Source organism: Oncorhynchus mykiss, chromosome 17, assembly GCF_013265735.2.
Source record: "Oncorhynchus mykiss isolate Arlee chromosome 17, USDA_OmykA_1.1, whole genome shotgun sequence".
Classification (NCBI taxonomy): domain Eukaryota; kingdom Metazoa; phylum Chordata; class Actinopteri; order Salmoniformes; family Salmonidae; genus Oncorhynchus; species Oncorhynchus mykiss.
The window spans coordinates 81,802,519-82,090,876 of NC_048581.1; the positions used below are offsets into that span (position 1 = coordinate 81,802,519).

General features: G+C 41.8%; 10 protein-coding genes and 2 long non-coding RNA genes across 13 annotated transcripts; 8 read left to right on the top strand and 4 right to left on the bottom strand.

The window, feature by feature from the left end:
- The first annotated feature begins 26,052 nt into the window (after window positions 1–26,052).
- Window positions 26,053–45,022, top strand: LOC110494698 (monocarboxylate transporter 1). The gene is made up of 5 exons (XM_021569990.2): window positions 26,053–26,478; window positions 30,342–30,581; window positions 40,144–40,287; window positions 40,610–41,395; window positions 41,540–45,022. Exons 2-5 carry the CDS (start codon window positions 30,365–30,367, stop codon window positions 41,797–41,799), a joined length of 1,407 nt encoding a protein of 468 aa, XP_021425665.1. The 5' UTR covers window positions 26,053–26,478; window positions 30,342–30,364; the 3' UTR covers window positions 41,800–45,022.
- A 14,010-nt stretch (window positions 45,023–59,032) lies between these two features.
- LOC118940109 lies at window positions 59,033–59,961 on the top strand. The gene is made up of 4 exons (XR_005036711.1): window positions 59,033–59,249; window positions 59,350–59,424; window positions 59,517–59,603; window positions 59,887–59,961. It is a non-coding gene; the product is annotated as an uncharacterized LOC118940109 (long non-coding RNA).
- Window positions 59,962–68,555: 8,594 nt separating this feature from the next.
- Window positions 68,556–85,051, bottom strand: LOC110494699 (sodium-coupled monocarboxylate transporter 1). Its single transcript, XM_021569991.2, has 15 exons — window positions 84,018–85,051; window positions 82,558–82,623; window positions 82,249–82,300; window positions 81,130–81,197; window positions 77,430–77,584; window positions 77,189–77,329; window positions 76,952–77,081; window positions 76,663–76,751; window positions 76,230–76,342; window positions 75,965–76,032; window positions 75,783–75,869; window positions 75,368–75,561; window positions 71,139–71,248; window positions 70,651–70,736; window positions 68,556–70,507 (listed from the first exon to the last, which is right to left on the bottom strand). Exons 1-15 carry the CDS (start codon window positions 84,372–84,374, stop codon window positions 70,382–70,384), a joined length of 1,842 nt encoding a protein of 613 aa, XP_021425666.1. The 5' UTR covers window positions 84,375–85,051; the 3' UTR covers window positions 68,556–70,381.
- A 2,987-nt stretch (window positions 85,052–88,038) lies between these two features.
- LOC110494700 (thyrotropin subunit beta-like) lies at window positions 88,039–90,115 on the top strand. The gene is made up of 3 exons (XM_021569992.2): window positions 88,039–88,348; window positions 88,589–88,790; window positions 89,192–90,115. Exons 2-3 carry the CDS (start codon window positions 88,629–88,631, stop codon window positions 89,471–89,473), a joined length of 444 nt encoding a protein of 147 aa, XP_021425667.1. The 5' UTR covers window positions 88,039–88,348; window positions 88,589–88,628; the 3' UTR covers window positions 89,474–90,115.
- Window positions 90,116–102,249: 12,134 nt separating this feature from the next.
- Window positions 102,250–109,266, top strand: LOC110494701 (mitochondrial glutamate carrier 1). The gene is made up of 10 exons (XM_021569994.2): window positions 102,250–102,312; window positions 103,660–103,793; window positions 104,021–104,146; window positions 105,085–105,140; window positions 106,518–106,608; window positions 106,758–106,876; window positions 106,982–107,174; window positions 107,272–107,426; window positions 107,538–107,613; window positions 107,750–109,266. Exons 2-10 carry the CDS (start codon window positions 103,771–103,773, stop codon window positions 107,907–107,909), a joined length of 999 nt encoding a protein of 332 aa, XP_021425669.1. The 5' UTR covers window positions 102,250–102,312; window positions 103,660–103,770; the 3' UTR covers window positions 107,910–109,266.
- A 1,762-nt stretch (window positions 109,267–111,028) lies between these two features.
- On the bottom strand, window positions 111,029–123,655 carry LOC110494702 (CD9 antigen). The gene is made up of 8 exons (XM_021569995.2): window positions 123,430–123,655; window positions 119,310–119,412; window positions 114,582–114,679; window positions 113,876–113,950; window positions 113,674–113,769; window positions 113,475–113,540; window positions 113,039–113,122; window positions 111,029–112,888 (listed from the first exon to the last, which is right to left on the bottom strand). The coding sequence occupies exons 1-8, from the start codon at window positions 123,496–123,498 to the stop codon at window positions 112,823–112,825; spliced, it is 657 nt and encodes a 218-aa protein (XP_021425670.1). The 5' UTR covers window positions 123,499–123,655; the 3' UTR covers window positions 111,029–112,822.
- A 477-nt stretch (window positions 123,656–124,132) lies between these two features.
- Window positions 124,133–125,403, top strand: LOC110495197. The gene is made up of 3 exons (XR_002469402.2): window positions 124,133–124,704; window positions 124,823–124,898; window positions 124,985–125,403. It is a non-coding gene; the product is annotated as an uncharacterized LOC110495197 (long non-coding RNA).
- An 8,907-nt stretch (window positions 125,404–134,310) lies between these two features.
- On the bottom strand, window positions 134,311–171,461 carry LOC118940497 (nerve growth factor-like). The gene is made up of 3 exons (XM_036950752.1): window positions 171,032–171,461; window positions 146,660–146,802; window positions 134,311–135,208 (listed from the first exon to the last, which is right to left on the bottom strand). Exon 3 carries the CDS (start codon window positions 135,196–135,198, stop codon window positions 134,587–134,589), a length of 612 nt encoding a protein of 203 aa, XP_036806647.1. The 5' UTR covers window positions 135,199–135,208; window positions 146,660–146,802; window positions 171,032–171,461; the 3' UTR covers window positions 134,311–134,586.
- A 12,932-nt stretch (window positions 171,462–184,393) lies between these two features.
- Window positions 184,394–185,878, bottom strand: LOC118940160 (proline-rich protein 2-like). Its single transcript, XM_036948437.1, has 4 exons — window positions 185,825–185,878; window positions 185,173–185,734; window positions 184,609–184,941; window positions 184,394–184,527 (listed from the first exon to the last, which is right to left on the bottom strand). The coding sequence occupies exons 1-4, from the start codon at window positions 185,876–185,878 to the stop codon at window positions 184,394–184,396; spliced, it is 1,083 nt and encodes a 360-aa protein (XP_036804332.1).
- A 35,670-nt stretch (window positions 185,879–221,548) lies between these two features.
- On the top strand, window positions 221,549–224,107 carry LOC118940161 (asparagine-rich protein-like). Its single transcript, XM_036948438.1, has one exon. The coding sequence runs from the start codon at window positions 221,549–221,551 to the stop codon at window positions 224,105–224,107; it is 2,559 nt and encodes an 852-aa protein (XP_036804333.1).
- Window positions 224,108–235,054: 10,947 nt separating this feature from the next.
- LOC110494703 (potassium voltage-gated channel subfamily A member 3) lies at window positions 235,055–244,767 on the top strand. The gene is made up of 3 exons (XM_021569996.2): window positions 235,055–237,655; window positions 241,473–241,576; window positions 241,761–244,767. The coding sequence occupies exon 1, from the start codon at window positions 235,171–235,173 to the stop codon at window positions 236,719–236,721; it is 1,551 nt and encodes a 516-aa protein (XP_021425671.2). The 5' UTR covers window positions 235,055–235,170; the 3' UTR covers window positions 236,722–237,655; window positions 241,473–241,576; window positions 241,761–244,767.
- A 9,013-nt stretch (window positions 244,768–253,780) lies between these two features.
- Window positions 253,781–261,341, top strand: LOC110494705 (potassium voltage-gated channel subfamily A member 2-like). Of its 2 annotated transcripts, none has more exons than XM_021569998.2 (2): window positions 253,781–254,244; window positions 255,086–261,341. In XM_021569998.2, the coding sequence occupies exon 2, from the start codon at window positions 255,224–255,226 to the stop codon at window positions 256,706–256,708; it is 1,485 nt and encodes a 494-aa protein (XP_021425673.2). In that variant the 5' UTR covers window positions 253,781–254,244; window positions 255,086–255,223; the 3' UTR covers window positions 256,709–261,341. The 2 variants fall into 2 exon arrangements, with proteins under 2 accessions (XP_021425673.2, XP_021425674.2); XM_021569999.2 differs by having other exon boundaries at window positions 253,781–254,234.
- Window positions 261,342–288,358: the final 27,017 nt, after the last annotated feature.

Genomic DNA, 288,358 nt, shown 5'->3' on the forward strand with positions numbered 1-288,358 from the left:
AGGAATGTGAAGGTGAACGGAAAGGCTCTGGAGCAACAAACCGCCCTTGCTGTCTCTGCCTGGCCAGTTCCCCTCTCTCCACTGGGATTCTCTGCCTCTAACCCTATTACAGGGGCTGAGTCACTGGCTTACTGGTGCTCTTCCATGCCGTCCCTAGGCGTCACTTGAGTGGGTTGAGTCGCTGACGTGGTCTTCCTGTCTGGGTTGGTGCCCCCCCTTGGGTTTAGCCGTGGCGGAGATCTTTGTGGGCTATACTCGGCCTTGTCTCGGGATGGTAAGTTGGTGGTTGAAAATATCCCTCTAGTGGTGTGGGGGCTGTGCTTTGGCAAAGTGGGTGGGGTTGTATCCTGCCTGTTGGTATCATCGGATGGGTCCACAGTGTCTCCTGACCCCTCCTGTCTCAGCCTCCAGTATTTATGCTGCAGTAGTTTATTTGTCTGGAGGATAGGGTCAGTTTGTTATATCTGGAGTACTTATCCTGTCTTATCCAGTGTCCTGTGTGAATTTAAGTATGCTCTTTCTAATTCTCTCTTTCTCTCTTTTTTTCTCTCTCTCGGAGGACCTGAGCCCTAGGACCATGCCTCAGGACTACCTGGCATGATGAATCCTTGCTGTCCCCAGTCCACCTGGCCGTGCTGCTGCTCCAGTTTCAACTGTTCTGCCTGCGGCTATGGAACCCTGACCTGTTCACCGGACGTGCTATCTGTCCCAGACCTGCTGTTTTCAACTCTCTAGAGACAGCAGGAGCGGTAGAGATACTCTCAATGATCGGCTATGAAAAGCCAACTGACATTTACTCCTGAGGTGCTGACTTGTTGCACCCTCGACAACTACTGTGATTACTATTATTTGACCATGCTGGTCATTTATGAACATTTGAACATCTTGGCCATGTTCTGTTATAATCTCCACCCGGCACAGCCAGAAGAGGACTAGTCACACCTCATAGCCTGGTTCCTCTCTAGGTTTCTTCCTAGGTTTTGGCCTTTCTAGGGAGTTTTTCCTAGCCACCGTGCTTCTACACCTGCATTGCTTGCTGTTTGGGGTTTTAGGCTGGGTTTCTGTACAGCACTTTGAGATATCAGCTGATGTACGAAGGGCTATATAAATACATTTGATTTGATTTCAATTTGTTCTTAACTGACTTGCCTGGTTAATAAAAATAAACACAGCAAGGCTACATATAGAGTTACATTCAGAGCTAAATTCAGAGCTACATGCAGAGCTACATTCAGAGCTACATACAGAGCTACATTCAGAGCTACATTCAAAGTTACATATACAGTTACACATAGAGCTACATATAGAGGTACACGTAGAGGTACACATAGAGGTACAGATAGAGGTACATACAGAGGTACGTACAGAGCTACATTCAGAGCTACATTCAGAGTTACATATACAGTTACACATAGAGCTACACATAGAGGTACACGTAGAGGTACACGTAGAGGTACACATAGAGGTACAGATAGAGGTACGTACAGAGCTACGTACAGAGCTACATTCAGAGCAACATTCAGAGTTACATATACAGTTACACATAGAGCTACACATAGAGGTACGCATAGATGTACATATAGAGGTACACATAGAGGTACACATAGAGGTACACATAGAGATACGCATAGATGTACATATAGAGGTACACATAGAGGTACACATAGAGGTACACATAGAGGTACACATAGAGGTACACATAGAGATACGCATAGATGTACATATAGAGGTACACATAGAGGTACACATAGAGGTACATATATAGGCACATATAGAGACAGGTACATATATAATTACATGCAGAGGTACATGCAGAGGTACGTACAGAACTACGTACAAAGTTACGTTCAGAGCTACATACAGAGTGACATAAAGAGCTACGTTCAGAGCTACATTCAGAGCGACACATAGAGCTACACATAGAGGTACACGTAGAGGTACACATAGAGGTACACATAGAGGTACACATAGAGGTACACATAGAGATACGCATAGATGTACATATAGAGGTACACATAGAGGTACATATATAGGCACATATAGAGAGAGGTACATATATAATTACATATAGAGGTACATATAGTACAGACATCTGTTGTTGCTCTCCTTGCATCACAAATCCATATGAATACCCTGCACTCTATGTTGTGTATGAATGATTTGCTGGGATTTGATCGGTGGCCCAGTCATTCAGAAATGGATCGATCTAACCTATCCCTTTGAGCACGTGTTGAAGTCTGAAAACTGATCTACGTCGCTGCTGCAGGAATTGACCCCGCATCGGATAAAGTGCTTCAGATTGCCTGCCTGATATATCGCTGGCCCTTGTTACCGCTCTGCCCCCTGTCAATTTTCTCCGTTCCCCTCGAGGTCAGCTCTCCAGCGTGTTCTTGGACAGAGTAGTAGCAACAGCAGCAGTAGTTCTTCCTTTACTGCTATCTATTCTGCTGCCTGCTGCCTGTAGCCTGCCTAGAACTCAGCTCTGCACTACTCTCAACCACCTCTCCACTTGTATTACTCTCCACCTCTCCTCCTCTCCACCTCTCCTACTCTCCACTTGTACTCTTCTCCACTTGTACTCCTCTCCTCCTCTCCCCCTCTCCACCTCTCCCCCTCTCCATCTCTCCACTTGTACTACTCTCCACCTCTCCTCCTCTCCACTTGTACTACTCTCCACCTCTCCTTCTCTCCTCCTCTCCACCTCTCCTCCTCTCCACTTGTACTACTCTCCACCTCTCCTCCTCTCCACTTGTACTACTCTCCACCTCTCCTCCTCTCCACCTCTACTCTTCTCCACTTGTTCTCCTCTACATCTCTCTACCTCTCCACTTGTACTCCTCTCCACCTCTCCTCCTCTCCTCCTCTCCACCTCTCTTCCTCTCCACCTCACCACTTGTACTCCTCTCCACCTCTCCTCCTCTCCACCTCTCCACTTGTACTCCTCTCCTCCTCTCCTCCTCTCCACCTCTCCACTTGTACTCCTCTCCACCTCTCCTCCTCTCCACCTCTCCACTTGTACTCCTCTCCTCCTCTCCACCTCTCCACTTGTACTCCTCTCCACCTCTCCACTTGTACTACTCGCCACCTCTCCTCCTCTCCACCTCTCCACCTCTACTCTTCTCCACTTGAACTCCTCTCCACCTCTCCTCCTTTCCAACTCTCCACCTCTCCACTTGTATCCCTCTCCTCCTCATCTCCTCCTCCTCTCCAACTCTCCTTCTAACCTCCTCTCCTCCTCTCCACATCTCCACCTCTAATCCTCTTCTCCTCAAAACCTCTCCTCCTCTCCCCCTATACTCCTCCTCCTCCTCTCACCTCACCTTCTCTCCAACTCTCCTCCTCTCCACCTCTCCACATCTCCACCTCTCATCCTCTTCTCCTCTCCTCCTCTCCCCCTATACTCCTCCTCCTCTGCCTACTCCTCCTCTCACCTCACCTTCTCTCCACCTCTCCACCTCTCCACCTCATGTCATATCCACCTCCCCACATTTCCCCCTCCACTCCTCTCCTCCTCTCCTCCTCCTCTCCTCTCCTCCTCCTCCTCCTTTTCAACTCTCCTCCTCCACCTCTCCACCTCTACTGCTCTAAACCTCTCCACCTCTCGTCCTCTCCACCTCACGTCATCTCCACCTCCCACATCTCCCCCTCCCCACCTCTCCTCCTCTCCACCTCTCTTCTTCTCCACTTTTACACCTCTCCACCTCACCTCCTCTCCTCCCATCCTCCTCCTCTCATCCTATTCCACTAACATATTCTCCAACTCTCCTCCTCTCCTCCGCTCCTCCTCCTCCTCTCCACCTCTCCTCCTCTCCACCTCTCTTCTTCTCCACTTGTACACCTCTCCACCTCACCTCCTCTCCTCCCATCCTCCTCCTCTCATCCTATTCTACTAACATCCTCTCCAACTCTCCTCCTCTCCACCTCTCCCCCTCTCTTGCTCTACTCCTCCACCTCTCCACCTCTCTTCCTCTCCACCTCTACTCCTCTCCTTATCTTCTCCACCTCTACTCCTTTCCACCTCTCCTCAGCATCCCCTCCTCCTCCTCCTCCTCCTCCTCTCCACCTTTCCCCCTCTCCACCTGTGCTCCTCTCCACTTGTACTCCTCTCCACCTGTACTCATCTCCACTTGTACTCCTCTCCAATTCTTCTCCTCTACTCCTCCTCTCTCCTTCTACCCCTTTACTACTCTTCTCCCCCTCTACTCCTCTCCTTCTCTCCACCTCTTCACTTGTACTCCTCTCCACCTGTCCCCCTCTCCATCTATCCCCCTCTCCATCTATCCCCCTCTCAACCTGTACTCCTCTCCAGTTGTACTCCTCTCCATCTGTCCCCCTCTCCATCTATCCCCCTCTCAACCTGTACTCCTCTCCAGTTGTACTCCTCTCCATCTATCCCCCTCTCAACCTGTACTCCTCTCCAGTTGTACTCCTCTCCATCTAACCCCCTCTCCATCTATCCCCCTCTCAACCTGTACTCCTCTCCATCTATACCCCTCTCCATCTATCCCCCTCTCCATCTATCCCCCTCTACATCTATCCCCCTCTCAACCTGTACTCCTCTCCACTTGTACTCCTCTCCATCTATCCCCCTCTACATCTATCCCCCTCTCAACCTGTACTCCTCTCCACTTGTATCCCTCTCCATCTATCCCCCTCTCCATCTATCCCCCTCTACATCTATCCCCCTCTCAACCTGTACTCCTCTCCACTTGTACTCCTCTCCACCTGTTCTCCACCTCTCCTACTCTCCCCCTCTCCTCCTCATCATCACCACCTACTGCTCCACTCCTATTCGACTCCTCTCCTCTTCTCCTCCTCTCCCCCTCCTTCTCCCCTCGACATTTCCTCCTCTCCTCCTCTCTTCCTTTCCACTTGTACCCCTGTCCACCTTGTCCCCTCTTCACCTCTCCCCCTCCTCTCCTCCTCTCCACCTCTCCACCTCTCCTCCTCCTCTTCTCCTCCTTTCCTCCTCTATTCCTCTCCACCTCTCCTCCTCTTCACCTCTCCTCCTCTCCTCATCTCCACTTGTACTCCTCTCCACTTGTACTCCTCAACACCAGTTCTCCATCTCTCCTCCTCTCCCCCTCTCCCCTTCTACTCCTCTTCTCCTCTCCACCTCTGTTCCTCTCTTCCTCCTCCTCTCCATCCTCTCCCTCTAATATCCTCTCTACCTCTCCTCCACTCCACTCTTCCTCTCCACTTGTACTCCTCTCCTTCTCGCTTCCCCCTCCTCTCCTCATCTCTCTTTAAAATCATCTCCACCTGTTCCACCCTCCTCCTCCTCTACTCCTCATCCTCCTCTCCCCCTCTCCTCCTCTCCTCCTCTTCTCTTCTCCCCCTCTCCTCTTCCTCCTCATCCTTTTCTCCTCCTCTCGTCTACTCCAACTCTGTTTTTCTCCACTTGTACTCCTCTCTCCCTCTCCTCCTCCTCCTCCTCCTCCTCTCCACCTTTCCTCTTCTCCACCTCTCCTCCTCTCCTTTACTACACCTCTCCCCCTCCTCCTCCTCCTCCTCCTCCTCCTCCTCCTCTCCACCTTTCCTCTTCTCCACCTCTCTTACTTTCCACTTGTACTCCTCTCCACCTCTCCTTCTCTCCTTCACTACACCTCTCCCCCTCCTCCTCCTTTTCTTCACCTCTCCTCTACTCCACCCTAATTTTTCTACACTTAATCTCCTCCACACCTCTCCTCCTCTCCCCCCACCTCTCCTCCTCCTCTTCTCCTCTACTCCTCTCCACCTCCTCTTCACCTGTACTCTTCTCCACCTGTTCTCATTTCCAGTTCTTCTCTTCTACTCCATCTCTCCCCTTCTCCTCCTTTACCCCTCTTCTCCCCCTCCACCCTTCTCCTCCTCAATTCTTCTCCCCCTCTACTCCTCTCCTCCTCTCTACGTGTACTCCTACCCTCCTCTCTACATGTATTCCTCTCCTCCTCTCTACATGTACTCCTCTCCTCCTCTCTACATGTACTCCTCTCTAAATGTACTCCTCTCCTCCTCTCTACATGTGCTCCTCTCCTCCTCTCTACATGTACTCCTCTCCTCCCTTATCCTTGCCCTCTCCACCTCTCCCCCTCTACTTCTCTCCTCCTCCTACTCCTCTCCACATCTCCTCCTCGCCACCTCTCCTCCTCTCCACTTGTACTCCTCTCCACCTCTTCTCCTCTACTCCTCCTCTCCCCCTCTCCCCTTTACTCCTCTTCACACCCTCTTCTCCTCTCCACCTGCACTCCTCTCCTCTTCTCCCCCTGTCCACCTCTCCTCTTCTCCCCCTGTCCCTCTTTCCTCCTACTCCTCTCCAACTGTACTCCTATCCCCTTCTCCATCCTTACTCCTCCTCCTCTCCCCCTCTTCTCCTCCTCATCCCCCTCTCCCCTCCTGCTCTCTCCTCCTGCTCCTCTCCACCTCTACTCCTCTCCTCCTCTGCACCTCTCCACCTCTCATCCTCTCCACTTGTACTCCTCTACTCCTCCTCCTTGCCCTCTCCCACTCTCTTCCTCTCCACTTATACTCCTCTCCACCTCTCCCCATCTACTCCTCTCCTCATTCTCTCCACCTCTGCTCCTCGCCACCTCTCCTCTTCTCCTCTTGTACTCCTCTCCACCTGTACTCTTCTCCTCCTCTCCCCTTCTTCCCCTCTACTCCGCATCTCCACTTCTCCACCTCTCTTCCTCTCCACCTCTCTTCCTCTCCACCTCTCCTCCTCTCCTCCTCTCCACTTGTAATCTTCTCCTCCTTCTCCTCCTCTCCCCCACCCCCTCTCTCCTCCTGCTCTCCTTTCCTGCTCCTCTCCACCTCTCCTCTCGTCCTCCTCCTCCTTGCCCTCTCCACCTCTCTTCCTCTTCACTTATACTCCTCTCCACCTCTCCCCCTCTACTCCCCTGCTCCTCCACTCCACCTCTCCTCTCGTCCTCCTCCTCCTTGCCCTCTCCACCTCTCTTCCTCTCCAATTATACTCCTCTCCTCCTCTCCAGTTGTACTCCTCTCCACCTCTCCTCCTCCTACTCCTCTCCACCTCTCTTCCTCTCCACTTTTACTCCTCTCCACCTCTCCCCCTCTACTTCTCACCTCCTCCTACTCCTCTCCACCTCTCCTCCTCTCCTCCTCTCCATTTGTACTCCTTTCCACCTGTACTCCTCTCCACTTGTACTCCTCTCCCCCTTCTCTTCCTCTCCCCCTCCCCCTCCTCCTCCTGCTCTCCTTTCCTGCTCCTCTCCATCTGTACTCCTCTCCACCTCTCCCCCTCTACTCCCATCCTCCTCCTCTCCACCTCTCCTCCTCTCCACCTCTCCTCTCCTCCTCCTCCTCCTTGCCCTCTCCACCTCTCTTCCTCTCCACTTATACTCCTCTCTCCTCTCCCTCTCTCCCACTGTCCCTCTCTGCTCCTCTCCCCCTGTCCTTCTCTCCTCCTGTTCCTCTCCATCTGTACTCCTCTCACCCTTTCCCTCTTTACTCCTCCTCCTCTCCCATTCTCCCTCTTTACTCCTCCCCTCCTCTCCCCCTCTACTCCTCCTCTCCCCTTCTCCCTCTTTACTCTGCCTCCTCTCCCCCTCTACTCCTCTCCCCCTTTCCCTATTTACTCCTCCTCCTCTCCCTCTCTCCCCCTGCTCTCTCCTCCTGCTCCTCTCCACCTGTACTCCTCTCCGCTTTCCCTATTTACTCCTCCCTTCCTCTCCCCCTCTACTCCTCCTCTCCCCTTCTCCCTCTTTACTCTGCCTCCTCTCCCCCTCTACTCCTCCTCTCCCCTTCTACCTCTTTACTCTGCCTCCTCTTCCCCTCTACTCATCCTCTCCACCTCTCCCTCTTTTTTTCCTGCTCCTCTGCAGCTCTACTCCTATCACGTTTCAGCACTGTTAATGAGTACAACCACCTCCCTGGAGCACCAGAAAGGCTGGAAGGCCTGAAAGGGAGAAAACAATGTGTTGATGACTGAGGAATTGCTCCTAAACAGGGATAGGATGGTTTATAAACAAACACTGTTTGAGCAGCGTGGCATACTGCTCCTGCTGCTTCTTACTGACATACACTGAGTGGTCAGTTTATTAGGTACACCCATCTAGTACCGGTTGGACCCCCCTTTGCCTCCAGAACGTCCTTAAATTCATCAGGGCATGGAAACGTTGCTCAATTTGTATCAAGGGACCTAATGTGTGCCAGGAAAACCTCCCCAACACCATTACACCACCACCAGACTGTATCATTGACACCAGGCAGGATGTGGCCATGGACTCATGCTGCTAATGCCAAATCCTGACTCTGCCATCAGCATGATGCAACAGGAAGTGGAATTTGTCAGACCAGGCAATGTCTTTCCACTCCTCAACTGTGCAGTGATGGTGTTCACGTTCCCACTGGTCTCGCTTCTCCTTGTTTTTAGCTGTTAGGAGAGGAATTGGAACCCCGGTGTGGTATCTACTATAGCCCATCCGTGACAAGGACCGACGAGTTGTGCATTCTAAGATGTCTTTCTGCACACCACTGTCGTATTGCGCCTTTATTTGCCTGTTTGTGTTCCGCCTCTTAGCTTCCACAATTCTTGCCATTCTCCTTCGACCTCTCATCAACGAGCTGTTTTCGCCCACAGGACTGCCGCTGACTGGATGTGTTTGTTTGTCGCTATATTCTCTGTAAACCCTAGACACTCATGTGTGAAAAGCACAGGAGGTCAACCGGATCTGAGGTACCGGAACCGGGTGCCTGGCACCGACGATCATACCATGCTAAAGGTCATGAGGTCACTCGCTTTGTCCATATTAACGTTCAATTGAATCAAATCAAATCAAATTTATTTATATAGCCCTTCGTACATCAGCTGATATCTCAAAGTGCTGTAAAGAAACCCAGCCTAAAACCCCAAACAGCAAGCAATGCAGGTGTAGAAGAACGGTGGCTAGGAAAAACTCCCTAGAAAGGCCAAAACCTAGGAAGAAACCTAGAGAGGAACCAGGCTATGTGGGGTGGCCAGTCCTCTTCTGGCTGTGCTGGGTGGAGATTATAACAGAACATGGCCAAGATGTTCAAATGTTAATAAATGACCAGCATGGTCGAATAATAATAAGGCAGAACAGTTGAAACTGGAGCAGCAGCACAGTCAGGTGGACTGGGAACAGCAAGGAGTCATCATGTCAGGTAGTCCTGGGGCATGGTCCTAGGGCTCAGGTCCTCCGAGAGAGAGAAAGAAAGAGAGAAGGAGAGAATTAGAGAACGCACACTTAGATTCACACAGGACACCGAATAGGACAGGAGAAGTACTCCAGATATAACAAACTGACCCTAGCCCCCCGACACATAAACTACTGCAGCATAAATACTGGAGGCTGAGACAGGAGGGGTCAGGAGACACTGTGGCCCCATCCGAGGACACCCCCGGACAGGGCCAAACAGGAAGGATATAACCCCACCCACTTTGCCAAAGCACAGCCCCCACACCACTAGAGGGATATCTTCAACCACCAACTTACCATCCTGAGACAAGGCTGAGTATAGCCCACAAAGAGGGGGGGGGGGGGGGGGGGGGGGGGGCGCCAACCCAGACAGGATGACCACATCAGTGAATCAACCCACTCAGGTGACGCACCCCCTCCAGGGACGGCATAAGAGAGCCCCAGTAAGCCAGTGACTCAGCCCCTGTAATAGGGTTAGAGGCAGAGAATCCCAGTAAGTGAATGCCTCAATGCCTGTCTGCCTGCTTTATATAGGAAGCCACGGCCACGTGTCTCACTGTCTATAGCAGTGAACCATTTTCGTGAACGGGGTGGTGCACCTAATTAACTGTCCAGAGAGTGTACATCACATGTCTCTTCAGTATGACATGCATGTCATATTTATGTTTTGCATGAAGAATTTGAATACCTTTCGGCTTTCACAAACAATCCTGTAGGAAGAAATACCTTCTGAGTAGTATGAGCTAAAACCAACATTGTTCTTTATAAATATATATATATTTTTAAATACTATCATTATACTTCACAAGAGATCAAGGAAATTTGATAAACCAAGTAAATGAAGTCTTGTAACATTTTGGTCAGGTGAGGTGAAGGCATTATCGGTCAATGACCAAAGGCCAAGCATTGTTTTCATTCATGAAAAGGAAATAAAAAGGAAATAGGAGGATCCCTCATTGCGTAAGCACATACTCTGTGAAGTGCTCAACCTGCTTCCTACCTCACTGTTGTTCCCTTTGGCTTACAATGGAGCTCCCATGGTGAATCTACATACCACAACACCATACAAACACAACTTCATACATGTACAGCAACACGTGTTGTTTTCACAGTTGTAGTCTCCTAAACACAAAGGTATATGCATTTGTTAGAAGTTATTTGAATATCATGGTGCGTGATACCACAACAGGGAGTCAAAACAAGCATCATCTGGGTGTTGGTGGTGAAACAAAACGTTTTATTGTATGTTTGTATAACTTTTGTCTAGTTGACGAGATGGGGTAAAATGAAGTTCGGGCTCAAGAGAAGAGGTCTACTTTTCATAAACATTTTGAAACAAAACCTCTGTCTACTTAACTTGTTTTGATCCTTGGAAGCTGAAACCCATTCATACCAACTGATGTTCTACAGCTCAATGTGCTCTGCTGTAGGCTATTGTTTGTATATTACTGCATTACGATCTGAATCATAAATGTTGTGAACTTTCCATCGAAAAGGAATGTTGATAGCATTTTGCTCTAGCTGAAAGAATATTTGACGAGCTGTAATGAATTAATAGTCCACCCTTGAAGCACTGATAACTATTTCAAAAAGGTAATTTTGGGGTCATGCTCATACCATTGGCAAACAAAGTGGAGGTAAGTATATAAATGTATTCATTGCTAGCACGAGAGCATGCTGTAAAACTACACAATAGCCTAACACATTAGCTGTTATTTCAGTTGATCAATGCATCATCACCCAATAGATATCTCACCGTTCAAGTTGTTCTTGAGGAGACTAATTATTTCAGACTCAGAGGGGTAAAAGCGTTCTATGAATACCTTCTATTGTTATCCTTAGACTGTCTAACCTGCTCATCAGGAACCCGTGCTGAACATCACTGAGCCAAGACCAATACTGTGTGAGAACAGAGGAAGGAAGAGGGGAAATCACTTTTCCCCTCTGGCTCATATAAAAATGATGATTGGGCGGAAAGCAGTCTCACCTGTCATTAAAATTCACATCAAATAACTATTATTTTTCCTTGAGGGAATATTCTCTGTGGGATGGCTAGTACAGAATGTACGAAGATTGGAAAAGCAACCCATTCAATCTTATAAAACAAATGTGAAAATAGCAATGGATGCTCTCTTCAAGAGTGCTGATGATTGTACTTATCTACTGTTTATACACTGAGTACAGAAACATTAAGAACACCTGCTCTCAACATGACAGACTGATCAGGTGAATCCAGGTGAAAGCTATGATCTCTTATTAATGTCACTTGTTAAAGAAGGATTTTAAAGCCTTGAGACAATTAAAAAGTAATATTTAAAGGGTTAAAATGTTATATTTAAAGGGGCAGTGTTGTATTTTGAGACAGGCTTGAATATGCAAATAAGCCAATATGCAGAGGGGTAGTCTACGTTGTCTAATTATCTGTATGGTAATAATAACTTTTATTTTGTGAAGTTTTTTTTGTATCATATAACACAATACAATGCAATTTACAGTCACCTATTAAAGTAAAAATTAATTAATTAACGTCAAGCCCTTCATGATGTAAAAAAAAAAACGTTTTAAAAGTCTCATGCAATGTAGGCCTGCATTGAACACCACATATAGGCTACTGTAGGTTATATCATAGAAATCAAAAGCTATTTCCTTGTGAAAATCTTATGGGTTTGCGCCATTGGTTTTGTTGGTGGGCTTATATTATGCTCAAATAGCCACAATAGCCTATTGGCTACTGTCTGAAACTGTAAGGGTGCTCAGTGTTCACGCGAGCTGGAAGTTGCACCTCACAATGTTCAAGTTTCTGTTCACAAGACCTAAAATTTGTTCAGTGCCCTAAAATGTTTATTTGAGGGAACATTGCTTATATGCTTTCTAAATATAGTAGAATCATATTATAAAACGGATAACTCTAAGATGTCACCTTCCTTAAAACTGTAAAATACATGTGTGTATGTTTAGTGTTTCTAAAGGTCTCTCTTGATCAAAACGTCTGCCCCCACCACTGCGAACGCTCCAGCTTGGCAGCTCCAGCTTGGCAGCTCCAGCTTGGCAGCTCCAGCTTGGCTTCCTGAACTCGTAAGGAACTCGCCTTTCATCTCATATTTATCCAGAAATATTTTGGGGGTTTAAAATCAATGATTTATTTTTGTGGTTACTTTGATAAAGTTGGCTATAAATGGATCTCTGAATGTGCTACAGTGATGTGCTACACTCTCTCCTTCTGCACTATGTGTAAGGATTGCAGGCATCTGCTTTGTCAGTGGCTGTGACGTCGGGGTCAGCCAGGAGTTGGACAGTCAAGAGCGAATGTGAGTAGGGGGGGACATCCCAGATTCAAGTGGTGTCAGATTTCACATCTACTGTATGTTACGCAGGCGGAAACTATATTCTCATGTGTCCGTGAGAACCAGCATTACCGCTCAATGCAAGCCATTTCAATCTATGGTGTATATAGATAGATTTATAAGTTAAAATGTCGGTCGGAACCGGCAGCAGAGCATGCAGGTCCCCTAAACAGGGGACTTTGTCCAGTATTGCACCACAATGAGAAATGCGACCCTAGTCAAGAGGAAGAGATGGGTGGAAGATCTCTTTGTGTGTCTCTGTGTATTCAATAATTTCATCATCACTTATCATAGTATTCATGAGGTCCTTCACAGAACAGCTCAAACACACTGAAGTATTTTTCCTGTTTATGCTCCTTTAGAACTGTAGATACGTGTTCATCCAGTTAATATTCTAAAATCCACAAAAACACAATCCTAATTATCCCACCAGAGGCGTGTTTCCATCACATTGGCAACATTCGAGAGCATCAAATCCATGATGCATTGTGGGTAAATGGTAACTGACTGACTGATCTACAAATGTAGAAAGTGTTGTACAGGCAGCCCCATTGTCAGCTACTCCTGTGAGAGTCTAAGCACTCCCCCAGGTCCCCCCAAGGGCACCAGACCCATTTGTCCCCTTATATTCCTGCCCTTTGAATCAGGCTACAATGCCTATGGACATTGCTCAGGACAGTCCCTGCAGAGCACCTGTTGCTGCACCTTTCATGACCCGTACTATACAGAAGGGGGCTGATGGACTACGACTGCTAAATGGACAATTGAAAGAAAAAAAAGGAGAGAAAAACGCCAGAAAAACATGAGCGACGAAAATACAAACAAACCCCCTGTCTGGTCAAAAGTATATATATACATAATAAGGGAAAGGAGATTGTGAAAACATGTTCTATTCTGTTTATCTGATTTATCTGAAAGTGTTCTGTGTTTACATATTCTAGTCACAGTCTAGTAACAATGTGTATTACTGTCATGGGTTATCCCCTAACAACTAACTGTGCTAAGATAACATGTTGTTCTCATGCATGGTGTTCTCATTCTCGTGCTTTACGGTTCTTTTACTTCTCATTCTTGTGCTTTACGGTTATTTTACTTCTCATTCTCGTGCTTTACGGTTCTTTTACTTCTCATTCTCAGGCTTTACGGTTCTTTTACTTCTCATTCTCGTGCTTTACGGTTATTTTACTTCTCATTCTCGTGTTTTACGGTTCTTTTACTTCTCATTCTCATGCTTTACGGTTCTTTTACTTCTCATTCTCGTGCTTTACGGTTCTTTTACTTCTCATTCTCATGCTTTACGGTTCTTTTACTTCTCATTCTCAGGCTTTACGGTTCTTTTACTTCTCATTCTCGTGCTTTACGGTTCTTTTACTTCTCATTCTCAGGCTTTACGGTTCTTTTACTTCTCATTCTCGTGCTTTACGGTTATTTTACTTCTCATTCTCGTGCTTTACGGTTCTTTTACTTCTCATTCTCATGCTTTACGGTTCTTTTACTTCTCATTCTCGTGCTTTACGGTTCTTTTACTTCTCATTCTCATGCTTTACGGTTCTTTTACTTCTCATTCTCGTGCTTTACGGTTCTTTTACTTCTCATTCTCAGGCTTTACGGTTCTTTTACTTCTCATTCTCCCGCTTTACGGTTCTTTTACTTCTCATTCTCAGGCTTTACGGTTCTTTTACTTCTACATTTAAAAGTAACTGTAAAACGGGGACGTTTCTTTTTTTGAGCGGGAATGGTCTGTAGGAAGTGATGCACTGTGACTGTCTCCTTGCCAGGAGAGGGCGTAGTCACTCTATGGAATACTGGACCTGATTGGGGTTCGTGCATGTTCCCGGGTGGGAATGGTCTGTAGGAAGTGATGCACTGTGACTGTCTCCTTGCCAGGAGAGGGCGTAGTCACTCTATGGAATACTGGACCTGATTGGGGTTCGTGCATGTTCCCAGGTGGGCTTTTCAACTAGCCTTTGATGTATGAGATGTTCTACGTGAAGCTAACTGTTGGATATTAAATATGAATAATCTAAAAGAGAAGTATTTGCCTCATCTTTATATCCATGCTTTGCATCTTAAATAACTACTCATTATTATTTGTGTAAGTTGATTTGTAGATCAGTCAGTCCGCAGTCGCCTGCACTGTCGGCTGCCATGTTGAACAAGCCCACTGACTTGCTGCTGATAAAAGACTGTGCTTGATTATGTAGTGCACATACAATTATTTTTGCGGTTAAGTTCACAGGTACCGAATAAAAAACACAAGTTAAATGGGTTTTCATCGCAATTTCAACTCTACCAATCGGTTTGTCACAAAAAATGAAAAATAGCCTACTTGTGCATGCTCTCTAGATAAGAATTCACTGATAAAGTGGGTTATATGATGAGATATGGAGAAGAGGAAGAGTACCGATCATCATGTCATTAGCATTAAAATAATAGCATACCCTCACTATTTAGCCTATTGGAAATGTGACTGATCACTGTGCACTTAACCACCATGGGAAGTTCATCGTAACTTATCTAATCTGCCTAAAAACTTTTCATGCCATTCCACGTTGGCCCATATCATCGCATGACTCCAAGTTTATTTAGATACGATGGTTAATATATCAATATTTGCGCACAAAGGCATTTCCACCACAATTTTTCACGTAATACTTTTTACATACACAAAAATAATGCATCATGTCGAACTAATTGCCTGTCAGCATTTCTGAAATTGTACCGACATTTCCTGTTTCCATAAGCCCTGTCATTCCTTTTCATGTGTCAGGTAGTTCTTCCGCATGACCGGTTGCCAAAGGGAAGAGGAGGATGGAGAGGCCGGATCTGCTCCTATTTCACCTAAGATGACCTGACTAGAAAGACACAGCTACAAGGCATGGAGGTCTGTGACCATCTCAAAACCTATTTTAAACAGTCATTTTAGCAGTAGTAAGTTGACTTTGAAAAGATAAAGGAGATTTTACTTCCAGGATCCAGTCAAAGTCAAATGTGTAATACAAGTCATCATGTGAAAATGCAAAGACTAATAGCACCAGACTAAAAAAAGTCAAGGCCAATAGTATGGTGGTAGAGCATGGCCAAAAAGCATAGCTCAAAGGAATAAAGGCTCAAAAGGCTAATTCTACTTCTATGGTCGCAAGATTGTATAGTGATTCTGAATTACGAATACATGCGTCATTACAGACGTTGGTTGATAAGAAACTGATACAACTTTCAATTGAACAATGAGACATCTGCTACTTTGGGAACATAGACAATATGGAAAACTTGTAGACATTTATTTCAGACCGTTTTAAATTGTGTTGCAATTAAGCAGGCTAGTCATATGAGTATAAGCTAAAATATTTGGGGATGTTGTTGATCTTGATCGGAGTATTGGCATTAATCTGAACATGTGTAAAACATCTGAATTCATCCCAAGAAAGAAGATAAATCAACAAGAGTAGCTAGGTTTCCATCCAATTGGCGACAGATTTTCATACAAATATTCTCAAATCTGCATAAAACAATATGTACATTTTCCCAACAGAGATGGGTTTTCATCAAACGGACGTATTTCTGGTAAAAGACTGTGCGTGATTACAAAGTGCACAGTAAAATAACTTTTGCAGTGAAATTCCCATGTACTGAATAAGAAATACATGTTAAATTGGGTTTTCATCACATTTTCAACTCTACTGATGGTTTTGTCACAGAAACTGTTGCATTAAATAGCAAATGTGTCCACTAGTCTTGGCACATGAGCTTTAGCCAACAACTCGCAGATACAGTGTAGGTAGGCAACCTACACCCATGCATACCCCACAAGATATGCCACCAGAGGGCTCTTCACAGTCTCCGAGTCCAGAACAGACTAAAGGAGGCGCACAGTACAACATAGAGCCACAACTACATGGAACTCTATTCCACACCAAGTAACTGATGCAAGCAGTAGAATCAGATTTATTTTTAAACTGATAAAAATGCACCTTATGGAACAGTGAGGACTGTGAAGCAACACAAACATCTAATGTCTTTACGATAAAGATACAATTGTACAGGCATTTTCTGTTTCCATCAGCCCGGTCGTGACTTTTTTGATGAGTCAGGTAAACAATCCGCATGAAATGGTAGGATGGAATACTGGTTAATGTTGCTAATTCTGTTCTAGATCATTTAACCCTAGGAATGTGTTACACATGTGCAACACCCACATGTTGCAATGATAGGGAAGAGCCAATGTAGACTTGAACTAGGTACAAAGCCAAGGAAACACATCACCCGAACACAGAATTACAAAACTATTTAAGTTTATTACAATGTTATTACAGGAGTTTTGCATTGTAATTTCAGAAAATAATATATCTGCACTAATAGAGGAATGATAGTGTTTCACAGTATTACTTACCCACCAGTGTTGTTATTGGCTGTGATATTCGCCTATTGATTTCTCCCGCCGGAGCTCAATGACCTTGTTAACCTCGATGTAACCAGACAAACATAATCAATTACTGAGCATATTCAACACACATACTCAAAATGACTAGTACTTGTGACAGGGAAAAATCTTGACCCTATTACACATGTTTAGGAAATGTCTTGTCACAGCAAACCTCTGGAAGTGTGTGTCCTCCACTGACCTGTCATTGTGTTTGTTGATTCACTTTCACACTAAACCAACGTAGAATGTTATGGGTTTACTGACGCAAAACAATTTAGAGTTCTGGTTCATAGCTGATTTTAATATGTAGAGCTTTTGGATTTTAGCGTTTGGAATGATTGAGGACATGAAACATGTAACTGCTATAGTAAACGAGGCCTGTTAGTTTCATGCTTATTCATGAAATATCATAAAGTGTTACCAGCATTGGTCCATAGCTGCATTACAGGTTGCCATGCTCCAGTCCAGTGACTGAAATGGTAGTGAGACCTGAGACCTGTCACTGGGGTCCAGACAGAGAGCTTTTAAAACAACACTCTCTTTTATTCATTTAGTGCAGCAGCAGGTTGGTGGAGCAAGTCAAGTGCCGTGGTAATAACCCCAGAGCCTATCATTGTGGAGCTTATCATTCTATAGGGAACTTGTTAAATCCAGACCTGGGAAATCAAAGGCCAAAGCAGGGTCTGTTTTTACCATGTCTGGACCAGTCAGACGTAATCTAAACAGAGCAAACCTTGTACATTATTATGACAGTGTTGGGTCGAGGTTGCTGACCACCTGACTGACACATCAGTTAGAGAGCCATGTCTGGACTAGGATGAATAGGCTGCATTTGAAGAGGTAGAGTAACGACATGTGAGAGATGAAGTGTGAAGCACCTCACAACGTAATTCAGCAACACCTGTACACCTGTACAGTAGGAACACCTGTACACCTGTACAGTAGGAACACCTGTACACCGGTACAGTAGGAACACCTGTAAACCTGTACAGTAGGAACACCTGTACACCTGTACAGTAGGAACACCTGTACACCTGTACAGTAGCAACACCTGCACACCTGTACAGTAGCAACACCTGTGCACCTGCACAGTAGCAACACCTGTGCACCTGTACAGTAGCAACACCTGTATACCTGTACAGTAGGAACACCTTTACACCTGTACACCTGTACAGTAGCAACACCTGTACGCCTGTACACCTGTACAGTAGCAACACCTGTACAGTAGGAACACCTGTACAGTAGCAACACCTGCACACCTGTACAGTAGCAACACCTGTACACCTTTACACCTGTACAGTAGCAACACCTGTACACCTGTACACCTGTACAGTAGCAACACCTGTACACCTGTACAGTAGGAACACTTGTACAGTAGCAACACCTGTACAGTAGGAACACCTGTACAGTCGGAACACCTGTACACCTGTACACCTGTACACCTGTACAGTAGCAACACCTGTACACCTGTACAGTAGGAACACCTGTACAGTAGGAACACCTGTACAGTAGCAACACCTGTACAGTAGGAACACCTGTACAGTCTGAACACCTGTACACCTGTACACCTGTACACCTGTACAGTAGCAACACCTGTACACCTTTACAGTAGGAACACCTGTACAGTCGGAACACCTGTACACCTGTACACCTGTACAATAGGAACAGCAATGTACAGTGGGGTACTGTACAGTAACAATATAGTACTATCTCGATCATGAGAGATCATTGAAAAGTAATGGACTTTGTAACCTAAAATCACAAGAAACTACCCAAGAAACAAAGAGATCTTCTGTTGAATCTGACAATTAATCTTAATGGTTGTACAGTCGTCTCAAATAAAACTGTGAAGGACCTCGGCGTTACTCTGGACCCTGATCTCTCTTTTGAAGAACATATCAAGACCATTTCAAGGACAGCTTTTTTCCATCTACGTAACATTGCAAAAATCAGGAACTTTCTGTCCAAAAATGATGCAGAAAAATTAATCCATGCTTTTGTCACTTCCAGGTTAGACTACTGCAATGCTCTACTTTCCGGCTACCCGGATAAAGCACTAAATAAACTTCAGTTAGTGCTAAATACGGCTGCTAGAATCCTGACTAGAACCAAAAAAATTGATCATATTACTCCAGTGCTAGCCTCTCTACACTGGCTTCCTGTCAAAGCAAGGGCTGATTTCAAGGTTTTACTGCTAACCTACAAAGCATTACATGGGCTTGCTCCTATCTATCTCTCTGATTTGGTCCTGCCGTACATACCTACACGTACGCTACGGTCACAAGACGCAGGCCTCCTAATTGTCCCTAGAATTTTTAAGCAAACAGCTGGAGGCAGGGCTTTCTCCTATAGAGCTCCATTTTTATGGAACGGTCTGCCTACCCATGTCAGAGACGCAAACTCGGTCTCAACCTTTAAGTCTCTACTGAAGACTCATCTCTTCAGTGGGTCATATGATTGAGTGTAGTCTGGCCCAGGAGTGGGAGGGTGAACGGAAAGGCTCTGGAGCAACAAACCACCCTTGCTGTCTCTGCCTGGCCGGTTCCCCTCTTTCCACTGGGATTCTCTGCCTCTAACCCTATTACAGGGGCTGAGTCACTGGCTTTACTGGGGCTCTCTCATGCCGTCCCTGGAGGAGGTGCGTCACCTGAGTGGGTTGAGTCACTGATGTGGTCATCCTGTCTGGGTTGGCGCCCCCCCCCCCCCCCTTAAGTTGTGCCGTGGCGGAGGTCTTTGTGGGCTATACTCAGCCTTGTCTCAGGATGGTAAGTTGGTGGTTGAAGATATCCCTCTAGTGGTGTGGGGGCTGTGCTTTGGCAAAGTGGGTGGGGTTATATCCTTCCTGTTTGGCCCTGTCCGGGGGTGTCCTCGGAGTGGGCCACAGTGTCTCCTGACCCCTCCTGTCTCAGCCTCCAGTATTTATGCTGCAGTAGTTTATGTGTCGGGGGGCTAGGGTCAGTTTGTTATATCTGGAGTACTTCTCCTGTCCTATTCGGTGTCCTGTGTGAATCTAAGTGTGCGTTCTCTAATTCTCTCCTTCTCTCTTTCTCTCTCTCGGAGGACCTGAGCCCTAGGACCATGCCCCAGGACTACCTGACATGATGACTCCTTGCTGTCCCCAGTCCACCTGGCTGTGCTGCTGCTCCAGGTTCAACTATTCTGCCTTATTATTATTCGACCATGCTGATCATTTATGAACATTTGAACATCTTGGCCATGTTCTGTTATAATCTCCACCCGGCACAGCCAGAAGAGGACTGGCCATCCCACATATGCTCTCTCTAATTCTCTCTTTCTTTCTCTCTCTCGGAGGACCTGAGCCCTAGGACCATGCCCCAGGAATACCTGACATGATGACTCCTTGCTGTCCCCAGTCCACCTGACTGTGCTGCTGCTCCAGTTTCAACTATTCTGCCTTATTATTATTCAACCATGCTGGTCATTTATGAACATTTGAACATCTTGACCATGTTTTGTTATAATCTCCACCCGGCACAGCCAGAAGAGGACTGGCCACCCCACATAGCCTGGTTCCTCTCTAGGTTTCTTCCTAGGTTTTGGCCTTTCTAGGGAGTTTTTCCTAGCCACCGTGCTTCTTCACCTGCATTGCTTGCTGTTTGGGGTTTTAGGCTGGGTTTCTGTACAGCACTTTGAGATATCAGCTGATGTACGAAGGGCTATATAAAATAAATTTGATTGATTTGATCAAAATAAAGCTTAACTTCTTGTTAATCCAGCCGCTGTGTCAGAATTTAAAAAGGCTCTACGGCGAAAGCACACCATGGGATTATCTGTGGACAGCGCCCCGCATACAAAAGCATGAAAAACATATTTCAACCAGGCAGGTGCGACACAAAAGTCAGAAACAGCGATATAATAAATGCCTTACCTTTGAGGATCTTCTTCTGGTGGCACTCCAAAAGGTCCCAGTTACATCATAAATAGTCCTGTTGTTCGATAATGTCCTTCTTTATATCCATAAAGACTCAGTTTAGCTGGCGCGCTTCAGTCAATAATCCACCCAGTTTCCCTCCATCAAAATGCATACAAAATAAATCCCAAACATTACTGATAATCTTTTCCAAACAAGTCAAACAATGTTTATAATCAAACCTTAGGTACCCTAATACGTAAATAAACTATCAAATTTAAGACCGAGAATTGTTATTGTCTTTACCGGAGAAAAATACCAAGAATGAGCTCTCTTCCACGCGCTTGGAAACACTACAGCCAAAATGGGAGCCACCTAGAAAAACTACAATTTCTTGCAAATTTTTCAAAAAAACAGCCTGGAACTCTTTCTAAAGACTGTTGCCATCTAGTGGAAGCCCTAGGAACTGTATTCTGGGAGGACTTCGCCTTATAATAAAAGTGACAGCCATTGAAAATAGTGATAGGCTGAATTTTTTTGTTGGGGGGGTGGTTTGTCCTCTGGGTTTCACCTGCCATATCAGTTCTGTTATACTCACAGACGTTGTTTTAACAGTTGTTGAAGCTTTAGCATGTTTTCTATCCAAATCTACCAAGTAGAACCATACAGGGTTTTTCAGTTTGGTGCTGGTTAGAACCCTTTGCAGAGGCTTGTGTCTAGAATCCTCTATGTAGGGGTCTTCAAAGAACCACATGTACATGGTTCTACCTAGAACCCCCTATGAAAGGTTCTGCATAGAACCCTTTATGAAAGGTTGTACCAAGGACCATTCTACCGTCAAGGTTCTTCCAAGAACTGTCTATGAAGGGTTCTACCGAGAACCCTTTTATTTTTGGAGAGTTCTTAGAACCCTGACAATACATTAAATATATCATAAAGCCTGGTTTTGAAGGCGTAGATAAACCCTAACACTGTGGTGTTATGAATCTCCTGGTTTACAGGCCTCATCAGGCCTGCAAGTCACATTAATCTGGTTTCAAATCAAATCAAATTTTATTGGTCACATACACATGGTTAGCAGATGTTAATGCGCGTGTAGCGAAATGCTTGTGCTTCTAGTTCCACCAGTGCAGGAATATCTAACAAGTAATCCAACAATTTCACAACAACTACCTTATACACACAAGTGTAAAGGAATGAATAAGAATATGTGCATTTGAATATATGGATGAGCGATGGCCGTGCGGCATAGGCAAGATGCAGTAGATGGTATAGAGTACAGTACATACATATGAGACTAGTCATGTGGGGTATGTTAACATTAAGTAAAGTGGCATTGTTTGAAGTGACTAGTGATACATGTATTACATCCACATGTATTACATCCAATTATGGCTAGAGATTTGAGTCTGTATGTTGGCAGCAGCCACTCTGTCACGTCCTGACCGTAGTTCCTTTGGTATGTTTCTTGTTTAGGTTGGTCAGGGCGTGAGTTGGGGTGGCCATTCTATGAGTTGTTCTAGTTTTGGTTTTCTATGTGTTTGGCCTGGTATGGTTCTCAATCAGAGGCAGCTGTCAATCATATTTAGGTAGCCTGTTTTTCCCACTTGATTTGTGGGTAGTTGTTTTCTGTTTAGTGCATGTCACCTTACAGAACTGTTTTGTTTAATTCGCCATTGTTATTTTGTTTAGTGTTCTCTGTTTAATGAATATGAACATGGACACGTACCACGCTGCATATTGTTCCGATCTCTCCTACTCCTCCTCAGACGAGGACGACGAACACACTCATTGTTAGTGATGGCTGTTTAACAGCTGTTTAACAACTGTTTGTCCTTGATGATCTTTTTGGCCTTCCTGTGACATCGGGTGATGTAGGTATCCTGGAGGGCAGGTAGTTTGCCCCCAGGGATGCGTTGTGCAGACTGCACTACTCTCTGGAGAGCTCTGCGGTTGCGGGCGGTGCAGTTGCCGTACCAGGCTGTGATTCAGCTCGACAGGATGCTCTCGATTGTGCATCTGTAAATTTGAGTGTTCTTGGTGACAAGACACATTGTCACCAAGGCGCTGTTGCGCCGTCTTAACCTTGCTGTCTGTGTGGGTGGACCATTTCAGTCTGTCTGTGATGTGTGCGCCGAGGAACTTAAAATGTTCCACCTTCTCCACTACTGTCCCTTCGATGTCCCTGCTGTTTCCTGAAGTCCACGATCATCTGCTTTATTTTGTTGATGTTGAGTGTAAGGTTTTTTTTCTGACACCATACTCTGAGGGCCCTCACCTCCTCCCTATAGGCCGTCTCGTCGTTGTTGGTAATCAAGCCTACCACTGTAATGTCGAACACACCCTTGTGGGGCCCCAGTGTTGAGGATCAGCAGGGTGGAGATGTTGTTTCCTACCCTCACCACCTGGGGGCGGCCGTCAGAAAGTCCAGGACCCAGTTGCACAGGGCCGGGTCGAGACCCAGCGTCTCGAGCTTAATAACGAGTTTGGAGGGTACTATGTTATTAAATGCTGAGTTGTAATCGATGAACAGCATTCTTATATAGGTATTCCTCTTGTCCAGTTGGGTTAGGACAGTGTGCAGTGTGATTGCGTCGTCTGTGGACCTATTGGGGCGGTTAGAAAATTGGAGTGGGTCTAGGGTATCAGGTATTGTGGAGGTGATATGATCCTTGACTAGTCTCTCAAAGCATTCCATGATGACAGAAGTGAGTGCTACGGGGCAATAGTCTTTTCCTCAAAGCGAGCAAAGAAGTTGTTTAAAATTTGTCTGGGAGCAAAACTTCGATGTCCGCGATGGGGCTGGTTGTCTTTTTGTAATCCGTGATTGAATGTAGACCTTGCCACATACATCTCGTGTTTGAGCCGTTGAATTGTGACTCTACTTTGTCTCTATACTGAAACTTAGCTTGTTTGATTGCCTTGCGGAGGGAATAGCTACACTGTTTGTATTCAGTCATGTTTCCTGTCGTCTTGCCATCATTAAAAGCAGTGTTTCGTGCTTTCAGTTTTGCGCGGATTCTGCCATCAAGCCACTGTTTCTGGTTGGGGAAGGTATTAATAGTTACCGTGGGTACAACATCACTGATGCACTTGCTGTGGGATCTTGTCCTTGTATTGTTGCTGTTGAGCACTACAAAGCAATGTTATCTCTTTCTTGTTTTTTCTGGTTATCATTAAAGAATATTATTAAACTACCCCACGCTGCCTCTTGGTCTCCTTCTTCATCCGACGACAGCCGTTACAATACTGCATAGTTTCCTAAGAACACGAAGCGAGGCGACCATCTCTGTCAGTGATGCATAATTCCTATTGGAATCCAGCCAGAGTTAGGATATCCACCAAGTGGAATTGTTAATTACCCGCAACCTGCATTCAGAATGACTGCCAGGGTAGGGAAGATTGAGACTACCTCAGTCAACTGGAACAAACATCCACCGGTAACTGGTGCAATACATGCAATTACTAACAGTTTAGTTTAGAAAACTGTATTCTATTTATCTTTGTGTAGCACAAAATGTATTAACCAATCAATGTACATGCAAAAACACAGATATTACAGTAAAACAAAGAATTCTGAAAATCTCCATGCAAAAGAGCATGCTTGGAAATATTATATACGGTTCTATGTAGAAAACTTCTCGCTTATCAAAGAATCATCAAAGAACCCTTTCTTCCAAAACACTGTTCTTAGGATGTTAAAGGTTCTAGGTAGAACCATTTGCCTTACAAAGAACACTTTTCTTCCAAAAAGGGTTCTTCTGATCAAAACAATTTTTGGTAGAACCCTATGTGACGCAAAGAACCCTTTTGGAACCCTTTTTCTAAGAGTGTAACTAAATCAATGTATTCTAATAATTAGCACCTTTGATAGGAAAAACACCATGTAGCCAACAGACATCCAGATATCATGAACTGGGAGGGGATGATGTCATTATCTCTTGTGCGTAGACCTGTGATTGGAAAGACACTGATTCTGATGTGAGTAAACTGATAAGCAGCATCAACAAGGCTCATTGTGATCCACACGTACTGCAGGTGTTGCATGTACGATAGCAGTCTGAAATAATGTATCTACTCTTCAGAGAGCGAGCAATTGGAGGGCACGCTGTGATGATGTGGTGCTTTAATATAGTATGCCAAGTTGGCTATGGTAAAGGATTTATTTTCAAATAGAGAGTGGAGCAGACAGGAAGAAATGACCCTGACTGCTGAATGAAAGTGAAGAGAGGATTAGAGGCAGGATACATCCAAAGGTGGAATAATTGTCTTAAGCTGTTTAATTATGCATGCACAGAATGTCACGTATTCCGGAGGTGTTACCTGAATGGCTTAGTGAAAAAAATGTGTCCCAAAGCCATGATATGCATAACTGTGCTGCACACTGAAATTAAAGGAGCAATCTGCAATTGCTACTTCCATTTTTGGATATATAAGTGAATGATATGGACCCATTGATTCATGAAGAACGTAACCTGAATGCCACAAGTTTATTTAAACTGTCGTACACCCTCAGAACCCTACATTTTAAGCTTGTTTTACTTGAATGTTTGTAAACAAATGAAATGTAAACAAACACCATATAGCCTCAAAACATGGTTTAAACTATGATTTTTATGTCATGGATGGTCAGTCCTCCATAGATCTGTCTTGTCAGCTTGTTACCGAAACAAGGGATTATTGTTTCAAATATGGATTATCCCTTTAATGTAATGGATCTGATAACCTGGCTGCTAGTTGTTGTGTGATTGGTGTGTTATCGGTGGAGCAGACAGAGTCACAATCACCCTCCACCAGGGGGAATGCCCTTATTAGGTTTCTAATAAAGGGAGGGACACTTAACAAACAAACATGAGTGTTGTTCTAAAGCCATCAGTGTTATGTCACTTGGTGGTCCCCTACAAGGAATGCATGTTTTATTTGCAATACAGTAGTGCTCTATGTTTGTTAACCTCCAGCAGCGCTCAGGGATGTTTCCTTTCCCAAGCCCTGACCATCGAGCACAGTGACAGCGGGGGGAGTTGAACTAAGGCCTCGCCTAAAGTTAACCTCTGAAGTGATCAGAACGATCTCTGCTAATGTTTCCCAGGAGACCAGAGGGGAACAACAAAAGCTGCTTAAGAAAGAGCCAGTTGTTTGATTGCCGTGACTACCAATATCCTGTAATCTATTGTCTATACAATTATGAAAGAAATCAATGGCCAACAGGCATGTTATCTCTTAGGCCCAGACATTAGTGTGTATCCTACTGTTTGAAGTTTCACATAGGGCCAATAGTGCAGTACATGTGAGCTGGAGACACAAGGCAAAAGGAGGTGGGGAAAACATTTTAGGGGCACGGCTCTAATCCTCAAACAGCCAATAAGAGGCAGACTGGACTGACCTCATCAGTTAGCACTCTAGTATCTTGGCCGGTCCAATTGTTTGAACTGGCCACTGAATGAACCAAACTTTGTCAACTTCTCTTCCATTTTACAGACCAGCACTTATTCAGACTACGAAGTGTTCATTTCCCCAGCACAGGGACACTACTTGTAGTAGTGGAGGTAGACTTAGACTTCTGTAGAGGTCTTTTGCTTCTTACACAGAGAAGCCCTGTTCTGAAGTGCCTCATTGAGAGGAGAGCTCCCCATCTCAGCCTGTAGAGCTCATCTGGAACTAGGAGGAGCTGCTGGCAAGGTAAGATGCGACCAACCCACACATCCATATGTACATGTGGTTACTCTGCATAAGCTCTGAGATGTCAATTTGCTCTTGGAGAAGCATTCTCATTTGCATGTAAAAAAAATACAAAATTAAAAGATGTGTGAAAGGAGATGAGTATTTTCTTGAAAGGATCTCACTGATATGTTTAATGTGACACATGTCAAGTTGTTATGTGAGTGCATATTCTCTTTATAGTTCATGCTTTGTAAAAAAAAAACTAGTATTCTCTTAATTGTTCATGCCCTGAAAAAAAATTGTATTCTCTTAATTGTTCAAGCCCTGAAAAGAAAAAAATTGTATTTTGTTTATTGTTCTGAAAAGCGTTGACAGAAGTGGTCATGATCATGGCGGCTCACCTTGGGATCATGATGGTATTGAGCAGGATGCTTGAGGCATGTCTGCAATGGAAATCAATGGGGATAGCCTACTACAAAACCACAATACCTGTACTATCACTCTCATTCCTACCAAGCCTTCAACCTGAATCCCACTGCTGCTATTGTAAGGCTTTAGAAGACAATACTGAAATAACCTAATATTAGTCTAACAACCCAGCTTCTGTCCTGTGCTGTGATCCCCATCAATTTCTGTCAGTCACATATCCATTTAGAGGGCCATGTTAGCTTAGCAGCCAAAGTCCTGGGGCTTCTGAACACTACGTTCGCTCGCCTGTCTGAAGCGGCAAGATGTCTGCGAGGGATTTAACCTTCAAGAAGTTAAGACATAGACCTTGTTGTGACACGGCCAATGTTCTATAGTGCCAAGAACGTGCCGCTGGGGCGTTTGAAGCAGCGTGTTCCGTCTCGAGTGGCACGGTCAGGCTGCCCACTTTGGCTGCTTATTATAGACCTTTAGCCAATGTGGGGTCCATTGTTCATCTTGACTCATATTTCATCCTCCATGCAGGCAGCTGTCTGCATATGATAAACCTAGAAACCAGGTTAAAGTGGAGTCTTTAACTCACAGATTACTGGCCACTTACTTTGCAAAGAGTCTGCAAAGTTTTCAGTATTCTTGAGTGGATAAATGGCCCCCCTTATTTATTTCCATATTATTAACCTTGATGTGTTGATTAGTCATTAATACACATTACTGTATGTCCTGACTTTCTCCTCCATTCATAAATTAAAACAGACAATCACAACTCAGTCTTGTCCTTGTGGGACTCAACGACCTATGTAAGCTCATGCACAGAATGTACATGTGCCCTGGCTTGTGCCCTGGTTTGTACCCTAGATTGTACCCTGGCTTATGCTCTGTACCCTGGCTTTTACCCTGGATTGTACCCTGTGCCCTGGCAAATACATGTGCTGATTGAAAGACTGTTGAACAAGTAAACAATACTATTTTCAGACAGACATATCTTTGAGCTGACCTTTGTTCCCAGGACAGGAGGTAAAGCCGATAGCTGTAAGAGGACACCCAGCACATTGTATTCTCAACACCCATTTAACAGAACAGCCCACTCCCGTTATATGTGAAAACTCCTGTGCAATACAGTTTTCAAGTCCCAATTCAATAACATGTTATTTTATTCATGCTTATAACTGCATGATGTGGTTTAGTTCACTCTGTCACTACAGTCCCAAGCCATTATATTTCCTGTATCAGGAGTGGACTGAAACGTTCCATTTCCACAGCATCACAGCAGTATGCTAAGTTATTCTTCACATTCATCTGCATCTCACTTCTATGAAACTGCTCACAATATAGAAAGTTGACTTACCTGCTCTCATTTAGCATAACTGTTCCGGTGAGAAACTGATTTGCACCATGCCATGTTTGTACTGTGTACTGCACAGTTAAAAGAGCATGCTGAAGTACCCAGAAGTCCTCATCAGATAATGGCTGAAATTTAAGTTGATAGGAAACACAGTCTTCTTTTTCCTTTCTCTCTCTACAGAGTACATCCGCTAACAGGGGAAGATTGTAAACCAGCATAAGGATACACATTTGGTCGAATTAGTCTTTCATCTTTGCCTGGAGTGTGAATTACTTTAAGAGATTTCAATGGCAGCCTTCCCTATATTTAGGTGAAATTTGAGGGGAATCTTGGGATACCCATATCCAACATGAATGGATCTGCAATATAAACTGGGTGGTTCGAGCCCTGAAGGCTGATTGGCTGACAGCCGTGATATATCAGACCGTATACCACGGGTATAACAAAACATTTATTTTTACTGCTCTAATTTACGTTGGTAGCCAGTTTATAATACAATAAGGCACCTCGGGTTAGCGGTATATGGTCAATATAGCACAGCTATGGGCTGTGTCCAGGCTCTCGGCGTTGCGTCGCGCTTAAGAACAGCCCTTAGCCGTGGTATATTCGCCATATACCACACCCCCTCAGTCCTTATTGCTTAAGTATAACACATAGGGACATCCTGAAAATGTTTTGTAAAGCAAACTGAGAAACACAGAGGCTGTCATACAGAAAGAAGCCTGCTGTATGTCATTGACTCATTATATTACCTTTGCATCAAAGCTCTGTCTGGAGGACTGTATTAGGAGGAAATAATGGGCTTTTGAAAAAGACACCCCACTTTCCTCCAGATATTTCGTATTTAATCAATGCAATCACATCACCCCAGCTCAACTAGCTTAGCGTCACTACTTCTCAAACTCTGGAAAGATACAGTAGATGCCGAGGTTCCACTGTGCAATGCAACACACAAACTGCTAATCCTATGCTGTTTCCACTACCACAGAGGGCCATTACTTCCCTTAGATCAAGAGTCCTCTCCACAGAACATGCAGAAACTCTAAATCATTACCCTCTTTATGAGAGCATAGCCCCAAGCTTCCTAGGAAGCTGAATTCAACCTGTATTCATGGTTTGATAAATGTGCACTGTGGATGGGTTCCTCGGTGTAAACAATATAGTAAGCCATTTGACTCTGCAGATGGGCCTGTATTCACAAGCTCAGAAGTGAGGGGGGAGTATAGTGGAGGGCTGGATTTACAGTAAAAAGAAGCTCCAGAAATGCCTCCCACACAGTGAATATTGGGCTTTTTAGGATGAATCTTCTTGGCAAATCAAATTGATCCATTTACTTCTGAAACACTGAGGATGAAGTCATGGATTCGGCGTTTCATACCACTGGTAAGAAATAATCATGCAAATGTGCTGAAGGTGAAACTATTTAAGTCAACATTTATCTTATATGATCAAGCCATTGAAGTTAACAGGACATGTGCTTGCATTTCCGCTCTCTCTGATTGATATTTAGTTCTAGCTGCTATAGCATTGCCTTTCAGGACATTACCATGACACACCTGTGATACGTACCAGAGGTAGTATTCGGGGAGGAAATGGGTCCACCCTGTAAATAAACACAGGCTTATCTTGTGAAAGCAGCATGTGAAATCCTGCTGACATGAACCATACAGCATTGGCTCCAGTCATGCACAGTCCACATACAGTGTAGTATTCAAATAATTTTTCAAAGGAAATTAAATGAATCTGAATAGATAAGATACATTTTGCTTCTCAAATTTTGAAAGGAGGCAAAATGCACTGTATCTGACCTTTAACAAAAAAAAATGTTTTTACCCTGTTTTCTCTCCAATTTCATGGTATCCAATTGGTAGTTACAGTGTTCTCTCATCGCTGCAACTCCCGTACGGGGGACACCTTTACAGTGAGGAAACACCCAGATTTACCTTTATGATTAAATGTTTCTTTTCACATCGTGAAACATTGTTAACATAGTTCGATTACCCCCAAAAAACTATATAGTGCAGGATGAACAATACCATTTTCAAAAGATTCTCGGTTAACTGAATTCTAGCTTTGAAAGTTTCTGAAAACTTGATTAATCTTTCTCCAACAGGTGCCCATTGCTGTGTAGCAGCCATGCCGCCTGCCATGGGAGGACCCCAGGGGTACACCCCTCCAGAGGGGGGCTGGGGCTGGGCAGTAGTGGTGGGAGCCTTCATCTCCATCGGCTTCTCCTATGCCTTTCCCAAGTCCATAACCGTCTTCTTCAAGGAGATTGAGGTCATTTTCGACTGCACCAGCAGCCAGGTGTCATGGATCTCCTCCATCATGTTGGCAGTGATGTATGCCGGAGGTGAGCTGGAGAATAGATTAGGGCTAGCCTGGTAATTACTAGACTGATATTTGTGTACCAAACATTCATGTAAGCTCGCAAGATATGGCGGCTAGCAAGGCTAGAATAGTGCACCCTACCGGAAATGTACATAACAATAACATATTTTATTGTAACACCTATTCAATTGTAACACATGACAAATGTACTCCAACTGTCTTCGCTTTCAGAAACAACAAAGCCAGTATGGAGTGCATAAATACATTACAAATGTATTGGAAACAGGTTAACAAGTGATTTCACAATTTTGTGTGAAGTTTCTGGGAGGGAGAGTCAGAGTGATGAGATATTGTACCAGAAGTGACCTGTACGATGCTCAGTCAGGGTGATGAGATATTGTACCAGATGTGACCTGTACGATGCTCAGTCAGAGTGATGAGATATTGTAACAGAAGTGACCTGTACGATGCTCAGTCAGAGTGATGAGATATTGTACCAGAAGTAACCTGTACGATGCTCAGTCAGAGTGATGAGATAGTGTACCAGTGCTGACCTGTACGATGCTCAGTCAGAGTAAGTAGGGGATCATTGTGTAACAAATCAAATCAAATTACATTTTATTGATCACATACACATGGTGATGTTAATGCGAGTGTAGTGAAATGCTTGTGCTTCTAGTTCCGACCATGCAGGAATATCTAACAAGTAATCTAACAATTTCACAATAACTACCTTATACACACAAGTGTAAAGGAATGAATAAGAAATATGTACATATAAATATATGGATGAGCGATGGCCGAAAGGCATAGGCAAGATGCAGTAGATGGTATAAAGTACAGTATGTACATATGAGATGAGTAATGTAGGGTATGTAAACATTATATAAAGTGGCATTGTTTAAAGTGACTAGTGATACATTTATTACATCCAGTTATTAATTATTAAAGTGGCTAGAGATTTGAGTAAGTATGTTGGCAGCAGCCACTTAACGTTAGTGATGGCTGTTTAACTTCTTGACGCTACCCATCCCTGTCGCGGGATCATTTTCGTCAGCAACCGCTGAGTAGCATAGCGCAACAGTCAAATAATATTAGTAAAAAATATTAATATTCATGAAATCACAAGTGCAATATTGCAAAACACTGCTTAGCCTTTTGGTAGTTTCCACCTGTCGTCTCAGATTTTGAAATTATGCTTTACAGCGAAAGCAATCCAAGCGTTTGTGTAAGTTTATCGATAGCCTAGCATAGCATTATGTACACTTAGCATCAGGAAGCTTGGTCACGAAAATTAGAAAAGCAATCAAATTAACCGTTTACCTTTGATGATCTTCGGATGTTTTCACTCACGAGACTCCCAGTTACATAACAAATGTTCCTTTTGTTCCATAAAGATTATTTTTATACCCAAAATACCGACGTTTGTTTGTCGCGTTATGTTCAGAAATCCACAGGAAAGAGCGGTCACGACAACGCAGACGGAAATTCCAAATAGTCTTCATAATGTCCACAGAAACATGTCAAACATTTTTAATAATCACTCCTCAGGTAGTTTAAAAAATATATATTTGATAATATATCAACCGAGTGTGTAGGTTTTTCAATAACAGCGGGAGGAACAATGGCGGCTTTACTCTGTAGCGCAAAAACTCACTCTGAGAGCCCCCACCTATCCACTTACGCAATGTGATCTTTCACGCTCATTTTTCAAGATAAAAGCCTGCAACTATGTCTAAAGACTGTTAACTCCTTAGGGAAGTCAGAGAAAAAGGAATCTGGTTGATATCCCTTTAAATGGAGGCATGCATAGGAACAGAAGGGTTTCAAAATAAGAGGCACTTCCTGATTGGATTTTCCTCAGGGTTTCACCTGCAATATCAGTTCTGTTATACTCACAGACAATATTTTGACAGTTTTGGAAACTTTAGAGTGTTTTCTATCCTAATCTGTCAATTATATGCAGATTCTAGCTCTTGGTCCTGAGAAATAGGCTGTTTACTTTGGGAACGTTATTTTTCCAAACATAAAAATAGTGCCCCCTAGCTTCCAGAGGTTAACAGTCTGATGGCCTAGAGATAGAAGCTGTTTTTCATTCTCTCAGTCCCAGCTTTCATCCACCTGTACTGACCTCGCCTTCTGGATGATAGCATGGTGAACAGGCAGTGGCTCGGGAGGTTGTTGGCTTTGATGATCTTTTTGGCCTTCCTGTGACATCGGGTGATGTAGCTGTCCTGGAGGGCAGGTAGTTTGCCCCCGGTGATGCGTTGTGAAGACCTCACTACTCTCTGGAGAGCCTTACATTTGTGGGCGGAGCAGTTGCCTACCAGGCGGTAATACAGTCCGACAGGATGCTCTCGATTGTGCATCTGTAAAAGTTTGTGAGTGTTTCTGGTGACAAGCCAAATTTATTCAGCCTCCTGATGTTGAAGAAGTGCAGTTACCATGCTGTCTTTGTGGGTGGACCAATTCAGTTTGTCCATGATGTATACGCAGAGGAACTTAAAACTTTCCATCTTCTCCACTACTGTCCCATCGATGTGGATAGAGGGGTGCTCCCTCTGCTGTTTCCTGAAGTCCACTATCATCTCCTATGTTTTGTCGACGTTGAGTGTGAGGTTGTTTCCTGACACAACACTCCGAGGGCCCTCACCTCTTCCCTGTAGGCCGTCTTGTCGTTGATGGCAATCAAGCCTACCGCTGTAGTATCGTCTGCAATCTTGATGATTGAGTTAGAGCCGTGCATGCCACTCAGTCAAGGGTGAACAGGGAGTACAGGAAATGGCTGAGAACGCAAGGTCAGCGGGGTGGAGATGTTGTTTCCTTCCCTCCCCACCTGGGAGTGGCCCGTCAGAAAGTCCAGGACGCAGTTGTACAGGGCGATAGTAGTTTAGCTCAGTTACCTTAGCTTTCTTGGGAACAGGAATAATGGTGGCCCTCTTGAACATGCGGGAACAGCAGACTGGGATAGGGATTGATTAAATATGTCCGTAAACACACCAGCCAGCTGGTCTGCGCATGCTCTGGGGATGCGGCTAGGGATGCCGTTTGGGCCGGCAGCCTTGTGAGGGTTAACACGTTTAAATGTTTTACTCACGTTGGCTGTGGTGAAGTAGAGCCCGCAGGTGCTGGTAGCGGGCCGTGTCAGTGGCACTGTATTGTCCTCAAAGCGAGCAAAGAAGTGGTTTAGTTTGTCTGGGAGCAAGACATCTGTGTCCACGACGGGGCTGGTTTTCTTTTTGTAATCCGTGATTGACTGTAGACCCTGCCGCATACGTCTCGTGTCTGAGCCGTTGAATTGCAACTCTACTTTGTCTCTATACTGACGCTTAGCTTGTTTGATTGCGTTGCGGAGGGAATAGTTACACTGTTTGCATTCGGTCATGTTTCCTGTCGCCTTGCCATGACTAAAAGCAGTGGTTTGTGCTTTCAGTTTTGCGTGAATGCTGCCATCAATCCACTGTTTCTGGTTGGGGGAGGTTTTAGTAGTCACCATGGGTAAAACATCACTGAGGCACTTGCTAATAAACTTGCTCACAGAATACTTTGTATACATTATTGTTGTTGTCTGAGGCTATTATCAGGGCATATGCTCTGGGCATGTGCTGACCAACTGGCAGGTGTCTTCACTGACATTTTCAACATGTCCCTGATTGAGTCTGTAATACCAACATGTTTCAAGTAGACCACCATAGTCCCTGTGCCCAAGAACACAAAAGCAACCTGCCTAAATGACTACAGACCCGTAGCACTCACGTCCGTAGCCATGAAGTGCTTTGAAAGGTTGGTAATGGCTCACATCAATACCATTATCCCAGAAACCCTAGACCCACACCAATTTGCATACTGCCCAAACAGATCGACAGATGATTCAGTCTCTATTGCACTCCACACTGCCCTTTCTCACCTGGACAAAAGGAACACTTATGTGAGAATGCTATTCATTGACAACAGCTCAGAGTTCAACACCATAGTACCCTCAAAGCTCATCACTAAGCTAAGGATTCTGGGACTAAACACCTCCCTCTGCAAATTGATCCTGGACTTCCTGACGTGCCGCCCCCAGGTGGTGAGGGTAGGTAGCAACACATCTGCCATGCTGATCCTCAACACTGGAGCTCCACAGGGATGCGTGCTCAGTCCCCTCCTGTACTCCCTGTTCACCCATGACTGCATGGCCAGGCACAACTCCAACACCATCATTAAGTTTGCAGACGATACAACAGTGGTAGGCCTGATCACCGACAACGACGAGACAGTATATAGGGAGGAGGTCAGAGACCTGGCCGGGTGGTACCAGAATAACAACCTATCCCTCGACGTAACCAAGACTAAGGAGATAATTGTGGACTACAGGAAAAGGAGGACTGAGCACGCCCCCATTCTCATCGATGGGACTGTAGTGGAGCAGGTTGAGAGCTTCAAGTTCCTTGGTGTCCACATCAACAACAAACTAGATTGGTCCAAACACACCAAGACAGTCGTGAAGAGGACACGAAAAAGCCTATTCCCCCTCAGGAAACTAAAAAGAATTGGCATGGGTCCTGAAATCCTCAAAAGGTTCTACAGCTGCAACATCGAGAGCATGGTTGCATCACTGCCTGGTACGGCAATTGCTCGGCCTCAGACCCCAAGGCACTACAGAGGGTAGTGCGTACGGCCCAGTACATCACTGGGGCAAAGCTGCCTGCCATCCAGTACTTCTACACCAGGCGGTGTCAGAGGAAGGCACTAAAAATTGTCAAAGACCCCAGCCACCCCAGTCATAGACTGTTCTCTCTACTACCGCATGGCAAGCGGTACCGGAGTGCCAAGTCTAGGACAAAAAGCCTTCTCAACAGTTTTTACCCCCAAACCATAAGACTCCTGAACAGGTAATCAAATGGCTACCCGGACTATCTGTATTGTGTCCCGCCACCCACCACCCGCCAACCCCTCTTTTATGCTACTGCTACTCTCTGTTCATCATATATGCATAGTCACTTTAATCATATCTACGTGTACATACTACCTCAATCAGCCTGACTAACCGGTGTCTGTATGTAGCCTCACTACTTTTATTGCCTCGCTGCTGTATATAGCCTGTCTTTTTACTGTTGTTTTATTTCTTTACTTACCTATTGTTTACCTAACACCGTTTTTTGCACTATTGGTTAGAGCCTGTAAGTAAGCATTTCACTGTAAGGTCTACTACACCTGTTGTATTTGGAGCACGTGACAAACTGTGATTTTGATTTTATTTACCCGGAACGTATCCCAGTCCACGTGATCGAAGCGTGGAATCCAATTGGTCGGACCAGCATTGAACAGGCCTGAGCATGGGCACTTCCTGTTTTAGTTTCTGTCTATAGGCTGGGAGCAACAAAATGGAGTCGTGGTCAGATTTGCCGAAAGGAGGGCGAGGGAGGGCTTTGTATGCGTCACGAAAATTAGAGTAGAAATGATCCAGAATTTTGCCAGCCCAGGTCGCGCATTCAATATCCTGATAAAATTTAGGGAGCCTTGTTTCAAGATTAGCCTTGTTAAAATCCCCAGCTACAATAAATGCAGCCTCAGGATATGAGGTTTCCAGTTTCCAGTTTACATAGTCCAATTAAGTTCGTTCAGGGCCGCGGAGGTGTCTGCTCTGGCGGGATATACACGGCTGTGATAAAAATCGAAGAGAATTCTCTTGGTAGATAATGCGGTCGGCATTTGATTGTAAGGCATTCTAGGTCAGGTGAACAAAAGGACTTGAGTTCCTGTATGTTGTTATGATCACACCACGACTCGTTAATCATAAGGCATACACCCCCGCCCTTCTTCTTACCAGAGAGATATTGGTTTAAAAAGTATTTGTTTTCTTTCAAATACTTTGAGTGTTTGATTGAGCCTATGGGTTTAGATCAAGGTACCATTCCATTGGTTCCATTGAGACCAGGCAAGCTAAATTATTAATAGAAAACAAATACTACTTGAACCCAGACCTGGTGCTTGCAGTGTGTAACAGCTGCCTAACAACACATGCGTTACATTGTAATTGTTACTGGTAACAGCTGTGCGACCACATCTTGGTAATCCCATGAAGTGAATTGTCATTGTCCTTTTTAAGTACCACTTAGACCTTATGGCTAAATAGTTAAGCATGTATCCCAAAACGTGTCCCACCATATCCTCCTACACTTACTGAGACAAGCTGATGTGTGAGACTTCGGAAACGTCAACTTGGCTTCCTTTAATTAAAAAATATATATATTTGATGCAAAAATGAAGCATAATGATAGCTATGATGAAAAATTAGACAATGTCTACCATCATCCTTCTTTAAACAGACACTGTACAGCACCTTTTAACATGCTAGGATCGGGAGGCCTCTATTAGGCATCCGTATTCACAGTGTACCTTTCATTGAGAATGCGTACACTCTTTATTTTGCACAGTGGATCGTTCATGCACGTCCTATTCTTCAAGTACAAACAGCTCCTGTAGTTTCCCACCCATTGACTGTGTGGAGTAAGGTCACTGGGCACCAGATCAAGATGAAGTGTTTTGTCCAAAAGGAGAAGGCGATGCCTGAATCAAACCACTGTCATTGAAATGATACAAATGGGTCTCTAGAATGCTTTTACTCTTCCATCCATTGAAGCATAGTTATTAACAGTGCAACAGTATCTGTCTCTACAGTCCGTGGATGGGGTTCCTCTCTTCCTCTTTGTACTTGTTAATGCTCTGATCAGATGAATGTTGTCCCAAGTGTCTTCTGAGGCTGAGGAGATTAAATGATTTACATGAGAGTGGCAGGTGAGGCAGACTGTGTCAGCTGGTCTAGCTTCCTGTACTGACTGGGTTGAATCAAACGCTAGGTGTCAGACAGGTCTTCCCAGTGGAGCGTTGATACGCCTCTTTTCATCTGCATGACTTTCAACACGAACAGACAGAACAGTAATCAGAGGGACTCTTGTACTCAAGACTCGTAGTCCCACAAGAAGAGGTCTGAGGCTGGATTTTTTTTAAAGCACTGTCAAATAGTGAACAGGCTCGTTTTCTCTCAAGAAGCTGGAGATAAACTGCATAAACATATCCCCGGGGTATGATGCTGTTTTAGAAAATGTCCTCTTTTTTCCATATTGATGTTGTCCTGTATACATTGTTATTAGCTGCACACTTCTACAGCATTTTCAGTTAGCTTAGTAGTAGTGCCTATTTACAATAACATGTGGAAGACAAACTACTGAAGGAGTAATTACCAAAACACTGAACTCTTGAAAGGATTAGTGCTGATATGTTCCAAGTGTAGTACCACATATTGTATACGGTACAGTAGGTCAAGGTTCAGCAATAGCAGCACTTTATGAAGAACTCTTTAACGATTTCTGAACCATTTCCCTATTTCAGTATAGAGGGGATCAGCACCATGTGTACATATGTCCACTCAGAGAGATAAGCCACCAATTCCCTACTCGAGTACATAGCTGCCATGGCTGCCCCCCACCAGACCAGTGAATGAATGCTATTTACTGTTCAGCAGCCCATTCCCTCAAAAGGTAGCACTTAGCTCAGGCGCACATTCAGGACCTGCATGGGCGAAAGCCAGGTCATTGGTTCATGCAGTAGCTTTGTCTCAGATGGTTCCCAGTTCTCCCACTCTGAATGTTGCCTGTTAGTTGGGCTGTGGATACATGACTGCCTGGCTGGCTGCACATGATGAGGAGCACATGACTGTGTGGGGGCTGACCTCTGACCTTTCTACTGGACCGGAACACACAGGCCCTGTCAGACTCAGACCCTAATGACGTCTATGACCCAATCCTGGCAGGCCTTAAAACGGGGGTTTACAGCCAACAGTGCACAGCACACAATGTGTTCTTCTAGATTGTAGTTAAAGTAATCAATGAGTAATTGAATCAAATGGCTTTATAAAGCCATTCTTTACATTAACAGCTGTCGCGAAGTAAACAACAGGAACCTGGCCTAGACACCCAAAGAGTAAGCAGCAGTACAGGGGCAATCCATGCTTAATTTTGCATGTACGCTTGCTTACTGGTGCTACAGAAAATGGGTTGTGTTTCTTGGCTTATTCAAGAAACACAGTTGCCATAAAAATGTATTGTAGAGTGTTCATGTGTCATCCATGAACGCTACAAAAAAATAATGTTACGGAAAATGTATACATTGACTAAATAATGGGGCATAATCCTCTTGTCTTGACCTCTTTTTAATGTCTTTCCTATCCTTCTCATAATGTCTTATATCGTCAGGGTTGATCTTAGCCTGCCTCCTCAGACTTTTCACCCCTCACCAGCTCATCTTCAGAGAGAGAGGGTACAGGCTCTTTGTTGGTGTTTAGCCTCGCCTGTATTAGAATCTAAAAAGCCTTTGTCGTGTTCCGAGCTGGCAAATGAGTCTGGACAACCTCTAAACAAAAACTGTCACATTCCATTTAGGTTCCTTCAGTGGTGCCGGGATTTGGCAGGGAGGCTGAAGCGTCTTCCACATGGATCTTCGCTCCCAGTTAGGCCTTGTTGGTATAGGCCAGACAGATGGTGGGCATGCAGCCAGCAGAACTCTGCATGCCATCTAATCATATATGTTTTCAAGTTGTAGTGAGCTAGGGGTTGTTAGGCTCATTTTATGGCCCATAGTTACCTTAAATTTGTGTTGCCAAACTCTGAGATTTAGCCAAACCTAAATGGAATTAATATATTTCAGTCTAAGATTATAACAAAGTGGAGCTATTGTGAATGTAGCCTCCAAAGCTTCCAGTGGGGAAGGTGATAGGGTATGTAGAAGTAGAACATTGACTAGAAAAACTATGAGTAGGCTATGTTTACCAAGTCATATCAGTAGACAAACTGTCTATTTCAACAACAGTGGGAGGCTGAGTGGGACAAAGGTAGTTTCCCTCTCAATGTGAAGCTCTCATCTTTCAAAATGAAGGGATATTATTTACTATTACATGGGAACTATGGTACATGTAGATTACCCATAGGAAATGAGTGACTATGTGTAACCTGCTCTACTGTGGAGTACTTTAAATGTATTTTTTCTATATCCAACCTCTCTAGCACAAACACACATAACAGTAGCCTAGTTAGAATTGCTCTTTAGCGACAGAGCCCTCTTCTTTTGTCATTCTCCGCACATACGTTAGGAATACACAAACTGTAGCCACACCTCACAATATATTGTTTCATCGCGATTGTCTTGTTTTCTGTGCGATTGCATTGCCAACAGTGGCTAGACCAGAGAAATTGCTGCAGTGCAGCAGTGAGACAAATCATTGCAGAAGTTGTGTGGAAGCTCTGGCTGCGCCAGTGTTTCTCAGAGTTGGGGCTTTAGGGACCTCTAGTGGTGAAATATAAAATGTCTCTAAAATAGACTTCTTACGGTAGTCTAATTCGCATTTTCACCTATTAAAGATTTAAAATCACATTAATCAAGGATATTAATGCAAGATGCAAATTTACAATCCTCTAAAGTTTTTCAAATGAAATTTCGATAGTCATTATGGTATAGTCAGTTATGCTTGGGCATATTTGCCAAAAGTGAATTTTGCCAACATATGAATCATCTTGATTGTTTGCTTTGTATTTGTCACCTTTCAGGTCCTATCAGCAGTATCCTGGTTAATAAGTATGGGAGTCGTCCCGTCATGATGTGTGGAGGATTCCTGTCCGGCTGTGGACTGATTGCTGCCTCCTTCTGCAACTCAGTGGAAGGACTTTACTTCTGTGTGGGAGTGGTCGGAGGTAGGCCTCTTTAGTGCTATCCGGGATCCTCGGGACGTCCCTAGCTTAAACCTTAACCCCTACCTTAACCATTTTACATTTCAACTTCAATGGAGAGTAGGGACATCCCAAGGAACTCGAATAGCAAGGATATGTTCATTAGTTTACTGTTCATTAGTTTCTGTTGTTGAAGAAATGTATTGCCCTCTGGGCCCTCTTCAGGAACTCTATCACTTTCTAGTATCCTGAATTTCCTTTCCGTCTGGTTTCATGTGTTATGTATAATGAGTAACTATGCAGTCTGATATTGGACTGAATGAATGTATTTAATATATTTCAACAGGTTTGGGACTGGCATTCAATCTGAACCCAGCCCTTACTATGATTGGGAAGTACTTCTACCATAAGCGGCCCATCGCCAATGGAATCGCCATGGCAGGCAGCCCAGTGTTCCTATCCACCCTGGCCCCTCTCAACAGCTGGTTCTTTGACCAGTTTGGTTGGAGGGGCAGCTTCCTGATACTGGGAGGCCTGCTGTTCAACTGCTGCGTCGCTGGTTCTCTCATGAGACCCATCGGACCAAAACCACAGCCTGCAGTGAAAAGTGAAGATGCTGCCAAGGAGAGTACGACGTGCGGGCAGAAGTGTAACAGCTTTATCGACCTCTCGCTGTTCAAACACCGGGGCTTCGTGCTCTACCTCATGGGTAACGTCATCATGTTCTTTGGTCTCTTCTCCCCACTAGTTTTCCTTAGTAACTTTGCCAAGAGCAGGGACATCCCCAAAGAGAAGGCAGCCTTCCTGCTGTCTGTTCTGGCCTTTGTGGACATGGTGGCCCGGCCCTCCATGGGCATTGTGGCCAATACAAAGTGGATACGACCCAGGGTGCAGTACTTCTTTGCCTGCTCTGTGCTGTTGAACGGTGTGTGCCACGTCCTGGCGCCCATCTCCGTGGACTACACAGGCTTCGTTATCTATGCCATCTTCTTTGGCTTTGCCTTTGGCTGGCTGAGTGCAGTGCTGTTTGAGACGCTCATGGACCTGGTGGGAACGCAGCGCTTCTCCAGTGCAGTGGGACTGGTCACCATTGTGGAGTGTGGGCCTGTCTTGTTAGGTCCCCCTATGTTAGGTGAGTGCACACATGTATTTGTAGCTTACTTAAGCTCCTTGTTTCTATTTAAAGAAGTTCAATCATTTAACTGGATTATTTTTTATGAAAAGCAAAGACTTAACTTATGATACAAGTTAGAATTTATATTTTGTTCGGTCACAGGGAAATTCAAAGACATCTACAATGACTACCAATACACCTACCAGAGCTGTGGGGTGATCCTTATCATTGCCAGTGTGTTCCTGTTCGTGGGGATGGGTACCAACTACCGGTTGTTGGACAAAGAGAAAAAGGAGGAGGAAAGGAAGGCTAAACTGGAGGGAAAAGAAGAAGAGTCCAACAAGGACAATGCTTCCAAAGAAGCCACCAATGACAGGGTGAGAGCAGTTGACGAGACAAAAACTGCAGAAGACATAATCTAACTTTCCTTGACATCAAATTCACGCATTCACATGGTACCTCAATACAGTCAATGAGATAATGTAGACCTCAAATTAATTTGGTTTAAGTCTTTGGCAGATAGCAATGTTCATGTAAACATATTTCTTCACCAGTTCCACTTCTGTCAATGAATAATGTATTATCAGCATAATATGACTGTGTCAAGATACACGTATGTATGCAACTTTTTACTGAAATGTACAACTGCCCTACCAAAAAATACTATATTTTACTGGAGTCCAAATAGTACATTTTCTGCATAAGTGTTGTGATATATTTTAGAATATTATTATATACAGGTAATTCCTATGTGTATAGTGTATTTGGAATTTCAGAAGTCCACCTCAAATAACTACAATGTACAGTATTATTCTGTGAAAGCACTAGTGCTTTTAGAAGGTTTAATGAATCACTGTAACATTTTGTTCACACTGTCATGATGATTGGTAGGTTTCTTTAATCTCCGAAAGCATTGTTACATGAATAATCAGGCATAGTTTCTTGATATTCACAGTTCTTCAATTCATCTTCAAAACAATTATATTCCCGTGTTGACTGCACAGCTAAAAGCTAGAGAGACCGATAACAACACCAACATCCAGTTTGAAGACTTGCAGAAACTGCTTCTGCAATATGATTCCCCGATCACACTTGTCACTATTTACAAAAATTGGCCATATCCAGGGGCGCAACTTTGGTTTTAGAAGTGGGGGTGGACATTACCATTGTTAGTTTTTGAATCCAGTCGGATAAACACTCCAAACAGCCTACCCAACCGCTCGGAGGCTTCCGCATGGTCCTAAAGCACACCGTTACCTCGTTTTGTATCATATTCAAATGATAAAATTAGGGAGGGAAAAAAATGCAATTTCTAAATGTGGGGGGGGACATGTCCCCCTCGTCCCCAGTGAAAGTTGCGGCCCTGGCTATATCGTTACAATTATGTAAACAAAAATGGGCTTTTTGGTATTCATTTAAGTTTAAGTTTTGGTTAAGGTTTGGGTTAAGGTTAGGTTTATAATCAGATTAAAAAAATAGAAATTGCAGAAAAAGCCTGGGTTTAGCCATATTTATCACTATATGCCTCTGGTAACTAGTGATGACCACATTTTTAGCTAGCTAAACTCATGAATAGAAACACATCATCGGGTCTAACGGTTGTCTTGCGCCAAAATGGGAATGTGTAGGCCCTAAAATCAATGGCACTAATTCAATATAAATTTGTTTTTTACAAAAAAATATGTACGTGTCAGTTTGTCACTTTCACGAGGTTGGAATATTAACTACTTTAGCCATTGGCTCGAATCTAGGTTGTGCCTTTAGATTTTGAGAACATTTACAGAATTTTGCACTTCTATCACTGACATCTCATTCCGGGCCTGGTCTTCTTGGTCTGTTACGCAAGCATTTCCAGAAGTACCCCCCCCCCCAATAAAAGTTTTCCCAAGTTGGATGACCATTCAAACAAAAAAAATCCCAGTCTGAGCTAATTTTTTTCCCATTTCCCAGTTGTCTTGACTGCACTGAAGTCGGAGATTTCCGAGTTTCCAGTTGTTTTGAATGCAGTATCTGTGACAACACCAAAGACAATACAACACTCTTGAACTATGAAGGGTGCAATTGGGGGCGTTCCTGCATGTGGGCATTTCTGCATCTGTAGGAACCACTCTTTATGTGTAAATGTGTCTTTTTTTTTGCTAGGACTCCGGTCCGCCAGGCAGGAGGCGGGGGCACTCCAGTACAGTATGTGGTAGTTATGCATGCCGAAGAGGCAGGGGGACAACGTCAACTAGTTAGCTAGTAATGTTAGACAGTGTCCTTCGCCCCAAGCCTGTTGGGCATTAGTTTCCCGCTGTTCTGTTAACAAGGTCGAGGGCAGTTGTTCGGCAGGCATTTAGGACACTGGGTAATAGCTAGCCAGTTAGTAGGCTAGGACTCCGGTACACAGTAGGTGGGATAGGTAGCTAGCTAGCACACCGGTACACAGTGTACTTTCCCCTGCCTGTCGGGCACTTTTTTCCGAAGTACTGTTAACGACAGCAAGGGCAGGTTTTCGGCAGGTGTTTAGGACACTGGGTGCTAACTAGTTAGCTAGCTAGGATTCCAGCAGGTGTTCGGCAAGCCGGAGCAAAAAACACTGTGTGATAGCTAGCTAGTTAGCTAGGACTCCGGTACACAGCAGCAGAAGAAAGGTTGCTAGTTAACGATAGCTAGGACACCGGTAGACAGTGTACTTCGCCCATGCCTGTCATGCACTAGTTTCCCGCAGTTCTGGTAATAATAGCAAGGGCAGGTGTTTAGCAGGTGGGAATGAAGGACACTGTGTGCTAGCTTGTTAGCTTACTAGCTAGGACGCCGGAACACAGCTAGCGGGGAAGACTCCTGCAGATAGCTGTCGGGTGCGGTTCCTGTGGATGATTGGAATATCCAGCTACTACATTTCTTGCCTTAACCCATTAGCTATTTATCTCCTCTAGGTGGCAGTATTTAGTCTTACGTTAATGACTCTTGAGCTCCTGAAAGTTTATCCTCATCTCGGAGGAAATTGTTTGCACGTTATATTGGAAAATGACACTGTATATCACTGTTACTGATTGATTTAATTTTAAGTAACTTAAAAAATATTCCAGACATAACTACCTTGAGGTTGCACTAATGTCGCCTACTTGATGAGACTAAAGTCATAATTGTGAATGCAGAAAACAAGCGTTTGATCCAATGAAAGTTGATAGGCATTGATTGTCCATGAGGGAACAGACAATCTTTGGCCATCTTCATCATTTTCATATGTTCAAGGGCACTTGGAGGGTCTTGAAGGGATCCAGCTTTTTGTCAGAATTGACTTTTCATATCAGGGCTAGGAGAAATTACGCAGCAGGTTAGGGGAATTAGGTTAAAATTAGGAAAATGGTTAGGGTTATCTAAAATGCACAAAAAAGTGTCTACTTTTAACATACATTTTTCAAAAGCTGGGTCCAATCTAGACATTACCGACTTGAAGGGAGGCACTTTGACGTCAACACGCGAAGACACTTTTAATCATGTGTGTCATACATGGATGATGACCATGATGTGAATAGTTTTGTGATATTTCAATGATTGTCTTTTTTTCTTTCCACAAAAAATAAAACTGAAATGGGATGTTGTGTTCATTAAGAGTTATTTACTTTGGCCTAAATATAAAATAAAATATCCCCACAGCTATTGGACTTTTTGAATTAATTGGCTAACCTAGATTACAATGTTTTGATGTTTCCATTGATTAGTGTAATGCAGAGCAATATATTAAGAAAATATAAATGTATGACTGATATAATGTACATTTATTTCACATATGTAGTCTATCTATTTGATACATTCTGCACACTTTCACTTCAACAACTAACACATCTGCCATTTGAACAAAACAAACATTGGCTGTCTTCACTTCCAGGTAGGGAGCTACTAGCTAACATTTGCTCATATTTCACAATTAGATATTCATTATTTAGCTTGCTAGCGAAGTATGTTATTGCAAAATATTTTGTTTTTCTCTAAATGTGTCCAGTCTCTAGCTAGGTTAGCTAACTTTTTGCTGGCTAGCTGTTGTTGTGCCACTAACACACTTGCTCACTAACATTATCTACAAAAAAAATAGCTATAGCCAAAAGACCTTGCTTGCTAGTTTACTAACTGTCAATAAAGTGCTATTGTCAATTAATATTCATGTTACCAATTCGTTGTCAGGATGGAGAGAGAGAGAGGATTCCACTTCAAGCTGTTGGTTCCTCCTACAGAGTCAAACCCACTCCCAGGCACAGTATGTTCAGCTGTTGGAAGCGAGCCGCTCCTACCGCTGTCCTTCCTACCACTCCCTAAAGTGCTAAAAACCGCTCCACACTCACAAATTCCAACACCTATCTATTTTTGTGACTACCTGGACCTACCAATTGGTTTTAAAGTATTGAAACCAAACCATATGGATTTCAATGAAAAGTATTTGAATAAACATGAAATGGTGAATGTAAAAAGCGAACATCATGTCAAATAGGCTACATGTCTTACTAAACAGCATATAAACACTGTAAATAGGTCAGGAGCCAGACAGAGAGCCTAAGAAGGAACGAAAATGAATTATTTAGGCTATATTATTTCTATTATTTCAAGGCTATAGCCTACAAAGAAATACCTTGTGAGGCATTTACGAGTGTGACAATAGGCTGGCAGGGATATAAAGCGCTCATTATTTTAACAACATTTCATTGCATTAAATAATTATAGTCTATACATTGCGCATATAGGCTGTGACTTACTTAGAATTAAGCACAAATTAAACAAAAAAATGACTTATTACTGCCTTGAATTAATTTTTAGAAAACACGAGTTTGGCCAGTCTGGGGCTTAATACTCATGCGATCGTGCCTGGAGACCCCGCAAGCAGCGGAGAATGTCCTCTCCACACGTGCAGACACTGGTGATTCTAAACACCCTTTTGGCTATACTCTTGCCAGGCTGGGCAGAGATTCAATTGTGTTTTTAATTTATCTATAGGTAAGCCTAAGGTTTTTAGGCAAAATAACCCAATCAAAACGGAAAGGTCCTTGAACGTGGGTATATGCCAGGCCACTTAGGCCAAAATCAATTATGGCTTATTGTATAGATAATAGTATGACAATTAACGAAACATTTAAGAGATCAGATGTTTAGTTGATAAACACAAAGCTACAATGACACACTTAGTTATCGACCCACCTTGTTCCTTTCTTTTAGCATGTGCACGTAGTCAGTATAACATCATACTTTTGGGATACGTGTCTTTTCAGATTCCACAATGATTCTTTAGTTGTTTCATGTAGCCAGCGTGTAACAACTGCCATATGTCGCGGGTGGCATCCGATCTGTAACATTACAGTTTAGCTCCATACCAGCAGGTGGTATCCAAGCTTTACACATAACAGTGGCCACTACATCACCGCACTCCCTCTCTTGCTATTCGTCCTCATCTTTGTAAGTCACCTTGATTTAGCACCAGTGAGTTTTATCAGTTTCTTATGATATTCAACGGATATTCGTGCTTTCAAACCTCAATAGCTTCCAAGATGTTGGAAAAATTGCGCACACAACCATGCACAGTTCTTATTTTCAATATTTGGACATTCATTTGCTTTCCAACGCTAATAAACACGTAGAAATGTGAGCAGCATTTTGTATTCCTAGTTGAATTTGTTACGGAGCATGAAAAAAGTACATATTTTTTTTAATTGCTTGAAGTCAGTAGGTCACATGACCAAGGAGCTATTGATATTCTAAAGTTTACAAATTGTATGTATAATCGTGAGAGATGAAAATGGACAAACTAAAGGGTGTGCAATATAGAAGGGTAGTCAGTGGACATTCTGAACCTTGTTTAAGTCCAGTAGGTCACATGACCAAGGAGCTATTGAAATGTGAAAGTTTGAAAAATGTATGTAAAATCTCATGAGATGCAAATGGACAAACAAAAGGCTGTGCAATGTGTAGGCCCGCTGAGTGTACATTATGAACCTTGTTTGAGGTGTGTGGGTCACATGACCAAGGTGCTATTGAATTTCAAAAATGTAAATAAATAATTTAAAATAGTGCGAGATGTAATTCGATGTGCAATGTGTGTCTATGCCATTGGGTTAGCTAGAACCAGTTTTTAAAGTTTTAGGAGTAATAGTTAAAGAGCTATTGACATTTGAAAAAGTAGATTTGTCACTATACTGCTGTTGTTGGACTTAAGGAAAACTACAGGCAAATATCCATTGAATATCCAACCTGAATCTGTCTTTACCTCGGTCTAAAGCAAGGGGCTATTAGCAGCACACAAGTTGACTAGAATGAGCATGCCCTGAGCTTGTGAAGTGAGTGCTACTGGAGTGCAACTGGAGCGAAATTGGAGCAGGGGAGAAAGCCGATGCTCCAGCCTTTGGCTGCACACTCCAGTCAAATTAGGGCATGCTCAGCTCCAGGTCTGCTCACATACTCTGTTCACCAGACAGGTTTCTACCGTCAACCCACATGAAATAGTGGAGGATAGTGGATGTGTCATGCACACTTTGCAGCAGGTAGTATATGTTTTGTTTTAAATAAAATGGTTTGGTATTTTCTCAATATGAATCGATGTGCTACTTCATTTCTTACAAGCTGAGTACAGTGCAATACATTTAGAAATCTATGTTATTCGAGCGTCTGCATTTCCAAGGGCTAAAATATAATTAAGTTCTATTTATGACGCAGATCGCGCTGCAAGTCCTGCCTCTCCCATCTCCCATTGGTTTATAGAAGCAGGTACCCACGTGCCATCTCCTCATTGGTTATACCCATGTGGGTGACTGAAAGACGAACGAAGTCAGTGGCGGTAATGCACCTAATTTATGAAAGTTGCCAAGAGAAGAAAAAGCCTGGAAGGAGGAGAGATGACAAGAAACGATTCGGTTGACCATTTTATGTGTGGATTAATTGGCGGAGTAGAGGACCTTGTGCATTTCAAGTAAAATAACAACTCAATGTTTATATCCCAGGACAAATTAGCTAGCAACAGCAAGCTAACTAGCTAAATTGCCATAAATGTTTAATGCTTTTCGACCTGACCTCAAATTAATATATTTGGTTCAGAGTTTGTTTTGATATTTTAACCTGCGTGTCGTGATCGCGTTTGGTGTGGGTGGACAAAATGCTGTTTTTTCAGACCCAGATACTACATTGATAGGCATTTTCAGTCAAGGAATTAGGTTTAGGCTAAACCGGCTCCTAGAATTTTGGGCAAAGTTGATTTAGACATGAGTTGCACATGCATCTCGAGGTAGAATACGTTCATAATATATTTTCTCTCAAAAGATGCATTCAAGATGAAAGTTGTGCCACCAATCAAAAATAAAGAAGTGAGTAAACTTAGTTTGGTGTGACACAAATGAAAACAATACTATGTAATGTGACATGGAGCTGGTGGGTCGTAGGGGAATAAAACTGCTATAGAGATCAGAGGGGGATGTTTCCTGGATTCCCTTAAGTTGTCGTGTACATTCACCTGTATTTGTTACACTTAGTGAGTATCAGTCAGAAGAGGGGTGTGATGTCCAATTGGGTCTTTAGAAAACTACTGGGCATGTTCCAAACCTTTGCTTCTTTGGCATGCCACAATATAGGCCTAGATACAGTGGTGCAAAGTGCTTAAGTAAAAATACTTTAAAGTACTACTTAAATCAGTTTTTTTTGTATCTGTACTTTGCTTTGCTATTTATATTTTTGACTACTTTTACTTTTACTTCACAACATTCCTAAAGAACATTATGTACTTTTTACTCCATTCATTTCCCTGTCACTCAAAAGTACTAGTTACACTTTGAATGCTTAACAGGACAGCAAATGGTCCAATTCACACACTTCTCAAGAGAACATCCCTGGTCATCCCTACTGCCTCTGATCTGGCAGAATCACTAAACATGTGCTTTGTTTTTAAATTATGTCTGAGTGTTGGACTGTGACCCTGGCTATCCGTCAATAAATAAAAAATACAATTGTAAAGTTAATATAAGGACTTTTTATTAATTTGTACTATTACTTTTGATACTTAAGTATATTTTAGCAACTACATTTAATTTTGATATTTAAGTATATTTAAAACAAAATACTTTTAGAGTTTTACTCAAGTAGTATTTTACTGGGTGACTCACTTTCACTTTACTTTTACTCAAGTATGAGTTTTAGTACTTTTCGCACCACTATATAGATACAGTAGATACCACACTTTACAACTCACCAGTGAGCCAATATTAGTTGAGTATGAGCAAATTAGTCTTTATTTCAATTTATCTTAATTCTTAGTTTTAAATAACAGGCTATATGGTTAAGGTCTAGGCCTATATTGAAATGACAGAGTGAAAATGCTACAGTCCTATAATCCTTTTTGGGATAGGGGGCAGCATTTACACTTTTGGATGAATAGCGTGCCCAGAGTGAACTGCCTCCTACTCTCTTCCAGATGCTAATATATGTATATTATTATTAGTATTGGATAGAAAATACTCTGAAGTTTCTAAAACTGTTTGAATGATGTCTGTGAGTATAACAGAACTCATATGGCTGGCAAAAACCTGAGAAAAATCCAACCAGGATTGGCCTACCGAATACACAGTGTCTATGGAGTCAAGTTGCACTTCATACGGCTTCTAGTGACTAGATGTCAACTGTCTTTAGAAACTGATTTGAGGATTCTACTATAAAGGAGGGGCTCATGAGACCTGCTTTAGTCAGGGGTCTGGCAGAGTGTCTCAGGCTCGTGACGCGCTCTCCCGACAGAGTTAGCTCTTGTTCAAGTGCTTTTATCCGGTTGGAAGCTTATTGATGTTTTATGTTAAAAACATCCTAAAGATTGATTCCATACATCGTTTGACTTGTTTCTACGACCTGTAACGGAACTTTTTGAGTTTTTGTCTGGACGAAGTGCTTGCGCCTCATGAAGATGGATTACTGGGCTGAACACGCTAACAACAAGTGGCTATTTGGATATAAATGATGGACTTTATGGAACAAATCAGTCATTTGTTGTGGAACTGGGATTCCTGGGAGTGCCTTCTGATGAAGATCATCAAAGGTAAGTGAATATTTATAGTGTTATTTCTAACTTCTGTTGTCTCCAAAATGGCGGATATTTCTCGGGCTGGATTGGGCTCTGAGCGCTGTTCTCAGATTATGCTTTTTCAGTAAAGTTTTTTTAAAATCTGACAAAGCGGTTGCATTAAGGAGAAGTCTTTTAAGGAGTATCTTTAATTCTGTGAATAACAGTTGTATCGTTTATCAATGTTTATTATGAGTATTTCTACAAAATCACTGGATGTTTTGGAATCAAAACATTACTGCACGTAACGCGCCAATGTAATCTGAGATTTTTGGATATAAATATGCACATTATCGAACAAAACATACATGTATTGTGTAACATGATGTCCTATGAGTGTCATCTGATGGAGATCATCAAAGGTTAGTGATTAATTCTATCTATATTTCTGCTTTTTGCGACTCCTATCTTTGGCTGGAAAAATGGCTGTTTTTTTGACTTGGCTATGACCTAACATAATCATATGTTGTGCTTTCGCTGTAAAGCATTTTTGAAATCGGACATGATGGGTAGATTAACAAGATGTTTATCTTTTATTTGCTGTATTGGACTTGTTAATGTGTGAAAGTTACATATTTCAAAAAAACATTTTTGTATTTCGCACGCTGACTAGAAGATCAGAGCAGTGAGAATGATCTGCGGAACAGGTATGTATTTGATTACAACATGATACTTTCACTATAGATTGTATAATCATCTGGCACATTTATTTCTCGAACAGAAACAATGCAACATGGAACATAAGTCATATATTTAAATATACGTTTGAAAGATCAGCGGAGAAAGTCCATCTACGTTACTAAAACATGCCGTCTTCTCACCCTTAGTGTACATGCTAGTACCTAAATTGAAACTGAGGACATTTTGTGGTCTACGTTGTCCTCAAACTAACCTATGTTCTCTTAGAGAAGAAACCCATCATGTGTTCATGGACAGAAGATCAAATATTTTTTGTCACGTGCGCCGAATACAACAGGTGTAAACCTTACTGTGAAATGCTTACTTACAAGTCCTTAGTCCTTAACCAACAATGCAGTTTTAAGAAAAATTGATTTAAGAAAATATTTACTAAATAAACTAAAGTAAAAAAAAGTTACACAATAAAATAACAATAACGAGGCTATATACAGCCGGTACCAGTACCGATTCAATATCCGGGAGTACAGGTTAGTCGGGGTAGTAATCGCTGTTCTGATACCCTGAAGCTCTTTTCGGTCTTAAGAGACGGTAGCAGAAACATTATGTACAAAATAAGTTACAAACAATGAGAAAAAACACACAAAATAGCATAATCGGTTAGGAGCCCGTAAAACGGCAGCCATCCCCTCCAGCGTCATTAGCACAGTGAAAGTACTCAGGTGAATATGAATATTTCCTGTTCTTTTGATTATTTGTTATCTACATGAATAAAGCATGTATGGTGCTAGTGAAATGTGTTTACTTAATTAATTGTTATAGAAGATGAATGTTGCCTTTGAGAGCCTATGTATTCAAGCAGAAACTGACCGCCATGAGATGCTGAAATGTATGTGTACTTTTAATACTGTATATAATCATCAATGTACTTGTATTGTGTTGTTATGAACATAACACTAGGCAATGTACACAGTATATTCAAATAGAACAACAACTCCTTTGGTGTGAACATTTTACACAGTCAAAGAGGGATTGTAAGATTTGAATGATCTAAAGCAGAAGTTTGGGGAAGAATTCAGCATGAAACAAGAAGAGATTGGTCAATAACTGACTCAATCAACATGAGTAGAGTAATGGGCACTGCCTTGTTGAATGTTTCCCAAAACATTTTTGGAAACCTCTTGTTGTCACACATAATATGAACAGTATTTTACTTTGCGTATGTAGACTATTCAAACTGAAAATATCTCTTAAACGTTGTGATACAGATGAAAAGGAAGAACAAAAAAGAAAAACTTCAGTAAATCCTGCTCAACCTCTATGAAACCCAAGAGAGTTGCACAAGTTTACAAGAGGCAGCAAGTAAGATTGGCACTTGAAAAAAATCTAATTTATTTAGATTTTGTTCATTGATTAGGCCTAAGTGTGAACTTTTCCAAATATTCCATGCATTTTACTGAAAGTGTAACTTCAAGCATGGTAGCTGCATCATAACTGCTTTACTCCTGTTAAATTTCATGATTTATGACAAAAACTAATAAACATCTTATTTTTTTGACAGAGCAACATCAGGAAGCCCATCAAAGAACAAGAATCCCTGTTAGAGTCTGCAAAGTGCCGAACAGCTCAATAAAGACTTTGAAGATGGTATTATATATTGTACTCCAATATGCTGATGAAGAGAATATTCAAAACACAGGTTATGCAATTCAAAGATTATAAAGATTACACTGTGTTTTGTGAACCCAAATTGACACTTCCCTCTTATAAATGTCATGCCTAGTCCATGTAGTGAGGTTAATGAAAGAGCAATTATTTAACTCTTGCCTTTAGGATGTCAAAACAAAATCCATACAGTCACTAGATAAAACAAAGTTGTGGAGACCAGAACATCAGAACTCACCACAGAGTTTAAGGGGAAACATGCTGAAATTCACTAATTCAAGGTAAGATGATGTTCAGATGACCGTTGTGTAGATACATTTGTAGCAATACTTATTCAGAAGAATATTGTTTGCTTAAATCTTATTAATGTGTTGTACCCGTCCAGAATAAAGTCTGCTGAAAACAATTGACTGGAAAAGGCACTTGAAAAGGCTGAAACGCAAAACTATTTGAAGGAAAAAGACAATATGACTGAGGTTTGATTCTATCAATTGTATTTTCCTCGCACAATATTGGCTTCAATTTTTTGTTCGACACCTGTACATGCAATCGTCCAGGAAAGAGATTGTTCATGTGTTCTCTCCCACAGAGGAAAATACAAGAGATTGAGGGGCAATTATCTGCTGCAATGAGAAGAGAGGAAAAATCCATCAAGGAAAAAGATCATCTAAAGACAGACATTGTACAACATGAGTAAGGCCTTTGATGTTCAAATATCACTTATATAATTACCTGAGGGACAGTTTTCCTCCATGTCTCCAATTCTCCATTTAAATAATGCTGAATGTGAACTCTTCCCCAGGGGGAAGTATGAAGAGCTATCAGCAAGTCTCAATCAGCTGCAACTTGAGAACAAGACTATTCTGGAGACGATGCAGAATGAATCCTCAGAGGCAACCATTCTTGTAGCACGACTAAAAGTCTGTATGAATTGAACATGTGTTGCTATATGTATATAATAATACAGAATAATTTAGCAGTTTTCTGATAATTTATGGTATTGTGTTGTTATGGGAATATTTTTCTCTCATTCAGGAGAGGGAGGCAAAATAGATGAAGATGAAGAAGGAAATTGAAAGACTCCAGGAGGAAAACCATCAATTATGGTCAGAGTTGATTGTTAATATTTAATATGCTGCTGTTAATATGCTGCTATTTTTATTGACTTGGCCAAAGATTTTGATACGGTAGACCATTCCATTCTTGTAGGCCAGCTAAGGTCAACAAAATCTTCTCTGAGGGGTCTTTGGCCTGGTTTGCTAACTACCTCTCTCAAAGAGTGCAGCGTATAAAGTCAGAAAATCTGCTGTCTCAGCCACTGCCTGTCACCAAGGGAGTACCCCAAGGCTCAATCTTAGGCACCACGCTCTTCTCAATTTACATCAACAACATAGCTCAGGCAGTAGGAAGCTCTCTCATCCATTTATATGCAAATTATACAGTCTTATACTCAGCTAGCCCCTCCCCGGATTTTGTGTTAAATGCTCTACAACAAAGCTTTCTTAGTGTCCAACAAGCTTTCCCTACCCTTAACCTTGTTCTGAACACCTCCAAAACAAAGGTCATGTGGTTTGGTAAGAAGAATGACCCTCTTCCCACAGGTGTTATTACTACCTCTGAGGGTTTAGAGTTTTAGGTAGTCACCTCATACAAGTATTTGAGAGAATGGCTGGACGGTGCACTGTCCTGCCACCAGCACATATCAAAGCTACAGGCTAAAGTTAAATCTAGACTTGGTTTCCTCTATCGATATTGCTCCTCTTTCACCCCACCTGCCAAAATAATCCTGATTCAGATGACCAGCCTACCCATGCTAGATTACGGATAAATTATTTATAGATCGGCAAGTAAGGGTGCTCTCGAGTGTTTCAATGTTCTTTACCATCCGACCATCAGATTTGCCAACAATGCGCCTTATAGGACACATCACGGCACTCTATACTCCTCTGTAAGCTGGTCATCTCTGTATACCCGTCGCAAGACCCACTGGTTGATGCTTATTTATAAAACCCTCTTAGGCTTCACTCCCCCCTATCTGAGATATGTACTGCAGCCCTCATCCTCCACATACAACATCCGTTCTGCCAGTCACATTCTGGTAAAGGTCCCCAAAGCACACACATCCCTGGGTCACTCCTCTATTCAGTTCTCTGCAGCTAGCGACTGGAACGAGCTGCAACAAACACTCAAACGGACAGTTTTATCTCAATCTCTTCATTCAAAGACTCAAACATGGACACTCTCACTGACAGTTGTGGCTGCTTTGTGTGATGTATTGTTGTCTCTATCTTCTTGACCGTTATGCTGTTGACTCTGCCCGATAATGTTTGTACCATGTTTTTGTGCTGCTACCATGTTGTGTTGCTACCATGTTGTTGTTATGTTGTGATCCTACCATTCTGTGTTGTAATGTGTTGCTGCGTTGCTATGTTGTTGTCTCAGGTTTCTCTTTATGTAGTGTTGTGTTGACTCTCTTTTTGTGATGTGTGTTTTTTGTCCTATATTTATATTGTATTTTAACAAGAAATTTGTGGAATGGTTGAAAAACTTGTTTTAATGACTCTAACCTAAGTGTATGTAAACTTTAGACTTCAACTGTAGATTTGGCCGTATTTTGTCGTTGTCTGAAAAACAGTTTGAAACAGTTGATTTGCTTAAACTTTTTCCAGGTTTCTTCTGCAGATTCTCAGTGTCTTCACCTTGCTCTTCAACTTTGTCATTTTAGGATTTCAAATCCTCTCTCTGGGAAAGAAAAGGTGAATGATTTTGAGAACAAATGTATCTTGCTGCATTGCAATTCTTATTTAGAATGACGGCCTACCAAAAGGAAAATGGCCTTTTTAAAAAAACTATAGTTTTGGCAAGTTGGTTAGGACATCTAAAATTACTTTGTGCATGACACAAGTAATTTTTTCAACAATTGTTTACAGACAGATTATTTCACTTATAATTCACTTTATCACAATTCCAGTGGTTCAGAAGTTCACATACACTAAGTTGACTGTGCCTTTAAACAGCTTGGTGTCACGTTCGTCTTATGAAGGAGACCCAAGCGCAGCGTGGTTATTATAAGAATGAACTCTGAACAAACTAACCAAAATAACAAAACGACACGTGAAGCTATACAAGTGAGTGCTGACAGGCAACTACACATAGACAAGAACCCACAAACACCAAAGGGAAATGGCTACCTAAATATGATCCCCAATCAGAGACAACGATAAACAGCTGCCTCTGATTGGGAACCATATCAGGTCACCATAAACATACAAATACCTAGACCTGCAAAACCCTAGACATACAAAAACCCTAGACAACTCAAAACCCCTAGACAATACAAAACCCCTAGACAATACAAAAACTAGCATATCCACCCTAGTCACACCCTGACCTAACCAAAATATAAAGAAAACAGAGATATCTCAGGTCAGAGTGTGACAGTACCCCCCAAAAGGTGCGGACTCCCGGCCGCAAACCTGAACCTATAGGGGAGGGTCTGGGTGGACATATTCCCTTGATGGCGGCTCTGGTTCTGGATGCCCCTTTACGCTGATCCCTCCGCTTTTGTAGAACCGGACCGTGGATCATCGCCAGAGGCCGCGGACTGGGAACTGTCTCTGGAGACCCCGGACTGGGGACCGTTGCTGGAGACCCCGGACTGGGGACCGTCGCTCCAGACCCCGGACTGGGGACCGTCGCTGGAGGGGGGATCTTCGCTGGAGACCCCGGACTGGGGATCGTTGTGGGGGGCTCCGGACTGTGGATCGTCTCTGGAGGCTCCGGACTGTGGACCGTCGTTGGAGATTCCGGACTGTGGCCCGTCATTGGAGGTTCCGGACTGTGGTCCGTCGTTGGAGGTTCCGGACTGTGGCCCGACATTGGAGGTTCCGGACTGTGGCCCGTCGTTGGAGGTTCCGGACTGTGGCCCATCGTTGGAGGTTCCGGACTGTGGTCCGTCATTGGAGGTTCCGGACTGTGGCCCGTCGTTGGATTTTCCGGACTGGGAACTGTCGCCAGAAGCTCTGGACTGGGAACTGTCGCCAGAAGCTCTGGACTGGGAACTGTCGCCGGAAGCTCTGGACTGTGGATGCGCCCTGGAGACCTCAGGGCGAGTGCAGGGAGTAGGCACAGGACGTACTGGACTCCGGAGGTGCACTGGAGGCTTGGTGCGTGGGACCAGTACAGGTGGCACCGGGCTGAAGACATGCACCTCATGGCAAGTGCGGGGAGGAGGCACAGGATGTACTGGACTGTGGGGGCGCACTGGAGATCTGGAGCGTAGAGCTGGCACAATGCGTTCTGGCTGGATGTTCACTTGAGCCCGACAAGTGCGGAGCGCTAGAACAGGATGCACTGGGCTGTGCAGACGCACCGGAGACACAGTACACAGAGCCGCCGCAGGATATCCTGGTCCAAGGAGGTGTACATGGAGACGGCACCATCCGTCCTATCTGGATGCCCATTCTAGACCGGCAATTGCGAGGAGCTGGAAAAGAGCACACCGGGCTATGACACAACTACACATAGACAAGAACCCACAAACACCAAAGGGAAATGGCTACCTAAATATGATCCCCAATCAGAGACAATGATAAACAGCTGCCTCTGATTGGGAACCATATCAGGCCACCATAAAAATACAAATACCTAGACTTGCAAAACTCTAGACATACAAAAACCCTAGACAATGGAAAAACCCTGAGACATACAAAACCCCTAGACAATACAAAACCTAGCGTATCCACCCTAGTCACACCTTGACCTAACTATAATATAGAAAACAGAGATATCTCAGGTCAGGGCGTGACACTTGGAAAATTCCAGAAAATAATGTCATGGCTTTAGAAGCTTCTGATAGGCTAATTTATATAATTGAGTCAATTGGAGGTGTACCTGTGGATATATTTCAAGGCCTACAGACTTGAAAAATGGGAATATCAAGAGAAATCAGAAAAAAATTGTAGACCTCCACAAGTCTGGTTCATCCTTGGGAGCAATTTCAAAATGCCTAAAGGTACCATGTCCATCTGTACAAACAATAGTACGCAAGTATAAACACCATGGGACCACACAGCTGCCATACCGCTCAGGAAGGAGACGCGTTCTGTCTCCTAGAGATGAACATACTTTGGTGTGAAAAGTGCAAAGCAATCCCAGAACAACAGCAAAGGACCTTGTGAAGATGCTGGAGGAAGCAGGTACAAAGTATCTATATTCACAGTAAAACGAGTCCTATATCGACATAACCTGAAAGGCCGCTCAGCAAGGAAGAAGCCACTGCTCCAAAACAGACATAAAAAAGCCAAACTACAGTTTGCAACTGCACATGGGGACAAATATTGTACTTTTTGGAGAAATGTCCTCTGGTCTAATGAAACAAAAATAGAAATGTTTGGCCATAATAACCATCTTTATGTTTGGAGGAAAAAGAGGGAAGCTTGCGAGCCGAAGAACACCATCCCAACCGTGAAGCACGGAGGTGGCAGCATCATGTTGTGGGGTGCTTTGCTGCAGGAGGGACTGGTGCACTTCACAAAATAGATGGCATCATGAGGTAGGAAAATTTTGTGGATATATTGAAGCAACATCTCAAGACATAAGTCAGGAAGTTAAAGCTTGGCCGCAAATGGGTCTTCCAAATGGACAATGACTCCAAGCATACTTCCAAAGTTGTGGCAATATGGCTTAAGGACAACAAAGTCAAGGTATTGGAGTAGCCATCACAAAGCCCTGACCTCAATCCCATAGAAAACTTGTGGGAAGAACTGAAAAAGCGTGTGCGAGCAAACCGGACTCAGTTACAGCAGCTCTGTCAGGAGGAGTAGGCCAGAATTCACCCAACTTATTGTGGGAAGCTTGTGGGAGGCTACCTGAAATGTTTGACCCAAGTTAAACCACTTAAAGTCAATGCAAGCAAATACTAATTGAGTGTATGTAAACTTCTGATCCACTGGGAATGTGATGACTTGTGGAGGTCTACATTTTTTTTCTGAGGTCTTGGCTGATTTCTTTTGATTTTCCCATGATGTCAAGCAAAGATACACTGAGTTTGAAGGTAGACCCACTGGAATTGTGATACAGTGAATTATAAGTGAAATAATCTGTCTGTAACCAAATTGTTGGAAAAATTACTTCTGTCATGCACAAAGTAGATGTCCTAACCGACTTGCCAAAACTATAGTTTGTTAACAAGAAATTTGTGGAGTGGTTGAAACAACAGTTTTAATGACTCCAACCTAAGTGTATGTTAACTTCTGACTTCGACTGTAACCTGATCCCTGCAGGTACCGAAGCTACAGCTTTGAGCTACAGAGGCCGTCAAGAGTAAGGAAGATGCTGAAGTCAAACGTCAGAACAAGACAGCAGACATGGTTGCCGTGACGGAAAGCACAAGGTTAAGTTCTCTGTTGGCATCAGAACCACTATGACAAAATGGTTGACGAGAAAGATGCAGAACTTGATGATAAGAAGAGAAAAGACATGGAGGCAGCTGCTAATAGAACATCACTGGTATGATACATGATAGTACATTAATAAAAATGTCATTGTATTAACTGGGAGTATTTCAGTAGAGTGTTATATATCTGCTTCTTTTCTGATTTTTCCTCAGGAATTGGATCTGTCACAGCAGAACATGGAAAATGACCATTTGAAGGAACAACTGGAGAAAGAAATGAAGGAGAGGGTAAGTCCCCTGCCATCCACCATGCTGACAAAGCTGTGTCAAGTGACAAATGTTGTAAATTGACTCAGTCGTGATGTCATGTTGTGTTGTAGGAAAGCTGACTACAGGAGATTACAGTCCTGGAAAAAGAGACGGCATGTCAGAAAATGAGCAGACAACTGCAGACACAGGATAAACAGGTACATATTCAGATATCAGAGCATTACAACAACACTTAGTGTTGTTAAAAAGTGTCTGACAAACACTATTGTTTTTCCCCAACAACAAAAACATTTGCAAATGAGCTAGCTGCCTTAGCCAAAGTCCATAGAAGTTAGGTGTTCTGAAACACTCAGCCACGATGCCTGAGGACAGTCACACAAAGCCTCTGTAACCCAATCCCAAACTCAGACAGAAGAGATGCTGTGAATCCAAACATTAATGTTATTGATCATTAACTGATATATTTTTGATGAGTTAAAGGAAATGGAAAGTAAAGCCCCAAGAACTCCATCTTGGAGCTCCATAACAACAGTGAGAGCAACACCGCAAATTAAGGTATTGGAATCGGTTGATTATTTTGTGTGGTGTTTTTATAATGTAGGCTATTCCATCATCAATGGATGTGGTGTTGGTATGTTGTATGATCACTGTAGAATGTATCAGATTAACTGGAGTGGTATGTTTGATGTGTCAAAGGAAAGCAAAGCTCTCAAACTCCATCTTGGTGTTCCCCCAGTACAGCTGGCGCAACACCACGGATTAAGGTGGGGATAGATTTTTATGTGTAATATTCACTGTGTTTTATTTGTTGACCGTGACACGTGTACCATTCCCCCAGAGGATTCTCTCCATCCTATTTCTATGTGATTGAGTGATTTTCTCCACAGTCTTACAGAAGCAGAACTCCTCCGTCCGTTGGGAAGTCTGTGCCCTGGGGGAAGAGCACACTGGAGCTTGACCTGGAGAAAGAGCACACTGGAGCTTGACCTGGGGGAAGAGCACACTGGAGCTTGACCTGGGGGAGGAGCACACTGTAGCTGAGTAGTCTGTGCTGCATAACAAAGGAAACAAATAACATGTATCCAATCAAATTCCTAATCAAAGATCAAATCGTAACAATCATTCATTATTTACATAATTTGGTAATTCAGAAATTCAGTTCAATAAGAAGTCAATAGGAATCATCCTTGAGTCATTGCACCATTCTGAGATTAAGGGTCTCAGCGGTCCCCTCCAAGTTAAGCTGACAGGCGGCAGCTGGGAGAATTATTGTTCTTTCAGACCCATCATCTAGAACTGTGAATGTATCCATGCTCCTCCCTTCACTTTGCAGAGGGACCTTTACGACCTTCAACATGACCCTCAGAGACCGGTTCTGCTGGTCAAGGTAGGGCTCCTTTGCAGCTCCTACCATGAGCATACTCTGCTCCTTCTGTGCTTTGGGAATTACATCATGCAACACTGAGATGGACTTCCTTACAGCAATTGCAGGGTTTCCTCAATGTGCAGGTTTCCGCCTTATGGCTACGGGCACACTTGTAGCATCGCTCGCCTGAAGATATCCAGGCCTTCAAATTAGGTTGAGTGAGCTGTTTTTACCCTGGAGCATGAGCCAAGGAAGTGCCCCTTACTATTGCAATAGGGGCAGTAAGGCTGGAATTTGATGGTCTTGCTCTTGAGAGAGGTCTTCTTCCCGGGTTCCAGCCCGGCTTCACTATTTAAGTACATGGTAGTAGGATGTGGACTTTTATGTCCCTCCTGGCGTTCAAACTCCTTCCTTACCCCGGAGGCTGTGGCTGAAATTGTGGCCTGGTGAGCGATGCTCTTTGCCTTCGCCTTCACCTGCGACCATGCGGCCAGGTCTCTAAGGGCATAGGTGCCTCTCGAGCCCTCTTTCAGGATCCCTGTTAAAAAAATGTTCAATGAAACTCTGAGTTGTGCTGGAAGCTTGCTAAGAAGCCTGTCCACGTGGGAGCCACGTTTCAGCTCGTTCCCGTCTTCTCCTTCAACGGATTGGAGCATCAAGGTCAGGGATTGGACAGCGAGGGAGAACTCTTGGAAGACAGTGTCACAGTATAGCTTCAGTCCCTCTCCTCGCCACTACCTGGGCTCGAACCAGGGACCCTCTGCCCAGATCAACAACTGACACCCACAAAGCATCGGCTCGAAGGACCACTGAAAGATTAGTGGAATCTGTGTGGGTAGCTGGACAGGTAGGATGACTGACAGTGAAGATGAGCAGGAGGTCACGGGTCAGGAGGCAGAGGAATGGATGAGACTGAGGCAGGAATTCCTTTAACTTCTCTGGGATATGTGGGATGCTAGCGCCAGTGAAATTGCAGGGCGCCAAATTAAAATTCCTGAAACATAGAAGTATTATACACCATTTTAAAGATAAACCTCTCATTAATCCAGCCACAGTGTCTGATTTCAAAAAGGCTTTACGGCGAAAGCACACCTTGCGTTTATGTTAGGTCAGCGCCAAGTCACAGAAAAACATACAGCCATTTTCCAAAGAAGGAGAGGTGTCACAAAACTCAGAAATAGCTTTAAAATCAATCACTAACCTTTGATGATCTTCACCGGATGGCACTCCCAGGATTCCATGTTCGACAATAAATGTGTGTTTTGTTCGATAAAGTTCATCTTTATGTCCAAAAACCTAATTTGAAAATGGTGTGTTATGTTCAGAAATGCATTGTCTCAAACAAACATCCGGTGAAAGTGTAGAGAGCCACATCAAATTACAGAAATACTCATCATAAAAATTTATAAAAGATACAAGTGTTAATGCAACCGCTGTGTCAGATTTCAAAAAGGCTTTACGGCGAAAGCACACCTTGCGATTATGTTTGGTCAGCGCCAAGTCACAGAAAAACATACAGCCACTTTCCAAAGATTCACTTACCTTTGATGATCTTCATCGGAATGCACTCCCAGGAATCCCACTTCCACAATAAATGTTTGTTTTGTTCGATAAAGTCTATCATTTATGTCCAAATACCTCCTTTTTGTTCGCGCGTTTAGCCCAGTAATCCAAATGCTCAATTACAAAAGTCCAAAAAGTTATATTGCAGTTCGTAGAAACATGTCAAATGATGTATAGAATCAATCTTTAGGATGCTTTTATCCTAAATCTTCAATAATGTTTCAACCAAACAATTCCTTTGTCTGTAGAAATGAAAATGAACGTAGCTAACTCTCACGGCCGCGCGCCTGACTGAGGTCCTGGCATTCTGCCAGACCCCTGACTCAAACAGCTCTTATTCGCTCCCCCTTCACAGTAGAAGCCTTAAACAAGGTTCTAAAGACTGTTGACATCTAGTGGAAGCCTTAGGAAGTGCATTATGACCCCGTAGACACTGTATATTGGACAGGCAATGACTTGAACAACTACAAACCTCAGATTTCCCACTTCCTGGTTGGATTTTTTCTCAGGTTTTTGCCTGCCATATGTGTTCTGTTATACTCAGACATCATTCAAACAGTTTTAGAAACTTCAGAGTGTTTTCCATCCAAATCGACTAATTATATGCATATTCTAGCTTCTAGGCCTGAGTAGCAGGCAGTTTACTCTGGGCACCTTATTCATCCAAGCTACTCAATACTGCCCCCCAGTCCCAAAGACGTTTTAACCATAAAGTGTTATATTTACTGGGTAGTCTGTGCTGCATAGCAAAGTAAACAGAATAACATGTATCCGATCAAATTCATAACAAAGGAAACATAATAACATGTATCCAATCAAATTCATAATCAAAGATCAAATCATAACAATCATTCAGTATTTACTTTTTTTTTCACCTTTATTTAACCAGGTAGGCTAGTTGAGAACAAGTTCTCATTTGCAACTGCGACCTGGCCAAGATAAACGCGTAGCAATTCGACACATACAACAACACAGAGTTACAAATGGAATAAACAAAACAGACAGTCAATAATACAGTAGAACAAAATAAAATAAAAAATCTATATGCAGTGAGTGCAAATGAGGTAAGTTAAGGAAATAAATAGGCCATGGTGGCGAAGTAATTACAATATAGCAATTAAACACTGGAATTGTAGATCGGCAGAAGATGAATGTGCAGGTAGAGATACTGGGGTGCAAAGGAGCAAAATAAATAAATAAATACCAGTATGGGGATGAGGTAGGTAGATACATGGGCTGTTTACAGATGGGCTATGTACAGGTGCAGTGATCTGTAAGCTGCTCTGTCAGCTGGTGCTTAAAGCTATTGAGGGAGATGTGAGTCCCCAGCTTCAGAGATTTTTGCAATTCGTTCCAGTCATGGGCAGCAGAGAACTGGAAGGAAAGATGACCAAAGGAGGAATTGGCTTTGGGGGTGACCAGTGATATATACCTGCTGGAGCGTGTGCTACGAGTGGGTGCTGCTATGGTCATAATTAGGTCATTCAGAAATTCAGTTCAATAAGAAGTCAATAGGAATCATCCTTGAGTCATTTAGGCTCGTAACGATTCATCATAATCATGAGAAGAATAATACAAATAATTCAATCAGTGATAGGTTATTCAATCTATAATCCCCATTAATTTCATTCCATATTAACCATATAACGATGGCATAATTGTCCTGTGATGATCTGTAGGGCCGTGATAATTGACCATTTACATTACATAATAGGTTTGAAGCGTGAGCTCCAAGCCGCGCTCTGCGGTAATAACTATAAACAATAACTGATGGCCCGCTCTCCCGATCACAACAGATAGTTCAGATGAAAGGTAACAGATTCGGTGGATTTACGTGGATTCATGGACACACAGAACTTCTGGATTAGACGGAGTTAATTAAGGAAGAGAAAGCAGCGAGATTGGGCGATGCCGATTTTCTCCTTTAAATGAGTTAAAATCTGTCGGACATTCCATCTGACCTGATTAAAGCGCCTCTGGCCCAGCTGAGCAAGTGTACATGAATGGGCCTTTTCTACAAGGCCCTTTTCCCTCAATTACTTTATTTGGCCAGGCTGCCAGCTCTACAAGGTCTTGGTGGTTCCAAACTTCTTCCATTTAAGGATGTTGGAGGCCACTGTGTTCTTCGAGACCTTCAATGTTGCTGCATTTTTTTGGTACCCTTCCCCAGATCAGTTCCTCGACACAATCCTGTCTCGGAGCTCTAAGGACAATTCCTTTAACCTCGTGGCTTGTTTTTTTTCTCTGACATGCTGTCAAATGTGGGACCTAATGCAGACAAGTGTGTGCCTTTCCAAATCATGTACAATCAATTTAATTTACCACAAGTGGACTCCAAGTTGTAGAAAAATCTAGAGGATGATCAATGGAAACAGGATGCACCTGAGCTCAATTTCGAGTCTCATAGCAAAGGTTCTGAATACTTACTTAGATAAGGTCATTGTGTTTTTTTATAAACGAGTGAAAAAATGCAAAAACCTGTTTTCACTTTGTCATTATGGCTGCCACGTTCGTTGTGCGGAGGAGACCAAGGCGCAGCGTGATATGAATACATGATTTTAATGAAGACGAAGAACACTTAATTAACAAACTATACAAAAACAACAAACCGAACGTGAAGCTATATAATACTAGTGCAACTAGACATAGAAATAGATAATAACCCACAAAATACCCAAAGCAGATGGCTGCCTAAATATGGTTCCATATCAGAGACAACGATAACCAGCTGCCTCTAATTGAGAACCAATCTAGGCAACCATAGACATACATAAACACCTAGATGGTAAACACCCCCATAAAAATACAAAACCCCTAGACAGTACAAAAACACATACATCACCCATGTCACACCCTGACCTAACCAAAATAATAAAGAAAACAAAGAATACTAAGGTCAGGGCGTGACAGTACCCCCCCCCCCCCCCCCCGCCGCACACCTAAACATATATGGGAGGGTGTGGGTGGGCATGACTCCGAGGTGGCGGTTCTGGCTCGGGAAGTGGACCCCGCTCCACTTCACACTTACATAATGTCTCTGGAGCGGGAACCCTCATCGCCAACCACGGACTAGAGGACACCACTGGACTGATGGTCGAGTCTGGAGTGAGTGGCGCCTCTGGATTGGAGGGAGACTCTGGGGGATCCGGACTGGAGGCAGACTCTGGCGGATCCGGACTGGAAGGAGACTCTGGCGAATCCGGACTGTGAACCGTCATGGTAGGTTCCTGACTGTGACCCGTCGAGGTAGGTTCCGGACTGCAACCCGTCGTAGGAGGTTCCGGTCTGCGGCCCGTCGTAGGAGGTTCCGGTCTGTAGACTGTTGCCGGACGCTCTGGACTGGGTACTGTTGCCGGACGCTCTGGACTGGGTACTGTAGCCAGACGCTCTGGACTGGGTACTGTTGCCGGACGCTCTGGGCTGTGTACTGTAGCCGGACACTCTGGACTGGGTACTGTTGCCGGGCGCTCTGGACTGGGTACTGTTGCCGGACGCTCTGGACTGGCGAGGCACACTGTAGGCCTGGTGCGTGGTGCCAGCACTGGTGGTACCAGGCTGGGGACACGCACCTCAGGGCGAGTGCGAGGAGGAGGAACAGGGCGTACTGGGCTGTGGAGGCGTATTGGAGGTCTGGAGTGTAAAGCTGACACAACCCGTCCTGGCTGGATGCTCATTCTAGCCAGGCCAATCCTAGGAGCTGGAATATAGCGCACCGGGCTAGAAATGTGCACTGGAGACACCGTGCGCATCTCTGCATAACACGGTGCCTGACCAATTACACGCTCCCCACGGTAAGCACGAGGAGTTGGCTCAGGTCTCCTACCTGACTTAGCCAATCTCCTCGTGTGCCCCCCCCAAAAAAAATATTGGGGCTGCCTCTCGGGCTACCATGCTAGCCATGTACCCTTATATCTTTGTCGGTCCTCCATTCTCCTGTATCCCTCCTCGCACTGTTCCAAAGAATCCCATGCAGGCTCTGGCACTCTCCCTGGAACGATCGACCAACTCTCAATCTCCTCCCAGGTTGTTACCCATTCGTCCTTCTCCCGGGTCCATTTCTCCATTAAGCACTGTTCCTCCCAATCACGCTGCTTGGTCCTTTTATGGTGGGTTATTCTGTCACGTTCGTTGTACTGAGGAGACCACGGAGCAGTGTGATATGAATACATGATTTTAATGAAGACGAAGAACACTTAACAAACTATACAAAAACAACAAACCGAACGTGAAGCTATATAATATTAGTGCAGACACAGGCAACTATACATAGAAATAGATAATAACCCACAAAATACCCAAAGAAGATGGCTGCCTAAATATGGTTCCCAATCAGAGACAACGATAACCAGCTGCCTCTAATTGAGAACCAATCTAGGCAACCATAGGCATACATAAACACCTAGATGGTAAACACCCCCATAAACATCCTAGACAGTACAAAAACACATACAACACCCATGTCACACATAATAAAGAAAACAAAGAATACTAAGGTCAGGGCGTGACAATGGGGTATTGTGTGTAGATTGTAGATTTTTACTTAATCCATTTTATAATAAGGTTGTAACGTGATAAAATGTGGAAAAAGTCAAGGGATCTGAAATCTTTCCGAATGCACTGAATGTTGACTATGATGTTACTTTAGCTGATATGGTGACAACAATGTAGGCTGTGTGTAGCGGTTATGATATTGGAAAGGTTTTTTGCCTGGTCACATACAGCTGATGTGTTGTGCATTGAAGTCCACAAGCGACGGAAAAATGTGAGATGAGGAGAGTGCAAAGATGCAAGAAGGAATACAGCGTGGCTGCTATGAAAGTGAACTGTGTTTTTGCGTGATTATGGGTGTATTCATTCCGCGATTCTGTTAAACAAAATTTTTTTTTAAATGGAAGCAAACGGAACAAAGCGTAGAATAAACATACCTGAATTTGTCCAATAGAAGCTCTCATTTGCAACTGTTGTACTAATGATTACACCCTAGAACAGCTAGATACAGGCAAGAGTGTGCAAGGCAATATTGATTGTGTCACTGTCTGTCCATGTGTCACTGTCCCCTCAACATTTTCTCTCGACCAGTGTGAACCTACGTTGTAAACTTTCATTCATAGGTTAGGTTGTAGCAACCTCGTGGTGGCATAGGGAAAATTTGAGTATCATGTAGTAGCCAAACCTATCGCTGTTATATTGAACTGGTGAATGGAATATGAATGACAGTCATCCAATATGCTGTAATAGAAATAAGGCCATGCTCTCAAAACAAAATCGTCCTTTCTCATCTCAAATGGCACCGACCGCCGTTGATTCCCTACCATTTCATTTTCACAGTCAACATTCAGAAAATACATTTAACTCACCTCACACAGCCGGCACCCCTGAGAGTAAAACCAGGAACTTGGTCTATTGCTTTAGCAGTCATTTATTTTCCCATCCCATAGATCAAACTTCTTACTCTGTTCTCCACTCACTACCAGGGCCGGCTCCAGGCATAAACAACATAATCAATTGCTTAGGGCCCCAGGTCGCTAGGGGGCCCCTGACCCCAACCCCTCTCCCATTTTTTATTATATATTTTTTTCTTTACTCAGTAAGGTTCTCAACTTACTGTTGACAGTTAAAATAGTAGAATACACAAGCTGTAACTTCAAAATGTGGTTGTGCACCAACATTGTTCTGTTATGTCAGTCTCTGACAGTCATCCCCTGACCTCCAAGGGGCCCCCATTGATTTTGTGAGTCACTCTCACTCGGATGTCATTAACATGGCAATAGTAATGGCAAATTGTGTGTGTAGAATTGCAGGATATTTGCTTTAAAAGTGATTAAAAAATGATCTCCACCCCATGGCAAAATTGGTAGAATTGCAAGAAATTAGCTGGAACAACAAAAAAATCTCTGCCCCATGGCAAAATTTGTAGAATTAAATCAAATGTGTTATAAAATTGCAACATTTTCTCTCTGGCCCATGGCAAAAATGTGTAGAACTGCAGAAAACTTGCTTTAAAACTGAAACACTTTCTTTCACCCCATGGCAAAATGTGTAGAATTGCAGGAAATTGTTCTACGCCATCAAGTGGGGGGCCCCAAGCGAGATTTGGTTGGGGGCCTTGCTCCCTACAGAACACAGAGAGCAGTGAAGTGGGCGATCCTCTTCTGTGTTCACTTCCATAATTGTCTGTTGGTTGACAAGGAAACAAATGCTGCACAATTCAGCTGCTTACTCAAACCGTTTCAATGCCGCATGCCTCTTTCCTGTGAACCGGAATTTGTTTCTGGCCCACCGGGTTATCAACTTTGTTGTGTTGTCATCAGACTCTATGGTCAAATAGACACTCTTTTTAGATAAAAGTCTGTCTACATAAATCGGGTTTAAAAGGATTAGCTGTCTTACGCATGTTAGGCCTAACGTTGAGTAATTAGATAGCAAATAATTATAAAACTAGCAAGTTCCATGTATTAGAAGCCAACCAACGTTAGCTAGCTTACATACCGGCACTACATAATATGCTTTGTGGTTTGTAAGTCTAGCGTAGCCAACAAATTGTCAGCCAACATACCATATAATGTAACTTATTTTAAAAGTCAATACTTTTGTATTGCATTGCTCAACATTTTCCTAGTATTTTTCTTAATTTTAGATCTGCTCTCGTTGGACTTCGGCTGCATACTTTCCGCCATTTTCTTCCAATCTGTCCACTACTGTCAACTACTTTTATACTTTTTGGCGAATGTAGTACAACTTCCGGAAACTTTTGGCATACTAAATATATCCATACTATGCTTCAATTTACATCACAAATAGTACAGTTATTGAGGTTAGTATTCAAACACAGCTATGGTCATTGGTCAGATTAATTTAACTCTCTGTGTAGGCTTACAGTCAGCAAATCAGAACTTTTTGCAGAGCAGTTAAGTTATTACTTAAAATAACTGGTGAAATAACTGGTGGTTGGGAGAGGGGGGAAAAGATGTCTCTTTTTCTCTATGTTTTTTGGATGTTTGCGTATGGTAGGCTGAACCTGCATGTCCAAGTCAGCTGCCAACAAATGCCAGTAATACATTAGTAGCATACAGTTGTTGGTTAACCTAATTAATATTGTCACCTTTGTAAAGATGCATGTGAAGCATGCAAGATACAGTTGCATAACTGTTTCCCTCCAAACCCGTCTAGAAGTAAGTGTGCACTTGCCTTGTCTAGCTCATTGCCTTGTTTATGAAAACTTGACAATATAAAAAAAAATCCCAAAAGAACAATAACAGATAAATCAAGCAAGCAAACAGGTACGCATTTCAGCACAATCTTTATATCCACAAAATTAATATTACATGCTGTAAAATGTCTCATATCAGCCTAAAGTGCTGTAAACACAAAATAAATATGATTACATATGAACTGCATATGCTTATTTCTACTGACAATTAAGTTAGATTTACATTGTTATATATTGTTTTATCTTAACACATGGTTGAAAAGTCCTACCTTACAACATGTGCTGTATACATTCAAATATTGCTTTACATTGCAGTACCCTTCCATGGCCTAGGTCAGGGATGCTCAACTACTATTTGAGAAGGTCTGGTCACACACATTTCCTAGGTGGCTGGATGGATGTGGTAATTTATTGGGATAGTAACAAACCACCTCACAACACATGGGATCCTAAACTATTCACACCACTCTTGTTGGTTTAGAGAACATTTTACAGTTTTAAAGCTCATTTCCTGCAATTCTACACATTTTGCCATGTCTTATGTGTGTTCATATGATACTTTAATGACTCTACAAAATCAATGGAGGCCCCCTGGGGGTCGAGGCACCTGGGCAAGTAATCTGGCTATGATAACTATAAGATTTAGATAGCTAGTTAGCCTAACATACATGAGCTAGCTAGTTGATCAACTGTATCAACCTACATTATTACACACTTGGGGTTCCTTCTCTTAGTAATGAATTTCATTACAATAAAAGTAGAATGGAAAGGTAAGAGGAAAAATTGTTCTCTTGGAGAACTCCAGTTGACAGAGTGCATTTAGCTTGGTGGCAGCATCACATTTTAGTGACCTTCTCCACATCCTTCTCCACAATGTTAAACTGAGTGTCTTGGAATCCAGCATTGTTTGATCCCTTCTTCAGCTCTGACCCAGCCTTTTCATTTATCTCAGGTTCTGATGCCTGCAGAAGACACACAAAGACCACACCAGGAGCCAGTTAACACAGGCACAAAACATTTAATACAGCTGTAAGCCTACGGTATGAGAGAGAGAGAGAGAGGTGGGGTGAGGTGAGGTGAAGTGGGGTGGGGGAAGAAGCTTTACCTCTGAGTCCTTGCCACAGCCAGCACAGAATAGATCACTTCTCCTTACAAAGAGATCTGAGCTTAGCTTTTCCTGCTTGCAGCCACCTGGACAGACAACACAGGGAGACGTCACGTATAACTAACTGCATAAAATATCAATTTGAACCAGCCAAAGTCATTATGCCTAGTGCCAGGAATTTTCCCTTTAACAGCCCTGACCAGGAACAACTAGCCCCAGAGTTAAGAGCGTAGTGGTTAAGAGCTTTGGGCCAGTAACCAAAAGTTTGCTGGTTTGAATCCCGAGCTGACTAGGTGAAAAATCTATCTTTGCCCTTGAGCAAGGCACTTAACACGAATAGGTCATGTAAGTGGCTCTGGATAAGAGTGTTTGCTAAATGACGTAAATGTCAAATGTAAAGTTTGTCCTGGTCAGGTCATGCAGTCAAAAAAAAAAATTCATATCATGCACTATGCTGTTAGGGTTGGATCTAAAGGAGGTAGCCTCACCTGTGATAGCGCTTACCACCAAGCCCACGATCACAGTCACCAAAGTGCCCAGAAGACAGAAGTACAAGTAGGACAGGGAGTACCAAGAGTCTGCCAGAGCTGGACGGTCACTGTAACAATAAGATGAAGAGTCATACCTGAGCCCACACTAACACAGTAGCCTTGCGCTAACACATTAGCTTTGTTAAATCAAATAAAATCTTATTTGTCACTTACACGTTTAGCAGATGTTATTGCGGGTATAGCAAAATGCTTGTGTTTCTAGCTCAAGGACTAAATAAATATTAGGATGAGCAATGTCAGAGTGGCAAAGACTAAAATGCAGTAGAATAGAGTATACAGTATATAGATATGAGATGAGTAAAGCAAAAATATGTAAACATTATTAGAGTGACTAGTGTTCCATTATTAAAGAGGCCAGTGATTTCAAGTCTATGTATATAGGACAGCAGCGTCTAAGGTGCAGGGTTACGTAACCGGGTGGAAGACGCCTAGTGATGGCTAATTTAACAGTCTGATGGCTTTGAGATAGAAGCTGATTTTCAGTCTCTCGGTCCCAGCTTTGATGCACCTTTACTGACCTCGACTTCTGGATGAGAGCAGGGTTAACAGGCAGCGGCTTGGGTGGTTGTTGTCCTTGATTATCTTTTTGGCCTTCCTGTGACATCGGGTGCTGTAGGTATACTGGAGGGTAGGTAGTTGATAGGTAGTTAGTAGTCCACGGTGATGCATTGGGAAGACCGCACCCCCCTCTGGAGAGTCCTGCGGTTTCAGGTGGTGCAGTTGCCATACCAGGCGGTGATACAGCCGAACAGGATGCTCTCAATTGTGTATCTGTAAAAGTTTGTGAGGGTTTTAAGTGCCATGCAAAATGTCTTCAGCCTCCTGAGGATGAAGAGGCACTGTTGTGCCTTCTTCACCACACTGTCTGTGTGGGTGGACCATTTCAGATCGTCAGTGATGTGTACGCCGAGGGACTTGAAGCTTTTCACTTGCTCCACTGCAGTCCTGTTGATTTTGATAGGGGCGTGGCTCCCTCTGCTTTTTCCTGAAGTCCATGATCAGCTCCTTTGTTTTGTCAACCTTGAGTGAGAGGTTATTTTCCTGGTAATCAGGCCTACTATGGTTGTGTCGTCTGCAAACTTGATGATTGTGGCCACACAGTCATGGGTGAACAGGGAATACAGGAGGATGCTGTGCACGCACCCGTGTGGGGCCCCTGTGTAGAGGATCAGCGAAGAGGTGTCGTTTCCTACCTTCACCACCTGTGGGCGGCCCATCAGGAAGTCCAGGACCCAGTTGCAGAGTGTGGGGTTCAGACCCAGGGCCCCAAGCTTAATGATGAGCTTGGAGGGTACTATGGTGTTGAATGCTGAGATATAGTCAATGAACAGCATTCTTTCATAGGTATTTCTCTTGTCCAGATGGGATAGGGCAGTGTGCAGTGCAATGGCGATTGCATCATCTGTGGATCTATTGGGGTGATAAGCAAATTGAAGTGGGTCTACGGTGTCAGGTAAGGTAGAGGTGATATGATCCTTAACTAGCCTCTCAAAGCACTTCATGATGAGAGAAGTGAGTGCTACGGGGAGAAAGTCATTTATTTCAGTTACCTTAGCTTTTTTGGGAACAGGAACAATGGTGGACATCTTGAAGCAAGTGGGGACAGCAGACTGGGATAGGGAGAGATTGAATATGTCCTCAAACACTCAAGCCAGCTGGTCTAGGCTGGCAGCCTTGCAAAGGCTAACGCATAAATCTCTTACTCACTTCGGCCACAGAGAAGGAGAGCCCACAGTCCTTGATAGCAGTCCGTGTCGGTGGCACTGTGTTATCCTCAAAGCGGGCGAAGAAGGTGTTTAGCTTGTCCGGAAGCAAGACATCGGTGTCTGTGACGTGGCTGGTTTTCCCTTTGTAGTCTGTGGTTGTCTGTAGACCCTGCCACACTCGTCTCATGTCTGAGCGCTTTCAGTTTAACTGCCATCTATGCACGGTTAATGTAGGTTGTAATAGTCACAGTGGGTACAACATCTCCTATTTACTTCCTGATAAACTAAGTCACCATATCAGTATATTCGTCAATGTTATTCTCAGAGGCTACCCGGAACATATCCCAGTCCAGGTGATCAAAGCAATCTTGAAACGTGGATTCCGATTTGTCAGACCAGTATTGAATAATCCTTAGCACGGATACTTCCTGTTTGAGTTTCTGCTGATAGGAAGGGAGGAGAAAAATGGAGTCATGGTCAGAATTGCAGAAGGGAGGGCAGGGGAGGTCTTGTAGGCATCCCGGAAGTTGTAATAGCAGTGGCCGAGTGTTTTATCAGAGCGAGTACTACAGTCAATGTGTTGATAGAACTTCGGTAGTGTTTTCCTCAAATTTGCTTTGTTAAAATCCCCAGCTACAATAAATGCGGCCTCAGGTTATGTGGTTTCCAGTTTGCTTAAAGTCCAGTGTAGTTCTTTGAGGGCCGTCGTGGTATCAGCTTGAGGGGGAATATACACGGCTGTGACTATAACTGAAGAGAATTCTCTTGGGAGGTAATACGGTCGGCATTTGATTGTGAGGTATCCTAGGTTGGGTGAACGAAAGGACTTGAGTTTCTGTATGTTATCACAATCACACCATTAGTGGTTAATCATGAAACATACACCCCAGCCTTTCTTCTTCCCGGAGAGTTCTTTAATCCTGTCGATGCTATATACTGAGAACCCAGCTAGCTGAGAACCCTGAGCTCGTCTAATTTATTGTCCAGAGACTGAACATTAGCGAATAATATACTTGGATGCGGTGGATGGTGTGCGCCTCCTGAGTCGGACTAGAAGTCCACTCCGAATACCTCTTCTCGTCCAGCCTCTGGAATCCAATTCGGTAAAGTCGTATTCCCGGTCGAAATGCTGGTGAGTTACCGCCACTCTGATATTAAAAAGTTATTTCTGGGTGTATGTAATAACACAAAACATTTCCTGGAATAATAATGTAAGAAATAACTAACAAAAAAATGTATACTACAAAGTTGCTTTGTAGCTAGAAGTAAAGCTGCCCTATCTGTCGGCGCCATCTTGTGAAACCAGACTGACCGCTGCATTTGTCACGCCCTGACCTTAGAGAGCCTTTTTATGTCTCTATTTGGATGGGTCAGGGTGTGATTTGGGTGGGCATTCTATGTGTTGTATTTCTTTGTGTTTGGCCGAGTGTGGTTCCTAATCAGAGGCAGCTGTCTATCGTTGTCTCTGATTGGGAATCATACTTAGGTAGCCTTTTTTCCCACCTATGTTGTGGGATCTTGTTCTTGTATTGTTGCTGTTGAGCCCTACAAGGCTGTATGTTTCGTTGGTTCTCGCTTTCTTGTTTTTCCTGGTTATCATTAAAGAATATGAGTCCGGCGACGGTCGCCAGTCCGGAGCCTCCGGCGACGGTCGCCAGTCCGGAGCCTCCGGCGACGGTCCCCAGTCCGGAGCCTCCAGGGACGGTCCCCAGTCCGGGGCCTGCAGTGAGCGTCAACAGTCTGGGGCCTGCAGCGAAGGTCCCCAGCCCTGGGCCTACCACGAGGGTCCCCAGTCCGGGGTCTGCAAAGAGGGTCGCCAGTCCGGGGTTGGTGACGAGGGTCCCGCACCAGAGTCACCACCGAGGATAGATGCCCACCCGGATCCTCCCCTATAGGTTCAGGTTTTGCGGCCGGAGTCCGCAACTTTGGGGGGGTACTGTCATGCCCTGACCTTAGAGAGCCTTTTTATGTCTCTATTTGGTTTGGTCAGGGTGTGATTTGGGTGGGCATTCTATGTGTTGTATTTATTTGTGTTTGGCCGAGTGTGGTTCCCAATCAGACAGCTGTCTATCGTTGTCTCTGATTGGGAATCATACTTAGGTAGCCTTTTTCTCCACCTATGTTATAGGATCTTGTTCTTGTATTGTTGCTGTTGAGCCCTATAAGGCTGTACGTTTCGTTGGTTCTCTCTTTCTTGTTTTTCCTGGTTATCATTAAAGAATATGAGTAACCTACCTCATGCTGCATCTTCGGCTAATTCCACCAACAACGATCATCACAGCATTGACGTTTTCATTCAGTGAAACAGAATGTGAGCTCACAAGATCAGCCTGTTTCAACAAGGCTGCTAACCCATAGTTAGCTATAAGCAACATAGGACTCTGGAATAAAATTGTGCACTATATGTGGAATAGGGTGACTTTGAAGACAGTGATTATAGAGTGACCGTGAGTAACTCACTCAGGCAGAGGGGTCATTGTTACTGCACTGGTCCATGGGGCCAGGGTGGTGTAGTTCAGGTCCTGTGTGCGGTTACAGCCTGCCACACTGATTGGCAGGGGGTTGGTTTTATCAGCTAAGGGTGGGTATATCTGAGCTCCAATCCCCACCCACAGGGTAATAACAAGGCCCATAATCAGCCCTGTGAGTCCCCCCTGCAATGCACAAGGAAGCCGTCTCAGTCTCACCCATAAAGATATAATACATTTCTATGTCATTATATTGTCTAACATTGTTTTGTATTCAACAACCAAAATATTTGCATGTCAGAACATTTATAGTGTTACTGGTTAGTAATATATCTTTGAGTAAATTAGTATATCATTCTTTAAGTATGAATAATGAAAGTGATATGAATAAGATGTGGGATACCTACTGTTGAGTTTGCTGTGCGCCAGAACATGCCTAAGAGGTAAAGCCCAAGAAGAGGGCCACTGATCATTCCAAATATGGACAGGGCTGCCTGAAAAGAGACAACGTTAGAGACATAAAGTAGAAGTGACAACTACGAAACAGCAGGTGGCGATACGGAGTCACTTCTGATTATAGTTTTCCTACCTGCAGAATGCTCCCCATCAGTGAAGCTATTGCAGCCATCCCAATGCACAAAAATCCGAAGAAAACACCTGGAATAGGTGCAAAGGTAATTAAATATTCCATACACATTTCATGATTATAAATATATTTCAATGCAAAGTATTTTTCCATGCAAAGTATTGACATATAATGTACATACCTCGGCAAATGTCAAACTGACCTTTATTTGTGTGACATTACTATTTGAATGAACCCACATATACACAGTGTTTTGTGTGAAACTCACTGAGGCCCATGTTCATCCAGGTCACCTGTTTATCTGTCAGGTTTTTGTACATTGGCCTAATGAAGTCCTCCACAGTGACAGCCACCAGCGCATTGATGCTGGAGGACACAGTACTGAAACAGACGCAATGACAATAGATGAGGCAAAGAGAAAAAGGAGGAATTGCCCTTTGTCTGCAGGGAACTCATGGTTAAACACATTCATTGGTAGGTTAGTTGTAAAAGTAGTGGAAGTTTGCATGCATTTGTTAGTGTATACCTGCTATACACAATAGGCGGACCGCGGTCTGGTTCCAGATCCAGAACGGGGAGGGGTTGCGAGGTAGGGGTTTGTTACTATGCTGATAAGTGACTATATCTATCCAGATCTTTGCCACCTGGAAGATTTGTGTCAGCGGACCTTGTCTATTTGGGTTCCCCTGGAGAATACTCACCTCAGTGTACCACTGTATGCTGCCGCAACAAACAACCCAGGGACTCCAGGATAGGCTGCCAGGATGTCCATTACCAGGTATGGAAGCAGCTTGTTTACACACACACACAACACACACTATTAATCCCACACACAGTCCTGTCCAATTCACACATACATATTAATACACACGCGTGCATGTGTGAAATAGGACAAATATAAGCACCCACCCACTAGCTTTCAATAACACTGCCATAGTGCAGCACTGTCCATGCCTGTGTAAGAGCCATAGCTGTCTTACATTTACTGACCTGATCAAGTGCCCCTACATCACCATTGGTGAGTGGATCACAGTTCTTGTAAATGGAGTACATGGTGAGGCCGGAGAACACTGCTAAGCTCACAGTCACCCAGAGACCAATCATATTCACATACAGTGACCTGAGGGTTTAAAAAAAAGCCAACATGGAACAAACACTCATATTGCTATTCTTCATTCACAGCTGTTCCTGTATGTTATGACTGTGGAAGGTAGGAGTGCCACTCACAGTTTGGCTTGAGTTAGGGTTTTGCAGGAGATGTAACGCTGGACCTGTGACTGGTTGATGGAGTAGATGGACGCCCACATCACACTGCCACCAACCACGATCGTCCAGAACGTGTGACGCTTCAAAGGGTCTGGATCAAAACTGCATTAGAAGGTATTAAAGTCACAATTCTCAGATAACTATAGGGAGTCATACTGTGGTGGTAATTAAGCCCTGTATGACGTGTGGCTATTTTACTTACTCAAAAAGGTTGAGCCTGCCTCCTTGGTAACAGTCATCCCAGATCTTCCCCAGACCTCCCTGGATGACAGCCCCCCTGGCGATGACGGCCACGAAGCCTGCTAACATGATCACCATCTGGAACACGTCTGTCCATATGACCGCCTTCAGCCCTCCCTGAAAACCACAATGCAACATGGAGTCAGGGGAAGGAAGGTATGCTGCAACCTCATGTGCACCAAAGAGGTTTGTTCATGTGTAGGTTTAAGTGTGTTCCCTGACCCTGTGACCTGACCAGGAAAAAACTGGACCCTACAGTAGTAATTGCCCATAACTGGGGCTGAGACTTTTCCCTGCATGAACATGTCATGAGTTCAGGAAAAACATCTGGCCCTGGACAAAGATTCTTTCTGTAAGGAGTCCGAAGCGAAGGATATACTGCTTTGTTGAGACAAGGCCCAAACACCTGTCATGTGCGTGAAGTAAAGACAGAGAAAATGGGGGGAGGAGGGCGGTTGCTTGTAAGAATTAGCCGACGAGTAGGTAAACCACCACTACCACCACTACCCTCCAAATTATTGGCCAACGTGCAATCATTGGAAAACAAACTGGACGATCTACGATTAAGACTATCTTACCAACGGGACAATAAATACCGTAATATCTTATGTTTCACAGAGACGTGGTTAAACGACGAAAAGGTTAATATAGAGTTGGCTGGCTTCTCCCTGTGTCACGTCTGCTCCTGCTCCTCCCCTCCGGCGTATGACGTCGCCAGAGTACTAACCACTGGTCCTGGGATTCATCATTACGCACAGCTGACATTCATTATTACGAACACCTATGAATCATTACACCCTGCATCAGCAGGACAGAGCAGATATGTCTGGTAAGACGCGGGGCGAGGGTGTGTGTCTATTTGTCAATAACTGCTGGTGCGCGATTTCTAATATTAAAGAAGTCTCGGGGTATTGTTCGCCTGAGGTAGAGTATCTCATGATAAACTGTAAACCACACTATCTACCAAGAGAGTTCTCATCTATATTATTCATAGCCGTCTATTTACCACAAACCGATGCTGGCACTAAGACCACGATCCGTATAAGGCCATAAGCAAACAAGAAAATGCTCATCCAGAAGTGGCGCTCCTAATGGCAGGGGACTTTAATGCATGCAAACTAAAATCCGTTTTACCTCATTTTTACCAGCATGTCACATGTGATAGCATAGACTGGAAAATGTTCCAGGATTCATCCAATGACATTGAGGAGTATACCACCTCAGCTTCATCAATAAGTGCATCGACAACGTCGACCCCACAGTGACCGTACGTACATATCCCAACCAGAAGCCATGGATTACAGACAACATTCGCACAAAGCTAAAGGCTAGAGCTGCCACTTTCAAGGAGCGGGACACTAATCCGGATGCTTATAAGAAATCCTGCTATGCCCTCACACGAAAAATCTAACAGGCAAAGTGTCAATTCAGGACTAAGATTGAATCCTACTACACCGGCTCTGACGCTAGTAGGATGTGTCAAGGCTTGCAAACTATTACGGACTACAAAGGGAAACCCAGACGTGAGCTGCCCAGTGATGCGAGCCTACCAGATGAGATAAATGCCTTGTATGCTCGCTTCGAGGCATGCAACACTGAAGCATGTAAGAGAGCACCAGCTGTTCCGGACGACTGTGTGATCACACTCTCCGTAGCCAATGTGAGTAAGATCTTTAAACAGGTCAACATTCACAAAGCCATGGGGCCAGACGGATTACCAGGACAGGTACTCAAAGCATGTGCGGACCAACTGGCAAGTGTCTTCACTGACATTTTCAACCTCTCCCTGACCGAGTCTGTAACATCTACATGTTTCAAACAGACCACCATAGTCCCTGTTCACAAGATAGAGAAGCTAACCTGCCTAAATGATTACTGCCCCGTAGCACTCACGTTGGTAGCCATGAAGTGCTTTGAAAGGCTGGTCATGGCTCACATCAACACCCTAGACCCACTCCAAACAGATCCACATATGACGCAATCTCAATCACACTCCACACTGCCCTTCCCCATCTGGACAAAAGGACCACCTATGTGAGAATGCTGTTCCTTGACTACAGCTCAGTGTTCAACACCATCGTACCCTCAAAGCTCATCACTAAGCTAAGAACTCTGTTACTAAACACCTCCCTCTACAACTGGATCCTGGACTTCCTAACGGGCCACCCCCAGGTGGTAAGGGTAGACAACAGCACATCTGTCACACTGATCCTCAACACTGGGGTCCCTCAGGGTGCCTGCTTAGTCTCCTCCTGTACTCCCTGATCACCCACGACTGCGTGGCCAAGCGCGACTCCAACACCATCATTAAGTTTGTTGACAACACAACAGTGGTAGGCCTGTTCACCGACAATGACGAGACAGCCTATTGGGAAGAGGTCAAAGACCTGGCATTGTGGTGCCAGGAAAACAACTTCTCCCTCAATGTGAGCAAGACAGAGGAGCTAATCGTGGACTATAGGAAAAGGAGGGCCAAACAGGCCCGCATTAACATCAATGGGGCTGTAATGTAGGGGGTTGAGCATTTCAAGTTCCTTGGTGTCCACATCAACAACAAACTTTCATGGTCCAAAGACAGGCACGGCGACACCTTTTCTCCCTCAGCACACTGAAATGATTTTGCATGGTTCCCCATATCCTGCACCATCGAGAGCATCCTGACCGGCTGCATCACCGCCTGGTATGGCCAAGCTTCCTGACGTCCGGGACCTATATACTATATATACTGTACCTATATACTAGGCGGTGTCAGAGGAAGGCCCAAAAAATTGTCAAGACTCCAGTCACCCAAGTCATAGACTGTTTTTTCTGCTACTGCACGGCAAACGGTACCAGAGCGCCAAGTCTAGGACCAAAGGCTCCTTAACAGCTTCTACCCCCAAGCCATAAGACTGCTAAACAATTAATCAAATGGCCACCTGGAATATTTACATTGACACCTCCCTTTGTTTTTACACTGATGCTATTCACTGTTCATTATCTATGCATTATCTATGTCACTTTACAAATTACCTCGAATAACCTGTACCCCCGCGTATTGACTCGGTACCCCCTGTATACTGTATAGCCTCATTATTATTATGAAATTTTATTTTGTTCCTTCTGGATTTTTTTTTTTTTTTTTTACTTTAGTTTATTTAGTAGATATTTCTTAACTCTATTTCTTATTGGTTAAGGGCTTGTAAGTAAGCATTTCAGGGCTTCTAAGTAAGCATAAGGTTGTATTCGGCGCATGTGACAATACAATTTGACAACCTTGGGTTGTGCCGTGGCGGAGATCTTTGTTGGCTATACTCGGCCTTGTCTCAGAATGGTAAGTTGGTGGTTGAAGATATCCCTCTAGTGGTGTGGGGGCTGTGCTTTGGCAAAGTGGGTGGGGTTATATCCTTCCTGTTTGGCCCTGTCCGAGTGTATCATCGGATGTGGCCACAGTGTCTCCTGACCCCTCCTGTCTCAGCCTACAGTATTTATGCTGCAGTAGTTGTGTCGTGTCGGGGGGCTAGAGTCAGTTTGTTATATCTGGAGTACTTCTCCTGTCCTATCAGGACATTATTGTGTCAGCTAATTGGGATCCTAATAAATATTCAATATTAAAATATGTATTGTCATAGTGTGAAGGAGTTGATTGCTGATTGGTGAGTGAGATCTGATGAACCACTGACCAGGGTGCAGTAGATGATGCACACCACCCCAGTGGCCACCAGCACTCCCCAGAGGTCCAGCCCTGTGACTGAAACACACACAAGTACAGACCCATTTACACAGCTTTTCCAAATAATACTAATAATACTGTTTCCATGACCTGAAACAAATAGATAAACGTAACATGTAAAGTCTTGGTCAGATCTTTCATGAGCTGAGATAAAAGCTCCCAAAAATGTTCAATATGCACGAAAAGCACTCCACAAATTTGTTTCCATCCCTGTTAGTGAGCATTTCTTCTTTGCCAAGATAATCCATATACCTGACAGGTGTAGCATATCAAGAAGCTGATTAAACAGCATGTTCCTTATACAGGTGCACCTTGTGCTCTGGACAATAAGATGCAGTTTTGTCACACAACACAATGCCACAGATCAGGGAGTGTGCAATTGGTATGGTGGCTGCAGGAATGTCCACCAGAGCTGTTGCCAGATAATTTTATGTTAATTTCTCTACCATAAGCCACCTTCAACATCATTTTAGCGAATTTGGCTTTACATCCAACCGGCCTCACAACCACAGACCACGTGTGTTGCGTTGTGTGGGCGAGCGGTTCGCTATTGTCAACATCATGAACAGTGTGCCACATGGTGGTGGGGTTATGGTATGGGCAGTCATAAGCTACGGACAACGAACACAATTGCATTTTATCGATGGGAGGCCCATTCTTTTTAAGGTATCTGTGACCAACAGATGCATATCAGTATTCTCAGTCATGTCAAATCAACAGATTAGGGCCTAATGAATTTATTTCAATTGACTGTTTTCCTTATGAACTGTAACTCAGTAAAATCTTTGAAATTGTTGCATGTTGCGTTTATATTTTTGTTCAGTATAGACACATTTGAATTCCCTGTGATATTATCACTTAGCCTAACGACATCTGCATATCCTCTTTCGTGCTGCATCAATTGGTAAGCAACTAGACAATACCTTTATTGGCAGGTCACAGACCAATTTAATTAGATAAAGATTTATCATCAGTTTGGTCCAGAGATTGACCTTCTGTCAACAGTCAGATAATAATATTATTTTGATTCATTAAAGGACATTACAGAGATACTTTGCATATGACTTACTTTGATTGAGAGCAAGAGCTGGGGCGTAGATGACCATACCAGTGTACAGGGCCTGAAACAAAATCAGCCAATAGTTGATGGATGTAAACATATGCTTGATGCACATTCATAAAGCGGAATGTTTACCTTAGATGCCCAGATTGGCTTCCTGAAATCAGGCAATGGAAAAAAGGACAAGGACAAATGTTGCCATTTTCTGTAGTTAATGCATTATTGAGATGTTTGTTTCCACCATATCCTTTGGAAAACATTAGCTTCATTAAGATCTACCCTTTTGCCCCATTTTCGTGATGTTAACTGAATGTTTACCGTTTGTATGATGTACATGGTGGTCCCGATCACCCGAATCAACTTGTTGAAACGCATCTCCAGATACTAGAGAAAAAATAAACATTTCAGTCAAACCTGGCCTGATTTCATTGGCTTTTTACACTTATAAATCTTTTTTCCTAGTCAGGAAGTGATGATGAAGAAAGATTCATAGACTTTTCAGTAGTCTGACTATCTGCAGGTCTACATCTGTTTTGTTCAAGTCATAAATGGTTGCAGGTTGATGTTTATTGGGATGAATCTGGTCCTGGAGGCAGATCTGAGCGATATCCACTGGATGTGCCAGCTGCAGCCAAAATTGGCTATATATATTGTAAAAAATTCTGAAAACAAACATTTGCTTTTTTTCAAATATTAATTTAAGGTTAGCATTAGGCATAAGGTTAGCAGTGTGGTAAAGGTTATTTTTAGGTTTAAAATCTGATTTTATGACTTTGTGTCAATGCCAGCCAGTGATTACCCTGCAGAGCTGCCTCCAGTACATGACTCATCCCAATAAATGCCAACCTGCTAAATGATTGCTTGGTGCACAAAACTAATTAAATACCTGTAATTACTTTTATAGCAACTAGTCACATATTTTTAGTAGGTAAAGTCCCCAGATGCTGAATGTAACAGATGTAACATCTTGGCACCCCTCCTGGATTAGATTGTTTTCACGGATCACTGATTAATTATTAGTTACATTACAACTGCTGGCGCAGCGGTCTAAGGCTGCATTACTACAGATCCTGGTTCGATACCGGGCTGTGTCGCAGCCGGCCGTGCCCGGGAGACCCATGAGGCGACACACAATTGCCCCAGTGTCGTCCGGGTTAAGGGAGGGTTTGGCTGGCCGGGATGTCCTTGTCCCATCGCGCTCTAGCGACTCTAGCGACTCCTGTGGCAGGCTGGACGCATGGACGCTGACACAGTCACCAGGTGTACGGTGTTTCCTCCGACACATTGGTGCGGCTGGCTTCCGGGTTAAGTATGCATTGTGTCAAGAAACAGCGGGGCTTGGCGGGGTTGTGTTTCGGAGGACGCACAGCTCTCGACCTTCGTCTCTGCCGAATCCGTATGGATGTTGCAGCGATGGGACAAGACCGTAACTACCAAATGGGGAGAAAAAGGGGTAAAATATTTTAGAGCAAACCCTCTCATCTTCACCCCCCTTGCTATCATCTTAATTCATACCCCTATAACTTTATCTCAATCCACCTTGCTTACACCGATAGGAATCATCAAGCTATTTGCACCTCAAATGTTGTAATGTATTTGACATACTGTGTATGTATTTGACCCAGGTGGGTCTGACCCAGCCTGGTATATCTTACAGTACCTCGTAGGTGCTGGTGATGCCCAGGTGGATATGACCCAGCCTGGTATATCTTACAGTACCTCGTAGGTGCTGGTGATGCCCAGGCGGGTCTGACCCAGCTTGGTATATCTTACAGTACCTCGTAGGTGCTGGTGATGCCCAGGCGGTAGAAGAGAGGGACGAAGATTTCAGCGGTGATGATGGACATGATGGCATAGGAGATGCCAAATATCCAGAAGGCCGCCCCAAACCGATAGGCCTCTGCTGGAGTGCCGATCACGGTGATGCCAGACATGAAGCTGGCAGTGAGGGACATGGCGACGGGCACCGCTGTCATCTGACGACCCCCCAGCAGAAACTCATCGCTGCTGGTGTTCTTGCGGCCCCGGATGGCTTGGAACAGGCCGATGCCGGCCGCCCCCAGTACTGTCCCCACAAACACCACATAGTCCCACACAGAGAACGAGGCCACTGGGCCCCCTGTACCCGTCGTCATGGTTAATGAGTACAGAAGAGATCCCTCCGGCAGAGACCAACACTTATCTAATCTTCACTATCTAACCACTTTCACCCACTGGTCGCCACTTAGATCTTAGAGGTTGAATGTTAGGCAATGTTGCTAATGTTTAATTTCCTTTCTTTCCAATGCACACTATTTTTCCTATTTACAATTTAATCAGATAAATTGTATGTGAATTACAGAACAGGTGTAGCATTGATATTTAACGTTCACTAAGTAGAAAAGGAATGTTTGATTTGATCAAGAATGTCAAATAAATCAATTTTGTTCAAATTGAGTCCAACCTTTTTTCAATATTCCAAGAAAACAAAACAATAGCAAATAAATTCTCAGTCAACTAGATAAGCACCTCAGAAATGTATTAATGCAGATAACATGTTTGGATTATTGCAGTTCTTTGACACTTACAATAGACATCCACAATTGAAAGAAACATCCTTATACAAACGTCTGAGAATTCCAAGAACAAATGTCCAATATTCCTATTTGTTAAGTCTTCCGTACTTGTTGAGGTTGAATAAAGTTGAGAATTACTAGAAATGCATCCTCCTGTTTAGCAAGACTTCCTTGTGTGGTCCCCTTATCCTAACAAAAGCATGGAAGAACACACTCTTGGTGTCGGCTAACCATAAACACACCTTTAGTTAATCATCACCCAAGGACAAAATATACAGAATTCACTGCACTGCCTACCAAGATTCTAAAACGGAATGATCATTATATCTGACTTGATGAAGTGTGTTTGGCCCGCCTTCCGATCTACCATTAAATAGAATGGTTGGTATAGTTCTAGAACACCATGTATGGTCAGCCTGACACAGTTGTGACTTTCAAAGCATGAAAGGGGTTCTGCAACAAGAAATCCTCCAGTACTTATGGACTCCAAGACCAGATTGCTCAACATTTGACTGATTAGATGTTCCAGAGAAGCAAAGTCAGCTTTGAGAAAAATAATGCAGTCATAAATCAGCCATAAAACATAGTCACAGATCAGCCATAAATAAGTCATTCCATTCCATTGCACGAGTCAGTAGGTTGGAAAAACAATTCTAGTACATGTAATACAATTATAATAGATATAAGCACTTGTAGAAAGAGAAGATAATGTCCAGTTTTTAGGAACATATGGATACTGAATCACTCAAGGACTCAAACTGTAACGCTCCAATCCACAGATTGCATTCATTTCAGTAACATTTGTTTTAGTGTGAAATGTTGGATAGGGCACCATCAAAAAAAAGTCCTCTCAGTTATAACCTTACACAAATATGAGAGAGAGGGATAATCCTGTCTACAATCATTAACTTCAAATGAAAACACTTGGAGATAAGGGAGCATCCAGGATTGGTGTAAAACTGTTGGACGGATGGATATGTTCCCATCGATGCAGTAGATCATCACATGTTCTGGAAGGCAGCATAGAGGCCTTACTACATGCCAATCAAGAATGTAGATTTTACAGTTGGGTTACGTTTATTTAAGATTGTGTAAAAAGAAAACAAGGTCGAAAGCCAACATGGCATTTGGACATTGGGACAGACAAGAAGACTTGGTATAATATGAAAGATTTCAGATGAAAATAAGCCTGATAGAACAGGGAGACTTGACATCTCAAAGCTACCCGCTGGGCAGACGTCAGTTCAACTTCAACTCTCTTAGAACCCTTTTGGAACGTTTTTTTCTTTGGCTGTCCCCATAGGATAACTATTTTTGTTCCAGGAAGAACCATTTTGGGTTCCATGTAGAACCCTCTGTGAAAAGGGTTCTACTTTGAACCAAAAGAGTTCTACCTGGAAACAAAAAGGGTTCTCCAAAGTTTTCTCCTCTGGAGACAGACGAATAACCCTTTTAGGTTCTAGATAGTGTCGTTTTGATTTACATTTGGTTGAGTTGTCAACTAACGTGAATTCAATGTGAAATCAACCAAAAATGTCACCCTGTCATTGGATTTAGGTTAAAGATTCATAGTTTTCCACATTGATTTGGTCGAAATGAGGTGGAAACAACATTGATTCAACCAGTTTTTGCCCAGTGGGTACTTCTGGCTACAAGATTTACTTTATTCAGTCATGACCAGGTGTTTTCAGATTAAGTTAGGAACAGAACATTCATTGGCTTTGAGTCTACTCCTGAGGAACACTGAACAATTTCTTCCATTTATTGTTTAATTGCCACTAGTCTTATAGTGTTTCAATTTGTTGAATGTCACGTTGCCTTTGTGCTCCCAGTCAGGCTGTGATAGCTCTACATGGTCTATATACACCATTCAAGCATCATGTAGACAAAGTAGGCACAAGTCAATACAGGATTTACAACACTATTTTACCAAAAAAGGCTGACTTTTCAGTTTCTACGTGGGCTGGCACCTGTGTCTCACTGGGACATGGCTCTGGCGGCAGTGTGGTTAAGGTTAGGTTTCAATTCAGATTTTATGACTTTGTGGCTGTACCAGCTAGTGACCACAATGCAGAGCTTCCTCCAGAACAAGATTCATTATGAAAACTTCCTAAATTTGAGTCTACACCAGACTTCATAACATATCATCACAGTTCATAGAACTTTACAAACGAAACGCTACCATTTTATCTCAACTTAGCAGGCCTACTAGTCTTAGGCTGAAGAAGCTGTTCGTTCCAGCACACATGGAGCAGTCCAAATGAAAAACATTGAAGGAATTGACAGTACACTCTAAAATGGAAATAAATCAATCTAAACATCTTGCTCAAGTGTAGCATGTCTGTAGGCTCTGCAAAGAACTCAGAATGAGAACGGTAGCTAATTAAAATGTAGCATAATGAACCGAATTACCATAAGCAAACGTTCTAGATGAGGATAACGGGAAATGACATGATGAACGTTAAATTCACTACTGTGATATATTTATCTGGGAATTTACACAAATTTAACAAACAAAGGGCAAATAATTAACATAATGAAACAATGAATGTGCCCGAATTGGCAGGAAGCAGAAAGCACATGCATGGTAAGAGGAGCATAGCACTGCATGTGCTTTCTGCTTCATGCCAATTCGGACACATTCATTGTTTCATTATGTTAATTATTTGCCCTTTGTTTGGAGGAGAGGAAGAGGCGAAGCGAGAGGGTCATGGCTAGAAAGGAACAAGCGTCAGTTAACATGAACTTTATTGTCACGAATACCACCGAAGGTGGCTCCCCTTCCTGTTCGGGTGGCGCTCGGTGGTCGTCGTCGCCGGTCTACTAGCTGCCACCGATCCCTTTTTCCTTTTCGTTTGTTTTTGTCTAATTGTTTTCACCTGTTCCTTGTTGAGGTTTTGGGATGGGTGTTATTTAAGTTTGTTTAGCCCGCTGGTGTTTGTGCGGGCTTGTGGTTATTTTACATTCGTGGTGTTTTCAGTCATTTAGCAGACGCTCTTACCTAGGAGTTGGGTTTGGAGTTGTTTCTGGACCGGGCCAATCGGACTTCGCCACTTCGTTTTCTATTGTCACATACTGCAGTACAGTATGTGACTGCAAAAAAAAAAAAACTTATTATGAGGTTATTACAGGTTAAACCCTCACCCCACACATTACTGTACTGGAAGTTTGTAGTTACGGAGGGTGCCTATTATATAAATATTTTTAAGTAGCCTTTTGTGAACTAACTTAACCCCCCCCCCCCTTACCATCCCTGACTTTGCTGATATCTACTTTATTGAGGAAAATTGTACTTATTATGACTGTGATATGTGGTATCTTCAGATAGCTATCTTCAGATGAATGCACTAACTGTAAGTCGCTCTGGATAAGAACGTCTGTTAAATGACTCAAATGTAATTATGTATGTCAACCTGATAATGGACCTGGAGACTCCTGCTTCCACTCGGTCAGAGATTGGAGATAATGGTCCAGTAGGATCAAGGTGGATTAGAATGCCTGTATAAAGAGCATCAGGCAGCATCATCAGGCCTGCAGGTGCCCAGCTCTACCAGGTGAGTGAGCAGAGCTGATCTGACAGGAACACTGGTTTAGCTTCTTTTGTCCAGCTATTGGTGCAGCCTTGCTGAAGGACCAAATTTAGTTTTATTTACAGGGCTTATCATATGTACAAACATCCATTTTTTTGGATAGATTTACTAACTAATATATATATATATTTATATATTTGTTCATATTTCCGACTATAAAAATGTTCATATTTTTTTCTTGACTTTGACTTTAATTCCATGCAGGTTCTTGGTTGTATGACAGAAAGTTGTCGCTGCTTGCCAAATGGAATCGTCTGTGGCCATGTGTGGTCTCCTTTGCCTGCTGTTCAGCCAAGCTGTCCCCATGTGTGTGCCCACGGACTACACTCTGTATGAGGAGAGACATGAATGTGACTTCTGCGTGGCCATCAATACTACCATTTGCATGGGTTTCTGCTACTCAAGGGTAAGGACAAGCTGAACCTGACATTCTAAGTTTTCAACAAGAAAAAATCTGTAAAATCCACTCAGTTTAAAACGTTTATCCTCCCACAAAAACATATTTTGTTTTCCCTTTATTTGATCAGCATAGTCTCATTGAGATTAAGCATACTCTTTTACAAGACAGACCTGGCCATAATGGCAGGACACTAGTAGTTACAGACAAGGTCAATTATACAACATACCATGTGTGAATTATATCCTGTCACATGTTGTGGATTGGAGAAGCGATGATAAAATATATGTATTGAAACTTGAACTATGTAAGATTCCACTTGGCAGGCTTGACCGTGAGGCATATTTGACCTACATCGCATGCATTTAATGTATATATGTTTAGCATGTGTCTGTGTGTGTGATAATCAGGACAGTAATATGAAGGAGCTGGCCGGACCACGATTCCTGGTCCAGAGAGGCTGTACCTATGACCAGGTGGAGTACCGTACAGTGATACTGCCTGGTTGCCCGCTCCATGCCAACCCTCTCTTCACCTATCCCGTAGCCCTCAGCTGCCACTGTGGCACTTGCAACACAGACAGTGATGAGTGTGCCCACAAGGCCAGCAGTGGTGACGGCCCCAGATGTACCAAGCCACTCAGACACATCTACCCATACCCTGGCCTGAACAACTACATCCACCCCAACTAAATCCTCTCCCTTCCGTGGACAGATGTAGGATCTTAATTTGAGCCGTTTTCTACAGCAGGAAAATAATTATTTAACAACAGGAAATGCTAATTATTACATGGATTATAGTTCATGGTAATTTTTTGTAGGGTTGATACATTTTTCGTTAGGCTAAATCATGCCTGACATTTTAAAGTGGAAATTACAAACTTTAGAAGTCTTTTTGCTGAGCAGGAAAATGTTCAGCAACAAGAGTGATCAAATTAAGACCCTGCATCTGTACGATGGCTGTAATGACCATACTACCAACAGGGGAGGTAATGAGAATGATCAGTTCAAATAAAGTTTATGGTCAATAGCCTACTCATTATCAAAATAGAACATCATTGTGCTTAGCATTGTGTTTATGTGTTTGTGGTGGATACATACCAGTAGCTACAGGGTGGTGAACCCCATGTATTGTGATATGTATACTGTCTGTTTTGTATCTGGATGTGCTTTTTAGTTTATTGCTATACTTACAATGGAGGCTGACCCTGGTATTTTCGTCTGCTTCCTGGGTTTGTCCTTCTCTGTCTGTCCTGTCCATTGACTCACTGAGCTATTTTGTTTACGTTGAACCAATACCATGAATGCAACTAGATTAAAGCTGAAGTCTGTAAATAGTTGTCGGTAATCTTAATTAATCACATCCTGTGTAGGAACACAGCTTGCTGTCACACTCAAAACACAACACAGACACACTGACAGCAACAACATAGTGATTAACAAGACCTTGGCAATGACTCCCCGACTTTCCCTCCGTTGGCTTGATAATCTGATTGGAAATTATTTCTGTGTGAAATAATCATAGAGATATTAGCCGGTGCACTATTAAATTAAAAAAACATTCTAAATTCTAAAATGATTTAGTAGTAGTTTTGTCCAAAAAAATGAACACAAAATAGTATAATGAATTACTGTTTTATTTCACCAAGTGCACTTGCTGAACAGACATTACTAACACACATCATTGAATGGGATTTCATACATTATCCTATCCATTCCTATCCAAAGTGCATCTGGTTATAACTTTAGTCTCGTGGGAGTGTATCACAGGGGGCACGCGTGGTCAGAAATAAACAAAGGACATTTGGGGAGACAGCTGGTGGTCTATATATAAGTCACCAGCTCAGAGGGGGACATGTTATGTGCCTGTCATTTGGACTCCCTTTATCTCAATCAATGCTTAATCTGATATTATGAATTTGCCATACTTTATGTTGTAATCCAGTCAGTGTCAATGTGACAAGGGTCATGACATGATGATGACTCAAAGAGGGAAACCACAGGGCAGGGAGAGGTAAGGAGGCTTAGATGGAAATGCTGAGCGATTTGTGCTTTTGAGGTTAGTTCGGTTTGATTATCAAAACATGTACTGAGGTCATCGATTTCTGTTTCGATAAAACATGTTTTACATTAAATGCATTGTGCATTTTGTGGGTTGAATGCTAACACAGAATAAAAAAATGAATATAAGTCCCATGATTTATTCACATTACTTTAATAAAATACTTTAGTTGTGCATATTACATTTATTTTATTTGATGACTTTGTTATTTCATTCACAGTCATCATCTCTATAGAGCTGCTGCCTATGCTGTCTGACAAAAATCACTATTTTGTAGTTCTTCAAAGTAAATAAGGAATAAGTTTATGACTAGAGGTCGACCGGTTAATCCGAATGGCCGATTTCAAGTTGTCATAACAATCGTAATCCGCATTTTTAGATGCCGATTACATTGCAATCCACGAGGAGACTGCGTGGCAGGCTGACCACCTGTAACGTGAGTGCAGGCAGCAAGGAACCAAGGTAAGTTGCTAGCTAGCGTTAAACTTATCTTATAAAAACAATTCATCTTAACATAATTACTACTTAACTACACATGGTTGATGTTGTTACTAGTTTAACTAGCTTGTCCTGCGTTGCATATAATCAATGTGGTGCCTGAAATTGTGTCACTTCTCTTGCATTCAGTGTAAGCAGAGTCAGGGTATATGCAGCAGTTTGTGTCGCCTGGCTCGTTGCGAACTGTGTGAAGAATATTTCTTCCTAACAAAGACCGTAATTAATTTGCCAGAATTTTACATAATTATGACATAACATTAAAGGTTGTGCAATGTAACAGCAATATTTAGACTTAGGGTTGCCACCCATTTGATAAAATAGGGAACGGTTCCATATTTCACTGAAAGAAGAAATGTTTTGTTTTCGAAATGATAGTTTCCCGGATATGACCATATTATTGAGCTAAGGCTCATATTTCTGTGTGTTTATTATATTATAATTAAGTCTATGATTTGATAGAGCAGTCTGACTGAGCGGTGGTAGGCAGCAGCACGCTCGTAAGCATTCATTCAAACCGCACTTTCCTCCACAATGCTTGAAGCACAGCACTGTTTATGACTTCCAGCCTATCAACTCCCGAGATTAGGCTGGCAATACTATAGTGCCTATAAGAACATCTAATAGTCAAAGGTCTATGAAATACAAATGGTATAGAGAGAAATAGTCCTATAATAACCACAACTTAAAACTTCTTAACTGTGAATATTGAAGACTCATGTTAAAAGGAACCACCAAGGAACTTAAACGTTAGCTTTTTTACATGGTACATATTGCACTTTTACTTTCTTCTCCAACACTGTGTTTTTGCATTATTTAACCAAGTTGAACATGTTTCATTATTTATTTGAGACTAAATTGATTTTCTGTATTATATTAAGTTAAAATAAAAGTGTTCATTGTTCATTCAGTATTGTTGTAATTATAAATATTTATAAAAAGAGGCAGATTAATCTGTATCTGCTTTTTTTGGTCCTCCAATAATCGGCATCGGTGTTGAAAAACCATAATCGGTCGACCTCTATTTAAGACTGCTGAATACCAAATAATATTTCAACTTTATTTAACTAGGTAGGCTAGTTGAGAACAAGTTCTCATTTGCAACTGCGACCAGGCCAAGATAAACCATAGCAATTCGACACATACAACAACATGGAATAAACAATATATACAAGGGACACGACAGGACAAAAGACAAAGACGTCTGACTGCTACGCCATCTTGGAAGATCATGTAATATCAGGTAGAGAGATACCTTGGGAAGCAACAGCTGGTTTCTATTTGAGGGGTTCTTAAACATTTTCAGCCTGGGACCCAAATTAAGAAATTCTGTTTTAATGGGTTGCTTATAAAAACATGTAAATATGTGTACATTACATTGTCCTAATGCCTAAAACAAATGCAATATAGACAAAAACAAATAACAATTAAATGAAAACCATATAAATAGCTATCCATGTGTATTGTTCCCTATTAAAAACACTTTCATATCTGTCTAGGTTGGAACTGTTGCTGTTAAAATACAAGACATCACTTTCATTCTGAACTGGAATAAACAACAATAATTTATACAGTAAGATGTACAGTAGACTTGATTATTTTTCATCTGTACTGTTACTTAGGGTTGCAGTATCAGTAGCTAGCTAGCTTGCTTTGCCTAACGTTTACGTAAGCTAGCTAACTATTAGCTGTGTACAATGTTGTTTTTTAAGAGAAACTCACATCGACTACTATGAGAGATAGTAATCCCTTATTTCTGCTAACAGTGTCATCATTAACTGTTATAAAATTACAATAATGCCTTGCTAGCTGATTTACTCCACCACTGTCAAAGCACTGTTTCCTATAGTATTCTGCCCTGTTCTGAAAAAAGTCCCACGGTTTACCGTCATGCTGTGGCTGTTTGGTCAGGACGTGTCGTTCTTTTGTTCGTTTTGAGACTCATTACTGAGCACTTCCCTTCACAAAATACATTGTGGCGCTCCTCGTTATTTCTCATAGTTTGCATGAAACCAAGAGAGAGAAACTCATAGCTGTATTGCATTTCATGACGATTGAGTTCAGTCAGACCTTGAGGCAAACTTGAGTCAATTAGATAACAGCGGTGAGTGACGGCAAGGGGAACGACAAGTCAGTGGCTGACAGCGCTTCATCTGCTGCAGAATGACAGCGCCGCAGCGTGTGTCGCGGAGTGATCTTCAAGAAAACTGCCAGAAAAAGATCAGGTATACCACGAGGCACACGCACGTGTTACTCTCACTCGCGCATCTGCCAAACTGAGCAGAGGCAACGCTGCTAAGCAGAGCGCACTGAACAGTGGGCGCAGCTGCACGTGGCCAAATCAATTGTTGTAATTCATGAAATAATTATACATTTACTCTGACACGTCGCGACCCACAATTACACGGAACCCAAACCGGTTGCGCGCGTGCGCTATCATGCATAAATTTATTTTGCCTCCCCACACCAAACACGATCATGACACGCAGGTTAAAATATCAAAACAAACTCTGAACCAATGACATTAATTTGCAGACAGGTCGAAAAGCATTAAACAGGTATGGCGATTTAGATTGTTAGCTTGCCGTTGCTAGCTAACGTTAATTTGTCATATTTAGCTAGTTTGCTGTTGCTAGCTAATTTGTCCTGGGATATAAACATTGAGTTGTTATTTTACCTGAAATGCACAAGGACCTCTACTCTAAAAATCAATCCACACATAAAACGGCCAACCGAATTGTTTCTAGTCATCTCTCGTCCTTCCAGGCTTTTTCCTCGTTTAATTTATATGGTGATCCATCTAAACTTTCATTGTATTACCATGACTACCAGCAAAACAGTTCGTCTTTCAATCACCCAAGTGGGTATAACCAATGAGGAGATGCACGTGGGTACCTGCTTCTATAAACCAATGAGGAGATGGGAGAGGTAGGACTTTCAGCGCGATCTGCGTCAGAAATAGGAATGCATTATATTTTTGCCCTTGGCGTCGCAGACGCTCGTTGGCGCGCGCGAGCAGTGTGGGTGCAATAATTGAATAACATGGATTTCTAAATGTATTTTGCGACGCTCGCGCACGCGACGTGTCCGGTCTGGTCAGCATGTTAACAGGTCCGCGACCCGAGGAAGTGTGCGATGTGCGCATTGAGCTCACAGAAAGAAAACAAACGAAATGGAATTAAAATAATTGAACCGACGTCGGCTAATTCATTAGTTGTTTAAAAACAAAAAATAACCGAAATGTTGGTTAATCGCTGAGTACTAATAGATGGAAAATGAACATATGTCAGATAGCATTCATCAGAATGATTTCAACATCACAAAATTGCTTATCGAGCATGGTTCACTCGGCCCCCCAATATACATTATTGTTATATTGTCCCCACACCCCAACTTTCTTGTCAATACTACATAACTAGAATTGACCTCATGAAAGACTCACTGCTTTAATCAGATTGGACAGTGATTATAAGTCTGTTGCTTTTCCATTTGTTTTAAATGCAATTGGTTAAAAATGAATAAACTACTGTTGGCCTGAATTTACTCTGAAACAATCAGACTAATCACATGACAATGGTGTGAATTGTCCAGCTGACATACCACATCAAGCTGTGTTTTGAAGAGAAAAGCCCTGATACTCTGATGAATAAAACAATCATCCAAACAGAATTTGACTCCTCAGCATTCTTTTACACAGAATTGAATTAGCTACTGTCTGTAGGGCACATGCCATTCACAGTTCCATTCAAACAAATCTGTGTAGTTTTGTTTTTGTTGTGTTCCCCTTTTTCAAATGGTAGGAAACAAATCACAACAGAGGATTACTTGTCTGAACATGAGGGGCCATATCACCAACATTAAGTTCAATGACTCTGTGTTGGAAATTATTTTTCCAACTAACCATTTGTCCTACGAACCATGGCAGAGTTAGTTAGTGCCTACAAAAGGACAGCATTACTATTTCTCTCTATTGGGCTCCTTGATAAAAATGGAGCAATGTTTGAATGCTACAGGATATCTGAACATCATTGCCAATCAAGTGCATCCCTTCATGGCATCAAATCAAATCACATTTTATTGGTCACATACACATGGTTAGAAGATGTTATTGCGAGTGTAGCGAAATGCTTGTGCTTCTAGTTCAGACAGTGCAGCAATATCTAACAAGTATTCTAACAATTCCACAACAACTACCTGATACACACTCATATAAGTAAAGGAATGGAATAAGAATATATACATATAAATATATGGATGAGCAATGACCGAGCGGCATAGGCAAGATGCAATAGATGGTATAAAATACAGTTCATACATATGAGATGAGTATTGCAAGATATGTTAACATTATTTAAGTGGCATTACTAAAGTGACTAGTGATCCATTTAATAACTTGGCCAATGATTTCAAGTCTGTATGTAGGCTACTGCCTCACTGTGTTAGTGATGGCTGTTTAACAGTCTGATGGCCTTGAGATAAGAGCTATTTTTCAGTCTCTCGGTCCCAGCTTTCCTGAGGTTGAAGCAGCGCATGCTATTGCGCCTTCTTCACCACACTGCCTGTGTGGGTGGACTATTTCAGTTTGTCGGTGATGTGTACGCCGAGGAACTTAAAACTTTCCACCTTCTTCACTGCTGTCCCATCCATGTGGATAGGGGGATGCTCACTTTGCTGTTTCCTGAAGTCTGGTTTCCTTTGTTTGGTTGACGTTCAGTGAGAGGTTGTTTTCCTGACACCACACTCCAAGTGTCCTCCCCTCCTCCATATAGGCTGTCTCATCGGTGTTGGTACTCAAGCCTATTACTGTTGTGTCGTCTGCAAACTTGACGATTGAGTTGGAGGCGTGTGTGGCTACGCAGTCATGGGTGAACAGGGAGTACAGGAGGGGGCTGAGCATGTACCCTTGTGGGACACCCAGTGTTGAGGATCAGCAAAGTGGAGATGTTGTTTCCTACCTTCACCATCTGGGGGCTGCCCATCAGGAAGTCCAGGACCCAATTGCACAGGGCGGGGTTGAGACCCAGTACCTCAAACTTAATGATGAGCTTGGAAGGTACTATGGGGCGATAGTCATTTAGTTCAGTTACCTTTGCCTTTTTGGGTACAGGAACAATGGTGGCCATCTTGAATTATGTGGGGATAGCAGACTGGGACAGGGAGAGATTTAATATGTCCATCAACACACCAGCCAGCTGGTCTGCGCATGCTCTGAGGATGCGGCTAGGGATGTTGTTTGGGCCAGCAGCCTAGCGAGAATTAACACGTTTAAATGTCTTACTCACATCGGCCACGGAGAAGGAGAGCCCACAGTCCTTGGTAGCGGGCCACCACGGTGGCACTGTATTATCCTCAAAGTGGGAAAATAATGTGTTTAGTTTGTCTGGAAGCAAGACGTTGCTGTCCGTGACGTGGCTGGTTTTCTTTTTGTAGCCCGTGATTGTCTGGAGACCCTGATACACATGTCTCATGTCTGAGCCGTTGAATTGTGACTCCAATTTGTCTCTATACTGACATTTTGCTTGTTTGATTGCCTTGGGGAGGGAATATCTACACTGTTTGTATTCGGCCATATTCCCAGTCAACTGTCCATGGTTAAATGCAGTGGTTCACGCTTTCAGTTTTGTGCGAATGCTGCCATCTATCCACGGCTTCTGGTTAGGGTAGGTTTTAATAGTCACAGTGGGTACAACATCTCCTTCACACTTCCTTATAAACTCACTCACCGAATCAGCGTATAAAACAATATTATTCTCTGAGGCCACGGGTACGTCCTGATTGAGTTTATGCCTATAGGAAGGGAGGAGCAAAATGGAGTCGTGGTCAGATTTTCCGAAGGGAGGGCGGGTGAGGGCCTTGCAAGCATTGCGGAAGTTAGAGTAGCAGTGATCCAGTTTTGCCAGCATGAGTGCTACAATTAATATGCTGATAGAATTTAGGTAGCCTTCTTCTCAAATTTGCTTTGTTAAAATCCCCAGCTACAATAAATGCAGCCTCAGGATATGTGGTTTCCAGTTTACACAAAGTCCAGTGAGGTTCCTTGAGGGCCGTCGTGGTGTCGGCTTGAGGGGGGATATACACAGCTGTAACAATAACCAACGAGAATTCTCTTGGTAGACATTACGGTCGGCATTTGATTGTGAGGAATTCTACGTAAGGTGAACAAAAGGACTTGAGTTACTGTATGTTGTAACAATTACACCATGAGTCGTTAATCATGAAACATAAACCCCAGCCCTTCTTCTTTCCAGAGAGATGTTATTGATGATATGTTATTTCTGTCGGCGCAATCCTCTGTATCCATCTGCAATTTTTTTTTTTTTTCAGCAGGATAATGCTCCATGCAACAAGGCTAGGATTGTCCAGGAATGGTTTCACAAACATGACAGTGAATTCAGCTTTCTGCAGTGGCCTGCCCAGTCATCAGATCTCAATCCAATTGAGCATCTTTGGGATGAGATGGAATGAGCTATTTGGATTAGAGATCCACTACCAGCCAACTTGACAACTGTGGGAAGCACTGGAGTGAACATGGGCCAGCAGCCCTGTGGAACGCTTTCGAAACCCTGTAGAGTTCATGCCCAGACGAAGTGAGACTGTTCTGATAGGTACAACTCAGTATTAGGTACAAAAATAGGTACAACTCAGTATTAGGAAGGTGTTCTTAATGTCATATACACTCAGTGTATATGCCATTTAGCAGCCATTTTTGTCCAAATCGAGTCATGACTTACAGTGGTGTGTGCATTCATTTGACATAACATCATGTTTTTATTGTGGAGAAAGAAACAATAAAACATTTTCAAACTTATTTGACATCTCATTGGTTTAAAGCAACATATTTATTTTTTTATTTACCTTTATTTAACTAGGAAAGTCAGCTAAGAACAAATTCTTATTTACAATGACAGCCTACACCGGCCAAACCCTAACCCGGACGACACTGTGCCAATTGTGCGCCACCCTATGGGACTCCCAATCACAGCCGGTTGTGATACAGCCCAGGGTCTGTAATGACGCCTCTGGCACTGAGATGCAGTGCCTTAGACTGCTGCGTCACTCAGAGCGCCCAAATATGACTGAAACCCATGACTGATTGTTTAGATATGTTAATAATGTAAACACATGTAACCTTGATGGGATGTTCATGTGACTTGCCTGAGATTCCTTCCATATACATTGCCTTGCGAAAGTATTCCGCCCCCTTGAACTTTGCGACCTTTTGCCACATTTCAGGCTTCAAACATAAAGATATAAAACTGTATTTTTTTGTGAAGAATCAACAACAAGTGGGACACAATCATGAAGTGGAACGACATTTATTGGATATTTCAAACTTTTTTAACAAATCAAAAACTGAAAAATTGGGCGTGCAAAATTATTCAGCCCCTTTACTTTCAGTGCAGCAAACTCTCTCCAGAAGTTCAGTGAGGATCTCTGAATGATCCAATGTTGACCTAAATGACTAATGATGATAAATACAATCCACCTGTGTGTAATCAAGTCTCCGTATAAATGCACCTGCACTGTAATAGTCTCAGAGGTCCGTTAAAAGCACAGAGAGCATCATGAAGAACAAGGAACACACCAGGCAGGTCCGAGATACTGTTGTGAAGAAGTTTAAAGCCGGATTTGGATACAAAAAGATTTCCCAAGCTTTAAACATCCCAAGGAGCACTGTGCAAGCGATAATATTGAAATGGAAGGAGTATCAGACCACTGCAAATCTACCAAGACCTGGCCGTCCCTCTAAACTTTCAGCTCATACAAGGAGAAGACTGATCAGAGATGCAGCCAAGAGGCCCATGATCACTCTGGATGAACTGCAGAGATCTACAGCTGAGGTGGGAGACTCTGTCCATAGGGCAACAATCAGTCGTATATTGCACAAATCTGGCCTTTATGGAAGAGTGGCAAGAAGAAAGCCATTTCTTAAAGATATCCACAAAAAGTGTTGGTTAAAGTTTGCCACAAGCCACCTGGGAGACACACCAAACATGTGGAAGAAGGTGCTCTGGTCAGATGAAACCAAAATTGAACTTTTTTGGCAACAATGCAAAATGTTATGTTTGGCGTAAAAGCAACACCCTGAACACACCATCCCCACCGTCAAACATGGTGGTGGCAGCATCATGGTTTGGGCCTGCTTTTCTTCAGCAGGGACAGGGAAGATGGTTAAAATTGATGGGAAGATGGATGGAGCCAAATACAGGACCATTCTGGAAGAAAACCTGATGGAGTCTGCAAAAGACCTGAGACTGGGATGGAGATTTGTCTTCCAACAAGACAATGATCCAAAACATAAAGCAAAATCTACAATGGAATGGTTCAAAAATAAACATATCCAGGTGTTAGAATGGCCAAGTCAAAGTCCAGACCTGAATCCAATCGAGAATCTGTGGAAAGAACTGAAAACTGCTGTTCACAAATGCTCTCCATCCAACCTCACTGAGCTCGAGCTGTTTTGCAAGGAGGAATGGGAAAAAATTTCAGTCTCTCGATGTGCAAAACTGATAGAGACATACCCCAAGCGACTTACAGCTGTAATCGCAGCAAAAGGTGGCGCTACAAAGTATTAACTTAAAGGGGCTGAATAATTTTGCACGACCAATTTTTCAGTTTTTGCTTTGTTAAAAAAGTTTGAAATATCCAATAAATGTCGTTCCACTTCATGATTGTGTCCCACTTGTTGTTGATTCTTCACAAAAAAATACAGTTTTATATCTTTATGTTTGAAGCCTGAAATGTGGCAAAAGGTCGCAAAGTTCAAGGGGGCCGAATACTTTCGCAAGGCACTGTATGTATTTCAGAGAACATGCAATGAATCTCACTTACAGCAGTGATACTAAATAAAATATTTGATTCAATATTTATCTTTTAAAGATGTTTTGTGATTTATGGACTTTATGACTTGTTTTAAAAATAAAAAGCATTAGTAATTGAACATTATACATCTATTATAACATCCCTTACTTACCCAGCTCATCTTTGACCCTTGACCCTGTGTGTTGGCTCCTGTACTGTGGTGGCTAATGATTGGAATATAAATTCATGAACAGTTAAGCATTATTGTCTGTGTTTGCTTTCCCATGTTAAGAATTATACATTGACATTATGTTAGGGATTATAGCACTGCAAACATCCAACTCTCTGTAATTGTTTTATTTGGCACAAGGACATTCAGAAAATTCAAGTCTCATTCACTCTCATTCACTCAGTTATGGTTAGCATTATTTTGGATAGCTTAATGTAAACCATTTTATATAATCCCCCTTTCATGCTTTTGTAAAAAAATCCCTACATGCAGTGCAGTTCAATTTCAATGAACCTGTCCTAGTTAATGTGTAGGCCTATTAAAAAGCAGTTGAAGAGTCTACCCATAGTAATGAATAAGATAAGGATCTCTGTGATCCTACCCATCTGATATATTTGACTCCTCATGCCATGTAGGATTTGGCCTTTGTCTATGTAGCCGATGTGAAATGGCTAGCTAATTAGCGGGGGTGCGCGCTAGTGGCGTTTCAATCGGTGACATCACTTGCTCTGGGACCTTGAAGTAGTGGTTCCCCTTGCTCTGCAAGGGCTGTGGCTTTTGTGGAGCGATGGGTAACGATGCTTCGAGGGTGACTGTTGACGTGTGCAGAGTGTCCCTGGTTCGCGCCCAGGTCGGGGCGAGGGGACGGGCCTAAAGTCTATACTGTTACATCTATATTAAGAACACTACTATACCAATAACACACTAAGTTTAACGTTTTATTAGTCCTATCTTATGTGGAGAAAGTCTGTGCAATGTCCAATCATAGGTCTCTACCCAGTGGTGTAAAGTACTTAAGTAAAAATGCTCAGTATTTTTTACTTTTACTCCTCTACATTCATCAAGAAAATAATGTTGTTTTTACTCCATACATTTTCCCGGACACCAAAAAGTATTCGTTCTGTTTTGAAAGCTTAGCATGACAGGAAAATGGCCAATTTATCAAGAGAATATCCCTGGTCATCCCTACTGCCTCACAGACTCACAAAACATACATACTTCATTTGTAAATTATGTCTGAGTGTTGGAGTGGGCCTCTGGTTATCGCTGAATTTAAAAAAACAAGAAAATGGTACCTTCTGGTTTGCTTAATTTGAAATAATTCATACATTTACTTTTGATACTTAAGTATATTTTAGCAATTACATTTACTTTTAATACTTAAGTATATATGAAACCAAAAACATTTTGTACTCAAGTAGTTTTCTATCTGGGTGACTTTCACTTTTACTTGAGTCCTTTTAAGTTATCTTTACATTTATGCAAGTATGACACTTTGGTACTTTTTTAACCACTGCCTATACCAAAGATACTTTTAACTAACCCTCTGTGCATCTACTCTCTGGCTCTGGGAAGATGTAAGTAGGAACTGATCTTGGATGAATAATCTTGTTGATGTTACCATCCCCAAATCTTCACGAAAATTCCAAACTGACCTTAGATCAGCACCGAGGGACAACTTCAGCCTTTAATCCCAGCCACTTCTTACAATTTCAATTTAATACGGGGATTTATTGGCATGGGCCAAAGCACGTGAAATAGTTCATGAACAAAAGTGAAATAAACAATAACAAATGTACAGTAAACATTACACTCACAAAAGTTTCTGAAAAATAAAGACATTTCAAATGTCATATTAGGTCGATATAAAGTGTTGTAAGGATGTGCAAATAGTTAAAGTACAAAAGGGAAAATAAATAAACATTGGTTGTATTTACAACTAACGAAATAAAAGGACAAATGAACCGTCAATATGTACATTTGAAAACGACGATTGGATAAATTTGAACTCTCGTTGCGACTAGTTGGCCCCGCCTTCATATTTAATCAAGTAATGGAATTTTCCAGTATGTCATTCAGCAAGTTTCACAACTAACGACAAGACAGACGATACTTTTACGTACTAGAACGACATATCTCATCTCTATCTCATCTCAATTTCAGGTGAGTGTCTTTCGCGTTATCAAATATAACTATTGGCTAATGTATCACTGGATTGACACTTTCTATGTCATCGTTGCTCAATTTCTTATAATGCATTATTGAAAGAGGAACTGCCGCGGCTAGCTAGTTAAAGTTAGGTAGCAAGTTAACACTAGCTTGCTCTGAGTGCAATTAAACAACCTATTCGAATTTTAAGTATTATTATTATTATGTTTATACATAGAGAAACTTGATTAATAATCTTACAGCAACGTTATATATCTTCGGAAGATACTGAATTAACTAACGTTGGCAAACGCCATTTCCGCATAAATAACAGCTAACTAATTTAGCTAGATTTCGTAACTTAATTAGCTAAGTAAATAAGGCGCAATCGTAATGAAACATATTCTTGCTATTATTGAATAAGATTACGTAGGGAAAATTATAATATAATAGTAGCTAGTTAGTCAAGTTAATGGATGGGGCCGGCAAAAATGTAGCTAACTAAAGCTAACCACTAATTTGACATTTTATGCATTTAGCGGACACTCTTATCCAGAGCTATTTACAGTAGTGAGTGCATTCATTTTTATACTTGTTCTTAATGGTCCCCCGTGGGAATCAAACCCACAACCCTGGCTTTGCAAGGTCCATGCTCTACTAAATGATCTAGTATGTGGTGCAATGATTCACCATACGCTATAGTTTAAACCATGTTTTGAGGCTATACTGTGCAGCGTTGCTTAATATTTAAGTTCTTTGCAAACATTAGAGTAAAACAAGCTTGTATTTTGGATTCTGATGGGGTATGACAATTGAACTAAGCTCATAAGTAATATTCTTCAACAACCAATGGCGATGTGTGTGTGAATATATATTGTGTAGTGAATATAGTGTATGTGTGTCTGAAAATTAATGTAGCAAATAAGGATTCTAGCTTTAAATGAAAGCGAAATAGCTAACTAAAGTTCATTATTAAACTGGTTTGGGGTGTAGTAAAGTTACAAGTTAGACTCAAGTTGAATCTTGTTCACGTCCTGACCTGGAATGTCTTTTACCCTAGCAACTGTGCCAAAGATACTGGAGTTGATGCCTCAGGGTCATGCAAACTGATGCCCAAATATAGACTTCCTGTTACTGAGCGTGTATTGAGATTCACTTTTCACTTCCAGTAAGAGGCAGGTTGTAAACCCTCGTGATCCTTTGAGGTGTGAGTGGGTGGAGATTATCCAAGGGGCATGTTGCTGTTTGTGTGTGGGATAGGCTTTGTGTGTATTAGGTTTAATTTTGCGTGTGTGTACTCGCGCTCAGGACTCTGACAGGCTTGTCTATATATAAATAATCTCCCTGGCTCTTCCTCTCCAGAACTCTAGCAGCAGCTCATCAGCACTTGATCTACTGACCACTACGATCGACTTACGACTAGCTAAGATATCACGGTTCCGTTCTACATCTGTTACCTATCTGAAAGTTACCATGGCTCACCAGCAGCAGATCAGGTACTGTAACTGTGGCTTTCTCTCATCTGTCTTGAGCGTCTTTCACTTTTTTACTCAATATATGTAATATCTAGAGAGTTGCTTAGTTTTTTTTCAGTGTTAGTAACCCAGGAAAATGTTTTCATAAATGTATCCTTCCTTTATGTTTTATCTATTTCAAGTGCCTTGAAGGTGTGTGTGTGTAATGCCAATCTGAACCTAATCTCAAACGGTTTTATTTTTTCCAGCCTTCCCGCTAAACTGATCAATGGTGGTATTGCTGGCATTGTTGGGGTCACCTGTGTGTTTCCCATCGACCTTGTAAAGACCAGGTTACAGAACCAGAGGCAAGGTCATCAGATCTACAAGAACATGTGAGTCTGTCCTCCCTTTTCATGTCATGCTGTGTGGCTGATGAAAATAAAACCTAATATAACTCAAACGGAAAGCATTTGCATTTTTGCGCAGTCCAGGCAGTGCTGAGAGGGATAGTTTGGTCTGCTATTTGTTCTGGTTCTGCATAGCTAAATCTTGATAGTTACATTCATTTGACCGTTTTTAAAAACACCACAAAGGACATGGAATTACACTAATATAGGATGGGATATCTTGATGTGCGGCTGCTGTCGTGAGAGCATATACTTGTGCCCGGCTTTGGGTCCCATGTCTGTGACGACCGACTGCCGTCATTGGCTCATTCTTCCTGTTGAGTAATCCTGAGGAATGTGTGAGGGGAGTGGAAATTTCCCTTTGCTCTGTGCACCCATTTAGTTGGCATCTCCACCCTAAACCCATTGATGTTACTTAGTTCTGACTGTCTGTTTTATCTATAGATAGGCCTGGTGCAGTTATTGTATAATTGTGTAACTACCGATTATGGATTGTCCATCATGAAAAATAGTTGACAATTTACCTGATAGCAGCAAATGGATATAAGCCTGGTTTACATCAAACAGCTTATATAAGCAGAGACGAGGGGAGGCAAAACTAGGCAGTTCTAGAATTTTGTGGAACAGACATCTGACTGAAGGCGGGACGTCTAGGCATTAAAAAAGTTTGACACTTGTGGTCGAGTCCGCTTCCGCCATAACATGGACTCTTTACAACGTGATGAGACTTTTGTTGCTATTGTAACAGTTCTAAACGGTGACTGTAGTCCTTTGCCTGACAAATAACCTTCACCAAAAATTCCATTACCGTCACAGCCCCACCTACACGAACGAGTAGGTGGATCTGCTCCCTCGTGAGCCCGAAGGAAGAAGACGTTGTGATAAATTTCCCTCATTCTGACATGTTGTGTTTTCTCTCTTAGGCTGGACTGCCTCGTTAAGACTGTTCGATCAGAAGGATACTTTGGCATGTATAGAGGTAAGTCATTACATGTTTTGTCCTAGTTTTATAGTACGGGTTCTATATTTAGTCAACAAGGGGGTTATTAGTGAAATTGTGACCAATTTGTAAGAAAATTATTTTAAGCTATAACTGATCTGGATTTAATTATTTGCTTAAAGTGAAAGCAGTCAAGTTGCTGTTCAATCACAATCAATGCAGTAGTTTCTCATGATTGATATCCGTAATTATATTCTGATGTGATCTCAAAAGTTGATTAATTGTCACTGCATTGTACTTATGTAGTGATGTTTAAATGCATCATTAGAAATTGGCTTGTTTCTTTCTACTCATATATTTAGATTTGAATGAATGACAAATGGTAGAATATTCTCCAAACCTTTTAAAAGCGAATGGTCTAATTTTCAATTGATGACATGATTGCAATGTTCACAGTGAAATGCATTACTTTAGCAGTACTGAAACTAAATACTGTATGAAACACATTTGTGTTGGGCAACATCATGTACATAGATAGCCTAGTGTCTTTTGTGGACAGGCAGTTGGAGTTAATTTTATGGGACTCCATTTGTGTGAGGAATGCTATTTTTTTTTTTTTTTGCATCTGTTTTCTCCATGTTACAGACCTGGGTCCCCCTGGGAAATTGAACGGCTAGCCGATATGGCACAGCCACACTGAAGGCAAATCATTTAATGGTTCTTACAATAATACTTTATTTCAACGAGGCAACCATTTCCCATTTGTTCAAAATTGTGCTCCTTCATGTGTTCATATCAGTGAACCTGTTCTTTCTGCTTTCGACTCCTTTCGCTTACTGACTTTTCACCAACACTTGTGACCATTGCCAAACAATGCTCTTGTGAAAATGTATGTCGTAGTAATGGCGGCTAAGGTGACTTTCATTCTCGTCTATCCATTTCCCACTGGCATGTAGGCTAGCCTATGTCTTTATGTAAAGTCTTCTTCCCACATTTCTTTTCTAAAGAGAAGTTGGTCTTCCGGTAGATTAGCCTAAGCTTTTTTCATTTTCTCCGGGAACTTACTGTCTTCTTTGCATCCCCTTCTCTAGTGTTGTCTGATCTCTGTTCGCATTCCTGTTCTGCTTGCTTCTCATCATGTTTCTCATGTTTTAATGTAACTCATTAGGTTGACTTATCCATTGAAATAATCCCCCTCCATGATCATGCCAGAGCAGCCATCCTGTGTGCTTCTTGTCTATTTAATTTAGAAACGTGTGTATTAGTTTGAAAGCTATTACTGTACAGTCAATGGCATTGCATACTTAAATGGATCGATGGTGGCGGGGAATGTTTTTATTTGTAACATTTCCTTGTAAACACATTTTGATGTATGATTTTTAAGGTTTGACTAATGTTCAATTGTTTTGTCTTCAGGTGCTGCTGTGAATCTGACCTTGGTCACTCCTGAGAAGGCCATCAAACTAGCTGCAAATGACTTCTTCCGCCAGCATCTTAGCAAAAATGGGTAAATTACAGTTTGCATTTTGGACAGTGAAGACGGTAGATTTAAGAGTACAGTGTAGCTAATAGATATATAATGAAGTGTCCAACTAGTCATTGAAGAGACCAATCCTATCCCGTGGATGCTTTCTAACCTCTGACTCCTTGTTGCAGGAAAGGCTTGACGGTGTTTAAGGAGATGTTGGCAGGTTGTGGTGCAGGCATATGCCAAGTTGTCATTACGACTCCTATGGAAATGCTTAAGATTCAACTTCAGGACGCAGGGAGGCTAGGTAAGCAAGTACACGTATTGATTGATGGTAGTTATGTTAAATGTGACTCCAACAGCGGTAAATATATTTTGTGCAAGTATATTCATGTCTTTTTGTTCCTCCCAGCGGCTCAGCAGAGAATGCCAGCCATGATGTCTCCTACTAAGCTGGCTGCCACTAACACAGTGCTGAGCAGGTCCTACAACGTGGGGCCCAGTCCTGCAGCCAGGGCAGTGTCTGCTACCCAGATTGCCCGGGACCTTCTGCACACACAAGGCATCCAGGGCCTCTACAAAGGCCTCGGGGCCACCCTCATGAGGTAAGGGCTTCTTACACATTCATGTAAAGTCAAAGAAAAATTGAAATAGCTTTAGAAAACAGATTTACAAACCAGTAAAATACTTATTGTCTTTCAGAGATGTTCCCTTCTCCATGGTCTACTTCCCACTGTTTGCCCACCTTAACCGGCTGGGCCAGCCATCTCGAGATGAATCCGCACCCTTCTACTGGGCTTTCTTGTCTGGCTGTCTGGCTGGCTCCACTGCAGCTGTGGCAGTCAATCCTTGTGATGGTGAGTCTGGAATCTCTCCATTTGTGACCCACTTCTATTAAGCTAGCGGATGGGTATTTTTTTTTTTCTTCTTTTTTTTCTGGTCTAACAAGTTTCCGCTCTTTCTTTCAGTTGTAAAAACGAGATTGCAGTCTCTGAGCAAAGGGGCCAACGAGGAGAGCTACAACGGTGTGGTTGACTGCGTCAGGTAGAGAGTCACTCTTTAATCATTCTATTCCCTGACTTTGAACTCGTTGCAACTTTACAACCAGTGTGCTCTAAAAATTGATTTACCCACATTCCTGAAATTCAAGCAGTGTTTTATTTCCTTTCTCTCCCTGCAGTAAGATCATGCGTAAGGAGGGTCCCTTTGCCTTTCTGAAGGGAGCAGGATGCAGGGCGCTGGTCATCGCTCCTCTCTTCGGCATTGCACAGGTCATGTACTTTATTGGCATCGGAGAGTTCATCTTGGACCAGTCACCTTTCAACTACTTGTCTGCATGAGACAAGACCAGCATTACCTGGCTGTGCATGGGACTAAAAATACTGGCAGCTATATTCCATCAGTATTTGGTACAGAAAAAATAAACTACGTAAGACTGAGGTGTCTGTCAGAGCTTTGGATCCTAGAAAAGAGAAAATAAAAAAAACATTCTATAGTACTTGACTTCCTGTATGGTCTAACAGCTGTACTGCACTTCCGCCAAATATTTTCCTGGCTTATTTAATGGGCTGTGAACAACGATTGCACTTGAAGGTGTCAGTTTGCTGAACTGCGGACCATGAAGTGCAGCAGTGGCACTGGCTGGGGAGTCTCCCTGGTTCCTCTCCCTCTGTGAGGGGCCATTTCAACACAAACAACAACTGAAAGTTTTTTTCATTGTTTTTTGTTTTCTTTATCCATTGTTTATGTAAAAAATATTTGATAATTTATTCCACTTTTGTGCTGTTGGTTGAATGCCATAGTGTGGTGTAAAGATTTGTATAGGTCACAGGAGGTTGGTGGCACCTTAATTGGGGAGGACGGGCTCGTGGTAATGGCTGGAGTGGTGTCAAATACACACTTGGTTTCCATGTGTTTAATTCCATTTGTTCCATTCCAGACATTATGAGCCGTCCTCCCCTCAGCCTCCATTTGTGAAGGTATTTCATAGCCTCTGTCATGTTTTTGCAGTCATGTGATTTCAAGCTATCAATCTGATTGACACATTTGAATTGTTAATTTAACTGTGGTCGATTTGAGAAGGCTAAAGAAACACGTTAGAATTAGCTTTTTAATGTTTTTTTTCAAAAGAAACCTCTTCAACTTGCATTTCACTGAGGTTTAGTTTGAGACAGAGGGACCAAGCACCTAGGGGTTATTCCACAGCTACACCTCATGGTTCGCTGCCACAGACACTCGCATCTTAGTTTATTTTTTACATTTTAAATACTTGAATCATTTATATTATGCATATTTATACATACATATACAGTAAGGTTGTGAAGTGGTCTGTTACTTCAGGGCTATAGACAAAAGTTCAATAATTTTAGTTTATTTTATTAATGACATGCCCCTAAATGTAATGCACATGGTTTTGTATTTGCCTTAGCTGAGTGGATTGGCATTTTTCTCAGACTGACTGATCCTGCCAAATAGCATCACCGACGCTATCTGCACCAGGTCATCTAACAAAGGAAATTACTGTTACATCACTTTATGTTGTATGTCTAATTTTGATTTGTATGTATTTAAGTGATGCCCAGGTTGACACAACCTGCAGTCCTGACTGTTATATCCACGGGACAGGCAGGTTTAGGTTCATGCAATGTGTGGATGAAGGGTGGGTTGAATAAAGAGAACAATGTATTTAAAAAAAAATCCATACATGTATACTTCTTGTGCAGTTAATCTAGTTTACATTGAGGTTTAACGCACTTGACTTAACATGCAGCGCCATAACATTATGACACTATCATAACCATGTCATAATACACATACATATGCACAAAAGTATGTGGACACCCCTTCAAATTAGTGGATTTGGCTATTTTGGCCACAGCTGTTGCTGACCGGTGTATAAAATTGAGCACACAGCCATGCAATCTCCATAGACAAACATTGGCAGTAGAATGGCCTCACTGAAGAGCTCAGTGACTTTCAACGTGGCACCGTCATAGGATGCCTCCTTTCCAACAAGTCAGTTGGTCAAATGTCTGCCCTGCTAGAGCTGCACCGGTCAACTGTAAGTGCTGTTAGTGTGAAGTGGAAATGCCTAGGAGCAACAACGACTCAGCCGTGAAGTGGTATGCCACACAAGCGCACAGAACAGGACCGCGGAGGGCTGAAGCGCAAAAATGTATCTGTCCTCAGTTGCAACACTCGCTACCAAGTTCCAAACTACCTCCGGAGCAACGTCAGCACAAGAACTGTTCGTTGGGAGCTTCATGAAATTTGTTTCCATGGCCGAGCAGCCGCACACATGCCTAAGATTCCCATGCTCAATGCCAAGCGTCAGCTGGAGTGGTGTAAGCTCGCCACCATTGGACTCTGGAGCAGTGGAAACCCGTTCTCTGGATTGATGAGTCACTACACCATCTGGAATTCGACGGTCTAATCTGGGTTTGGCGAATGCCAGGAGAATGCTACATGCCCCAATGCAGTGCCAACTGTAAAGTTTGGTGTAGGAGGAATAATGGCCTGGGGCTGTTTTTCATAGATCGGGCTTGTCCCCTTAGTTCCAGTGAAGGGAAATCTTAATGCTACAGCATACAATTACATTCTAGACGATTCTCTGCTTCCAACTTTGTGGCAACATTTTGGGGAAGGCCCTTTCCTGTTTCAGCATGACAAGACCCCGTGCACAACGCAAGATCCATACAGAAGTGGTTTGTCGAGATCGGTGTGGAAGAACTTGACTGGCTTGCACAGAGCCCTGACCTCAACCCCATCGAACACCATTGGGATGAATTGGAACGCCGACTGCAAGCCATACCTAATCTCCCTACATCAGTGCCCGACCACATTAATGCTCTTGTTACTGAATGGAAGCAAGTCCCTGCAGCAATGTTTCAACATCTAGTATAAAGTCTTCCCAGAAGAGTGGTGGCTGTTATAGCAGCAAAGGGGGTACCAACTCCATATTAATGCCCATGATTTTGGAATGAGATGTTCGACGAGCAGGTGTCCACATACTTTTGGTTTTGGTCATGTAGTTTATGTCATAACAGCTGACCTAATATGGTCATAACACCTGTTGTGACATATGTGTTATTTTATGGCTGGTTATGACACCTACATAAGTGTCAAAACCCATATTTATTCAAATGTTTTTTTCCCTGCCAAGAAGTTTCCTTTCGTTTGAAAGTTTGTTTCTTTAAGTTCTTTGTTGTTGTGATGAATTATTTACAGTCATGTTTTTTTTCATCACATTTTAACTAACTTGTAAAAAATATACTTAATGACACTCAAGAAGCATTATGACCATCATAATCATATAAACCAGATAGGCCTGTCATGTGCATGCCCTTATGTCAGTCATCAGTCAAAAAGAGGGTGTCTTGTCCTGCTCCTGAAATCTGTTCCTGCGTTCATCCCTGTCATCAGAAAGAGAGCATTGGGGTAGGTGCAAGTCTGACAGCAATGTGTGCCCAATTACAACAATATTTTAATATGGTCAATTTCAGAAAATGTTATATAACATAAACATGCTGTTGAAGAGTAGGCTATGGTGTAATGGAATGTTTTGCGTTGTGTGGTAGGTTTTGACACTCTTATGTAGGTGTCATAACCAGCCATAAAATAACACAATATATGCCACAACAGGTTCAAATAGATGTGTCATGACAAGTTATGTCAGCTGTTATGACATTATGACATGGTTATTATGACCGTTTCATAATGTGTTATGATGCTGGGTGTCCGGTAGTGTTACCGGTTTTTCATTATTTTTTATCTGGCATTAGTGCGTAAACCTAAGCTTTGGGGTCACCTGTGTGTTAAAACTTCATTTGTCAATAAATACATGTTCAAGACAAAAATGGGAACTGTACAGTGCATTTTCTATATTTGCTGGTTGGGGTCGGGCATCAGATTCGACCATTATCACATATAGTCAGGCGGTTGCAGATGGGTGAACAATCAACTGACCCACACATCCCTAATGTTTGTCAAATACAGCTAATAGCTTTCTGCTATTAACTAGGTTAAATAGTCTAATTTCTTTTAGCTTTCTCACGGGAGATCCATGAACATTTAAATAGGATAAAAACATCTCATTTGACCAAATGGACATGCTGATAAAATAAAAGTGTTCAATGTCTTTTTTGTTTGACATTATTAGCATACATAACCTGGATCTACAACAGTGTGGGCCAACTGTGTGCAAACAATATTAACACCCACTAGATTCATTCAAAAATATACACTAACTGACTGGAACAGTTCACACGTGTTCTCTGAGGCCTCGCCCAGGACAATGCAAAAAGGCTTGAACATCCAGACTTCAGGTTGGACATTCAAATAATGACAGGACAGTGCTTCATAAAATGTAGCTGCTTCCTGACACAGAATATTAATGACAAAAGTTATTCCGAATGTTGGTCAAGTTGAAATCAGCTCTTTTCCAAAACAAGGTGCAGGGTATGCTTGTAGCAGAGCAACACTATGCTGATGGGCCAAGCAAAGGAAAACAACATACCGTTTGTTAAAGTAGAATATGCAGCTGTGGTAGGAATAGATTGCTTGGGCTTGTCTATACAAAGACACACATTTGAGACATTTAGTGAGTAATGAAATGTATGATGCATACAGTAGGTGCAAGTCCCAACAACAGTTATGTAAAACTCCATGACTGAAGTTAAGATTACTGACCTAAATACAACTTTACAAGCAGACAACGTACGACTACAGTAGCTCTGTACACAAAATTAACCCTTGAACTGAGGTTACAAGACATTGAATAAATAACGTTAAAAACAGCACACAAAGGAGTTTGCATACAGCAATGCTCCTCAGCCATCACATTCCTGCGTCAAAGAGGAAGACGGTACATGAACATGGCAGTGTTAGAGGATGAGAAACATGGGGGATGTCTCAGAGTAGTGCCAGATGCTGAGCCACGTTGTGCTTGGAGAGGAGTGCAGTAAGAGGCCAGTTATTCAGGTCACCGAGATGCCAGAGGAGAGAGAGGGGTTCTGGTCTAACTGCCTCTGTCCAGGGGATGGGGAAATCCCTGCCAACATTTGAGTGTGTGATATCACACCCGCACCACTAAATTGACCCCCGGACTTGAATGTTTGTGTTAAAAAAGGCTCCCCTGTCCTCCATCCCAGATGTGATGTACCTTCCTTGTTCAGGCATTGTGATTATAAAGAGCTGGTGAGTCGGTATTAAGTCTGCAGGGTGGGAGGGGTAAGGCTGGAGCTACTGGGTCTTTCTAGATCACCTCCCTGTTGTTCCGAATTGCACAGCAGAGGACCATACTGAAGATCATACCAATGACCTGAGGAGAGAACAAAAAACTATATTAGTCTATATAAGCTTGTAATACAGTTTTCTGCAGATTTCTGGTAATATTTTGTAAATAATTATATAATGAGTTACCATATGTAACATAATGTAATTTGTGCCTGAGTGTCAGTAAGACTCTTACCATTACTCCTGCAACACCAATCCCCACATATCCGATAATGTAGAGCTTTTCATTGAAAAAGTCCGTTATTGCATTCAGACAGTTCTGGAAACACACATAGAATAATGTCACTTACAATACCTTAATTCACTTAATAAGAGAACATTAGGGTATCTTCATTAGCATCTATAGAGCACACAATATCTCTGAAACCCATGATCTAAGCACAACTATAGGTACTACTGTACTATAACTAGCCTATAAAACTAGATATTAATAATCTAATTTGAAATTAGGTAAAATAGATAACTGCCGGCCTAAAGTAATGGCTATCAGACAGTAAAGGAGACAAGAAGTGGAACTACGGTAAACCATGTTGTTTTCAATGGTGTTATACTGCCACCTAGAGGAATATATGATACTGCAGCAGGAGAGCGCAAAGAATGGTTGTTTGTACCTTTAGGTCTTCATCACCAGGAAGACACAGAGACGGGTTAGTCACGGAGTCCCCACAGCAATTCAGCTACAAATGGAAATAAAACAGAATATAACAAATAAATATAGCATATCAAAACATAGAAATGGACAACATTGACAATGTGACATGATCAATAAGTACTTAATGAGAGCATAAAGAAAACAGTAGTTTAACTCACAACAGTGTGGTAAATTGCTGCTATTGCCGTCCGGTTGGCATTTTCAGAACCTTCTGAAATAGATTCACTGTAGAACTTTTGAACATCTTCAATGATCTAAAACATAGATTAAGGATGAATTCAAATTAGTCAGAGATTGCAGTATCAATAAATTGTCTTTCATTTAAGTTTAATATCAGAACATTGATTGGAGTGGATATACCTTGTCTTTGCTCATGAATCCAAACACACCTGCAGCAACCTCTGCACCAACGATTACAAGAAGGCAGGCAAAGAACTGCAAAACAGAGAGGGCAGTGACATATTAAGCCAATAAGGCCTGAGGGGGTGTGGTATATCACCAATATACCACGACTAAGAGCTGTTCTAATGCACAACACAATGCGGAGTGCCTGGATACAGCCCTTAGCCGTGGTATATTGGCCATATACCACAAACCCCTGAGAAGCCTTATTGCTATTATAAACTGGTTACCAACATAACTAAAGCAGTAGCAAGAAATGTTGTCATACCCATGGTATACCGTCTGATATACCACGGCTGTCAGCCAATCAGCTTTTCAGGGCTCGAACCACCCAGTTCATTTTAATGCATAGCCTACCATACAGTATCCTGTACATATGGCCAGGAGTTTTCCCAGATCAGGACATATGGTTAGTAAAAACTCAGGGCCTGCTGACAGTATACTCATAAGATAAGCCCACCAGGCACACACTGGTGGAACCAATGTTGTTTTCACATCAGTTCAATGAAATTATGATGACCCAACGTGGAATAGACATTGCATTGACGTCTGTGCCCAGTGGGAGGCTTGTGTTGACTCAAAATGGTTGGGTAGAGCTAAGATAAAATTGCATTCCACTGAACAGAGACAGGTGCCTAAGGTAAAACTCCCACCAATTACCCACCGAAGCAAGGAGACACTGTGACTCCTTCACAGCTCCACAGCAACCAAAGAATCCCACCAGCGTCATTCCCCCACCTGCACCAATCAGTATGTACACGGCTGAGGAGAGATAGACAGAGAGTGAGCGGGGGGAGGTTCAGTGAATCAACAGATGGTGACAGCATTAACAAAGATTGTTGCACACGGACCAAACCATGCAGCAACACAATCTAGATAACTGCAAACTGAAGTGAAGGAATATCCCGTATATAATACAGCTAACATGTTAACATTCTGAAGTGTTCGATGTGGAAAATACAGGAGCTGAAAGGAGATGCAAAATCCTGACAGTTGTGAAAAGTGTCATTAAAACAAGGTACTTTTCCACTTCAAAGTGCTAATTGTACATTATTCAAAGTGCCTCTCGGTTGATTGAATATATTTTGCATACCCTGAATATCTTGGTGTTGCTTAAGTAATCCAACGCACATCTTTGCTGAACGTGCAGCAGTACATTTCTCTACAATGTCTCTCATCAACACAACACTCATTTTCAGAGGCAATGTGGATGTCGTTAGCTGCTTCATCCCTGCTTGAGCAACATTACCACTCTCAACACAAGGAGTAGGAAATATAATCACCTCCCCTCACTACCAGCCCTGTGATGACCACCCTCCCTCACTACCAGCACTGTGATGTCCTCTTCACAACACGCCCTGTTGGTGCCCCCTCCCACACACACCTCAATACCAGTCCTGTGATGCCCCCCCACACAACTCACTACCAGCCCTGTGGTGCGCCATACCCCTCACTACCAGCCCTGTGGTGCCCCCCCACACCCCTCACTACCATCCCTGTGGTGCCCCCCCAACACCCTTCACTACCAGCCCTGTGTTGCCCTCTCACACCCCTCACTACCAGCCCTGTGGTGCCCCCCCACACCCCTCACTACCAGCCCTGTGGTGCACCCCCACACCCTTCACTACCAGCCCTGTGGTGCCCTCTCACACCCCTCACTACCATACCCATACCCTTCACTACCAGCCCTGTGGTGCACCCCACACCCCTCACTACCAGCCCTGTGGTGCCCCCCACCCCTCACTACCAGCCCTGTGGTGCCCCCCCACACCCCTCACTACCATCCCTGTGGTGCCCCCCCAACACCCTTCACTACCAGCCCTGTGTTGCCCTCTCACACCCCTCACTACCAGCCCTGTGGTGCCCCCCCACACCCCTCACTACCAGCCCTGTGGTGCACCCCCACACCCTTCACTACCAGCCCTGTGGTGCCCTCTCACACCCCTCACTACCAGCCCTGTGGTATCCCCACCACACCCCTCACTACCAGCCCTGTGATGCCCCCCCATACCCATTACTACCAGCCCTGTGGTGCCCCCCCCACCCCTCACTACCAGCCCGGTGGTGCCGCCCTCCATAACCCTCACTACTAGCCCTGAGGTTCCCCCCCATACTCCTAACTTCCAGCCCTGTGTTGCTTTCCTACACCTCTTATTACCAGCCCTGTGATAGGGTAGTAATGGTACACCAGGGCAGTCCCCATGCTTCGTGTTCAGGGCTTAATCAATGACACAGGCAGGAACTGCTATGGCTGCCTAATTAAACCACATTGGGGTCGTGGTGCGCTAAGGTTGTTTTCGTTGCTTAAGAACAATAGACAGAAGGTGTGGCGAAACGGTCCGCTGTGGCTGCGCTGTGGCTGCGCTGTGGTTGGGGGAGGAAACTGGGAACAAGAGGGCTGGCTGAGCTCAAAGCTTATCTCCTGCTTAGCAATGGAAAACACCATGAGACAAGACAGGTGCCTTGCTTTACACAAACAAAGCTAGCGACGTTGATAAGAGAGGCCTTCCCAACACATGTACAGCACTCATGCTTATCGATATCTGCCATATCTAAGCATTTGCACTTCTGTGTTGGCCCAGTATTGGTGGAGGATAGCAATGGGCAATGCAAATCTTTGAGAGTTCAGTGTGCAAATCTACTGTGGCTGCTCCCCATAGGCTTGTCTCAGCTTAGACAGACACAGAAGTGACAGAATGGAAAGTGAATCATCTGTAGAGAATGCTGCACATTGCCCCTCTATGGTATCTCTGTCTGTTCAGTCTGGTCTTGTCTCGTAGGGACATCTGCAATAAGGCCTTTCTCTCTCCTATGGTTCTTATGCAGCCCAAGATAATATGCGTCTTGTGTTGCCAAGGCAATATGATAAAAGAATGATCAATCGTAGTGATTTTTGTTGTTGTCGTTGCAACGTCTCCACATTAAATGTGAAGTGAAATGGATAAGAACACATGGTTATGCATGTATTGTTGGCTACAACCAATACACTCTTAGAATAAAATAAAGTGCTATCTAGAACCTAAAAGGGTTCTTCGACTGTCTCCCTAAGAGAATGCTTTTTGGTTTCAGGTAGAAGCCAAAAGGGTTCTGTTCTACCTGGAACCAAAAAGGGTGTTCCTATGGGGATAGCCGAAGAACCCTTTTTGAACCCTTTTTTCTAAGAGCGTATTACCAAACTCAGAAGTCACCATGTTGGGTAAGAAGCTCTCTTTGTGCCACATGGTTTGGATGCCCAGGAAAGCGCTGGTATGACATTTGCATTGAAAGCCTAAATTAACTTGATAGTGTTATCATAACCAGCTACATTGCAAACATCATCCCAAAGCTTGGGCATCTATCCAGATATTATTTTACTGCATTTAACTAGGATTAAATCAAGAAGTTGGCACCAGATGTCAATATCACAATGTGCAATGAATGACGCAATGTTTGATGATATCATGACTTTCTGGCTGATGGGAGTGGCGGTCACTAGGAGACTGTAGCCTCAGAGCACCCTGAGGACAGCAGCCAACTGGGTGAAGGCATGGTGAAGAGCTGATGAAGTGAAGTCACCATTTTAGGTCATGCTCTAAGTGGGAGTAACAAGAATAGGCTGCATTCTACTAATTTCCATGGTGGAGACCCATTGAGAGAGATGCTATTGTATGGAACACTGAACTGAAGTGTACTTAATACTGAACGTTGAGAGGCATTGTGTGAATGTTATTGTTATCGTCTTCATATAATTGGACGCTCAGGAAAATGCCCCTCCAAGCACTTTCTCTTCAAAGAGCTCATGTGGGAAATATGTTTGTTGTTGCAAGAATAAACCTGTGATTATGTCCTAAAAGGGGATGATGACCCACAGGCAATTGAGTGCTGACTCTAATAGAATAAGCCATCAAAAAGTTAAGATTCCTGTCATAGCATATACACCGAGTGACATAGACTGACCAGGTGAATCCAGGTAAACGCTGATGTCACTTGTTAAGTCCACTTCAATCAGTGTAGATGAAGGGGAGAAGACAGGTTAAAGGAGGATTTTTAAACATTGAGACATGGATTGTGTACACCAACATTCAAAGGTTTGGGGTCACTTAGAAATGTCCTTGTTTTTTAAAGAAAAGCAAATTTCTTGTCCATTAAAGTAACATTAAATTGATCAGAAATACAGTGTAGACATTGTTAATGTTGTAAATGACTATTGTAGCTGGAAATGGGATGCTGGCCTTCTAGGCAGAGTTCCTCTGTCCAGTGTCTGTGTTCTTTTGCCCATCTTAATCTTTTCCTTTTAATGGCCAGTCTGAGATACAACTTTTTCTTTGCAGAGTCGCCTCTTCACTGTTGACGTTGAGACTGGTGTTTTGAGCCTGTAATCGAACCCACAAATGTTTACGCTCCAGATACTCAACTAGTCTAAAGAAGGACAGTTTTATTGCTTCTTTAATCAGCAAAACAGTTTTCAGCTGTGCTAATGTAATTGCAAAAGGGTTTTCTAATGATTAATTAGCCTTTTCATATTATAAACTTAGATTAGCTAACACAACGTGCCATTGGAAAACAGGAGTGATGGTTGCTCATAATGGGCCTCTGTAGATATTCCATACAAAATCTGCCGTTTCCAGCTACAATAGTAATTTACAACATTAACTATGTCTCCACTGTATTTCTGATCAATTTGATGTTATTTTAATGGACAAAAAATATATTTTCTTTAAAAACAAGGACATTTCTAAGTGACCCCAAACTTTTGAACGGTAGTGTACTGTATGTGTGCCATTCAGAGGGTGAATGGGCAAGACAAACGATTTAAGTGCCTTTGAACAGGGTATGTTAGTAGGTGCCAGGCGTACTGGTTTGAGTGTGTCAAGAATCACAAAGCTGCTGGGTTTTTTACACAACAGTTTCCCATGTGTATCAAGAATGGCCCACCACCCAAAGGACATCCAGCCAACTTGACAACTGTGGGAAGCATCCCTGTGAAACGCTTGACACCTTGTCGAGTCCATGCCGACGAACACAGGCTGTTCTGAGGGCAAAAGGGGGTGCAACTTTATATCAGGAAGGTGTTCTTAATGTTTTATACACTCAGTGTATGTTCCTGTGAGATTAAAACAGGACCAGGTTGATGGGAAATGCTTCAACAAACACAAAGATAGCCACGCATTAAATACTGTACTTCAAACGTATTCCTACCCTCGTGAACATTGTGGGTAGCTGGGCTGTGTTCCGTACAAGGAAATGTAAGGACATTTTTTGAAAACCTTTTTTGAAACAGAGGAGATGTTAGCATTTTGCTATGGTTATGTTATGCCATACTAAACACGAGACTGGTAACTAATTCCAGTAGAACAGTTGGGAGGGTGTTCAGCTGATCTGGGCTCCTGGTCTCACTGTGAACTGGACTCACCTATGAAGAAGGTCTCAGGGGCTTCCTCTCCAGTCAGGAGCTGGACTGTCTCTGGGTCAAACCTCAGCCATAATCCCACTGCCAACACAAATGAGCCACACAGCTGGGGTGCAGAAAAGGAGAGATCAAGCTTAAACATACACCAATATTCACTGTATAACATTTAGTGGAAATAAATAAATAAATGTATTCATTAATCATCAACATTGTTATACAGATATTCACTGTTTAACAATGCAACACGTTGACAATCAATTAACCCATTCTGCACATTATTGTACACATTCCTTTTTTTATGTCATCATGGACCTTAACCTTTATTAGAGCATGATGTTGCATACTATAGATGAGATTCAGACTGACTGGTGTCTATTAATTAACATGGTCTCGAGTTGACCTTGAGAACAGATCAGGACAGCACTGATCCCCATGACAGCCTTACCAGATACACGGTGGTATTCCATCCATGTTGTGCCTGACCTTACATAGAGGCTGAGCAGATGCTCTTGGGCAGACTCTTCAATAAAACATTGTACTCAGAAAAAAAACAACTGTCAAAAATGGCTGTTTTCATTAAAAGGAACAGCCAGTACGAAAATAATTGACTTCACAACTAACCACAGCCCTTGTGTGTCCTCTGTGTCCCATTAAAAATACATACACCATAACCAGTTGTTTTCAACCGTTACTGCACATAGTGGAAATCTAATGGTATTATGTTGTAATAAAAAAGTAGCACATGCTAACTAGTCCGCTTTTAACCTCTGGGGCCTTTGGCCTTCAGAGCACCATGTAGAGGGGCAGCCAAAGCAGACACGGCCCCAAGACCGTGTTACATTTTAAACCCCTAATGGGGATGCATAAGCAGAGGGATAGGCAGAGGGTAAACTAATCCTACATCTGTGCCTACAGCTAAAACCTAGACAGGGCAGCCCGTGGTGTCTCAGCCTCAAGCTGTGTCCACTACCACCCTGTTCTCTTTGGCTTTCTCCTCACCACTATGACCCTGCCCTCTTTGGCTTTCTCCTCACCACTATGACCCTACCCTCATTGGCTTTCTCCTCACCACTATGACCCTGCACTCATTGGCTTTCTCCTCACCACTATGACCCTACCCTCATTGGCTTTCTCCTCACCACTATGACCCTGCACTCATTGGCTTTCTCCTCACCACTATGACCCTGCCCTCTTTGGCTTTCTCCTCACCACTATGACCCTGCCCTCTTTGGCTTTCTCCTCACCACTATGACCCTGCCCTCATTGGCTTTCTCCTCACCACTATGACCCTGCCCTCATTGGCTTTCTCCTCACCACTATGACCCTGCCCTCTTTGGCTTTCTCCTCACCACTATGACCCTGCCCTCATTGGCTCAGCTCACAACACTGCTGCTTTTGTCTCATAACTGGGCACAAAGGGCTGCTGTCTGACGAAGTGACACCACTCTGGGGACAACCAATTGTCTTACCGTGGGCAGAGAGCTCTAGATCGTAAAGTCGGGAATAGAGATACTCTAATATCCATAATATTACGTATATCATCAAGAACAATGTATTTGTATTTCAGTTTCAGTTTCAGAAATGTGACACATTGGTCAAAATGTTTACTTTTAGAAAACAATATGAAAACAGGTTAAAAACTTCATATATGAAAATTGAGGGGGGGAAAAAAAATTCCCATTGACCCCCAGTGTAAAAGAGACAACTTCATAGCTAATTTTCTGTTATACAGAAATAACAAAACGTGCCGAAAAGCTGCTGTTCAACCAGGTCAAAAATCCCAACATGCGGTTCACAATGCTCCTACATAGGGAAATAAGGGCCTGCAGTTCACAATGCTCCTACATAGGGAAATAGGGCCTGTGGTTCACAATGCTGCTACATAGGGAAATAAGGGCCTGCAGTTCACAATGCTGCTACATAGGGAAATAAGGGCCTGCAGTTCACAATGCTGCTACATAGGGAAATAGGGCCTGCGGTTCACAATGCTGCTACATAGGGAAATAGGGCCTGCGGTTCACAATGCTGCTACATAGGGAAATAGGGCCTGCGGTTCACAATGCTCCTACATAGGGAAATAGGGCCTGCGGTTCACAATGCTCCTACATAGGGAAATAAGGGCCTGCGGTTCACAATGCTCCTACATAGGGAAATAAGGGCCTGCGGTTCACAATGCTGCTACATAGGGAAATAGGGCCTGCGAGAAGAGCCGTGGGGCTTCGGGCTATTCAGAGTGGGATAGTGGGAAATGTGGTGACCCGGTGTCCAAGTAGGACACAAAAAAAAAAAAGGGGCATGAGGGAAGCCCTATCGTATTACGTTTAAGTAGTGAGAACACCTGAGAGCAGGCACTGTTGAAAGTTATCTTTAGACATGTTGGACTTTTCTTAAATGTAGTTTTGTTATTGACAAGAAAGCAGACAACAAGAAATTGTGTTTGAAAAACGTCATGTTTTTGGTGTGAGCCAATGGGGTAACCTAGGTAAGCACTGGTTGTTTCCCCACTGGCGGGTAGGGCCGCAACGTTCTATCTAGTACCAACTGGGACTACTGTGGTTCTTCCATTAAAAGTTGTGTTGTACTGCAGCACAGCTTGCGGGCAGCCGCAGAATTCTATGGCATGTTATTTTAGTGTCAGCCATTGTTGCCATTAATGCGAGTTAGTGCTAGTTTGACCACCAGAGGGCATCTTTGAGAAGAATTTGACTGTTTTTAATATTGCTGAACTAGAGAATGTAAAACCTTTGTTTTGTGAGATCATAGTATATGGGATTGATTTGAAGAAGTTTATCCCAACATTCCATTCAAAAAATGCAGTCCATCCACAGCCATACACTGGCTGAAATCAGTTGATGATAGGACTTAGACAAGTTGTAAATGCAACAAGTACTGATATTGTAATATATAATAGCACTCACAGCTTTCCAATGAAACAAAACATGGAGACATGTATGGTCTGTTTACATATTTTAGGCTATTTATTGGGAAATTGGTATAAAACCCGTGGAAACTATTTTAATATTGTAGGTTGACAATAATTATATTACACAATTTCTGATATCACATGCCTTACTTTTATTTTCCTACATAAGAAAAATCAAGATTATGTCTCTACTGCCATTCATTCCAATTAGACAGGTTTGGATGTCTCCCTGACCAATATGGCTGCCTTTTCCACACCCTTCTGGAACTCTAAGGTTTTATGACATGTCCCATCTAGTTATTTAATAGGATCTCTATTATCATAGATGTTGGAAATATAGAAACAAACTGCAGTTCTGCAACAAATTCATAGGCCTATGCTATGTTTGACTCACATCAGGGAATAACAGTGTCTACTACAGCAACATAGTGAGACTGTATAAAGCCTCATTATTGTTATGTAATTTTCTTGTCACTTTTTGATACACACACATACATACATACACACATATATATATATATATATATATATATATATATATATATATATATATATATATATATATATATATATATATATATATATATAAACATTTTTTTACTTTAGTTTATTTAGTAAATATTTTCTCAACTCTATTTCTTGAACGTCATTGTTGGTTAAGGGCTTGTTAAGTAAGCATTTCACGGTGAAGTTTACACCTGTTGTATTCGGCGCATGTGACAAATACGATTTGATTTGAAAATGTAATTTGAACATACTTTTTGCAGACATATAATAGTTGTTAACATAGTTAATTCACGCATTTTGTTGACTTTATACATGAAATTCAGATGGTACATTGTGCCACATCATGGTTAAAGAAGGATGAGAATAGAGAGAGTGTGTACAGTACTTGTGTGTATGTGTGAGGAAGTCCTATCTCATCCGTCAGAATAAGACTACTATTGGTAACAACATACGTGGAAAAAAGAAACGACTTATATTGATAAAAATCAGATAACATTGCAGAGACAGATCTAAAACGAAATGAAGTTTCCCCCCAGACCTAGATAAGAATATAAATGAATCGGCTTCAACCAGCGTGAGAGATTCACTTGCTGCAAAATGCATCCGCAATCACGATCAATTATGCACACATGCAACCTTGTTTATGATTGAATAACTGTATATTAATTTATCGATAGTAGGACCAACACTTACCCATAATATGAAGTTGAAAACGAAAAGGAGATATTTCACGCATTTCATCCCACCTTGCACTTTACTCATGATTCCAAAGGCTTTTTTTTTGTCCTAGATCCTAATACAAGATCAAGAAGAGAGTGAGACTTTGTTAAAAAATGTGGGTTGGAAATAACTGGACATCAACCATACAACCCGCGCTGCAGTCTCAAAATGATTGCAGGAGCCAAAGATTTTTAAGGAAACCAAGATAGACCAGAACTTGTCATTTCCAATAACAACAAATGAGTCAGAGTGGGCAGAACAAGCAAGGAGGTGGGCAGAGCCAAGCACGCGCTAGCAATATCCTATTGGCGCGTTCTAGTTAACATCTGCATATTTCCTTTACGGAACGCCTAAACAACTCGATTTTTACAAACTTTTGCAAATGGTGAAGTCTACAAAACTTAGTCCAATCCGTTCATAACAGATTCTAGGTTTGGGAACAGAAATTGTATTGAGATTAAATGTTTAATTGATGAAAAGATTTGCAAAATGTCGGCCAAAATCCATATCGTTCCAACTTCTCCCGCAGCCCGCCAGTATGCTTCCCCGCACTACCATATTTGGTAGTGAGTGGAACCGCACACCGGATGCTTCACATTTATACATCCAGTGAAATATCTGTCTCATTGTTTTATCTGTAGAGGAATTTTACGCTATTTGTCGGACTGCCCATTTTCTGTCATTGACTCGTGAGTGTAGAGATTAATCAGATAGCTGGGTTAGTTGACAACGTCACGAAAAGGATATGGACACTTTAATGGGGTAATAATCTCTTGTTGTGATTATGGATGACCAGGTAGCTAGCTATCAACAATGACACGAAACTGCCATGTGGGGAATCGTAAGTGACTCGTCTCAGCTAGTTTCATCTTGTTATTTAAACAATGTCTTGTTTTGAGGTGTTTTGACAGATTTTTATGGCAAAAAAATCTGTAGCTAGCTACCAACAACTCCAAGCTGTATTTGAGCGACAACAAGTGCTCATTGTGTAAATGTATATATGTTTCCAATAAACATTGGAGAAAAAATATAGTTTATATTTTGTCAACAATCTAAACCGGTTTTGTTGCTAAACAACCAATCCCACTACTTCACAACAGTGGACGTGTCATAATACCCATTTTTTTTTTTTTCACCATTCATTTTTCCATTAGGGATTTTAGAGCCACTTCAAACAAGGCTTGTGTTTCATTGTAGGCTTTCCCCGGCGTGACGTTTTGATAACTGTGTGAATCTCTCCTGGACAAGGTGACTTTTATCAATATATTCGGCTCTATTTACTCTAATTCGAAAATGCTAATTAGCATAAATGTAGACATGCAAGATCCCTGCATGTCATCTCTAGTTGACACCTTTGTTTTATCAGATCCTCTGCTCCTTCAGCCGGTGGAGGTCTATAATCCCTTTAATCCCTTAGAATTACTGCCAACTATATGAACAAGGTGATATATATTTCAATTCTTGGTATCAGAATGCCCTGCTTTATTAAAGAAATTCAGAACTAACTTGTTGACATGTTCTGTTGCAGATTCAAAGCCAGATTAACTCTTTGCAGAATGTATCCATAATCATGCATTAATAAGCCTATTTATTTGACAAGAATGCACCTAATCACCCATCAATCACGTCAAACGCTTGAACTCCAACAATTACATTGTTTTAAAGAAATCACAACAGTTAACCAATACAATACATACTGTATGTCTTTTATACATCAAATATAAACATCTAATTTGAAGTAAACAAATTATTTATTCATCAATGCCACAAACATGGGACATTGAAGAGCACCATATTAACTATTATTACTATCTGAGAGCGCAGAGATTTGTCTACTTTTCCTTTTTAGGAATTAGACCAGCAGAAATAACACAATGTAAAACAGCATGTAGTGATTTTTAGTGGGTGAGTTACAAAAGGAGAAACTACTGGATGTGTGAAGTAGATTTAATATAAAATGCTAGGTCAACTCCTGCAGGATGAGAAACAACAGACTCAAAACAAGGAAGCCATGCCTGAACACAGCTATATCAACAGTCTTCTGGTCAATGTAACAGGTCCATGTTGCTGATGTCAATTGTGAGCAGCACCTTTACCACTGCATTCAGTCTGAACCCCAGAATAAGAGGAGTACGGCATTACACAGGTGAAAAAAGGTAGCAAAAACAGTACACCACAACACTTTTAAACGTGTTGCTAGATGTTATATCAGGAGAAGAACAAGTGAAGGTAGCTGGATTTGGAAAATGGGTGAAGGTGTCAAGTTGAGGGTTCATGGAGCATAAAAGGCAAAGTGTGGAATGAGGGGTAACTAGAGGGATGGTTGGCCACGGAATGAACATTAAAAGGTGTGCTGGTGTGCTTCTGCATCCATTTTTAGGTCATCACAAATACCCTAGCCCATGTCCAGTCATACTCAGGGTCTCAGCGTGTGTCCCTCCATGTCATTCCATCTCGGTTGCAGCGTTCAAATTGTGGTCATCGTGTGTCTGTGAATGACAACATTAAAGATGAGTGATCACAGTATTTCCACAAATTGAGCCATAGACAATACAACTTAAGCAATGAGGACAGCATTTGGTTGATAACATGGTGGTTTAATTAAACTGTGTCTACTGTGTGTGAATGATGGAAGAATCTTACCCCAGCTGTAGGTCCATTTGAGTGTGTGTGGTCACTTAGGCCTGCAGTACACCAGTACACCACAGTACTGGGACAATTGGAGACATGGTTTGTCTTCGGGTCTGCATCTGTAAATTCAAAGTTGACACAAATGATGAACTAAGCAATACGATGCAACAAACTACAACACATATGAACCACACAGGCCAGAACAATAGCATACAGCACCAGTCAAAAGTTTGTACACACCTACTCATTCAAGGATTTTTCTTTAAAAAACAAAACAATTTTCTACATTGTAGAATAGTATTGAAGACATCAAAACTATTAAATATCATTCATGGAATCATTTTATAACCAAAAAAGTGTTAAATCCAAATATATTTTATATTTGAGATTCTTCAAAGTAGCCACCCTTTGCCTTGATGACAGATTTGCACACTCTTGGAATTCTCTCAACCAGCTTCCTGGAATGCATTTAATTTAACAGGTGTGCCTTGTTAATATGTGGAATTTCTTTCCTTAATGCGTTTGAGCCAATCAGTTGTGTTGTCACAAGGTAGGGTTTGGTATACAGAAGTTAGCCCTATTTGGTAAAATTCTAAGTCCATATTATGGCAAGAACAGCTCAAATAAGCAAAGAGAAATGACAGTCCATCATTACCTTAAGACATGAAGGTCAGGTAATCCAGAAAATTGCACGAACTTTGAAAGTTTCTTCAAATGCAGTCGCAAAAACCATCAAGCGCTATGATGAAACTGGCTCTCATGAGGACCTCCACAGAAAAGGAAGACCCGGAGTTACCGGGATACATTTATTAGAGTTACAAGCCTCAGAAATTGCAGCCCAAATAAATTCTTCAGAGTTCAAGTAACAGACACATCTCAACATCCACTGTTTAGAGGAGACTGCTTGAATCAGACCTTCATGGTCAAATTGCTGTAAAAAAAAAAAAACACTAGTAAAGGTGTGTTTACAAGTTTATCAACATTCAAAGCAGAATTACTTTCCCATTGTTCCTCAAATACAGTGTATGGTTTTGTCTCAACTTTTATCCAAAAAACTGAAATTCAAATTTTGCTACATAAGACCAAATGCAGGTGGTGAGTCATATTTACCATCTCTTGGCTTCCACACATTGCCTACAATCATTTTTTTTTTAAGTATAATAAATCCATGTAATATAGGCTACACCTTCACAATAAATCCATTATTTATTTTAGACGGGTCTAAAGAACCTTTCTTTTCAGAAGAAAAGAATAGTATAATCTTAGTTGTCCTGATGTGGCTACACTAGTTTAGTTAGCAGACAAGACTTGCTTATAATTCCGTGGCACTTTTTATAGTATGAAGAATGCAACTGAACGAAGCTGAATAAAATATACATATTTTTGCCAAATTATTTGAGGGAGTGCGCACATGCAGCTATTGTGTGTGTTGGGAAGTTAACAAAGAAATAGGCACTCCTTAATTTAGTTATTAATGTAACTTTAGTTGTTCTACAAACGTTTGGCTATATGTTTTTATTTTGAATACATTATAAGGCTGCATGATTAGTCTCTAATTTGAAAGTCTTTGCTTTGAAAAATGTCACTTGAAAGACATGAGCTCTGCTTTGTTTTTTTGCACAGGCTGTACACACTCCAATAGTCTCTCATTCACAATTTGACAAGCACTTGATAATGCCTCGAATTTCACGGCGGCATCCCCTTTGTGGCCGTAATGCCCCCTAAAACAATTCATGCCTTTTGCTGCCCAGGGTGCTGCTTTGTGCCCTTCTCCCTGAGTGTGCTGGGCAATCCGAAACGCCTCACTCACATGGCTCTCCGTCACGTGATCGGGTCTTTCACAGGCTACAAGTGAAGACAGACACATCGGGGACGCAACTGCGAGCGTCCTTATCCAATTCCGAGGTGCAGATTGAAGATATTGGAAGAACTGTCCATATTTACTTTTTGTCAGCCAACAAGTTGAGTAGGCCTAACAAACAGCAAAAGCACTAGTCTATGTCAATCTACTATCCCCCATAGTACAAAAGTCAACCTATTATGTGCAATAAATGAATATTCCAAACATGGTCTGGGACAGTTGTGGGGTGCAATAAATCCTAAATTAATACAACCACTAGCATCAAAAAAATATTTTTACGCAATGTGGCTGATCAGAACCTTTAGCTTAAAATGTTTATAAACTAGTAGGCTATTTCTTCACATTTATAAGCACAGCAGTGCACACATGGCTGTCGGCTATAAGGGTGAATGTTCCATTAGCGGGAAAACACCATTGTCAAAAGTGACTGCAAATGCGATTATGCATGTAATGCTTTTTATTATAAAGGTGCATTTTTATTGTGAAAATTGTCATCCCCAAACTCTGGCTCAAACCAGAACAGAAAGAGTGGGAGGCACCGGTGCACAACTGAGCAAGAGGACAAGTACATTTAGTGTCTAGTTTGATAAACAGACACCTCAAGTCCTCAATTGACAACTTCGGGATGCTGGCCTTCTAGGCAGAGTTACAAAGAAAAAGTAATATCCCAGACTGGCCAATAAAAATAAAAGATTAAGATGGGCAAAAGGACACAGACACTGGACAGAGGAACTCCATAATACTTTTTTTCCAATCTTCCTTTGTCCTGTGTCTGTGTTCTTTTGCCCATCTTAAACTTTTATTTTTATTGGCCAGTCTGAGATACGGCTTTTTCTTTGCAACTCAGGCTAGAAGGCCAGCATCCCATAGTCGCCTCTTCACTGTTGACGTTGAGACTGGTGTTTTGCAGGTTTCGAGCCTGTAATCGAACCCACAGATGTTGACGCTCCAGATACTCAACTAGTCTAAAGAAGGACAGTTGTATTGCTTCTTTATTAATCAGAACAACAGTTTTCAGTTGTGCTAACATAATTGCGAAAGGGTTTTCTAATGATCAATTAGCCTTTTAAAATGATAAACTTGGATTAGCTAACACAACGTGCCATTGGAAAACAGGAGTGATGGTTGCTGATAATGGGCGTCTGTACACCTATGTAGGTATTCCATACAAAATCTGCCGTTTCCAGCTACAATAGTCATTTACAACATTAACAATGTCTACACAGTATTTCTGATCAATTTGATGTTATTTTAACGGACAAAAAATGTGCTTTTCTTTCAAAAACAAGGACATTTCTAAGTGACCCCAAACTTTTGAACGGTAGTGTAAGCTGAGCACTTGTTGGCTAAATATCAAAGTATGTTTATTATGAAAATAGTCCTGTGGGATCTTTGTTATGCCCAAAACACCATCATAACCACGCCTTGTAAGTCACTCAGGATTCCACTATGACGTTGCTCATCAATCATTTCATGAGAAAAATATTTGTACACAAGTCTGTTGAAAAAGTTCAGATACATCAGATAACATTATATTGGTGGTATTGAATTTCCAGCAAATATATGTTTGTAAAATACACTATGCTAGCACATGATTCAGAGACGATAGTTGAAAAGCGAATATCATTGTTTCATTGAGCCAAATGAAAGGAATATTAGTTTGATTCAGTTCATTTTTACAGTTATCTTTGGTTTTCTTTTCATTGTTAGAGTAGCAGAGCACCTTTAAAAAAAACTTGTATTACTCTTGTCCATTGGCAGGGAAGGAGGTAGGGCATTAGTTGTGGCAGTGAAGGTCACAGCGATCTCTGCTCATTTTGTTTTGACTCAATTGGCTGTTTATTGGCTGAGGAGAGAAACAGCGATCTCTGCTGGCTCTCGGTCTGAATGGCTTCTCTATCCAAATACATCCTGTGGATCAAACAACTTAAACATTTTATTTCTCTCTGGTTAAGGATATGACAATAACTGAATCATTTATATTGGGTCGTCAGCCTACATCAGGGTAAAATCACTGTTTTACTAAATGTTTTTGAATTAGTTTTTGTTTTGTTTCCCAGCTAGGAATAGTAAATCACTGGCAAGGAAATCATGGCATAGAGATTGTTGGGTTTAACATTACTACTCTTAGAGGAGTTTGTCGTTGTATTTTACATGTCCTTTCTCCATGACCAGAATGGTACTGCTGTCTAAGTATAGGCACTGTAACCCAAACAGACTGTTTTCTCCTGTCCTCTACCACCCGCCCTCTTTGGCTTGTTTCACAACACCACTGCTTTTTGTCTCTTAACTAGGCACAAAGGGCTGCTGTCTGACAAAGTGACACCACTCTGGGGACGACCAATTGTCTTAGAGGGCAGAGGGAGAGTTCTAGAGTTCTACACTCGGGAACAGAGCTAAAGTACTGTAACATCCATCACATTTATATATATTGGTTTATGTTTTATTGTATAATCAAGAACAATGTGTTTCAGAAATGTGACACATTTGTAAACAATTATTAGAAAACATTATGAAACCAGGTCAAAAATATATGAAATGAACACATTTCTTAGCAATGTGACAACAATTGTTAGTAGACTGCTGACAGCCTTGTGCCCTTAATCTGTGGGTAAAAGCCCTAAATGTGTGCTGAGTCTGACAACATGTCTATAAGCAAATGTAACCTTGATATTACCAATAATGAGCAGAGCCTATTCCCATCCATTCTAAAATAACAAACAGCTTTAAGATGTGGCCAAAACAGACCCCCCAAATCCCTCCCAGACAAAACTCAAGACACATTTCCAGAAAAAAAAGTCACAATTCCAAATAGTTTGAGGGAGGGGGATTGGAATGTAGTGGGACATCATAGCTACAGTACATGACCAAAAGTATGTGGACTGCTAGTCAAACATCTCATTCCAAAATCATGGGCATTTAATATTGAGTCGGTCCCCCCGCTTTATGCTATAACAGCCTCCACTCTTCTGGGAATGCTTTCCACTAGATGTTGGAACGTTGCTTGGGCACTTGCTTCCATTTAGCCACGAGCATTAGTGAGGTCGGGCACTGATGTTTGCTGATTAGGTCTGGCTTGCAGTCGGCTTTCCAATTCATCCCAATAGGGGATCGATGGGGTTGAGGTCAGGGCTCTGTGCAGGCCAGTCCAAGTTCTTCCACACCAATCTTGCAAACCATTTCTGTATGGACCTGTATGCACAGGGGTATTGTCATACTGAAACAGGAAAGGGCCCTTACCAAACTGTTGCCACAAAGTTGGAAGCACAGAATTGTCTAGAATGTCATTGTATGCTGTAGCGTTAAGATTTCCCTTCACTGAAACTAAGGGGCCTAGCTCGAACCATGAAAACCAGCCCCAGACCATTATTCCTCCTTCACCAAACTTTAGAGTTGGCACTATGCATTGGGGTAGGTAGCATTGTCCTGGCATCCGCCAAACCCAGATTAGTCCGTCAGACTGCCAGATGGTGAAGCATGATTCATCACTCCAGAGAACGCGTTTCCACTGTTCCAGAATCCAATGACGGTGAGCTTTACACCACTCCAGCTGACGCTTAGCATTGCGCTTGTTGATCTTAGGCTTGTGTGCGGCTATTCGCCCATGGAATAATCTGTTTATTATGGAAATAGTCCTGTGGGATCTTTGTTATGCCCAGAACACCATCATGACCACGCCTTGTAAGTCACTCAGGATTCCACTGTTGTACACAAGTTTGTTGACCAAGTTCTGAAACATCGGACAGCGTTATATTGGTAGTATTGAATTTCCACTAAATATATGATTTTAAAGCACAGTAGCCTATGCTAGCACTTGATTGGAGAAAATAGGTGAAAATGACATATAGTTTCACTCATCCAAATGAAGGTATTAACTTATTTTATTTATTTTTTACCTCGATTTTCGTTTCCTTGTTAGAATAGCAGAGGACCTTTTTTAATCTCGTATTACTCTTGTCCATTGGCAGGGAAGGAGGTAGGGCATTAGTTGTGGCAGCGACGGTCACAGCGATCGACTCGTTTTGTATTTTATTAGCTGAGGAAAGGTAAACAGCGACCCCTGCTGGCTCTCTTTCAGAATGGCTTTTCTATCCAAATACAGCCTGTGGATCAAACAATTTCAACAGTTTATTTCTCTCTGGTTAAGGACATGACAAAGAACTGAAGCATTTATATTGGGTCATCAGTGTACATCATACATATGGTTTTGTTTTCCAGCTAGGAATAGTAAATGGTTATCAAGTGTAACTAGCTGGCAAAGAAATCATGACATAGAGATTGTTGGTTTAACATTACTACTCTGAGAGGAGCTTGTCTTTACCTGTCCTTTCTCCATGAGCAGAATGGTACCCTGTCTATGGCAGTATGAATGTGATTGGCGATGGTCAATGTTGTGATGTCCTTGAGCTGTAGAGAGATTGTTGATCATCATGAAGAACACTAGAGGGCAGTATTGATCTGTGGTCTACGCTCCACTATTGAATGTTGGCAAACCTTGTTTCAGGGGTTTACTCTTCTTCAGCTTTAAAACATCCCTTAAAAGATCAGCCTTCTAAAAATCAGAGTGAAATGGAAATGCATTTGAGTGTGTATTTGAAATTAAGCACTGTAAATCTGAATTTCCACAAAGTGGATTGAATAGAGCCCATTTGTCTGCATTCTTCACCAGCATGTCACTTAGGTTTGGTCAACAAAAACGCCACCTCTATTTCCTCTGGAATTAACAGAACAAGCGCTCACTGAAAATGACAGAGAAACAGTTGTGTAACAGTAATGAGACACAAATGCTGGCCTGCTCTTACATTTCTGCCTTTAGGACTGAAAGTATTCTGTTTAATGTTACTGTGACTTCTGTAAACTCTCAGACTGTAGATCAGTGTTATTCTGTCCGGGTCCCAGAGACCCACATGGTATGCATGTGTTTGTTTCAGCCAAGAATTACACCTGATTCAACTAATCAATGGCTTCATTATAAGTTGAATACATTAAACCAGTTGTTGTAGCACATGGGCTGGAACAAAAGTGCAATTTCAAGTTGAATTTTCCAACAGAAAGATTTGAAAATACGTACAGATGTAGGATCTTAATCTATTCAGTCTTTTATTGCTGAGAATTTTCCTGCGCTGCAGGAAATGCAAACTTGTAGTTCATTTGAGGGTTAAAAAGGTTTCTAACGTTTGTAATTTCCACTTGATTTGCCCTAATGAAAAATGTATCAACACCTGCAAAAATGTTCATTGTTTATAATCCACATAACAATTTACATTTATTTTCCGTGTGTAGGAAACTTGCTCAAATTAAGATCCTACATTTGTATACACGCTGAAGTATCTTTTTTAAACTTTAATTTACAAGACCTACATTACAACAAGTCACACCATGTTAGTCTTTTTAGGTTTAGGGTTGAAGACAAGTGCTGTAGCTCCACAGATCTCATTACCCTGTGGTTACCCTGACCTGCTCATCCCTTGGGTCACAGCCAGGAGGTGGATGCATTGCTGGCTGTCCAGCTCAGTGTTTGGGCTGTGGAGATGCTCCATTCAGCCAGGAGGATATTCCAATCCCTTGATTTATCCCAGATGTAGCCAGGACTGCTGGACCACGTTAAAAGGTGTCTGAGGGACAGTAGAGTTGTTTGGGTTGAGTTTCCCGAACGCATCGGTCTGTTTCAGTTATGGGTGAAATAAGATAAATAGATTGTCATGGCCATGGGAGAAAAATGCTACGGAGCTTTCGGGAAACTTTTCAATGAACATGAACATGGCACATCTTCTAAAATAAAAATTGAAATAGACCAAAAAGTGGAAAAACTGTGTTCTGGAGTAAATTTCCCGAAAGCCTTGCATCCAACATGGCACTTTAGGTATTCTCTTCAAGTTATTTCTCTCCATGACGCAAACAGACTGAGGCTTTCGGGAAAGTCAGCCCATGGAGATAAATAAAGCATCACGTTAGCTACGAAGCTTTCGGGAAACCTACTCTAGGACACATTTTTTCCACAGGGACTTTTTATTTTAGATATGCCTGGTTCATCCAAGTTGAAATGGAGATTCTTGGGAAAAAAATGGAAATATATTTTTTTCCTGAAATAACAAAGTGAAATCTCAGTAGGCATGAGCCAAAGGCTGACCAAAGCACATCAAAATAATGCCATATGTTTCTATTCATCCACGTTCTCATGGAGCAGGATTTTGTGTCGTTTAGAAAACCTCTAAGTATAGCGACTTGTATTGACATTACAATACTGTCTCCTAGCCGACCTGTTATTTGTCCTTCTGTCGTTCTGACTGTTGCTCATTAGTCCCTGTGACGGACACCACACCCACCACCCAGACAACAACGTCACACAGATGCAGTGCATGTACTGAGGTGTTTAATAAATAACAACAACAACTAATAAACAAATGGTTGGTTTATATACATGCAGTCCTCAATCAATAATTAACTGTGAGCTGAGGGCTGGGGTGGGGCAGAGAGTGTCAGAGTCCTCCGGTGGGGGTGGGGGGGGGGGGTTGAAATGCAGTACTCCAGTGGGGTGGGGGGTTGGAAATGCAGTATTGCAGTGACTTCATAACAGTAACCATGTGGTCCTGTCGGTCAGTACTGCAGTGACTACAGGACTAGTGATTACAGTACGGTCACTGTCGCCAGGACTTTCGGCTGAGCACACACACACAGGCCACGTCGATGCGGATCAGTCTCCAGGCCACCAGGTCCTTAAAGGAAGTCAGCGCCCGCACGAAGGTGTGCGAGTTGGTGCAGTAGGAGTTCCAGTGTCGCCCGTCGATGCCCAGGCAGCCAGAGCTGCCCGCCCGGGCGCCACGGCATGTGGTCTCAAAGAAGTACTGCTTTTTCTTGACGTTGTTAATGTTGACGTCAGGGAGCACCTCCACCTCATTGCCAGATATATCTGTGGCCTTGGTCTTGTTGCCCACCCAGTTGCTGACACTCTCACACACAGAGTACACCCCCCGGTGCTGTGGCTGACCTACCATGCGCCTTGCCCTGCTGGCCCCGGACCCCTGGCGTCCTGTGGGCTCTTTGTCGGGCGGCTGTGCACTGAAGAGAACGCGGGGCGAGCGGTAGCGTCGCTTGGTGAAGAGTTTGGGGTCCACGGTGGGGGCAGAGTTAGGGGTCCTGTTAGGGGTAGGGTGCTGCTGAGCGGAGACCGGGGGGCAGAAGTCCCCTCCCATGGTGCACACGGCCTGGGCACTGACCACGAGGATCAAGACCAGCATGGACGACCTCATGGACACACACCTGGCGGGATCAAACACACACACACACACACACCAACATTAGGGATCAAACACACAGAGACGTCAACATTAGGCATCAAACACAGACGCCAACATTAGGGATCACACACACACACACACACGTCAACGTTAAGGATCAAATACACACACAGATGTCAACATTAGGGATCAAATGCACACACACACACACACACACGCGTACGTCTACATTAGGGATCACACACACACACACACACACACACACGTCAACGTTAAGGATCAAATACACACGTCAACATTTGGGATCACATACACACACACACACGTCAACATTAGGGATCACACACACACACACGTCAACCAGGTGGTGAGGGTAGGCAACAACATCTCCTCCCCGCTGATCCTCAACACTGGGGCCCCACAAGGGTGCGTTCTGAGCCCTCTCCTGTACTCCCTGTTCACCCACGACTGCGTGGCCACGCACGCCTCCAACTCAATCATCAAGTTTGCGGACGACACAACAGTGGTAGGCTTGATTACCAACAACGACGAGACGGCCTACAGGGAGGAGGTGAGGGCCCTCGGAGTGTGGTGTCAGGAAAATAACCTCACACTCAACGTCAACAAAACTAAGGAGATGATTGTGGACTTCAGGAAACAGCAGAGGGAACACCCCCCTATCCACATCGATGGAACAGTAGTGGAGAGGGTAGCAAGTTTTAAGTTCCTCGGCATACACATCACAGACAAACTGAATTGGTCCACTCACACAGACAGCATTGTGAAGAAGGCGCAGCAGCGCCTCTTCAACCTCAGGAGGCTGAAGAAATTCGGCTTGTCACCAAAAGCACTCACAAACTTCTACAGATGCACAATCGAGAGCATCCTGGCGGGCTGTATCACCGCCTGGTACGGCAACTGCTCCGCCCTCAACCGTAAGGCTCTCCAGAGGGTAGTGAGGTCTGCACAACGCATCACCGGGGGCAAACTACCTGCCCTCCAGGACACATACACCACCCGATGTCACAGGAAGGCCATAAAGATCATCAAGGACATCAACCACCCGAGCCACTGCCTGTTCACCCCGCTATCATCCAGAAGGCGAGGTCAGTACAGGTGCATCAAAGCTGGGACCGAGAGACTGAAAAACAGCTTCTATCTCAAGGCTATCAGACTGTTAAACAGCCACCACTAACATTGAGTGGCTGCTGCCAACACACTGACACTGACTCAACTCCAGCCACTTTAATAATGGGAATTGATGGGAAATGATGTAAATATATCACTAGCCACTTTAACCAATGCTACCTTATATAATGTTACTCACCCTACATTATTCATCTCATAGGCATACGTATATACTGTACTCTATATCATCGACTGTATCCTTATGTAATACATGTATCACTAGCCACTTTAACTATGCCACTTTGTTTACATACTCATCTCATATGTATATACTGTACTCGATACAATCTACTGTATCTGCCTATGCTGCTCTGTACCATCACTCATTCATATATCCTTATGTACATATTCTTTATCCCCTGACACTGTGTACAAGACAGTAGTTTTGGAATTGTTAGTTAGATTACTTGTTGGTTATTACTGCATTGTCGGAACTAGAAGCACAAGCATTTCGCTACACTCGCATTAACATCTGCTAACCATGTGTATGTGACAAATAAAATTTGATTTGATTTGATTTGTTAAGGATCAAATACACACACTGACACAAACACACAGATGTCAACATTAGGGATCAAATACACACACATACGTCAAGATTAAGAATCAAAAACACACACGCACAGACGTCAACATTACGATCAAATACACACACACACACACACACACACGTCAGCATTAGTGATCAAATACACACACACACACACGTCAGCATTAGTGATCAAATACACACACACATACGTCAGCATTAGTGATCAAATACACACACACACACGTCAGCATTAGTGATCAAATACTGTTGTAACTTTAATGTGTTACAGAGTTAATGTTTAAGTTTATTCTTTGAGCTGTATCTAAAGATATTTCTTTATATTTATTTGCATATGTAATTGTATTGGGTTGTGTTGAATTACGCTTTTTGACTGCAAGTTCCAGAATGCCTTGCGACAGGAATGAGAGAGAACGCGCCAATTATGTGCAGGTGCAGTGATTGTGTTCTGACTTTCGAGGCGCAACAACACCGATTTTGAATCAGATTGACGTGGAAATATCCCAGTCAAATCCTAATACCGATCACTTGAGTACATTGTTGGAATTGTTATCAGCTAAGGAGGACAGTTTGTTTGAACTCGATCGTGGAATTGAACAGTTAACGCCATTGGACGGATTGGAGGCAGAGATTGCATGCATGGAGGATTATAAAGAGCGCATTATCATGCTGAAGAGTCGTGCACAAAGAGTGATAACGAAGAAACAGGAAGTCAATCCACTACCAGCCCGGGTGAGTGACGCTAACTCAGTAAGGCTACCGAAGTTGATTATTGAGAAATTCTATGGAGATGTCAATATGTGGCAGGAGTTTTGGAGCCAATATGAGACTGCTATTCCCAACAATAATTCACTGTGTAATAAGGAGAAGTTTATCTATCTGAAAACATATCTCACTGGACCAGCTGCAAAGGCAGTAGCAGGACTGATGTTAACAGACAGTAACTATGATAATGCAATCACTCTACTCAAGAGCAGATTTGGAAGGACAGACCTTGTGATTAGTGCTCATATGTCAAAGCTGCTGAATCTCACACCTGTGAAGAAATCCTCTGATCTAAATGCATTGAGGCAGCTATATGATGAATGTGAAATTCAGATTAGGAGCCTGGAATCACTGGGTGTAATGTCAGAAACCTATGGAAGCCTACTATTCCCAATCTTACTGCAGATGATTCCAGAGGACATAGCTCTTGACTATAGTCGTCAGAGGGGAGTAGATGATGAATGGAAAGTGTCTGAGATTATCAGTTTCCTACAGAAAGAGGTTCAGAGCAGGGAGCGAGCGCTACAAATGACAAGATCATACAACCAACAGAAAGAGAGCAAACCATGGAACAAGTCATGCTTCTCCAATGAAATGAAACCAAAAAGACCCAACATGCCCTCTGCTGCAGCACTGCATACAGCCAGCCAGAAGGAACAACAAACGTGTCTATTTTGTGACAGTGCAGACCACAAATCAGAAAACTGCCCTGCCTACAATATTGCTACACGCAAAGAGAAACTAAAGAACATGGGAAGATGCTTTGTATGTTTAGGACAGAGACACATAGCAAAATTCTGTAAAGTCAAAGATGTGTCATGTGCAACATGTGGAAGCAGACATCACATTGCGGTGTGTACCAGTAAGAGGAGTGAGGTGCAACCCCCTACTGTTTCTGTAGATGCTGTTGTTTCCTCAGTTATTCCCCATTCAGTGAGGATGAAACCAGATGGACAGAACACTGTGTTGCTACAAACGGCAAAGGCATGGGTAGAAAGCCCATCGGGCAGGAAGATAGCTCGTTGCTTACTAGATGGAGGCAGTCAGGAAGCTTCATACATGAAAACCTTGTGAAGGGCTTGAAGCTACCAGTAATCAGACAAGAGGCACTCACTCTTCACACGTTTGGCTCCTCTGCCCCAGCAACATCCCAACGCAACACAGTGAAAGTCATCTTGGAGAATGTCTGGGACAAACAGCAGAGAATAGAGAGAGGCAATTGAAACCCCTCAAGTGTGCACAGCTGTGATGAAGGTTCCTGGTGAACGGATTCAGTATGAGCTCAGTAAAAGGGGACTGCAGCTCGCAGACTTTCCAGGAGATGACAATGATCCTGAACTCTCTGTCCTGATAGGAGCAGACTACTACTGGCAGATAGTATCAGGCAGAGTGGAGCGACTGACGGAGACGCTAGTTGCTTTAGAGAGCACCTTTGGATGGTCGGTGCAGGGACCCTGCACGTATCTTCGACCCTCTTGGTTTTTTAACTCCCTTCACCATCAGGATCAAGTGCATGTTCCAGGAAATGTGGGAGAGGGGACTCGGCTGGGACGAAGAATTACCACCTGATCTGACACGAGAATGGCAACAGTGGTGTTCAGAACTACCCCAGTTACACCAGCTCATCATACCAAGGTGGTACAGAACAGACATGCGGCCACAGAATAACCACACCCTGAAACTACACGTGTTCTGTGATGCAAGTGAAAGGGCTTACAGTGCAGTAGCTTACTTGCAAGGTGAGTCACAAGATAGGGAAACAACAAGTCTAGTCGCATCCAAGTCCAGGGTAGCCCCACTTAAGAAAATGACGCTGCCACGCCTGGAGCTCATGGGAGCTGTGATTGGAGCGAGACTAGCAAACAACTTGATAACCACCCTAAAAATGGAAGAAAAACAGATCAAAATGTGGACAGACTCGATGATCGTGCTGCATTGGATTTTGCAGCTCAGCTCAGAAATGGAAACAGTTTGTTGCGAACAGAGTGACGGAGATCCAGTCCTTGACCAATCCAGAGTCATGGTCATATATTGAAGGGAAAACTAATCCAGCTGACCTCCCTACAAGAGGACAAACTGTTCGAAACTTGACACAGAGCGAGCTATGGTGGAATGGACCCAGAATTCTGACATCACCCAATCAGTCCGAAGAGACTGATGATAACAAGGTTCCGGAAGAGGTGAATATAGAACTCAAGTCCAGTTGCCAGGTTACTGTACAACTCGCAGCAAACAGCACAGACAGCACTGAACCTGTGTTGGAGCTTGAAAGGTACAGCAAACTGAAAAGAGTGTTCAGAGTCACCGCCTGGATAAAGAGATTCATAGCCAATGCTCGCACAACCATAAAGATGCAAGGTGAACTGACTGCTGACGAACTGTTCGATGCAGAAAAGTACTGGATTAAGGTAACACAACAACCGAGTTTTGGACAGGAGATCAAACTACTGACGGCAGGAAAAAGCCTAAACAATGACTGTAAAATCAGAGAACAGAAACCTTTCCTGGACGAACACAAACTACTCAGTGTAGGAGGAAGACTGCAACAGTCCAACTTCACATTCAGAGAGCAGCACCCATGGGTTCTGCCCAATAAGTACAGATGCTCAGAAATGCTGATACAGTACCACCATGAGAAGGTGATGCATTCTGGAGCAAGTGACACTCAGCACCCAACGTTACACAAGCGGGAAATGACACGCAGATGGAAGTACAGGCAGAGACAGTTGGCGAAGAGACTACTTGCTGGATCTAAAGTCAGCACACCGCTGTGACACACCACAGCCCACCCCACTGAAGGCGGGTGACGTTGTACTCATTGGAGAAGATAACACACCCAGACAAACCTGGAAACTAGGAAAGATTGAAGAACTCTTTCCAGGCCGAGATGGCCTAGTTAGATCATGTTCAGTTCGTACTTCTTCAGGGACTTTGTTGAGGAGACCTATTCAGTTGATATACTGCCTAGATATCTAGATGAACAATTGTGTTCATCGGGGGGGAGGATGTTGTAACTTTAATGTGTTACAGAGTTAATGTTTAAGTTTATTCTTTGAGCTGTATCTAAAGATATTTCTTTATATTTATTTGCATATGTAATTGTATTGGGTTGTGTTGAATTACGCTTTTTGACTGCAAGTTCCAGAATGCCTTGCGACAGGAATGAGAGAGAACGCGCCAATTATGTGCAGGTGCAGTGATTGTTCTGACTTTCCGATAGCATCTTACCTGCATTGCTCTGTACCAAAACAAAGTTGTTAAATGTAACGTGAACAAGTATTATTACTAAAAGAAGCTTTCGTATCAAACCCGACGTCTCGAGTCATTATTTGAAGTTAGTTAATCTAAATACACACGCACACACATCAGCATTAGTGATCAAATACACACACACATACATACGTCAACATTAGGGAACAAATATACACACACACACACACGTCACACATACACACACCAACATTAGGGAACAAATACACACACACACACGCAACACACACACACACACACACACCAACATTAGGGATCAAATGCACACACACACTCAAACACGTCAACATTGTAGATCAAAATCACACAAACACACATACGTCAACATTAAATAAAACACACACACACACACACACACACACACACACACACACAAACAACATTAGGGATCAAATACACACACACACACACACACACACACACGTCAACATCAGGGATCAAATGCACACACACAGACACCAACATTAGGGAACAAATACACACAGACCAACATTAGGGATCAAATGCACACACACAGACTTCCAAGTTAGGGATCAAATACACACACACACACACACACACACACACACACAGACTTCAATTTAGGGATCAAATACACACACACACACACAGACGTGAAAATTAGGGTTCAAATACACAAAAACACGTCAACATAAGGGATCAAATACACACACACACCCCTCCCCCCCCACACACACACACACAGACGTCAACATTATGGATCAAATACACACACTGACGTCAACATTAGGGATCAAATACACACACACACACACACACACACAGACGTCAACAATAATGATCAAATACACACACACACACACACACACACACAGACGTCAACATTAATTATCAAATACACACACACACACACACACGTAAATATCAGGGATCAAATACACACACACACACACACACGTCAACATTAGGGAACAAATACACACGCGTGCACACACACCAACATTAGGGATCAAATGCACACTCACACACACACACACACAGTCAACATTAGGGATGAAATAAACACACACACGTCAACATTAGGGATCAAACACACACACACACACACACTCGCAGATGTCAACAATATGGATCAAATGCACACACAGAGACGTCAACATTTTGGATTATACACACACACACACACACACACACAGAGACGTCAACATTAATTAGCAAATACACACACACACACACACACGTAAACATTAGGGATTAAATACACACACACACACACACAAACAGATGTCAATATGAATGATCAAATACACACACACACACTCACACATGTCAACATTTTGGATCAAATACTAACACACACTCACACAGAGACATCAACATTATGGATCAAATATAGACACACACACACACACACACACACACACAGATGTCAACATTATTGATAAAATACACACAGAAACACACGTAAACATCAGGGGTCAAATACACACACACACACAGAGACGTCAACATTTTGTATCACACACACACACACACAAACAGACGTCAACATTAATGATCAAATACACACACACAAACGTCAACATTAGGGAACAAATACACACACACACAGACGTGACAATTTGGGTTCAAATACACACACACACACACACGCGCGCACACGTCAACATTAGGGATCAAACACACACACACACACAAACTGTCAACATTAATGATCAAATTCACACAAACACACACACACACACAGACGTCAACATTAGGGAACAAATACACACACGTTAACATTAGGGATCAAATACACACACACACACACACAGACACACACACACACACACACACAGATGTCAACATTACTGATCAAATACACACAGAAACACACACGTAAACATCAGGGGTCAAGTACACACACACACACACACACACACACAGACGTCAACATTACTGATCAAATACACAGAAACACACACGTAAACATCAGGGATCAAATACACACACACACTCACACATGTCAACATTTTGGATCAAATACTAACAAACACTCACACAGAGACATCAACATTTTGTATCAAATACACACACACACACACACACACACATACACACACGTCAACAAAAGGGATCAAATTCACAAATACACACACAGACGTCAACATTAATGATCAAATACACACAGATACACACAGACATCAACATTAGGGAACAAATTCACACACACACACCAACATTAGGGATCAAATACACACACACACACAGAGACGTCAACATTAGAGATCAATCACACACACACATACGTGAAAATTAGGGTTCAAAAACACACACAAGCAGATGTCAACAATGTGGATTAAATGCACACACTCACACCAACGTCAACATTAGGGATCAAATGCGCACACACACACACACACACACACGTCAACATTAGGGAACAAAACACACACACACACACACACACACACACGTCAACATTAGGGATCAAAAACACACACACACGTCAACATTAGGGATCAAATACACACCCACACACACACGTCAACATTAAGGAACAATTACACACACACACACACGTCAACATTAAGGAACAAATACACACACACACACACACACACACGTCAACATTAGGGATCAAATACACACACACACACACACATACAGACACACACACAAACATGTCAACATTAGGGATCAAATACACAAACAAATGTCAACATTAGGGTTCAAATACACACACACACACACACACTCACGTCAACATTATAGATCAAATACACAAACACACTCCAAGATTAGGGATTAAATACACACATACACACCCACCCACACACACAAACAGACTTCAACATTAATGACCAAATTCACACACAGACGTCAACATTGGGGATCAAATACACACACACACACACACACACACACACGTCAACATTAGGGAACAAATACACACAATACACAACACAGATTTCAACATTAGGTATCAAATACACACACACACAGATGTGAAAATTGGGGTTCAAATATACACACATGTCAACATTAGGAATCAAACACACACACACACACACACACACACATACACACACAGATGACAATATTAGGGATCAAATGAGCACACACACACACAAACACAAAGTCAACATTAGTGATCAATAATACACACACAACAACATTAGGTTTCAATTACACACCCACACACCAACATTAGGGATCAAATGCACACACACACACAGACGTCAACTTTAGGGGTCAAATTCACACAAACACACACACACACACACACACACAGGCGTCAACATTAGTGATCAAATACACACACACACAGACGTCAACATCAGGGATCAAATAAATATACACACACACAAGCTCACAAACAGACATCAACATTAGTGATCAAATACACACACACACACAAACACACACTCACAAACATACACACTCACGAACACACACGTCAACATTAGGGATCAAATACACACACACAGACGTCAACATTAGGGATCAAACACACACACACACACACAGATGTCAACATTAGGGATCAAATTCAAACACACACACACACAGATGTCAACATTAGGGATCAAATTCAAACACACACACACACACATGCACAATTGGTGGCTGACTAAATACTTTTTTGCCCCACTGTATACACACACACACACACACACACACACGCTCACACACAGACATCAACATTAGCGATCAAATACACACACACGCAGACGTCAACATTAGGTTTCAAGTGCACACACACACACACACGCTCACACACAGACATCAACATTAGTGATCAAATATACACACACGTGTACACACAAACACACACACTGACGAACACACACGCACACAGACGTCAAAGCCCCATATACTACCCACCATTGCGACCTGTACGCTCTCGTTGGCTGGCCCTCGCTTCATACTCGTCGCCAAACCCACTGGCTCCATGTCATCTACAAGACCCTGCTAGGTGAAGTCCCCCCTTATCTCAGCTCGCTGGTCACCATAGCATCTCCCACCTGTAGCACACGCTCCAGCAGGTATATCTCTCTAGTCACCCCCAAAACCAATTCTTTCTTTGGCCGCCTCTCTTTCCAGTTCTCTGCTGCCAGTGACTGGAACAAACTACAAAAATCTCTGAAACTGGAAACACTTATCTCCCTCACTAGCTTTAAGCACCAACTGTCAGAGCAGCTCACAGATTACTGCACCTGTACATAGCCCACCTATAATTTAGCCCAAACAACTACCTCTTTCCCAACTGTATTTTATTTATGTATTTATTTTGCTCCTTTGCACCCCATTATTTTTATTTCTACTTTGCACATTCTTCCATTGCAAAACTACCATTCCAGTGTTTTACTTGCTATATTGTATTTACCTTGCCACCATGGCCTTTTTTGCCTTTACCTCCCTTCTCACCTCATTTGCTCACATTGTATATAGACTTGTTTATACTGTATTATTGACTGTATGTTTGTTTTACTCCATGTGTAACTCTGTGTCGTTGTATCTGTCGAACTGCTTTGCTTTATCTTGGCCAGGTCGCAATTGTAAATTTGCCTACCTGGTTAAATAAAGGTAAAATAAAAAATAAAATAAACATTATAGATCAAATACACACGCTCACACACAGACATCAACATTAGTGATCAAATATACACACACGTGTACACACAAACACACACACTGACGAACACACACGCACACAGACGTCAACATTAGAGATCAAATACACACAAGCTCACACACAGACATCAACATTAGTGATCAAATATATACACACACAGACGTCAACAATAGGGATCAAATATATACACAGACGTCAACATTAGTGATCAAATACACACACACACACACACACGTGTACTCACACACACACAAACACACACGCACACAGACGTCAACATTAGGGATCAAATTCACACACACAGACGTCAACATTAGTGATCAAATACACACACACGCACGTGTACACACACAAACACACACACTGACAAACACACACGCACACAGACGTCAACATTAGGGATCTAATACACACACACACACACTGACAAACACACACGCACACAGACGTCAACATTAGGGATCTAATACACACACACACACACTGACAAACATACACGCACACAGACGTCAACATTTGGGATCAAATCCGGTTCAAGTCCTCTAGACACTTACTGACATCTGAGAACCTAAAGGCTGGAAACTTGGATTTTACTTCTTTGGATCTTAGAATATAGCAGACTGGTTTCAAAATAGGAGAGAAACTCTGTCCTATTCATCCATGGAGAAAGGTAGCTTGAGGAATATGATGTGGGCTCAGTGTGATTGCTCAGGCTGTGTGATGGCTGTATCATACATTGTTTCAGAGATACAACAGCTGTGTGGTTGTCTGCTTACTGGTAATCACAGCTCACTCCCTGTGTTTTCCCCGTACTGTGCAGATAGAAAACATGTTTACTCTTGCGGCGGCATTGAACGTGTCATTAGTGTGTTGTACTTCATCTCTAACTCTACACCAGGAGGTTTTATAGTGACCAACAGACCAGGGAAAATACTCTGACCAGGGAAAATACTCTGACCAGGGAAAATACTCTGACCAGGTGAAATTGTTTTGAGATTGTCACTCAGCACAGAGATCTTAATTGAGTTTTGCATGTCACTTCTCTCATGAGAAGTTTTTTGAAAAATAAAGTTTGAATTGGTTTGAAGATACGAGAACACCCATCTTGCTTTGCTCACCTGTGCCGTGTTTCTTCCCCAGGAATTGTGGCCCCAGGCGGGGCGGGCTCCTAGAGCACGTGTTCAGAGCGGACTGCCTTCCAGGCTCCTGCCATCAGGCCTGTCTTTCTAGCTCTCTGTGGCCCCCAGCTCGGCCCTGGCCCCTGCAGAGGGAGGGAGAGATGAAGGCAAAGCACATCATTTGACAAACTCACTTCGATAGTCCTACCAAAACTAGGTGAATATTAGTTTTAATCCTCAGCTTCATCTTTCACTGTTCATGCACCTTGGTTGGAAAGCGAGGTAGAGATTTAGTATTATTTTCCTTCTGCGCTGTAGTGTCATACGCAGGGTTTGTAAAGCAGTCCAGCAAGCCACTCTAAACACAGGAAAGGCCAGTGTGTTATAATGACACCGTTACATACATACACCTGATACACAGGATGGGCTACGTGTTGGGTTTTATGGTACGGTGTTGGACCTGTGGGTTTTATGGTACGGTGTTAGACCTGTGGGTTTTATGGTACGGTGTTAGACCTGTGGGTTTTTTTGTACGGTGTTGGACCTGTGGGTTTTATGGTACGGTGCTGGACCTGTGGGTTTTATGGTACGGTGTTTGACCTGTGGGTTTTATTGTACGGTGTTGGACCTATGGGTTTTATGGTACGGTGTTGGACCTGTGGGTTTTATTGTACGGTGTTGGACCTGTGGGTTTTATGGTACGGTGCTGGACCTGTGGGTTTTATGGTACGGTGCTGGACCTGTGGGTTTTATGGTACGGTGCTGGACCTGTGGGTTTTATGGTACGGTGCTGGACCTGTGGGTTTATGGTACGGTGTTGGACCTGTGGGTTTTATGGTACGGTGTTGGACCTGTGGGTTTTATGGTACAGTGTGGAATCCACAGGTTTATAGAAAACAGTAAATAGGTTTCGTTGGAACCACAGTGAGACATAACAGCACATATTCCCTACATGCTGAGGTGGTATACTGTCTGTATTAGGGTTTCCCATCTGAAAACTGTGAACTAGATTTGGGTCTTCGAGTATTAAACTCAATGACTATGCCACAGCCATTTTCCCAGATCTGTGAACATAACACTCAACCCTCTCTCGGTATTGCTCCCATAGGACTCCCAAAAACATTCCAGGGCTCATCTAAATGAGACCTTTGTCTCGGTGGGACTGGTAAAATAAATACATTGCAGTGTAATCCCTCTACCCCCCCCCTTTCCTAGAGGCAGTATTGTAAGGATGGTGCAGAGCCATGTGGGCAGAGAGAGAGAGAGAGCTAGTTACACACCACACAGCTCCTCTCCAACAACACCTTGTTACTGTCACACAGTCTAACTGCCACTAGAAATCAACCATACAGAACACATACTCATCCCTATAGAACACACATGCTCATCCCTATAGAACACACATGCTCATCCCTATAGAACACACATGCTCATCCCGATAGAACACACATGCTCATCCCTATAGAACACACATGCTCATCCCTATAGAACACACATGCTCATCCCTATAGAACACACATGCTCATCCCTATAGAACACACATACTCATCCCTATAGAACACACATGCTCATCCCTATAGAACACATAACACACATACTCATCCCTATAGAACACACATGCTCATCCCTATAGAACACACATGCTCATCCCTATAGAACACACATGCTCATCCCGATAGAACACACATGCTCATCCCTATAGAACACACATGCTCATCCCTATAGAACACACATGCTCATCCCTATAGAACACACATGCTCATCCCTATAGAACACACATGCTCATCCCTATAGAACACACATGCTCATCCCTATAGAACACACATACTCATCCCTATAGAACACACATGCTCATCCCTATAGAACACACATACTCATCCCTATAGAACACACATACTCATCCCTATAGAACACACATGCTCATCCCTATAGAACACACATGCTCATCCCTATAGAACACACATACTCATCCCTATAGAACACACATGCTCATCCCTATAGAACACACATGCTCATCCCTATAGAACACACATACTCATCCCTATAGAACACACATACTCATCCCTATAGAACACACATGCTCATCCCTATAGAACACATAACACACATACTCATCCCTATAGAACACACATACTCATCCCTATAGAACACACATACTCATCCCTATAGAACACATACTCATCCCTATAGAACACATAACACACATACTCATCCCTATAGAACACACATACTCATCCCTATAGAACACACATACTCATCCCTATAGAACACACATGCTCATCCCTATAGAACACATAACACACATACTCATCCCTATAGAACACACATGCTCATCCCTATAGAACACACATGCTCATCCCTATAGAACACATAACACACATACTCATCCCTATAGAACACACATGCTCATCCCTATAGAACACACATACTCATCCCTATAGAACACATAACATACATACTCATCCCTATAGAACACACATGCTCATCCCTATAGAACACACATGCTCATCCCTATAGAACACACATGCTCATCCCTATAGAACACACATACTCATCCCTATAGAACACACATGCTCATCCCTATAGAACACACATGCTCATCCCTATAGAACACACATACTCATCCCTTTAGAACACAGAACACACATGCTCATCCCTATAGAACACACATACTCATCCCTATAGAACACAGAACACACATACTCATCCCTATAGAACACACAGGCACACAATGGCTACAACAGCTACAGTAGACACACCTCACCAGACAGTAGTTCTCCTGAGGTTAGACACATGTATGGATGAAGAGGCAAAGAATTTAGCAGAGATGGTTGTAATATCTTCCCAGAGAATAGCTTTGTGCTTTGTGCTGCGAGTTCATCAGCATAGTCACAGTCAGAAAGGAGACACAAGTAATGCAGATTGTCAGTGCAGCATCAGCTCAATAGCCTTGAACCTTGAAAGATTTCTATCCTACTTTACTGTATACACTGAGTGGACAAAACATTAAACACAACTTCCTGATACACCCCCTTCTGCCCTCAGAACAGCCTCTGTACGTCGGGCATGGACTCTACAAGGTGTCGGAAGCATTCCATAGGGATGCTGGCCTTTGTTGACTCCAATGCTTCCCACAGTTGTGTCAAGTTGGCTGGATGTCCTTTGGGTGGTGGACCATTCTTGATACACACGGGAAACTTTTGAGCCTGAAAAACCCAGCAGCGTTGTGATTCATGCCACTAACTGGTGCGCATGGCAGCTACTACCATACCCCGTTCAAAGGCACTTAAATCTTTTGTCTTGCCCAGTTCAATGACACACATACACAATCCATGTCGCAATTGTCTTGAGGCTTAAAAATCCTTCTTTATCCCGTGTTCTCCCCTTCATCTACATTGATTTGAAATGAATTTAACAAGTGACATCAATAAGGAATCATAGCTTTCACCTGGATTCACCTGGTCAGTCTATGTCATGGAAAGAGCAGGTGTTCTTAATGTTTTGTACACTCAGTGTGTAATAGCCATGTTTGTCTTTCTCACAGGGGAAGACACATTTTGCCAAACTAATATGGAAATCTTAATGAAAGATTCTGCTACACCCTTCTTGTTTTCAGTTGCATACCATTCCCTGAATCTTTGAGACCATGTAGTAAAGTTACACCATGACCAGAATGCTGTTTAAGACTGTGGAAGGCACCATAGTTCTTCATCTGTATGCTGAATATGCATGCATGCAACGATAAACATGCGTTTTTTTTGCTGTGTCACTGTAGAGGAATTACACCCAGTCATTGATGTGGTTTGTTAGTTCAGAATAGCACGGCCCACCCACAACCACTGACCTCTAATGGAGCTCTAATGGAGTCAGTCCATTTAATGAATTCTGTCTGGCATGACTGACAACCAGACCCTGGTGACAAAGACAATCCACCATCTGCAGCTCGGGAAACAACCCCCCCCCCCTCCCCCTTCCCTGAAAACGTTTGCTTCATTCATATGGTAAAAGTCACACAGTGCCTCTGGTAACCTGAGCCTGTCAGCCCAGCTCCCATTCAGAGCCGTCGGGAGTAGAGTGAGCTGTGGCCCCGATGTCTTTATCTGAGGGCCACCTCTGGGCTTTGAATGACGTGCTGCTCAGTGCGTTGCTGAGGGCATTCTTGCGGAACTGCTCACAGCAGAGCCTGACATACGTACACTCTTAGAAAAAAAATATCATATCTAGAACCTAAAAGGGTTCTTCGGCTGTCCCCATAGGAGAATCATTTGAAGAACCCTTTTTGGTTCCAGTTAGAACCCCTTAAAAAGTGTTTTACCTCCTACGGGGATAGCCGACTAACCCTTTTTTCTAAGATTGTAGCAGGGCTGTTTGGGGACGAGCACGAAGAACCATATGGATACTGGGAATAGTCTTTACCCTGATGACCCAGAGTAAGTTTCACGTTTTAAAGTACGTGAGCATAATATATTGAGGGTCAGTCAGTTCTAGTACCATATTTACAATGTGCAGGGATACTGGCTCGATGTAGATGTAGGTACTGTATTTATAGGGGTAAGGTGACTAGTATCAGGATATATGATAAAACTAGTAGCAGCAGTGTATATGATGATTGTACGTGAGTGGGTGTGTGTAGAGTCAGTATAAATGTATGTGAGTGTCGGTGTGCGAGTGAGCGTGTAGGGCCCTGTGAGTGAGCGTGTAGGGCCCTGTGAGTGCGTGTGTAGGGCCCTGTGAGTGTGCACAGAGTGTAAAAATAAAATACAAGGGTAGCTAAGATAGTCTGTGTAGCCATTCTGTTAGCTATTTACTGTAGTTATCATAGTTAGGGGCTCCAGAGTGGCACCGCGGTCTAAGGCACTGCTAGAGGCGTCATTACAGACCCTGATTCGATTCGAGGCTGTATCACAACCGGCCGTGATTGGGAGTCCCATAGGGTGGCGCACAATTGGCCCAGCATCATTCAGGTTTGGGTTTGGCCCGGGGTAGGCCATCATTGTAAATAAGAATTTGTTCCTAACTGACTTGCCTAGTTAAATAAAGGTGAAATAGTTTCATGCTGTTTGAGACTGATGACTGTTCTCTTCTTTTATCAGATTTTTTCCCCAAAGTGACTGACCAAGAGATACAGTATATTGCAATGCTTCATAAAGGTTTGGCAGATGCTAGACAAAATATTTTTTATCCTAATCAGTGAATCCGTCTGTGATAATGGTTTCAACATAACATTCCTGGGGTGTGATCATTCATTTCTGATTTCTCCCCTCCTGATACTCCCATTGGGAAACTAGACTTTCCTGGAGAACTGAACCTACTGTAAAGTATGTTACACCCTGCTTGAAAGATGTCTGTCTCAGTGACAACAAAGCCAGTGTCAGACAAAATACACACACACACACACACACACACAGGGCCGGCACTCGTCTTTTGGGGGCCTTAGGTGAGAATTGCACCCATTTTGCCGTGGGGTGAAGAGTTTTTAAAGTACATTTCCTGCAATTCTATACATTTTACCATGACTTATGCCATGTGAAGGATTGAGTGAGATTGACTAACTAAATCGATGCCCTGCGTGCCCGGTCGGTATTCGGCCATGATTACTACATGTTTAGATAGCTGGCAAGACTAATTTACCAATCCAAAAAATTGTTAGGTGACATGGCTAATTTAGTGACTGACATAACAAGAGAAACTGCTGATTGGCAACCAAATTTCAAACATGCATCTTGTGTATTCTATTATAACTCTCAACTAGCAGCCTGGGGTCCTAAGCGACCGCTTATGCCTGGAGCTGGCACTACACACACACACACACGTCACACATATACACACACACACATACAAAACACCAAGTGACACTGTAGGAGGGGAGATTATGAGTTGGTGTGAGAGAATGATCGCTGTAACCTCATCAGTCTTCACTGGTGGGTCAAATATTCCATTGGCCAATGCCCCTTAATGCAATAACTGTGTCAGGTCTTTTCTCACCACACTACCTGACCAGGAATGAAGCTGGGTCGTAGTGATACACTTCAACTAGGATTCTAACAAAATGCCTGGCCCTAGTCGAGATTCAATTGTCTACTCATAGGCTTAATCAGCTGGTGTACGGGACTGACCATGCTCAGACAGCAGTGCCAGGTTCAAAACAGGACTGGATAAGAAATAACCATGTTATACCAGGTCAAAATCTTCCGCACATGGTCTGAATGGATCAACTCTACTGTGGTAGCACTCATTCCTTTGAATATAAATTATTTATTTTTACCTTTATTTAACTAGGCAAGTCAGTTAAGAACAAATTCTTATTTACAATGACAGCCTACTGGGGAACAGTGGGTTAACTGCCTTGTTCAGGGGCAGAACGATAGGTTTTTACCTTGACAGCTTGGGGATTCGAACTTGCAACTTTTCGGTTACAACGCTCTAACCACTAGGCTACCCTGCCGCCCCAGTAAATCTCAATTAGGTGTCCGCTCTGAAGATGGTTTGGTGGGATGACACTGTGGTCTGTTAGAACCTGAGATACATTTGCATGTCTTTAAGGCCCAGTGCAGTCAAAAACATGATTTTCCTGTGTTTTCAGGCCATGCTAGAGCTGCCCAGTCAACTGTAAGTGCTGTTATTGTGAAGTGGAAACGTCTGGAGCAACAACAGCTAGGCGCGAAGTGTTAGGCCACACAAGCTCAACGAACGGGACCGCAGAGTGCTGAAGTGCGTAAAAAATCATCTGTCCTCGATTGGCTGGAGTGGTGTAGAGCTCGCCGCCATTGGACTCTGGAGCAGTTGAAATGCGTTCTCTGGAGTGAAGAATCACGCTTCACAATCTGGCAGTCCAAGGGACGACTCTGTATACATACTTTTGGTCATGTAGTGTATATTTCCACACTGAGGTTGGAATAATACTGTGAAAATTATGACAATGCCTGTTGGAAAAGAGCTGTTTGAAAAGACCACGTGAAATTTCAGCCTGTTTTGATAGGATGGAGTTTTGGCCTGCCTGGTGACCTCAAACAGGCGGTAAATTAGTTAATAAACCAACAAGAGAGTTCCAAACCTCTGCCAATAACAGCTATTTTTCTGTTTTTTCTTTTTGACAATTTGAATTGTTAACCATCACAGTAAGGTATTTAATTGTTACCCAGAAATTATTTGATATTGAGAAAGAAACGGCTACATTGAACGTTTTTAAGGCCTGCCAGGCTTGGCTTTAGACGCAGACAGGGACTTAGTCATCTGAGTTACTGTCATTACATCATTACAATACGTTTTGGCACATTACTTTAACTTGACCCTGATTATAAAAGGAGAAGTTAACAAATACTTTTACTGAATCAAGAGAAAGGAATAATGAGGAATTATCATTGGCACAACCAAACACAAAACTAAAGCTGTTTTGAAATTGTAGGATGACGAATCGAGACACCTACCTGTGTATTTCTCAATGTGTGTAAAAGTCATAATTATTTCAGCCTTACAGATTTAGGAGATTAATTGAAGACAGTTTGCTACAGCAGGAAATGTATCCTACAGCAACAGGAAATGTGAATGATTTTTTTTGTAGGGGTTGATTTTAAATTTTGTATTTATTTCATCTTTATTTAACCAGGTAGGCTAGTTGAGAACAAGTTCTCATTTGCAACTGTGACCTGGCCAAGATAAAGCATAGCAATTCGACGCATACAACAACACAGAGTTAGACATGAAATAAACAAAACATACAGTCAATAATACAGTAGAAAAAAAGTATATATACAGTGACTGCAAATGAGGTAAGGGAGTTAGGGCAATAAACAGGCCATGGTGGCGAAGTAAATACAATACAGCAATTAAACACTGGAATGGTAGATGTGCAGAAGATTAATGTGCAAGTAGAGATACTGGGGTGCAAAGGAGCAAGATAAATAAGTAAATACAGTATGGGGATGAGGTAGATAGATGGGCTGTTTACAGGTGCAGTAATCTGTGAGCTGCTCTCACAGCTGGTGCTTAAAGCTAGTGAGGGAGATATGAGTCTCCAGCTTCAGTGATTTTTGCAGTTCGTTCCAGTCATTGGCAGCAGAGAACTGGAAGGAAAGGCGACCAAAGGAGGAATTGGCTTTGGGGGTGACCAGTGAGATATACCTGCTGGAGCGTGTGCTACGAGTGGGTGCTGCTATGGTGACCAGTGAGCTGAGATAAGGCGGGGCTTTACCTAGCAGAGACAACCTGTAGCCAGTGGGTTTGGTGACAAGTATGAAGCGAGGCCCAACCAACAAGAGCGTACAGGTCGCAGTGGTGGGTAGTGTATGGGGATTTGGTGACAAAATGGATGGCACAGTGGTAGACTGCATCCAGTTTGTTGAGTAGAGTGTTGGAGGCTATTTTATAGATTTGATCGATTGAATAGCATGCATTTAGTTTTACTTGCATTTAAGAGCAGTTGGAGGCCACTGAAGGAGAGTTGTATGGCATTGAAGCTCGTCTGGAGGTTTGTTAAGACAGTCTCCAAAGAGGGGCCAGAAGTATACAGAATGGTGTCGTCTGCGTAGAGGTGGATCAGAGAATCACCAGCAGCAAAAGCGACATCATTGATGTATACAGAGAAGAGTCGGCCCGAGAATTGAACCCTGAGGCACACCCATAGAGACTGCCAGAGGTCCGGACAACAGGCGCTGATACGTTTTAAAGTGAGAATTCCAAACTTTAGAAGACTTTTATAAACCTTGAATACATTACAAGTCAGAATTTCCTACCGTGCAGAAAAATTCTCAGCAAAAAAAGAGTGCTCAAATTAAGATTGTACGACTAAACGGGATTCTGTTTTCTCCATTGTGAAGCCAAACCCTGGACAAGAACGCAGGAGAACTGACTGCATCAGGCAGGAGAACAAAATGAATGTCCTGGGGAGAATCTCAATTCGATTTTCTTGATTCCTGGCGTCCTCCCCTCTGTCCTCTCCTTGCTCTTTTCGAAAAAGTCAAAGGTAATTGAGGAGAGGAAACGTGGGAACAAATGCTCTTGTATGAAATGACTCTCCTTCTCTAGTGTGTCATATGACAACCGCAAATTACGTTTACAGAGGTGGAATCCCAAAATACATGTGCTTAGTGGTAAAAAAAATAAATGTAGCTAGTTGTGCAAGACATTTTACAGAGAAAAGAAGCATATGGTTTTTAATAAATGTTTGCATGGGAGATTTTAAAACTCTTCCAAGATCGGATACACCTGAGCAATCGGGGATAGGAGCAAACTCCTCCATTCACCTATTTAACGAATTGACACTCCAGTTGGTGACCAGTTTGGTTTCCGAGTCATGGAGGAGAGGGGGATGGAGGAGACTAAGACAGGACAGACGTTTGCCCTATTGAGAATTTACCCAGATCTCACCAACAAGTAGAGCATGCTCCTTGATCATTATTCTTTTGTTGTCTGTGGCTCAACAATCAATCAACCATTCAGACAATAGTTTATCATGTGACATTAACATCCTGGACTTCCTGACAGGCTGCCTCCAGGTGGTGAGGGTAGGCAACAACACATCTGCCACATTGGGGCGGCAGGTAGCCTAGTGGTCAGAGCATTGGACTAGTAACCGAAAGGGATCGAATCCCTGAGCTGACAAGGTAAAAAAAATCTGTCGTTCTGCCCCTGAACAAGGCAGTTAACCCACTGTTCCTAGGACATCATTGAAAATAAGAATTTGTTCTTAACTGACTTGCCTAGTTAAATAAAAGGTATAAAATAAAATTGACCTTCAACACAGGGGCGCCTCAGGGGACTGTGCTTAGTCCCCCCTGTACTCCCTGTATACCCACAACAGTGTGGCCATGCAGGACTCCAACACCATCATTCAGTTTGCGGATGACACAACTGTAGTAGGCCTGATCACCAACCGTCAGAGACCTGTCAGTCCCAGGACGACAACCTCTTCCCTCAATGTCAGCAAGACAATGGAGCTGATCGTGGACTGCAGGAAACGGAGGGGCGAGCACCCTGCATTTACATTGACGGGGCTGGGGTGGAGTAGGTTGAGAGCTTCAAAGTTCCTCAGTGTCCACATAACTAAGGATCTATTATGGTCTATTATGGTCCACACACACCAACACAGTTTTGAAGAGGGCACAGCAATGCCTCTTTCTTCTGGAAAAGGCTGAAAAGATTTGGCGTGGGCCCTCAGATCCTCAAAGTTCTATAGCTGCACCATTGAGAGCATCTTGACTGGCTGCATCCCTGCTTGGTATGGTAACTGCTTAGCATCTGGCCGCAAAGTGCTACAGATGGTAGTGCAGTACAACAGTGCAACACTGGGTCCAAGCTCCCTGCTATCCAGGACCTCTATACCAGCAGATGTCAGAGGAAGGCCATAAACATTTTCAAAGACTCCAGCCACCCTAGTCACAGACTGTTCTCTCTGCTACCGCACAGCAAGCGGTACTGATGCACCAAGTCTGGAACCAACAGGACCCTGAACAGCTTCTACCCCCCAAACCATAAGACTGCTAAATAGTTAGTACAGGTTAGTACATGGTTAACTTTTTAACTATCTGCATTGACCCTTTTTGCACTAACTTTTTTGACTCACGGCTGCTACTCTTTATTACCCCGTACCCCTGCACATCGACTCGGTTCTGGTACCCTGTGTTTATATAGCCAAGCTATCGTTACTCATTGTGTATTTATTATTACTTTTATTATTACATTTCTCTATTTTCTCTATTTTCTTTCTCTCTGCATTGTTGGGAAGGGCCCTTAAGTGAACATTTCACTGTTAGTCTACACCTGTTTATGAAGCAAGTGACGAATACAATTAGATTTTATTTGACATGTGGAAGAGAATTCTAAATTCCTATTGTTGTGGGTGTGCTGCTGCTCCTACTGTGCTGCTTTTAAAACAAGGTAATACATTTTGTTTACATTTTTATTTATCCTACCATAACTCACATGAGCAATAAGACAGAAACATAAGTACGACGTACAATTTAAATACAATGATGTTTGCTTGGCGTTTATTCTAGACAAATACATTTACACGAGCAATGGTATGGATGAATTTCAACCAAGAATGGTATGTTATCATAAACGGCTTCATCTTTTAACAAGGACTGAAGCAAAACGGCTCATCTCAACTGAAGCCCTGATTTGGAAAACTGTTTTTCTACCTGCTCCAGCTTGTCCAGGAGTTGGGAAATTGAGTTGACTTTCCTTTGCCCTCTGGTGATTTATTGAGTTTGAACATTCTAAGAACGATAATAGCAGGCAATTGAAGCATACCCTTCACCATTTTCTTGACAACCGTCTTGTTTTATCTAGTTGGGGCGAAAGGCACGATAACTCTGTGGGAAATCATCTTAAATATGACAATTCCAGAGAGGGAAATTGGCAGGATGTTTTGATTCAGTGCAGATGTGTGAGAGTGGAGGAAGGAGAATGGCGTCTGGGCCTGCTGCAGGCCAAAGAGGACCTGTAGTAATCAGCTGCAGGACAGCTCTGTGTTCCAGCACACTGGCTCTGGCTGTTGTCTTGTGGAAGTGGGCTGTAGTCCAATGCATCCGCTGGTCTCACAGATTGAGCCATTATTTACTATTCCATTCAGAATACCAAGAAACCAAAATCAACAAATGGGACTGTGAAGACCTGAAGATCATGTGCAAAGTGTCTGTTTAGAAATGTCTCTGCAAAGAGCAAGTTTAGAACTGTCTCATACAGTAAAACAGGCCTGCATTTTGCTGTCTACTGCAAGACAGTTGTGATGTCTGCAATAAAATAAAAGTTTGATGAAATCTATAATTTGGTAGACCTAAGAAAACAGGCATCAGAATAAACACCTGTATCTTTCCTTCTGCCATTTGTCCTTAGATGTTTTCGTGTTGAAAACACAATTCAGCAATAAAGAAACATGAAAGTTCAAGCTGGAGTGTACCAGAAACTTGTATGGAGCTGGTGTTTGACTAGGACAGTTTCATTAGTCACTGATGGCTGTGTTTGTTCTCTGTGCCGGGACGGAACACAGCTGACCCCTGTCTCCGTACACACTGTCACTTTATACACATTAGCCTCCCTGGAACACAGCTGTCAACAAGAAGATGACCAATAACTACAACCATAATAATACTTAGCAAAACACATGCAAGGCTTTGTTTTTCTGCTGTAAGTTATATGTTTACATCAGTAACTAGATGGTTAAGATTTAAAGATTAGTACAGATTTTTCCATCCCCCTGGCATCATCATGTCTTCCTCTCCTGTCCCTATGCCTAGGTAGGAAAGGCAACTCTCTAGCACATTGCTCAACTAAAACAAATAGTAACACACATTTTGTCAACATGAATTTAGTTGGTAGATGTGCTCCAGTTTAACCAAATGGAAAGAGTCTTCGCATAAATAAAGTCTCTCATATCATTCCACTGAATGATGTCAATGAAGTAAATAAGGCAGAGAGCATCCTGTATCTCACAGCCAATACTCTAGTGTATTTTAAAGTGTATATCTTGGACCATGGCAGCCATGAGGCCACTTTAGGCCCATTCAAGTCCAACTAGGTCACAATGTTTTGCTTTGAAATGATGGAGGTTCCATCTGTTTACACCTTTTTTTCCTCTGTGGCTTGAATTGGCAGTCAGTCGGCGGCTTCAAAGAGTCTGTCCCAGATTGCATGTTGCTTTATGACTGCGAGCCGTGTCGGGAGGAAAGCATTGTTTGTTATGGTCTCCCTCTCGCTCCCAGAGTTGCAGAATGTGTTCAAAGGTATTGCTCTAGTTTAAAGGTAAGTCGTGAGTGGCTACAGTACCTACAAGCTGCCTCCAAGTGGCCTTCACACGTTTCCGGTTCTCGGGAAAAGATCACTTTAGTGAGGTGCAATGGACCGAGCAATCCAGGCCCTGTTGTTTCTTTCAGATCATCTGAGCAGATGTTCAGATTTACATTATGTCCCACTGTATACAACTGTCTGCGGTTCCTCTAAATATTGAAATTAGATCCGACGTTTAGATGGCATACATAAATCTAGTTGTGCGGAACATCAGAGATGATTGCCCCTCTGCAAGTAAAATAAACGTAAAGCTTGTGATGTAAAACATTTGGACTGGTGTGTGCTATTTTACATGCACTGATGCTCTTGTTCTCAAGCCTGGGCTCATGGTTCCACGTAAAAGTGTTACCTGCAGTTGCTGTTTTTACTAAAATGTAAAGCGTATCCATGAGTCTGACAAGTATGGGAAAAGCTGCTAACAGACTATAAGAAACTTCTTCCCCTCCAACTGCCATGATATTGGCCGTGTCAGAAATCTGTCTTGCCTACTACTTACTAAAACTGAATACTGTGTACTAATTGTACTGCATACTATATAGAACGTACTGTTTAGTAAAAATGTATGGACTAAGCCACACATAACATACCAGGCTCACTGATACTGAGAATGCATGATCTCATGTGCCATTGCCTTGTTCCTGCCATTCATTCATTCATTTGGCAGGGCGCTTCCCCTTATCTGATTATCAGTTGACAAACATACACGGACCTGAAAAGACTATGCTCTTCCTCATTAGCATGCAGCAAATTCGTAATATTATGAAATTGCACATACAATAAATCACTCTATTTTTGCATACTCAAACGTCCTACTACTTAAGACCCACGGGTATTTGGACACGGACAATAATCTTGACACGTTCAACCAAAAATGCACAAATTTGTCATAAGAAATGTTTGCCTTGGGACAGAGCAACAAAATACTGACTACCTGAGACATTAAATATACATTTAGAGTGTAAGTAGAGAACCATGTAATTGTGGTATAATCAGCTTTGAATTCATGTGCAGCAGTGGGAGTTCAACAAATCATTGCTTTCCCATCTACCATTTGTTGATCGTTATTAAATGAGCTATTCCATCAAGTGTGTCTTATCGCCTATAAAAACACTAAATTTTCAATTTTACAGGTCATAGCCAGTCCAGGAGAGAGTGTAGAGGTTAGGTACATAGTCTAAGCCTCAAATCACTCTGCACTACCTCAAGGGGCATAACCATTTAGAGTGATATTATCCAATGAGTTATATCATCTGTCCACTTCCATTTGAAGTGGAAAGTTGGACTGTGTTTATCCCCTGGCTGACCTCCATTTTGCCTATTAACTTGTCCAATGTTATTGTACTGTTACAATCCAATGTTATTTCTTCCATGAGGATTTCAAAAATGTGGTCTACACAAATTGCACAGTAGACCTATTGGTAACTGCCAAAATAAAGGAAAACCCAACATAAAATGTATTTTAATAGGGCGTTGTGCCACCACGAGTCACCAAAACAGCTTCAATGCGCCTTGGCATAGATTCTACAATTGTCTGGAACTATATTGGATGGATGCGATAAATTCCATAATTTTTTGGTTTCGTTGACAGTGGTGGAAAACGCTGTCTCAGGCGCAGCTCCAGAATCTCCCATAAGTGTTCAATTGGATTGAGATCTGATGACTGAGGCACACATACACACACCCTTTAAACCCCTTACATGCTGACCAGACCGGACATGTCGCGTGTTATTCAAGTATTGCACCCACACTGCTCGCGCGCCAACGAGCGTCTGCGACGCCAAGGACTAAAATAGAAGTCGTTCCTATTTCTGACGCAGATCGCGCTGAAAGTCATCTCCTCATTGGTTATACCCATGTGGGTGATTGAAAGACGAACTTTGTTGCCGGTTGTCGTGTTAATACAATTAATAAGTTTAGATGCGATCACCATATAAGTTCAAAAATGAAAAAGCCTGGAAGGAGGAGAGATGACTAGAAACGATTCGGTTGGCCGTTTTATGTGTGGATTAATTGTCAGAATAGAGGTCCTTGTGCATTTCAGGTAAAATAACAACTCAATGTTTATATCCCAGGACAAATTAGCTAGCAACAGCAAGCTAGCTAAATAGCAGCCAGGTTTGGGTTCCGTGTTATGCTCATTTGAGACCCCTCTTTCAAAGTCACTGAGATCTCTACTTCTAGACATGGTAGCCAAAATAACTGGCCAGTGGGCATTTTTATACATGACGCTAAGCATGATGGTGTTAATTACTTAACTCGGTAACCACACCTGTGTGGAAGTACCTGCTTTCGATATACCTTGTATCGCTCATTTACTCGTGTTTCCTTTATTTTGGTTGTTACCTGTATATGTATGACTATATCCATTTATGTCTAAGTATATTCATTTGTAGATCTATCTTACCTATTCATGTGGGATTGAGGCCTATAGCAGTAAGCAGGACATGGCTTGACTTTTGAGGTATGAAAATGTCTGAAAAACATATTATTATTTTTTTGTGAACTAACAGGTTATTTCTAGGGTATCCTGCCTTGTTTGAACTATCTGTTAAGTTGGAATGGGCTAAACTGCTCTGGCACATAATATGTGAAAGCAAACTAATACAGACAGTATGTGTTTATGGCTCTCATCAACCCAAATGCAACACATATTGGGTCCTGCTACAAACCTCTTTCCTGTCTTGTTCTTGACTTAGACTGTCTTTCTCTTTTTTATTTCCATAATTGCAAATGTTGGTGCTTCTATACTGCACGTAGTGGCTCTATACAGGGTCATAACACAAGTTATCCCAGTGATTTACTCTGCTAGAAGATCTGTGTAAAGTAGGCTATAGTGTGGCCAGGCATTCCAGTGTATTAGATATTTTTATTTGAAGGTGGTCTTTGAGGGGTGAAATTAAATGTGTTTTTCATAATATGGTTTAATCAGTTCATTCTTGTTCGGCAGCAATGACTTCAATTCAACCTAAACTAAAGTTAAACAAATGTGACATTTGCCATCTGTGAACTATTCTACGGGTGTTATTAAACATCCAATTGAATCACCTCTCCATAAGGAGTGAATTTGCTATATAAATACGATCTTATATTCACTTTTGACCCTCCCTGGACCATAGATATGTATAGATGTGTAGCTCTGTCTAGATGTGTAGCTCTGTATAGATGTGTAGCTCTGTATAGATTAGAGGTCAACCGATTATGATTTTTCAACGCCGATACCGATACTGATAATTGGAGGACCAAAAAAGCCGATACCGATTAATCGGCCAAATTAAAATAAATAAATGTGCAATAATGACAATTACAACAATACTGAATTAACACTTATTTTAACTTAATATAATACATCAATAAAATAAATTTATCCTCAAGTAGATAATGAAACATGTTCAATTTGGTTTAAATAATGCAAAAACAAAGTGTCGGAGGAGAACGTACAAGTGCAATATGTGCTATGTAAGAAAGCTAACGTTTCAGTTCCTTGCTCAGAACATGAGAACATATGAAAGCTCGTGGTTCCTTTTAACATGAGTCTTCAATATTCCCAGATAAGAAGTTTTAGGTTGTAGTTACTATAGGACTATTTCCCTCTATACCATTTGTATTTCATTAACCTTTGACTATTGGATGTTCTTATAGGCACTTTAGTATTGCCAGCGTAACAGTATAGCTTCCGTCCCTCTCCTCGCTCCTCCCTGGGCTTGAACCAGCAACACAATGACAACAGCCACCACATCGAAGCAGCGTTATCCACGCAGAGCAAGGGAAACAACCACCCCAAGGTTCTGAGCGAGTGAAGTTTGAAACGCTATTAGCGCGCGCTAACAAGCCAGACATTTCACTTCGGTCACACCATCCTCATCTCGGGAGTTGATAGGTTTGAAGTCATAAACAGCGCAATGCTTGACACACAAGGAAGAGCTGCTGGCAAAACGCACGAAAGTGCTGTTTGAATTCATGTTTACGCGCCTGCTTTTGCCTACCACAGTCAGATACTTATGCAACACAGGACATGCTAGATAATATCTAGTAATATCATCAACCATGTGTAGTTAACGAGTGATTATGATTGATTGTTTTTTATAAGATAAGTTTAATGCTAGCTAGCAACTTACTTACTTACTTAATGCTTACTGCATTTGCGTAACAGGCAGTCTCCTTGTGGAGACTGCGTTGGACTAGTTAACTGTAAATTGAGAACACATGATTGGATCCCCTGAGCTGACAAGGTGAAAATTTGTCTTTCTGCCCCTGAACAATTTTGTATTTTTTTTTATTTTAAACTGACTAGGCAAGTCAGTTTAAGAACAAATTCTTATTTTCAATGATGGCCTAGGAACAGTGGTTAACTGCCTGTTCAGGGGCAGAAGGACACATTTGCAAAAAATGATTTAGTCAGCCACCAATTGTGCAAGTTCTCCCACTTAAAAAAATGAGAGATGCCTGTAATTTTCATCATAGGTACACTTCAACTATGACAGACAAAATTAGAGAAAAAAATCCAGAAAATCACAATGTAGGATCTTTAATGAAAATAAGTATTTGGTCACCTACAAACAAGCAAGATTTCTGGCTCTCACAGACTTGTAACTTCTTCTTTAAGAGGCTCCTCTGTCCTCCACTCGTTACCTGTATTAATGGCACCTGTTTGAACTTGTTATCAGTATAAAAGACACCTGTCCACAACAAACAGTCACACTCCAAACTCCACTATGGCCAAGACCAAAGAGCTGTCAAAGGACACCAGAAACAAAATTGTAGACCTGCACCAGGCTGGGAAGACTGAATCTGCAATAGGTAAGCAGCTTGGTTTGAAGAAATCAACTGTGGAAGCAATTATTAGGAAATGGAAGACATACAAGACCACTGATAATCTCCCTCGATCTGGGGCTCCACGCAAGATCTCACCCTGTGGAGTCAAAATGATCACAAGAACGGTGAGCAAAAATCCCAGAACCACACGGGGGGACCTAGTGAATGACCTGCAGAGAGCTGGGACCAAAGTAACAAAGCCTACCATCAGTAACACACTACGGCCCCAGGGACTCAAATCCTGCAGTGCCAGACGTATCCTCCTGCTTAAGCCAGTACATGTCCAGGCCCGTCTGAAGTTTGCTAGAGAGCATTTGGATGATCCAGAAGAAGATTGGGAGAATGTCATATGGTCAGATGAAACCAAAATATAACTTTTTGGTTAAAACTCAACTCGTCGTGTTTGGAGGACAAAGAATGCTGAGTTGCATCCAAAGAACACCATACCTACTGTGAAGCATGGGGGTGGAAACATCATGCTTTGGGGCTGTTTTTCTGCAAAGGGACCAGGACGACTGATCCGTGTAAAGGAAAGAATGAATGGGGCCATGTATCGTGAGATTTTGAGTGAAAACCTCCTTCCATCAGCAAGGGCATTGAAGATGAAATGTGGCTGGGTCTTTCAGCATGACAATGATCCCAAACACACCGCCTGGGTAACGAAGGAGTGGCTTCGTAAGAAGCATTTCAAGGTCCTGGAGTGGCCTAGCCAGTCTCCAGATCTCAACCCCATAGAAAATCTTTGGAGGGAGTTGAAAGTCCGTGTTGCCCAGCAACATCCCCAAAACATCACTGCTCTAGAGGAGATCTGCATGGAGGAATGGGCCAAAATACCAGCAACAGTGTGTGAAAACCTTGTGACTTACAGAAAACGTTTGACCTCCGTCATTGCCAACAAAGGGTATATAACAAAGTATTGAGGTAAATTTTTCTTATTGACCAAATACTTATTTTCCACCATAATTTGCAAATAAATTCATAAAAAATCCTACAATGTGATTTTCTGGATTTCTTTTTCTAATTTTGTCTGTCATAGTTGAAGTGTACCTATGATGAAAATTACAGGCCTCTCATCTTTTTAAGTGGGAGAACTTGCACAATTGGTGGCTGACTAAATACTTTTTTGCCCCACTTTAGCTCTGTGTAGCTTGGAAAAGATGTGTAGCTCTGTATAGATGTGTAGCTCTGTATAAATATGTTACTCTGTATAGATATGTAGCTCTGTATCGATGTATAGATATGTAGCTCTGTGTAGAAATGCAGCTCTGTGTAGCTCTGTATAAATATGTTGCCATGTATAGATGCATAGCTCTGTATAGATGTGTAGTGCTGTGTAGATATGTAGCTCTGTATAGATATGTAGCTCTGTGTCGATGTGTAGCTCTTTAGCTCTGCATACCAGATAAGGAATGACAGAAGAGGAGTAAAGATGTCAGGCTAGCATTAAGGCCATCTTCAGCAAAATAAATTGCTTATGTTTCAATTTGTAGATAACATCTCCAAATACATCTCAGGCGAATCATAACAGGATAGACGCACAATATCACCAAACTGAAATAGAACACACGTCACCTCATCGCAGATATGTACCTGGATGTAAATATTGTGAGAAGAATTTTACAGGTATAATATAACATAATACAGTTTTCACTATAACACATTGTGTTTTCTAGGATTTTCACTTCCTGGTCCCATTGTGCTTTCTAGGATTTTTACTTCCTGGTTCCATTGTGCTTTCTAGGAATAAGGATCACAGAGCATTTAGACACCACTGTACCTGTTTGTATGCATTAGGTTAAGGTGTTTCCTTAAAAGAGTTACAACTCAAGGAAACCATTAGGATGTCATAAATCCAGTCGTTAATTTATATTTATTATTGGTTAGAAAAAATCAATGCTCAGTCCCAGGAATGCGAATTTCATTTTTGTTGGGCTGCTCTAAGGCCACATACGTCTCCCCTGTGCACTCTCCTGTCTGTTCTTCTACTAGTAATCCTGGGGATCAACCAGAGAAAAGCCCGGGGGCTTTGGTCTGAACCATGAAACCCCTCCAGCAGGCAGGGAAGGATTATCTTTCCCTAGGGACCTGTTTTCATCCCTTCAAACTGCCAACTCTGAGAGACATGTCAGGTGGAGTTAAGCACTGTAAAACACCTTCTCTAAGAACAAACCACACACAATATCTCAGGATCAGAGACTCAGAAAGGAGTGGATGAATGGCAGTTGGTCTGGAAAACGGTTGTGCTTAAGCCACATAAGAACTTGTTTGTGCAGGTCAGATTTGGGAGTACGATTTATGCAGACCCCAAGAGCGGACTTTTAGGGAGTATTTTTCCATTATTAGCACAAGTTCTGTGTTAGCAGAGATGATGATGAGTATTATTTGAAGTAAAGCATGTCTGGTGTGATGCACTGCACACAGTTCTTCTAGCTCTGGTAAAATGAAGTGTGTTGCCTGCTGCATAGTTAAGGCCCACCCATAACAAATATCCAGAAATGTATCTCTGTTTATTTGGAATGCAGTAAACACCAGGTGGAAAGAGGTCAAAATCATTAGCAAAACATTTATACTGCTTGGTATCCTAAAGCCATTAGCCAAAGCCCCAAGTGTTTCCCAGGAAGTTTGAGTACTGTGGAGATGAACATTTTAGTGCAGCTGCTCTCTTGCTTCCTGCAGCATCACAGTCTTCACCAATAAGGAAGCACAATTCCCCTTTCAAAACACAGGAGAATGCCCCTCACATTTATCTCAAACTGTGTTTTTAATTCACAATGAAATTAAACACAGGCTGCCTCTTGCTAGTCAAGAGACTGAGGTATGTTGTGGTAAACTGTCATTACAATTGAATTGTGGGAACCTGTTCTAATTAAGTATGCAGTGTGGCTATCCACTGGATGGCTCTGAATGCACTGTCATGCAGTCAAAGCTAATAACCACTTTTGTTTTATCAGGCAGTCATAAGTGTATATTTTATCAGGAAACAGGAAACAGGTTGGCGGCTGTTCAGTATTTCATGTTTCACCCCTGGTGTTATGTTAAATTATTTTGCTATTTGAACAATTTATTTTTGGATAGAAACTCTGAAACATGACCTTGTCTGAGGTCTCGGACTCGACAATAGTTGCTATCCATCGGAGTGCTGCGATTGGTTGGCCAAAATTCTGGGGTGGGGCTTAGCGAAGGGTAAATTCCATTTGTAGTTTAGCTCCCTCTCACTCATAGACAACTAACTTGACAGCTCTTTGAAGGGGAGCGAACATGGGCCTTGGGGACATACCTCAGTGTATCCGGAGAGGAAGAGGCAAAGCAAGAGTGCTTACTCCGCCCAAAATCTGTCCACCAAAATAAGACTATGGAGGTCAATGAGAGTCAAAAAATGTAATTTCTAATTTGCTACGTGAGGCTTATTTGATCAAATACAAGTTTCGTAATGGTTAGGTTGTTATGAATGCGATTGTATGTGGATGCACGTGGCATTTCGGCAATTTTTTATTTATTTTTTAAACTTAATATCGGAGTTGTGACTGTTGTTCAAGCAGGTTGATGTTTATTGTCATGGAGGCAGAACTGAGCGGTTTCTGCTAGATGGGCCAGCTGCAAAGTCAAAATTGGCTATATCGTAAAAATTATGGAAACAAAAATGTAATTTTTGCTCTTAAATTAAGGTTAGGCATTAGGGTTAGCAGTGTCGTGTCTTTACTATCATTAACTGAATACTTTTTATCAAAGATTCTCTGTAATTAAGTATTACGCGATTAGACTGATTAATCAAGTAACCGTAATTACTAGGAAGTCGGGGCACCAAGGAAAAATATTCAGATTACAAAGTTTATAATTTCCTAAAATAACTTTTCCGATATTTTATCTGATCAATTAGTCTTAGAATTAATTAATTATTTACTTTACCTCACGTTGGTCTCATTCCAAACTGCACGAACCCAGTCTTCACTATGAGTCATCCATACATCAATTGTCTTAAATCATTTATTTATTACTAACTAAGTAATTCACAGAAATGCATAAACAAACAAACAAGGTAAATGTGGTTACATGAAATGATAGGAGAATGTGCCCTAGTGGGCTAAACCGGCATGGCGGCTTGTTAGACAAAAGGGGGAGTGGGGGTCTACTAAGAAGTCACTACAGAGTGATAATGATAACAATTGAAATGCTAATCCTTTGCACATGAACGCTCACTCATTCGGGAACAATTGCAATCATTATATATATTTACGCTCAGTGTGCCGTCTTAATCGCTGGTGAAAAGTTCATTTATTTTGTAGAATTGTCCGTCTCTCTCCCTCTCTCTCTAGGTTGTGGTTAGAGGGGATTGTTCAGTGACATTCGTTATAGAATGGATGTTTCGGCGGTTGTCGTTCTTCGCGTTCAATGATACCGAATTCCTAGCTGCAGACTAGTAATTAATATCAAAGACTTGTTCTTATTCTGTCGGTATCGAGTTTAACCACGTGGTATGGTTAAAAGATTCAGCAATGGTCTACAACCTTTGTCCTCCTAATGGAGAAAAACATGGTCTGCAACCTTTAGCCATCTCGTAATTGAGGTAAGCTCGGTCTGCTGATAATTTCTCAAAGTTGGGTTTTATTCGGAATGGCAGAAAAGGGGCTGTTCCAGGAGGCCTGACCCTAACTGGGCTCAGGGGCGACCCTCTGATTTAGTGCAAATCAAAAGGGAATTGTATTTTTCTTCATTAAACAGTCCAAAGTCATATTACACAATTATACAAACAGTATCATACTCACTCATTCATCTTATACAACAATTAGATGTAAACCTCATATCTGAGGCTATTATATAAACAGCGTTATGGTAATGTGGCCGCACCGTCTCCCATGAGCTTCCCCAAGTTGTGACAAACGGACCAGTTCGTAGCTGGATTCTTCACCGATCTTTTATACTTTCTCCGGAACATGAAATTTGTTCGTACCTCAAGTTCTGTGAGGTGGAAGGAATTCCTTTGTTCTCCATGAAAAACTACTCTCTCTATACTGTGTGTCCATGAGGAGATTCTCAGGAATTTACGACATCTCTCTGACCACAGCAACCTAGTTGAAGGAGGAAAGGGGGAGGCAGGGAGAGGGGGATGGGCTTGCCATACCCAAAGAGGCCAACGTCATGACAGCAGCGTGGTTAGGGTTAGGCATGATGGTTAGCAGCATGGTTAAGGTTAGGTTTAAATCAGATTTTATGACTTTGCGGCTGTGCCAGCTAGTGACCATTCTGCAGAGCTGTCTCCAGGGCAACAGATGCCAACTTAGATTGTTCACTTAACTGCCCACTCATTAAATGGTCACACCTGATTTCTCCTCCCGCTTGCCTTCAATCTTTGAGGACATGTATTTGCATTGTTAGAGCGGTTACTCAACTATTGTGTGTGTATATACAGTGCATTCGGAAAGTATTCAGACCCTTTGACTTTTTCCACATTTTGTTGTGTTACAGCCTTGGATTACATTTTTTCCCCTCATCAATCAACACACAATACCCCATAATGACAAAGCATTTTTGCAAATGTATACAATATTTTTGGGGGAATTATCACATTTACACAAGTACTCTTTCTTTACTCAGTACTTGTCAGCGATTACTGCCTTGAGTCTTCTTGGGTTTGATGCTACAACCTTGGCACACCTGTATTTGGGGAGTTTCTCCCATTCGTCTTTGCAGATCCTGAGCGCTATGGAGCAGGTTTCATCAAGGATCTCTCTGTACTTTGCTCCGTTAATCTTTCCCTCGATCCTGACTAGTCTCCCAGTCCCTGCCGCTGAAAAACATCCCCACAGCATGATGCTGCCACCACCATGCTTCACCATAAGGATGGTGCCAGGTTTCCTCCACGGACAATTCCTTCAACCTCATGGCTTGTTTTTTTGCTCTGACATTTACTGTCAACTGTGGGACCTTAGAGGCAGATGTGTGCCTTTCCAAATCATGTCCAATCAATTGAATTTATAACAGGTGGACTCCAAGTTGTAGAAACATCTCAAGGATGATCAATGGAAACAGGATGCACCTGAGCTCTATTTCACGTCTCATAGTAAAGGGTCTGTATACTTACATAAATAAGATGGTTTTTAAAATTGTGTTATATGTAAATGTGAAAACATTTGTTATTATGGAATTTTGTGTGGAGAGAGAGAGAGAGAGAAGGAGAGAGAGAGAGAGAGAAGGAGAGAGAGAGAGAAGGAGAGAGAGAGAGGTAACCTGAGGCTAGGCTATGAGCTAATACTCTCCCTGAGGAAACAGATCAGATGGAAGCTGCCCATTCAACCATGGGCTTCCATCTCTACCTCCTGTCTACTGAGCCCTCAACCAGGCACCCTGGTCAAAGCCAGTTTGGGATTGAAATGCCGAAGTGGCTAGGTGGAAAACATGTATTTAAACATAACATTTTTTTAATGGTATCCTCAACCAGTCACTTCAGAGAGACCAGACCACTGAGATGGAATGTTAAAGCTTCCACGCAAGTACCATAATAAATGTCATAAATTGATATGGAATGAATTTAGAGCCTTTAGTACACAGTTGGCGAAGAAGGTATTTGACTAATACCAATAACTATATCAATATTTTAAAGAGTTCAACAGTATACTCTTCTGTTCAGCAATGTTGTTTTTCTATACAGTATATAAAGCTTAGTCATATCATTTCCTACCCTTTCTTTTGACACAAGGGATGAGTAAGTATGTTTCCCAATGTGGCTTCACAAAACAACAGCAGAGTGGGTGAACTTAAGAGTGTAAAGTCTCCTACCTCTGCAACGGCTCCTCTCCCCTCTTCACAAATGGATGTCGCAACCAGTACTAAGCTATATTCCAGTGTGTGAGTTATTCCACAGGTTTGTCTTCATAAGTCAGGTCTCCTTCTCATTGAGGGAAGACAATCCACTCAGGCTCTTGCACTTGTTTGAAAATCGATTGTTCTGAAAAGTCAGTGGAGTCCTAGTGCCTAGAGCTCCTTTCAGCTGGGCAGAATGCTACAGGTCCTAGTGCCTGGAGCTCCTTTCAGCTGGGGTGAATGCTACAGGTCCTAGTGCTTAGAGCTCCGTTCAGCTGGGGAGAATGCTACAGGTCCTAGTGCCTAGAGTTCCTTTCAGCTGGGGAGAATGCTACAGGTCCTAGTGCCTAGAGCTCCTTTCAGCTGGGGAGAATGCTACAGGTCCTAGTGCCTAGAGCTCCTTTCAGCTGGGGAGAATGCACAGGTCCTAGTGCCTGGAGCTCCTTTCAGCTGGGTAGAATGCTACAGGTCCTAGTGCCTGGAGCTCCTTTCAGCTGGGCAGAATGCTACAGGTCCTAGTGCCTGGAGCTCCTTTCAGCTGGGGAGAATGCTACAGGTCCTAGTGCCTGGAGCTCCTTTCAGCTGGGGAGAATACTACAGGTCCTAGTGCCTGGAGCTCCTTTCAGCTGGGGAGAATGCTGCAGGTCCTAGTGCCTGGATCTCCTTTCAGCTGGGGAGAATGCTGCAGGTCTTAGTGCCTGCTCTTGTCCCGTCACTGTATCTGTTTTATGATCAATGCTGTGTAGGCAATCACCTGTAAACTTTCTGACAAGACAGCATTCACTGAACAGAACGATCCAATGTTTTGCAAGGAATAGTAATATTAGTGTGTACATGCTAATCTACAGTACCTTGCTTAGCTCCCTGTACCTTCCTAGAGGTTAAAGAGGCTGGAATTGAAAGGGGACCATTTGACAAGTCAAGTAATTGGGTTAAGATTTGATGAATTGCTATTACGCCCGGTCACCTCAAGCAACCAGCAGCCTCTCTGGCTCTTTGTCTGTTTTTATTTTCATCCAATGGGTTTTGAGAAAGCGGTGAGGACGCGAAGATTCCAAGGAATTGATTGCATTTGAGATTCTTCCATTTTGAAAGGTTTAGAAATAACCATGGAAGTTAATTGAGCAAAGACGGGGACAACAGCAATTACTGGCATTCCACACGTGCCTCCACTAGCCAGCCACAAAGCCTATGCAGCAGAAGGCTCTTCACTCTGTCCCATTCCAGTATGGTAGTCATATTAATAATGAATATCATGGGTTGGCAAGTTGCGTAATTAGGTATTTTCTTCCTAATTGTGTAATTTGGTTTAGGAATGTATCCTCTTTTCGTGTTTGTCAGTGGTAAGCAATTAGCAGCAAGCCAGAAAATGTGTCAAATTATTTACATTGGATGGCCTCTAGATGTAACTGTAATTCAGTGGAGGCTGCTGAGGGGAGGACGGCTCATAATAATGGCTTGAACGGAATGGCGTCAAACACATGGAAATCATGTGTCTGATGTATTTGATACCATTCCACTTATTCTGCTCCAGCCGTTACCATGAGCCTGTCCTCCCCATTGAAAGTGCCACCAACTTCCTGGAAAAGGTATACATATGATTGTTTTCAGTCAATGTTGAAGAAACCATCAAAGATCATGTTTTGACCTGCACTCACGTACAATAACCAGCCAAGTTCAGACTTTGTACATTTATATGTCAAACTTCATAAACTGTTATTTGGGTTTCTGTGCCATTTCATGGTCATCATACATCACAGCATTCTATTTCCACAACAGATTATTAATTAGATCATCTTTACAGAGTTATTTGTATAATCCAGCTTGTTTCCAAGGGTTTATGGGTAACTTGAACACTTTCCTGTAGAACAACTAATACCTACAGGGCAAACGGAATGCTGTAACTGTCAGACATTCAGTGTCTCTGCCTTATCCAGTTACCACAATACTTTCTATCGTTCCATGGCTTTGGATTGGTGGTCGAGGAGGAGCAACCTGTTTTTAATCACTGTCAAACAACCTGTAGAGAATGTATTATGTACATTTGCAACAGGTTTCCTCAAAATTATGCAGGTGTTTGTATTATCACCCTAAAGTAATAACTAGTTCCCAAGGCCTGAAATTGCTTTGCGGTGACATAGTTGTCAGCAGTCCTACTTATCGAGGGATATTGTTACTGTGGTGAAGTAGTGGGATAAGCACTTCAATATGAGGTGGGCAAGTCAACGTGGTGTTAATGGCAATTTAATAGATTGCAAATGTAGTTTGGAGGAGAAGAGTGAATACTTAAAACAATCCAGGTGGTAGAAAAATATTTCTCTCTCTGTCTCTCTGTCTCTGTCTCGCTGTCTCTCTCTCTGTCTCTCTCTGTCTCTCTCTCTGTCTCTCTGTCTCTGTCTCTCTCTCTCTCTCTGTCAATTAAATTAAATTAAATTAAATTCAAGGGCTTTATTGGCATGGGAAACATGTGTTAACATTGCCAAAGCAAGTGAGGTAGATAATATATAAAGTGAATATATGAAGTGAAATAAACAATAAAAATTAAAAGTAAACATTACACATACAGAAATTTCAAAACAATAAAGACAAATGTCATATTATACATATATATATATATATATATATATATATATATATATATATATATATATATATATTATATATATATATATTATATACAGTGTTGTAACGATGTACAAATGGTTAAAGAACACAAGGGAAAATAAAAAAGCATAAATATGAGTTGTAATTACAATGGTGTTTGTTCTTCACTGGTTGCCCTTTTCTTGTGGCAACAGGTCACAAATCTTGCTGCTGTGATGGCACACTGTGGAATTTTCCCCAGTAGATATGGGAGTTTATCAAAATTGGATTTGTTTTTGAATTCTTTGTGGATCTGTGTAATCTGAGGGAAATATGTATCTCTAATATGGTCATACGTTGGACAGGAGGTTAGGAAGTTTCCACCTCATTTTGTGGGCAGTGTGCACAAAGCCTGTCTTCTCTTGAGAGCCAGGTCTGTCTACGGTGGCCTTTCTCAATAGCAAGGCTATGCTCACTAAGTCTGTACATAGTCAAAGCTTTCCTTAAGTTTGGGTCAGTCACAGTGGACAGGTATTCTGCCACTGTGTACTCTCTGTTTAGGGCCAAATAGCATTCTAGTTTGCTCTGTTTTTTTGTTAATTCTTTCCAATGTGTCAAGTAATGATCTTTTTGTTTTCTCATGATTTGGTTGGGTCTAATTGTGCTGCTGTCCTGGGGCTCTGTGGGGTGTGTTTGTGTTTGTGAACAGAGCCCCAGGACCAGCTTGCTTAGGGGACTCTTCTCCAGGTTAATCTCTCTGTAGGTGATGGCTTTGTTATGTAAGGTTTGGGAATCGCTTACTTTTAGGTGGTTGTAGAATTCAACAGCTCTTTTCTGGATCTAAATACAACGTACAACGTACACAGAGGATATTTTTGCAGAATTCTGTATGCAGAGTCTCAATTTGGTGTTTGTCCCATTTTGTGAAGTCTTTGTTGGTGAGCGGACCCCAGACCTCACAACAGTAAAGGGCAATGGGCTCTATGACTGATTCAAGTATTTTTAGCCAGATCCTAATTGGTATGTTGAAATTGATGTTCCTTTTGATGGCATTGAATGCCATTCTTGCCGTGTCTCTCAAATCGTTCACAGCTTTGTGGAAGTTACCTGTGGCGCTGATGTTTAGGCCAAGGTATGTATAGTTTTTTGTGTGCTCTAGGGCAACAGTGTCTAGATGGAATTTGTATTTGTGGTCCTGGCGACTGGACCTTTTTTGGAACACCATTATTTTGGTCTTACTGAGATTTACTGTCAGGGCCCAGGTCTGACAGAATCTGTGCAGAAGATCTAGGTGCTGCTGTAGGCCCTCCTTGGTTGGTGACAGAAGCACCAGATCATCAGCAAACAGTAGACATTTGACTTCGGATTCTAGTAGGGTGAGGCCGGGTGTTGCAGAAATTTCTAGTGCCCGCGCCAATTCGTTGATATATATGTTGAAGAGGGTGAGGCTTAAGCTACATCCCTGTCTCACCCCACGACCCTGTGTGAAGAAATGTGTGTGTTTTTTGCAAATTTTAACCGCACACTTGTTGTTTGTGTACATGGATTTTATAATGTCGTATGTTTTACCCCCAACACCACTTTCCATCAATTTGTATAGCAGACCCTTATGACAAATTGAGTCGAAGGCTTTTTTGAAATCAACAAAGCATGAGAAGACTTTGCCTTTGTTTTGGTTTGTTTGGTTGTCATTTAGGGTGTGCAGGGTGAATACATGGTCTGTTGTACGGTAATTTGGTAAAAAGCCAATTTGACATTTGCTCAGTACATTGTTTTCATTGAGGAAATGTACGAGTCTGCTGTTAATGATAATGCAGAGGATTTTCCCAAGGTTACTGTTGACGCATATTCCACGGTGGTTATTGGGGTCAAAATTGTCTCCACATTTGTGGATTGGGGTGATCAGTCCTTGGTTCCAAATATTGGGGAAGATGCCAGAGCTAAGGATGATGTTAAAGATTTTTAGGATAGCCAATTGGAATTTGTTGTCTGTATATTTGATAATTTCATTATGGATACCATCAACACCACAGGCCTTTTTGGGTTGGAGGGTTTTGATTTTGTCCTGTAACTCATTCAAGGTAATTGGAGAATCCAGTGGGTTCTGGTTGTCTTTAATAGTTGATTCTAAGATTTGTATTTAATCATGTATATGTTTTTGCTCTTTATTCTTTGTTATAGAGCCAAAAAGATTGGAGAAGTGGTTTACCCATTCATCTCCATTTTTGGATAGATAATTATTTGTGTTGTTGTTTGTTTAATGTTTTCCAAATTTCCCAGAAGTGGTTAGAGTCTATGGATTCTTCAATTACATTGAGCTGATTTCTGACGTGCTGTTCCTTCTTTTTCCGTAGTGTATTTCTGTATTGTTTTAGTGATTCACCATAGTGAAGGCGTAGACTCAGGTTTTCCGGGTCTCTATGTTTTTGGTTGGACAGGTTTCTCAATTTCTTTCTTAGATTTTTGTATTCTTCATCAAACCATTTGTCATTGTTGTTCATTTTCTTCGGTTTTCTATTTGAGATTTTTAGATTTGATAGGGAGAGGTCAAATATACTGTTAAGATTTTCTACTGCCAAGTTTACTCCTTCACTATTACAGTGGAACATTTTATCCAGGAAATTGTCTAAAAGGGATTGAATTTGTTGTTGCCTAATTGTTTTTTGGTAGGTTTCCAAACTACATTCCTTCCATCTTTAGCATTTCTTAATGTTGCTCAGTTCCTTTAGCTTTGATGCCTCATGATTGAGTATTGCTCTGTTAAAGTAGACTGTGGTCTGATAGGGGTGCCAATGGGCTGACTGTGAACGCTCTGAGAGACTCTGGGTTGAGGTCAGTGATAAAGTAGTCTACAGTACTACTGCCAAGAGATGAGCTATAGGTGTACCTACCATAGGAGTCCCCTTGAAGCCTACCATTGACTATGTACATACCCAGCGTGCGACAGAGCTGCAGGAGTTGTGACCCCTTTTTGTTGGTTATGTTGTCGTAGTTGTTCCTAGGGGGGCATATGTTGGAGGGAATGCTGTCACCTGCAGGCATGTGGTGTGGGCATGGTTGATGTGGGTGGGCGTTGATTGGTTGGGGTGGGGGTGTGGATGTGTCTGGGGGTGCTGTGGTCTGGATGTAAGTCCTCTTGGCGTGGGTCCTCTATGTGTAGGTCCAGGGGGTAGGGGTCCTGCAGGTCTTGGAGGGTGTCTCGCTGGTCTGGGTGGGGTGCCTATTGATCTGTTGCTCCTGTGTGAAGTGTTGGGGATACGTTTGAGAGCGATGTCCTTTAGAGTCCGGGCAAAGGTGGGCACTGCTGCCTTGTAGAGGTGGACCTGGTCATAGAGGCTGTTCAAGTCCAGGGTGGAGTGGTGGGCCAGGAAAACATTTGGTTTTGAGGCACAGTCATGGGAAATACTTGCGTTTACCCGCTGTATTGTGGCAGGGTGGAAGTCTTTTCGTGGCAAGGTCTAGGGTGCGCTGGGTTTAGACACACTGTGTTTGGAAAAAATATTTTTTTCTTCTATATATTTCCCATTTGAGTCCATAAGGAGTGAGAGCCGCTGGGCTTGGGGTTCTTCATTTGTCTGTTCTGCTGTGATTTCGACTCTATGGTCAGGGTCTGGTGTGGACTGTTCTGCTGTGGTGTCGAGAATTTTGTCGGGTGCTGAGGTGGGCTGTTCTGCTGGCTTCTCTGTGGGGGTGGCCACCTCTCTAGTGGGATGTTCTCTGTCACACGCCATCCCCCTCAACCTCTCCTCCAGCAGTCTGATCCTCTCCTAGTGCTCTGTTCTGCTCCTGCTCTTTCTCCTGTTGAAGTTGTCTCACCACTCTCCAGAGTGCAGATATGTCTCTCTCCACCTCCAGCACTCCTTGTCTGGTTAAGGGGGTGTTGTTGTGCTGGACTGTTGTCTGGGTCTGTGCTGACTGGAGTGTAATCACCTGCTGTTCCAGCTCCACCTGCCTTACCTCCAGCTGGGTGAATTTGTCCTTCATTTCAATGAGGGAGTAGTAATCTGTGCTGGGAGGTTGACTGTCTGCTGGGGGTTGCTCGTCTGTGGGGTTATGTAGTGAAGAGGTCTGGTCTGACCCGCTTGGGGTGGGGGTATCTTTATCAAGGGAGAGCTTCTCCTGCTGGGCTAATTCTTTAATTTGGTGAAAGTCCAGCTGAAACTGTTTGGGGTTACCCTGTATCATTACTGTTCCGGATTTATAGAGGTCAATATTAGCTGACTCAGAGTCCTCGTTGTCAATTATCCTGAGTTTCCACCCCTCTTTAACCCCCCTCTCTTAACAAAAGGGGTAGTGTGCTAATATAGCACTGTGCCATGCCAGGGGATGGTTTGTGTGGAAGATAAGGTTGCTGATGTTCCCATTTTTGTAATAGTCAGCAAAAAGTGTCTCTTGATTTTCCATAATGAGCTTAATTTTGTAATCTTTTCTTGCCTTATCATTCTTTACATACACAGGGTACTGTATTTTAATTACCTCTGAACAGCGGGAGGGATCTTCTAAAGCCTCTCCATTTGGTTGGATTGGACTGTTTGACTCTCATTGTTGGGCTTTGACACCTCTCACTTGACACGTCAGTGCTAGTTGTAGCTATATCAAGCTTGGCAGAATTATGTTAGCATTCAGTCCTTATAAAGTAATGTCGTGTATTTTTCCTCTTGGCTTTTGGAAATAGTTTCAGACTAAACATTACTCACTCAGTTCCAGGTTGGGTGGTGTTTTCAGGTTTCTGTTGTTTTCCAGAGAATTTGCTGTATAGAATAATAATCCTTGGTAGTTGTGAACCTTCCAGGTGATTCCGACATTCCGTCCAAAATCAGGTTGTAGGTTTTGAGTTTTGAGTTGATTTGAAGTGAGGGTTATGTTGTAGAGGGTAGCATCCTTTATGTGTTCCTGACAAAAAAATCCAAGTTTATCTAACTCTAAATCTATCTGAAAAATGCAGGAGCTCATCTGATCGTGACCTGTCTCTGACCTGTCTGTGTCTCTCTCTCTCTCTCTCTCTCTCTCTCTCTCTCTCTCTCTCTCTCTCTCTCTCACACTGTCTCTCTGTGTCTGTCTCTCTCTCTCTGTCTCTGTCTCTGTCTCTCTGTCTCTGTCTCTGTCTCTGTCTCTCTCTCTCTGTCTCTCTCTCTCTGTCTCTCTCTCTGTCTCTCTCTCTGTCTCTCTCTCTCTCTGTCGATCTCTCTGTCTCTCTGTCTCTCTCTCTGTCTCTCTGTCTCTCTCTCTGTCTCAATTCAATTCAATTCAATTCAAGGGCTTTATTGGCATGGGAAACATGTGTTAACATTGCCAAAGCAAGTGAGATAGACAACATACAAAGTGAATATATAAAGTGAAAAACAACAGAAATTAACAGTAAACATTACACATACAGAGGTTTCAAAACAGTAAAGACATTACAAATGTCATATTATATATATATATACAGTGTTTTAACAATGTACAAATGGTTAAAGGACACAAGATAAAATAAATAAGCATAAATATGGGTTGTATTTACAATGGTGTGTGTTCTTCACTGGTTGCCCTTTTCTCGTGGCAACAGGTCACAAATCTTGCTGCTGTGATGGCACACTGTGGAATTTCACCCAGTAGATATGGGAGTTTTTCAAATTTGGATTTGTTTTCGAATTCTTTGTGGATCTGTGTAATCTGAGGGAAATATGTCTCTCTAATATGGTCATACATTGGGCAGGAGGTTAGGAAGTGCAGCTCAGTTTCCACCTCATTTTGTGGGCAGTGAGCACATAGCCTGTCTTCTCTTGAGAGCCATGTCTGCCTACGGCGGCCTTTCTCAATAGCAAGGCTATGCTCACTGAGTCTGTACATAGTCAAAGCTTTACTTAATTTTGGGTCAGTCGCAGTGGTCAGGTATTCTGCCGCTGTGTACTCTCTGTTTAGGGCCAAATAGCAATCTAGTTTGCTCTGTTTTTTTGTTAATTCTTTCCAATGTGTCAAGTAATGATCTTTTTGTTTTCTCATGATTTGGTTGTGTCTAATTTTGCTGTTGTCCTGGGGCTCTGTAGGGTGTGTTTGTGTTTAAGGAACAGAGCCCCAGGACCAGCTTGCTTAGGGGACTCTTCTCCAGGTTCATCTCTCTGTAGGTGATGGCTTTGTTATGTAAGGTTTGTGAGTCACTTCCTTTTAGGTGGTTGTAGAATTTAACGGCTCTTTTCTGGATTTTGATAATTAGTGGGTATCGGCCTAATTCTGCTCTGCATGCATTATTTGGTGTTCTACGTTGTACACGGAGGATATTTTTGCAGAATTCTGCGTGCAGAGTCTCAATTTGGTGTTTGTCCCATTTTGTGAAGTCTTGGTTGGTGAGCGGACCCCAGACCTCACAACCATAAAGGGCAATGGGCTCTATGACTGATTCAAGTATTTTTAGCCAAATCCTAATATTTAGCCACATCCTGGTATGTTGAAATTTATGTTTCTTTTGATGGCATAGAATGCCCTTCTTGCCTTGTCTCTCAGATCGTTCACAGCTTTGTGGGAGTTACCTGTGGCGCTGATGTTTAGGCCTGTCTCTCTCTCTCTCTGTCTCTCTCTCTGTCTCTCTGTCTCTCTCTCTGTCTTTCTCTCTGTCTGTCTCTGTCTCTCTCTCTTTCTCTCTCTCTCTGTCTCTCTTTCTCTGTCTCTATCTCTGTCTCTCTGTCTCTCTCTCTCTGTCTGTCTCTCTGTCTCTCTCTCTTTCTCTCTGTCTCTCTCTCTGTCTCTCTGTCTCTCTCTCTCTCTGTCTCTCTCTCTCTGTCTCTCTGTCTCTCTCTCTCTCTGTCTGTCTCTCTGTCTCTCTCTCTGTCTGTCTCTGTCTCTCTCTTTCTCTCTCTGTCTCTCTCTTTCTCTCTCTTTCTCTCCGTGTGTTTCTACATGTTTTGGACATTGTCTTTCTCCTGACCCTTGATAATGTAATAATCACAGAGGGTTCTCCCGTAACTCTAAATTTTGCAATTGAATTAGCTCAAAAATGTCCGGAATCAAACGATGCGGTTACTGGAGTCTCTAAAAACCCTTTCATCCTTTTGTGGTTACCATTCTGAACTTTTCCTTCTGACATTGACAGCTGTTTCTTCTCTTGCCATCTCTGCCCAGCTTAAAAGAGCTGAATCTACATCAACTACAGTAGTAATAATCAGAATCACATGACAGGAAGAAAAGTTACAGCATGTTTACATGTTACCATCCAAATACTGCATTGTGGCTTGGATTGAACGGAGCCCCTGTAAGCCAGTGTAAACTGCAGTCCTGAGGCTGAGGCCAGTCTCCATGGCACCAGTGGTGTCTGCCACTCCAGTACTCTATGTGAGGGATCTGACCCCCCTTTCTGTACAGACAGCAGACACTACTTCCTGCTTTAACAATGGGGGGCTTTGGACCTCCTGCTGTTCTCCTGTAAAACACATTTAGAGGAACTCAGCCATGCAGCTTACATTTTCATGCTGTTCATCACATGGCCCTTGAACACCTTTAGACACGGTAAGGTGATGACAGTAACCGGAAAGGAAACATAACTCACACTACAGCGGATTCTGAGGACAGCCTGGTTTTCATCAATGTCAGATCAGTCCAAGTGGGATCAATGTATCCTGCCTACTACAGTACAGCTAAGGGTACTTTCCTGACTGTTGTCATGTATTATGTAAAGTTATACTAGACGCAATACGTTTGAAGTTACTATTGGAGTTGGCATTAATTAAGAGTCACTGTTTGCCATGTGGGGTGTCTCTCTGTATTCTACTGTACATGTAATAAGATACCACTCCGCTTACACCGTGGTGAGTGCCTTGATTTGCTTGTCTGGCAAGAATAAGTACAACCAGACCAAGGATACGATGGAAAAGATCTGTTTACATTCTGTTAAGGAGTCTAACGGACTATCATACCTAACAAATTGATGTGCTCATTTCAGGGACTAGAGGATAACAACATATTTATATATATGTTTATTATATGACATAACATATTATTTATATAATGTGAGAGTTAGATGATCTGCTCTTGGAAGAAAATGTGTCATATCAGTTTAATTACTGTTATACTTTTTTTTTTTTTTTTGGTGGATCAGCTTAATATTTATTGCGGAAAGAATGTTGTTTCCAATGTAATTGTCTGAATCATTTCCAATCCCCCATATTTTTTGGGTAAATACGTATATATACACGCATGCATACATGCATGCATACATACAGTGGGGCAAAAAAGTATTTAGTCAGCCACCAATTGTGCAAGTTCTCCGACTTAAAAAGATGAGAGAGGCCTGTAATTTTCGTCATAGGTACACTTCAACTATGACAGACAAAATAAGAAAAAAAATGCAGAAAATCACATTGTACGATTTTTAATGAATTTATTTGCAAAGGATGGTGGAAAATAAGCATTTGGTCAATAACAAGAGTTTATCTCAATACTTCATTATGTACCCTTTGTTGGCAATGACAGAGGTCAAACGTTTTCTGTAAGTCTTCACAAGGTTTTCTTCTCTAGAGCAGTGATGTTTTGGGGCTGTTGCTGGGCAACACAGACTTTCAACTCCCTCCAAAGATTTTCTATGGGGTTGAGATCTAGAGACTGGCTAGGCCACTCCAGGACCTTGAAATGCTTCTTACGAAGCCACTCCTTCGTTGCCCGGGCCGTGCGTTTGGGATCATTGTCATGCTGAAAGACCCAGCCACGTTTCATCTTCAATGCCCTTGCTGATGGAAGGAGGTTTTCACTCAAAATCTCACGATACATGGCCCCATTCATTCTTTCCTTTACACGGATCAGTCGTCCTGGTCCCTTTGCAGAAAAACAGCCCCAATGCATGATGTTTCCACCCCCATGCTTCACAGTAGGTATGGTGTTCTTTGGATGCAACTCAGCATTCTTTGTCCTCCAAACACGACAAATTGAGTTTTTACCAAAAAGTTATATTTTGGTTTCATCTGACCATATGACATTCTCCCAATCTTCTTCTGGATCATCCAAATGCTCTCTAGCAAACTTCAGACGGGCCTGGACATGTACTGGCTTAAGCAGGGGGATACGTCTGGCACGGCAGGATTTGAGTCCCTGGTGGCGTAGTGTGTTACTGATGGTAGGCTTTGTTAGTTTGGTCCCAGCTCTCTGCGGGTCATTCACTAGGTCCCCCCGTGTGATTCTGGGATTTTTGCTCACCGCTCACTTGTGATAATTTTGACCCCACGGGGTGAGATCTTGCGTGGAGCCCCAGATCGAGGGAGATTACCAGTGGTCTTGTATGTCTTCCATTTCCTAATATTTACTCACACAGTTGATTTCTTCAAACCAAGCTGCTTACCTATTGCAGATTCTGTCTTCCCAGCCTGGTGCAGGTCTACAATTAGTTTCTGGTGTCCTTTGACAGCTCTTTGGTCTTGGCCATAATGGAGTTTGGAGTGTGACTGTTTAAGGTTGTGGACAGGTGTCTTTTATGCTGATAACAAGTTCAAACAGGTGCCATTAATACAGGTAACGAGTGGAGGACAGAGGAGCCTCTTAAAGAAGAAGTTACAAGTCTGTGAGAGCCAGAAATCTTGGTTGTTTGTAGGTGACCAAATAGTTATTTTCCACCATAATTTCCAAATAAATTCATAAAAAATCCTACAATGTGATTTTTTTTCTCATTCTGTGTGTCATAGTTGAAGTGTACCTATGATGAAAATTACAGGCCTCTCTCATCTTTTTAAGTGGGAGAACTTGCACAATTGGTGGCTGACTAAATACTTTTTTGCCCCACTGTATACACATATATACATACACATACCTATATAGACATACATACTTTTTTAAAAGCATATACCTTTATTATTATTCCCCGCAAACCCTACCACCGATCCCCCAATTGGAGTAAACTAATAAACACTTCTGCTTTTACCTTCAATTTATACATCTTATACACATTTTACAGACACAGTCTACTTTACAATAGTTATTTTTTGTTTGTTTTTAGTCCTTCCTCTATTTCCGATGTCCATTCAGTTTGATTTCTATTTGTAACTGTGCTATTTCACAAAATATCTGAACCTAAATACATTTTACAGATCCCGTATGTTTTACATTGTTTATCTTGTCATTAGTCCCACCCTTCAGCTCCATTCAACCCCTCCCATCTATCTCAACACCATCCATTTTGGATTTCTATTTGCCATATATTTTTCAACTGTGCTGTGACGCTTCACAAAAATACTGAACCTCTCTATTCTCATAGCTTCTACAGATTGTAAATTAAAAATAAACATTTTTGCTCAAATAATTATTATATTATTGATTGATTGACTATGGCTTTTCAAATCACCTAGTATTGCTATCTGTAGCGTTAGTTCTAGGCAAATGTTGCAGTTCTTCAGCCAAATACTTCTATACTTGATATACAGTAAGTTGTACAACCATAACCCAAGTGTAATAGTGAAATGTGAACTAAAGGAAGAGAGAGATATCACAGCCTCTGTGGTATTTATTATAAAGTAGCTTCCAGTGGGGATGTGTGCAGGGGAGATAGGGAAGGCTGTGTGGTGGAGTTAGGGAAGACTGTGTGGGGTAGTTAGGGAAGGCTGTGTATGGGAGTTAGGGAAGGCTGTGTATGGGAGTTAGGGAAGGCTGTGTATGGGAGTTAGGGAAGGCTGTGTGAGGTAGTTGGGGAAGGCTCTGTAGAGGAGTTAGGGAAGGCTGTGTGGTGGAGTTAGGGGAAGGCTGTGTAGGGGAGTTAGGGAAGGCTGTGTGGTGGAGTTAGGGGAGGCTGTGTGTGGGGAGTTAGGGGAAGCTGTGTGAGGGAGATGGGGGAGGCTGTGTGGGGAGATGGGGGAGGCTGTGTGGGGGAGTCTGGAAGAAGAGGAAGCGGTCTTTCTCCGTTTGCAACCACCAGTCAGAGGGTAAGAAGGGGGAGTCTTTGGGAGCAAAAAGCAGATACATCCAGGATGTTTAAAAAATGATAATTCCTCTGTGGGGAGTTGGGGTAAGGGTTGGACCCTCCAGGCCTCCTCTCCTCTGGCTGTGTGGAGTCAGGCTTAGACCCTCAAAACCTCCTCTCTGGCAGTAGAGAGTCAGAATTGCACCAGGTCTTTTCTCCTCTGGCTGTGGGAAGTCAGGGTTAGGGATGGGCCCTCCAGGCTTTCTCTCCTCTGGCTGTGGGGGGTTAGGGATGGGCCCTCCAGGCTTCCTCTCCTCTGTCTGTGGGGAGTCAGGCTTGCACACTCCAGGCCTCCTCTCCACTGGCTGTGGGGTGTCAGGCTTGGTCCCTCCAGGCCTCCTCTCGTCTGGCTTTGGGGAGTTAGAATTGGACCCTCCAGGCCTCCATATCTCTGAATGTGGGGAGTAAGGCTTGCACCATCCAGGCCTCCTCTCCTCTGGCTGTTGGGAGTCAAGCTTTCACCCTCCAGGCCTCCTCTCCTCTGGCTTTGGGGAGTCAGACTTAAACCCTACAGGCCTTCACTCCTCTGGCTGTGGGGAGTCAGGCTTGGACCCTCCAGGCCTCCTCTACCCTGGCTGTGGGGAGTCAGGCTTGCACCCTCCAGGTGTCCTCTCCTCTGAACGTAGGGATTTAGGCTTGCACCTTCCAGGTGTCCTCTCCTCTGGCTTTGGGGAGTTAGGCTTGAACCCTCCTGGCCTCCTTTCCTCTGGCTGTAGGGAGTCAGGCTTGTACCCCCCAGGCCGCCTCTCCTCTGACTGTGGTGAGTCAGGCTTGGACCCTCCAGTCCTCCTCTGCTTTGGCTGTAGCGAGTCAGGCTTGAACCCTCCAGGCGTATTCTCTGACTGTGGGGAGTTAGGCTGTGGTGAGTCAGGCTTGGACCCTCCAGGCGTCTTCTCTGACTGTGGGGAGTTAGGCTGTGGTGAGTCAGGCTTGGACCCGCCAGGCGTCTTCTCTGACTGTGGGGAGTTAGGCTGTGGTGAGTCAGGCTTGGACCCTCCAGGTGTCTTCTCTGACTGTGGGGAGTTAGGCTGTGGTGAGTCAGGCTTGGACCCTCCAGGCGTCTTCTCTGACTGTGGGGAGTTAGGCTGTGGTGAGTCAGGCTTGGACCCTCCAGGCGTCTTCTCTGACTGTGGGGAGTTAGGCTGTGGTGAATCAGGCTTGCACCCTCCAGGCGTCTTCTCTGACTGTGGGGAGTTAGGCTGTGGTGAGTCAGGACTTTAGACCCTCCAGGCCTCCTCTCCCCTGGCTTTGGGAAGTTAGGGGTAAAGTTTTACCCTCAAGGCCTCCTCTCCTTTAGCTGTGGGGAGTTTGGCCAGGCATGCCCACATCTGGGCCCCATTAGTCACATCAGATCAGAACTGGTGCTGGAAAAGACACCTGACTGGACCTGAACAGGACATTTGAGTTTACATTAATTCTATAAAACATTACACTTTAATTACCCGAGAAATAAAGAAGAAAAATAAATGAATGCAGTGAGATGAAGACAGAGGAGAGGAGGCCTGGAGGCTCTTGATTTTCCTGATCAACAACCGGCACCATGACAACCCTTCCTTGGTGTTGGATATGGGGGTTCTGGAATTGGTCCCCTGTGAGTTGAACCCTGACCCCACACTTACGTCAACTCACTCAGCAGCCAGTCCTATAAAACCAGGGATGGAGATGAAGGCAATGGTGGATGCTGATTGGAACATGTTCAGGCCTAGTCTATAGAGCATTGCACAGACGCAAGCACCCGCCCACACACACACACACACACACACACACACACACACACACACACACACACACACACACACACACACACACACACACACACACACACACACACACACACACACACACTAATACACACCACCTATACCCAGAGATGAGCCTTGGGTTTTGTTGGATAGATAGCCTTTCAGTGTGGATGCTGGGGCCCAGAGTACAATGCTGGTATTGTCTGACAAAAGGAAGGAACAGTGGGTTAACTGCCTTGTTCAGGGGCAGAATGACAGACTTTTACCTCAGCTCGGTGACTCAATCTTGTAACCATTCGGTTACTAGTCCAACGCTCTAACCTCCTGCAGCCCCCTTTAAAGAGTTGAATTTCCAAAATCTCACCACTCTACGCAAATGTTTATTACACAACCGCCTGGTTTAAATTTTGGACTTCAAGCAGGTTTCACAGATCCCGATGAACTTCAATTCAATTAGTCAATTAGCACCAGACAAACGGCCAAAGATTCTGGTCTATTGACCCCACTGCTCGTCGTCCAATCTATGGAGAGAAATGTTGGATAATTGTTTGGAGATTGCTTCAACTGATTATTACCGCTCACTAATAAGTATTTTGTCCAAGCCTATTATGTTTTGATGAGTATTCAGTGCAGTGTGGTGAAAGAGTAATGTATGTTCAGTCAACATCATTCAAAACAGCATCCTGTTCAACGTCCACCTTCACTGTACATCTAATATATCTAAGTACACACTGCAGCTAAGTGTATCAGACGATTGAAATATCCATTGTGTCTTCTTCTAGAGGGTTGTTTGTAGAAGATCTTGTTCCTGTTTGGTCTATGGAAGGTTATGCTCCGTTCTCTTTGGAGCCTGCAGTGTGTTGACAGATGAGGTCACATGAGGCACGGTTGTCAAAAGACTAGACTGTGCTAATTATGATGACAACTGTTATCCAGACAAATGTATCCGCTTTGTAAATATTTATCATCATGTTTCCTTTATGTAAGCAGTGGTTGAAAACATAGGATCTTATCTTGTTGGAAACCGTATTCCTTATATTGATATCACAATATATAATGTTGATGGAATTTATTTACGGTAGTAAAAGCCAATGGGGCAGCAGGGTAGCCTAGTGATTAGAGCGTTGGATTAGTAACCGGAAGGTTGCAAGTTCAAATCCCAGAGCTGACAAGGTACAAATCTGTTGTTCTGCCCCTGAACAGGCAGTTAATCCACTGTTCCTAGGCTGTCATTGAAAATAACAATTTGTTCTTAACTGACTTGCCTAGTAAAATAAAGGTTAAAAAAAAATTACAAAAAAATGCATTAAGTATGATCCCATAGTCAAATGACGCAAATTTTCAACCATTCTTCGAAACACTTAGTGATATGCCCGCCAAGGATTCACTGCTACAATACGACATTGTAAGACGGAGTGACACACACTATGTCACTGGGGGTTTGGCTGGACTCCCGCTACCTCTTCCCTGAGTGGCTTAGTCTTTGCCTTTCTCCAAGTGCTAGTGTATATTAATACATCCACTGTTCTATACTACTGAAATACCACACAGTATAGGCCTGATACATTAATTACTGTATACAACTTAAAATACCATGCATTATACTAATTACTGTATGCTACTGAAATACTACACAGTATACTATTACATTCACTACTGTATATAGCTGAAATACCATACATTATATTAATACATTCATTTTAATTTTAGTCATTTTTTAGCAGACACCCTTATCAATTAGTGCATTCATCTTAAGATAACTTGGTGGGACAACCACATATCACAGTCATAGGAAGTACATTGGGCTAATTAAGAACTGTCCTCCCGAAGGAGTGGGAAGGCCAAATGACCAGAGGTGGCAGAACGGCGTGTTGGGGTTAGGGTGTAGGGTTTGAGCATAGTCTGAAGGTAGGGAGGAGCAGTTCCTCTTGATGCTCCGTAAGCAAACACCATGGTCTTATAGTGGAAGCGAGCTTCAACTGGACGCCAGTAGAGTATGCAGAGGAGTGGGGATGTTTGAAGAGCAGGTCGCCTGCAACAATCTGGATGAATTGCATAAATTGGATACGTCTTTACTGTATACTAATGACGTACCATGCATTATACTAATACATTCATTACTGTATACTACTGAAGTACCATGCATTATACTAATACATTCATTACTGCATACTTCTGAAATACTATACATTATACTAATACATTCATTACTTTATACTACTGAAATACCATACATTATACTAATACATTCATTACTGCATACTTCTGAAATACTATACATTATACTAATACATTCATTACTTTATACTACTGAAATACTATACATTATACTAATACATTCATTACTGTATACTACTGAAATACCATACATTATACTAATACATTCATTATTCTATACTACTTAAATAATATACATTCTACTAATACATTCATTACTGTATACTACTGAAATACCATACAGTATACTAATACATTCATTACTGTATACTTCTGAAATACTATACATTATACTAATAGATGCATTACTGTATACTACTGAAATACTACATATTATAGTAATAAATGCATTACTGTATACTACTGAAATACCATAAAGTATTCTAATACATTCACTACTTTATATTACTGAAATACACACCCCTCAAAGCTCACTTATGCCTAAACTAGCTTACCTCAGTTGTCTTATCTAATCACAGCCAAGCTGGAAACCATTTGTAAACTAGCTCACCTCAGTTGTCTTATCTAATCACAACCAAGCTGGAAACCATTCTAAAATAGCTTACCTCAGGTGTCTTATCTAATCACAACCAAGCTGGAAACCATTTGTAAACTAGCTTACCTCAGTTGTCTTATCTAATCACAACCAAGCTGGAAACCATTCTAAAATAGCTTACCTCAGGTGTCTTATCTAATCACAACCAAGCTGGAAAACATTCTAAAATAGCTTACCTCAGTTGTCTTATCTAATCACAACCAAGCTGGAAACCATTCTTTACATGGAGGAGAGAGTTTGGGCATAAGAGAAAGGAAAAGAGGCAGTCTAAAGAACAAAGCCCAAAGTCTTCTCTTTTCAAAGGACTAAACTCCCTATCCTGCACCCATCAATCGATAAATTGGGCCTTGAAATGGGATCTGTGTGAAAGGCGAAACGGGCCACCCTGTCTAGGGGCCTGAGAGGGCTGGCCCCTGGGGTGGGTACCTATTGTACCCCCGGCATGGGGCATTGAGGCTCACGCAGCCCCCCATCCTCCCCTACCAAGAGGATCAGGTGACCCTCCAGCACCTTTGAAATCGGGTACATGATCAAACACCCCGCCATCACAAACTCCACCACAGCCCCCTCCAGTGAAATCCAGGCCAGTTTACTGACATTGATGGGTTGGTTGCTTGGATCATTGGAGGGAATTTCCTTTCTTATCCAAAATTACTGGCTATAGGAAAAGCATACTAAGTTTGAGTCCATTTTGAAAAATTAAAAAAAGTTTTACTTGTAAATGAATGAAAGTATTCAGGTAACTGTGTTTTCCTGAAGTGGTTTAACTCCCATTACATAAAGAACAAAGTGTCATGGGGCGGTGGGAAGGAGATGAGTGTTTTCTCCTAACCATATGTATGGTATAGGTTCCTGATGTTATCTCTAGAGTACCGTCCTTTCTCTCTTGCTATCTGTCTTCTTACACCCCCATTAGTTTTCCGCTCCTCTTCTTGTTCATTGTTCTGTCGTGCCTGTTGGGAGATTGGAAGGGAAAATTCTTCATTCCTCTGTAATTAGTCCTTTTCTTCCAACACTGCCAGGGGTCAGCAAGCTCCAAGCACAGGGACATAACGTTGTTTAGATATCTGAGCCAAAATATGGTCTCTCTCTCTCTCTCTCTCTCTCTTTCTCTCTCTCTCTCTCTCGCTGTCTCTCGCACTCTCTCTCGCTCTCTCATCCAATCAGCCAGTGGGTGCTAAGAAGACATTCTTGCAACATGCTTCATTGAGCACTTCAGATTCACAGACAAGCCATTACTTTTCCATTACCCGTTTACATTCCAACACTGTTTTCATCTTTATGCTCTGAGTGACAAATTGCACAATTTATAAATCCAACAGTACTGAATATCTCAGTGTCTCAGGACTGCCCTGGGATACATACTGTATATGGGATCTAAGGAATGGCCCCAGCTCAACCTGATCTTTGAAAGAGAACTCTGCTAAAACCAAAATTGCTTACTTTGCTTTCACTAATCCTGTTCATGTCAATGCCTTGCCAGGGCCCGTTCCTACGACCGTCATTGTATTTTGTGTTTCTAGGTTTCTAGGTGTTTTCAAATGAACACATTCCACAGATTATCATTATTTTGAAAGGTTTTGTGCTAGTTTGTGTAATTGTAGGTTATGGTGACACAATCTAAGACAATAAAATGGATGATAATTATGTATGGAGTTGCCTTTCCGTAGCTTATTTACACATATCAACATGATTAGAGAGGTTTCCTGCAGAGGAATTTGGAATTATAATATAATTTCATGCTGTGTAAATCAGAAATAACTAAATAAAGACAAACAAGTGCAGTATGTCTTTTCTCTACAGTAACAATGCATGAACAAACTAACACTATGGTCCTTATACAACATCTCCAACTGTGTGACATATAATTGTGCTTTATTGTAACGACTGTTGGTGGAAGACTGTGAGGACCAAGGTGCAGCGTGGTAAGTGTTCATCTTGTATATTTAACTGAACACTGAATAACCAATACAACCGAAACAGTTCTGTCTGGTGCAGACACAAAAACAGAAAGCAACTACCCACAAAACACAGGTGGGGAAAGGCTACCTCAGTATGGTTCTCAATCAGAGACAAAGATAGACAGCTGCCTCTGATCGAGAACCACACGGCCAAACAACAAAGAAATCCAAAACATAGAAAATGAACATAGAATGCCCACCCTAGTCACACCCTGGCCTAACCAAAATAGAGAATAAAAGCCTCTCTATGGCCAGGGCGTGACATTTATATATAAGTTAACTTTTGTTTCATCTGTCCACAGAATATTTAGCCAGTAACGTTGTGGAACATCTATGTGCTCTTTTGCAAATTTCTGTCATGCAGAAATTGTTTTTTTGGACAGCAGTGGCTTCTTCCGTGGTGTCCTCCCATGAACAACATTCTTGTTTAGTGTTTGACGTATCGTAGACTCGTCAACAGAGATGCTATCGTGTTCCAGAGATTTCTATAAGTCTTTAGCTGACACTCTAGGATTCTTCTTAACCTCATTGAGCATTCTGCGCTCTGCTCTTGCAGTCATCTTTGCAGGAGGGCCACTCCTAGGATGAGTAGCAACAGTGCTGAACTTTCTCTATTTATAGACAATTTCTCTTACCGTGGACTGATGAATGTCAAGGCTTTTAGAGATACTTTTGTAACCCTTTCCAGCTTTATGCAAGTCAGCAATTCTTAATCGTAGGTCTTCTGAGATCTCTTTTGTTCGAGGCATGGTCCACATCAGGCAATGCTTCTTGTGAATAGTAAACTCAAATTTTCTTAGAGTTTTTTTATAGGGCAGGAAATCTCTAACCAAAATTGGACTCCAGGTTAGCTGACTCCTAACTCCAATTAGCTTTAGGAGAAGTCATTAGCCTAGGGGTTCACATACTTTTCCCAACCAACACTGTGAATGTTTCAATTATGTATTCAATATAGACAAGAAACATACACTAATTTGTGTGTTATTAGTTTATTTCTTCGGGATTGGTGTCCCTTCCACGGGATGGTTGAGCTAACGTAGGCTAATGCGAATAGCATAAGGTTGTAAGTAACAAGAACATTTCCCAAGACATAGACATATCTGATATTGGCAGAAAGCTTAAATTCTTGTTAATCTAACTGCACTGTCCAATTTACAGTAGCTATTACAGTGAAAGATTACAATCCTATTGTTTGAGGAGAGTGCACACTTTTGAACATGATTAGTTATTAATAAACAAATGAGGCACATTTGGGCAGTCTTGACACAACATTTTGAACAGAAATGCAATGGTTCATTGGAGCAGTCTAACACTTTGCCCATACACTGATTCCATCTAGTGGCCAAAATCTAAATTGGTCCTGGGCTGGAATAATACATTATGGCCTTTCTCTTGCATTTCAAAGATGATGATACAAAAAAATACAAAATAACGGTTGTTTTTTTCTTTGTATTATCTTTAACCATTGTGTTATATTCTACTACATTCCTTTCACATTTCCATAAACTTCAAAGTGTTTCCTTTCAAATGGTTCCAAGAATATCCATATCCTTGCTTCAGGGCCTGAGCTACAGGCAGTTAGATTTGGATATGTCATTTTAGGCGAAATTTGAAAAAAAGGGGCTAATCCTTAATTCAGCACAGTTTGTGTGTCTATTATTAGATGAAGATCTGATCGAATTTGATGACCAATTTATGCAGAAATCCAGGTAATTCCAAAGGGTTCACATACTTTGTCTTGCCACTGTACATATAACTGTGTGACATACATTTAACTCTGAATGGGTAAAAGTAGACCCTCATAGATCACCCCTAACCTCACCTTTAGTTTAAACTGTTACATGTGTCCTGTCGCCCAAGGCTAACTCCTCCGGTTGCTCAGTTCTAAGGTTACAGTGTTGACCTCCATAATCTACGCACTAGTTGTTAGGGCAACCTGAAAAAAAAAACAGTCAAATAAGCAATGATAACAAATCCAATATTAGTATGCTCTTAGCTGTCATATTCAATAAATCTTAATTTAAATATCTATTTCAGTCAAGCAGTGCTGCAATTTAATGTTTTTCGAATTGCCACAAGCTGGTTTATTGTCAGGTTGTTCTTGGATTTGGATGACCCTGGATGGATGAGTAACCCTTGGCAGAATACTTCCCTTTGCTGCCTCCTTGTGGTGTACACGGGAATAGACTTTGGAATAAGCCAAGTCAAGTACAGGGAGGTTGCCATCATGTTTATAATCTTCTCTAAACAGACTTTCCGTCAGATTTGGTCATGGGTTATCAAGTCATTATTTACGTAAAACATGTCTACCAAGAGCCACCCCTCTTCTTAAGTACCATGCATGTAAACTTTGATATCTACCATAACAAATTAAATGGAAAAGATCGGTACGTCATTGATTTGGAATTGATCATTTGTAGCCTAATGGTGAGTTTAAACTTGCCACATGGAGGCAGTCAAAGCACTATTAGATCATATCCCTCTGGCACAGCACATCATAAATACTGAACCGTAATGATTTCAGTTGAAGGGAAAATGACCACTGCTGCTTTCTGACAGTGTATTCCGTTTAGGTTATTATGTGTTTGCTTACATACAGTAGAGTATACTATCAAGTCATGTTGCATCGCATCACAAGGTTGTAGCAAAGCTACTGGTAATTTACTGAAGTTACTGGAATCTTCGGCAATTTATGGTAACGTCAGTAACTTATACTTATATTTTCATAGTATACATTTTTTTATATCTGTGTCCAAAAAAAACAGCATCTAATTAACAATGGCATTATTTTCAATTAACTATGCAAATCGTATCCAATTATCAACTTTTTTTTACAACTGTCACCGATTTGGTGCCAAAACATTTACAACAAAGACATTGACATAGTAAAATAAATAAAAGTGTGATTTAAAGAAAATAAAATGTAATTATGGTATTCACTAAGTTGATGGTTTATATTTAGGATAATGTTTACAGATTGGTAATTCTATTTTAAATCATGTTATTTGATTATTCTATATATTTGATTTTTTTTATATATTTCACATGTGAAAAGGCCAAACAGATGGACAGAGACAATTACAGGCACCTGTGATAATCTGAAGTACCCCAAAAGGCCACTAGATGTCATCTGATTACAAAAAAATATATCTTGAAAGTTACCAAAATGTTAGCTTGCTTGTAAAATTCACGACTTTCCAGTAATATACCCTCTGCTCCTAAAGAGGATCGAGGGAATGTTAACGAAATATCTCGGACAAAAAGTGCTCATTGTTTTTTATTTATAGAAAAATAAGAAAACTATTTCAGAAAAATATCAACAATGTATTCTCATTTAATGTATTTCTTATAAGGGGATTTGGATAATAACATCATGCTTTTGCTAAATATTCTCTAAGGGCAGTGAAAGGGCAGGTTGCCTTTCTGAAGGCTTGTTAAAGGGATACTTTCGGATTTTGGCAATGAGACCATTTATCTACTTCCCCAGAGTCAGATGAACTCATGGATACCATTTTTATGTGTCTGTGTCCAGTATGAAGGAAGTTAGAGGTAGTTTTGCGAGCCATTGCTCTCCAAAAGATTGACAAACAACTGACACAATGAAACAAATAGTTTGCACGAATTGGCTGGAGTCAGTGGTAATAGTAGAGAGAGACGTTCCTATAGCATGTCTTCACCACACACCCCTCCCCGTATTATTCTAGTCTCTACATTTTAAATTATGCTTGAGACACATTTCCTCACACATACACAGTAACCTCAAACATTCTCAGGAAGTAGCAGTGGTCATTTTCCCTTCAACTGAAATCGTTACGGTTCAGTATTTCTAACCACCACCTTTAAACGCACACACTACCCAAACTAAAGGACATGTGACAGCAAGGCAGAATGTCACATTCCAAATCAGCACTGATACATACTGACATGATACACATTGACCAACATAGTATGTCCATTGGGTGAATGTAGATTGGAGGAGAAAATAAACAATGAACATCATAGCACTTGCGCCGAGGCAGATGAACACTTTGCCCAGGCCCTAAACACTGTCCACTAACCTTTTGATGACACAGGGGCACAAACTTCCCCGCATGGGCCTTTGTTGAAGCAGGTAAGGGGACATTTTCTCCTGAACAGTGGACACTGTGGTTGTCTCCATACCCCTAGTAGTGACACAACTTCCATGCCCCACCGAGGAACATTTTGCGGTGCAGCCCGGGGAACGGGTCAGAGCACACCCTCTCCTCTCCTGGCTCCATGGAGAGGTCATAATCAGTATTGGTCAATGTCGGGATGAAAACCTCACACACCCCATCACAGGGTGCCCCCCATAGGAACAGCAGAGGAGCAAGAAGGAGACAGTTTGGCCTCCAACACAGCATCCGCACCAGAGCCGCACTGGTAAACTTGAGTTTGAACACAAGTTTGAACCTAAACCAATCAGTGTTGATAACTAGCGCTAGCCCCCTCGTGGAGCCGGGTATGGTTAGTGCTAATTATCAACTTATTTCAAAATGCACGCAGAGACCTAAAATTCAGTGCTGTCGGTGAAGTTTAATTTAACATGTTTTTTTTGTGAGCATGGCCTTGTTTTTATTACAGCATATTGAATGACAGCCATTCATATTCCATTCACCCAGCTCAGTGTAACATTGATAGGTTTAGGCTGCTACATGATCCTCTAATTTTCCATATCCCCATCATGAGGTTGCTACAACCTAGCCTATGAATGAAAGTTTTAACAATGTAGGTGCATAGGTTGAGATACATTTTAGTAATCAAGGTGACAGACATTGACACATTTAATACTTTCTTGCTTAATCTTGCCTGCATCTAGCTGATCTAGGGTGTAATCAGTAGTCTAACAGTTGCAAGTGATAGTTTCTATTGGACAAATTCAGGTATGTTTATCCCCGTTTTGTTACGTCTGTTTCTGTTTAAGAAACGTTTTTCAACAGAATCGGCGGAATGAGTACACCCCAGATCACACGCAAACGCAATTCACTTTCAAAGCATCCATATACAAACAGCATGATCCTTTTGATCGTTGGATAATTCCTTCTCGCATCTGAACGCTCACCTCAGCTCAACTTTGCCCTTCTCTTGTGGACTTCAGTGCACAACACATCAGCTGTCTGTGAACAGGCGAATAAACCCTATCCAAGCTAATCCTTCATATCATAACCGCTAAATGCTACACACAGCCTACATCATTGTCACCATATTAACTAACGTCAAGTCAACATAGCTACTAAAACTAGCAAACCCATTACAATCATGCAGTACAGTGTACAGTTAGCAAGCATTTTAGCAGATACACCAGCAGGCCCGGGGGCAATAAATATATTAAACCAAAAGCTTACCTTGACTTGGAAGAGTTCCAGTGTTGGATAGCCATAGCCAGCTAGCTAACATAGCATCCATCTCTGTTTGAGCTGGGTGTTTGAGTAGGCTAAACTAGCTAGCTGCATTTGCTAGCTAAGTAAGTGAAAGTTTAAAAAATGAAATATAGCTATCTCTCGCTATCCTGCTTCTTATTCATTTTTGAAGAAATGAATTTGTTCAAAACTGTTCAACTGTTGTCTTTGTCTCTCTTTGAGTCAACTACTCACCACATTTCTGCAGCGCCAGCTAGCTGTAGCTTATGCGTTCAGTACTAGATTAATTCTCTGATCTTTTGAATGGGTGGACAACATGTCAGTTCTTGCTGCAAAAGCTCTGATAGGTTGGAGGACGTCCTCCAGACGTTGTCATAATTACTGTGTAAGTCTATGGAAGAGGGTAAGAACCCTGATTCTCCTAGGTTTTGTATTGAAGTCAGTGTACCCAGAGGAGGACAGAAACTAGCCGGCTACGCCATGGTGCTACCCTACAGAGTGCTGTTTCGTTTAGTTTATTTGCACAAATAGAAAGACAGTTTGCAACAGTAAATTAACAATATGTGCATGAGGGGAAAAAGCCCAAAAAGTAATAAATGGTCATACATCACACAGATTTAGCAGTGTTGACAAACAAACAAAGGATCAAATAAAAACTCAAAAGGGATAAAGGAATAGAACATCTAACCAGAAAGTTAAGCTACTGGTGTAGAACTGTGATGGACAGTACGTGCCTTTCAAAAACTAAAATCAACAATGACAGGAGTAGCTTCGCAAAACCAGGCGGGAATGATTTCCAGATAATAGGGCCTCTATAGGTCATTGAGAATTGAGAATAGGTTGTTCTTGAGTATGGGTGACGAAGCTGTTTCTTGTTGTGTAGTTATGGAATTTATATGTGGCTGTAAAATAGTTTTTGAATAAAGAGGGTAATAACTGATTTAAAGTGCGGTAAATTAATTGAGCAACTTGAAAATAATGTGTTTGATAAATATTCAGGAGTCGTACTTTTTTGAAAGTGGTGCTGAATGGTCTCTACAAACGGCAGGTGATATTGTTCTTACAGGGCGTTTCTGCAGATAGATTGATAGTAGTTTGGTGTGTGCTGGTCCATATAATGTTACAGTAATGGATGAATGGGAAGATCATTGTCTAATAGAGTACAAAAGTACTTTTGTTTAAGGGATTTCTAATTTTGTATCCCCGTATTTTATGGCGATCTTAGAGGTTGTCTTTATGTGTGCTTTCCATGACAATGCATCGTCAATCAGAACACCAAGAAAGTGGGTTGCACAGGCATGATCAACAGCAACAGTGCATTCAGAAAGTATTCAGACCCCTTCACTTTTTCCACATTTGTTACGTTACAGCCTTTTCCTAAAATGTATTACATACATATTTTTTTCATCAATCTACACACCAATACCCCATAATGAAAAAGTGGAAACAGGTTTTTAGAAATGAAAAATAAAGAACAGAAATACTTTTTTAACGTAATTATTAGACCGTTTGCTATGAGACTCGAAAATTCAGCTCAACTGCATCCTGTTTCCATTGATCAACCCAGAGATGTTTCTTAAACTTGATTGGAGTCCACCTGTGGTAAATTCAATTGCTTGGACATGATTTGGAAAGGCACACATCTGTCTATATAAGGTCTCACAGTTGACAGTGCATATCAGAGCAAAAACCATGCCATGAGGTCAAAGGAATTTCAAATTTGCTAGATTGGGACAGATTCATGAATTAGAGTGGACTTTCATCAGCCACAGGAATTTTGTCTGCTAAAGTAGGCACTATTTCTGTGAAAACAGATTAAACTTGTCCGCAATTTTTTTGGGTTCAGAAGTACGTGATCTGTCAACTCGGACTTCATTGGGGAGGGATTTGTGTTTCATCCTTTTATTGAGGATTTCATTGATCGTGTCACATAGTGCTCTCATTTTGTTCTTATGATTTGAGAGTTCACGGTCATAGTATACTTTTTTTTGGTTGTTTTAATAATTTGATTGAGTTTGTTTTTACATGTTTTGAATCTTACATGGTTCTATGAAATGAAATAATTTTTGTATAATTAGTTCTTAAAATAAATGGATTCAATAATACCATTGGTCAGCCAGGGTTTCCCGATTTTAGACTGTACTTCAGTAAAAAACAACAAAAAAAGATTGTAAGGTGAATATTTCATTCAAAAACTTGGCATGTGAGGATCATCATCCTTTAATTAAAGCATAATTCTTAGGTTTCTGTATCTGATTCTTAAAATGATTGATTATATGCTGGTTGATTATCCAATAACTTTGTTGATTGATGAGATGAACCTGTCTCCTCACTGACGTCGATGACATTAGGAATATGGGGAAAATGATCAGAAATATGTGAATAAACGATGTGAATTAATGGTGTCCAAAAATACTTTAGTAAGATCATGAGTGTCAGAGTTTATAATATGAATGTTGAAGTCTCCCATAATACACCTGTAGACATGATTATAGTTGTCAGTATGGTAAAGCTCTACATTCTCTATGCAACCATGTCTCTGTATCTCCAAGAAAGTCTACTATAGACTGAAAACAGTGTGTTTTAGTCAATGTTTTGGTGATGAGAATATATTTAGTATAGTTTAATCTAAAAAGTTTAGCTTTTTAAGTGTTTCACTATTTTTTATGGAATTCACTGAGGTGGGATGGTCCTTCCCTTCCTCCTCTGAGGAGCCTCCACTGATAAAAATGACATCCACAAGTTGGCTCTTGGGAAGTAGATAAAGCCTCATTGCAAAAATCCCGAAGTATCCCTTTAATGGGGAAGCTAGCTAACAAATCATCCCATGATCTTTACACTACTGGATGCCAACAACAACAACAGATGCACACACCGGCTGCTGGAAGCTCACATTCATGTGTTAACTATGATGAACTTTGTGATGGAGTGCTTGACCAAAAAAGGCATGATATGGCGGACTCCCACAATGCAGACAATGGAATTTATGGTCTGTGTGCCAGTCTATTTCTGCTAGTTCTCTTGCCAACTCTTTGACTGGCAAACATGACTGGCACCCAGGCTAGTGAATATACAGTATACTGCAGAAGTACAGCAGCTGTAGCACACCATGCACTGAAAGCCCTGAGGTAGGACTATAATCATCTGTCGTTAACAGCTTGTTACAATTTAACATTATGTCCTGTTAGAAAAGAAAGGAAGGTGGGTTGGGAATCCTGTTTGACAGACACTGAACTGTCAGAATCTGTAGTTAGTGTAACGGATGTGAAACGGCTAGCTAGTTAGCGGTGGTGCGCTCTAAATAGAGTTTCAATCGGTGACGTCACTCGCTCTGAGACCTTGAAGTAGTGGTTCCCCTTGCTCTGCAAGGGCCGCGGCTTTTGTGGAGCGATGGGTAACAATGCGTCGTGGGTGACTGTTGTTGATGTGTGCAGAGGGTCGCTGGTTCGCGCCCGGGATTGGGCGAGGGGACGGTCTAAAGTTATACTGTTACATTAGGATGGCAGAGAAATAAATATATTTTTTAAAGGGATCCAAATTGAAGATGTATTTAAAATGCACTGGTGAAAACACTGAGATGTGAAGGACATTCTACCGACTACGTTGCAGCTTATGTTTCATGCATAATCTCCCATGAGATACATGCATGATACTCACGGTACAAAACATTTAGGACACCTTCCTAATATTGAGTTGCACCACCTTTTCCCCTCAGAATTTGCCTCAATTCGTGGACTCTACAATGTGTCGAAAGCGTACCACAGGGACGCTGGCCAGTGTTGACTCCAATGCTTCTCACAGTTGTGTCAAGTTGGCTGGATGTCCTTTCGGTGGTGGGACAATTCTTGATTCACATGGGAAACTTGAGCGTGAAACCCCACTAGCCATTCAGTTCTAGACACCAACCGGTGCGCCTTGCACCTACTACCATACCTCGTTCAAAGGCACGTTTATCTTTTGTCTTGCCCATTCACCCTCTGAATGGCAAACATACACAATCCATGTCTCAATTGTCTCAAGGCTTAAAAATCCCCCATACCTTCATTTCATTTGTAAAGTTTCTTTACTCATGTGGCCATCTTTTTTAGCCTCCTCATCAATTCAACAATCGCTCCATTCATCTTCATAGGACAGTGCAGGTAGGTAGTGATCTCTGTTTTTCTTCATGAGAAAGAAAGAAGAAAAGCGTGAGAAAAAAGGTGTGTGAAGACATCTGTACTAATGGAACTGTTTTCTCTGTCACGTGTCACGGAAGGTTTTCTTCGGTCCTCCTGAGACACAGCTAAGTATCTGGGGTGTTTTCGCTAGGAACCAAACTGAACCAAATGGCCGAACCAGGGAGGGACCAACCTGAATTTGTCCAATAAGACACGCTTGTTTTTGTAGCAAAATATTTTCAGATGCAAAAACGTGTTGCTATGGTGTTCACCAATGAATACACCCTATGGCTGCACCCATGTGCTGCATTTAGCTTAATAATATTAATCAAGAGTAACAACACGTGTTGCTCTAGTCACTCCAGTCTAAATTCGCATTTACTACTTTTACCTTCTAACAGTGAAATTATTTGTAGATTGTGCCATTCTATACTATAAAGCCCACCAATGAGGAATAATGAACAGTCATGTAAACTTCTTCACCATTTATTTAATTGACCCATTTTCTATGAACATCACTAATACATTATGGTAGAGTTCAAAACAGTGTCAGGGTATTCATCTCCTTTGATTCTTTGCGTGTTTGGACATGGGATGCTAGCATCCTGTAATCTGTTCAGATTCTCTGATGTCCCTGTTCTGCCATATATCACTGCACATTCTGCAGCTCAGGAGCAAAATAATCATTTCCCAGTGATGGCCCAGAATATTTATCCCCCAGTCCCCATCTGGGCTGACATTGTTCTCCTTTTCATAAATCATTGAGCTAAGGAAATTGCACACAGGCATACTGACCTGAATGAGATCTCTTCTCTTCATTGTGTTAGGTGCACTGACTGTGGACCAATCGCTTAGTATTTGTTTGTGTTTAGGGGGTTGGCACAGAGGGGGGAATTCCGACCTGAGTTAAACATGGTAAATGGAACATAATTCCACGTTTTATGCATTTTCCTCTCGATGCGTATTCTGACCTTAAACTTAAGCATGAGAATAGCATGCTATTCACCCATTATTTGTTTAGGGTGGAGATCAAATAAATGAAGGTGTGTCTACAGATACACCGTATTCTGACCTTGACTTAATTCCCTAATAATTCCACCACTGTCATGTGCTTCCTCTGTAAATGCTGTAATGTGGTTGTTGCTGAGGACTGTAAGTAAATGTTGATAATACTTTTAAAAAGACATGTAGGCATATTTTGGCCTTTCTAGGGAGTTTTTCCTAGCCACCGTGCTTCTACACCTGCATTGCTTGCTGTTTGGGGTTTTAGGCTGGGTTTCTGTACAGCACTTTGAGATATCAGCTGATGTACGAAGGGCTATATAAATGCATTTGATTTGATTTGATATTAAATCGTTATGGAGCGAAGCGCAGATCAAGCCATAACAGTTTGAACCAAAGGCATGGTGCAATACTTCATGTCATCACACGGCTCCATGGTCAGTGCAGGCAATAGATGAGGGTATAGCCTACTATTGTACACTATTAACCCTGTTATAATTCTGTATACACTAATCATCCAACATTACCATGGGATGAAGAACTGAATCGGGCAATTTTCAGATTGAAATAAACCACTGTTTTCTCTCTTTCGTAATGGCTCTCTCTCTCTTTCATAATGGCTCTCTCTCTTTCGTAATGGCTCTCTCTCTTTCGTAATGGCTCTCTCTCTCTTTCGTAATGGCTCTCTCTCTCTTTCGTAATGGCTCTCCAAAGCTGTTTTTTTATGATTCATAAATACAGTTGAAGTTGGAAGTTTACATAGAACTAGTCATTAAAACTAGTTTTCAACCACTCCACAAATTTCTTGATAACAGACTATAGTTCTGGCAAGTCGGTTAGGACATCTACTTTGTGCATGACACAAGTCATTATTCCTACAATTCTTTACAGACAGTTTATTTGACTTATAATTCACTGTATCACAATTCCAGTGGGTCAGAAGTTTACATACACTAAGTTGACTGTGCCTTTAAACATCTTGGAAAATTCCAGAAAATGATGTTACTGCTTTAGAAGCTTCTAAAGCCTAATTGACTAATTAGACTAATATAATAATTGACATCATTTGAGTTAGTTGGAGGTGTACTTGTGGATGTATTTCATGGCCTACCTTCAAACTCAGTGCCTCTTTGCTTGACATCATGGGAAAATCAAAAGAAATGAGCCAAGACATCAGAAAAAAACTGTAGACCTCCACAAGTCAGGTTCATCCCTGGGAGCAATTTCCAAACACCTGAAGGTATCACGTTACCCTGTACAAACAATAGTATGCAAGTATACACACCATGGGACCACGCAGCCGTCATACCGCTTAGGATGGAGACACATTCTGTCTCCTAGAGATGAACATACTTTGGTGTGAAAAGTGCAAATCAATCCCAGAACAACAGCAAAAGACCTTGTGAAGATTCTGGAGAGCAGAGGTACAAAAGTATCTATATCCACAGTAAAACGAGTCCTATATCGACTTAACCTGAAAGGCCTCTCAGCAAGGAAGAAGCCACTGCTCCAAAACGGCCATAAAAAAGCCAGAATACAGTTTGCAACTACACATGGGGACAAAGATCGTACTTTTTGGAGAAATGTCCTCTGGTCTGATGAAAGAAAAATAAAACTTTTTGGCCATAATGACTATCGTTATGTTTGGAGGAAAAAGGGGGAGGCTTGCAACCGTGAAACACAGGGGTGGCAGCATCATGTTGTGGGGGTGCTTTGCTGTAGGAGGGACTGGTGCACTTCACAAAATAGATGGCTGCATGAGGGAATAAAATTATGTGGATATATTGCAGCAACATCTCAAGACATCAGTCAGGATGTTAAAGCCTGGTTGCAAATGGGTCTTCCAATTGGACAATGACCCCAAGCATAATTCCAAAGTTGTAGCAAAATGGCTTAAGGATAACAAAGTCAAGGTATTGGAGTGGCCATCACAAAGCCCTGACCTTAATCCTATATAAACTTTGTGGGCAGAACTGAAAAAGCATGTGAGAGCAAGAAGGCCTGAAGAAACCTGACTCAGTTACACCAGCTCTGTCAGGAGGATTGCGCCAAAATTCACCCAACTTATTGTGGGAAGCTTGTGGAAGGCTACCCAAAACATTTGACCCAAGCATGTGAGAGCAAGACAGCCTACAAACCTGACTCAGTTACACCAGCTCTGTCAGGAGGAATGCGCCAAAATTCATCCAACTTATTGTGGGAAGCTTGTGGAAGGCTACCCAAAACATTTGACCCAAGTTATACAATTTAAAGGCAATGCTACCAAATACTAATTGAGTGTATGTGAACTTCTGACCCACTGGGAATGTGATGAAAGAAATAAAAGCTGAAATAAATTATTCTCTCCACTATTATTCTGACATTACACATTCTTAAATTAAAGTGGTAATCCTAACTGACCTAAGACAGGGAATTTTTGTCAGGAATATTCAAAAACCGAGTTTAAATGTACTTGGCTAAGGTGTATGTAAACCTGACTTCAACTGTACTTTGCTAAACCAAAACAATCTACAAACTGTTCCTGGAGAGCTACCCTCCTGTAGGTTATCAATCCAACCCCAGTTGTAACTAACCTCATTCAGCTTATCAACCAGCTAATTATTAGAATCGGGTGCGGTAGACTAGGGTTGGAGCGAAAACCTACAGGACTCTCTATCTCCAGGAACAGGGTTGGAGAGTCCTGTTCTAGTGCTGTAAGTCTGCCGACACAATCCAAACTAAGAGGTACAATGTATTTAAGGGGATGGCTTAAGATAAATGTACCGAAAACGCAACTAAATGAAAACCCCACAAGAAACTCTGTTGGCCAGCAAGTGGGAGGGTTTTTATGAAATATATTCAGTGTGCAAGGTAGCCACACTTGCATAGCGCGTTACACAACTGAATAAGGTAAGTCTGAATACCAAATAATTAGAAGTGAGTAGGAAAGGCAAAAATTCCTAAGTCTGAATCGGCCCCATAGAGAACAATTTAGAAAATTAAGTGTGGCATATTTGACCTGGTTAGCTAATGGCTGGAATATATGTCAGAGTTTGTGACTGAATTAGATTTTTATGTTTGTTTATATTTTTGTTCCATTTCTCCCTAAAATTAACCAAGAAAGACCACGTGAGGCAAGTTCATGTGAGGCATGACTGAGGTCTAGGGCACTGAGTGTTTCCTAATCAGGCCACCAGCAGTACCCATGGGGCGATGACTCTGCATGTTTAATCACACAGGCCTTGGTTGAATGACTTGGCCAGTCCCCATGCAGGAAAGCCAGGATTCCCCCATCACTGTCAACAAAATCTGCCTCCCTACCACCGTCTGAAGGGCTTATCCGCTCCTCGTCCCAAATCAGAGCACTAACTATCTTTTTTTGCCAACATGGAGTCTCCTCCAGTCATCCACATCTGCCAGTGACGCTGAAGTTCACCCCCACGCAAGTGTTCTCACTTCCCAGTCACAAACAGCTGGTCAACTGTACTCATTCTGCCATGGAAAATATCCTGTTTACCAATGAGTGTTTTATGTTATCGTGCTTTCAGATTTATTCCTTATCTTATAAAACAATGACGTGATTTAATTCAATACTTTGTTTAGCCAGTTTAGGTATTGAGAATATGATGGATAGACATGATCTAAATCAATTCTCTATTTTTTTAGATTCTTGCCATGAAATCTTTTATCCTCATGTCTGGGTCCTAATGACATTAAACATGACATTTAACAGGGAGGCAAGTTACATGTACACACATTATGTCTAATGGTCTGGTTTAAGACATTTCCTTTTTTATTAAACTGATGCTGTTCAATAACCTTTTCAGAGTTCCTGGGTGGTGGAAAGAACGATGTGTTCTCTGCTGGGAAACTGGTGCTAATGTCACGTTCATCGTATGAGGGAGACCAAGGCGCAGCGTGGTATGCGTACATTCTCTTTATTAAAAGAAGGAACACCGAACAAAATAACAAACGAACCGTGAAGCTATACAATAGAGTGCTGACAGGCAACTACACATAGTCAAGATCCCACACCAGAAAGTGGGGGAAAAGGCCTGCCTAAATAAGATCCCCAATCAGAGACAACGATAAACAGCTGTCTCTGATTGGGAACCATATCAGGCCAACATAGACATACAAAACCCCTAGACATACAAAAAACCCTAGACATACAAAAACCTAGAGTACCCACCCTAGTCACACCCTGACCTAAATCAAAATATATAGAAAACAGAGATAACAGGTCAGGGCGTGACAGCTAATTCCAAAATGACACTCTATTCCCTTTATACTGCACTTCTTTTGACCAGGGCTCTAATCCTAAGTTGTGTACTACATAGGGAATATGGTTCCATATGGGACATACCTTAAGCCTCTGAATCTAACTTTCTCTCACTGTAAATATGAAGGGGTTAAAGTATAAATAATGAATGTCCTCACTTCACTGACTCCCCTAATATTATTATTAGATTCAGATCATATAATATCCCTGTTAAATATACAGTAGTATGTTATTAGGTGTAATTTTTACAACCAGAATGCAGCCATGATTTGAAATGATTTATTTAGAGCATGATTCATTTCCTAATTTCGCACAGTAATCGTAAGTGTATGTGGAGTTGTCCTAGATTTCTCTAAAATGGAGCCCTACCGTCAGTCAAAATAATAATAATGGTTCTTAATGGGTCTTCAAAGGCTCTCAAAAAATGAGTCCGGCCTCTACATCTGAAATACTCCCAACTGGAAAGAATTCAACAAGATTTGAAAAATGTAGTGCTATATCTACTTAAAATGAACACTTGATTACGTCAATCAGTTATACTCATATCATACATATTAGCCGATGCCAATAGCAACAGCAAGTCTTACTGTAGTCCGACACATAATGAAAATGACATTACAAGACTAAATACTTTACAATTTACATACATTTAAAAACATTAACATGTAGTGTGTGTGCATCTATCAGTTACACATATATGTCAGTACATAGAGTACACACATCGGCAAGATTGGCTAATTTAGGCATAACATGTCAGCAACAAACGCTGACACTACACATCCAAGTATATCTGACCAAATGATGAAAGACAGGCATTGTAATTTTGAATTCCGTAAAGTAAATGTGGAAGAGGTGAAAAATTACTATTGTCTATCAACAATGACAAGCAGCCAGGGTATGGCAACTTGGATGGAAAATTACTGCGGATAATAATGAACAATATTGTCACTCCTATTTGCCATATCTTCAATTTAAGCCTACTAGAAAGTGTGTGCCCTCAGGCCGGGAGGGAAGCCAAATGTATTCCCCTACCTGAGAATAGTAAAGCACCCTTTATTGGCTCAAATAGCCGACCAGTCAGCCTGTTACCAACCAAAAAATTGTGTTTGACCAGATACAATGTTATTTTACAGTAAACAAATAGACTTCCGGCACACCTATAGGGAAGGACATTCAACAAGCACAGCACTTACACAAATTACTGATGATGATTGGCTGAGAGAAATTTAGGATAAAAAGATTGTGGGGGCTGTTTTGTTAGACTTCCGTGCTGCTTTTGACATTATCGATCATAGTATGTTGCTGGAAAAATGTATGTGTTGTGGCTTTACACCCCCTGCTATATTGTGGATAAAGAGTTACCTGTCTAACAGAACACAGAGGGTGTTCTTTAATGGAAGCCTATCCAACAAAGAAGAATCAGGAATTCTCCGGCCAGCTGTCTAGCTAGGCCCCTTACTTTTTTCAATCTTTACTAACGACATGCCACAGGCTTTGAGTAAAGCCACGTTAGCTACCACAGCGACTGATATGACAGCAACACTTGACAAAGTGCTGCAGTTAGTTTCCGAATGGGTGACAAAGTAATAAGTTAGTCCTAAATATTTAAAAAACTAAAAGCTTTGTATTTGGGACAAATAATTTACTAAACCTTTCAACCCCAACTAAATATTTATAATGAATAATGTGAAAATTGAGCAAGTTGAGGAGACCAAACTGCTTGGAGTAACCCTGAATTGTAAACTGTCATTGTCAAAACATATTGATACAACAGTAGCTAAGATGGTGAGAAGTCTGTCCATAATAAAGTGCTTCTCTACCTTCTTAACAACACTATCAATAAGGCAGGTCCTACAGGCCATAGTTTTGTTGCACCTGGACTACTGTTCAGTCGTGTGGTCAGGTGCCACAAAGAGGAACTTAGGAAAATTGCAATTGGCTCAGAACAGGGCAGCACGGCTGGCCCTTGTATGTACACAGAGAGCTAACATTAATAATATGCATGTCAATCTCTCCTGGCTCAAAGTGGAGGAGAGAGTGACTTCATCACTACTTGTATTTGTGAGAGGTATTGAAATGTTGAATGCACTGACCTGTCTGTTTGAATTACTGGCACACAGCTCAGACTCCCATGCATATTCCACAAGACATGCCACAAGAGGTCTCTTCACAGCCCCAAGTCCAGAACAGACAATGGGAGGCGCACAGTACTACACAGAGCCATGACTACATGGAACTCTATTCCACATCAAGTAACTCATGCAAGCAGTAAAATCTGATTTTAAAAACAGATAAAAATACACCTTAGACAACAGCGGGTGACTGTGAAGCAACACAAACATAGACACATGAATACAAACACATGACAACCTACGCACTATACACACACGTACACATGCATTTTGTGTTATAGATATTCAGTAGTAGAGTAGAGGCCTGAAGGCACACAGTTAATATGTTGTGAAATCTGTTCTGAATGTATTGTAATGTTTTTAAAATGGACTAATGGGGATCCCTAATATACCCCAAGAAGAGTAGCTGCTGCCTTGGCAGCAGTAGCGGATTTACGTATAGGTGACATGGGCAGCCGACGCTGGGGGCAGAACGGGGCATCTGATCGGTTTTCTATCGCTCATTTGAACATCATGTCAATGATATCATGTCACTGTGGGACTGTGGGTCAATTAACCTTGTCGGAGTGGGCGCCCTGATTTGTAAACTAGGCAGGCTACTGCCTGTGAAGGTCCCCACTCAGAAGTACGAGATGGGGAGGGGGGCGGGGTTAGGTTGACCTCAGGTCTCCCCACTGGAAGCCCAAGGTTGGGGGAGCAGGGGAATCTATCAAATAGCGCATCTCTAACTTTGTACAGTACTAATGCAATTAGTAAAATCAGTCACACTATGAAATGCTACCAAATAAACCACAATTAATTCATAATTGTTTGAATATATAGCAGTACCCACTCGTAGCATACACTCCAGCATGTATATTTCACTGGTCATCCTCAAAGCCAACTCCTCATTTGGCCACTTTTCCTTCCAGTTCTCTGCTGCCAATGACTGGAACTAACTGCAAAAATCACTGAAGCTGGAGTCTTATATCTCCCTCACTAACTGTAAGCATCAGCTGTCAGAGCAGCTTACTGATCATTGCACCTGTACACAGCCCATCTGTAAATAGCCCACCCAATTACCTCATCCCCATATTGTTATTTATTTTTTTGCTCCTTTGCACCCCAGTATCTCTACTTGCACATTCATCTTCTACACATCTATCAAACCAGTGCTAAATTGTAATTATTTCACCTCTATGGCCTATTTATTGCCTTACCTCCCTAATCTTATTACATTTGCACACACTGTATGAAGATTTTTCTATTGTGTTATTGACTGTAAGTTTGTTTATCCCATGTGTAACTCTGTGTTGTTTGTGTCGCACTGCTTTGCTTAATCTTGGCCAGGTTGCAGTTGTAAATGAGAAGTCATTCTCAACTGGTATACCTGGTTAAATAAAGGTGTAATATACAAATAAAATATTGATGTCTGTTGTTAATTTGTTTACAGAGAAATAGCACTGTATTTGGTCCCAAACATTTTTTCAACAGTTTGCTAAGAGCTGGCAGCAAGTTGATAGGTCTGCTGTTAGAACCAGTAAACAATAATGTCTGTGAGTATAACAGAACTGATATGGCAGCTGAAAACCCGAGGAGAATCCATCCAGATTTATTTTTTGTTGAGCTCACCGCTCATTATAATGGCTGTCTATGAGAAAATCAAAGGAATACCTCCCAGATTTCAGTTCCTAGGGCTTCCACTAGATGTCAACAGTCTTTAGAAAAGTTTCAGGCTTGTTTTTTGAAAAATTTGCTAGAATTTGTAGTTTTTCCAGGTAGCCCCCATTTTGGCTGTAGTAATGTAGTGCTCGTGGATGAGGACACGCACTTCGTTATTTATCTCCGGTAATGAACACACTATTCTCTATTTTAAATCTGTACATTTATTTACATATTAGGGTACCTGAGGATTGATTAGAAATGTTGTTTGACTTGTTTGGAGAAGTTTATTGGTAACTTTTGGGATTTTTATGCATTTTGAACGAGGGAAACAGGTGAATCAAGCGTGCCAACTGAACTGACTTTTTGGGGATATATAGAAGGACTTTATCGAACAAAACAACCATTTGTAATGTAGCTGGGACCCTTGGGATTGCAAACAGAGGAAGATCTTCAAAGGTAAGTAATTTATTTGATCGCTATTTCTGACATTCGTGACGCCTCTTCTTGTTTGGAAAATGTTTGTAATGCTTTTGTATGCAGGGTGCTGTTTTTGAAATCTGACAAAGCGGCTGGATTAACAAGAAGTTCATCTTTTAAATGATGTAGGACCCTTGTATATTTATAAATGTTTAATATTACGAATTTTGTATTTTGAATTTTGCGCTCTGCAATTTCACCGGATGTTGGGCTAGCGTCCCATCCTAGCCCGAAGAGGCTTTAGGTAATCACATCAGACCAACAAATATTTTTAACATCATCCACCTATAAATATTTTCTATGATCTCCTATACATTATTTTAGGCCCAGCTATTGGAACTTTCCTGGATATAGCCACTATATTGTGAATACTGCCTCCAATGGGTACGGATACATGTTTAGAACAAAGTTCTACAGTATTAGTAAAAATGTGATCAATACATGATGGATAATATTGTTCCTGTAGTGTTTGTCAACACCTTGGAAGGAGATTAGAGGCACACAGTGAGAAGCTTACTCTTGAGTGGATAGCTTGATGAAAACCAGTCAATTTTCAAGGTCCCCAAGAAAGTAGATCTCTCTGTTAACATCACAATAAACTATCAATCATTTGACCCATGCTATCTAGATGCTGACTGTTAGCATTTGGTGGCCAATCGCAACACCCCAAAAGAAAAATGGCTTTAAATGTGCCAGGTGAACTTGCAACCACAACACTTAATATCTTATCTTAACATTACAGGGATATGGCACTGAATATAAACATCAACACATCTCCCATAATCATTCATGTCTCTTCTATAGACTTTATATATTTGTATTACTACTGCCATTTTATGGGTAACTTGTCAGAGATAGACATAATAAGGAAAAGAGCAAACAAAGCAAGAGAAGAAAAACAAACATTCAGCAGTCCATTAATCAGTTGGTGTGTGTAGGTGTTTCCAGTCCTATGGGCATGCTCCACCTCAATCTGAGATCATTTCCCTCACTTTGTCCTAGTCAAGGTCTGAATTAGTCAAGGTCTGGTGGAGATTCTGCAATTCCGACTACAACCATGTTGTTTTGCCTTGATTGTCCTTCGATTTAATCTGATTTGTAATCATGGATTCACTATTATTTATTTATTTAGTAAATATGTTCTTAACTATATTTCCTTAACTGAATATCTTTAACTCTATTTTCTTAAAAATAAACTCAGCAAAAAAAGAAACATCCTCTCACTGTCAACTGCGTTTATTTTCAGCAAACTTAACATGTGTAAATAGTTGTATGAACGTAACAAGAGTCAACAACTGAGACATGTGACTAACAGAAATGGAATAATGTGTACCTGAACAAAGGGGAGGTCAAAATCACAGTCAGTATCTGGTGTGGCCCCTAGCTGCATTAAGTACTGCAGTACATCTCTTCCTCATGGACTGCACCAGATCTGCCAGTTCATGCTGTGAGATGTTACCTCACTCTTCCACCAAGGCACCTGCAAGTTCCCGGACATTTCTGGGGGAATGGCCCTAGCCCTCACTTTCCGATCCAACAGGTCCCAAATGTGCTCAATGGGATTGAGATCCGGGCTCTTCGATGGCCATGGCAGAACACTGACATTCCTGTCTTGCAGGAAATCACGTACAGAACGAGCAGTATGGCTGGTGGCATTGTCATGCTGGAGGGTCATGTCAGGATGAGCCTGCAGGACGGGTACCACATGAGGGAGGAGGATGTCTTCCCTGTGACGCACAGCTTTGAGATTGCCTGTAATGACAACAATCTCAGTCCGATGATGCTGTGACAGACCGCCCCAGACAATGACAGACCCTCCACCTCCAAATCGATCCCGCTCCAGAGTACAGGCCTCGATGTAATGCTCATTCCTTCGACGATAAACGCAAATCCGACCATCACCCCCGGTGAGACAAAACCGCGACTTGTCAGTGAAGAGCACTTTTTGCCAGTCCTGTCTGGTCCAGCGACTAAAAAGGCACAAGGCGAGATCCAAATGCAGACACAGGAGGCAGATGGTTGAAGTCTTACAATGTTTATTCATCTAAAGGGGTAGACAAGAGAATGGTCGTGGACAGGTAAAAATATCAAAACCAGATCAGAGTCCAGAAGGTACAAAGTGGCAGACAGGCTCGTGGTCAAGGCAGGCAGAATAGTCAGTCAGGCGGGTACAACTGGAAAAACGCTGGTTGACTTGGAAACATACAAGATGAACTGGCACAGAGAGACAGGAAACAATGGGATAAATACACCGGGGAAAATAAGCAACACATGGAGGGGGTGGAGACAATAACAGGAACAGGTGAAACAAATCAGGGCATGACAGCAACGGTGGGTTTGTGCCCATAGGTTATGTTGTTGCTGGTGCTGTCTGGTGAGGACCTGCCTTACAACAGGCCTACAAGCCCTCAGTCCAGCCTCTCTCAGCCTATTGCGGACAGTCTGAGCACTGTTGGAGGGATTGTGGTGTCACTGGGGTAACTCGGGCAGTTGTTGTTGCCATCCTGTACCTGTCCTGCAGGTGTGATGTTCGGATGTACTGATCCTGTGCGGGTGTTGTTACATGTGGTCTGACACTGAGAGGACGATCAGCTGTCTGTCCTGTCTCCCTGTAGTGCTGTCTTAGGTGTCTCACAGTATGGACATTGCAATTTATTGCCCTGGCCACATCTGCTGTCCTCATGCCTCCTTGCAGCATGCCTAAGGCATGTTCATGCAGATGACCAGGAACCCTGAGCATCTTTCTTCTGGGGTTTTTCAGAGTCAGTAGAAAGACCTCTTTAGTGTCCTAAGTTTTCATCACTGTGACCTTCATTGCCTACAGTCTGTAAGCTGTTAGTGACTTAACGACCGTTCCACAGGTGCATGTTCATTAATTATTTATGGTTCATTGAACAAGCATGGGAAACAGTGTTTAAACCCATTACAATGAAGATGTGTTAAGTTATTTGGATTTTTACGAATTATCTTCGATTTGAACTGATGTCCTCTCTCAATTACTTACAGATTTTTGCCATCTTGCCATTATCCTGTTTGAACTCATCGAGCTGACCCTTGGAGAACTACAAACTGTTCTTCAGGTCCTGGATGGGTCGTCCATTCATTTATTAGTTGACTCCATTAGTATTTGAACACAACACTTGTTGTCTTATTGTTTAACTCTTTTTGTTTGTTTAAAAGATCCTTCACCTGTGATAGAGACACCACTGTCCTTAACGGTACACCCGCCGGCTTTGGTCTTTGTCATGGTAGCAATGCAGGTTTCGCTGTTACTCCTCGCAGTTCCAGACAGGGAAGGTTGCAGGGAAGATAGGAAACAACAACAACAAACAGCAGGGATCTAGACAGCCACAAGCCAGGGACAATCCGCGGTCCCATCCACAGTGGCTAACTGCGTTGCGTGTTGCATTGAAGCCCTCAAGGAAACACAGCTAGGCTAGCTGCTACGCCAAGCAGCTACTCTGACCCGGCCTTGGTCGGCAAGATAACTGGATAGATAGTAGTGGTCCCTGCAACTGACGCCAGCGGAATCCAAACTCTAAAGGCAGCTAGCTAGTAACCAAACTTTTCAAATAGTCTTTTAAATCTTTCCAAAACAACAAAAATTCCAAAACACCAAATCAAGCTCTCCCTTGTTCCACGTTCAACAGGAATTCACGTGATTTTCAGACTGATAATATTCTTCCCAAGTAATGTACTCACAGTTTGGCAGACTAGAATGAGCCAAGAACAATACATTTAGATAACATGTTGCTGTAATTAATGGGAATAGCGAAGTAACAAATACATTCTTGGAGAAATTGGTCATCAGTGGTGTTGCTCAGAGGCATGGTTCAGTTTCTTCAACGATGAACGATGAACAGCGATGAACAGATCAGAAGACTTCATGAGGAATAGTACTTTGAAGTCTAATCAGATGTTCAACTTTGTTTGCTTTTGGGATTCTAAATAGGATTTCCTGCTCTGCCTGACACTCACAGTAAAATTCATAGTGTGACATTTGAGGGGAATGATGCTGGCTGGCGGTAATGTCGGACAAAACTATCCTTTTTTTTGTCAACGTACAAAACAGTTCCACAAAAATAGCAAAGGTGTGAAGATGCACAGTTCAAACAACTTTGATTTATGTTTGTACAAGCGTACATTTGAATAATTATGCAGACAATCTCTTACGTCTATAATGATACCTTACATTGAATTAGTTGCATTATTTTACATTAATTTCCAGAGGACTTTCAAAAACCTTGTCCAGTTCTTCTGGTGGCTGCCTCATTATACAGCTCACATGATTTGCCAATGGCAGGAAATGGGCTAGATTACATTGTCATTGGCATGTCCTGCACATTGTCACACTGTCATCACACAATAACAAGTCAACAGATGTCGGGTCTGTATTTCTAGCTTGCATCATGAAGAAGTGTGGGCTCCTGAGTGGTGCAGTGGTCTAAGGCACTGTATCTCAGTGCTAGAGGCGTCACTACAGACCCTGGTCAGATTCCAGGCTGTATTACAACCGTCCGTGATAGGGAATCCCATAGGGCAGCGCACAATTGGCCCAGCGTCGTCCGGGTTAGGGTTTGCTGGAGTAGGCGGTCAATGTAAATAAGAATTTGCCTAGTTAAATAATGGTTAAAAATAATAATAATACAAAAAAATGGTCTTACTGTATGTGAGCCTCATCTTCAGCAGAGAGTGGCATAAGGGCATTGCTTGACCATATAGGGAGGATTCTGGGATTAACGTCTTGGGACCCCAAACCCATGGAATTGTTGTGGGTCCCCAATAGAGGAATGAGAACCACTTAGTAGTTAGTAGGTTAGTGTGACAGTACCCACTCTGAGCAGAGACAATGTAGCAGAATGACCATGCATCATAATGGGGATAGATATATTCATAGTGTTGCAGTGACTCTCCCCAAATGTAGCTACAACAGGATGAGCCAATGGGCCATGTAGAGTGACCTCTCCATTTCAATGGGCCATGTTCAGTGTCCCCTCCATTTCAATGGGCCATGTTTATTTTTTATTTATTTTACCTTTATTTAACCAGGCAAGTCAGTTAAGAACAAATTCTTATTTTCAATGACGGCCTGGGAACAGTGGGTTAACTGCCTGTTCAGGGGCAGAACGACAGATTTGTACCTTGTCAGCTCGGGGGTTTGAACTCGCAACCTTCCGGTTACTAGTCCAACACTCTAACCACTAGGCTACCCTGCCGCCCCATGTAGAGTGACCCCTCCATTTCAATGGGCCGTTTGCGCTGTCCCCTCCATTTCAATGGGCCATGTTCAGTGTCCCCTCCATTTCAATGGACCGTATGCGGTGTCCCCTCCATTTCAATGGGCTGTGTGCGGTGTCCCCCCATTTCAATGTTCCATGTGCAGGGTCCTCTACATTTCAATGGGCCGTGTGCGGTCTTCCTTCCATTTCAATGGGCATGCATGCCTTTGCTGTTCAGGAAGGTATTTTCCCCCAAAAAACCTCTAGAGCAGGTTGTTTGATCATAATTTCAGTTGACCTCCATTGCTGTCTGCTCTATCGGTAAATTTTCCAATGTCCCAATACCACTCTAAGTGGGGTGAGTAAACTCAGTATAAAGGGTGAGTCATCCTCGAAGGGTAATGAAATCTAATTGTCAATAGCTTGTCCAAGATGTCCATCTACTGTATAGGTCATTGTCAATAAAACGTCACAAAGTGCAGAGTATTCTGTCTCCTGGGGGTTAAGGAGACCCTTAGCTCCTCAAAGACCATTAGAAACTACAAGCTGTTTTCAAGGGATTGTTCAAGAAATGTTATAACTATTTGGATTTAGTCAGAACTACACATTTCAGATTATTTCACAATTACAATGCATTCAGAAAGTATTCACACCCTTGACTTTTTCCACATTTTGTTTAGTTACAACGTGGGATTAAAATGGATTTAATTTTCATTTTTGGGCAACAATCTACACAAAATACTCTGTAATGTCAAAGTCTAAGAAAAATTATAACATTTGCAAAAAATTATCTGAAACATATACAGTGCGGCAAAAAAGTATTTAGTCAGCCACCAATTGTGCAAGTTCTCCCACTTAAAAAGATGAGAGAAGCCTGTAATTTTCAATATTGGTACACTTCAACTATGACAGACAAAATGAAAAAAGAAATCCAGAAAATCACATTGTAGGATTTTTAATGAATTTATTTGCAAATTATGGTGGAAAATAACTATTTGGTCACCTACAAACAAGCAAGATTTCTGGCTCTCACAGAACTGTAACTTCTTCTTTAAGAGGCTCCCCTGTCCTCCACTCGTTACCTGTATTAATGGCACCTGTTTGAACTTGTTATCAGTATAAAAGACACCTGTCCACAACCTCAAACAGTCACACTCCAAACTCCACTATGGCCAAGACCAAAGAGCTGTCAAAGGACACCAGAAACAACATTTTAGACCTGCACCAGGCTGGGAAGACTGAATCTGCAATAGGTAAGCAGCTTGGTTTGAAGAAATCAACTGTGGGAGCAATTATTAGGAAATGGAAGACGTACAAGACTGCTGATATTCTCCCACAATCTGGGGCTCCACGCAAGATCTCACCCCGTGGGGTCAAAATGGTCACAAGAACGGTGAGCAAAAATCCCAGAACCACACGGGGGGACCTAGTGAATGACCTGCAGAGAGCTGGGACCAAAGTAACAAAGCCTACCATCAGTAACACACTACACTGCCAGGGACTCAAATCCTGCAGTGCCAGACGTGTCCCCCTGCTTAAGCCAGTAGTCCAGGCCCGTCTGAAGTTTGCTAGATAGCATTTGGATGATCCAGAAGAAGATTGTGAGAATGTCATATGGTCAGATGAAACCAAAATATAACTTTTTGGTAAAAACTCAACTCGTCGTGTTTGGAGGACAAAGAATGCTGAGTTGCATCCAAAGAACACCATACCTACTGTGAAGCATGGGGGTGGAAACATCATGCTTTGGGGCTGTTTTTCTGCAAAGGGACCAGGACGACTGATCCATGTAAAGGAAAGAATGAATGGGGCCATGTATCATGAGATTTTGAGTGAAAACCTCCTTCCATCAGCAAGGGCATTGAAGATGAAACGTGGCTGGGTCGTTCAGCATGACAATGATCCCAAACACACCACCCGGGCAACGAAGGAGTGGCTTCGTAAGAAGCATTTCAAGGTTCTGGAGTGGCCTAGCCAGTCTCCAGATCTCAACCCCATAGAAAATCTTTGGAGGGAGTTGAAAGTCTGTGTTGCCCAGCAACAGCCCCAAAACATCACTGCTCTAGAGGAGATCTGCATGGAGGAATGGGCCAAAATACCAGCAACAGTGTGTGAAAACCTTGTGAAGACTTACAGAAAACGTTTGACCTCTGTCATTGCCAACAAAGGTTATATAACAAAGTATTGAGATAAACTTTTGTTATTGACCAAATACTTATTTTCCACCATGATTTGCAAATAAATTCATTAAAAATCCTACAATGTGATTTTCTGGATTTTTTTCTTCTCATTTTGTCTGTCATAGTTGAAGTGTACCTATGATGAAAATTACAGGCCTCTCTCATCTTTTTAAGGTGGAGAACTTGCACAATTGGTGGCTGACTAAGTACTTTTTTTGCCCCACTGTAGCACTAATATATCTTGATTAGATAAGTTGTCAACCCCTTAGTCAATGCATGTTAGAATCACCTTTGGCCGTGATTACAGCTGATTTTCAAACAGAAAGGCAGAACGAAGCAGGTTTTCCTCTAGGGTTTTGGCTGTGCTTAGCTCCATTTACTTTCTTTTCTATCCTGAAAAACTCCCCAGTCCTTAACGATTACAAGCATACCAACATGATGCAAACACCACTATGCTTGAAAATATGGAGAGTGGCACTCAGTCATGTGTTGTATTAGATTTGCCCTAAACATCATTATTTTTATTCAGGACGGAAAGTGAATTTCTTTGCCACATTTTTTGCTATATTACTTTAGTGCCTTATTGCAAACAGGATGCATGTTCTGGAATATTTCTGTTTTGTACAGGTTTCCTTCTTTTCACTCTATAAATTAGGTTAGTATTGTCGAGTAACTACAGTGCTGTTGATCAATCCTTAGCCATTAAACTTGGTGACATAGGCATTAATAAACTCTGTAACAGTTTTAAAGTCACCATTGGCCTCATGGTGAAATCCCTGGGGGTTTCCTTTCTATCCAGCTAATGAGTTAGGAAGGACACACCTATCTTTGTAGTGAATGGGTGTATTGATGCACCATCCAAAGTGTAATTAATAACTATAATAATATAATAATATTCACCATGCTCAAAGGGATATTCAATATGTGCATTTTTTTTACCCATATACCAATAGGTGCCCTTCTTTTCAAGACATTGGAAAACCTCCCTGGTCTATATTGTTGAATCTGTGTTTGAAATTCACTGCTCGACTGCGGGACGTTATGGTTAATTGTATGTGTGGGGTATAGAGATGAGGTAGTCTTCAAAAATCATCTTAAACAGTATTATTGCACACAGAGTGAGTCCATGCAACTTGTAAAGCAAATGCTTACTACTGAACTTATTTAGGCTTAACGTAACAAAGGGTTTGAAGACGTATTGATTCTAGATCTTTCAGCTTTTTAATTTTTATGAATTAGATTTTTAAAAATTGAAAACATAAATCCACTTTGCCATTGTGGTATTGTTTGCAGCTAAACATCAATTGATCATGTATTTTAGCTAGCAAATCAAACAACGTGTCATTTAACTTGCTTCATCAGAGATGAACAGTAGGCTTTTGGAAAAAGCTTGACATTGGCAAGTCCTCTTCCTGGTAAAGTTGTTAGTCGGCCTACTCTCATCACCGCTATAGATGGAAAGCAAATCAAACAATATTTGTATGTAGCCATCTAGTTTATCCCCTGAAAGTTAGCTTGTTAACTAGACATACTGTCTTGATCTGTTATTAGCTAGCTAGCCAATTTGATGTGGTTGACATGTCTGTCAGCAATCGTGATTAAACATTCTTAAATACAATGTTGAAAAGTGGATATTGTTAGCTAACTTTGAGAGGGAGGCCAACGTTGGTTGGAGAAAAAAAGTACATTAGTAGGTCTTAACACTATGTTTAGCCAACTGTACAACATTTCTACCGGTAGCTTACAAAGTAAACATTATCAGCTAACAGTACATCTGCAAATGTGCCAACCTGCTGCTTGACAGGTAGAGCCAACAAAGATGGGAAATTAACCTAAACCACTCACACTTGTTAGGTATAGTTTACTTTTATTTTATATCACTCAAATATCCAATTAATGGTGGCCAATATTGAGCGATATCGTGAGTCTACCCTTACACATCTGAAATTACATGATCAATTGATATTTATTGATCATTAAAAGCATGCAGTTACTTGCTATATAACTCTGATTCTAGATAAATGTGCACTATTTTTTTGCATGGAATAATCGGAAATGTGTAGCTCTAACTATGCTCTTCAAGGGGTGACATTACAACAAAATAATTAAAGTTTATTTAACAATCCCTTGAAAACAGCACAGAGTTGTCAATGGTTTTAGCGGAGCTGGGGTCCCCTTGCCCCCCAGCAGGCACATCAAATGCTTTGCACCTTATTGTGATGTTTTATTAACGACCTATAGGAAATCATTATTTTATTCTGGTATTTAATATTGACTGAGTTCAAACTGATGACAGTAGTTATGAGCCAGAACTGTCTCACAGTGTGGCTGCAATGTTTTTTTTTTTACAAATAACCTTATGTAATGGGGCACTGTGGTGACTGAAAGGTCAATACTCTTTCCTTAGTGCATCTGTGTGTGTGTGTGTGTGTGTGTGTGTGTGTGTGTGTGTGTGTGTGTGTGTGTGTGTGTGTGTGTGTGTGTGTGTGTGAGTGTGTGTGTGTGTGTGTGTGTGTGTGTGTGAGTGAGTGGATACACATGAACAAGTGTGAGTGTGTGTATATATATATATATATATATATATATATCTATATCCTATATATATATCCTATATGTACATGTGTGTGTTTGTATGTGCCTGGCCACCCACATGTACAGTATGTTTATTCTCATTTAAATTTATTCTCCAGGGGAAGCCAACCAAGTGAGGGAGATCCCTATTAGCCAGTCCATTTAATACATTTTGCGAAACATACTAAAGTGTGTGTGCGTGTGTATGTTGCCTGGCCTGTGGCTTCACCAGGCTGTAAATAATGTGCTATAGAGATCATCTCCCATGCAGTAGCTAAGGCATTTAGTTCTTCTCTCTCTTTGCATTTTTTTCTCTCATTGGCCATGGTAACCAGTATTCCATATAACAAACAGATGAGGATTTCTCATCACTGTTGTTAAATATGCATGCACAATATGTTGGACTGGGTCTTGGTTAGTGCTCTCTTTTTGTAAGAATCATTCAGTCAGAAATGTCCTCTACCTGCTGTTGTTTTTTTGTGTTTGTATTTCTAGCTAGCTAACAATCCTGCTACAAAAGAGGAGAACATTAATGGGCCAAATGCTCCTCCAGTTTCCAGTTTCACAAGATGAACAAACAGATGAACAAACAAATGAAAGCAGGATGAAGAGCAAGATGAGCAGTAGGATGAAGAGCAAGATGAGCAGTAGGATGAAGAGCAATATGAGCAGTAGGATGAAGAGCAAGATGAACAACAAGATGAACAGTAGGATGACCAGCAAGATGAACAGTAGGACGAAGGGCAAGATGAACAACAAGATGAACCATAGGATGAACAACAAGATGAATCTCAAGATGAACAGTAGGGTGAACAGTAGGATGAACAGCAAGATGAAAAACAAGATGAACAAAAGGATGAAAAATAAAATAACAAGAAGATGAACAGCAAGATGAACAACAAGATGAACAGCAAGATGAACAGTAGGGTGAACAGTAGGATGAAAAAGAAAATTAACAAGAAGATGAACAGCAAGACGAACAGCAAGATGTAAAACAAGATGAATAACAAGATGAACAGCAAGATGAACATCTATATGAACAGAAGGATGAACAGCAAGATGACCAGCAAGATGACCAGCAAGATGATTAGCAAGATGACCAGCAAGATGACCAGCAAGATGAACAACAAGATGAACAACAAGATGAACAGTAGGATGAACTGCAAGATGAACAACAAGGTGAACAGTAGGATGAACAAGAAAATTCACCTGAAGATGAACAGCAAGATGAACATCTATATGAACAGAAGGATGAACAGCAAGATGAACAACAAGATGAACAGTAGGATGAACAGCAATATGACAACAGGATGAACAACAAGATAAACAGCAAGATGAACAGCAACATGAACAGTAGGATGAACAGCAAGATGAACAGTAAGATGAACAGCAAGATGAACAACAAGATGAACAGTAGGATGAACAGCAAGATGAACCACAAGACGAACAGCAAGATGAACAACAAGATGAACAGTGGGATGAAGAGCAAGATGACAACAGGATGAACAACAAGATGAACAGCAAGATGAACAGTAGGATGAACAGGAAGATGAACAGTAAGATGAACAGCAAGATGAACAACAAGATGAACAGTAGGATGAACAGCAAGATGAACCACAAGACGAACAGCAAGATGAACAACAAGATGAACAGCAAGATGAACCGCAAGATGACCAACAGGATGAACAGTAGGATGAACAGCAAGATGAACAGTAGGACGAACAACAAGATGAACAACAAGATGAACAGTAGGATGAACAGCAAGATGAACAACAAGATGGACAACAAGATGAGCAGTAGGGTTAACAACAAGATGGACAGTAGGATGAACAGCAAGATGAACAAAAATATGAACAGTAGGATGAACAACAAGATGGACAGTAAGATGAACAGCAAGATGAACCACAAGATGAACAGTGGGATGAAGAGCAAGATGAACAACAAGTTGAACAACAAGATGAACAGTAGGATGAACACCAAGATGAACAGCAAGATGACCAACAGGATGAACAGTAGGATGAACAGCAAGATGAACAGCAAGATGAACAACAAGATGGACAACAAGATGAGCAGTAGCGTGAACAACAAGATGAACAACAAGATGAACAGTAGGATGAACAGCCAGATGAACAACAAGATGGACAGTTGGATGAACAACAAGATGAACAAAAATATGAACAATAGGATGAACAAGATGGACAGTAGGATGAACAGCAAGATGAACAACAAGATGACCAACAGGATGAACAGCAAGATGAACATCTATATGAACAGAAGGATGAACAGCAAGATGAATAACAAGATGGACAGTAGGATGAACAGCAAGATGAACAAAAATATGAACAATAGGATGAACAAAAATATGAACAATAGGATGAACAACAAGATGAACAACAAGATGAACAACAAGATGACCAACAGGATGAACAGCAAGATGAGCATCTATATGAACAGAAGGATGAACAGCAAGATGAACAACAATATGAACAGTAGGATGAACAGCAAGATGAACAGCAAGATGAACAACAAGATGAACAGTAGGATGAACAGCAAGATGAACAGCAAGATGAACAGCAAGATGAACAGCAAGATGAACAACAAGATGAACAGTAGGATGAACAGCAAGATGAACCACAAGACGAACAGCAAGATGAACAACAAGATGAACAGCAAGATGAACCGCAAGATGACCAACAGGATGAACAGTAGGATGAACAGCAAGATGAACAGTAGGACGAACAACAAGATGAACAACAAGATGAACAGTAGGATGAACAGCAAGATGAACAACAAGATGGACAACAAGATGAGCAGTAGGGTTAACAACAAGATGAACAGTAGGATGAACAGCAAGATGAACAAAAAGATGAACAGTAGGACGAACCACAAGATGAACAACAAGATGAACAGTAGGATGAACAGCGAGATGAACAACAAGATGGACAACAAGATGAGCAGTAGGGTGAACAACAAGATGGACAGTAGGATGAACAGCAAGATGAACAAAAATATGAACAGTAGGATGAACAACAAGATGGACAGTAAGATGAACAGCAAGATGAACCACAAGATGAACAGTGGGATGAAGAGCAAGATGAACAACAAGTTGAACAACAAGATGAACAGCAAGATGACCAACAGGATGAACAGTAGGATGAACAGCAAGATGAACAGCAAGATGAACAACAAGATGGACAACAAGATGAGCAGTAGGGTGAACAACAAGATGAACAACAAGATGAACAGTAGGATGAACAGCCAGATGAACAAGAAGATGGACAGTTGGATGAACAACAAGATGAACAAAAATATGAACAATAGGATGAACAAGATGGACAGTAGGATGAACAGCAAGATGAACAACAAGATGACCAACAGGATGAACAGCAAGATGAACATCTATATGAACAGAAGGATGAACAGCAAGATGAATAACAAGATGGACAGTAGGATGAACAGCAAGATGAACAAAAATATGAACAGTAGGATGAACAAAAATATGAACAATAGGATGAACAACAAGATGAACAACAAGATGAACAACAAGATGACCAACAGGATGAACAGCAAGATGAGCATCTATATGAACAGAAGGATGAACAGCAAGATGAACAACAATATGAACAGTAGGATGAACAGCAAGATGAACAGCAAGATGAACAACAAGATGAACAGTAGGATGAACAGCAAGATGAACAGCAAGATGAACAGCAAGATGAACAGCAAGATGAACAACAAGATGAACAGTAGGATGAACAGCAAGATGAACAACAAGATGAACAGTAGGATGAACAGCAAGATGAACAACAAGATGAACAGTAGGATGAACAGCAAGATGAACATCTATATGAACAGAAGGATGAACAGCAAGATGAACAACAATATGAACAGTAGGATGAACAGCAAGATGAACAACAATATGAACAATAGGATGAACAGCAAGATGAACAACAAGATGAACAGTAGGACGAACAGCAATATGAACAACTTTATGAACAGTTGGTTGAACAAGAATATTAACAAGAAGATGAACAATATCGTCCGCTTTTTTCCTCAGTAATTTGCCAGACCCAGGTGTCTTGTAATTGTTGATAGACAACAATCATTTTCTTACCTCTTCCACACTAACTTTACAGAATGTAAAATTACAATGCTTGTCTTTCATAATTTGGTCAGTTTTACTTGGATGTGTAGTGTCAGCAGTTGTTGCTGCCATGTTATGCCTAAATTTGCTAATCTTGCCAATGAAAAAATTATTAAAGTAGGTGGTTTTGTGATGAATGAACCATCTGTTTCAAAGAATGTTGGAGCTGAGTTTGCCTTTTTTCACAGAATTTAATTTAAGGTGCCACAAAGCTTTTTACTATCATTCTTTATTTCATTTATCTTGCTTTCATAGTGTAGTTTATTTTTATTTTTATTCAGTTAAGTCTGATGATTTCTCAGTTTGCAATACGTTTGCCAATCGGTTGTGCAGCCAGACTTATTTGCCATTCCTTTTGCCTCATCCCTCTCAACCATAACATTTTTCAATTCCTCATCAATCCTCAGGGATTTAACAGTTTTAACAGTCGTTTTCTTAGTGGCTGCATGTTTATTAGCAACTGGAATAAGCAATTTCATAAATATGTCAAGTGCAACCACTACAAAACTTATTGTGTGACCTTTTATACACTATATTAGGCCCAGCCTTTAGAACTTTGGTTTTCCTAGATATGGCTAGCATATTGTGATCACTACTTCCTAGGGATTTGGATACTGCTTTCAAGCAAATGTCTGCAGCATTCGTAAAGATCTGATCAATACATGTTGATGATTTAATTCCTGTGCTGTTTGTAACTTCCCTGGTAGGTTGACTGATAACCTGAACCAGGCTGCAGGCACTGGTTACAGTTTGATGCTTTTTATTAAGTGGGCAGCTTGATGAAAGCCAGTCAATATTTAAATCACCCAGAAAATATACTTCTCTGTTGATATCACATACATTATCAAGAATTTCACAAATGTTATCCAGACACTGACTGTTTGCACTTGGTGGTCTGAAGCAGATTGACACCAGAAAGGGCTTTAGGTGAGGCAGATGAACCTGTAGCCACATTACTTCATCAGTATTTAACATGAGATCCTCTCTAATATTTACAGGAATGTGGTTCTGAATATAAACAGCAACACCTCCACCATTGCCATTTCTATCTTTTCTATAAATGTTATAACCTTGTATTGCTACCATTGTATTGTCAAAAGTATTATCTATGTGAGTTTCAGAATATGTATGTCATCTGTTACTAGCAAATGATTGATTTCATGAACCTTGTTTCTTAAGCTACATACGTATATTAACGTGGGCTATTTTGAGCAATTTTCTTCTGGGATGCTTACTTGCTTTCATTGCTTTACTGGGAAGCTTAGCAGCAGTAGATGTGCTCAGGTTCCCTATGTTAGTGTAGGGTGAGCTGCTCACAGTGGACTTCCTCCTAGGGCACACCGGCTTAGTGCTAACAGTATACATCTGGTTCATAGGCACATGATTGCTGCATACAATAGCTGTAGGACCAGTAGAGGCATTCAGTGCAGTTAACGGGACATACATTAGGTTACTTACATTGTGTCTACTGACTTCCCTGTTGTAATGAACAATTGCTGAAGCATTATGACAACTCTGTGTCACAATGGTAGGGATTAGTTGAGCTGGGATTGGGTCACTGATAAATCATTGTCTCAACGCAGCCTTAAAGTGCTGTGAAAGGATCCAGGATGACAAATGATTTGGATGGATCCCATCCTCCTTATAAAATGTGTTTTGTTTCCAAAAGGTATCGAAATTGTCAACAAAAGTTACACCCATTCAGCTGCAATAATCACGTAGCCAGCTGTGAAGAGAAAGAATCCTGCTAAAGCTCAGCCCATCTAATCCATTACCTTGACAGGATGTCATATGGGGGTTGAGGGAACACCTGCTTAGCCCATCCAATCCAAAGCGGTTATTTAGTTAAGGGGGGGCTTTCTGCTCAGCCCATCCAATCCATTACCTTGTCAGGATGTCAGGGAACACCTGCCCTGCACGTCTCCTCTACTGCAGGTTACCCTTGCTTGGGTATCATTTGTAATAGCGTCGTAAGATGTGATATGTCCTCTCTGGGGTTGTAAATCTTAGTGTGTATCCTCTAACTCCTCTGGAGGTCGGGTTACAGTATATCTCACTAAAGATAAAACTTTCTGGTCCTTATGGGTCAGAAATGATCTTATTAAAATGGGCTTTCAGCTTCTATTCATGAGTCAAATGATCACAATAGCAGCCATTAGCAATGATGCATTACACAATAACTGTCTGGTTGGAAATGTCTATCCCTGTATGTATGACCTATGTGTGACCTTCACAGAGGAGGCTTATTGTGGAAGCAGAGAAGTTTGTCTGCAACATTTTAAATGCACAAACTCTGAGCTGATGATGTGGATAGGTACACCATTATGTGGTGTGTGTGTGTGTGTGTGTGTGTGTGTGTGTGTGTGTGTGTGTGTGTGTGTGTGTGTGTGTGTGTGTGTGTGTGTGTGTGTGTGTGTGTGTGTGTGTGTGTGTGTGTGTGTGTTTACCCCTGATATTGGAGTGTATAGGTTGATAAGAAGCTTCACTATATCCCCCTGCTGTTTGTTATGTGTCTTGCTTGATTTGCACGTTGCCGTGGCAGCAGTTGCTCTTCACATTTCCATGGTGGCAAGGACTAATTAATGAAGAAGAACATTTCACTGAGAATGACAGACCTCCAAACAATTTAAAATAAACATAGATGTTTCCTATTGTTCGACTTAACACTTCACTGTACAACCTCCAACACACTGTATTCACTTGTTGAAATATCATGTATAGGTTGTTTATGTACATTTACTTACTCTTCTGTATCTATTCTCAACATGTTCCTTTAAGACCATATCATATGAGTATAGTATTAGTTTTCTCAAGTTAGTTAAGGTTAGCCAATAGTGGTTGAGCAACTGCTGCATGGATCTAATTTGACTAAACTACCCCTAGTGGCTCTCTCTCACTGCCAAATGGTAGTCTGGTAAAATTAGCATTGTTCTGCTACGTTTATCATGACCTTGACCCAACAATACTGTATACAGTAGATGGACAGTGTGAAAGTGGCTGCATCCATGCAGAGCCAATTGATTACTAATCAATGTTCCCTGGGCTCTCTCTGGCTCTGTTAATTCCACTGTGTGCTCACGAGCTGCAGCAGACGGAGACCAAATATGTTTCTCATTAATCAAAGAGGCACCTAAGAACATGACCTGTATTGCAGAGACGTCGTCTGACCTGGTGTTCTGCAGTAGAAATATGATTATCTGAAGTGGAGAATTCTCTTTATTCCCCAGTGCAGATAAGAGTGTTTTGTTTCCGAGTAGATTATCATAATTCCTAGTGTGCTTTGCCTTGCCCGACCGTGAGGCAATCACACAAAGCAATTTGGAATGTATTTTTATATTTCAGTGTTACCAAAGATACAAATTCATTACCAAAATGAATTTGTAGCACATTTTAAAGTGCTTTTGACTCCTGAGAGTTGAATGCAGAACAGGTCTCCTAGGTTGTGTTAGAATGGGGTAAATGCATCCAAGTGGCTTTATATGGAAGTTCATTAACTATTATTGTACATATGTGACATTTATTGAGCATTGGTATGACTGAAAATGTTGTCCAAATCCATTCACAACCCTGGCATGTTCTAGATGGGAGAATTGAGCACTTGTGGTGGTGTTTGTGACTGGGACAACTTGATTTGCAGCCTGACTCTCTAGCCAACATGGAAAAACTTCTAAAAACAGGAAAGGCAAATGAAAACATTTGACCCACTAATGCCTTTCGAATTTAGACCAGATAGACAAAACAATGTTGATACAACTGGGAAATTCAAGGGAGACTGATTATGCCCTCCAGGGGTTTTGACCCTCCAATTGGAAAATGCTGCGATATAGTAGCTTTTCTTTGATCCTTAGCTGGCACCAAATGCAGACAACTCTCAAAGCCTGAAACACCCACTCCAGAAAATCTCTTTGTTTCTGCACTCTGGGAATGCAACCTTTCATTAAAATGTAGATTATGCTATGTTTCACCCGTAGGTCTGATGCTGCTGTTTTCCATGCGCAGGTGCAGGAGTAACGTGATTTTTCAGCAATGAGGGTTTCTCTCATGAAGGAACAGTTCAAATAACCAACTTGATTTGCAGCCTGACTGACTCTCATATTGGTTGTACTCGTTGGGGAATTCCAGCCTTTAAAAGAGGTTGGAGTGTGAGCGGTTTCTCTCTCTCTCTCTCTCTCTCTCTCTCTCTCTCTCTCTCTTTCTCTGCTTTCTCTCTCTCTTGTGCACGCTCACACAAAACACATGGAAAGCATGCGTGAAGATACATATTATGCAAACACCATCACCAAAATGACATTAGGCAGGTGTAATTTATACTGTCTAAATATAAAGAAGGCCTATCAAACGCTCTCAGAGCTTCTGAATAAATTTATCTTCTTCCCCTTTAATTTGCCCTTCTAATCTCTCCGGCCAACATGGAACCACTTCCAAAAACAGGAAAGGAAAATGAAAACATGATGTTTGTCAAAGTGTGAGATCAGATCCCGGGTATGTAGTGACGTGTATTCATAGATATCAAGGGAAGCCAGGCTTCCCCCAAAAAATTTACCAAGAAAAAAACATACATTATTTATTATGTTTTGTCTCTCTGTGTTTCATAAATGTCCTTCAATTCACAGGAGGCTGAATGTATCTCACCGCAGAAAGAATCCAAGTGAACTAAACAGCGGACCTCTTTCTCAGTATGTGTAACGTATCTATCTGATGATGTCTGGTCAAAAAGAGTATGCCATTATTGTCGCCTGTAGCATTGAACACAAGAGAAGCCAAAGAGCATTTGTCCTCCCTTGATAAAGAAAGTATAAAGTAATAGCCAATCAGCATTGAGCTAAACTCAGTGAGCTCAGCTGTGAATGGTCCTGGCACATAAAAAAAAAGTGTCAAAGGAAGCGAGTTTGCCTTCAGCCCAATCACATCACATCAGAAGCCAAATGGCATTGACAGAAAAAATCTTGAAGTTTTGCAACTCTTCTTTGTCCTCTGGTGGCTATTTAGCTAACTAAAATTGTCCCCTTCCCATGAAAGGAAGTTAGGCTAGCGAGCATGCATTTAGCCAGGTAGCCTAGGACAACAACAACTAAAAGTGTGTAAGGATGACAGTCATTTACCATTAAGGCACAATGAAATATGAGAAGGGTGTAGGGTGAGTCAACATGTTTTTTATACTTGCACTCACGAACACAAACACAGATATCAGAACCATGGACAACCACATATTTAGCTTACGTTGATTGGACTAAATCGTTTTTGGTATATTTTAGTTGTCACTACTAGACTAAGCATAGGTGATTCAATTATGTTGAAATGGTGAAGTTGAAATGGTGCTGGAATAGTGGAGGCAGCTCCTGTTTTATTTGCTACTTGCAGTAACTCTTCGTGGTTCTAAATCAATAGTTGTTTAGTAGTCCTAATGTCAGAAACATTAACAGCTTGACCATGCTGTAGGTCATGTAACTGTTTGTTACATGCAATGTGTTTTGTGGACTTCACCGGACATATGATGCTCTCCGGTTTTGTGATGAAACAGGTGTGTTTGAAATTATTCTGCTTTTGTGTTTTCTTACTGTCTCGGACTTAGGCCTACATATCAAAGAGTCAAGGCATATGAACTAACAGGTTATAGAGCAAACAATGTAATTATCACAACACATAGGTTGTAAGACGACTTTTTCTTCTGGAATAGCTTCTCTGGTGATTTTACCCAGGGTTACTACTGCCAGTGGGTCAGACATGGTTCAGGACGGTGACTTCCTTAATGTTTACAGGGAGATCAGATCCCGGGTGGGTCAGACATGGTTCTATCATGTTTCAGGTAAGACCCTAGTGCAGACTGTGTTGAATTAACAATGTTTATTACAACAACAGGGGCAGGTAAACGACAGGTCAAGGTCAAAAATACCCAGGGGATAAGTGGGGAAGATGAGCAACACCTGAAGGGGGGGGGGGGGGGGGGGGGGGGTGGAGACAAGCAAAAGGACAGGTGAAACAGATCAGGGTGTGACAGGTTCAGGTCAGTGACTCCCGCAATGTTTACAGGGAGATTAGATCACAGGCAGGTCAGACATGGTTCAGGACAGTGACATTGCGGCAATGTTTACAGGGAGATTAGATCACAGGCAGGTCAGACATGGTTCAGGACAGTGACTCCCTCAATGCCTATAGGGATAAATACACACTGGTTAGTGCTTACACAAATGCCCCTTGGAAATTACAGATTTAAATTCAATTTACTCTGAGCTGAAGATGTGAATTTCAATTTGAAGAGAGAGTAGGGGGGAGAGCGGGGGGGGGGGGGGGAGAGACTGTATCACAGTTACCATGGTAATCTATTCAGAAGAGAAAGTCCCTGATAAAATTAAAAGGGTATATTTTCTGTATCTGTCACTTTGTTGATCCAACATTCAACACAAAGAGGCTATTACTTCTTTGAACGATTTGAAAAGTGCTATTCACTATTTGTGACCCGATTCAGGAAACTAGGCGTATGTCGCAAGTTTGGACTTCACAGGAGAGCTGTTTGAACATATATTTTTTTTATCAAAATAAGTTTTTTTGGCAGAAATGTGCCTTAATATCAAACGTAAATGCCATCTGTAAATATTAATACAATTGTTAAATTATGAGCCTAGTTGGTTAATGCACAGAAAAAGTGAACAACCTTCCCGCCAGCCATGATTGGCTGAGATAATGAGTGGGCTGGACATGCCGAGAGTTGAGTTTGTATTGTTCTGCCATATAGCACGCATCTGTCTATTTGAGCTGGTCAGGGTCATCGTGTCAAACGCTGCTTTTTTTATGTATCTTGTAGTAAAACTGCATAAACCTAATGTCAAGTTAAAGTGTACTGTTAGCTAGCTAAAGTTAGCTGGGTGGCTTGCTAGTTAACGTTAGGTGTATGTTCTCTACTTTCTGGAGGACAACAGTTTTGAAATCAGTGGAATTCCAGTATGACAGCTAAGGAGATGGAGAAAACACCAGTCTGGATTACATCATCAAACTAAGGGCAAACATGCATGGCATCAGACAGGAGACGTTAGCTGGCTGGGTCGCTAGCTAACGTTGTGTATGATATAATTCTTTATATCAGATACGTTTGATTGATTAGTTATAGCTATAGAACCTGTTTGGTTAGCTACCTGCAGATTCATGCAGGATAGTAACGTCATGAGTTGTGATTATGCTCCATTGCTAAGTTACCTAGCTAAGTTACATGTCTTAACAGAACACTCCACTCAAATTTTGACAAAGTATTTTCATTTCAAGTTAGTGTACTGCTAGCTAGCTGGCTAACATTAGCTGGCTGGCTCGCTACTAATGTTATGTCATGTGTTGGGATTCATTGTTTACCTTGCTAGCTATCTAGCTACATTTCCTAACAAAATACTCTTGTCTTAGTGTGCCAAAGCGCAGAATAACTGATTTCATTTTTGAATGTTTAACACTGGTGTCAGTAAATGTCGGCAACAAAGCGTATTCAAGTGTTGCCAGCAGCACAGTTAGCCACCAATGCTCTGGATAACATGAAAACTGCCTAACCAGCTCTGCTAGGGGGAGTAAAGTGGTCAGGGTGGGTGTTCTCTCATTATGGGTCTGGAAGTAGCAAGCCAAGGTTAGCCAGTTAGCTTGGATGCTTGACTGTCGTTGTGAGGTCAGAGCTTTCAGAACAACCCTACTTATTGGCCAGAGCATCCAGTGAGTGTTCTGAACGCGAAACTCTCTGAATTTACGAACAGACAATCCGACAGCACAGTTGCCGTCACCAATGCTCTGGATAACATAACAGCCTAACCAGCGAGTAATGGGCGAGTAATGTTCAGTGAGCTGTTCTCTCTCTCTCTGTCTCTCTTAGATGTTTGGAAGTAGCTGGCAAGTTAGCGCAGAACGCACGGATTAACCCTTAAAGAGATGGGTGGGGCTGAGGCTTAAGAGGCTGTGAACATTGCTGAATAGGTATAGACCAAGAAGGGCTCTCCAATAGTAGTACCAAAACGTTGAAATACGTTTTTCTCAAAAGTGAGTTTATGAGTTGATCAACTTTCAAAGCATAATTTCTTTCCCATTGTTTCCTCAAATGCAGTGCATGATATACCATTTTGTGGCTCCGAGTCTCTACTTTTATCCAATGTATGAAACAGAATCCAGGTGATGAGCCACATTTTTCCTTTAAGAATAATTTGGTATAACTGTCTCAGCCAAAATGTAACATGTCACCAACTCAACACTTTTCATCTTACAGAGGCTTATGATGTGTTGTTGCCATTGAGGCCAAAGGGGCAATGAACAGGATCCTAGGATGAAGGGAAGTGGTGATCAGCAGGATAACTGCTCTAGTTATTTGAATTTAGTCCTTCTACTAAGTCTTTCTCAGTTAAAGCCTTAAACTGGTTTAAAATAAATGATGTCATGGTTTAGTATTACAGTTATACATGCACAAAGTCCTAATGCACTGTTTCAATTTAGACCAAATAGACAAAACCATTTTTATACAACTGGGAAATTCAAGAGAGACTGATTATCCCCCCAGGGGTTTTGACCCTCCAATTGGAAAATGCTGCGGTATAGTAGCTTTTCTTTGATCCTTAGCTGGCACCAAATGGAGACAACTCTGAAACACCCACTCAAGAAAATCACTATCTACTGCACTCTGAGAATGCAACCTTTCATTCAAATGTAGATTATGCTATGTTTCAACCATTATATAATCACATTTATGAATAAATTATTAGTAGGCCTAATGTTGATGTTTTCTATGTGGAGGTGCGAGAGTAATGCAAGTTTCCAGCCGTGAGGGTTTCTCTGAATTGCAGGTTTGATGGAACTCCATCCTACCATCTCTCGTGAATGATTTGTTTTTCTGGACAGATCAATGTGTTGCAGCTGATCATAAAACCATGCCTCTGATGAGCCCTGTCATCATTACTAAGAAATGCAGGTATTGAGATTGAATATTGATTTAGCATTTTCCTCATCAATCCCATGCTGCTGCAGAGGTTGACACTTCAGTTCAGACACTTACATTACATTTTATTTGAGGCCATTTTAATATTATGCAGAATACTAGTGCTGCTCTTGGGATATACTGTGGGGTTATTATTGACACATTTGATAAAAATTAGCAAAAATGACCTTATAAAATAAATAATTCAAATATTGCATGCTCCAAAAGAATTGGGACATTATGTAATTTTATACTAATACAATTGCTCAGAGAAAGAGATTTGTCAAGTAATACTTTTTTCCTCAAAAAGGATAAAATTATTGACACCCCTAAAGATTCTCATAAAAAAATTGTCAACAGTGTAGTATCCTATGTGGTCCCATATTCCAAACGATGACTACATCACGCTTGTGACACTACAAACTTCTTGAATGCATTTGCAGTTTTTGGCCATCGAAGAGCCAAGCATTTGCTTGTGTTTCAGATTATTTTGTGCCCAATAGAAATTGATGGTAAATAATGTATTGTGTCATTTTGGAATCACTTTTATTGTAAATAAGAATAGAATATGTCTCGTGTTTCAACACTTCTATGTTAATGTGGATGCTAACATGATTATGGATAATCCTGATTGAATCGTGAATAATGATGAGTGAGAAAGTTACAGAGGGTCAAAGATCATACCCACCAAGACATGCTCACCTCCCCCTATTATTGGTAATGGTGAGGTTAACATTTTCAGTTAGGGCAATTTTTTAAAGTATAAATTACAAACATCATAAGCTCTTTTAAACCTCAAATAGCCTACACTTGGGAATGGCCTGCAACAACAGGGTGATCAAATTAAGATCTAACATTTGTATGCCTGCTGTGTTCTGATAAAATGGGAACATTGACAATACACCTAATATTGGCAGCATCTTTAGGCTACATCTTAGAAATGGCTTCATTTGAAGCAATATTATTACTGCATGCGGTAGTCTGGACAATAGGCCTACATATTACTGACACATTCTATACAGAAACAGAAGGCAAAATTCATTTGGTGAAGCAGGTCCAATTAAAATACATGAATGTAACATGCAATCATGTTTAACTTATTTTCATTAGGACTAAATGTGGGCCTAAAAAAGCAGTGATTGTGGTATAATGCGTATGTGGTATGAGTACGAGATCGATCTGATTATTCTTCATTAATCATTATGAGCTAAAATGCCAATGAGATAAAGTGTGTATCCATGCGCGTAATATTTGTACGCATATTTCAGGACCATGGAGAGCAACATTTTTATGGCTGATTGGTAGGCTATTTTCAAAAACAAGCACATCTAATGTAGAAATTACTTCTAACCCCCTGCAATAGAGAGTTCTGTAATTTAATTGAAATTGTCGTCATATTAGACAGTAGAAATGCACAGGAAAACGTATTTTTTTCCTCTTTGTACGAGCCTACATTTTGATGGTAGGGAGTAGACAGTGGGTTTTGTGATAGTGAATCCGTTTTGTAATAATGTTTTCAATCAAGGAAAATATCAAATGGGATAACTATAGGAACCCGATATATTTTGGGAATTTGCAGTTATCCCTTCATCATATTTGTTGTTTCTGTTTCATTTACAAGGTGTGCAGGTACCCAAGTGGTTAAGAGCGTTGGGCCAGTAACCGAAAGGTTGTTGTTTCGAATCCTAAGTGAATAGGTGAATAATCTGTCGATGTGCCCTTTAGCAAGGCACTTCAATCTAATTCCTCCTGTAACTCTGATAAATGACTAAAATGGAAACAAATTGAGATGGCGTGGGCCTGCTGGTGTCTATGTGTTTAAGTTCCAACTGGGTGGAAGTGTGTCAGACATGCGCGCCGTGGGCGGGAATAGACCTGTGTTTATTAACCCCAGTGTGTGCTTCGTGGGGCGGAAACACTTCACAGTGGCAACGAGCGGAGATGATGAGAGGGGAGGGAAGTCGCGTCGCCTGAGCGTCGGCTTTGCGTCTATGGGGGGTTTGGCTAGAGGAGGCGCGGCGCACTCTGCCCTCTCCATACCACCTGTATGGATGACCACTTTAAACTAATCGACTCACCCCGCTCGGTGAGACACAGAGGCAACAACGTTGAGAACCACTGTTACTTCGAGACGGAGAAGGGCGTCATGACAGTCGAGAACATGTTGGAGGAGTCAGCGGCGCTTTCGAGCCACCTGTCCGTGGATCGATATGAGCGAGAGCGTGGACGCGATTGCTGCGAGAGGGTGGTTATCAACATTTCAGGTTTACGCTTCGAAACTCAACTGAAAACTTTCAACCAGTTTCCGAAAACGTTGCTCGGGGACCCCAGAAAGAGAATGCGTTACTTTGACCCACTGAGGAACGAGTACTTCTTCGACAGAAACCGACCCAGCTTTGATGCCATTCTCTATTATTACCAGTCAAGAGGGCGCATACGGAGACCTGTTAACGCGCCTATTGACATCTTCTCTGAGGAGATCAGTTTTTATCAACTCGGGGAAGAGGCTATGGAAAAATTTAGAGAGGACGAAGGATTCATAAAAGAAGAGGAACGCATTTTACCCAATAATGAATTCCAAAAGCAGGTTTGGCTTTTGTTTGAATACCCTGAAAGCTCTGGCCCAGCTAGGGGAATAGCTATCATCTCAGTGCTTGTCATTTTAATATCAATTGTTATATTCTGTTTAGAGACCTTGCCTGAGTTTCGAGATGACCGGGAACCTATCCCGTTAGCACTGACAGTCAATGGGACGGCCTCCTACCACGCAAATCCATTCACCGACCCTTTCTTTGTGATAGAAACACTTTGCATAATCTGGTTCTCTTTTGAGTTGCTGGTCAGGTTCTTCGCGTGCCCCAGCAAATCCACGTTCTCAAAAAATATCATGAACATAATCGACATTGTCGCCATATTTCCCTACTTCATCACTTTGGGGACAGAACTGGCTGAGAAGCAGGGTAACGGTCAGCAAGCCATGTCCCTAGCCATTCTCAGAGTGATAAGGCTCGTGCGAGTCTTTCGCATCTTCAAGCTCTCCAGGCATTCTAAGGGCCTACAGATCTTAGGGCAGACGCTAAAGGCCAGCATGAGGGAGCTTGGACTGCTGATATTTTTTCTTTTCATTGGAGTTATCCTTTTCTCCAGTGCTGTTTATTTTGCCGAAGCCGATGACCCATCCTCCAGTTTCACAAGCATCCCAGATGCGTTCTGGTGGGCTGTGGTCACCATGACTACTGTCGGATACGGAGACATGCACCCTGTGACAATTGGGGGCAAAATTGTTGGGTCATTGTGTGCTATTGCCGGAGTGTTGACTATTGCTCTCCCTGTGCCGGTTATTGTCTCCAACTTCAATTACTTTTACCATAGGGAGACTGATGGAGAAGAGCACGCACAGTACTTGCACGTCAGCAGCTGCGAGCACCTACCCTCAGCCACAGAGGAGCTGAAAAGGACTCGTAGCACGTCATCTCTGAGCAAGTCAGAATATATGGTTATAGAGGAGGGCATCAACAGTGGGTATAAACAGCCCAACTTCACCAATGAGAATAACCAAAACTGCGTGAACATCAAAAAGATATTCACGGACGTGTAAATGCTTTCATTTTATATGATGGAGATATAGAGTTACGACTACTATTTTTTTCTATGATAGCTAAATTAATCGTGATGTGTCGGTACATATCTGTCAGGTGGAGTGTGCTAGTGTGCCACACAGGTTGCAAAACGTGTGATCTTACAATTCGTCCTTGAGTCCAAACAGGTGTTGATGTTCGGTAGTTCGGTAGGTTGTAAGTGTTGCATATTTATTCCCGAATCGAAACAGTGTTGTCGTTGTGTTTTTTGAGGGGAAACGTTCGTTGGCTTATCAGTGTTCAGTCTTGTCATGAATAGCAATACAATATAATCTACAATGTCTGTAGGATGTTGCTTACATCGGATGATGACAAACATAGGCTATGCTTGAATGGGCAATTTATGCGTAATGGAAATATGGACATACAAGTATCATAGCCTACGAGAGCAGGCTTTTAGCATTACAGCCAATACCAAATAAAACAAGAAAATGAAAGTACCAAGACTCGGGAATGTCTTTGATAAAATATCTCCATGTAATTTTAATGTATTAAAATTAAATGGGCTAGAATAATTGTATAGCTCACAATTGATAGTGGTAGTAATTATTGGTAATTCATGGATCTGGCCATAATTCCATCCAAAGACATCGTCAGGACTACATGGAATTTATTTTCCTACAAACATGACTTCAAGACAATTTCCATCATGGAGGATAGTGTGAGCACAATGATGAAGACATGGACACATTACATATAATGGGCGTGGATGGAAGAAAGAAGAACAGCAAAGTCCCGCCTCCTGGATGCCACTGAACCTTGTGATGCAGTCTCCATGACGACAACAGTTTCCTGGGTAACCCCGTTAATGTTACCATGGTATCACTCTGCGTTTTCACAGAAACCCTCCAGATGGATCAGCAGCCCGCCTTGAAAGAGAGAGCAGAGCCCTCCGTGAGTCTTAATATGATAAACATGTAGACCTAATGAAACAACCATTTAAAAAATCTGCAAAAAAAGAAATGTCCACTCACTGTCAACTGTGTTTATTTTCAGCAAACTTAACATGTGTAGATATTTGTATGAACATAACAAGATTAAACAACTGAACAAGTTCCACAGACATGTGACTAACATACATTTAATAATGTGTCCCTGAACAAGGGGGCACCTGCAAGTTCCAAGGCACCTGCAAGTTCCCAGACATTTATGGGGGGAATGGCCCTAGCTCTCACCTTCCGATCCAACAGGTCCCAAACATGCTCAATGGGATTGAGATCCTGGCTCTTCGATGGCCATGGTAGAACACTGATATTCCTGTCTTGCAGGAAATCCCGCACAGAATGAGCAGTATGGCTGGTGGCATTATCATGCTGGAGGGTCATGTCAGGATGAGCCTGCAGGAAGCGTACCACATGAGGAAGGAGGATGTCTTCTCTGTAACGCACAGCATTGAGATTGCCTGCAATGACAACAAGCTCAGTCCGATGATGCTGTGACATACCACCCCAGACCATGACGAACCCTCCATCTCCAAATCGATCCCGCTCCAGAGTACAGGCCTCGGTGTAACGCTCATTCCTTCGACGATAAATGCGAATCTGACCATCACTCCTGGTGATACAAAACCACGACTCATCAGTGAAGAGCACTTTTTGACAGTCCTGTCTGGTCCAGCAACGGTGGGTTTGTGCCCATAGGCAACGTTGTTGCCGGTGATGTCTGGTAGGGACCTGCCTTACAACAGGCCAACAAGCCCGCCGTCCAGCCTCTCTCAGCCTTTTGGGGACAGTCTGAGCACTGATGGAGGGATTGTGCATTCCTGGTGTAACTCGGGCAGTTGTTGTTGCCACCCTGTACCTGTCCCCCAGGTGTGATGGTCGGATGTACCAATCCTGTGCAGGTGTTGTTACACGTGATTTGCCACTGCGAGGATGATCAGCTGTCCATCCTGTCTCCCTGTAGCGCTATCTTAGGCGTCTCACAGTACGTACATTGCAATTTATTGCCGTGGCCACATCTGCAGTCCTCATGCGACCTTGCAGCATGCCTTAGGCACATTCACGCAGATGAGGACCCTGGGCATCTTTCTTTTGGTGTTTTTCAGAATTCTGACCGTAATTGCCTACCGTCTGTACGCTGTTAGTGTCTTAATGACCGTTCCACAGGTGCATGTTCATTAATTGTTTATGGTTCAATGAACAAACATGGGAAACAGTGTTTAAACCCTTTACACTAAAGATCTGTGCAGATATTTTGATTTTTATGAATTTTCTTTGAAAGACAGGGTCCTGAAAACGGGATGTTTCTTTTTTTGCTGAGTTTTTATATGTGTGTTCAGTGTGTGTGTGTGTGTGTGTGTGTATATATGTATGTGTGTGTGTGTATATATATATATATACACACACACACACACACACACACACAGTATGTATGTATATATACAGTATATATATATATACAGTTTCAACTGTTCTGCCTGCAGCTATGGAACCCCGACCTGTTCACAGCAGGGTGACACACACACACAAAGTGTATATATGTATGTGTATATATACTAAGTGTGTATATATATACTGTGTGTGTGACACAAAGTGTATATATATATGCATGTTTGTATGTGTATGTATGTGCATATATATAAAGTGTGTATATATATATATTGACACAGTATATATATATATATATATTATATATATATACAGTACCAGTCAAAAGTTTGAACACACCTACTCATTCAAGGGTTTTTCTTTATTTTTACTAAATCAAATGTATTTATAAAGCCCTTCTTACGTCAGCTGATGTCACAAAGTGCTGTACAGAAACCCAGCCTAAAACTCCAAACAGAAAGCAATGCAGGCGTAGAAGCATGATGGCTAGGAAAAACTCCCTAGAAAGGCCAGAACCTAGGAAGAAACATAGAGAGGAACCAGGCTATGAGGGGTGGCCAGTCCTCTTCTGGCTGTGCCGGGTGGAGATTATAACAGAACATGGCCAAGATGTTCAAATGTTTATAGATGACCAGCAGGGTCAAATAATAATAATCACACTGTTTGTCGAGGGTGCAACAGGTCAGCACCTCAGGAGTAAATATCAGTTGGCTTTTCATAGCAGATCATTCAGAGTATCTCTACCGCTCCTGCTGTCTCTAGAGAGTTGACTCTCTAGAGAGTCAAATATAAAATATATTTTGATTTCTTTAATACTTTTTTGCATAATACATGACTCCATATGTGTTATTTCATAGTTGTGATGTCTTTACTATTATTCTACAATGTAGAAAATAGTAAAATAAAGAAAAACCCTTGAATGAGTAGGTGTGTCCAAACTTTTGACTGGTATTATTAAACGTTACAGAATGGAGCCCGTTGTTTCTGTAGCCTATATCCAAGACATCAAATCAATGATAGCCACAATAAATTAATAAATACATCACTTAACATGTTTTGGGTTGTGTTAATGCAAAAACGGGATCAACATAACATCAAAACGCAGTAATATATCCATTTTTCAACAGCCCATTCTAAATCTTAGCTATTTATTATATACCTATATTTTATTATCTATTATCTTTAATGCAATCGCTCATCACAATTCCTTGTCATTACTAGAGGCTTATGCTCAATATCTCTCTGAGTTGGCATGCCAACTGGGGCTGACGTCAAGCTAAACTATTGTCCCTTGTTCTCCTCATACGGCTGTGAACTGTCCCTCTCAAAACAAACACAAAGGCTATGCCAAAAATAGGAAACGGCATTGGACATAGACCACCCATGCGACAGACAACAACATGCATATAATGTATGGCCAATAAATAATAAACGAAAACATAGCAAATGTAAATAATAAATATATATATATACATAAACACGTAAATACAATTAATAAGAATAGCATTTATTAATATTCGTATAATTATTAATGTTATTTTATTTTTTAGTAGATTGTTATCCATGTCTGACAAATAATAATTTAAAACAACAATGAAGATGAGTATCCTGATTGTTCTGATTAATAATTAATTTAAAGTACTATTATTGAGGTCTTTAGGAGTCTATTGGAAGTTAAAATGTGGGAAGGACAGTGCTTGCACGCTGTAATGTCAACGAAATATTGATTTGTTTATCACCCGCGCAGGGCTGGGAGCTGTATGGGTGGTCACTTCCACAGCACTAGCGCTGCCTCCCGCAGGGTGGTGTCCCAGCGCTGTTCTGCTTTTCCGTCTCTGTTAGGATTAATCATTGCCACGCTGCACCGTTCCCTTCCATCAAGACTAATCAGACCCAATTCACCTACATTAAATCAGTTACGCATAATTTAGATTTAGTTCAAATGTAAATGCGCATGTTAGGGCCTAACTATCTCTGAAAAATACATTATCCTAGTTGAGAAACCATTTGTCATTTGAAAGTGATATAGCTGAATGTGGGAGAAAATCGTAGTAGTCTAATTAATTGGTAGTTAAATGGGCTAAAGCAGAATTAGCTTCACAGATCTCTTTTTATGTCCTTAGAAATGTACCCACCACTACTCTGAAAAGTCTATGCCCAAAACAAAGTTCAGTGCTGCCCTCTAGTGAGAGAACAGATGTAGGACAGGGAGGATACAAGCTTGTTATGTTCAACATTATGATATGTCTGGACTTTTTTATTGTATAAAGCGCACGTTATGATATCAAACATGCATAATGTAATCAAATATGAACAAACTAATAATGACAGAATATGAAATTATTTATGACAATCCTAAATCACATGTAATTTCCCCCTAGTCGGATGGATATTTTCACTTGGCTAGATCAGATAACCTCCTCTCAACCTGGCAACAAGCGTCGTCCAACCAACACTGCTGCAGTAGAACACATGCACCTGAAAGGTAGTGTACATCTCTCTCTTATTCTTCCTTTTGTTACGTGATGGATTATGTCTGCATGTCATTGAAATATGTAAAAGCATGAGAGCTTCTTGTCTTGTACATATTACATAGTCATAAAAACTGCCTGAGCTTCACAAAAATAAAATAAAAAATGTAGTACATTAAGTACATCTTACTTCCACAGGCCTAGAGGAGAATTACCCTGACACATACCAATGGACTCAAGCTCCAGCAGCTCAACGCAGCAACAACTGAAATACATCAAGATATAGAGGATCTCTATGGTTCCATCATCTCCCACACATACTGTACTGGCTAAGAGAGAGACCCCAGAGGCAAGGTGCCATGGACACAGAGCCTTCAGCTAAGACCTCACCACACCTCCCATGGACTGTCTATCAGAGAAAAGATTATGTGTGGTACTTTGTGCTGATCTCTCGCTCTCTCTTGGTCTAGTTGGTTCTAGTGTCTTAGATCTGGAATACAATCCCAGAGATGCCAGTACAAGAAGACATACTGTGTAAGTGGCCCATCATAACACCCCAGTCCCCAACAGGCCTGTGGTTGGTCCATGGCCGTCCCCAGTCCCCATCAGGCCCGTGGTTGGTCCATGGCCGTCCCCAGTCCCCATCAGGCCCGTGGTTGGTCCATGGCCATCCCCAGTCCCCATAAGGCCTGTGGTTGGTCCATGGCCGTCCCTAGTCCCCATCAGGACCATGGTTGGTCCATGGCCGTCCCCAGTCCCCATCAGGCCTGGGGTTGGTCCATGGCCGTCCCCAGCCCCCATCAGGCCTGTGGTTGGTCCATGGCCGTCCTCAGTCCCCATCAGGCCCGGGGTTGGTCCATGGCCGTCCCCAGTCCCCATCAGGCCCGTGGTTGGTCCATGGCCATCCCCAGTCCCCATCAGGCCTGTGGTTGGTCGATGGCTGTCCCCAGTCTCCATCAGGCCTGTGGTTGGTCCATGGCCGTCCCCAGTCTCCATCAGGTCTGTGGTTGGTCCATGGCCGTCCTCAGTCCCCATCAGGCCTGTGGCTGGTCCATGGCAGTCCCCAGTCCCCATCAGGCCTGTGGTTGGTCCATGGCCGTCCCCAGTCCCCATCAGGCCTGCGGTTGGTCCATGGCCGTCCCCAGTCTCCATCAGTCCTGCGGTTGGTCCATGGCCGTCCCCAGCCTCCGTCAGGCCTGTGGTTGGTCCATGGCCGTCCCCAGTCTCCATCAGGCCTGTGGTTGGTCTATAGCCGTCCCCAGTAGAGTAGAGGACTGAGATCATGTTTTTTCAGCATCACAATGTATTCATGGTGTGTTGTCGTTTTCCCAGGACAAATGTAAGCACATAAATGTGTCATCAACACGGTAAGCTTTTGCCTGTTTAGTAAAAATATTGCAGTGTAACAAGTTAGGATTGTTTATCTGAAGAATGAATGTCATTTGGGAAATGTATTTATCACACACACACACAAGCACACACATACGATTGCATCCTCCTCTCTTTCCCTTCCTCCTCCACTCTCTTCTCTCCTCTTTCCCCTGTCATCCTCTTTTCCCAACACAACATAATACCATGACGTCACAGCTGCAGGTGGCTTATCAGAAGTGCTGAGTGTCTTTGTTCTCTCTGGAAATAGGGTCCACTCTTCATTTCTCCCCACTTCAGTATTTCTATGTTTGGGAAAATGAAAACATGTCTGTGAGTTACCCTGAGCTATAAATCACTTGTCAGTGGAGCTCAATTTGAATGCTTATGTGGAACACCTCAAGCTTCAGTTCAGTGCACCTCAGGAAAAAAAAGTCATTATTTTCTATGGTATGTTTAATACATTAGGTGAGGCATGTGATTCCATTTCTATTTAGTCAACTGCACATAATTGCTGTACATACTGTACATTACGTGTGTGTGTGTGTGACTGGAAAAGTGTGTGATAGTATGTATGTCTGAATGTGAACATTGGTACAGACAGTATATATGTACGTTTGAGCGATGCCCAGCTGTAAAATGTAGATCGTCTCAGCTGGTACAGTACGCCTGGCTTGACTGCACTCTGGAACCCTCGGCATCAGCCTCGGCATCAGAGTGCTGAGAGACCCTTCTCAGGAGAGGCACTCTCTCTGTTTCCACTGTGTTGGAGGAAGAACACACACACACATATCATGGATTAGCTGCCCTTAAGGAAGCCAAGCCCCTCTGTGTTGTCAGCCTCTCACAGTGGGCTGGTCTTCTCTGTGGCTCGGTAGGTGCTCTCGTTGTAAGCAGACGTGTGTGTGTGTACCAATGCACCACGCTGTCCAAAACACACATCATATGCATCAACAATGCATGATGTGGATAGGTACACCATTGTGTGTGTGTGTGTGTGTGTGTGTGTGTGTGTGTGTGTGTGTGTGTGTGTGTGTGTGTGAGATGCTCATCCAGAGGAGGCAAGGAGACCCCAGGCATCCCCCTCTACTCTCAGGCAGACATCCGCCACATGAAAGGAGTGAATCTGTAGCAGCAAGCTATAATGATACAGGGAATGGAGCTGACATGCAATGCATTCTGGGGAGAGAGAGAGTTCATTTATAGTACTACTAACTTTACCAACTGTACTGGTGATTGTGTATATCTGTAACACTTCCTGTCTTAGCCCTAAAACATTTATAAAAAGCTATAGTGCTGCGGACAGAAATATAGTATGCTTCAGACATATTACTATTATTACTCGATACAAATGGAAAACCATCCATCTACTCCTCAGAGGACGTCTAATGGCAGACTGGGGGATATTTCACTCTTCTGGAACATGACTCACCGTTCGTTCAACACTTTGAGTCAAGACTAAGGAAGGCCCACAAACCATATCATGGTATTGTACACATGTCCTTTTCTCCCAAGGGATATAAATACCAAGCCAGTTATTAAAGAAAGGGTTTTACTCTAAAGTGTTTCATTTCTACTGTCCTGCTCTTTGGCCGTATGTGTAAAGATGATCCGCTATCCGATCAGTCTAAGAAGCTCGAATGAGACCAAGGATACCAGAGATATTCACAGAAAATGTATTAATACATTAATTTATTATTAAGAGGGGAAAAAATACTTGTATAACTTTCATTAACAAGTATAAATTACACAGTTGCAGAACTGTGTTGTCGTCTTGACCTTTCTGAATGTGTTGTAATTTCTACCTATCAATAAAGTCTAGCAAAGCTTTAAGGTATTACAAAGCCTTTTTCATTGAACTGAATGTTTTAGTACTTTAGAGGACACTGTAGAATGCCTCGACCTCTTGAAGGACATGCAAAGTCCTGTGTCACTGTGCTTTGACTTTACCTCTAACATCCCAGAGGAGAGAGAGACTCTCCAGGAGTGATCACAGAGCCTCCTACTTCTGCTTGATGAAACCCTAGGGGCAGTCACCATAGCAACAATATAAGACTAAGCACAACACTGTCCAATGGCAGAGGCATTTCAGGTTTGGATGTAACAACAATAGTGTTATTAAACACACTGGCTGTACAGTATATAATCATGTTACTAAAACCGTTATAATTTAACAGTCATAATTTAATCTGGTGTGAAACACCTGTTTCAGTTACTCAAGGTGTGAAAGATCAATTGGTTATTTAGTGAATCAGGTGTGATGGCACTAAATTGGGACAAAAACCTACAGTACTGCAGAAACAACCACACAGAGAATAACTATTCACATCCAAATAATCCCAAGGGGTCAAGGGTTAGGGGCTAAGAGGTAAGGGATAGCCAGTTGTTTCTGGCCCAGGCCCCAGCAACACACATTTAAGTTCCCTCATGGCACACAGGGAATCCCCTGTACAAATGTAGGATCTCAATTTGATCACTCTTTTGTTGCTGAGAATTCTTTCTGCACAGCAGGAAATGCAGAGGAGCTTCGTGATTTACATAAATTCACTGAAAACTCACACTAACGCACAGGCTTGCCATATATTAACAGTATTCCACTTTTCATGGAGCCTCACTTCGACCAGCTAATAGACCTAACCATCGATCAAGCAACCGTATGGACTAAATGTTCAAATCCAGGATTATTTTGCTGAGACAATACGGGTCAAATTAAGATCCTACATTTTATCAGTAGCACTGACTCAACCTTGCTTCTCACTGACTGGAGGAAGCAGACAGTCTGAAGGGCCTGAGTCATGCAGTGCAGCAGAGCCAAAATAAACTCACATGAGCTCATAGAAAATGGTTCCCTGCAACAAAAGGTTAGGATACTGGTTGGTGTCATAATTTGTTCACTGTTTGCGTGGTTGTCAGAAATGCTAATGCTTTGGATTTGGCCTTTCAGTCAAATGTCACATTGGAATGGACTGTAACCTTTGATCTTTCCAAATTCTGCTGGATAAAATACATAATTTTTAATACAACCTGTCCGTACTGGGAGCATATTGGTCTATAGTGGTGTATGTGTGCCCCTCTGTCTATCTGAGGTGAACTAGTCAGGCCGCGAGGGAGGCTGCTGCTGCAGTGATATGAATGCCCTTGTGCTTCTTTCTCCTGGTGTCCTGGCTCTGCTCCAGCGTCTGCTCCGTGCTCTCTCTCTTCATGCTGCGCTCACTGCTGTGGTTGTACGTGGTCCAGGCTGCAGTATGACTGGCCCGCTCTGGATCTCACCCTCCTGTCCTCGCACCCTACACCAAATCAAAGTTTATTGGTCACGTATACATATTTGCAGATATTATCACAGGTACAGCGGAGTGCTTGTGTTTCTAGCTCCAACATTGCAGTAATACCTAGCAACACAAAACAATGCACACATAATGCACCCCCCCCCCCCCCCCTAAAAAAAAGAGAAAAAAAGAAACGAGCCATGTCACTGTCCAGAATATAAATATTTCTATATTAGTGTGTGTAGAAAGTATGGACAGTCTATGAAGAGACGAGGTACATACCACACAAGGACACAGAGAAGGACAGACCAGAGGGTATTTCTAAAATGTCTGAGTATTACAGTACATAACCTTGGGTCTTTTTGAGGAGTCAGTTCACCTAGGATGTCTACATTACCAGCGCCGCATGTCTAGTAGCACTCTACAGTATGCATAGGCTCAGGCTACCTTGCTTTCCTTCAGTATCCTGTATGGTATGTATAGCACGTCCCCTAGCTGCACTCCTCATGGGACCACAAGATACTGCCCAGTAATAGTCTCTCTCTGTCCAACACAATGATGTTGAAATGACTGATATCCCAAGGGGAGGAAGATGAATTCAGTCTCATTGAAAATGTATTGTAAAAACGTTCTGCTTTGGGGTGCACAATCGCCAGCTGTCCTAAGGAAAAGGATGTTGATCTTATCTGTTGAGGGTATACCGGAAGGTCATATCAGTCCCTGTCCATTAGAACGAATGAAGATTTACAAGATGGACGGACACTAATGAGGGTATTGCAACTCTAATGAGGGTACTGTAACTCTAATGAAGGTATTGTAACGCTAATGTGGGTATTGTAACACTAATGAGGGTATTGTAACACTAATGAGGGTATTGTAACACTAATGAGGGTAGTGTAACACTAATGAGGGTAGTTTAACACTAATGAGGGCATTGTAACACTAATGAGGGTATTGTAACACTAATGAGGGTATTGTAACACTAATGAGGGTAGTGTATGTCTAATGAGGGCATTGTATCTCTAGTGAGGGTATTGTAACAAAATATTAGCATATTGTAACTCTAATGAGGGTATTGTAACACTAATGAATGTATTTTAACACTAATGAGGGTATTGTAACACTAATGAATGTATTTTAACTATAATGAGGGTATTGTAACTCTAATGAGGGTATTGTAACACTAATTAATGTATTTTAACTCTAATGTAGTTATCGTTCACAGGAGGAAATGACATAATCTTATCCAGCAGCAAGAAAATGCATTTTTATGCAACATTTAACAAATGCAGGGAAATGCATAATATATAATAGATATAATCTGCCCCTCTCCACTCTCCACTGGTGTCACGACTTCCGCTGAGGTCGGTCCCCACCCCTTGTTCGGTCACCGGTCTTCTAGCCATCGCTGATCCATCTTTCAATTTTCCATTGGTTTTGTCTTTATTTTCTACACACCTGGTTTTCATTATCCAATGACATGTTCATGTATTTAACCCTCTGTTTCCCCCATGTTTGTTGTGCGTGATTATTTCTATGTTCAGTTCGGTCATGATGGTTTTTCGACGGGTGCTGTGTTTACCCTGTGTGTAATATTTACCGTTGGTTATTGGTCAAGTGTATTTGTTCACCTTGTGCCTTTATTTTGAGTAAAGTACGTTGCTCACTCATTTTGCTCTCCTGCGCCTGACTTCATGCACCAGCTACACTCACCTTCTGACAACTGGGTTCTTACTGAATGCTCTACCTGAAAAGCTATTTATGTCAAAGAAGTTGGTATTTCTTTGAATGAAGGTGTCCTTGAATCCCTCTTTGAATCACCATTGTCCTTGTGTCATTGTAAATGTAAGCATTTTAAGGTATGTATTTAGTACTTCATTAACCAGTTACTGTGATTCTCACTTTGAATTATGGACAGTAATGTTCATTGATTATTTATACAGGCCAAAATGGTGATCTGACGTGTGTGTGTGTGTGTGTGTGTAAGCATGTACAGCGTGTATAGATTGTGTGTAAGCATGTATAGCGTGTATAGATTGTGTGTGTGTGCTGTTAAGCTGCTCAGAGTGGGCAGTGATGAGGCGCCGTCTTATAACAAGAGGCTATCAAGCGTGCGATGGTGCATTGCAGTGTCAATAGTCCTCTGCCTGGAACACACAGCTCCCTGCTCTCTGCTACCCTCCACACAAATAGACTGCCCTCCAGAGAATTGCAACGCTACTCAGGGTGAGAGAGACAAACTTGTACTGCATATTCAATAAGTCTAATTATGCTAACACAAGCTGTATGTAAATGACAGGGAACAGATGCATCAAGAACAAACGAGTTGATACTGAACCAAAGCCATTAACTGCACCGTATACTGTACTGCCGTACCACAGCACTATATGTCAATGGAACAAAGGTCTGAAAAATGGGTTGAGCTACCAGACATTATCTAAGAAAAGGAGCCCATAAGATACAAAGCCTTAGTTTCACCACTCATCAAGGTGCTTTTCTCAGCTCTCCTTCATATGGCCTGGTGGTATTGACTGATCAGGAGAAGTGGACGGGTGTGGAGTGACACTCAATCCATACCCCTCAGATGCCATTCATTGTCGTCACCCCTTAGCCTTCTCCCCTACCACCACCTGATTGAAACGCACACCAAACTCATTTTGCCCGGGGGTTGCATTAGGTTTTCAACGTGGCCTGGAGGGCCGCAATGAAAAGGTGTTATATTTCCTTGCTGTCAAAAATTAGCAAAACTTGTCCCCTACCCATTATGCTCCCTGCGAGTTGGACACAGTCAAGAAACCAGGCAGGTCACCCATGATACAATTCAGTGTTCGATGTCCATCCATGTCTGAGGGCGTGAGCACTGTTACTTTCAAGTAGGTTTCAGTTTTGCTAGGGCATTGTGGATGGTTGTCGGATGGGAGTGAGCATCTGCATCTGGTTCAAAAGCTTGTATTTTCAATTCCAGTGACAGAAAGTTGTTTTATATTTTTGTTTTAAGCCAATCCCAAACCTTTACCCTTATCTTAACCATTCAGAGTTAATGTCTAACCTTAAAGAATTTGGTGTTAATGCCTAAACTTAAACCTAGCCTTAAAAATGCTGAGTTAATGCCTAAACTTAACAAGAAACTGTCACGCCCTGATCTGTTTCACCTGTCCTTGTGCTTGTCTCCACCCCCCTCCAGGTGCTGCTCATCTTCCCAATTATTCCCCTGTGTATTTATACCTGTGTTCTCTGTATGTTTGTTGCCAGTTTGTCTTGTTCATTCAAACTGACCAGCGTTTTTCCTGTCAGCTCCTATCGTTTCCCAGCCTCTCTTTGCTAGTCCTCCCGGTTTTGACCTTTGCCTGTCCTGACCCTGTACCTGCCCACCCGCCTGACATCTCTGCATGACCCTGAGCCTGCCGGCCGTCCTGTACCTTTGCCTAACCCTGGATATTCGACCCCTGCCTGCCTTGACCTGTCTTTGCCTGCCCCTGTTGCTACAATAAACAATGTTACTTAGACAGTCTGCAGTCTGGGTCTTACCTCGATTCCTGATAGAAACGATATGAATGTAGGTGCATTACTATTTCTACACTGTTTCAATTTAGTTTTTGTAGTTTTAAAGTATATTGAGATCGTCCCCACCCCAAAACAAAATATTGTAAAAAAAAAATGCATATATTATTATTATTATTGTTTTATTTTTTACTCAAACCACCCCGGGCAAGATTGGACCCCCTCGGCCCATATGTTTGACACCCCTGACTTAGAGCACTAGGGCCTTCACATTTAATTTAAGTACCCACTGGGCACAGAAGTCAATTCAATGTCTAGTCCTTGTTGGTTGAAATTATGTGGAAACAATGTTGATTCAACCAGTGTGTGCCCAGTGGGTAGACAGCTAATGCAACGTGAACTGAGCTTCATGAGACTGCATTAACAGGCTTTGTAACAGGCCCCTAGCTCATAAATAATGTCTGTGCTGTCAGGGGGAACCTGGGAAATCCATTAAGGGACAGTGGAAAAGGTGTACGCATGTGTGGCAGACATTACAGGGCTGCAGGGGCAGCCTTGACAGTCCCTCTCCTACTATAGGGGCTGCTGCCAGTAGTAACCTTGATGAAGCCAAGTCTCACACAAATCACCAGCTTGCTCCTTCCCCTATACCTCCACCTCCTCCTCCTCCTCTTGCAGGGGATTCCCAACCTTTGACACAGCAGGTCATTCAGGTCATTACTGCTCTCCTTGCACTTTCTCTCATTGCTCCTTTTGGCCAGAATGGCATTCACTATTGATCCCCTCCCCCTTCTGCATCATTAATTGTTTTGTAAAATATGAACAAACATAATTCAATTGTATTTTGGTATCGCTCTTGACGTTTATTAACTCTCAAAGTCACACAATAACAATGCTCAATGCCACCTACAAATGACTTATACCACCTACAGAAGATCACAATGTTTCAAGTAATGTAGGCAGCTTTCATTCACTTTTCACTTGACATCATGTAAAGTGTATTTGTGAGCTGTGAATGGTGTAAGAAAGCAGACTATAACTTTCTATGAGTCATCATCCAAATGGGGCAGTACCAGAGTCAGAGAGTTTACCAGGCTGTGAAACTCTCTGCACTCTCTCTAAAGGAAAACTAAAGACAAACTCCCTGCACTCTCTCTAAAGGAAAACTAAAGACAAACTCTCTGCATTCTTTCTAAAGGAAAACTAAAGACAAACTCCCTGCACTCTCTCTAAAGGAAAACTAAAGACAAACTCTCTGCACTCTCTCTAAAGGAAAACTAAAGACAAACTCTCTCTAAAGGAAAACTAAAGACAAACTCCCTGCACTCTCTCTAAAGGAAAAATAAAGACAAACTCCCTGCACTCTCTCTAAAGGAAAAATAAAGACAAACTCCCTGCACTCTCTCTAAAGGAAAACTAAAGACAAACTCTCTGCACTCTCTCTAAAGGAAAACTAAAGACATGTAGAGTGACAAAACCATTTCCAAACATTTGCCATGTAACTCATTATTTCATAAGAAATCCTATTAAAGGTATCTACAAGTCCCTGATTAAATCCTTGCACAGTGAGTCAAAGTATAGTGTCCTGTTAGTGGGAGTCCTTCACAGTGACTGGGTCTGTGAGTGATGCAATGTTGTGACTGGTGAGAGGAAGGGTGTCTGTGTTGTTTTCTGCCTGTTTAAGCTGTGGCCATACATGTTAACTGCCTTCTGATGACTGGAGAATCACCCCAGATGAGAATCTTTTTTTATTTTGTATTATTTAACTGAATCGTAGCTCATATTACATGTACAGTAGCAGTCTTTCCTTAAATTAGTAAAACTGTATGTCTTTTAAAATGTAAGAAATATTTTTTGGATGCCCCTATTGATGACAATATGAGGATGCAGAACCGAACAAAACTCTAAGCTGCTGTGTCATTGACATTTAGAAATTGTCCAACAATTATGAAACCACTCCTCTAGTTATCTCCCTCATGTTTGGAAAGTGTCACAGTTTCATATGACATAATTGGGTTGGTGCCCCCTCTTGGGTTGTGCCGTGGCGGAGATCTTTGTGGGCTATACTCGGCCTTGTCTCAGGATGGTAAATTGGTGGTTGAAGATATCCCTCTAGTGGTGTGGGGGCTGTGCTTTGGCAAAGTGGGTGGGGTTATATCCTTCCTGTTTGGCCCTGTCCGGGGTTATCATCATCATCTTAGCCTCCAGTATTTATGCTGCAGCAGTTTATGTGTTGGGGGGCTAGGGTCAGTTTGTTGTATCTGGAGTACTTCTCCTGTCTTATCTGGTGTCCTGTGTGAATTTAAGTATGCTCTCTCTAATTCTCTCTTTTTCTCTTTCTTTCTCTCTCTCGGAGGACCTGAGCCCTAGGACCATGCCTCAGGACTACCTGGCATGATGACTCCTTGCTGTCCCCAGTCCACCTGGCCGTGCTGCTGCTCCAGTTTCAACTGTTCTGCCTGCGGCTATGGAATCCTGACCTGTTCACTGGACGTGCTACCTGTCCCAGACCTATTATTTGACCGTGCTGGTCATTTATGAACATTTGAACATCTTGGCCATGTTCTATTATAATCTCCACCAGGCACAGCCAGAAGAGGACTGGCCACCCCTCAAAGCCTGGTTCCTCTCTAGGTTTCTTCCTAGGTTTTGGCCTTTCTAGGGAGTTTTTCCTAGTCAACGTGCTTCAACACCTGCATTGCTTGCTGTTTGGGGTTTTAGGCTGGGTTTCTGTACAGCACTTTGAGTTATCAGCTGATGTAACAAGGGCTTTATAAATACATTTGATTTGATTTGACATAAGAATTTCGGGGGATCACTTTAATAGCCGAAGCACTTTGAAGTTATGCATGACATTAGGCCTATGTCAGATAACAAAATAGCAGCCTACAGTGTGACTGCATTATTAAAGTTGTAAGTTACACAGCTACATAGTTAATAACACTGTTAACTGGGTCGTTCATAGTGAATGATAGCTTACATTTCACATGAATATACAATTATTAGCTATTAATAAAGGCCTAGACTGGGCGGCAGGTAGCCTAGTGGTTAGAGCGTTGCGCCAGTAACTGAAAGGTTAGGTTGCTGGATCAAATCCCCGAGCTGATAAGGTAAAATCTGTCATTCTGCCCTTAAACAAGTCAGTTAACCCACTGTTCCCCGGTAGGCCATCATTGTAAATAAGAATTTGTTCTTAACTGACTTGCCTAGTTAAATAAAAAAGATGCGTTCCCTTTAAATATCCTTCGCTGCAGATAAGGTGAGTAGTGGTAGGCTACACAGCGCGGGTGGAGAGAGCGCGTTTTCTCGCCCATTCTCCATCCCCTGTCTCTTTGTATGCATAGCAGTGCCCGACTGCAGGTTTGACTAAGCTTTGTAGATACGGCTCCACCAGGCTAATGGCTGTACTGATCATTAGAAGGACTGAGACCTAGGGTAATTAAAGCATGCCTACCCCCAACAAAGCAGAGAACAGAGAAAGTGATGCAGATGCCAATGTTTCGGGATCTGACACTGAGGAATTGCATAATCTGTCTCTCAGTCCAGGGTGATTCTTCATGCATGTCATTTCAAGTCAATGTCGGAAGATTCTGTTCTCTTTACAATGTATGAGGAGGCTGCATGGCTTGAATCCTCTCTATTCATTAAACTGCAGACAACCACAGACATATCCCCTTGCATGAGCATTTCTGTCAGCATTCTGCGTTTTACAAACTGTTGTATTATATATACTGTAATAAATTATGGAGAAAATAATGTGATTTTTTTATTGAGCATTTGTCAATTAGCCCACGCATTACTTTTAATTTATTTGTCAGGATTACCTTTTAATACGACACATGTAGTTGACTAGGGTTATTGTGACGAATCATGATTGCAGCATATTATTTTTTTCCTGCCTGGTAACTTAAACGTTATCCATCAGCACAATGTTAACCCGTTAGTCTAACCCACTACCCATCTCTGTGTTCGTCTGCATCTTGTGGGCCTACTAATTTACTTTTTTTTTGTAATATCACACGTTGTAATACGCCTCCCCGCCACCTCCCCTGCTTGCTTTTATTTTTGCAGATGTTGCCACTGAGCACCATATGAGGACAGTTACCTTTGCGGCTGTCTGATGCGGGCAACGTCATAGCGGCTAAGGACACTGGATGCATAGAATTCTGCCGATCTTAGCACCTTTGGCTTTTACCAGAAGTACCATTCCTCCACGTCGGAACCCTATCCCCTCCTTTTTTTTGTGTCAATCGCCATCCTACGACAACCTGAGCGAGGAACGAAGACGGGGAGGGGGAGGCGAGGACACACCCGCATTCTGTACCTCTCCAACGCCGGTGCGCGTGAGTGGTGATGCTGCAGACAACATGATGATCGTATTATTAACGGTCCCGAATAGGAAATAGATTCGTTTCTTCTTCTCAGGATCTAAATCACCGGAGGGATTAGCACCGGAGGGATTGTTGGCCACTGGCTATTTACTCCCTAATACCAAGTGACCAATGGGAACAGCAACTAACACCCCGTTTTCAACAAGGTGAATGCTGGTATGTAGCCTATGGTGTTGAAGACGTCTGCTATAACCTACACGGCTTTCATTCAGAAAAGTCAACTCGACCTCTGCAGTGAAGGGGAGACAGTAGATGACCATTGAACAAAATAGCCCGTATTATTATTAGCTTCTGAGTATTTATCAACTGAATAGCGCTTAACACAACTATGCCTCTTTTATGGAAGATGCAAGAGATGGTGTAGAGGGCAGAGACAGAATATTTTTCTCTTGAAACGTTTTTCCTACAGCTGGTTAATAATTTATAGATGTTTTTGAATATTTCAGAGACAGTCACCATTTGAGACCTGTTTAAAATGCTCCAACAAAAGTACCTTAAAAGTGAATGATGAAAAAGTGACATTGAGGGCTTCTTGGAACAGAAAAAAAGAGTGCATACTTTTTTCACTATTCAGTTATTGGTTTTATATTATAAACTAGAGAAGGGGCAATCTGTATAGATTTGGTTCCTATATTGCAAAGGTACGTTCATGCATGATTTCACTGCAGGTGAATGGATATTATCCATTGCAGCAGATTAAAAGGAGCTCATGCCCCGATTCATAAACTATATCTATGCTAGTTGGAAACTAGTTGGATCATTGAGCTCTGGGCATACACTACGTTTTTCCACATTTAGAGTAGTTTATGTATGTTTTAGAAAGCTGAATACTTTGGTTGTAGCCTACAGAAGTACATTTTTGTAACTTTTATGCCATTGTTTCATTACAGTATAATATATGGCTTGAGAGGACAGACAGACAGAATAACACAAATGCTATCAAATGAATTGCTTATGTTATATTATTTAAATTATCTCTGGTCTCTGTCCCTTCCAGACAGATCCATCCATGAGGTGAGCCAACCGGTCTTTACGGCATTGAACCCCCTCCCTCTCCTCCATCCCCCTCCCTACAGTTTCCAGGCTGCAGGGCCCAGCCCCACTGAAAAGTGCAGGCGCCTGCTCCCCCCGCAGAATGACTGTAGCCACTGGTGACCCCTCTGATGAGGCGGCAGCACACCCGGGGAACCCGGCTGAGTACGACCCTGACGCTGACCATGAGTGCTGCGAGAGAGTGGTCATCAACATCTCTGGGCTGCGTTTTGAGACACAGCTTAAAACCCTCTCCCAGTTCCCCGATACTCTGCTGGGGGACCCCAAAAAGAGGATGCGCTACTTCGACCCACTGAGAAACGAGTACTTCTTCGACCGCAGCCGAACCAGCTTCGATGCCATTCTCTATTTTTACCAGTCAGGAGGGAGGCTACGGCGGCCGGCCAATGTGACCCTTGATATTTTCTCAGAGGAGATACGTTTCTATGAGTTGGGGGATGAAGCCATTGAGCTGTTCAGAGAGGATGAGGGTTTCGTCAAGGAGGAAGAGAGGCCCCTTCCTGACAATGAGTTTCAGAGACAAGTGTGGCTGCTGTTTGAGTACCCAGAGAGCTCAGGACCCGCTAGGATTATCGCTATCATCTCCGTCATGGTCATCCTCATCTCTATCGTAAGCTTCTGTCTGGAAACCCTGCCCATCTTCCGCAACGACGACGACGAACCGCACAGTGTCTTTGACACCAACACCAACACCACAATCTACTTCACGTCCACCTACTTCACTGATCCATTCTTCATCCTGGAGACACTCTGCATCATCTGGTTCTCATTTGAGTTCCTGGTGCGCCTCTTTGCCTGCCCCAGCAAATCAGGCTTCTTTGGTAACGTCATGAACATCATTGACGTTGTTGCCATTATCCCCTACTTCATCACACTGGCCACAGAGCTGGCTGAGAAACCAGAGGATGGCCAGGCCGGTCAGCAAGCCATGTCCCTGGCTATTCTCAGGGTCATCCGTCTAGTGCGAGTCTTCCGAATCTTCAAGCTGTCACGACACTCCAAGGGACTTCAGATCCTGGGCCAGACCCTGAAGGCTAGTATGAGGGAGCTGGGTCTGCTGATCTTCTTCCTCTTTATTGGAGTCATACTGTTCTCCAGTGCCGTCTACTTTGCGGAAGCTGATGAGCCCGAGTCACAGTTTGAAAGCATCCCTGACGCCTTCTGGTGGGCTGTTGTCTCCATGACGACAGTAGGTTATGGCGACATGGTCCCGACCACCATTGGTGGCAAGATTGTGGGCTCCCTCTGCGCCATTGCAGGTGTGCTGACAATTGCCTTGCCCGTGCCTGTCATCGTTTCCAACTTCAACTACTTCTATCACCGTGAGACGGAGGGCGAGGAGCAGGCTCAGTGCCTAGGCCCAGTCGCCAAAGAGGACTCGAATGAAGAGCTGAAGAAGAGCCGGAGCGGCTCCACCATCAGTAAATCAGACTACATGGAGATCCAGGAAGGGGTGAACAACAGTATTGAGGACCTCCCAGAAGAGAACCTCAAGACTCAGGCCAACTGCACTACGCTGGCCAACACAAACTATGTCAACATCACCAAAATGCTCACAGATGTGTAGCCAGCTGGCATTGTCCTCTCAGTGAGGTTGAGAGGTCAAAGGATGGGGCAGGTGTGTAGCCTCCCATTTCACATGTGCTGCTGGAATCTCAAGGCAATAGATTCAGGACGTATAACTGTACTCATCATTTCTTTATGATGAAAAACACCAGAAACTATGTGCTCACTCCTCCCCTAACTCCCACTGCTAACTCCCACTGTTAGCACCTCACACCTTGCCCTCATACTGACCTTCTGTCAGACTTTAAATCTTATAATCACAATTCTGCGTGTTGATGTCTGCATGGAGTTGGCTTTGTCAGTGTGACTATTCCAATAGTAAAATGACCTGCTCACAACGGTAGTACAAAAAAGAGGAGAAATGTAGCTAAAAAAGGTGATTTATCGCTTCCAGAATAACCCCACCACCAATCCTGCTTCAGCCCCCCTGCACCTGCCGCTACCCTGGTCTCCCTCCATCGTCAAAGGTACACTTTGCTTCCTGTTTGCGTGCTACAAAATGCTGCTTCCTGGAGCAAACTAAACAAACCCGTCCTGTGGTGAACTACTTGGAGATTACAGAACGTGTGAACATAAGGCGGACATGCTCCGTTGCTGCCCACTGGGCATAGACATCAGTTCACAGTCTATTTTTGATTTACATTTGGTTGAGTTGTCAGCTAACGTGTATTCAAAATGAAATCAACAAAACATGTCACCATGTCATTGGATTTAGGTTCAAATTTGGGTGAAAAAAATACGAAATTCCATTACATTGAAGACGTCATTACATTGAATATTTGGGTTGAAGTGATGTGGAAACAACGTTGATTCAACCCGTTTTTGCCTGGTGGCTGAGGCCTGTCATGGCCTGAGCCTGAGACACACGAGGAGTGTGGTACTGTAGTAGTCATTCACAATGTATACGGGATGTAGGACATCCATCAGCTCCATAAGCTTTATAATGGTTTCACATCTTTTCTTCAGGAACATCAGTATCTGATGAATGACTGACAAAAGCCCTTGACTTTTCACTGCTCTAGTCTTACATCATTTATGTGTTTACTGTACATGGCAATGCAAGCCTCCCTCCTCCACTCACCTGAACCTGTCTTACTGCAGCTCTGAGGACAAAGTGAATGTCTCTTCCTCTTTCATTTCTACTTATTTACCACTTAACTCATATAGATAGATAAATAGTTGTGACTGTAACCTGTTACTGTAGCTAGATAGGTACTGTAGGTAGTAACTGTAGCCAGTTGATTGTTGCATGGAGTTCTTATCTGAATGAGTATTCTCACTCACACAACTAGCATTGCTCCAAAGACACTGTTTATTGTCTTGCCCTCTATAACCTTCTATCATACATATGAAGGGATGTCGAGAGGTTATTATCTAACATACGTAGGTTACAATGGTGTCTGAAAGGATACCATGCCCCAAACCAGCCCTATAGCTTGGAGGATATTGTATTCCTAACATTTGACCTAAATGTAACATTCCATGTAGAGTTCATTGTCATAGTCTTGTTGCCACACCGCTGAGCTGAAAACATAGAGGTGTTTACATACCACCGACATTGCAGCTGTGCTGTAATTTGAGGTAAAATGCATTAGTTAATTAATTACAGCACCCATACAGTGTAGTTGCAGCATTAATCTCAGTTACAGACAGACTCGACTCACGGCTGCCTTGTTCAACTGGGTCCATTGTGTCTTCATGATGAACCATTGGGACGACTAAAGGGACATGTATAAAACGATGTTTCCTCCCTAAACTGCCTTTAAAACAAGTAGGCTTACTGAATGCTGCTTTCCTAGTGTTGCATGACCTCAATACATTCCTAGAAGCATGAATTGAAGATCAAAGATGCCTATGAAAACTATTTAATACGATACCTATATTAATCTCATTATCTACTTACATACTTTAATCTGTGATAACAAAGCAATCTGGGACGTATAAGAAGGGGAATTTACATTCAGCTGACGATTTAGAGATGAGGATGACCATGATGGAGATGATAGCGTTAATCCGATAATCCTTGATGATATGCAGATCGTTGCTATGTTTGTTTTATGATATGAACAATGACACTTGTTTATTTTCAGCACTGATGGTGTAGCCCCATTTCAGGGACTGTCTGTTGGACAGAGTGCCAAAGACATGCATGCCTAATACACTAGCGAGTTCACAGGAGAAGTGGAGGTACAGTAATATATCTATGGTAGTTGCATCCCTCAATAAGAAAATATGAGCATTATCTAAATATTATCATACTCGAAGGAGAGATGGTTTATATTGCCAACGGCTGAAGTATGTAGCCGTGTAGCAACTCTGAACTACAGAGTTCTAGGTCTCTCACGACATTGCTGAGTCGCCCGTCTTTCTATATCTTTTCATAGTGAACTTCAGGACACAGGAGAGTACTAGCAAAGCTGAGGATGTTTAACCAGTGCTAACAAAATGGTGAAATGGATTGCGTCTAATTTACCTTTTGGTCAATATTGGTTAGCATAGCCACAAGGATGTTAGCTTTGACTCTAATGTGTCTGGTCTGTCTTCTCATTTACGTTTTAGGCCTAAATGTCTGCCACCATTGCCGCAATGTTTATTCACGCTAGATGGACAGAGGTGAGGTTCTTAGCTCCCGGTCCCTCCCTCTGTCTTCACCATGTTCCTTTCCTCTCTTGTGTCTTCAATTGGCAGTACCTTGTGCAACTGCAATCGCTACTTATTTTGGAGAGATAAAATGTGTTGGAAAGGAACTTGAATTGAAAAATAATCTGGGTCTGGAACCCTGCTTATTGATGCTTCCAATACTCTAACATGATGTTATTATGTTCACCCTTATTCTAGCAGTAACACTTCTCATCTAATACCAATGCACCACGCTGTCCAAAACACACATCATATACATCAACAGTGCATGATGTGGATAGGTACACCATTATGTGGTGTGTGTGTGTGTGTGTGTGTGTGTGTGTGTGTGTGTGTATGTGTGTGTGTGTGTGTGTGTGTGTGTGTGTGTGTGTGTGTGTGTGTGTGTGTGTGTGCGTGCGTGCGTGCGTGCGTGCGTGCGTGCGTGCGTGCGTGCGTGCGTGCGTGCGTCTGTGTGTGTGTAAGTGTGTGCATGTAGAGCCCACCTCTGAATGTCAGAATCTTAGCTTGGTTGTACAGCTGCATTAAAGTGACAGCCATTCATGCATGTGTGCATAGTAAGACAAAACTGCTCACAGTATGACCAAAACAAGTCATAGTCTATGCATGCAAATGCTTTGTATTTTTTTAAATAATTTTTCTATTTGCTTTTTTCAATGGACAGATCTTCCCAAAACACATCATGAGATAGCATGCTTACCTATTTTGTTTGAATTGGGCACACTCTGATTCAACACACACTCAAATTTAGCAACATATCAAAATAGAAACATTGTAGTTGAGTATCAACAGTTTATTTACTAGATGCTCTGAGCACAACCATATATGGAGTATACCCATTTTTATCAATGTGCAGAATTACTATGTGAAATGTTTATATATTCCCAAAATGGAGTGTCGCAAAAATCGCAAATGTATCTTTTGCTTTATAGTAATCATTAGGAGACCGTCACAACTCAAAGTGTACAGAGGGTTTCACCAGCTAAAGCACAGTCAGAAGGATTCCCAACAGAAAATGCTCTCAAAAGTCTATGCAGAGATGAACTGTTGATTGGAAATATAAACACAAGGTTCAAACAAACCATGAATATGGGAAAACACAGAAATACAGAAAAGTAGAGCAGTTTCAGAATTGTGTTTTTGTTTCTCTGCAGATTCTGGGTTGGTTTGAATTTGAGTATTGTAAGCGATGGTGAGTGCCCCTCCACTTTTACAGCGAAGCACAGGCCCCAATTAATTCAATCAATAAAAATAAAGGAAAACTGCACTGTGTGTTAAAAAAAAAATGCTGAATTGGAGGTCATAAGTAACTGGGCTGAAAGTGAATCCATCCCGCAAGCTGTTCGTCTCGCCAACATTGTCATTGAATATGAGTGTAAAACCACACCTGACCTGTCCTGAAAATACAGCATAAACACTCTGAGTGAAAAAGCAGTTTGATTTTCCTTTTTATCTGTAATTGATTTCATTTGGGTCACAGTGAAAGCTTTGTACTGCACTGTATGGTTTACATCACCAACAAAGTAGACGTTCAAGTAGCTACACAAGTAGTAGCTATTCAATCGACTGTTTATGCATGTGTATGTCAGAACAAGAGAGTGTGTTTCTGTGGTCTGAAAGTGAATGACACCGTAGAAACACAGCTACAGTATGTCTGGTACAGTATAGCGCCTTCACCTTCAACACTGGCCTACCCTGACTGTAACTGTCAACTTTGGTACAATGGATCAGATTTTTTTTCTATGAAAAGAAATGTGAGGAAAATACCGTACATAACAACAATGGATTATGGAGCCCCCAAAAAATGGACAATGTACTATAATGCTAAGTGAAGTGTGGATTTAAATGAGTGTGATCTGCACACTACAGGAGCAAAAAGACAATCTGTAGACAAGAAAAACGTGTCAAACTAAAATGCATATAATCCTTCAAAATGACCATAACCATGATAACAAAGTCATATAAATAACGAAGAAAATAATCATTCAACCAAACTGTGTTTTGTGTGTTTTTACTGTGTGAAAGGCCTTTTTCCCCTTATCCATACATGGTGGTAAATTAGATACAGTGCATTCAGAAAGTAATCATACCCCTTGACTTATTCCACATTGTCCTTAATTGTAAATATACAAAAAAATATATACATTTCATCCCTCATCTACACATAGTACCCCATAATGACAAAGTGAAAAGAGGTTTTTAGAAATTGTGCATATTTATTGAAATTATATTACAGAAATATATAATATACACCCCTGAGTCAATACATGTTAGAATCAACTTTGGCACCAAACACAGCTGTGAATATTTCTGGGTAAGTCTCTAAGAGCTTTGCACACCTGGATTGTACAATATTTGCACATTGTCATTTTTTTAAGTGTTCAGCTCTTTCAAGTTTGTTGTTGATCATTACCAGATAGCCATTTTTAAGTAAGTCTTGCCATAGATTTTCAAACCGATCTAAGTCAAAACTATATCTAGGCCACTCAGGAACATTCAATGTCGTCTTGGTAAGTAACTCCAGTGTATATTTGGCCTTATGTTTTAGGTTGTTGTCCTGCTGAAAGGTGAACTTGTCTCCCAGTGTCTGGTGGAAAGAAGACTGAACCAAGCTTTTCTCTGGGATTTTGCCTGTGCTTAGCTCTATTCCATTTCTTTTTATCCTAAAAAAACCTCCATAGTCCTTGCCGATAACAAGCATACCCATAACATGATGCAGCCACCACCATGCTTGAAAATATGAAGAGTGGTACTCAGTGATGTGCTGTATTTCCCCAAACACAACACTTTGTATTTAGGACATAAAGTTAATTTCTTTGCCACATTTTTAGCAGTTTTACTTTAGTGCCTTGTTATAAACAGGATGCATGTTTTGTACAGGCTAACATCTTTTCAGTTTGTCATTTAGGTTAGCTTTGTGGCATAATTACAATGTTGTTGATCCATCCTTAGTTTTCTCCTATCACAGCCATTAAACAAGTCACCATTGGCCTCATGGTAAAATCCCTCCTTTCCTCTCCGGCAACTGAGTTAGGAAGGACTCCTGGATCTTTGTAGGGACTGGATGTTTGAAGTGTAATTAATAACTTCACTGTGCTCAAAGGGATATTCAATGTCTATTTTACTTTATACATCTGCCAATAGGTGCCCTTCTTTGCGAGGCATTGGAAAACCTATCTAGTCTTTGTGATTGAATCTGTGTTTGAAATGCAATGCTTAACTGAGGGACCTTAAATATAATTGTATGTGAGGGGTACAGAGATGAGTTAGTCATTCAAAAATCATGGTAAACTACACAGAGTGAGTCCATACAACTTATTATGTGACTTATTAAGCTATTTATTTAGGCCATTGTGGGATATTGTGTGTATGCCAGTGACACAAAATCTAAATTTAATCTATTTTAAATTCAGGCTGCAACACGACAAAATGTGGAAAAAGTCAAGAGGTGTGAAATATTTTCTGAAGGCACTGTATGTTGTTATTGATATATTTTCTGAAGGCACGGTATGTTGTTATTGATATATTTTCTGAAGGCACTGTATGTTGTTATTGATATATTTTCTGAAGACACTGTATGTTGTTATTGATATATTTTCTGAATGCACTGTATGTGGTTATTGATATATTTTCTGAAGGCACTGTATGTGGTTATTGATATATTTTCTGAAGGCACGGTATGTTGTTATTGATATATTTTCTGAAGGCACGGTATGTTGTTATTGATATATTTTCTGAAGGCACGGTATGTGGTTATTGATATATTTTCTGAAGGCACGGTATGTGGTTATTGATATATTTTCTGAAGGCACGGTATGTTGTTATTGATATATTTTCTGAAGGCACGGTATGTTGTTATTGATATATTTTCTGAAGGCACTGTATGTGGTTATTGATATATTTTCTGAAGGCACTGTATGTTGTTATTGATATATTTTCTGAAGGCACGGTATGTGGTTATTGATATATTTTCTGAAGGCACGGTATGTGGTTATTGATATATTTTCTGAAGGCACTGTATGTTGTTATTGATATATTTTCTGAAGGCACGGTATGTGGTTATTGATATATTTTCTGAAGGCACTGTATGTTGTTATTGATATATTTTCTGAAGGCACTGTATGTGGTTATTGATATATTTTCTGAAGGCACGGTATGTTGTTATTGATATATTTTCTGAAGGCACTGTATGTTGTTATTGATATATTTTCTGAAGGCACTGTATGTTGTTATTGATATATTTTCTGAAGGCACGGTATGTGGTTATTGATATATTTTCTGAAGGCACTGTATGTTGTTATTGATATATTTTCTGAAGACACTGTTTGTTGTTATTGATATATTTTCTGAAGACACTGTATGTGGTTATTGATATATTTTCTGAAGGCACTGTATGTTGTTATTGATATATTTTCTGAAGACACTGTATGTTGTTATTGATATATTTTCTGAAGACACTGTATGTGGTTATTGATATATTTTCTGAAGGCACGGTATGTGGTTATTGATATATTTTCTGAAGGCACGGTATGTTGTTATTGATATATTTTCTGAAGGCACGGTATGTTGTTATTGATATATTTTCTGAAGGCACTGTATGTTGTTATTGATATATTTTCTGAAGGCACTGTATGTTGTTATTGATATATTTTCTGAAGGCACGGTATGTGGTTATTGATATATTTTCTGAAGGCACGGTATGTGGTTATTGATATATTTTCTGAAGGCACGGTATGTGGTTATTGATATATTTTCTGAAGGCACTGTATGTTGTTATTGATATATTTTCTGAAGGCACGGTATGTTGTTATTGATATATTTTCTGAAGGCACTGTATGTTGTTATTGATATATTTTCTGAAGGCACTGTATGTTGTTATTGATATATTTTCTGAAGGCACGGTATGTTGTTATTGATATATTTTCTGAAGGCACTGTATGTTGTTATTGATATATTTTCTGAAGGCACGGTATGTTGTTATTGATATATTTTCTGAAGGCACTGTATGTTGTTATTGATATATTTTCTGAAGGCACTGTATGTTGTTATTGATATATTTTCTGAAGGCACTGTATGTTGTTATTGATATATTTTCTGAAGGCACGGTATGTTGTTATTGATATATTTTCTGAAGGCACTGTATGTTGTTATTGATATATTTTCTGAAGGCACTGTATGTGGTTATTGATATATTTTCTGAAGGCACTGTATGTTGTTATTGATATATTTTCTGAAGGCACTGTATGTTGTTATTGATATATTTTCTGAAGGCACGGTATGTTGTTATTGATATATTTTCTGAAGGCACTGTATGTTGTTATTGATATATTTTCTGAAGGCACTGTATGTTGTTATTGAAATATTTTCTGAAGGCACTGTATGTTGTTATTGATATATTTTCTGAAGGCACGGTATGTTGTTATTGATATATTTTCTGAAGGCACTGTATGTTGTTATTGATATATTTTCTGAAGGCACTGTATGTTGTTATTGATATATTTTCTGAAGGCACGTTATGTGGTTATTGATATATTTTCTGAAGGCACGATATGTGGTTATTGATATATTTTCTGAAGGCACGATATGTGGTTATTGATATATTTTCTGAAGGCACGGTATGTGGTTATTGATATATTTTCTGAAGGCACGGTATGTGGTTATTGATATATTTTCTGAAGGCACGGTATGTGGTTATTGATATATTTTCTGAAGGCACTGTATGTTGTTATTGATATATTTTCTGAAGGCACGGTATGTTGTTATTGATATATTTTCTGAAGGCACGGTATGTGGTTATTGATATATTTTCTGAAGGCACTGTATGTTGTTATTGATATATTTTCTGAAGGCACGGTATGTGGTTATTGATATATTTTCTGAAGGCACTGTATGTTGTTATTGATATATTTTCTGAAGGCACTGTATGTGGTTATTGATATATTTTCTGAAGGCACGGTATGTTGTTATTGATATATTTTCTGAAGGCACTGTATGTTGTTATTGATATATTTTCTTAAGGCACGGTATGTTGTTATTGATATATTTTCTGAAGGCACTGTATGTTGTTATTGATATATTTTCTGAAGGCACGGTATGTTGTTATTGATATATTTTCTGAAGGCACGGTATGTTGTTATTGATATATTTTCTGAAGGCACTGTATGTTGTTATTGATATATTTTCTGAAGGCACTGTATGTTGTTATTGATATATTTTCTGAAGGCACTGTATGTTGTTATTGATATATTTTCTGAAGGCACGGTATGTTGTTATTGATATATTTTCTGAAGGCACGGTATGTTGTTATTGATATATTTTCTGAAGGCACTGTATGTTGTTATTGATATATTTTCTGAAGGCACTGTATGTTGTTATTGATATATTTTCTGAAGGCACGGTATGTGGTTATTGATATATTTTCTGAAGGCACTGTATGTTGTTATTGATATATTTTCTGAAGGCACTGTATGTGGTTATTGATATATTTTCTGAAGGCACTGTATGTTGTTATTGATATATTTTCTGAAGGCACGGTATGTGGTTATTGATATATTTTCTGAAGGCACGGTATGTGGTTATTGATATATTTTCTGAAGGCACTGTATGTTGTTATTGATATATTTTCTGAAGGCACGGTATGTGGTTATTGATATATTTTCTGAAGGCACTGTATGTTGTTATTGATATATTTTCTGAAGGCACTGTATGTGGTTATTGATATATTTTCTGAAGGCACGGTATGTTGTTATTGATATATTTTCTGAAGGCACTGTATGTTGTTATTGATATATTTTCTGAAGGCACTGTATGTTGTTATTGATATATTTTCTGAAGGCACGGTATGTGGTTATTGATATATTTTCTGAAGGCACTGTATGTTGTTATTGATATATTTTCTGAAGACACTGTTTGTTGTTATTGATATATTTTCTGAAGACACTGTATGTGGTTATTGATATATTTTCTGAAGGCACTGTATGTTGTTATTGATATATTTTCTGAAGACACTGTATGTTGTTATTGATATATTTTCTGAAGACACTGTATGTGGTTATTGATATATTTTCTGAAGGCACGGTATGTGGTTATTGATATATTTTCTGAAGGCACGGTATGTTGTTATTGATATATTTTCTGAAGGCACGGTATGTTGTTATTGATATATTTTCTGAAGGCACTGTATGTTGTTATTGATATATTTTCTGAAGGCACTGTATGTTGTTATTGATATATTTTCTGAAGGCACGGTATGTGGTTATTGATATATTTTCTGAAGGCACGGTATGTGGTTATTGATATATTTTCTGAAGGCACGGTATGTGGTTATTGATATATTTTCTGAAGGCACTGTATGTTGTTATTGATATATTTTCTGAAGGCACGGTATGTTGTTATTGATATATTTTCTGAAGGCACTGTATGTTGTTATTGATATATTTTCTGAAGGCACTGTATGTTGTTATTGATATATTTTCTGAAGGCACGGTATGTTGTTATTGATATATTTTCTGAAGGCACTGTATGTTGTTATTGATATATTTTCTGAAGGCACGGTATGTTGTTATTGATATATTTTCTGAAGGCACTGTATGTTGTTATTGATATATTTTCTGAAGGCACTGTATGTTGTTATTGATATATTTTCTGAAGGCACTGTATGTTGTTATTGATATATTTTCTGAAGGCACGGTATGTTGTTATTGATATATTTTCTGAAGGCACTGTATGTTGTTATTGATATATTTTCTGAAGGCACTGTATGTGGTTATTGATATATTTTCTGAAGGCACTGTATGTTGTTATTGATATATTTTCTGAAGGCACTGTATGTTGTTATTGATATATTTTCTGAAGGCACGGTATGTTGTTATTGATATATTTTCTGAAGGCACTGTATGTTGTTATTGATATATTTTCTGAAGGCACTGTATGTTGTTATTGAAATATTTTCTGAAGGCACTGTATGTTGTTATTGATATATTTTCTGAAGGCACGGTATGTTGTTATTGATATATTTTCTGAAGGCACTGTATGTTGTTATTGATATATTTTCTGAAGGCACTGTATGTTGTTATTGATATATTTTCTGAAGGCACGTTATGTGGTTATTGATATATTTTCTGAAGGCACGATATGTGGTTATTGATATATTTTCTGAAGGCACGATATGTGGTTATTGATATATTTTCTGAAGGCACGGTATGTGGTTATTGATATATTTTCTGAAGGCACGGTATGTGGTTATTGATATATTTTCTGAAGGCACGGTATGTGGTTATTGATATATTTTCTGAAGGCACTGTATGTTGTTATTGATATATTTTCTGAAGGCACGGTATGTTGTTATTGATATATTTTCTGAAGGCACGGTATGTGGTTATTGATATATTTTCTGAAGGCACTGTATGTTGTTATTGATATATTTTCTGAAGGCACGGTATGTGGTTATTGATATATTTTCTGAAGGCACTGTATGTTGTTATTGATATATTTTCTGAAGGCACTGTATGTGGTTATTGATATATTTTCTGAAGGCACGGTATGTTGTTATTGATATATTTTCTGAAGGCACTGTATGTTGTTATTGATATATTTTCTTAAGGCACGGTATGTTGTTATTGATATATTTTCTGAAGGCACTGTATGTTGTTATTGATATATTTTCTGAAGGCACGGTATGTTGTTATTGATATATTTTCTGAAGGCACGGTATGTTGTTATTGATATATTTTCTGAAGGCACTGTATGTTGTTATTGATATATTTTCTGAAGGCACTGTATGTTGTTATTGATATATTTTCTGAAGGCACTGTATGTTGTTATTGATATATTTTCTGAAGGCACGGTATGTTGTTATTGATATATTTTCTGAAGGCACGGTATGTTGTTATTGATATATTTTCTGAAGGCACTGTATGTTGTTATTGATATATTTTCTGAAGGCACTGTATGTTGTTATTGATATATTTTCTGAAGGCACGGTATGTGGTTATTGATATATTTTCTGAAGGCACTGTATGTTGTTATTGATATATTTTCTGAAGGCACTGTATGTGGTTATTGATATATTTTCTGAAGGCACTGTATGTGGTTATTGATATATTTTCTGAAGGCACGGTATGTGGTTATTGATATATTTTCTGAAGGCACTGTATGTTGTTATTGATATATTTTCTGAAGGCACTGTATGTGGTTATTGATATATTTTCTGAAGGCACGGTATGTTGTTATTGATATATTTTCTGAAGGCACGGTATGTTGTTATTGATATATTTTCTGAAGGCACGGTATGTTGTTATTGATATATTTTCTGAAGGCACTGTATGTTGTTATTGATATATTTTCTGAAGGCACTGTATGTTGTTATTGATATATTTTCTGAAGGCACGGTATGTGGTTATTGATATATTTTCTGAAGGCACGGTATGTGGTTATTGATATATTTTCTGAAGGCACGGTATGTGGTTATTGATATATTTTCTGAAGGCACTGTATGTTGTTATTGATATATTTTCTGAAGGCACGGTATGTTGTTATTGATATATTTTCTGAAGGCACTGTATGTTGTTATTGATATATTTTCTGAAGGCACTGTATGTTGTTATTGATATATTTTCTGAAGGCACGGTATGTTGTTATTGATATATTTTCTGAAGGCACTGTATGTTGTTATTGATATATTTTCTGAAGGCACGGTATGTTGTTATTGATATATTTTCTGAAGGCACTGTATGTTGTTATTGATATATTTTCTGAAGGCACTGTATGTTGTTATTGATATATTTTCTGAAGGCACTGTATGTTGTTATTGATATATTTTCTGAAGGCACGGTATGTTGTTATTGATATATTTTCTGAAGGCACTGTATGTTGTTATTGATATATTTTCTGAAGGCACTGTATGTGGTTATTGATATATTTTCTGAAGGCACTGTATGTTGTTATTGATATATTTTCTGAAGGCACTGTATGTTGTTATTGATATATTTTCTGAAGGCACGGTATGTTGTTATTGATATATTTTCTGAAGGCACTGTATGTTGTTATTGATATATTTTCTGAAGGCACTGTATGTTGTTATTGAAATATTTTCTGAAGGCACTGTATGTTGTTATTGATATATTTTCTGAAGGCACGGTATGTTGTTATTGATATATTTTCTGAAGGCACTGTATGTTGTTATTGATATATTTTCTGAAGGCACTGTATGTTGTTATTGATATATTTTCTGAAGGCACGTTATGTGGTTATTGATATATTTTCTGAAGGCACGATATGTGGTTATTGATATATTTTCTGAAGGCACGATATGTGGTTATTGATATATTTTCTGAAGGCACGGTATGTGGTTATTGATATATTTTCTGAAGGCACGGTATGTGGTTATTGATATATTTTCTGAAGGCACGGTATGTGGTTATTGATATATTTTCTGAAGGCACTGTATGTTGTTATTGATATATTTTCTGAAGGCACGGTATGTTGTTATTGATATATTTTCTGAAGGCACGGTATGTGGTTATTGATATATTTTCTGAAGGCACTGTATGTTGTTATTGATATATTTTCTGAAGGCACGGTATGTGGTTATTGATATATTTTCTGAAGGCACTGTATGTTGTTATTGATATATTTTCTGAAGGCACTGTATGTGGTTATTGATATATTTTCTGAAGGCACGGTATGTTGTTATTGATATATTTTCTGAAGGCACTGTATGTTGTTATTGATATATTTTCTTAAGGCACGGTATGTTGTTATTGATATATTTTCTGAAGGCACTGTATGTTGTTATTGATATATTTTCTGAAGGCACGGTATGTTGTTATTGATATATTTTCTGAAGGCACGGTATGTTGTTATTGATATATTTTCTGAAGGCACTGTATGTTGTTATTGATATATTTTCTGAAGGCACTGTATGTTGTTATTGATATATTTTCTGAAGGCACTGTATGTTGTTATTGATATATTTTCTGAAGGCACGGTATGTTGTTATTGATATATTTTCTGAAGGCACGGTATGTTGTTATTGATATATTTTCTGAAGGCACTGTATGTTGTTATTGATATATTTTCTGAAGGCACTGTATGTTGTTATTGATATATTTTCTGAAGGCACGGTATGTGGTTATTGATATATTTTCTGAAGGCACTGTATGTTGTTATTGATATATTTTCTGAAGGCACTGTATGTGGTTATTGATATATTTTCTGAAGGCACTGTATGTGGTTATTGATATATTTTCTGAAGGCACGGTATGTGGTTATTGATATATTTTCTGAAGGCACTGTATGTTGTTATTGATATATTTTCTGAAGGCACTGTATGTGGTTATTGATATATTTTCTGAAGGCACGGTATGTTGTTATTGATATATTTTCTGAAGGCACGGTATGTTGTTATTGATATATTTTCTGAATGCACGGTATGTGGTTATTGATATATTTTCTGAAGGCACTGTATGTTGTTATTGATATATTTTCTGAATGCACGGTATGTGGTTATTGATATATTTTCTGAAGGCACGGTATGTTGTTATTGATATATTTTCTGAATGCACGGTATGTGGTTATTGATATATTTTCTGAAGACACTGTATGTTGTTATTGATATATTTTCTGAAGGCACTGTATGTTGTTATTGATATATTTTCTGAAGGCACTGTATGTTGTTATTGATATATTTTCTGAAGGCACTGTATGTTGTTATTGATATGTTGTGTTTATTTGTCACTGACCATCTGAAATTTGAACATGAATTCTGGTATTTGATGCATTGCACCAGAATTAGCCCAATTGTATCTGCAGTCTTTGATAAAACAATGACAAAATCTAAATGAAATCAAATGAATACACCCCAAAACCTGGACATAAATGATAGAAAGGTATGCATAGACATGAAATGAATTAAAAATGAAGACGATAACTCAATAAGTATTTTATTATATTTATGCCATCAATTGAATTAGATATGCCTGCAAATGTGTAATGGCTCTCACTGAGAACGATGGTTTGTATATTTCATGGTTGAGAGAGGGAATAATTGAATATTGTATTCAACATCTACCAAGGAATTAATTTGCTCATCGATTTGAAGGATAATTTTAGCAGAACCATTGCTAGCTGTCTGTGTCTATACAAAGTGCTGTGAAATGATCAAAGAGCGTTTTGTTGTTATTCTTAGTACATTCAGCGCAGAGTCTTTGTAGCCCTCAGCTGTGTGGAGGACATTTACAATGCCTCCTGGCATCTTTGGTTGCTTCATCCTTTAAAGTGATGATCCAAAGCTTTGTATAATTTCAGCCAGTGGTTTTCAAAGTACTGCTCACGAACCAAAATCGGTCCCCAAAAATTATGCACAATTGTGTGGTACGTCATCCATTTTGTATGATATGTTACGTCGTACAATATGTTACAAATTTGTAAGTGCATAAGATCTCGGGCTGCATCTTTAAGGAGAGAGAGAGAGAGAGAGAGAGAGAGAGAGAGAGAGAGAGAGAGAGAGAGAGAGAGAGGGAGAGAGAGAGAGAGAGAAAGAAAGAAAGAGAGAGAGAGAGAGAGAGAGAGAGAGAGAGAGAGCAGGGAATGTACTATTAATAGCCTTTTTGTTGGAGAGAGATGGGGAAAGTGAGGGAAGGGGTAGGAAAGAGCAAGATATATGGGGGAGAGAGAGATAGGGGTGTGTTGGAGAGAGAGACACAAGCAGGAGCAGAGTGTGAGAGAGGGAGGAGAAGGAGGAGGTGTATATTCTTTAAGGAATCCTTCACCGTGGACTTTCTCTGACACTCGTGTCCCAGTCCACCATCTCATGGTAATTAGGGAGGAGGCTAAGACAGACTCTAGTTGATATTTGCATTCATCCGTTTCCAGGAGGACTCTTTCTCTTTCATGGGAAAAAGAGGAGCAAGATAGAGAGCATTTGTCAGGCTTGTGAATTCTGCCACGTCAATTTAGAGAGAAACTGGTGTTTGCTGCAACCAGCTGGCAATTAATCACAGCTCTACATCTGGGGTGCCGTCATAGTCTATTCATATTCTATCTCGCTTTCCAATTTGTATTCCGTATATGGTGCGTTTCTATGTCCTCTATAGAATGATTACTGTCACCAAAGTATTCTAATATGCCATGACATTTATGAAGGCTACCTGTGACAAAAGATCCAGATTCACATTTTATATGAAACAAAACGTTTTAGTGCTGCACTACTCGAAACACTGTGCATTGGAACTGCAGACATACATCTCTCTGCTGGAGTCATTAGTTACAGTGCAGTGCAGCTCTGCACCATGGCTAAAAGGAGAGGGCAGAGAGAGACGGGGAAAGGCAGGGAGAGACAGAGATAGGAGAACAGAACCAGGAGAGATTGAGAGACAATGAGAGTAGGGCAGGGAGAGACCGAGAAAGGAGAGTAGGGCAGGGAGAGACAGGTGGGAGGGGAGCAGGGAGAGACAGAGAAAGGAGAGCAAGGAGAGACAGGTGGGAGGGGAGCAGATTGAGGTGTGGTGAAACAGCCTGTGCTCACTGGCATCTCTCCCCAGGATAGGAGATCACACGACTGGGGCAGGTGGTCACACTCATGCTTTGCCCTAGTGTCAGGGATAACCGTGTGTGTATGCTTATGCAGTGTGTGTCTACCAGTGTGTGCATGTACTGTATGTGTGTGCAGTGTCTGTGTATGCCAGTATCTAGGTTTCCATCCAATTGGTGACAGATTTTCATGTGAATATTCTAGAATCTGCATGAAGAAAATATGCAAGTGGTGTGTTTTCTACCAAACGGACATGTTGTGGATAGAAATCAGTGCTTGATGGAGCAGTGCACACATTTTTTTTATTTTTCGCAAAAATGTTCATGTACCAAATAAAAATCTAACGCTCAAAGTGTTCCAATCGCATTTTCAACTCTACCGATAGTTTTGTCACAAACTGTTTCCTACTCTGGTCTTGGCACCTGCGCTCTAGCCAACAGCTGGCAGATACAGTCAGGGTAGGCTGTGCAGCTAGGCTAGTCTACTTGACGAGATTAGAATATTTTTATTTGTAAAACGGACATCATGTCACCAGAATAAGACCCTCAATATTTATTGGAAAGGAGCATCAAGAGCACTTTCCCCACCCTGTAACTTATTAAATCAGTAGCCTAACAAACTGCATGGTTTCCTGAGTCGTAGTAGGAGGACCAAACACCATATCATCACATGACTCCAAGTTTACTTTGATAGTCCTCTCCAACCTTTCAGGGCTGGGTGTCTCAGGCTCTGCACACTGTCGGATTGCATCCTACTTGGCAGGCCGTTCCTACCAGTGGAGTGGATCTGTGTCTGCACCACGTACTCTCACTACTGGTGTCCCCCAGGGCTTGGTTCTAGGCCCTCTCCTCTTCTCTCTATACACAACTCACTAAGCTGCTCTTCCTCCAAGTCCTCTCCATCACGGTTGACAACTCCACAGTGTCCCCCTCTCAGAGTGCAAAGAACCTTGGCGTGACCCTCCCTGAACAACACTCTGCCATTCTCTGCAAACATCAAAGCTGTGACTCGCTCAACAACATCTGTAGAGTAAGACCGTACCTCACACAGGAAGCAGCGCAGGTCCTAATCCAGGCTCGCTACTACTGCAACTCGCTGTTGGCTGGGCTCCCTGATTTTGCCATCAAACCCATGCAACTTATCCAGAACGCTGCAGCCTGCCTGGTGTTCAAACTTCTCAAGCTCTCCCATGTCACCCTGCTCCGGGTGACACGGGTCCTTATTATAGTATAATTGCATGTGTAATTAAACTGAAACAAGCATTTTAGTTAATTGTAATAACTCATAGTTACACTGTATTCACAACATGTAATTGGTGGTAATTGCAGTCTGAAATTACAGAGGTGTAACAGCAAATGCTTGTTAACATGCTTGTTACAAATGGGCAAGTTTACACTAAATTCAACAATTTAGTGTTTAGTTTCTTCTCAGCTGCATTCGATTCAGTAATAGCTATCAAGAGGATGTAATCTCTTGTGGACAGATGTGCAGGGTGTTTCCCGAGACACTCTTCAAAATTTCCACTTGTTGCTAGCACTTTCCTCCCAAAAGTGTACCATCTGGGTTAACATGGTTGAGTTTACAAAATCATATAAGATGTAGGTCAACCTCACTGACTGGGGTCTACCATACGGGTGTCATCCTTGAGTGGGAGGATAAACACACTAGTACACCACAGAGTACATGTCAGATCTGCAACTACAATGTAAATACTAGGTGTTACACAGGATGTAGCTAGTTAAAATGAAGTGTATCTTGAGGGGTACTTACTTGTAATTATTGTGTAACTACAATGTGTGTTACTTATCTTGATAATCTAATTGTCAGCTTCTGAAAGTGCCATACATGTGAGAAAATACACTAATGCACCACATAGTACATATTTGTAATATCTGCATAAGTACAAGGTTGTCGCTAGTTGAAACACAGAATGTAGCTATTGAACGTTAACTGTAACTTCATAGTTACCTATGAGTAATTTCTGTATAATTACTTACTACTCATTACCAAGTGAAAATACCTATAAACAAAAGATGAGCTTCTTCAGTGAACTTTATTGCAACATGTAAAAATACCTTACATTTCTTAAAAAATTACAAAGATTTTTATTGTTAGATTAATAATTGTTAGATTAATCATTTAGATTTAACAAAGATATAGGCCTAGTCAATAACACAAAAATAGCTCTTCCAATGGTGGTGAGTAGTAGCCTAGATAGCAAATTTTTGGGAAAAAAGGAGGATTGTCTTTTTCTTCCCTAACAATGGAAATCGACAACTCTCTATCTTCATCTCTTTCTTTCTTGTAAGAATGTTTGCCCATCCTGGAGTCTGAGACCGTGTAGGAATCTGTAGTAGAGATGAAGAATGTAGCTATGCCAATTTAAATTACCCTATACAAGATATAGTCATCATGATTTCTAAAGTTAAGGCCTGCTACTTAGCTAGTTGTGGTGTTATCCAGCTTGCAATAAGACTGCTTACTAACGCTAATAAGTTAGCTAGCGTTTAGCTACATTGAAACATACTCAATGTGTGTTGACAAAAGTAGCTAGCTAGATAATTAGCGTTAACATGCTGAGTGTGTCTCACGTAATACCCTTGGGGTACAAAAACAAAGAAACTAAGATCAGAACATGACAGTATGACGCCTGACCAGTACGACGCCCTCTCTCTCCACGGTAAGCATGGGGAGTTGGCGCAGGTCTCCTACCTGCCTTAGCCACACTCCCCGGGTGCCCCCCCAATAAATGTTTGTGGCTGCCTCTCGCGCTTCCTTGCCAGCAGTGTTCCCTCGTATCGCTGGCTCCTCTCTCCGGCTGCCTCTGCTCTCCTTGCTGCCTCCACCTGTTCCCATGGGAGGCAATCCCTTCCAGCCAGGATCTCCTCCCATGTGTAGCAACCCTTGCCGTCCAAAACGTCCTCCCATGTCCAGGTAAACTTTAGAGGATTACCTTACATTGTAACTTCTCCTCATTGGCTCAGACAATTAATCTTGCATGCATGTGGACTGCAGATCACAACACATTGGGTGGCTGAGGCTATGTTGTGTAGCACATTACACACACACACACAATCTGCCCTGTGAGGAGGTGACAAATGGGGAGGATGAAGCTCAGTCAGCCATGTGGTGGTTCCCTCCCCTGGGAAAGTCAACCTGTCAGGTCCAACGGGGGGGGGGGGGGGGGGGGGGAAGAGAGATAGAGAGAGAGAGAGGTACTGTGGAGCTAACTCCCACACAACAGCATGCTATGATAGAACAGCATGGTGCCTGGCTGATATTGATACTATGGAAAAATCAAGACAACGAGGGCTAGGTGAACAATATTGGACAGCTGAGGAGACGATGATGTTTGGATGAAGGCTTTATTTATTGTTGTTGTATATGTACACACTATCAGCTGATACTATTATAATTTAAAGGCATAGTCCACCCCAAACACAAAATGAATTAAACCTCAGGATTTCAAACTCCATGCAGCTATATATTTTCACTTTTGCTAATTTATTTTATTTTATCTTTATTTAACTGGGCACTTAAAGAAGACCAGGCTGTTTAGTTTTTAATCTGCACTCCTCGGGTTTAAAAAAAGGTGCTAGCTAGAACCTAAAATAGTTATTTGGCTGTCCCCATAAGATAACCCTTTGAAGAACACTTTTTGGTTTCAGGTAGAACAGTTTTGGTTCCAGGTAGAACCCGTTTAGGTTCCATGTTAAACCCTTTCCACAGTGCGTACTACAGGGAACCCAAAAGGGTTCTACCTGGTTCTACCGTTTGTCTAAGATTGTGGATTTAGCAAGTTTAACAGAAGCTGCATTTTCTAATTGTGATACATTTATTTTGACCATGTTCATACCGTAAATACTAACCTTTCATTCACAGAAACGTTTTAGTCACAAAGAAAATAGCTAATTTTCAGTCTAATCAGTCGCAGACCTGGCCTTGATCACGATCCCTTCAGGCTGTAGCAACAGTACTTTGCCTCCTTGATGGGTGCTGCTTGGTTCCATCTTGTAAGATATTGATGTTGTATGAAGCCATTTTCCAACATTCCAACCAAAGGAAGAATGTCAGAGGCTTAAAATATCCTCTGTGAGTTAATATTTCATAGTCATCTAGCCCCCCCCCTCTTTATATCCCAATTCCCCATTTCTGCAGTAGCTCCTGGCTCGGAGATGGGGAGATTTTTGGGCTCTCGAGAGGCAAGAAGTGTCACTACAGTGCCTGGTTCAAATCCAGGCTGTGTCACATCTGGCTGTGATTGGAAGTCCCATAGGGCGGCGCACAATTGGCCCAGTGTCGTCTGGGTTTGGCCGGGGTATACTGTCATTGTAAATAGCAATTTGTTCTTAACTGACTTGCCTAGTTAAATAAAGGTGAAATAAAAATGGATTGTTACCAGAGTTGCACAGAGGAAACCAAGCAGTCTCTCCCACTTCACTGAAGATAGACCATAACTTCCTCTTGCTAGTCTCAAATCATGCATGTTGATGATGCGAATCACTCTCAGCGCAAAAGGTTCATTAGAGGCTTAAATGTAGGTATTGAGTGGAGGTGTGTTTCAGTGGTTATTGCCACAGACCCCGGCTCACATGTAAATTAGTGGCAGCGTGGGTTTGATTCTGACCGATGCCCTTATGACTCACAATCTCTCTTACCTTTCCTGTCTCCTCTTCACTGTCCTATCTCAATAAATCCCTACATCCCTGGAGAAAAAAGGTGTGATTGAGTGGAGGTATTGTATAATTTATTTAATAATGTAAGCTTTCTTGATACTATATTTTTTTCTCTCCATATTGATGAATGGAACTTGGGTGCGTGATTTGACAAATGAATGATATTATTTTCAAATATAATTTTAAAATATACGACTGTACAAATGTAAAATTTAGAATGTATGATCAGGGAAGGTTGAAATTACACAACTCTAATGGCTATTTTGAATGTCCCAGCCAGGCATTGAATCAATGTAGAGCCCAGAATAGCCCTCAGCCACCACACAGCAGCCAACTTGTGCTGAGTCTGTGAAGGAGGGGTACTTACAGAATGTGTGACTAACTTCTGGAACGAACCATTCATTATGTATGCAGGTCTGTCTTAAATAACATGAGGAAATCGTGCTTTAAATGAGTCATCTCCAATAACGTTTCATTCTATTCCACCATTAAAGTGGCCTATGGAGGAGGAGAATTAACAGAGGGGGCCCAGCTAGCACAGAACGTTCTGAGAACCATATGTTTCTTAGATCTTGGTGAGAGTGTGGTTGTCCTATGGTAATTTTGCATACAACCTTCCCACAACTTTCTGAGAATGGTGCAGGAGAGTTGCTTGGCTTTGGAAAATTCTCAACACATTTAAAATAAAATCTTGGTATTTCATTACTTTAAAGGAATGTTTCCTACAAGTTCTAACACGGTTACATTTAATTACATTTTTGGTAATGTTCTAGGAATGTTCTCCAACTGCTTTGATATGAGGAATGTTCTTAAATATTTCAGAGAACTTTTAGAAACAATGTTCTTCTGTGGGAATTTCAGTACTTCAGCATGATGTTTTCTACCGGTTTTCTTATGTTTGGCTCTATGTAAAGTCATGTTCTCAGAACATAAAAAAAAGTTTCATTAAAACCCCAAGAAAACATTAATAACGTTCAAAGACATCATTAGCTGTTGTTGCTGATGCGAATATGGTTGAATCATCAGCATACGTGGACACACATGCTTCGTTGAATGCCAGTGGCAGGTCATTGGTAAAAATAGAAAAGAGTAGAGGGCCTAGAGAGCTGTCCTGTGGTACACCACACTTAACATGTTTGACATTAAAGAAACTTCCATTAAAGAAAACACTCTGAATTAAATCAGACAGATAGCTCTGAATCCACGATATGGATTGAAAACTCATAACAAATATCAAATCAAATCAAATGTATTTATATAGCCCTTCATACATCAGCTGATATCTCAATGTGCTGTACAGAAACCCAGCCTAAAACCCCAAACAGCAAGCAATGCAGGTGTTGAAGCACTTTGGCTAGGAAAAACTCCCTAGAAAGGCCAAAACCTAGGAAGAAACCTAGAGAGGAACCAGGCTATGAGGGTGGCCAGTCCTCTTCTGGCTGTGCTGGGTGGAGATTATAACAGAACATGGTCAAGATGTTCAAATGTTCATAAACATTTTCTTAACAACATGTTATGGTCAATAATATCACAGGCTGCACTGAAATCTAACAGTACAGCTCCCACAATCATCTCATTTGCAAAAAAAAAATTCACCAATCATCTGTAATTTGAGTCAGTGTTGAGTGCCCTTCTCTATAAGTACGCTGAAAGTCTGTTGAGAATTTGTTTACAGAGAGGTAGCACTGAATTTAGTCAAAGACAATTTTTTTCCAACATTTTTCTAAGAGCTGGCAGAAAGCTGATATGTCTGGTGTTAGAACCATTAAAGGACACTTTACCACTCTTGGGTAGCGGAATGACTTTGGCTTCCATCCAGGCCTGAAGACAAAGAATTTCCTCTCGGCTCAGATTAAATATATGACAGATAGGAGTGGCTATAGAGTCAGCTATGACTAGGGTGGCTGGAGTCTTTGACAATTTTTAGGGCCTTCCTCTGACACCGCCTGGAGAAGAGGTCCTGGATGGCAGGAAGCTTGGCCCCAGTGATGTACTGGGCAGGAAGCTTGGCCCCAGTGATGTACTGGGCCGTACGCACTACCCTTTGTAGCACCTTGCGGTCGGAGGCCAAGTATTTGCCATACTAGGCAGTGATGCAATTGGTCAGGATGCTTTCATTGGTGCAGCTGTAGAACCTTTTGAGGATCTGAGGACCCATGCCAAATCTTTTCGGTCTCCTAGGGGGGAGTAGGATTTTTCTTGCCCGCTTCACGACTGTCTTGGTGTGCTTGGACCATGTTAGTTTGTTGGTGATGTGGACACCAAGGAACTTGAAGCTCTCAACCTACAGCCCCGTCAATAAGAATGGGGTGTGCTCTGTCCTCTTTTTCCTGTAGTCATTTAGGCAGGTTAGTCCACAATCATCTTCTTTGTCTTGATCACAATGAGGGAGAGGTTGTTGTCCTGGCAGCACATGGCCAGGTCTCTGACCTACTCCCTATAGGCTGTCTCGTCGTTGTCTGTGATCAGGCCTACAGTACCACTGTAGTGTCATCGGCAAACTTAATGATGGTGTTGGAGTCGTGCAGCGTGGCAGATGTGTTGTTACCTACCCTTACCACCTGGGGCGGCCTGTCAGGAAGTCCAGGAGTCGTGCATGAGGGAGGTGTTTAGTCCCAGGGTCCTTAGCTTATTGATGAGCTTTGAGGGCACTATGGTGTTCAACACTGAGCTGTAGTCAATTAAAAGCATTCTCACACAGGTGTTCCTTTTGTTCAGGTGGGAAAGGGCAGTGTGAAGTGCAATAGAGATTGCATTCTCTGTGGATCTGTTGGGGCGGTATGCAGATTGGAGTGGGTCTAGTGTTTCTGGGATAATGGTGTTGATGTGAGCCATGACCAGCCTTTAAAAGCACTTCATGGCTACAAACTTGAGTGGTACGTTTCGGTAGTCATTTAGGCAGGTTACTTATGTGTTCTTGGTCACAGGGACTGTGGTGGTCTGCTTGAAACATGTCGGTGTTACAGACTCCGACAAGGAGAGGTTGAAAATGTCAGTGAAGACACTTGCCAGTTGGTCAGCGCATGCTCGGAGTACACATCCTGGTAATCTGTCTGGACCTGCGGTCTTGTGAATGCTGACCTGTTTAAAGCTCTTACTCACATCGTCTGTGGAGAGCGTGATCACACAGACTTCCGGAACAGCTTGATCACACAGACTTCCGGAACAGCTGGTGCTCTCATGCATGTTTCGGTGTTATTTGTTTCGAAGCTAGCATAGAAGCAGTTTAGCTCGTCTGGTAGGCTCGTGTCACTGGGTATCTCACAGCTGTGCTTCCCTGTAAAGATTTGCAAGCCCTGCCACATCCGAAGAGCGTCAGAGCCATTGTAGTACGATTTGATCTTAGTCCTGTATTGATGCTTTGAGTGTTTGATGGTTAGTCGGAGGGCATAGCGGGATTTCTTATAAGCTTCTGGGGCGGCAGGTAGCCTAGTTGTTAGAGAGATGGACTAGTAACCGGAAGGTTGCAAGATCGAATCCCCGAGCTGAACAAGGCAGTTAACCCACTGTTCCTAGGCTGTCATTGAAAATAAGAATTTGTTCTTAATTAACTGACTTGCCTGGTTAAATAAAGGTAAAATAAAAATAGTCCAGCTCCTTGAAAGTGGCAGCTTTAGCTCAGTGCAGATGTTACCTGTAATCCATGGCTTCTGGTTGGGGTATGTATGGTCACTGCAGGGACGACAACATCGATGCACTTATCAATGCCATTGGAGGAATCCTGGAACATATTCCAGTCTATCCTAGCAAAACAGTCCTGTAGCTTAGCATCTGCTTCATTTGGCCATTTATTCATTGATCGAGTAACTGGTGCTTCATGCTTTAATTTTTGCTTGTAAGCAGGAATCACGAGGATAGAACTTTGGTCAGATTTGCCAAATGGAGGGTGAGGGAGAGCTTTGTATGCATCTTTGTGTTTGGAGTAAAGGTGGTCCAGAATTTTTTCCCTCTGGTTGCACATTTAACATGCTGATAGAAATTTGGTAAGATGGATTTAAGTTTCCCTGCATTGAAGTCCCCGGCTACTAGGAGCGCCGCCTCTGGCTGAACGTTTTCCAGTTTGCTTATGGCGGAATTCAGCTCATTCAGTGCAGTCTTATTTTCGGTCATATGAGACGGTAGCAGCAACATTATATACACAATAAGCAAAAAAATTTAGCCAATTAGTTGTGTTGTGACAAGGTAAGAGGGATATGCAGAAGATAGCCCTATTTGGTAAAATACCAAGTCCATATTATGGCAATAACAGCTCAAATAAGCAAATGACAGTCCATCATTACTTTAAGACACGAAGGTCAGTCAATCCGAAAAATTTCAAGAACTTTGAAAGTTTCTTCAAATGCACTTGCATTTGATAACTAAAAGGTTGCAAGATCGACTCCCCGAGCTGATACGGTACACATCTGTCCTTCTGCCCCTGAACAGGCAGTTAACCCAGTGTTCCTAGGCTGTCATTGAAAATAAGAATTTGTTTTTAACTGACTTGCCTAGTTAAATAAAGATAAAATATCTCCTCAAATACCTTATTATTATCTATCCTGATGAATAGTTACTTTACCCTGCCTTCATGTACATATCTACCTCAAATACTGTTTTATTACCTATCCTGATGCCTAGTCACTTTACCCTGCCTTCATGTACATATCTACCTCAAATACCTTATTATTATCTATCCTGATGAATAGTTACTTTACCCTGCCTTCATGTACATATCTACCTCAAATACTGTTTTATTACCCATCCTGATGCCTAGTCACTTTACCCTGCCTTCATGTACATATCTACCTCAAATACTGTTTTATTACCTATCCTGATGCCTAGTCACTTTACCCTGCCTTCATGTACATATCTACCTCAAATACCTTATTATTATCTATCCTGGTGCCTAGTCACTTTACCCTGCCTTCATGTACATATCTACCTCAAATACCTCAAACACCTGCACATTGATCTGATTCTCCATGTATATAGCTCCATTCTTGAGTATTGTATTTTACTCCTCTTGTGTAACTATATTTAAGCAAGAATTTCACAGTAAAGTCTACACCAGTTTATTCTGTGCATGTGAGAAATAACATTGGATTTGATCATTTCTTTGAACACAGGGAGTTAGCAACACAAACTGTGTGACAGTGTATCACTGCAAACACTGCAAAACACTGCAAACACTGCACATGTGAGGCATACCATTGCAATTACACCATACCTGCCTTAGGTGGGATGTGGTCAGTCAGAGGGGTGATAGAATGCCTATCACAACAATAAGAACAGGACAGGAGTGTTTGTCTGTCCCTCTGTTGTCCAGAACATGCAGCTTTTCAGCACCTTGTGATGCCATCCAGCACCATATTTGAGCATAAACTAACATACAATTTTAAAACTTCAGAAGCTATTTTGAATACATTGTCTTGGTTCTAGAGTCATGAAATGTTCAGAGCACATTGAGGATAGTTACTGCTTTCAATACGTGACAAAATGAAAATTGGCAAAAATGCAGTTACAAGGTTTCCATCAGACTGCATCATTGCACTTTAATACAGTACATGTTAGTATTTGCAAATACACTGTGTGCAGGATAATCGCTTCAACCATGTCCCTATCTTTATCCCTACTTATCTATCCAGTGTAGAGACAGTGTCAATAAGGGGAATGAGGCCATGAAGGTGAGGGTAGAGCTGAAAAATGGCCTAAGTGTGTGTGTGTGTGTGTGTGTGTGTGTGTGTGTGTGTGTGTGTGTGTGTGTGTGTGTGTGTGTGTGTGTGTGTGTGTGTGTGTGTGTGTGTGTGTGTGTGTGTGTGTGTGTGAGTGAGTGTGTGTGAAATATGATAGAGACCCAATGGCACCTGGCGGGCAGACAGACAGAAAAACAGGTAGGTCACTTACAGGACTTTACTAGCAGTGGGAAAAAGGAGACCCTCGCTGCACCAACACTGGCATATGGCAAAAGATCATCAGACGGACAGATGGAGAGACAGACAGACGGACGGGCGAGCGGGCAGGCAAGCAGGCAGGTAGGCGGGGGGACTGACGGACACACAGACTAGCAGGAAGACAGGAAGACAGATAGAGATAGACAGTACCTTAAGAAGTATTCCTGGTATTAGCTGTAGTATCCTAAGTACTTAGTATAAGAAGTGCAAAAATATTAGTCTTAGCAATGCTACTTTACTATTAGTAGTATTACTGTACTAACGCCAGATGCAGTGCTGTCTGTCTAGAATGTGAAAGCAACGCCTAATGGACCACATGAGGATTTTTTTCCATTTCAGGGAATTGGCCAAATGAATTGTAATCGTGTTGTTGTTATTATATCACAGAACACATATGTCCTGCCTATTGACCTCCCAAACTGTAACCACCCTACCGTCTGTCCACACTACGCTATGTGCTAGGGAGATAGATTTATCACGGTTCATTCTGAATTAGGACAGCCTGGCCACGGATGGGATCTAAACCCCTCCTTACAGGATGGGATCTAAACCCCTCCTAACAGGATGGGATCTAAACCCCTCCTAACAGGATGGGATCTAAACCCCTCCTAACAGGATGGGATCTAAACCCCTCCTAACAGGATGGGATCTAAACCCCTCCTAACAGGATGGGATCCAAACCCCGCCTAACAGGATGGGATCTAAACCCCTCCTAACAGGATGGGATCTAAACCCCTCCTAACAGGATGGGATCTAAACCCCTCCTAACAGGATGGGATCTAAACCCCTCCTAACAGGATGGGATCTAAACCCCTCCTAACAGGATGGGATCCAAACCCCGCCTAACAGGATGGGATCTAAACCCCTCCTAACAGGATGCTATCTAAACCCCTCCTAACAGGATGGGATCTAAACCACTCCTAACAGGATGCTATCTAAACCCCTCCTAACAGGATGGGATCTAAACCCCTCCTAAAAGGATGGGATCTAAACCCCTCCTAACAGGATGGGATCTAAACCCCTCCTAACAGGATGTGGCAACAGCTTCACGTGGATATGCATTTTATTCCACTATAGAACAAGGTACCAGGTCGTTTTTGTAACTTTACTTTATTACCATTTTAATTAATTTGAACCACTTAAAAATTGACATACATCAATTGTTTTAAAGCTCACTTCATTAAATTACACACAATTTAATAGCCAATTTCATTGAGAGTTGCAAACTGGAATATATGTAGTAGTTTACTTTGAAGCGATGGTGATTGTGTCTTAACAGATGATTGGCGCTTGGTAGTCTAAATTCAGAATACTTGTCTTTGCCATTTCCTGAAAGTCAGACTCTTCCCACGAGCAAAATATTCTTTCTCTACATTAGAAGCATCTACATTCTCCACATTTTGTGTGGTTATCCCAAAATACAGTATATTCTCCAGACTTGCCCAGTTAGAATTGTTGACATGTTTTTATTCTATGAAAAGTGTGCCAAAAAGGCATTTTTAGTACATCTTTAGTATTTTACCGATATAAAGACTAAAAACGTATTCATTAACAATCTTGTCTGGACAAGTCCGGTTCTGGAGTGTCTTAAAAAAACGAATGTCCACACTCCCACGAAAATCGAATAAACATTTTTTTTAGTGTCCCAATCAAAATCCGTCTGTTTAAGCTAGTGATATCATTTTTTTTTTGCATGGGCTTTTTCTCAGTAATATCACATCCACCAATGGTGGCCTTCCGCATCTGAAGTGGAAGGTTGCCGAACTACAGTGGTGTTTGTCAGACCATGAGACATCCGACAATCGGTCTTCTCGCAAAAACAACTGTAGCGTCCAAACGGTTTTGCCTATGACCCCCAGAGGTATGTGGAAGTGTTTTACTGCCAAAAAATATAATAATCTCCTGACAGAGCTTGCGAGAATCTGCAGAAAGTCATGGGAGAAACTCCCAATATACAGGTGTGCCAAGCTTGTACCGTCATATCCAAGAAGACTCAAGGCTGTAATCGCTACCTTGCACACTCTTGCCTGCATCTAGCTGATCTAGTGTGTAATCATTAGTCCAACAGTTGGAAACAAGAGTTTCTATTGGACAAATTGAGGTATGTTTATCCACATTTTGTTCCGTTTGCTTCTGTTTAAGAAACGTTTTTCAACAGGATAGGCGGAATGAATAAACCCCTGATCACGCGTAAACACAGTTCAAAGTTTCATAGCAGCCACGTTGTGTTCCTCCTGGCATCTACGTTATGAGCTCTCCTCCTTTCACCTCTTCCCTTCACTTGTGGACTTCAATGTACAACACATCAGCTGTATGTGCCTAGACTAAAACACTTTTCCAAGCCATACCGCTACACACAGCCTACATCGTTGTCATCATATTAGCTAAAGTAACATCATAGTCAGCATAGCTCATAGGACTAACCCGTTAGTAAACCCACTACAATCATGCAATAACGTGTACAGTCAGTAAGCAGTTACACCGGCGGGCCCCGGTGGCAATGCATTTGTCAAATCAAAAGCTTACCTTGACTTGGAAAAGTTTCTCTGATAGGTTGGAGGACGTACTCTGGAAGTTGTCATAATTACTGTGTAAGTCTATGGAAGGGGGTGAGTATCATGAGCCTCTTAGGTTTTGTATTGAAGTCAATGTACCCAGAGGAGGACGGAAGCTAGCTGTCCTCCAGCTATACCATGGTGCTACCTTACAGAGTGCTGTTGAGGCTACTGCAGACCTTCTTTGCAAAATAGTGCAATTATTTGGTGTTCTTGTGATAATATTTACTATAGTTTTATCTAAAAAGGATAATTTTAAATGTTTTAAAATATACATTTCTATGAAATTCACTGAGGATGGTCCTCCTCTTCCTCCTCTGAGGAGCCTCCACTGCTATGCACGCTAAAGAGCGGGTGTTCACACATGATTAAACATGACAGAGAAACTGGACACATGCTCTCCAAACAAAGACAAAGAAGAAAGCTCTCCAAACAATGTTTCCAATTGGAGAATAACGAATGGTATGAATGTATATAATATTTAATGAATTGTCAACATTTCCATAACCAAACATTCAAAACGAATGGGGAGGTGCATCAAGTTTTGCTTAATGTGTATTGATGAGTGTATATTTGTGTTGGGATTAACAGTAAATTCCCCAATTAATCTATATTTCACGTGGCATTGGTAAACATTGACAAACAACTGACACAATGAAACAAATCGTTTGCACGAATTGGCTGGAGTCAGTGGTAATAGTGGAGAGAGACGTTCCTATAGCATGTCTTCACCACACACCCCTCCCCTTAATCTAGTCTCTACATTTTAAATTATGCTTGAGACACATTTCCTCACACATACACAGTAACCTCAAACATTCTCAGGAAGTAGCAGTGGTCATTTTCCCTTCAACTGAAATCGTTACGGTTCAGTATTTCTAACCACCACCTTTAAACGCACACACTACCCAAACTAAAGGACATGTGACAGCAAGGCAGAATGTCACATTCCAAATCAGCACTGATACATACTGACATGATACACATTGACCAACATAGTATGTCCATTGGGTGAATGTAGATTGGCGGAGAAAATAAAAAAACATCATAGTAGTTCAGGTTCAGAGTTTCCACCACCACAATAAACAGCATACAGACCTTCATCAGTAGATGCCTCTGAAACATACAACAGATCAGATAGACACACAATCCACAATAACAACCTTTGGAAACGTACAACTCAAGGCACCAATAGCTACACAACTGGGCCGGAGAAAGTGGAAATGGACCGGGATCACGCTAAGGAAGCCTCAAAACACCGGAACCAGGCACTTGAGGGGAACTCACAGGGCACAAGGAAAGTTAACGACCCAAAGAAGACATGGAGAAGGACAAATTATGAGGTGAAGAAGTCAGGAACCACCTGGAAGGAGATCTAGAAAACGGCCCAGAGTTCACTGGAGATGCACCATTGAGGCCCTTTGCTCCACTAGGAGCTGAAGGGAATAAGTCAAGTCCATAGAAATAGAATGAATTGAATGGGGGTCTCCATTCAAGTCAATGATGGCATAATGGCTGAAGGGAATAAGTCAAGTAGTTACTGTTACATACTGTACGTATTGTGGTTGAAACAAAACAAGGAGCATCTCCCTCCAAAACAAAATCAAAATGGTCACATCATACTTAAAGTAGGCAGGTAGTGATTAGGAGTTAGTTACTGGGATGAGGTGAGGTGTTAGGGGTTAGTTACTGGATGAGGTGAGGTGTTAGGGGTTAGTTACTGGGTTGAGGTGAGGTGTTAGGAGTTAGTTACTGGGATGAGGTGAGGTGTTAGGGGTTAGTTACTGGGTTGAGGTGAAATGTTAGGGGTTAGTTCCTGGGTTGAAGTGAGCTGTTAGGGGTTTGTTACTGGGTTGAGGTGAGGTATTAGGGGTTAGTTACTGGGTTGAGGTGAGATGTTAGGGGTTCATTTATGGGTTGAGGTGAGGTGTTAGGGGTTAGTTACTGGGATGAGGTGAGGTGTTAGGGGTTAGTTACTGGGTTGAAGTGAGGTGTTAGGGGTTAGTTACTGGGATGAGGTGAGGTGTTAGGGGTTAGTTACTGGGATGAGGTGAGGTGTTAGGGGTTAGTTACTGGGTTGAAGTGAGCTGTTAGGGGTTAATTATTAGGTTGAGGTGAGGTGTTAGGGGTTAGTTACTGGGATGAGGTGAGGTGTTAGGGGTTAGTTACTGGGATGAGGTGAGATGTTATGGGTTAGTTACTGGGTTGAAGTGAGCTGTTAGGGGTTAATTACTAGGTTGAGGTGAGGTGTTAGGGGTTAGTTGCTGGGTTGAGGTGAGGTGTTATGGGATAGTTACTGGGTTGAGGTGAGGTATTCTA

Coding starts and splice junctions, on each gene's coding strand:
- LOC110494700 (XM_021569992.2), top strand. CDS start 88,629: ATGGAATCGTCTGTGGCCATGTGTGGTCTCCTTTGCCTGCTGTTCAGC. Junction 88,791..89,191: donor TGGGTTTCTGCTACTCAAGG/GTAAGGACAAGC, acceptor TGTGATAATCAG/GACAGTAATATGAAGGAGCT.
- LOC118940497 (XM_036950752.1), bottom strand. CDS start 135,198: ATGAGGTCGTCCATGCTGGTCTTGATCCTCGTGGTCAGTGCCCAGGCC.
- LOC110494701 (XM_021569994.2), top strand. CDS start 103,771: ATGGCTCACCAGCAGCAGATCAG. Junction 103,794..104,020: donor GCTCACCAGCAGCAGATCAG/GTACTGTAACTG, acceptor TATTTTTTCCAG/CCTTCCCGCTAAACTGATCA. Junction 107,614..107,749: donor GGTGTGGTTGACTGCGTCAG/GTAGAGAGTCAC, acceptor CTCTCCCTGCAG/TAAGATCATGCGTAAGGAGG.
- LOC118940161 (XM_036948438.1), top strand. CDS start 221,549: ATGAACAACAAGATGAACAGCAAGATGAACAGTAGGATGAACAGGAAG.
- LOC118940160 (XM_036948437.1), bottom strand. CDS start 185,878: ATGTGGGCATGCCTGGCCAAACTCCCCACAGCTAAAGGAGAGGAGGCC. Junction 184,942..185,172: donor GTGCAAGCCTAAATCCCTAC/GTTCAGAGGAGA, acceptor CCCCACATTCAG/AGATATGGAGGCCTGGAGGG. Junction 184,528..184,608: donor GAGGAGAGGAGGCCTGGAGG/GTCCAACCCTTA, acceptor TTGCTCCCAAAG/ACTCCCCCTTCTTACCCTCT.
- LOC110494705 (XM_021569998.2), top strand. CDS start 255,224: ATGACTGTAGCCACTGGTGACCCCTCTGATGAGGCGGCAGCACACCCG.
- LOC110494699 (XM_021569991.2), bottom strand. CDS start 84,374: ATGACGACGGGTACAGGGGGCCCAGTGGCCTCGTTCTCTGTGTGGGAC. Junction 82,301..82,557: donor CCATGTACATCATACAAACG/GTAAACATTCAG, acceptor ATTTTGTTTCAG/GCCCTGTACACTGGTATGGT. Junction 77,082..77,188: donor ACCCTAACTCAAGCCAAACT/GTGAGTGGCACT, acceptor TTAAACCCTCAG/GTCACTGTATGTGAATATGA.
- LOC110494698 (XM_021569990.2), top strand. CDS start 30,365: ATGCCGCCTGCCATGGGAGGACCCCAGGGGTACACCCCTCCAGAGGGG. Junction 30,582..40,143: donor GGCAGTGATGTATGCCGGAG/GTGAGCTGGAGA, acceptor GTCACCTTTCAG/GTCCTATCAGCAGTATCCTG. Junction 41,396..41,539: donor GTTAGGTCCCCCTATGTTAG/GTGAGTGCACAC, acceptor GTTCGGTCACAG/GGAAATTCAAAGACATCTAC.
- LOC110494702 (XM_021569995.2), bottom strand. CDS start 123,498: ATGAGTAAAGTGCAAGGTGGGATGAAATGCGTGAAATATCTCCTTTTC. Junction 119,413..123,429: donor TTTTCAACTTCATATTATGG/GTAAGTGTTGGT, acceptor TCTGCACCCCAG/CTGTGTGGCTCATTTGTGTT. Junction 114,680..119,309: donor CCCTGAGACCTTCTTCATAG/GTGAGTCCAGTT, acceptor ATCTCTCCTCAG/CCGTGTACATACTGATTGGT.
- LOC110494703 (XM_021569996.2), top strand. CDS start 235,171: ATGGATGACCACTTTAAACTAATCGACTCACCCCGCTCGGTGAGACAC.